This window comes from Polyodon spathula, chromosome 1, assembly GCF_017654505.1.
Source record: "Polyodon spathula isolate WHYD16114869_AA chromosome 1, ASM1765450v1, whole genome shotgun sequence".
Taxonomy (NCBI): Eukaryota; Metazoa; Chordata; class Actinopteri; order Acipenseriformes; family Polyodontidae; genus Polyodon; species Polyodon spathula.
The window spans coordinates 98,204,438-98,441,806 of NC_054534.1; the positions used below are offsets into that span (position 1 = coordinate 98,204,438).

Consider the following 237,369-nt stretch of genomic DNA (forward strand, 5'->3'; position numbering starts at 1 on the left):
CACCATCAGCAATGCAAGGAGTTGGCTTTGACTGGTGCAGTGCATGACTCCAGTACGATGCGCGCATACCTGTCGGACGACAGTATAGCAGCTAATCAGGGTTGTCTCTACCTGTTCAACAGGGATCAAAGATCCCCTTAGTATGGTTCCAAAAACTGTTGGGTCAGATGGCCACAGCCATATCAGCCATGGAGCAGGGTCTGCTATGCATGCGCCCACTCAAAGCGTGGCTCAGTGCGTTCCATTTACACCAGAAGCGTGACAGACACAGTCGTCTGATGGTGTCTCGCATGTGCTCAGCAGCCCTGAGATGGTGGAGGATATCCTCCTACCTCCGCACGAATGGCCCCCTATGCATTCCCACCAATACCGTTGCTCCCGGCCTTCTTGGAGAAGGTCCGGTTAGAGAAAGCGACAGTTCTCCTAGTGGTCCCTCAGTGATGAGGCCAGCCCTAGGAGATCCCGCTTCACCTGGATCTCCTCAGTCAGGCAGGAGGCACTCTCTGGCATCCAGGAACTGCCAGATTCCAGTTATAGGTCTGGCCGCTGAAAGAGACCGCGGGACAGCCCTAGGGCTATCTGACGTGATGGTGGCTACTCTGCTGAGAACTAGGGCAGACTCCACTAGGTCGCTGTATGCATACAAGTGGAAGTATTTACAGATTGGGTGTCTGAATAGAAGTCATGACCCACTTTCTTGCCCCATGCTGGTTATCTTGCAATTTTTGCAGTACTGCTCGATGCTGGAAGATCATCTTCCACATTGAAAGTGTGTTTAGCGGCTATCTGTGCTTGCCATGTCCCCATAGATTCTGTATCTCCGGGTGCACATTTTCTGACGACCCTGTTTCTGAAGGGAGCTCGGAGGTTACGCCCTCCTAGGAGGACTGCCCTCCCCGAGTGGAACCTTGATGTTGTACTGGAGGCACTGACAAAGGCCCTGTATGAGCCTATTCACTCCACAGAGTTGAAACATCTGTCTATGAAGACAGCCTTTCTCTTTGTTGTCACCTTACCTCTGGTATAAATTGCTCAGTAATACCTACCCAATGGGCAGAGATATTCCATAGTCACGTTGGTGGTTGTCTTCTCTTTCAGGGAACCAGGGTTACGGTAGGTAACCTAACATTTTGCTGATGTACTGCTAATTCAGAATACGCTTTTTCTAGTGGCAGGATTTGTTTTTCTCGATATGACATAATGTACAATTACGTGTCATGTTGCAAAAGAATGCTATGCAGCCAAATTATCGGCTGCAAACATCGCTAATTGCCCCTACAAGCTCCCAGGGGATCGACACTCCTACTCAATGGGCCGAGGTGCAGTTTCCAGATATCTTCCTCTACCTCATCGAGACACCAGGGGCCGGATGTTCAAAACTTTGAATCTGGATAACAGCGATCCGGATTGTGTTTTCCAATATTTTGTGCTCTGGATTTCTTTTATCTGGATCGCTTTGACCCGTGTGTTTCAGAAAGTGCCACTACTGGATTACAAACAATTACTATTACAAAATGAGTTTTGTTTTTAAAGTAATCTCGATCACAAAATATAGGATTACAAAATCCGGATCACTTGATCCAGATTAAAAGTTTTGAAAAACCGGCCCCTGTTATGTTAACAGTTTTTATAGTAGATTATATTGCACAATAAACCCTGGAAGTAAGTATCCTTGGATAAAGGTTTCTGCTAAAGAGTAAAGGACCCCCCCCCCCCCCCTCCATATGTATTATTATTATTATTGAAGACATTTGGAAGTAATAGTCAGTCCATCAGTGTATCTCTGCACACGTAAATTATAATGATGATTATTATAAGAAATGTGATCTCAGCAACAGTACAGGTAATAATAATAATAGTTAAGTTACTGCTTGTTTTTGTTTAAATGTGCATCAGATGCATATAAACATGAATGTAAAATGTATGTAAACTTGTGTTGAAAGACTTCTTAATAATATCGAGTCTACTTCATACTAGCAAAAGAACGAGTCATCCTATGTTTCCTAGGTAATAAATTATAGCGATAGTGCCAATAGGTATGTATCCTAGGTCTATATAAATTATTACATTGATAATAAAAATCCTGGATTCTGCAAATGGCTGCCATTTGGACCTGTCTCTCCTGAGCTTCTTTAAGGCATTTATCCACTTTTTCTTTCCAAGTTTGTCCTTTGGAAAACTGTGAAGTGAAGGCTTGTTTCCCTTCATTAAATTGTGGTTAGTACAACCAACTGCTTCACATTGTTTTGGTATTTTATTGCACAAATACGCTGAATACAGCACAGCTTCCCACTGTAAACCTAACAGTAATATGTTGTATTTTCACCCCAGCCTCGGTTTGGAGTGCAAAGTTCCCGGATGTCTGACCATTCCAATACATGGAAGCCACAATTTCGTCTCTGTTCACTGCAGTTTCACTAGAGTGATCGTCAACAGCTCATTTGAAAGATAAGAGCTTGGACTAATTAGCTATCATTTATGTATATATTTAAAATGTTCTGTCCTTTTATTTATTTATTTATTTATTTATAACTATTTTTAAACTGTTTTACAGAACTGCCCCTTTAGTCATAGTCGTGCCCCACACTTTGCGCACCAATGCCAATGTGTGATATTATCCTAATAGATAATGAAGCTGAAAACAATTGCATTCAATTTAGGGATATAATGTTACAATTGCAGGATAAATTCATCCCTAAAATGTGAAAAGTTAAACTTATGAAAAAAGAAACCACGATGGGTAAATCAGTCTATTAAGCTGGGTATTAAAAAATAAAATTATATCTTTCTATTAAGTCAAAGGGAGCAGCCTCACAAATAGAATACAGAGAGTCCTGTAGAGACCTTAAAAAGCAGACTAGGAGAGCGAAAGGGGAATTAGAGAGACAAGCAGTGGCAGAAAGGAAACTTAATCCAAAAGGGTTTTTTCATGTTAACGCTAAAAGGAAACTAAAAGAGGAAGTCAGTGGTTTACGTGACAGCAGTGGTAATTTAGTGAGTAAAGATGACCAAATTGTAGATATACTTCATCAATACTTTGTACAAGTATTTACAAACTGAGGATTTATACAGTATACCAAAGTTAACAGAATGTACACAAACATCATTACCACAGTTTGTTATAAAAGAGAATGAAGTACTAAGGGAGCTAAAAGCACTTATAATAAACAAACCCCCAGGGTCTAGTGGGATCTGTCCAGGAGTACTCAGGGAAACTAGAGAACAGATTTTTAAACCAATATATTCAACAAATCTATAAATAAAGGAGCCATCCCACTGCACTGAAAAATTGGCAATGTTGTACCTATATTTTTTTTAAAATCATTATCATCAATCATGTGTAACATCATAGAAACTATAATAAGGACCAAAATGGAGGAACGTTTATATAGTAACAACATTATTGGAAACAGCCAACATGGCTTTAGGAAGAGGATCTTGTTTAACTAATTTACTAGATATTGTTCAGGAGGTGACTACTAGAGTGGACAAGAATAGTGCATATGACATAATTAGGGCTTCTATTTTTCGTTTTTTATAAATTGTATTTTCTGGTGCCCTTTTTTAGCTATTTTAGAGTTTTATGTAAATCGTTTTTTTTTTTTTTTTTTTTTTCAGGATTTTAATTTTTGAAAATTATTGTTTTTGGTTACTTTCCAAAATGCTTGAGCGGTTTTTTTTCTGTCAAAATATGTATAGTAGTAACTCAACAGTACTTGCACACTTAAGTTGTACCTTCTTTCCTTTCCTGCTTTCACAACGAAATCCCTATGGTCATGGGAACATTCTTCTGGGATTCTTGTGTGTCGGCATTTTTTTACATTTGACCACAATTCTGTTTTAAATCCTCTGTATCTTAACTGTAACACAGCCTTATATCCCGCAAACAAGCCTCCATTCGTGATTGTAATCTTGTTTTAAATCTCGCAAGCAGAGTCTCCAATAGAAATGTAGGAATGTGCTGTCACTCAGTAGTTGCGGCGGTTTGTTTAAAAGTTTTTTTTTATGGGAAAATGTCAATGTGAATTGATTAACAATTTCCACAGTTTTTCCAGTGTTTTCTGGTGTTTATTGGCTATCCACCTTTTTTTTTTTTTCCCCCTATCGGGGGTGTTTTATCGGTTAAAACTGAGTCAGAAGCCCTTGACATAATCTACTTAGATTTTCAAAAAGCATTTGACAAAGTACCACACAAAAGGCTATATCTAAAGATTAAATCAGTAGGAATAAATGGTAAAGTAGAGCATGGATTCAAAAACTGGTTACAAGATAGAAAGCAGAGAGTTATAATTAGAGGCCAGGCATCAAACTGGAGTAACGTAACAAGTGGGGTACCACAGGGATCAGTATTGGGACCATTGCTATTCTTAACCTATATAAATGACTTGGACCAAGACGTAATCAGTAAACTATGCACATTTGCAAACGACACAAAACTGGGAGGGGTAGCCAACTCCCAAACAGCGACGTTAATACCACAAAGAGATTTAGACCAGATTCGAGCTTGGGCTGACACAAGGCAGATGAAATTGAATGTGAATAAATGCAAAGTCTTGCACACAGGACGCAAAAACATTACAGGCAAGTACAGCATGTATAGTAATGAAATAGAGGAAGCTATGTATGAAAAGAATTTGGGGGTAGTAGAGGATGAATCTCTTAAGCCAACTACACAAAGAAGCTATTAAAAAGGCAAATCGAATGTTAGGTTATATAGCCAAGACAGTTGAATTAAAATCTAGAGAAGCTATATTTAAATTATACAATGCATTAGTACGACCACACCTAGAATACTGTGTACAGTTCTGGTCTCCATATCATAAGAAATACATTCAGGCATTGGAGAGAGTATAGAGGAGAGCTGAATCTGTACAGCCTAGAAGGAAGAATGTCAAGGGGTTTAATAAAGTAACTGCTGAGAATTATTTTTCACAAGTCACAGAGAACAGACCCAGGTTCCATGGGTGGAAGCTGAAGAAGGGCATATTCAGAATGGAGGGGAGAAGGAGCAGAAAGGGTGCTGAACCATTGGAGCAGGCTGCTGGACAGAGTTGCTGAAACAGAGACTATCAGATCCTTCAAGAATAGACTGGACGCTGTCATGAACAATACTGTATAACCCTCTCTGTGACCATAATACCTTTAGCTAGCTGCCTGGAGAAAGGACAGTCTTTTTAGCCACGAATTACCAGAGGTTTCATTTCTCCTAATAACCTGGTTAGGGTTTTTTTTTTTTTCCCTCTCTTGAGTGCTAACGGACCAAACTTGCATCAAAGTGAACAAGCATAGGTGGGTTTTTTTACCGTAGAACTGTTGACATTCTATTAGCACTGGTCCTCATGTGCATCAATTAAATATTGGGAAACAACAATTTATATGACACCTAATAGGCTAAAAGTTGTTAGCAAGTTTGCGTCTTAACGTTTTTAATGTTTATCAGTATTACGTATGGTAGGCCACGATTGTTTCACACCTATTTCGAGTTTAATGCGAGGAGTTCCACAAACCTCAGCTCTGATACCACTAGAAGAAACAGAGAAAGTGTTTCTATTACAGCCCTGTACTGTCACACACGCAGTTTAACAATGTCCTTCCTGTTCACTGGACAGCTAGCACCAATGTACTGTTTGCACTAATTGTTTTTCTTCCTAAATGGAATTGAAAAAAATGAAGAAATGTTGTTTTTCTTTGCCTCCTTTGCATTTATGGTAAACTTAAAAAAAAAAAAAAAAAGGATCACCAGGTACTTTAAAAGTGCTACAAAAATTCAATAGACATAAAACAGCAATAAGACTCTGCAATGATATTGCAATACAGTATATTGGGAATAACCAGATAAAAATGTTTTGGTTAAAAGATAATCTTGTAGAGAGATTTCTCCAGCTCCTTTAGTGAAGCCTAATGCAACATTATTATTATTATTATTATTATAATTAGTCATTTAGCAGACACTTCTACCCAAAGCAACTTACAGACACTAGGGGTTAAACTATGCATCAACAACTGCTGCTGCAGAGCCATTTACAATAAGACACCTCATCCAAAACATAGAACACAAGGAGGTTAAATGACTTGCTCAGGGTCACACACACTCAGTGAGTGATCCAGGATTAGAACCGGGGACCTCCTGGTACCAAACCCTTTTCTTTAACCACTGGACCACCAAACCTCTTGTTTTTATCAGTCAAGAATGCCATCAGAATGAACATGAACATTTAAGGCCAAGATGCTTCTGAAAACCTGCATATAATTGATTCATATTTTTTCTTTGAATGTTTTTTTAACTTTCCCCCACACCCCCACCCCCACCCCCACCCCCACCCCAAGCAGCCCTTCCGCAAATTAGCTTTCGAAAAACTACTGGTATTTACAGGCATTGCAAATATTGTAATTAATAATCCTTAATAAAATAGCTAAAGTAAATTAATGTCTTGGCATGATCCCAGTGTTACTGGCAAAATATTCAATAGAAAAAATGTAGGTGTCATTTAAATTTAAACAACCACTCATCTATTTCTATAGTTGCCTATACCGCTCATATCTTTCTATAAGGACTAAATGAAGCTGAGAGCAGATCTAACATGCTCTCTCAGCTTGAAGCCAGTTAATTGCTAATCTATCCTGAAACAGCAATTATTGCTAGTCTGGCAGGCTGATGTTGAGAGCAGTAACAGTTGAGCCAGGCTGCCGGTATGCCACCGTCTACACATGGACTAATGAAGAAAAGCAGGGCAGGACCGGGATTACTGGCATCTGCTTCACAAAGTCGACCATATAATTCACACAGCAAACACACAGATTTCATACATCTTTAGTGCACTGCTATTTTCTTATATAGGTCTCACAGTTTTATAACATGCACAAATAAAATACATAGTGAGAAACAATATATTTGAAAGCATATTGCATTCTTCTGGAAACCCCTAAACAATAAATTCATAAGTTTAACCTGTTGTGCACGTCCACTCATTATGTCCCTCAGAGGCTCAGTTTTGATATTAAACGCGTGTTTTCTCTTTTAAAATCTGGTACTGTACTACAATACATGTATGGAACTCTTGTTTTTCCAGAACTGCATATATGAGACCTACGTAACTAATGGGGGTAAATAGGGTTTGTTGAATGTGTTAGCTACATTAATTTTAATTAAGTAATTGTATATAAGTAAGTCTGTTTCTTCTGGTGCATTTTCAGGTCATGCGGCTGTCAGAAGTTAAAAAAATGACCCCACATTCAGAATCCTTGTCCTCAAAAACATTATAGATATAAAATATATTTAAGTAGACTGCTATTTATTAAAAATATGGTTCCACTGAAAGGTTTTTATGTAGAAAACCAAACCAAATCTTTTTTGTTTTCTTTTGTTTGTTTCTTAACTCATCTAATGGAAGTTTTATACAAAAACTAATCAAAGACAAAACAGTCCTGCATAAATGGGTTAACACAGACTGGGCAAAAATAAATAAATAAGAAACACTCTGAATGATTCCAAAGAACATAAAAATGGGTTATTACAACAACAACAACAACAACAACAACAAACCAAAAAAACTACGAAAATGACATTTGATTAGTTGTTCTATATGACACAGCCTGGGGTTCCGTCCTCAATACCTCTCAACACATTTCTCAACACCTCTATTGGGTTAAGGGACTGGATGAACCTCAGCAGTTCCTTGCCCACTCATTGGGTCAGTTTGGTTTTGTCAAGCAGCAATCAGCCGAGTCCAATCTCAAACAAGACTAATTAGACAGTCACCTCAATTTCAACTTCAGAGGCAGATGGACCAGTATTAATGGAACAGAATAGCGCAGGTGCAGCATGCAAACCTGTTGTACAATAGCCATGCGCAGGGCTGAGCTGGACAGATGCTTGCTTCTGATATGAATGTTCCCCCGATAAACACATGCTTCAGCACCGGCTAGTTGCAGTAGATTAACTACTGTGGAAAAAGCAGCGATTGGATATGGCAGTGCCATTCTGCTACTTTAAAAAACCCAGATGCTACAAACGTGGACTGCAGACTATCGAAACAACAGCCCAAAGCCCTGAAGAAATGAAAAAAAAGGCCATTTGACAGCAGGTATTCAATGACATTTCACTCAGTGCAGACTGATGTTTATGACAAATATATTAGCAGCAATTATTGCCTTTTATGTGTTGTACAATTTACAGAGCTATTTCCATGTCTTTTTTCATGATTTCTTTTACTTACACACAGTATGTTTGAAAAGTTATAGGCTATACTGCAATGGGGGTGGGGGTGGGGTTGTTCTGTATCTGGGCAATGAATCCTGGGTGGTATACTGTAAGCTCCATTTTTAATGGAACCCACAATGTTATTATACAAATAGTATTTTTTTTTTTTTTTTCAAGGTTTGACTTGTTAGAATGTAAACAACTATAAACAGTTTTGTGAATATTAGACTTTATGTTCCAAGTGTTAACACTTCTAGCGTTGAACAACTCTTTTGTATTAAATGCTACAGAGTGATTTTTAAATTTTTTTTAAAATTTTTTTGATATATATATATACTGGCTCTCATTCAAATTTTTTTTTTTTGATCGGGAAAATCTCACTGTTCCATGTTATGCTAATGTAAGATTATTTTTGGTATTGTTTAAGATCAATAAGTATTTCAAAATTAGGTTAACGTTTGTATTTACATAATGAGTAATTAATGTAAAAATAACAACATTAATAAAATATCAGTATTACAATTAATAAAATAATAACAATAAATAATAAAATATTTACTGTTAAAAGGTAAGTAAGCTGGTTAAACTCTCATTGTAGCATTAAGCTTGCTTAGTAGTATTGCTTTAACAGTGTGTCAGATTTTGGTTTCTAATTGTTTGTATGAAGTTGTTTGTATTCGGAAGCTTTATTGACAAACCAGGAAGTGTTGTGTGGAGTAGTTGTTGAAATCGTGTGAGATGTTTTGATTAAAACTGTCAGATTTTTAATCTGTCTGCATCCAACTGAGCTGCTGATATTAGATTTATTTCTTCACCACGTCCGAACCCTATTACTCTAATCAGAAACAACAGTATACAGCACAATGTCAATTTATTATAGCACCTTTCATACAACGTATTTAAAAAAATAAAAAAGTGTCAATAAAGTTTGAAATGAGCTGAATTCTCCGAAATAAGCTGTTTAATTGAAGTTTTATTTAAACATACTGGGTCCTAACAACTTTTATAAAAGTTTCCAAAAGTAAAAGCTTATCCAAGTGTAATTAAACACAGAAAGCATGGAAAAACATACAAGCATTGTAAAGACCAGCGAGGTGTGCTAAAACATATTAATAAACATAGCAAACCAGGGTAAACTATAGTAAATGCATAGTATAACCATGGGAAAAACATGATAATTCTGCAAAAATACAGTGGTTAATTTTAGAAGGGAAACTTTAAAGACTCTTTAACGATGTTTTTGTTGAGGACTGTTTTTTAAAGCAAATGTTGATTAAATCAAGTTTGCAGTTAATTATACCCTTATCAACTGTTTTAGAAAGGCGATTGATCAGTGTAATCTCATTTTTTAACATTACAAGAATGTTTAACAGCAGAGAATGCTTGAAAAGACACTGCATAAAGTACTTGAAAGGCACCTCTTTCTTCTCCATAATGCACTTGTTACGTAAAGTCCTCCATGAACGTCCTGTATATGAAGTGCTTTATTTATTTCAATCATGAAGATAGCCTTAAACAAGTAATTCGCCCCCTTGCTAAAATAACGCATATCTGAAAGCTTTATATGTACCAAACAATTGATATTTTCCCATCATTTTCCATTCCGTTTTCCGTCCATTCCTTAATTTGCAGACAGGGGGAGACAAAGTACATGATTACGTAGTTAGAGTATCTCTAAATGATGTAATTAACGTTTACAAATAGATAGAAATAAAAAGGTTGTAAGCAGACTTTTTATGCTGTCTGTTTTTGGAATTTCTAAAATGTATTTATTTATTAATCGGGTTATTTGTAAGTTAACCAAGGAACCAAGGGTCGCTGTGTTATGTATTAATAGAAAATCTCCCAGAACGACTGATTAGTCTACATCTAGAAAGAAACTGTTATTTTCCAATACAAGTAAGAATGTCTTGCAGGGCTCTAAATTGTTTTCCTAAAGGCCGAAACACCTTTCCTAATAGACATGTATTTTTGCTAAGGTAATTCCAAGACTCACGTAAATTCACTATATGCACACATGCAGAACACAATAATGTCCACAGTGGGTGCTGTTGAGTCCATACCACATAATTACGTGTGGGCCCATTCAAGCCTTAAATTTGCATCAAACAGTGCTGTAAAAATGAAAAAAAAAGCCTTCTAACCCTCTAAAAACAGTTTCATGTTTGCAAACTCAATTTAAAATAATCAAAATAGTTTTTTTTTTTTTTTTTTTTTAAAAAAAGCAGTCCTTAGCAAAACATTCCTTAAAACAGACTTAATCCAGTTGAATAGCATTAGATTTGATCAATTTATAAACCACAACTTGGATTTCTTTTGGAGCATTTTACAGTACCAGGAAACCCATCTAGATTTCAGTAATCATTTATTTTTACAGATAATCATTGGAATGTACGGTAATTGATCAAATTGTAATTAAATTAAACATTCTGAAATGAGATGTCTGATAAATTGCACATTTAAACATCACCTTTTATGTCTTTCATGCGCTTGAATGAATTTAATTCATCATCATCATCATCATCATCATCATCTGCTGCTGCAAAAAAAGAAAAAAAAAAGTTCCTTATCGAATCTTACCTTCCTTAAAGAATGCATCAAACAGTGGATTTAATACGCTGATACTAAAAAACAAGTGGTTTCTGTGACTTCATCAATAGGATTCAGTGTATACACCAAAGCTATTGTACTAAGGTATGGGCTTTATAAAGTAAATGACCTATGAACTACCCTCCTGTTGAATGACTTACCCATCCCATTTTACAGATGGACTTTGACTTGTTGACTGTAACTAGCGGTGGTTATTACCTGTGTCTTCAGCCAAAGAGATGCTAGTAAAAGTGCTGTCTTCCTCCTCCAGGACTCCTTCCATTTTTTATTATTATTATTTTTGTTTTGTTTTTTTCTGTAAATAAATGAAATCCAGTGTTGCTTTGCCATCTACAGAAAATGATGGTCTGGCCTTTCCACTTGTGTTTCAAGTGCAAGTGTCAGGTGACTTGCACTAAATTATACATCCATTTCAAACAGCTACCTACTGATCTGTTGTACCTGGACAGACTAATCTGATCTGGAGCACCTTGACCAGAAAATTGTAAGAATGCTAAGTTTAATGATCCTCCAGTTGAAGTGAATCCTCAAATTGCCATCACAATGAAGTAATGGCTTCAAATGTAATAATCCCCTTACTCTGTTTATGATTATATAGTGTTGGTAAGTATTTGTCCAGGAGTTGCTCCTCAGTTCTAGTCACCTGCCACATTAGATCCTTTTCTTTTTGTGTATGCATCACACGACTATGGACTAGATGCTGCTGCTGCTTACTTATACAACAGCTCTTTAACTGATCTAGCCTACATTACAAATATCCATGGCAGGCAACTAGAACAAAGGAGCTGCTCCTGAACTCAGAGTCAGCACCTTAACACAGACCTCTCAAAAAGCAAAAAACAAGAACACAACATCTGAAGAATTGAAATAAGAATCAATCAGACTGGTTTTGGTAGGGGGAACAGTAGACAACTACATTTAAAGCTGCTTAATCCTAATATTATTTAAAGATACAGGTGGTCTGATGATATATAATATTCGTTATATTTGTTTGATTAATGTCAAACTAGACAGGGCATAGATATGTAGCTAGGAATTGTCTTGTGCTGTATTTTAACCAGAACACCAGAGTGAACACTTCAGTGTTACGATATTGTAGTATCTGTATTTGAAGTAGAGAGGATTCCCTACTGAGTCACTAAAATCCCTCGTTTTTAGCATCGCCTGGTGTGTCTTGGAGGTCCGGTAAGTGGACAGTCTGCCAGTTGAATTCAATCTGGCCTGAAAGGCAATTGCAACATTCCAGTGTTACAGCTGTAATTTGTTCAAACTACTGAGGGGTGATCTTAATTAATTAACTGGAACTTCCATCACTAGGATATTCATACAGTGGAGTCCCAAAACTTACAATATATATAGAGCATGAATAAATAACACTGTGGTAACAATATTTACAAATACATACTTTTTTTCAAGCAGTAGGTAATGAGTTTGAAGGGCACCTTGAAGGAAGTCGAAAAAAGTAGTCAAAATTAAAAATGAATGTGAGCTTTGAATGTACACTGTTAGATGTGTGGCTAAACACAGGTTAAATCAGTAACAGTAAAACATATGTCGTCTTCTTAGATGGAAACAGGACCCTTTTTGGTTTGTGAATTTCACATCAGAAGCAAATGTGTGTGTCTATTTGGAGTACCAGCTGCACTTAGATAGAAAGAATGTTTGAGAGCTCTAGTGAGGTCAAAGAGGTGCTTTAAACTTCAGGGTTATTTTTAAGTCACCAAGCAATGTGATGAAACCGAAAATGGTTTACAAAGTGAATCTAAAAAAAAGAAGAGAAATCATCAGATGCAATACAGTGACTGTGATGTTTCGTACCCCCAAAAATTGCTCTTAAGTACACAACATTTACTAACAGGATACTGCTGTAAACATTAAGAAGAGTAGAAGCATAAGATATCCCCCTGCTATGTTTGCTTAAAAGCCTTCGGCTCTAACATTCTTACAATTGTAGAGGGATGTGAGAGGATTAGCAAGGGTGGTGTTCTGAAGCTGTGTTCTGAATACACTGTTCCACTGGACTGGACCGCTCTTATTTGTCCATATATTTAATTCTTCCTTCTCCTCACAATCACGATGGACCACTTAATTTCTTAACCAGGTATCAAAGAATAAATGTTAATTGCATTCGGGCTATGTTTCAGAAACAGCCTGTGAGAATCTCTCAGTACACAAGAGCCCTCTTTATAGTCTCTATCTGTAACCCACTCAGCGTGTTTTACATGCAAGACACCTGCAAAATTTGTTTTATGACACTACATGCTGAAAATGCAAAAAAACAAAATATATTTTAAATATATAAAAAGCATAAATTAAAGAACACCATGCCTGCATGTTTTTTGTGTTTGTTTTTTTGTTTAAAGTGCCCAGTGAAGATGTTTCTTCAGTACTTCAGTCCCACCCTATAGCTGTTAAGCAGATAGCTCAGAGGAAGGCCAGATGCATATGTAGATCCAGCTAAAGTCCAGGCTGTAAATAATACTAACAATAAAACTGTGTGTTTTAAATACACAAAACAGTACATTTGAAATAATACAGCAAAATAATACATATGAACACAAAACATACTCCGTCACACACAACTTAGGAATCCTTCTAAACTGCATAAAGGTCCTTCAACAAGCTTTCAGATAAATGCACCTAGTCTTCAAAGATTACTCAGGCATTATCTTGGTTGTCTTCATTCTAGAACAAAAGAAACTCCAAGAATATGACATTATATTCCCTACAGTTAACAAATACAAATACCCACAGTTACAAAGTTTCTGCAGTAGCAAAATGACCATAATTAGAGATGAACTGGATGAAAAACAGATGCCCTTTGTGACGTGTTATTTCTTTGTTTTATGGCGATATTCAATCAAACCTCTAAACTGAGGAGTCCTGAACATGCCACTGTTAGCAAAATGGTTGACAGAGTGTTGCAATAGAACAGGAAAATAAAGTAATAATTTGATTTAATTTGACCCATTGTCAGGCAGAGACATTGAAGCTGAAAATAACAGCACTGCAAGGGTTAAAGCTCCATTTCGGACGCAAGAGCCGTCAACGGGCTACCTGTCTGCTCACGAATGCTTCCATGCATTCCACTGTGCCGGCAACCCTTTCACAGCTCAGCTTTCGAGACACACACACTGTTCTTTGCAATGCAATTGTTTTTTAACCTGCTTTGTGCGGCTTCAGGCCTCCTCCATCCACTGGCGCTGTCAGATTGTTAATTTTGATTGCGTAAAAGATGGAGTGAATGGTACATTTTAATTTGGCTAGGTAGATTATTATTATTATTATTATTATTATTATTATTATTATTATTGTTGTTGTGCTAGTGATTGCGTGCCTTGCATAACTTGAATTGGCTGATTAGTTAGTTGTGTTATACATTTATCAATAGCTTGTCTCTCTCTCTCTCTCTCTCACTCTTGTGTCTGCTCCGGCTGTGTATGGCACAAAATCAATCAGCCCTTAACAAATGACTTGATCGAGCTTAATAGGACTTCTTAAGGACGATTGTGAAGAAGTCTATTTGAGACAAGAAGCAAAGCATTGATCACTCACTATGTTTACTCCAGTTCTCTTCATTATAGATTACTGCTGCTGCTTGTGTGTTAACTTAGCGGAGAGTTTTCGTTAGCTGCATTAACACAGTGCTGCTGGAGATCTGTGTCCAATGCAGTTATCGCTTGCAGTGTGCGAGGTCGCTGGTTCACGCCCAGCCTCCATCCTGTTACATCAGGCTTCAGCTCAGGTATCTATGGTGGAAATCTACTGTCTGGAGAGCAACTTGGAATGGGTATAACATTTATCTTAACTCATGCGTTTTCGTTAATGTTAGATTCACCTGTTGACTTCCTAAAAGCTTCAATAAAGCTGTAGCTGTGTGGTGGGGTACATCCCGCCCCTGTGCATATTTTTGTATTTGTGTTGTGTTATTATTATTTTGCACTGTTGTTTTAGGTCGGTAGGGGAGGGTTAATTACCTCCCCTGCCAAATCACTTCAGAATGTGCCTGAGCCCAATTGAATGATTGACAAGCAATCAAGCTCAGTCACAGCTGCATGAAAGAGGCAGGAACCTTGCAGTCCGGGTTAGGTTCTGTTCAGAGGAACGTCAGTGAAAGATATCAGTAACAAAAGCTGCTCGTTCTTTCTATAAACAAGCATGTTACTTGTTTCTGTGTTTATCGCTGTGTTTGTCTATTTGTTTTGGCCATCGTGCCTTTTGTTTTATATCAGTGTTTTGTTTAAAACCATTTATTTTGCAATAAATATGTGCATCTTCCTGGTCTGATGTCCCCACCAAACCATTGTGGTGACAAGCCGGTACACCAGAGTATAATCATTAACCTGCCCAGTCCACTCTTCCTGGAGTGTTGCAAGGGGGTGGTTTATGGGTACATTCTGTTTGAGAGCTTTATTGAGGCCATGAGTGCTTTAAACTTCTGACCTTTGAAAAGTTACCAGGATGCAGTGAATGGAACAGAAAATTATATATGAAATGATTTTAAACAGAAAGAAAAATACATTATTTATGAAAACTGTGATATTTCTTAGCTCTACCAAGTTGCTCTTTAACTTATTCAATTTGTGCAATTTGTTCCATAGAAATTATAATGCTGGCTACCCTGTTGTACAGCAGCTTTATTTAAATAGTGTTTATAAGGCTTGCTACGAGCCGATGAAAATAAGAAAATGTGTGTGTGTGTGTGTGTGTGTGTGTGTGTGTGTGTGTGTGGGCAGGTATTACTATTAATGTGGGGACAAAATCTGAGAAAATGTCCCCACAAAGATAGTAACTCCTGAAAAAACGACGTTTGTGGGACGTCCCCCACTTTGTAAAACACCTTTTTAAGAACTAAATATGCCTTAAAAAAAAAAAACTAAAAGTGCCAAAATATTTAGTTTGTTGTCGACTTTAACCCTGTGTGGAGTTTTGTCTGACTTGAGTTAGAAATAGTAAATAAAAATATAGTTAGAGTCAGTGAGAAGTCTCCACAAGTATAGGAATACAAATGTGTGTGTGTGTGTCTGGATGGGCTCATAATAGTCCAGGCTTAGTCCACAGTACAACACAGATGTCATTGGGTTAGATACCCAAATCTGTTTACCCCAAAACAACATTAGCTCAGTTTTTATGACAGGAAAAAACACAACTGCAATTCTTATACAAATCAGAAAAAATCCTAATGAAACCTAAATGAGAAGTCATAGTTGTTTAGTGTTTTGGTAACTCTATTAGGTGTGTTCATCCATTTCTAAAAATATTGTAACTTTGACAGTAATACAACTGGTCTAGGACCTAGATGACTATAGGGGAAAGGGTTAATGATGAAAAGGGGACAAAAATGAGACAGCTTCTCAGATTTGTCATCTTTGTGGAGGATGAAGAAAAGCTTGTCTACATCCTATATGTTTTTCTGCAATGCCAATCAATTGAACGTGGGTGAAAAAAACATGTTTATTATTTCTATAGCTAAGAGAGATAATACCAGTAATTATACAGAATTGCTGTGGGTTCGTGGGTGATATTGGAAGAAATAGATACTAAATAAACATGCAAAATGTAAAAGCAAAAGCTGTGGTTATACGATATCAATTGACCAGCTAATTTATGAAAACAACAAACACAATAGAATGCAAGCTGTACAATCCACAGGGGTGAGACAGTGCAACACATCTTCAAAGCATTCACTCCAACCTATAATTAGCAGCATGCATTGAAATAGAATAGAACAATCCTCCTTGCTGAATATTGATATTTTTCAGCAAATCATTGTGTTATATTTAGCGCTGGGCTCAACATTATTAGAACTAATAAAAGAAAAGAAAATTAAATTCTAGTCAAAACGTTTGTCATTTAATTTCTTTTGTTTTTTCTTAATTCAGCACTAGCGTTTAATAGTTATGATTTATTAGAAACTTTACTAAACCAATTAGCACTCTCTCAAATTACAAGTTCTTTGACTTGGAATTGTTTCATTTCTTACATATAACAAAAGGTGGTGTATTCCCTTATTACAAAGATTTGCCCTAGCTGAAAATAGTCAGTAGTAATATGACAATCCTTGACCAATAAGAGCATACTAAAAATGACTGATTACATTTTGTCAGGCAGTAGAAGTTGGGTAGGTTTTTAATGCCCATTCATGTGAAATGATATTTAGAAATACTTGTTTGAATGTAAAGTAGACTAACCCAAGACCAACATATTTGTATTTGTATGTCTGAACAGCTCAGATGAAAATGTACAAATGAAATACTGTAGATGAAAGAAAAATGAGGCTCATTGGTGCTGTAAAGAGATAAAACTCCTTGGATGAAAAAAGCAGACAGTGAGGTTCTCTCCATACAATTGTGTGCGAGCGTGAACCTGGTTAACTGTGTGCATGGTCCTCTGTAAGTCTTTAGCCTGAGATAATAATGTATGTGTGTATATCGGACGATTTTAAACTTGGCTGCCAGAAATAAAAGCAACCACTATTTCTGTTCAGTGGTCAGCAAGTCTGCTCAGGTCTGGGATTATTCTTCAAAGACTTTAAAATGGTAATATTATTTAACAAAGTTTATTTTGCATTAATGGGCCCTCACCTCCATCAAAAGGCTATTATCAAACTTTCCCTCTAGCATATCATGTGGTTAATGACATGAAAGAAGGCTTTGAAAGCATGTTTTACTCTCCACTTGCTATGATTATCCCCATCTGGGGATGTCATGGAGGTGGTCCTACAGATGTATGTCACGCTTTAGATTTCCCCCATATATTTGGAGATCCACTTATCCAATTGCAAAAAAAAAAGTGATTGAGAGTATCACATTCTGGGAAAATGGGGCGTCTGTCTGTCCATCCATCTATCTGTATGTCACTCTCCCATTTCTGCCTATATCAGGAGTACAGCTTATCTAATTGTGATACACATTTCATTGCCATTTGATATGCTGTAAATTCTATTGATAAATGTAATGGTCATCAACTTTGTTATCATACTGACATATTTGTCTTAGATAGACCCACATATAATGGAGCAATGTTGTTGCAGGGAAACGGTAAATAAGCAAGGTGTCAGCATTCTGAAGTGTTAGTACATTTGTTGAGACCTCTAACAGACTGGACGATGGGACCTGTCGACCCCAAAAAGGGAGCTGCAGCTGCAAAGGAGACGGAGGAAAGAGACTTCACGACATAAAACAATTGGGGTAAACCAGTGAGGGAAGAAGAGGCCTTTAGTATAACATTACGCAGATGGATTGCTTTGGCTGCAGCTTCACTTGATCCTGTACAGGCTGGTCAATGATACTGAGCTTTATTCACCCAAGCACGTCACAGAGAAACCTGCAGCTTAACCCGACAGCTCACGGCAGCCTTGAGCCTGAAGTGACTCATGATATCAGAGGCTCTTCCGGTTCCCGCCTTTGCCTTTTTTACAAGAAAAAAAAACAGACCAATGCGGCAAGCTTCTTTTTAAATAGCTGCAGAAGGCCTCTTCAGTCTTGTTGCTCCCAGTTGCGGTTGGCCTCCCACTTTCCTGTTGTAAACGTTTGCAGTGTATTAAGCAAAGCAGTAAAAACATTCAAGCACACTCAAACTGGCCATTTACCGCTGCCCTGCCTAGTGAGGTTTGCTCACTGTCTGGAGTAAAGAACTCTGTGTTCCAGCAACAAAACATTATTTTTTATAAATCCTTAAACTCTTCTCAGTCTTCGTGGTTTCCAAGATGCTACATTTTAATATTTTCACACAATGGTTGTACTTACCATCACATCCTTTGTCATGCATATTTAAGGGTGTGTTGTAAGAGGTGATTCTTTAAAGAGATTAAACCAAATTAGGGTATTATATAAAGTGCATCTATGGGGCCTATTTACAAAACGGTTTTAGAGAGGGGTTATTTGTTTTATTCTATTTTTTTAAAGCACTTTTTTTTAAATGAAAAGATTATTTATAAACTCTTCAAAAAACTGTTTATAAAAAAAACATTCCATAAAAAAAAATCCTTAAAGTTTTATGAATAGTTTTGTAATACCAGTTGTTGTGTATTTTGTTTACAGTTAGTTTGAGAATCTGTGGTGGAAGAAATGTTTGTTTTCCAGCACAGGGAGGCATTTGTGCTGTAGTAAAACAGAGTAAACTCTGCCATCAATATTAAGTACATGGAGGCTCCACTTATACAAATAAATACCATGTGACCTGACAGGAGAATCCTAGAATGCTGCATGTTTTTTAAAAGTTGGGCCACTGACTATTAGTGAAATAGGCAGTGCTGTGTGATACAACTGATGCTGTCCCCTGGTGGTGAGATTAGTAGAGATTAAAAACTGTAAAACCACGAAGGCAATCGATTGCGCTGTGGTTTAGACGCTCGCTTGCGGTGTGCTGGGTTGCCGATTCGCACCCAGCCTTCACTCCGTTACATAAGCAACTCAAATCCATGGTCAGTTTCACAAAGCATTCTTCTTGGGTGACTGCAGTGCACGAATTATGGGGCCACCTTGCTTCTTTTCAGGGCTCTGCAATTTTAACCATTTTCATTTTTACAAACTGCAGGCAAAATATAATTGCTTTTTTTCCTGCTATATCAGAACAATGTGTACAGAGTGTGCAGCTCATAAAACCTGGAAATGGCTCAAACTGAGTGTATATTGCTTTTCTCTGTAATTTTACAATGGAGCTCTCATTCTGTTATTTATTGACGGCATTCTATGAAAAAAAACACTAGAGTGTATATTAGATATATATATATATATATATATATATATATATATATATATATATATATATATATACAGTGCCTTGCAAAAGTATTCAGACCCCTGACCAATTATCTCATATTACTGAATTACAAATGGTACATTGAAATTTCGTTCTGTTCAATATTTTATTTTAAAACACTTAAACTCAAAATCAATTATTGTAGACATTGGTTTTATGTTGGGAAATATTTTTAAGAAAAATAAAAAATTGAAATATCTTGCTTGCATAAGTATTCAACCCCTGTGCTGTGGAAGCTCCCAGTTTGCACCAATGAAAGAAATTGCCCTAACGAGGACACAATTACCTTACCATTGGCCTCCACTTGTGAACCATTAAAGTTGCTGTCACATTTTCTGGATAAAAACCTCACTGTTGAAGGATCATTGGTAAGGCTGTGAATCTGAAGGAAAATGAAGACCAAAGAGCATTCTACAGAAGTTAGAGATAAAGTGATACAAATGCATAGATTAGGGAAAGGGTACATAATAATATCCAAGTGTTTGGATATCCCAGTGAGCATAGTTGGATCAATAATCAAGAAGTGGAAGCTGCATCACACCACCCAGGCACTGCCAAGAAAAGGCCGTCCCTCAAAACTCAGCGCTCAGACAAGAAGGAGACTTGTGAGAGAAGCCACAGAGAGGCCAACAATCACTTTGAAGTAGTGTGACGAAGTGCCCGCCCTGTGTATATTATCTGTTATGTGTTGCGTGTGGTGTGTTTAAATGTTGGTGTATAGACATTGGTACACGGGATATAAACGGGTCTGTGTAACACGAGTGTTTAAAATGTATATGTGTATTTAGGCATGAGGATTGCACAGCACTTCACGTGCAAGTAAAATGTAATAATATGTGAGCACGGGGAATGCACTTTATTAATTCACGTGCTGGGATTCAAGTGAATAATTAATTGGTAATTGAATCCCAGCACAACAGTATATATAGATGCACGTTGTCACATATTCGGGGTTGGGTGTTCGGTGAGTGGAGAGCGGGAGAGAGAGGGTAGGAGTTAAATATTTCAATTGCTATTACGTGCTGGTGTGACCAGCACGATACTTGTTTATTTAAAACTCACCTTGTTTGTGTGTCTAGCTGCTCACCGTTTTTTGTTAAGTATTAGTCCGTTTTTGTTTGTCTGTTTTATTTTGGCTACCAGTGCCGTGTCCTGTTTCTGTTTTTGTGTTTAAACGTTTTATTTTGTAATAAACAGGTGCCAGCAGGCATCGTCATCATTTCATTTCATCCTGTCTGTTGTGTATTTCATTCCTCTTCCTGGTTCTGAGGCCGCCCACTTCGGCCGTCTCTGTGACAAGGAGCTACAGAGTTCACTGGCTGGGAGTGGAGTAATGGTGCACCAGTCAACCATATCAAGAGCTCTGCATAACACTGGCCTGTATGGGAGGGTGGCTAGAAAGAAGTCGTTACTCAAAAAGTACCATCTGAAAGCACGTCTGGAGTTTGCCAGAAAGCATGAGAGTGACCCAGCTGTGATGTGGGAAAAGGTTTTGTGGACAGATGAGACCAAGATAGAGCTTTTTGGCCAAAAATCAAGGCGCTATGTGTGGCGCAAACCAAACGCTGCCCATGCCTCAAGACACACCATCCCTACAGTGAAGTGTGGTGGCAGCATCATGCTGTGGGGATGGTTCTCATCAGCAGGGCATCTTGTTACAATTGAAGGAAGAATGGATGGAGCAAAATACAGGAAAATACTGCAAGAGAATCTGCTTCAGTCCGCTAAAAAACTGAAGCTTGGGAAGAAATTCACCTTTCAGCGGGACAATGATTCCCAAGCACAAGGCCAAAGCAACATTGGAGTCGCTCAAGAACAAAAAGGTGAATGTCCTACAGTGGCCCAGTCAAAGTCTTGATCTCAATCCCATTGAGAATCTGTGGCACTATTTGAAAATTGCGGTCCACAAGCGTCGTCCAACCAACCTGAACAACTTGGAGCAAATCCGCCAAGAAGAATGGGCCAAAATCACTCCGACACCGTATGCAAAGCTGGTACATACTTACCCCAAAAGTCTTAAAGCTGTTATTGCAGCGAAAGGTGGCTTTACCAAATATGAATGTGTGGGGGTTGAATACTTATGCAAGCAAGATATTTCAGTTTTTAATTTTTTTTAAAAATATTTCCCAACATAAAACCAATGTCACCTTACAATAATTGATTTTGAAGTGTTTTAGAATAAAATATCGAACAGAACGAAATTTCAATGTACCATTTGTAATTCAGTAATATGAGAGAATTGGTCAGGGGTCTAAATACTTTTGCAAGGCACTGTATATATATATATATATATGGTACATTTTGCTCACTATGTACTGTTGCACAAAATGAAAACGCAGCAGTCTAAATTTTACATCAGTAGTTTATTGGGCACATAAATAATGTTATTTGCATTTGAAATAGTTAGCAGATAGGTTTGTTGATTGTATGAGTAGTATTGTTGCTTGGGATAACAAAATATTGAGCTCAAGTCATGTGATTTCATAAAAACGCCAGGCGCCAAAAATGCTCAGTGTTTCATATTTGAGTTGAGTTAAAACGCCAAAATGAGTTGATTAAGAATCTGTATAAATAGCCATTCTAAAGGACATGATTTTAATTGACGCAAGAACAGCGAAAGATATGACCATGCCCTGCTTGAGTAATGAAGATGGCCTGGCTCCTATCGGCATGATTGAAGGTGGCCTGTCTCTAAGAGAAGTTACACAGAGAATGAAATGTTCTGCTTCAACAATCTGCAAACTAATCCAGAGAAACCAGGAAACCGGCTCTGTCAGGGACAAGCCACGTCCTGGAAGGCAGACAGTCACCACACCGGCCCAGGACCGTCATATCCAACTGATCCATCTGTGTAATCGCTTTCAGACTGCAGTGGCTACAGCACAAGAAATTCTAAGAAGAAATAACCTGTACCAGCAGAATGACTGTAGCTCACTGTCTGCATGAAAATGATTTGCTTATTCAAAGGCCGTTCAGGGCTAACATGTTGACAGCTGAGAGACAAAATCACTGTCTTCTGTGGGCCAGAGAACATCTGAGGTGGTGGCAGAGAGAGTGGTGGAGTGTTTTATTCACAGATGAATACCGTTTTGCTCTTGACAGACCTGAGGGAAGACAACATGTGTGTAGATGTCGTGGTGAGCATTATGCTGACTGTTGTGTTGTTCAAGCCAACCTTTGGTACAGATTGAGGACAACCTTACGCTCAGTAATACATTGACAAAGTCCTTGAGGCAACAGTTTTTACATTCCTGCAAGTCAATCTAGAAGTGTCGATTTTCCAGCAGGACAATGCAAGACCACACAGTGCACAGAAAACAATGTCGAGGTCTTGCTGTGGCCAGCTTTTTCTCATGAGCTGTCCAATAGAACAGGGGTGGGATCAATTGCCAGTACCATCCACAGGAGACAACCTTCGCCAGCTGTTGTGGAACATCCCACAGCAGTCTATCCAGCTCAATTATTCTGGGGGCCTATAAACATGTGGGTTGCAGTGTGTAGGTGTAGGGGTGATGCAGGTGCTCCAGACAATGACAAACACAAAGTTCACAGTTTAAGCAATTCTTTTATTTTCTTTCTTGGTCACCTTGACCGCTGAAATAATAATGCTGGCTCTATCCAACTATGAGTATTGCCAGCATATAAACCAAGGGGTTGCAGTCCCAAAATAATAATACAAAAACACAGACACAACACAGATACAGATACTTCTCTGGACAGTGTGCGCTCTAGGTGCAGGTGTGCTGATTTAACAGCGGTGTTTGTTTGAATACAGGTGCAGTGCAGTCCAGGTTTAGCGCTGGCTTGAAGCGGCAGCTCCCAGATTCATATTAGCCGTCTGGCAAAGACAAATACAGACAGTTGCAAAGCAAACAAAACACTTCACTCATGATTACAAATTGATCGCTTCCTTCCTTGGTCCTAGTGGTAACCACTTCAAAAGGAACAGATTGCTGGGGCCATTTCCCCTAAATACCCTCAGTCACACCCTCTTTTGGTGGCGTGGCCAATCACATCTCCTCCAATCCGTGACTGACACATCGCCTACTGCATTAAGGCAATGATTTCTGGTATCGTGTTCGCGCTCCCTTCCTGGATGGCTGGCTTCCCACTGACCCTGGAATGAATTGCCAAACCATACGGGAGGGAGATTGTTGACTAGGATTAATTCGCTCTCTGTCACAGGGCCTCATTTACAAAATAAATACATCATGCTAAATTAGTTATTATTAAAATTTGTTTGAACATAAAAATCTGGCAGCAAGGGCAATTCAAGTCAAGACTGCTCACTTGGTGGGCCGCACCATATATATATATATATATATATATATATATATATATATATATATATATATATATTATATATATATTTATAGGAGTTAATTAGTTCATTCTTTTCTATTGAATCCCACTGGCATAATCGTGTTCAATCTATTTATCAATTTACGTTATTTTATTCTTCTATATGTTGCACTGTCTAATTGTAGCTGTTCTAATACTACAAAATTTATATTTATGTTGTGTCCTTGACTGGTGAAGTGCTGTACTATTGGTTCACTAATTTTCTTATTTCTAATTAATGAAAGGTGGTGCTGAATTATTTTATTTATTATCAGGACACGATTTAGGGCCCCCCTTCTTTTTGTCCCATAATTCGAGCACTGGGGAACTGACTGTGATGTCTTTTTACCCCATCAGTACCCCAGTTAGACAGCCTGGGTCAATCATTTTTGGTGACTGGCACAGCATGCAAACAATGCCATTAATAAAGCATTGGTGAGCTTTAAAGTCACTGCATTTAATCATTTTGGAGCAACCAGAGAACTGAACGAGCCAGTTTGGAGATTGAGAATAACAGAGTAACAAAAATGTGTTTGAACTTGTGAACAGGTAAAACTATTAGGAAACTACAGTATTGTCAAGTGGACAGGCATTTCAATATGTCATTGTCTATGTGGTTTTCAAGTTATGCATCAATTTGTAAACTGAATTAAAGATTTTTTTTTATTTTGACATGCATTTGGCTAAACAAAGGTTTTACTTTTTATGTATTTTAATTTTTTAATATAGTTTTTTTTATTGTCGTTACATAAACATAATATTGCAATATATGTATTGAAATATTATAAAAATAAAAATATATAAATCTTACCACGTATAAAATTTCCTCAGTACGATGACCTTAAAAAAATACCACTTGTAACCCTAATATCTCTAAATCATTCAAGTTATAAAATTAAGCAAATACAAAACAGCTGCATCAAACATGTATTTTATTCATGGTTTGCAGAGTTTATGTTTGAATTATTATTGTTATTATTATTATTTAGCATAGAAACCTAACTCCAAAACCATATTTATATATAACTTACTTTTGAAATGCCTGCATAAATTGCAGGGTGATGGTCCCTGAGTTGTGTAAAAAGGTTAAATGGGTTTCCATCACAAGTGGAAACTGGTGTTCTGCAATGCCTACAAAATGGCACTCCGTCTTCAAATGGCAATGTGACAGGGTGCAGCCTGTCTTTGTGTGTTTTTGTGGTGTTTAGAATGGATGTGAGTCTGCTGTGTGGATCTCAGTGAATGAGTTTGTGTGAGGAATGTATGAAAGGTGCTGCAGCTGTTAAGGTGTGAATTGCCCTATTAGCTGTAGCACCTGTATAAAAGGGAGTGGTTGTGAGAGTGAGTGGTGTATTGGCGCGCAGTTTGTGTTTAGAATTTGTTGTTAATAGTGTTTTGTGTTTGTTCTTTTTATATGGCCATTGTGCCTTTTGTTTTGTGTATTTTGTTTAAAGTCCTTTATTTTCCCTACACTTCCTGACTCTGAGTCTCCTCACCCTGAGCAGCCTGTCGCAGTTGGTGTTCAGAAGTGGGACAGCGCCTCTGGAGACTCTTTTTATTTTGTTTGTTTAAAAAAAAAATTGAAAATGGAGCTGGCCCAGGAGGACACAGATGACAGCTGGGAGATTTTTTTTAGAGTCTCGCGGCAGAGTTGTGGCCCAGCTGTGGGGCATATGGGCACACGGTGGCCATCTGCCCCATGCAGTACGAGGGGAAGGAGCTGTTGCTGCCGTCCCAAGAGCCAGAAGGGGAGGAGCCGTCGCTGCTGTCCCAAGAGCTGGAAGGAGAGGAGCTGGAGGGGGAGGAGCAGGAGGCCCAACCCCCAGATTTTTTTGGTGGTGGGGCAAGGGCATAAAGCTGATGCTCCACAGCAGCCCCTTTATTTGCTGCTTAAGGGAGCCCCGCGGAGATGCCGACCACCAGACCCAGCCCTGCTGTCGGAGGAGCCAGCATTGCCATCTGTCCTACCCCTGCTGTCGGATGAACCAGCAGCAACCCCAGCCCTGCTGTCAGAGGAACCAACAGCAACCCCACCCCTCCTGTCAGAGGAACCGGCAGCTTAACCAGCCCTAACCCTGCTGTCAGAGGAGCTGGCAGCAACCCCAGCCCTGCTGCTAGAGGGAAACAGGTTTTTATACCCACTTCCACCACCAGAGGAGCTGGAGCTGCCTCCACCAGCCAACAGGGATGCCTGCCGTGCTCCGCCCAAGGATGCCTGCCTTGCTCCGCATCGCCTGGGGCTGCCTGCTGCTCCACATCGCCTGGGGCTGCTGGTGTCTCCTTTTTGTGTCCTAGGGTTGTTGAAGGTCTTGCTTCACCTGGGGTTGCCTGCTGCTCCGCAGCGCCTGGGGAGTCACTGGTTACAGGGTACGAGGGAGAAGTGGAGCTGCCACCTTAATGGCCAGGGGCTCCCCTCCCGAGTTCGCCTCCCGAGGGTCTGCTGCTGCCGTCGCCTCCTGAGGGTCTGCTGCTGCTGTTGCCTGGGGATGCCGCCTGCCTGTTGTCGCCCAAGGATGACACTCCCATGCCATCCGGGGATGCTGCCTGACTGCTGTCGTCCGGGGATGTTGTTGAGTTGGGCCAAGTGAAGCCTCTGTTCTTCTCCCTGGACTTTGATAAGGAACTTTGGGTATTTAGGAGGGAGGTGGCTGTTTAGGCCATGTTCTACTGTGCACATGGGGGAGGTGTGTAACAGGGTGCAGCCTCTTTGTGTTTTTGTGGTGTTTAGAGTGGATGTGAGTCTGCTGTGTGGATCTGAGTTAATGAGTTTGTGTGAAAGGTGCTGCAGCTGATGAGGTGCGAATTGCCCAATTAGCTATAGCACTTGTATAAAAGGGAGAGGTTGGGAGTGTTGGTTGGTGAGTTTGGGAGAGTGAGAAGACCTGTGTGAGAGAGTGGGTGGTTTATTGGTGTGCATTTTGTGTTTAGAATTTGTTAATAGTGTTTTGTGTTTGTTCTTTTTATTTGGCCATCGTGCCTTTTTGTTTTGTGTATTTGTTTAATTAAAAGTCCTTTATTTTCCCTGCACTTCTTGACTCTGAGTCTCATTACCCTGACCAGCCTGTCACAGGCAGTCTGAGATGTTACAGTCAGAGCGAGGACAGGTGGAGTGAGGACTTTTTCCAAACCTCTCCCAATGGCTACTAGAGGCCTCATTCCCACTCTGATGCCTAAAGTCTGGATCCCCTGGACAAAGCATGCTCACTCTTTCTCCCCACCTAGAATGAACACTGGTAAGTACTTCAGATTAAGTTACTAGCTCCCTCTCCCCCTGTACTGCCTGCTGCAAACTGTAAATTCTCTTTTCTCAATTGTCGTTCTCTGACTAACAAATCTCTGCTTTTTAACAAACTTAACTGATGCTAATCTTGACCTTCTCTGTCTAAGCAGAAACCTGGCACTCTGTAAATGATATGTACTCACTACATCTATCCACCCCAAATGGCATCTCGCTATCAAGCTCCCCTCTCCCATGTCCGTCACCCTTGCTCTTATCCATCGTCCACCAAAGAATAATATTGCTGAGTTTGCGGAATTCCTCTCCCTAATCTGCACTTCAACTGACAAAATTCTACTCCTAAGTGATTTCAACATCCATGTCCATTTGTCTTCTTCCCCTCTAGTGACCGACTTTGTCACTCCTGGATTGTCTTGGACTCTTTTAATCTGTCAACGTCCCCACTCACACCCAAGGACACACCCTGGATCTACTCATCACTAGGGGTCATGATATCTCCAATCTCTGTCTCAGATATCTCTCTCTGACCATTTCTTAATCACTGCCAAGATTAATCTTCCCGCAACTACAGATACTGTTATTTCCTTCTGTCCCAAAAATCTGCTAAATCCTACAATAATCTTGGAATGTGTCTCTTCTTCTCCTCTGACTGGTACTCTCCTGTCTTCGGTCAATGATGCGGTGACCCTCTACAACGCCACCCTTACCCATCATTGACACAGTTGCTCTGCTTACAACCAGAACAATGAAGAAACATTGCAACTGTCCATGGTATACTTTCAAACTTCGACTGCCGAAGTCTGCCTTCCACAAGTCTGAGAACAAATGAAGATCATCTGGACTAACTTCACAGAGAGATCTGGACCGATCACTTCAGTAGTTACAGGCGTGTGCACGCTGCTGCCAGGGTGAAGTACTTCTCAGAAATCATATCTATGGAACATGGTAAACCAAATATTCTCCCCAAAACCACTGATCAAATCCTGCATCCAGCCATCGATAAATCCATCTCCCATTCATCCTTCTCTCTTACTGCCATGATTTCTCCTCTTTCTGTTAGAAGAAAATCAACACCATTTATTCTATACTCTCCTGCCACAAACCCAGTACAGTACTCGACCACCTTGACTCCTGTCCGATTGCCCCTCCTGCTCTCTTCCTTCTCTCCTCTTTCCATTATTGATGTCTCCAGCCTATTGTTGAAATCAACTACTGCCATGTGCCCATTGGACCGCAAACCAAAAAGTCTTGTCCGTTTCTGTGCTTCTGACCTTGCTCCTTCCACCTGTCCATGGTTTCAGGTCTGGTTCCTGCTGCCCTCAAGACTGCCCAAGTAACGCCAGTACTCAAAAAAGCCTCCCTTTACCCGGCTGAAAGGACTGTAGCCAGCCAACTGATGAAACATCCCACAGATAATGATCTGCTTGAATTTCTGCAGTCTGGCTTCCGGTCGCATCACAGTTCTGAAACTGCTCTGCTCTGGATTGTAAATGATCTTCTGCTTAATGCTAATGCTGCTGCTCCCTCTGCTCTTGCAAATGACCGAAATGACAGGTTTTACGTCATCAGCAGTTCTGAAAATAGCAGATCCTGAGGAACAAGGCAATCCTTCAGCAAGAAGTGCCAGAGTGAGGCATCCTGTAATAAAAATAAACATTTACTCAAAGCCAGAATGAAAACAATGTGATCAAATGAATAAATATAATTCCAAAATATTGTTATTAATACTACTACTAATAATAATAATAATAATAATTATTATTATAAATATAAATACAATACAATCTAAACACTTTAGCTATTTGCAACAACATTTTTTCAATCATTTCATTAAAATAAAAGTGAATCTGAATATTTCCGATTGATGTGGAATGAATCACTTAAAATAATTAAAATTGGGTAGGCCTATTGTTTATGTTTTGGTAAACCTGCAATAATAATAAATAAATCTCACAGAAATAATGAAGTCAAAAATATTTGACGATGTGGGTAAAATATCACTTTTATTTTAATGTTATTGTTTTCACAATGCTCCCTACCACCAAATTTCTTCGTAGCTGTGCTCAATGCTAGATTTGTTATAGTTCAACTACAAGTAAGCTTGCTTTATGTGACCGTCTACGGCTGAGAATCATTGACATGAAACAGACACATTATGAATGAGAACATAAAAAGCGATACTAATATTAACCATGATAACCCTAGATTGCGACCTTAGGCTGTAGCTAATTAATTAATTAATTAATTAATTAATTGATTTCCTTTGCTCCGTAAGATAAAGGGGTTTTTTTTGTACTAAATGCGCCACTGTACCCGAATATCCTACAATCTAAGTGCGTGCTGTGGATAAACATGACTTATTAATAAATTGAAATACAGTAAGGTATACAATACAATTGCTAATTTTGTTTACGGACTTCAAAATACTCCAGTTGTTTATTCTTTATCATAACAGTGATGTTTAGTTTCTCTCACACGGTAAGATGTACTGTATTATGGCATTCGCAAAACAGCTAATGCATAGCATTCAGACTTCCTGTCACAGAGATGCCTTATAAAATAATGGATAAGCGCATGATACAGCTATGGTTTTTGAAGTTATGGTGTTGTGCTCCGAGAGAAAGACTAAATCATTGGCATCTGCTCTAAAGACATTGGTGTGCTGTTCTTGAACATACAGTAAAGCTACAAGTTTATGTGTTGTCTTTGAGACTCAAGTAAAATTATGCTTGCCATTTTTATATATTTTTTTATGAAATGCTAATTGTTGTCTTCATTCTATGAATATCTATTAGAAAGGCAAAAGGAATTTTGGAGAAACCCATGCGGTATAATGTATTTCTGATACTGCTTCAATTATATAAAAATACTGTAGTTTACTTATCCAGTGAGACTTATCTGTAAATAACAAAGGAAACCTGTTGAAAAAACTGACCAGGACTGACCATTGCTAGTAATTGTTAGAAAATCCAGGAGATAATAATTTCTTTGTACAGAACACAATGTGGGAAGTAAGCTTCTAACCTTTAAGCATTAGTTCCTAACAATTTCAAGATTTTCTTCTTGTATTTGGCGGCAGTCTCCTCACAAAACCTCCAAACTGTGTATTCAGTTGGTAACCTAGCATTGTTGGGCACCTTTGGTTGAATAAGAGACTTGATCAACAGAGCCACCTTATTGATCTGAACCTGCCATTTAGATTTGCTCAGACTTCTGACTCCTATAGCTCTGTTATCGATGCTGCACTGAAAGTAGAGTGACTAAAGGGAATGTGAACCTTGCTTCAGGAGTATTTTTAGACCTTGTGTCCCTGTTGGCCAATGCCATGTATCCGCTTGTGAGGGCTTGTCCAGCTGTCCTGACTGATGAACTAACACCTGCACTGCTACTGGCCGCTCTCCAGCACAAACACTTCGGCAGGGGCCCTGTCCTGGCTGACCCAGAGGCCTGGCCTCCCTCCAGACTGCCGCAGTTAAGGAGGAGAAGATGAATAGATCTCAAAGTCATCTTTAACCCTTAGTGTTCCTCTTATATCCTGCCTGGGATTTAGAACCTTGGCAAGGCTGGTTTTAACTACAGGTATGCTGAGATACTCAAAATCTAATTGCAAGCAGCCTAGCTTCCTTTGTAATTATGGCTACCAACTATACAATGAATAATACTGGGACTTACATTTCTTGTATATGGGTGTGCAAGTTATAGAGATACTATGTTCTGCTTTGCTTAGTTTTGAGTTAGGACAATTTTTTTTTTTGTAAAGTAAAAAAAAAAAAAAAAGCCTCTTACGGGAACTAGATGTTACAGAATATATTTAATTTGCAAATTAATATCTTGTTCCAGGTTAAGATACATACTTAATCTGTTTATATAGAGCCTGTTGTGGTTTAAACATTTTGAATGCTTTGCCGTTGACATTCTCAGTGTGAGATCTACACTCTCAGCGACATTATAAGTTTAGTAGCAGCTAACAGGTTCCTATGGTGATGTGACATATACTAATTATTAATGTAAAACGATATCAAGTGAGCTTCTGGAAATTGCCTGGTATGTTTTTATCCCAATTTATTATTATATGCTGATTAGGGGAATTGTTGTATTTTTTGATAATACTGTGACAGTATTTCCAGGAAAAATAAAAAAGAAGAAAGTGAAGTTGACAGGATGTTTGCCCGAAACGAGCTACCTAGTGTTAGGTGATCTTTGTTAAGAATATTCATAGTCATTATGGAAATGTCTGCCAGGCTGTTTAACAAGTCACAGGGAGTGTGACTGGGACCACCAAGCAAGCAATTAAGAAAAAACATAAAGAAATACTAACCTCTCATGTGAAATTTAGTATTTATTGTTTTGTCTGGTTTTACACTGCTCTTATTTTTTCAATGTATTCCTATCAGCACCTCATTTGCAGCAGTGTTTAGTGGAGCACATGCCCTTGAGTGTGGGTCATTGTTTCAAACCTTTCAAACCTGAGCTCCTATTTGGCAACCATTGGTTAGAACTTTTTAATTGGAGCAAACGAGAGGTCTTTTTAGCAAATTTGCAAACTGTATATATTTAATCAGGATATACAGTGGCTTGCGAAAGTATTGACCCCCCTTGGCATTTTTCCTATTTTGTTGCCTTACAACCTGGAATTAAAATGGATTTTTTGGGGGTTTGTATCATTTGATTTACACAACATGCCTACCACTTTGAAGATACAAAATATTTTTTATTGTGAAACAAACAAGAAATAAGACAAAAAAACAGAAAACTTGAGCGTGCATAAGTATTAACCCCCCCAAAGTCAATACTTTGTAGAGCCACCTTTTGCAGCAATTACAGCTGCAAGTCTCTTGGGGTATGTATCTATAAGCTTGGCACATCTAGCCACTGAGATTTTTACATATTCTTCAAGGCAAAACTGCTCCAGCTCATTCAAGTTGGTGGTGTACGGCAATCTTTAAGTCATACCACATATTCTCAATTGGATTGAGGTCTGGGCTTTGACTAGGCCATTCCAAGACATTTAAATGTTTCCCCTTAAACCACTCGAGTGTTGCTTTAGCAGTATGCTTAGGGTCATTGTCCTGCTGGAAGGTGAACCTCCGTCCCTGTCTCAAATCTCTGGAAGACTGAAACAGGTTTCCCTCAAGAATTTCCCTGTATTTAGCGCCATCCATCATTCCTTCAATTCTGACCAGTTTCCGATGAAAAACATCCTCACAGCATGATGCTGCCACCACCACGCTGGGATGGTGTTCTCAGGGTGATGAGAGGTGTTGGGTTTAGGCCAGACATAGCATTTTCCTTGATGGCCAAAAAGCTCAATTTTAGTCTCATCTGACCAGAGTACCTTCTTCCATATGTTTGGGGAGTCTCCCACATGCCTTTTGGCGAACACCAAATGCGTTTGCTTATTTTTATCTTTAAGCAATGGCTTTTTTCTGGCCACTCTTTCGTAAAGCCCAGCTCTGTGGAGTGTATGGCTTAAAGTGGTCCTATGGACAGATACTCCAATCTCAGCTGTGGAGCTTTGCAGCTCCTTCAGGGTTATCTTTGGTCTCTTTGTTGCCTCTCAGATTAATGCCCTCCTTGCCTGGTCTGTGAGTTTTGGTGAGCGGCCCTCTCTTGCCAGGTTTGTTGTGGTGCCATATTCTTTCCATTTTTTAATAATGGCTTTAATGGTGCTCCGTGGGATGTTCAAAGTTTCAGTGCCTCTTGCTTAGTGGTGTTGCAGACTCTGGGGCCTTTCAGAACAGGTGTATATCATGTGACAGATCATGTGACACTTAGATCGCACACAGGTGGACTTTATTTAACTAATTATGTGACTTCTGAAGGTAATTGGTTGCACCAGATCTTATTTAGAGGCTTAATAGCAAAGGGGGTGAATACATATGCACGCACCACTTTTCCGTTATTTATTTTTTAGAATTTTTCAAAACAAGTTATTTTTTTCATTTCACTTCACCAATTTGGACTATTTTGTGTATGTCCATTACATGAAATCCAAATAAAATTCCATTTTAATTCCAGGTTGTAAGGCAACAAAATAGGAAAAATGCCAAGGGGGGGGGTCAATACTTTCACAAGCCACTGTAACCCTTGAGCTATACATCTCATTCATTTACTACAGTCATTCTTTTTCATAAGAAGTTCACAAATAAAAATAATTTAGTAGTAGCAGTATTTTTCTAGTAGTTTCTTTTGAGATTTACGTTGTTTAGGATGCCTGATGATCTAAAACAGTGCTTCTCAAAGTAGTGGATGGGGCCTTCAAGGGGGGTGCATGGGAAGGTTAAAGTGAAAAATTCAAAAAAAACAACAGTGCACATCTTAGCATATAGATATAAAGCAAATCTTATTGCTAACACCTCCTGGCATGCCAAAGTTTCTAGATGTTGTGGTGCATCTGACTGGTGCCTTTTATTGAAGCTTGCACGTTACTGGATGAAGTCCCTGTACATCTGGTATTGTACATTGTTTATTGGCTTACTATGTGGTCACAATCGGTAAACTATTATTTGCAGTGTTAAGTTTACTCTTAATCAATAAGCTACTAACAACCAAACGAGCAAGATGGGCCGAATGGCCTCCTCTCGTTTGTAAACTTTCTTATGTTCTTATGTTCTTATGATTGTTTCTGGTTCGTGCAAAACAAGAAACACAACATCTGTGACATACAGAGAAGCCAGTTGCATGCTGTTTCCCCTAATCACATGTCCATGTGTGTGGAGCGGGGTGTTTGTCAAGACCTACAGAAAAGAGAAAGAGGGGCGCAGTCCAAAACATTTGAGAACCACTGGTCTAAAGCATTCAGTCATATCAAACTAGTAAAGGGAAGTTAAGGGGAAAAACACTTTGGCATCAATATTTATGATGTTTAACTGCTGGGGTGACAAGCGTATACTCATTACTACACAGAGCAAAAATGGAATGAGGTCTGTAAACAAATTATGTTTATGAAAGTTAGGATGATCCACTGCTGTTCAGATCATGAAAATAGACCCCCTTGACTCAACACCTTCATTAGGTGTGGGTCTGCCTCACATTAAAAACGATCATGCTTTGTGATTACATTTGAGAGAAGGAAGCTTTAAGACCATTTGGACAGTCTTTTCCACCGTGGCTCTCAGACTGTGCAGCAGGCAGATGTCAGAGTTGGCAATCGTGAGCGCGGAGACAGCCACAGAGCAAAGAGAGATTATAAAATGGTGCTGGTCCATCTGTCTCAGAGTTTCCACAAAGTGTGAGCCAGGGGTGCCAGAGTTCTAAAAGTGTGGAGGGAGGTGGTTGGGGGTGTTCAGAAATAAATGAAAATATTATTTTGACAATCGATTTTTATTTCAAACAAACACCTCACAGAGTAAAACTGAAAAACAAACAGATTACAAAATAATCTACAGCATAATATCTCACGTATAATTACTGTAGAAAAATTGGAACTATAGTTCTAAACAAATTTGAGAGGTGGTAAATATTTCCCCACATAATAGCCATCAAACTAAATTACTATTTTTCCCAATGTCTTTATAAGAAAAAACAGCATTGAAATATTTTGAGAAAAACTAAAGAGCTCTTGAAAATGTTCTCTGCTGTTCACACACACAACTGGTTCTCTTCTTCTCTGAGGCTGATGGCAGTAGCCTCTATTAGTCCATTTTAAGTTCGCTGTGCATCCTCAAAGATTGTGTGAAAATCTTCTGAGCCTCTCATTTTTGTCAGATGAGTGAGCAGCATTTCAATAGTAGAATTAACAGTCTCTGACGTGATATCTTTTGACTGCAGCACCCTAGCCCAGCTGGTAAGAAAATCTTCAAAGACACTTTAAGACCAAGAAACAGATCGCAGCGTGTCATCAGAGCTCGAAGTCCAGGTGCTTCACTGCTTCTGTGTTACCCCCCAGCAGCAATTAGTTCCTCTAAAGTGTCATAAATGGCTTTGTAGTTGAACAATAGTGATTCAATTGCCTGACTTCTTGCCATCCAGCGAGTGGGACAGAGAAGCTTCAGCGAATGAAAACCGTCTGACGCTTGAATATTCTCAAAGGGCAAGTCTTTTTGGTGATAAATTAATAATTTCATGAAGATTGTGCAGCAAGCTCAAAGCACTTTGAATTATGGCACACTTGCTACTAGCTTCCTGCAGAATAAGAGTCAAACTGTGGTTCATACAATTAACTGTGTGGCCTGGTGGCTGGGTGTCTATGGTAGTCAGGAGGCAGATAAGGAGACTCAGGACTTAAGAACTGCAGGTTTATTTTATAAATCAAAAAGTAACAACAAAACACAGCTCAACGAGTCAAAATAAAAAGGTTAAACAAAAACAAATCGTGGACAGAAAAATGAAACAGAAAAATCCCTCACCGAAGTCTGGCACTATCACGGTGACGTTTAGATAAAAATACAGGACCCTTTGTTTGTTTGGCTCTCTCTCTCTCTCTCTCTCTCTCTCTCACCAAAACACCACACTTTATTTACAATTGGGGCTCTCGCCCTGCCACAACTGAAACAGCTTTTGGATTAACATCTTTCATCTTTATTAACTTTCTGGGAGAAGTGCAAGGGTTGAAGAGCATAGACAGCAGCGCTTTACTTGGCAAATGTAAACTCTGGTGCTTTCAGTTTGGTCTACTCCAAAGACTTCTGTGGCCACTCACTGTCTGTGAGGTTTCCTTCACAACAGTAAAGAAGCTGGAAGCGTTAATCTGTTCATACGTCAGGAAATGGTTAGATGTTCCCCGGTGCCTCAGCAGAGTGGGACTGAATGGTAAAGAAATACTGCAGCTGCCAGTCTCAGCTCTAACTGAGGAGTTTAAGTGTGCCAAAGTTCAGTTGGAAATGACACTGGTAGAGCCACATGATGAATACATAAGGGAGGAAGCTGTGGAAGATGCAAAGGCTGCCCTTCGTAACAGTGATATCATGGGGAAAGTACAGCATGGAAGAGGAGGCCTTGGTCTTCAGTTCAGAGGAAGAGTTTAGTAGGTGCAAAAGCAGGAAGAGAAGATGAGGTGAGTAAAGACAGTTTCCCAGGCCAAGCAGGGAGAATGTTCGAGACAGGAGACTGTGGAACAACGCAAGATTAGCTAGTGAGATCTATGAACAATGGAACAGAGCAGGATCAGGTCAACATATGATCTCCCATCACCACATATCCTTAATCTACTGTATTGGTAGGAGAGGATCCGTGATGTCCTCTGTGTTCATCGGCAGCTACATTAAGACACATTTTGACAGGAGGTAAGGTTTACTTGGCATCATGACCAGGTGCTGTGATGTCTGGCTTAACATAGGAAGACAAGCGCAGCATGACCAACATGTTGCCACCAATGCTAGCAATATATGTCACACAAAGAACAACATTCCTCCTTCCATGGGAGCAACCTCAAAGAAAAGGTATTAAAACCAAAACTTGTCTAGGACAACTGGAAGCTGCTAGAGACTGGAAAATGCTGGCAGATGTTGGACAGCGGCTTATTTTCCCACCTGAAATTGCCACCATTAACCTTCAACCATATATTGTCTTGTGGTCTGGATCAGCACACCTTGTTTACCTAGTAGAGTTAACATTACCATGGGAGGACGAAACACCAAAGATGGAAGGTGCCCACTTGAAGACCTGAGAGAAGTACCCTACTCAGCTCAGTCCAGACGGTTGTCATGCTGATGCTCTAGGGAGGCCGCACTGTGGTTGATCCCAGTAGCCAGCATTGCAGCCATTGTGTGTGCTGTTGCACCAGGGAGGCAAAATAAGCTGATTCCTGGAACCAGTATTACACTTCAAGCAAAAGGATAGCTACGTCGTCAGGTGTAAGGAAACACAGATGGGGCACATTAGTTTAAATTAAGCTTTGTCTAAGTTGTTGCTTATCTTGACGAGAGCTGAGTCAGATATCAGCATGAATCACAAATCATGTGACACTAGCTGAACTAGCTTTCAGAAGTTACTTTCTTCATCAGTGTGACCTATAACAGTGAGACACTGCCTTACAAAAAATAACAAACACCTCCACACTTTGAAAATGTCACAAGCTATTTTGCTACTGCAAAACAACAAACTGCATAAAAACTCTCATTTGAATTTTACATAGAACAAGCCATTCTCTGTTTTTGTCCCACTCGTAGTTAAAATATCTTTCTTGAGCCTTTTGACCTTTTCTATATACTCTTGCAGTGTCTTTCTTAGGGACTGTGAATTGAATTCACTTGCCTTAGTTGGTGTTAAATCTCTAATTGATGTTGAGAATCTTTAGTTGATGCTGAATCTATAGTTGGTGCTGAATCTGTAGTTGGTGTTTAATCTCTAGTTGATGTTGAGAATCTCTAGTTGATGCTGAATCTCTAGTTTATGCTGAATCTTTAGTTGGTGTTGAGAATCTCTAGTTGGTGTTGAAAATCTCTAGTTGATGCTGAATCTTTAGTTGATGTTGAATCTCTAGTTGATGCTGAATCTAAAGTTGATGTTGAATCTGTATTTGATGTTGAGAATCTATAGTTGATACTGAATCTCCATTGATGTTGAATCTCTATTTGATGTTGAGAATCTCTAGTTGACACCGAATCTCTAGTTGATGCTGAATCTAGTTGGTGTTGAATCTCTGGTTGATGCTGATTATCTAGTTGGTGTTGAATCTCCAGTTGGTGTTCAGTCTCTAGTTGATGCTGAATCTTTAGCTGGTCTTCAATCTCTAGTTGATGTTGAATCTGTAGTTGATGTTCAGTCTCTAGTTGATGCTGAATCTTTAGTTGATGCTGAATCTCTAGTTGGTGTTGAATCTCTAGATGCTGAATCTTTAGTTGATGTTGAGAATCTCTAGTTGATGTTGAGACTCTCTAGTTCTCTACTGTAAGGACAGATTTACTTCTGGGATAAATTCTTCTCGTATCTATTAAAATAAATAAATACTCTCCCACTGTTGAATAGAAAAGGATGTAATCACACAATCTAAAGTTACAAAACAGCTTACAACCCTTAACTGATTAAAAACTTCCAAAAATAACATCCTTTATACATACAAGAAAGTTTTCATCTGTTGTGTTGTCTTTAAGTTATCTGCATATTCCAAATTGTATATCATGCCAACATAATTAAATGGAGACTAATGCTACATACTGCAAAAGGGACTTTTGAAAACTTCTGCAAACTTCTGGCATATACCACCTAGCAAATGCACCATACTTAGACAACCGATCATATGTGAAATGTTAAGTTTATAGGGCTTTTATATTATAGATAAGTGTTTGCATACCAAACAGAATTGAAAATGCATGTTAACAAGCTGTTAATACAATGAGGAAAATCTCTTATGTCCAAATGTCATCAGACTATATCAGAAAAAGTTATGTTATGAATCAAGAGTAAAGGCACAGCAAGAAATATTTACAATCATTCTAACCGGTTCTTATTACTTAAATACTGTGTTGCTTTTTTAACTTTTAAAATGCATGTTAAGGTGCTTTGGACTATGGGTTTATGAGCTGCTCTTCAGTTATCCACAATATGTAATATACACTACATCTGCCATTACAGAGGAAGTAAGAGACACCTAGTGGTCTGCCTCTTTGGATGATGTTTCCATTGTATTGCTGTGCTGGCAAGGCACAGCTAAGCCCTGGACTGTGCTGGCTCTTTGAAAAAGCCACTTTGGCTGATCTAGCCTACATTACAGATGTCTATAGCAGGCAGCTGTAACTGAGGAGCAGCTTCTGAACTCACAGTCAAAGCACCTTAACACAGATTGATAAGTTTCAGTTCGTCTCTATTGGGGAGGTAAACTCGGCATTATCGGAAGTTGTCTGTGGTGTTCCATAGGGCTCCATTCTAGGTCCTTTGATGTTTTTATTATGTATGCTACCATTAGGTGACATTATCCACAGACACAGAGTGAACTTCCATTGTTAGTAGTTACTTGCCTCACAGACATCAAGCATTGAATTCATATAATTTTGTAATGTTGAATTGAGATGAGGTTATGATAGTGGGATCACAGAACCAACTAAAAGGAAATGTGGGATTACATGAGCTCGACCTTTTCAGTCTCTCATCAAAGCTTAAACTAGAAATGAAGAGTTTGGGGGTCATCTTTGATCCAGATCTATCAACTAGGGAACTTACTAAAGTATCTTTTTACCATTTGAAAAATATGTCCAAACTTAGACCAATTATTTCCATATCTGATGCCGAGAGATGAATGCATGCCTTTGCTTCATCTAGAGTTGATTATTGTAATGTCCCAAAACATATGGTATCCCGCTTGCAGCTTGTTCAGGCTAGTGTCGCTAGAATTCTGTCTAAGATCAGGAAAAGTGAACATATTACCTCAGTTTTGGCCTCTTTACACTGGCTCCCCGTGCAGTATAGAATTGATTTTAAGATTTTGCTGTTAACTTACAAAGCCCTGATTGGATTAGCACCTAGTTATTTGCAAGAGTTACTGACCTTGTATCTTCCAAACCGCACTCTGAGGTCACAGGATGCGGGGCTGCTGGTTATTCCTTGGGTCAACAAAAGCAACACTGGAGTTAGGGCTTTTTCTTGCTCCTAAATTATGGAATGCTCTGCATTTGTTTGTTAGGGAAGCTGGGACCATTACAGTTTTCAAGTCACAAATGTATTGTGGTTTGTTCTTTTTTTCTGATGTATTGTGCAGTGCTTTGCGATACTTTTGTATAAAAAGCCCTATATAAATGCAATAAATAAATAAGAAGTCTTATTGGGCCACATTTTCAAAGCCTTAACTCCAGTCTTTAATTAACTTCTACTTTTTGAATACAACCAAACATCTGTTAATTTAACAAAACTAAAACCAAACAATCAAGCTTATATTTCAGGTCACTTAAGCATTCTGTTTATAATAATTATGATGATGCTGTAGCAGTAGAATATGACGAATCTCTGCAAGACTTCCAAGGAATTCCGTTATCTGCAGATTTGGACTGCCTCTAGTTATGTGTATTCATGTGCGTGTGGCTATATGATTGTTTGTATCTCCACTTGACATGGATACAAAATACTGGGGCGGAATCACAATATTATATACTGTATACACATATACTTAATGAATTGCCATCTCAATGATGAACGTCTTACCATTAAACTAAGTAAGCTCTGCCGGTCTCATACTGATGTCAGGATTATTCATTTATCAGCCGCTAGGAGGAGATTCATTACATTGCTAATTATTTGGAACCTACAATAATTAGAAAGCTGTGCTAATGAGAAGATAATCATTTAAGAATTAGCTGATGACTTAGTAATTACTAATATTGATATTAAATTAATTAGATAGCTTTTTTAAAGTGTACATATTTGTGTGTTTATATCTCTATAGCCTCTATTGTAATTTAATTTACAATCTAGCAATATAAGACAAAGAACACTTATTGTATCTGCCAATGTATTGAACACCTTGTCAAGCAGAGTTTCAAAGGAGCTTTTCTTGATTTAAGAAATTCCTTAACCCTACATTTCCACATTATACCACTACACCAAGATAGCATATTCTTTTTTTCCAGCCATTTTATCCAATGAATAAAAATAACACAAACTATCAAGCACACCTTACCATCAGCTCTGAAAAATTCGAAAAAAATACACCCTAGACCAGGTTGTTGAAGCAAAAAAAAAAAAAAAAAAAAAAAAAAAAAAAAAAAAAAAAAAAAAAAGATAGAGAAAAGACTTTTTTCAGAATGTTTGTCTCTTTGAATTAGTTTTAATGAACCTCCAGAGACGCAGGTGGTGAGGTCAGGACTGCCATCCCAGCCAATCAAATTCAACAGCCTGAAAAGTGGGCACACAGACTCTGCTCACTGTTCTGTGGCTTATGGAATAACCTGTACTGCATGTTTTGAAAATGGCACAGTACAAGAAAAGGTGCGCAGGGCTAATTAACCAAACTAAGAAGATAACATATTTTATTGAAACTACATCTTTTTAGTTTGGTTGATTAACATAAAAATGGATATAGAGATTCTGGAACATCAGAATGAGACGCTCAAAATGCCACTCTAACTGAAAGAAAGGTCTTTAATCAGTGTATGCTCCCTAACAATAGGTCTTGTTTCTCAGACTTGGAAACTCACCAAAAAGGTGGAGAAAACATGGCAGAGCTAAAAGAAGTATGGAAAGATGTGTGAGGGGAATAACAAGCAAGATGAGAAACACTGAGCAGTGGGAATGGGAAATGCCAGTCTGGCAGCTGCTGTAGAAAAGGAAAAGAAAGAAGTACATGGAAATCGGGACAGACACCTTGTTTAACAGGTGGAAGAAGCTAGTTAGTATTTGCAGGGACCAAATAATCCATTGAGAAATGGCACCAACTAAGACAAAATACATCAAGTTCAATAAAGAAATGTTACATAAAAAAATATTAATAAGTTCTTTAAAACTGAATATGTACAGAAATATGATACCAAATGTTTATATGCCCATCACATTCAGCAACACAACCTGGCAAAATATTATCTGGGTGACCCTTTCTATATTGAAGTACTGTAAGTAGTTAGTGTTTGAGATACTTCAAGTTATTTTATTCAGAGTTACAGATTTGTAAAACTTCTCGCTTGACATAAGCTGTGTAGGAGGTGTGGTTCAGGCTTTATTTCCTCTTCTTTAATTACACGATAATATTACTGTGTGACAGAGATCAAATTAATCCGAGTCAACAATCTCCCTCTTGACCTGTGAGGGCAAGGTATAAACGGAACAGTGTACCCTGGACTGGATGGTTTGGCAGTTCATTCCAGGGTCAGTTGGAAGTCATCTGTTAATTTAACAAAACTAAAACCAAACAATCAAGCTTACATTTCAGGTCATTTAAGCATTCTGTTGATAATAATTATGATGATGCTGTTGCAGCAGAATATGGTGAATCTTTGCGAATTTCGTGGTTTCCAAGGAATTCCGTTATCTGCAGATTTGGACTGTTATGTGTATTTATGTGCGTGTGGCTATATGAATGTTTGTATCTCCACTTGACATGGATACAAAATACTGGGGTGGAAACACAATATTATATACTGTATACAATTATACTTAAGCCATCCAGAAAGGGGGCGGAGTCACAATACCAGAGGTCATCGCCTTAATGTGGGTAGGCGATGTGTCAGTCATGGATTGAAGGATACGTGATTGCACACGCTTACGAAGGGGGCGTGGCTGAAGGTATATAACTGAGTGAGTTTTGTTTGTTGTTTTTGCCTGTTTATTTAACTGTTATTTGTCATTATAGAAGGCTAAACTCTGGAAACTGTAGCTCAACCACTAGCAAATAAACCCGGACTACACTTCACCACTGTGCATGTATAAACCTGCAAATCACCACTTGCACTAAGAGCACTCACTCTGGACTTGTGACCGTGTTGTGTTTGTGTGTGACTTGTTAGTGTGTTATTATTTCGGGACTAAACCCTGTGGTTTACCTGAGCGATACACATCATTGTGTAGAGCCAGGTATTATTATTTGTCAGCAGATAAAGAACTGCTTTTTTCGCTGTGAACTGTCTTGTGTCTATCATTCCTGAGCACTGCATCATCACTACACCTGTGCACTATAAAACCACTTTGCCACATACTGCTATATATTTTATGAAATAAATACAAAACCATCTAAAAAAACAACAGACCAGACATGCTTCCAAATACATACACATTAACGACCAAAGTAGTTACTGTTGACATGTACAGCAATTATGTGATTGTGACAGTAGAACTCTGTACACTAATAACATGATTTTAACAATTATTTTCTGATCGTATATTTTTTTTGCAAGTACAGTACATGTACTAACTAATGCAATGAAAGTGTAAGTACACCAAACCTTATGCACAAACATAACAAGGCATTTTACAAGACATGGTCCTGAACCTCAATTATGTATATTATGTAGTTTCTACACTCCCACCAATAGTAGCAATGGTAAAGCCAAGCTCTTGAGTCAAATTTTCTGTTAATTAAAGCCCTTGGTTTCAATGTGAATTTAAAACAGGTTTTGTCTGTTGCACCCCCTCAAAAAAAAAGAAGATTTTTAACCGCCTTTTATTCCCTTGCCTCATATCCCTGGACTTTCTGTATATCTAACAAGACTGCTAATCCACATACAGGCAGAGAGCAAGAATCCCGCTCAAGATTGTTATTCTTATACAACATATTCAAAATGAACCGAATAACTCATTGTGGCAGAGCAATGCTCTGCCCTTTTTAAATTGGCAGGGATGGGGTTAATTTCCCCTACCTGCCTGGGTTTATTATGTTCAGGTGGCTGGGGTTGATTAGTTGATTAGGTTAATTAACAATCAATCAGCGCCCAACCACCTGACATAAAAGGAGGCCTCTGCTTCTCATTTGGGGAGGAGGGAGCTGAGGAAGCAGGTTGGTGGGGTTTTTGTGGTTGTATTTTATTAAATCCAGTGAAGGCATTGCCCAGCCTGGAAACCTTATTTTTTTTAGTTTTATTTTGTTATCTTTCTATTTGTGTTTAAATATCTTTATTTTGCCCTTGTGCACTTTATTTTTGTGTTTATTTATAATAAAATTTTTAACTGCAGTCTGTCTCTGGGCCTCTATCCACTCACCAGCCTGCCACACTCATATTCACACAATTCATGCTACAATGAAGGCATTACAGCTGTAATTACTGCCACATAATCATCTCATTAGCACCAGGACATATTTATGAACATATTTAACACTGCTGTTAATTAGCTCTACATAGCAGTAAACTAACGCTGTGTTAGTTGAGAGGGTTTGTGGTCTAAATTAGCACTGGTCTAAAGGCATAAGCCGCATTAAGACTTGATGTCTACAGCACAAAATAACCATTGTTACAAGGAAGTGCCAAAAGTCCTTTTATAAGAAGGGGAATTTTTTGTGATATATTTAGCATCCCTGTTCAGGATGCTGGTGGCAGGATGCAAACAAGTGACCCCGCAAAGCGTAAGGAAGCTTCTTAACCACGATGCAAAACAACCGGGCTCACCTGCATTCATTGTTCTAGAAGTTTTAACATGAACTCATCTCACTGATAGAGGACTGAGTCTGTAACAGCAGTGTGTCACACATTTTACAAATGAAGCCTTGAATTGGGGAAAAAATAGCCAGAAAGCTGACAAATATTTAGAGAGCAGTGGAGTCTGAGTCAGGTTTAACTTTCTGTTTGCATAGCTCAGTTCCTGTGTCTTGATTATTATCAGACAGGATTGTTAAGAACACCAATTGCATCTTGCTCTATTTCCAAGAGTAAAATTGTCAGTGTCCTTGTATGTCAGGGGTACTCAACTCTGGCCCTCAAGATCCATTCCAGTCTTTATTCCAACCAGGTACTAAATTAGTTAATTGCCTCTTAACAGCATCAATTAATTACATTAGAACCTGCTTGGAGTAAAAACCTGGAATGGATTGGATTTTGAGGGCCAGAGTTGAGTACCACTGTTGTACATTATCCCTAATATCTAAGAGGGTGATGACAATAGCATGTTCATAAACTAAACAAACAACCTTCTCTGAAACGTTTGACAGTCTTTTAAAAACGGGCCTAAGCAAAACATTCCATTAAACAGAATTTTATGAATAAACCCCGCCTACTCCATTTCCCACCTACCTCATTCCTATGATGCCACTGCAAAACATAACAGCATTTTTCTTCATGTAAATACAAACACAGGAAAACGAATGAGCCAGCCATCACATCAACAAACTTAAACCCACCGAACGCTCCAGATCTGCCTCTCGCATGTCTCTGTCATTTCTTATTGGTGTGAATGATGAAAGGCTATGACCTGGATGTTTCCAGGATACGGGGGAGCACTGGAGGCTGATCTTCCTGATCAGAGCTGTTACCTCCCTCTGAGATCCAATCTGTCAGTAAACATCATTTCCATGGGTCTGTTATATCATCAAAGCATACTAGCACTAGGTTACATTTATACTGGCAATACACCCAAGCAAATTAGAATAAGCATCATTCTGCAGTTTATGACTACCTTCTTAGGAAATAGAATGTGCTCACCATAAAACAATGATATGCAACCATGTAATCTATTGTTGAGTATATAAGGCCTTGAGTTGTTAGTTTGTTGTTAGTTAAAAGAGGTAAATCAAACATTATTAGGTTTGAAATATAATGATGGTTGTAGCTAACTAAAAAATATAATAAATTTTAGCTGCTGAGCACTGCCATTTGCTACATAGGTCTCAAATATGTAGTTGTTTTTTTTTTGTTGTTTTTTACATGCACACATTTTATAGGGTTGTGTTTCCATGTTAAAGGCTAGGTTCAAGAAAGTTTCAGTTTCTGGGTCTCACTCTCTGTTACTATTTGATCCAAGGTCATTTTACCTCTGCAGTGTCTTCAAGGACAAAACATGCTACTGGCTGCAAAGCATGTCTGTAAATAAGGGGAGCTGCTGAGGAAAGAAAACGTGAAAGAGGTGGAGGCAATTTCACTCATCAACAGCATGGCAATTTCTTTAATCTAGTATAGAACCAGAGATCAGGTTTGAAAATGTTTGCTGTTTTACATATTTGACAGGTAAGATACGTGGAATTATATTGTTAGTTGCTTTAGACCACAGTGTCACTCGTCTTAAAGGAATGGCAAATACCGCAGAAAGAAATTACTGGTCAGTCTAGATGAAACTACTGGTGAGCAATGGAGAAAGACGATGGCTGCAGAACATTGCAACTGTAGAGTGTGTGGCCACTTTTCTTGCTTGTGCGATTCCTCCATAGCAGCAGCCACCCAGGTCACTTAAGGACAAAGCCAATATGGGAATTCTTCTGCACACCCTAACCCTCAATACGCACACTACACTCACTGTTGAGGAAAAAACCCTGCCTCTCATCTGCTGGCATTATCAAACAACCTTTGGTTCATTAGGTTTTATGGTGGCTAACTTGTAAACTTTAGCTTACTTGTGTTATTCAGCTCCAGTTTCCACGACTACATCACTCCTTATACACTCTCTTTTTTAGGTTTTCCTTTCATCCATATCTTCAAAAACAGTCAACCAAAATAGCAGGGAACAGTTATAAGAAAGTCAAGTGGATGCTCGATGAAGGCATCTTGAGAAGGAAGTCATTCAAAGTACTGTGAAATATGAGTTTGAGTTTTCATGGTTTTCTTTTATCAGGTTTGATTTATTATATATTAAATATCTTAAAAAATGTAAAGAATGACTAACAATTGGATTATCAGAATATCCTTATCGATCATGCTTGCAGACATGTAAGCCAGAATCTATAGTGGACTTAAGCAATATACAGAATTTGCAAATGTTTGCATCATTTCAAAACTTTAAAAGTTCAGAAATTTCACTTGCAGATTTTTGATTTTGTCCACCCCCTAACAAATACATATAATTAAAAGAACAGAATTTATAGAGTGTCATTAGTAGGCATAATAAGCATTCACAGAGAGCTAACTGAAAATGCTTAGTGTGGGTGACCAATTAAAATCCTGTGGTGAGTTACTGCCAACCTTCTGTAGATGTGAGGGGCAGTGCGGGGAAACCTGGAGACTGACGAATGCTTCACAGTTCCACAAGCAGTTCTGCCAACAGTATTATCTAAACCAGTATAAACCATTTTAGGCTGCCATCCATGCTGTCATTACATGCACATTTAAGAATGAAGAATGTATATAAGAAGACTCAAAAAAGTTATTTAAATCAAGGAACCCTCTAGGCAATGATGATAAATATCCCTCGGAGCCTAACCTGAAGCAGAAGCAGGAATAAATAACTGCTTAGACTTCTGGAAATATGCAGGCCTGCATCGGGCATGACAAGAAGGGAGGGGAAGGCTAACCACAGCATAAAGAAGCAAATATGCAGATGATTTTATAATATATTACAGTCATAACTCTTATTGACACCACACAGGAATGATGACAGCCAGACCTAAATGCCGTAGAGGATAAGGTCTCAGTCAATAAACTTGTTTTTTGCACAGCAATATACCCAAAGTGATGCTTTTTATTTTAAGGTATAAATCACGCACTTTAGAACATGGCAAAAGACATATGAAGGAGTCACCTTAGTAATAGTTCAAACTTTTGCATGCCTTGGCTGAGTGCCATGCTTATCCACACATCCCTCATACAGCATTATTTTACGCTGGCAAGCTGACCTTATTGCAAAGATTTTTATTTATGTGTCTGAAGATATGTTGATAGGTTAGACCTCATGAAGCTACCTCATTTTAAGAGGGTCCTGAAACAGATCGAGCATGTGTGAATTCAAGTGAATATTCAACTAAATTCACGGCTTGTTTAGATGATCAATTAACAAACCTGCTGTATGCACCTCTGCAGATGAAGATCAGGAAGTCAAAGTTGGTATCTTGAAACAGGACACATGCCCTTGCAGCTGGGAGATTGTGTGTATTTTTTATATGAGTTATAAGAGGCCCTAATTTCAAACTGTTTACTCTGGTCTTTAACTCCTATTTTTTTTTAGAAAGAAGAACATTTGAAAAGTAAGGCAGCAAAATGAGAGAGAAGTAGCCCGTGGTTAGGTAGTTAAGGATGAAGTTGCAGTTGCAGCTATATTACATGAACTGTAGCTGTGGATTACTGCCAGCCTTTAGGCACCTAGCATCAGCAGCTGTATGAGACAACTAAAGGACTTCTCTTCTTCAAGCAAGCTGGAATCACAGGACTCTTTCATACTCTAAGAACAGTAAGGCAAGGTTGCAATAATATTCAGTTAATGCGACTATACTGGACTTAGTTCTCAAAAGACGTTGTTATCTTAACACCCATCTATGATTGTATTATATTGAACATAACTGTGTGACATAAATATCTATGCAAGTTAAATTACTGAATAATACATATATACTAATTACTGCGACTAATTTCTTGAGTCTGTTGATCTTCATTAAATCATTTGATTGAACCTAAGAACTCAATATTGATTTGAGCCAATAACAATCCATATTATTTTGAATGTTTCATAAATTAATGTTTTATTCATAGCAGGCAACCCATTGTTTGGCATACGAGTGGACAATATATGTTTGGTTTAAAGGTTTAAAGTATTTAAAGGTCAAATTGGCACTAAGCCGATCAACAAAATATTTCTGACATCTTGGGGACCTGTCTGGCGTTATAATCCTTCATGAGACCTCACATGTTGGAGGTACATCCTAAAGGTCAATAATAAAAAAGTTCTGACAGTGTTCAGATAACACAACACAGGTTTTTGGATCACTCTAGCAGACAGGTTAGCGTGACAAGGATTGAAAATCACTTTGCATTCCAGTCCCCAATTAGGAAGTTCGGAATCAGCAGAGAGTGTTCACTGTGAAACATCAGTATGTTATGCAGTTTATTTTTTACAGGGAAGCACCTGGCAACTGAGCTTCTATTAGCAGCCCTATTTGTCTGTTCCGCTGTCTTGCCCATTGTGACTGAAACTGATTTGCAGCTGTGAGATGCTGTTCTATTATGTTACAGAATGTCTATTGGGTTCCTAATGCATTACACGTTGATCAGGCTGCAGCTGGAGCAGTACTGTTCCTGGTTACACACTAGCCGTTCTTAGCTCCAGTAAAGGGTTAACAGGTTCTCAGTCCCCAGCTCAAGCACAAAGGCACATTTTCTAATGGTATAAAACTAACAAGAAACAGGTTATAATTGGTTTGAGCAATTCCTTGTTGGTTTTGCACTGTTCAAGTACTTGCTTTTGCCCTTGCACTTGTTACCTTTTGGTTTTTAAAGGGAAAAAGTTAGTGCAATCTACTCAAAACTGGTTGAAATTAAAATTATTTCTCTGAGGCTGTAGGTTTTAAAGATTTTAAAGATTATATAACCTAAAAAAAAAATTAAAAAAAAAAAAAAACATTGAAAGGGACTTTCCTGTCCTCTAATCCTTGATAATGGTTTGCAGGAGTGTTACCAGAGTACACTGTAACTACAAAGAAAAAATGAGAACAGATAAAATGAGGGTATGAAGAAAATAAGATAAGAGTCTCTTGATGCTGTTAAATAACCGTGCTTGTTAAGGAAAGCTGTATGTGTTGTTCCATTGCTTATAATAGTATCTGGAGAATTCTACTCATTTTTTTATTTTTATTTCTATGGACACTTAAACAAAAATAATAATTTCACCATAGGCTGCTGCTGAGGAGTGAATACTTTAAATTGTTAACAAAAATACATTATTTTATTCTTCTCCGGTTAAAGCTTTTGCAAGTGTTCCTTAATATATTTTTGAATGTATGTATTTATAAAATACTGTTTAATATTAAAGTGTCTTGTATTACATTTTATCTACACACACATACACACAAACACGCACACACACACACACACACATTTGTATTCCTATGCTTGTGGGGACTTCTCATTGACTCTCACTATATTTTTATTTACTATTTCTAACTCCAGTCAGACAAAACTCCACACAGGGTGAAAGTAGACAAGAAACTAAATATTTTGGCGCTTTTAGTTTTTTTTAAAGGCATAGTTAGTTCTTTAAAAGGTGTTTTACAAAGTGGGGATGTCCCACAAACGTCATTTTTTCAGGAGTTACTATCTTTGTGGGGACATTTTCTCAAATTGTGTCCCCACATTGATAGTAATACCTGCCCACTGAGACACACACAAAACGACATTAGGATTCCTACAGTATATTCTCATATAGAAGTGTGTACAGTAGTCAATCAATAATTGGAAATTAAATACACACGTTTCCTATGTAATTTTAATCAACTGCAATTCTAAACTGACGACTTTTTGTCTCAAAATTGTGGAACACTTATTCTCTATTTTGTGTCATGCTTTTATTTACTCCCTTAACAGAAACACACCAAAAGCAAATAAAATAAAATGAAACCTTTCCTGAAGTCGAAACAGCCTGTGTTAAGACAGCATATGGATAATGTGTATACTACACCGCATTTCATAAGAAAAGACATGAAGATGTCTCTGTTTTCACTATCACTTTGAAACTTTTGAGTATGAGGTTGTGTATGTGCAAAATGATTCTATATTACATTTATGAACAGCTACCACAACATATATCACATAATTTATACATAAGGAAAATTACCAAACGATCACTTAAAATATCTTGTTTTCCAAAAGCATTGCTGGGATGTGGCCTTGGAGTTAGCGATTTCAAGTAATTGTAGGGTACTGAAGGAAATTAGATATGGGATTGTATGAATAACATCTTTAACACTGATGGGATTGTATGAGTACCATGTTTAAAACTGATGGGATTGTATGAGTACCATGTTTAAAACTGATGGGATTGTATGAGTACCATGTTTAACACTGATGGGATTGTATGAGTACCATGTTTAACACTGATGGGATTGTATGAGTACCATGTTTAACACTGATGGGATTGTATGAGTACCATGTTTAACACTGCATGTCTTCATTACTTCAACTATTTGAAGTCTTGAGACACATAAAACAGTTAATTTTAGGCAGCTTCTTGTTTCTGTTTTTGTAGTGACCCATGATAACCTTTAAAAAGTCGAGTGAAATTATGTAGCATACCTATACTATCTTGCTGAAGTACAATATATGTCATTTTTTGTAGTAATTGTTGCAGGGTTTTTGATTGTTTAGATTACTATAAATAATTTATAGTAAGATTACTTAGAGTAATAGACCCACAGACCCTACACTGCACAGTCCTGTAATAAAATACATTTTTAAAGAAATCTATCCTTTTCTATGTATTTTCATTATATACATTTCCCTCATAATTCGTATTTGTTCACATAAATATGAAGTTTATCCAATGAACTACCCCGTCCACATTATTGTAAGTGAGATTTTATTGTGTGCATGCTTATAACCCGTAACACAATTTCGCTGCTCCTGAAATTAAGTCAGCATGCTACACCAATTGGCAGAATGACGGACAGTTTCAAATTCACAAGTGACTCAGACACATTCCAAAGTACAGTTTATGGTCAGAGCAGACCGCCCACTCTTCTTTCTGTTACCGCTGACGCGCACACGCTCACTCTCATTGGTTTAAACGGGACCAATCCCCACAGAGTTGTAAAGTTGCCAATAAGGATCCTGACACAAGGTTAGCTGCACTCCCAGAGCAGAAGTAGAGTAGTAGACCGTCAATAGAGACACCAGTTCCACAAAATTCCTACTTTCACTGTGGTAGCTACTGGTGTTTTTTGGGTTTTTTTTCTTTGAATTTTCAATTGAATGTAAATAATGTTATCACATGGGGAAAATGATCAGTAGCTCGAACGATAAGCACAAGAAAATGTGTTTTCAGAGCGTGTACTGTACTACATAATGTAGAAGTGTTCTTCATTTTATACCACGGTACCGCTAGTTAGTAGTAAGTTCGCCTCACGTGCTTCTATTGATTACAGTGCGATACAGCTGTGTTAATATAGAAAAAAAATAGAAAATTTAGACCCCCATTTAGACCGTTGTAAATCCCACTTAGAACAAACCATGGTTACTTTTTTTATATACTTATGGGCAAGTTATTTGCTTCTCCGTTTTATATGTTCATTGGTTATTCCTGATTGGACTTTAAATTAATCCTTATCTGTTTTTTTTTTTTTGTGTTTGTTTGTTTGTTTGTTTTCTGTCTACAGTGGTCGATTGGTTCGAATCTCGAGATTTAAGCCAGAAAATAAGAATTATGTTTCAAACAATTCCAGTTCAGGAAAGCCACTCCGTGTTTTAGCGGCGACTCCTTATTGTTTCAATCTTACTTTAAGATCCTTGCTTTATAAATGATATGACAATTTATCCAGAATTCCCAGCGTTTGAGCGGTCAGTTCAAGATTTGCCTCTAGTAGATCAGCTGTTTAAAAGTGTGTGTATGTTTTTCCTCGTATGTAATTAAATAAAATAGGCCGCAGACATAACCTGTTGATTTATAATTAAGATATTTACGATCTGTAACTGTCCGGACGGATACAGACAGACATCCCAAATGTATACAGCTAATATTCTTATTCTAATTTCTATTTTTGTTGTTAAATTATTATTTTTTTTTTTTCGGGGATCTTCCTTACATGGTGTCCAAAGCAATCTACTCTTGACAATTTAAGGGCTAACCCTTTAATAGCCTATACTGCCATTGTTTTAGGTTACCCATTTGAGGAGAGAAGAAACCTGGTATGCTGTGAGACAGAGGTGTCAAACAAAGGACGGTAGTCGAACCCCTCACCCCCGGCAATTTCAGTTGTCGCTCCAAATGCTCTGGCAACAATGTGGTTTAACAGGATTTTAAGTTTTGGGTTTTTTCTTCATTAATGTTGACGGTTGTTTAAATTTTCATTTATTAAAAAAACAAAACAAAACAAAAAAAAAAAACGAATATGTTAATTTATCATGAAAATCTCAAATTATTTTAAACTGTATAGAGAGAAAAGGGACAAGAAAGGTGTAAATAACGTTTTGTGGCCCCTCTTCTTTAACACATAGTAAATTAAAGAACTTCTGATTCCAATCGACGTTTTTTAGATCGAGATAGCAAAACGTTGGCTATATTGCATGTTTTTATGTTATCAACATATTCCTCTAACCACCAGCCAAAAAAAAAAGTAATAGTAAAGACATCATGATCAAATTACAGTATAACCCCTGCTTAAATTCAGTTTGACACCCCACTTAAAGGGGTTGCAGTACTGACAAAATAATCCATGCATCATACCTGCCATTCACTTCAGGTCACAAGATAAAATGTACAGTTTTAAAAGAAACAGGCGTAAAAGCAAGTATGCCTTTTCTTTTTAAAACACAGCAACTGGTACTGCTTCTGGTTAAAGAAGTCTCTGCTGCTGGCCTTGCCTTCAGCTAGTCTTACACTTTCTTAGACTTTTCACAAGTAAAACGGAACTGCTTCGGATCTTACAGGGCCGCCTTCCCTGTAATTAACCAACCAGATGCTTCCACCATTAACTGCTATGCTTTGCTGCCAAATCCATGCTTTGGACCAAAGACACTGCTGAGATCAAATGGTCTAGGAAGTGAACCAGTAGCAGACTTCCTGGAAGGAAAGCAAAAAGAAAACTAATACAGTACCAGACATTATAGTACTGTACTGCATACAGCAGGCCGTATTCTGATTAAATGATTTTTTACTGCAGTGCAGAAGGGAAATTCGTACTGCTTTTGGGTACACCTCTAAATAATGCTGTACAAGCTCTCTATGGCCACCCCAATGCAGCTGTTAATTGAAATGTGAAGGCTTGATTTTAAGCTGTAGAGTCATTAAAATCTGTAATGGCGAAGGGCAGCCAATGCTGATGAAAGACTTAAACACTTCATTAATGAATTCATCTATTTTAGATCTTCTTCAGCAGATGAGGTCGGCTGCATAGTCACATGCCACCTTTACAATTGAACTGCTGCTAGTAGGTAGTTTTATGAGAACATGAAAATAATTGTAATGTTCCCAAGAAGAGTGTGTCCCACCAGCCATAGCAGCAGCAATCTCCAGATAGTCTATATACAGTATTAGCCTCATTGATTCTATTTTAACACAGCTTTAATGCATCTGCAAGCACATGAAACATTTAAACCATGTCTTGCAGAGTACCACAGCAACCTGTTCATGATCCCAGTGATATGTGCATATCAGATTTGGTTCTGTATTGTGTTGCTGACAGTGCACTGGACATTGAATTAGGATTTATATATATATATATATATATAAGCCACTGTTCACTATACTATTATTTATATTTTGTGAGAGATACTACCTTTTTCTAAAAAAAGTACACTAAAACAAAGTATGTTTGTCATCGATTTTTTTCCAATGACATAAAATGCCAGCTATTCTACTGTAATTATACCATTAGATTATTCAGACAACCGCTGCCAAAATGTAGGTATTAATTACATAATTCAAAAGTATTAATAAGTAATTCATTTTTAATGATCATAATCTGTTCTTGTTTAGCAGATTCAGGTATATGAAGATTTAGACAAACGTAATATGATGATGTGAAGATGTTAATAAAAGGATTTGAAGCGTTCCTTATGATACACATATTGTAAAGAAAATACAGCATTAGATTTAGAAATGTTCTTTTTAGATTTAATTTGTTTAAAGCAATCAGTGATTATTATATGGACCTTTTAGAATGCTGTCTTTGTCTCTGTTTTAACTAGGCTTTTCAATCGCGAGAGAGAGAGAGATATATTATATATATATATATATATCTATATAAATATATATCTATATTATATTAGTATATTGCAAAATGTGTGCCTTGCAAAAGTATTCAGACCCCTGACCAATTCTCTCATATTACTGAATAACAAATGGTACATTGAAATTTAATATATATATATATATATATATATATATATATATATATATATATATATATATATATATATATATATATATTGTCTAAATCTTCATATACCTGAATCTGCTAAACAAGAACAGATTATGATCATTAAAAATGAATTACTTATTAATACTTTTGAATTATGTAATTAATACCTACATTTCGGCAGCGGTTGTCTGAATAATCTAATGGTATAATTACAGTAGAATAGCTGGCATTTTACGTCATTGGAAAAAAATCGATGACAAACGTACTTTGTTTTAGTGTACTTTTTTTTAGAAAAAGGTAGTATCTCTCACAAAATATAAATAATAGTATAGTGAACAATGGCTAATCTGACAGGTACAGTATCAAGGGCCAGACATCTCTCCACTAGAGAGAGCCCCTAGGCTTGATGCTGCCACCTAGTGAAAGCCACAGCAAGTAAATTCATTTTACACCAAGCAGCATCAGCTATGTGGTGTGGTAGGGTTAATTAGTGAAAAAGGTAAGTGAAATGTGTTTATCGAAGTGATTATTTCTAGGCCTGCTGCTGAGGCAGTCTGGACTATAGTGGGAGTCCCGCTATGATGTTACATCAAACAACTTTGTCACTCGAGGGAAATAATCAAGGAGATTTTAGCTTCATCATCAGTTTCAGTGCCACAGGAAATACAATTCTATACTCCCTCATGGCGTACTACTTGACAAACAGCAGCATTGTTACAACCAAATTACATGATGAAACGCAAAACTTTTCAGCACAGACGAAAAAATAAAGGCTCCCGAGAGGGTAACAAAAGCTGTTGCTTCTTGTTGCCTATTCGTTTTCAGAAAGAGACAACTAAACTTACAAAACAGGATAGGACTTACCTAACCAGAAAAAAAAAAAAAAAAAAAAACACTTTTTGTTATGTGCCTCTTTTTATTATACACTTCTTAAACTTTTTCGACTGGTTTCCTAGACCAGGATCCTGGCTCATCTTACCTAAGTGAACAATAAGTAACATGAAGATCAGTGTTAATTTGGGCCTTTGGATCCAGCCAATGGAAGGAAGGTTTAAAGTTCAATTCAGATCTTAACCAGGATGAGGTTTGCATCACATTTACAAGAGCGTTCCAGAAGACAGCAGCACATAGTCATACTGAATCAGCAAAAAAAAAAAAACAAACAAAAAAAAGCAATTAAAATTGTTAAAATTACAACAACATAGCACTTTCACAAAATGATATGCTTGAAATCTGACGCACTGGGAAGCACAGTGAAAGTGAAAAGGGTCCTTGTCAAGGGCACTGACAAGGTTAATAATATGAAAAAGGAGTAATATCTATCTTGATTGAACTAACACATCATCCTTTCAATTGACAGCCTTGACAGTTAATCGAATAGAGGTGAAGTGGGATATCATTCACAGGTTCTCCCACCCCACCCCCTTTAGTCTCCTACCTCTGATGCAGATGATATATTTTCTATCAAGTTTTAATCGATCAAACATTAACCACTTAACCACCCAAGCCAGCTGTAATCCATTCAGACTTTTTGTGAAACAATTATCAAGATACATTTTATTTATAATAAAGTTAAAACTAAATACAGAAAAGTCAGCACTTTGAGTGTTAATTGCTGTTTCCCTTACTGTTTGAGGGTGTTTGCGGTCTGGAATGATCCCTTTGGTAATGGGTTTTATTTTGCTGCTCAGAGACAAAGGCTGCAGAGAGCTATGCAGATGGGTCTTCTGTTCAGAGTAAGGGAGAGCTTGTGGTACCATGTACAGCTTTGGCCAAAAGTTTTGCATTACCTACAATTTTAGAATTGAGACATAGTTTTATATATACGGTACAATTAAATACAATGACTTTAGTCCTAGTAAGAGCAAATACAAAACACAGTATGATTTGATATCGGGGCAGTTCAAGAGCAGATAACAGTGTTGATAGTTACATTATTAGGGTTAGATACAAGTGCAGCTAAAATACAAAATACTACAGATTGGATTAAGTGAAGGATTAAATACAGTAAAATAGGGCACAGATAAGTGCAAGTTAAAGTGAATTGAAGGCAGGGTGCTATATTGTCAAGAAGGGATGAGTTGAATGTGGTCTGAAGAGGTCTGTCTTGAGGAGGCGCCGGAAGGTGGTAAGGGATTGAGCAGTCCTGACATCCATAGGAAGGTCGTTCCACCACTGCGGGGCGAGGGTGGAGAAGGAGCAGGCTCTGGAGGCAGGGGAGCGTAGAGAGAGAGAGAACACCAGACTAGCAGCGGGGTTCTGGATGAGCTGGACCGGACGGGTGGCGGAGTCATAGGGGGAGAAGGAGAGGAAGATCTGAGCATCATAAGCATAGAAATTACATTTTGAAATGTCACATTTTTCTATTTTAGTCAGTTTTTTCGTGACGTATATGGAAAACTACAAAGCAGTATGTAGTTCAGTATGTTAAAAACATTATTCAGCAAATTGTGTTAATTCTATAGGGTGACTAATAAAATGCATGGGAAGCATGACGGGCCTCCAGCTCAGGCCCACAGGTTGTGAAATTAAAGTGTGGTTTAGAAATAAGTAGCAGTACTTTAGATGCAAACCTTGCATTGGATTGGATTAGGACAGTTACGCAATCTTTTACCTTTTTCCAGAAAAAAAAAGCTTAAAGAATGTTCCGGTCTGCCACAAAATAGGGTGGGAGTGGGAGGAGGTGCATAGCGGCAGCCTCCTTGACAGAATGGTCAAAAATGCACAATGTTTGGTAGAGAGACAGGAAGAGTAAATCTAAAAGAAAGGAAACAGCAAAGCTCAGTTTTAATAAACGGTGGGATAAGTAGACTGTTTGATGGCTCCTCAGTCACAAACACATTTGTATTGTTCAAGGAAAGCCATATATTGCTTGGGAATATTTTCCAAAGTGTAAATTGTATAATTCTTTATAAATTAACAACATTTGAAATAAACAACTAGGAAATTACTTTTTAGGGTTTACTTCTAACATTACAGGTTTTGTTCACATTAAATTGGTCATTTCTGTTCAGTAAAACACATGGGTAATTATACTTTGAAATAAAAAGGATTTGAAAAGAACTCCTGTGGTGTCCATTATAAAAGTTTACCATGCAGGGCCCTGAATGGCTAAGCTTATAAAGGCACAACAGTTTGGAATCAGTTGATCTTGTCTAATAATATTTAGATGAATTCCTATTGGATTAGCTGTAGAGGTGCTCAGATCCCCAATGTGCACTAGATTGTAGAAAATGTTGCTGCCGAGTTTGAAGATCATGCAGGAGGCACTTTCCTCATGATTTCTAGAGTGTATTCTCTACAAGCTAAAAGAAACTTGAATAGTGTTATTCACTATGCAAGCTTTCAAAGTTTCTTCCATTTTAAATGGCAAAAAATGAAATTTTCCAACATTCTCTGCTTTGTACTGGGCCTTAGCAGCTCAGATCTGTGTGCATTACCAGCCATTCTATTACCAGGGGTACATTTCTCATAGACAGACTGAAACACAGACTTTAAAATAAAGATAACTGGAATAGAGTATTCTGGTGAATTAATAAGAACCAAGTTTGCCTCTAACTTTGTGGGGTTTTTTTATTATTATTTTTTAACTAACTCAGAGCATCAGTTCTGCCCCTATTTTAAGAAAAGACATTTGGGCCGGTTAATGATTTAGTTCAAACACAATCGGAACCACATTTTCTGTAACTGTTGTATAACATACATGTCCAACAAAATTGTATGATTGATAATATCACTTGTTAAATACATGCTGTTAATGTATGAAGTTCCACCCCCACAGTCCCAGAATTTTGTGCTAAGAGCAAGCTGTGAATGGAAGTGAAACTACCTTGTAGTCAATGTACCCTTATTTGAAGTTCCTCCAATTCATCCATATTGGATGGCTGCTTCTACTATTGTGAGAATGTAAAAAACAGAGGCCTAGTATAACATGACGTTGCTGGGGTAATCACTTCTCTTCACAAGCCATCAGATTTAAACTTTAGAGTGGTTTTAAATGCATTTTCCATGTAGATAATATCACCACAGAGGTGTTTGCTGTATTAGCATTCAAGTGTCTCTGCATGTTTCTGTCCCATGTGGTGGAATGAAATAAGACCAGCCATAGTCCTGAAATTGTCAGTATCTGAATTCTGCAGTAAATTAATGACAGTTGTTGCAGAAAATGCCTTCAGGCTAGCTTGTTAAAATATGCTTACATTCAGTTAGATCTAGCATGGTGAGCCGATAGACTTCTCCATTAATTATGAATATGGTAAGGTTAGGGTTAAAGCTGTAGTTGAAGTCAAGGTTTTCAAAACATCACTCTCAAGGTAATAACAAACAACTTCTTTCCCCATGTGATTGTTTGACAATTTGATTGTACACAGTCAAGGGGGAACGAGGGGTGCTGTACATCTATGGGTGCAGTGATAAACCCTGCTAGTTTTGTGAATCTTATGAGCTGTGTGGGCACTGCAACTTTTTACACTGCTTTGGACAATAAATAATAGACCAATCAGCACTGACTGTCACAACAGGGGTGGAATATTTTATAAATCAGACAGGTGCCATCTTATGAGAGTCGGTTAGTAGTTGGAATGCATTAGACGCGAGTGTTCACAGTTGAACGCTTATTGAAAATGTCCCAAAAAAGAATTTCTGATTGTTTCGTTCAACCTGTTTTTAGAAGTAAACTTTTCTAAATTGCAGTACTTCAATGGATCTGAACAGTAAATGTTACTTTTCGATCTGTTTGGTCTAAACGTTTCATTGTAAGCATGCTGTAGACATTCTAGCAAGGAATGTGGTTAAAGGATTTTTCAAACTTCAATAGATAAACAGGTGTTGATGCTGCAACCCTGTGGTTAGCCTCCATCATATACAGAGATTACAGTTTTGCTCAATGGTTTTCAGCACTCCCAGTATAAAAATTGTTCCAGTTTTGATTGGGACCACTTTTTGTATTTAATAAATGACAGCTAATTCAAATTTTCACTAGAATTTTATTTATTTCATGGATTTACTGCGCCTTTGCAGTAACTAAATAGCAGCTTGTCGATATTAGTTGACACCTTTAAAGCAATCCTGTAAATGTTTTTGGCTTTGAAAGGTTCTAAAAAAGCTCAGCTCAATTTCATTCTCTGTACAAATATTGAACATTAAAATATTGTTCTGCAATATTGGATTGTTTTCAGAAGCTGGTCATGCAAATAGGATTGTTTTCAGAAGGTGGTCATGTGGGGTTATCATGTTTTCAAAAGGGTAGATAGGCACCAGCTCTGTGTGTTTATTTACCTTCATACTTTCTTGGAAATCTCTTTAGCTGGCTAAACTTGCAATCAACGCACAAATGACTCTGTATTGTTGTTAATGTTTAACTAGGAAATGGCTGTTTAAGCAGGTCACTTCTAGACAAATCTCATCTATCCATACACACACTCATTCCTGTTGTTTTGAACTGGCCAGTGTATCCCCATCACTTTATTTTCTGCTTCTGGTTTCTGGGGAGAACAACTGCACTCTCGTTACAGCCGTGAAGTCTGTTTAACTGATGCAGTTTTGATTTGAATTAGAACAGTGTAACATATACAGGTATATAGTACTTGTGTCAGACAGACAAGTTACGAAATGAACGAAATGGCTCAAGTTACAAAAATCTTAATAGGACTGAAGCTTTGTTTTTGTAACTTACCCTAGATTTCATTGTTATTATGCCACTGATATCCGTATAGTACTGAATAACAAAAACTATGAGAACTGTTAGCAATGATTTATTTCTAACACGCCAATAATCTGATCAGTTATCTTTTATAACAGCTGTTGTTTGTTTTGCACATTTTAAAAGCTGCTATAAGTTTAGCAACGCTATAGTTACACTAGGGTTAGACACTGATATGGCATCTCCATAATGACTGATCCAGTTATTGTCACTTTGTAGTTTTTGTACTTATCAATCATACCGATATAGTTAGACAATACAGAACTGCAAACGTTCCTTTTGTGCAGTAGTTAAGATCCTCAGTTCAGAATCTGGTCTAAGCTTTCCCCTGTTGCACATCTTTCACAATATTTTAAATGATGTTTTTTTGTTATATTAAAATGTTTTAACGACAGTCTTGACAGGATTCAAACTCTTCGTCAAGATATGTCTGCCTCCTAAAGTTTGTACCAGTACATAATTTGATAAAACAGACCTCACCAGAATTAGCAAGTTATGACGACTATTAATAACAATATAACGATAATCAGAAACAATAAGACAATATAACAAATGTAATGCCACCTTGCAAATATAAACATAAGGCTCCTCAAAAAATAGTCTGCCTACATACACACAAAATCTAATGGGATGCAGAAATGCATGCAACTGATGTAGCGTATTGTTCTATATAACAGGAAGAAAATGCAGGTTCAAATCACTAAACAGTGCTTTCAGAAAGAAAGCAAGCAACCATGGATTGGCCATTGTGTCCAGTTATCTACAAATGTGATGTGGGGGTGGATGTGGAAAGCATTCCTGCCATTCCTTTAGCCCTAAGCCTGCTGGACAGGGCAGCAGCTCCAGTTAGTTTGAGTTCTGCAGTGACTGAGGTAGGCTTAAAAAAGGGGCCTCAATCCAATATCCTGTTTACATTTTCCCAGCAAATGTTGTTATAGAGGTTATATTTTAATATAATATATATCTCTATATTATTATATCTATATTATATATATATATAATATATAGAGTTTCACTTTCCCTGGTAGGGACCATTTTTATAAATTACACATTTAATGTGTAATATCATAGTATCATTTTTTTTTTTTTTTTATGACAGTCGTTTTTATAAATTATCTATTGCCGTTTCAGGTAACATCATTATTTACTTGGATGGAACCACTGAAAAGACTAAAAGCAGAATTATCAAGGTGAGTTAGTAAATGTAAGATCTCTATACAAAATCACTGCTACAGATTGATTATTCAAACCACCTCACCAATTATTTTTTTCTTTTCAGAACAAACCCCATGGTTGAAAAGGAACATTAGTTAGTAAGCCTAGTAAATAATGACATGAACGTAAAATTAAATAGAGAATTACACAAACCACATACAATGGCATACTACTGTTCAAAAATGTGAATTTGCAGGAGTAGGATCCATTTTGCTAAAATGGCATAAGAAGTGAATGCTACTTGCATGAGCAGGCTGTGTTTCTATATAATTATTACCTTGGTACTTTGAAACAAGGAAGGTAATTGTGTTTAACATGTTTACAGACCATAGAAAAGTATTATAAACCTTACATTTTATCAATTTTATTTATAGCTATTTTATTTAAGAACTGATCTACTAGTACCTGTTTTTCTTTAAAAAAAACAAACAGAAACTGGCTTTTGCACTCTATTTTGGAATCTTTCCACGTGTGAAACTGACACCTGTACAGTCACAGGGCCATTTCTCTTAAGGGAGTATGGTAACTCTTAATGATTGAGTCATTGCTGGGGACTTGAACAACGCTTTGTAAGGTGTTAACAAGGACAAAAACAGACGATAAAGAGTTTTTTTTAAAGGTATTCTCCTTTTAACCCTTTTGTTACCAGACTGAGGGGTGTTCTTGCTTCATTCTCAGTTGACTGAGATTAGTAATTAAAGGGGAAGAGTCATGTAGATAATATTTATCTTGGTACATATGTTGGTGGCCCCATGTGTTTTTAGCTGGTGTAAATGTAAATACAGCCACTGGTGAATCAAGGCCTGCTGTAATGAGTTTGACCTGCTGTTTCTACTTCCTCCCAGAATTCTACTGGAAAGTGATGTTGCAGTGTGCCTGAGTGCACAATAAACTCAATCAGTACCCCAAACTGTGACCGACCCCCATTCAAATTCAAGAGAGGGATGTCAAACTGAACTAGAACTCTGTTTCAGGGCCTGTGCATCTGTGGGATGTGAAAATAGAGGCTTGTCCATTTGGGTATAATGGTCCGTGAAAAGCATCGGATGAAAAGCAACAGGCTGATGAAAGATGTTGGTTTGCTCACAGTTCAAGCCTCAACTTATCAGAAAAAAAGATACAACTTTTCTTTGTAGCCTTCCAGGTTTCTACAGCACTGCAATGCCATTTTGAGAGATACATGAATGCTTAAGGGAATATTAAAAATCCCCAATGAGACTTCCCTTTAAAAGACTAAGAGTTTGGATGTCTTCACTTCACTAAAAGATAACTTATTTTACAATGATCTCTCAGATTGTAGTCTTAATACTGAATACAGTGAGTGATGTGGGTAGCCTTAATACTGAAGATTAATTTACACTGTGTCAGTAAACGTAAATTGGGACTAAAATAAAAGGTAGCCCTTTTAATGAGTTGGCCAAAGAGACAGATTTTGTTGTACATTGAGGTGTTGGTTTATAAGTTTAACCTGAGTATAGTGTCTTTTGAAAAGAGACAATTTTGTGTTCTCTTAAAATATACACTATATGATAACACTTAAGGGATCAACCCAGAGGTTTCTGAAACTAGGAAATCAACATGTAGCCTTGGATCCTAACTGGTAATAAATGGAGCTTGATTGCAAAAACCTGTGAGGTTGTTCTTTTTATTGAACCCACTCAACACACCAGCCCTTGAAACACTGGAGAAGTTCTCCACAGCAGGCAACTTATTTGCCACATAGGTACACCATGAATTAAAGCTGCAGTGAAAGTCTTGTCAATTTGTATATCACAGTATAACTAGTTTCTTGAAACCAAGAGCCAAAATAGAGTATTCTTTCAGAAGAGCCCAAGGATTTACAAATATATAGGAGAACAATCTTGTAATTACTTGGCACTGTGACAGGATGGTGTCAAGGCCAAGGCTGTTAGCAGACAGGAGGGGAGACCCAAAGACAAAGAGCTGCACACTTTTATTAACACCAAAACAAGCAACCCAAACAGGAGCAAAACACAGGACTCAAATCCAAATACTTTAACAGACCTTCTCCTTTCCAGCTCAGCCACCACTGAAACACCTCCAAACACCTTCTCCTAAGCAAGGGCTTTTGCTTCCCTTTTATACCATGTGGCTGGGACTTGATTGGTGAGCAATTATTCAATCAAGACCCAGCCTCATTCTACACATGGACTTGGCAGGGATGGGGTCAAAATAATGAATCTTTATTTACAATGTATATACACTGGGCTTCTGCCCTATCACAGACACACTTCTGTTTGATTAAAAAACCTGCAGACATGCGATGTCTTCAGAAATAGCTTGGAGTCTGAAAATAATACTAGAACCTGCTCCTGTAATAGACAACATATAGAGTTTTATAAAAAATCAATTTCTTATTTGCCTCTCTTTTCTCATGCTGAGGGTCTGGTAGCCAGGATAAGTAGCACTATATATGAAAAATCTGCATAACCTGAAAAACAGCAAATACAGAAAATACTGTATTTTTATTTAATATTTTTTATTTTTATATATATATTTTTTTTTAAGTATTAACCATTGTATAAGCAAGCTTTGTTTAAAGTGTAAATTAATGTATTTTATTTGCACCTTTTCCTTAATATTACTGAGTTATGATAAGCAATTGAGTTTTATACACTTTCCCTATAGCTGTCTTCAACTGGCTTTAAAAATTCACTGTAAAAATGTTGTAGTAAAACACTTGATGGTGGAAGCTGTAAGCACGGCAAAGCACAGGCAAGCGCGGTAAATCACATGTAATTTGCATTGTATACGCATGAGAAACTGCAAAATGACCTTGTAAATTTAACGCGTCAAATGTTCACAATGTGTTACCCTGCAGCTGCAGTACAGTGCAGTTAGTCTGCAGTCTACCCACTGCTGTGGTTTACTCTGTCCTTTCCACTGCAGCAAACTGAATCGCTTCACATCCACTGTGTTTCTATTTCAGTTTGGCTTGACAGCAGAGGAACTCATCAGTGTTTTGCAAGATGAATCTCAATGGGCTTATACTTCATTCCGTATGACATCTCAGTCTCCTCCACAGTGTATAATATACTGTATAGGGCTGAGGAGCTTAGTGTGGTGCCCACGGTGATTTACCTACCATATCGACAACCAGACAGCCTCCATCAGTCTTATGAACATGTTATACACCTTTGAATTACAACAGATTCAAAACTCTTCTCCCTGAATTGGTAAATGTACCAATACCCCAGTATTGACTAGTCTTCAGTGGTTCACAGAAGGATTGCTTAACAAATTCTGACTACAGGTAAGATTATTTTTTTTTTCATTTATAAATATTTTTACTGTAATTTGTTTTCAACAGTTACTGATTTCAACACAGCTACACTTCCCCAGAGAAGTCAGAAACCTCTGGGGCATACGAGTAAAAAAAATAAAATAAAAGAATAATGATTACAAACAATATTCCTGTGCCCGTCTGTTTAAAAGGGTGCATTGTCTACTTTTTGTTTGTTTGTTTAATATCAGTTTATGAGGCCTGTTCACAAAGTTTTATTTCTGAATTTAAAATATGAAAGATATTGTGATATTAAACTGTAGTAAATCAAATATGCTGAACATTTACAGTTCATGATGTAGAAGTATGCTTTTATACATCCCAAACCTTTAGCCATTAGGGGTTAAGGCACATTCTCCCGGACAGTATAATCCTTTCTTTCTGTGGCTGTTTCGCGAGGCCACTTGTATTTATCGATTTAAGTTTTATGAGGAGTAGGGGGACTGTTTCATAAAGTGTATTGGTATCCCCTAAACCAGTGGTGCACAGCTCAGGTCATGGAGGGCCAGTGTCCCTCCTGGTTTTTGTTCTAACCATACCCTACATTGGTTAATTGGACCAACTAAGCGTCTAATAAGGTCCAATAAAAATAGTTTAGGGTGCAGTTGGAATAAACACCTGCAGGGACACCGGCCCTCCATGACCTGAGTTGTGCACTTCTGCCCTAAACCTTTCACAAAAAGGAACGGTTCCTTCTGCTATGGGTAGCAGTTACAAAAACTGACCTCATACAAGAATTGAAACCCCATTTGGAGTGTATTAAGACTGTACTGTCACACTCCGGCATGTTCTCCTATTTATCTCCCCATTTCACAGCACCCTTTCAATTTGCTTTCATTAGTGCTTACACTGGTGTTCACTATAGCCACGATATCCAACAGTAAAGTACCGGTATCTAAAACGTACCTAAAGTATACAAAACTACTGTGCTCCTCTACAGGTATTACATTTGGCTCCATCAGATGACCATGACCAAAAAATGCAATTATTGTGTGCTGATCATGGCTATCGTTATGCTGACCTACATGTCAGTCATTGTTACCTGCACTAGACAACTTAACAAGGTGACAATTGCTCATTTCATGACCCAATTGACACCCTAGCAGCATTCATTTAGGTCTGAATATAATACTGTGCATAATAACAAAACTGTACATGCCTTCATTGCATAATGTATTAAGTACATTTGGGTATACTTTATTATTATTATTATTATTATTGAGGATATAATCTATCAGTTATTAGATATAATACAAGCATATAATCCTGCCTTTAAATTTAGTGTGCCTGGAGTATTTGACCTTGTTTTTCTCTCTGGTTATTTTCTCTCATCCCCGCTCAGAAAAGCTGAATGCTGGTGATTCTCCGACCCAGCGTAATTGACTCTTTACATCCAGGAGCTTGACAGTGGATGTCTACAAACTACCAGACCCTGGACTGAAGCGCAAAACTGAGAAACTGTAACACTCACCTTGCACACCACGTGATTGTGATTTTACTAGGTAAGACTCTCAGGGGCCAATGGCCACAGACCACAGAATATGTTTAGGTAGAAAATCTTACAGATTAATTCAAATCACAGTTTCTTGGGTAGTAACAGGGTCCATTTTTCATATTAAAAGGAAAGTAAAGGTGATATGTACCAATAATAATAATTCTTAATAATTCTCACCTACCTTGCCTGAAGGTTATACACAGAGAGATTGTTCCTCAGCCCCTGCAGTGGTGCACAGTCAGCTAATTCTTAAGAGGTGATGGCAGTGCAGCAGCAGTGAGGTAATTTATATTTGCCCTAACGTGGATGGAATTGAAAATTATAAACAAGCAAGGCCACATTATATTGTAATAACAGTTTAAGCAGGAAAAGCTCAGTTGCTTCCGAGTCACAAATCAAGGTTAATAGTGGAAAGAGTTGTCTGGAAATCCATGTGAACTGAGGGGTTGTAAAGTCATACAGCAAACCACGAGCATGCTAGAACTCTTGGAAGAGTGCTAACTAGCAGCATGATTCTTGTTTCTATCCAGTGGGATGGCACAGACAGTAAAAGCCCAAAGCTAAAAGTTATATATTGGCCTCTTAACAGACACACAGCAGACAAGGTTTAATGCAATTACATTGATTTAGGACAACAGAGCAACAAAAGTTTATTTTAAAACTTCATGGTGAAGAGATTTTTAATGGATCTATTTTTAATCAACCTGCACCAAATGTCCTGAACCAGCAAGAAAAACAACAAATCCCCAGTGGTGGTCATTGCTGCATTGGCCATGATTGTGTTCCATTTAAAAACTGGCTTGATTCCTGGGCGATTACCATCTTTACATCTGTGTGTGCTCTACTTCATCCTTAAAAAGATATTGAGTTGTGTGCATTCTGTGAACTACACAGCGCTGCCCCTGTGCTATAACCTGCAATGCTTGTAAATGTAATTTCAAACTTTGTTTGAAAACAAAATGGCATCCGTTTTCCACCAAAATGAATTTTTTATTATAAACCCAAGCCAAAATAGTTCATATTAAGCATTCATTCATTCATTCAAGAATAGTACTTTCACAGCATTATTTTCAAAAGGGGCAAAATAAGAACTAGGTCTCAAAATGATTTTAAAAGCCTGATTAATGCAACCACGTCATTTGATTTATATTCTAAAGCATCAACAAATGAATACATACTAATTTCATTTAAACTCTTTGAAAGTCATATACTTAGTGACCCAAATCAGCTTTTAGAAATCACTTTGCGACATTATTTTGCCCATTTTGAAAATCATGCCGTTAATGTCAAACTCAGCACATTGTTTATCTGTGCTGTATGTTTGTTTTTTTCTGTACTTTTCATAAACTGTCTTCATGACTGTTGCATGGCACCTGAAATTAATTTAAACAAGTATATTGGTGATAAAAAATAATACTTAATCTGGAAGTATGACGTGAAATCAGTAGTCGTTATTTAATGAAGGCATTCTTTGTAACACAAGATGATTTATTAACTCTGGCTTACACTGAATGTGCAAAATGAACATGCTTTTAACTACTTGGAGAATTGACATGAGTCCACTTTGCAATGCTGTTGTGGGGCGAACAGGCAGGCAGGCAAGCAGGCAGGCGGGGGCACAGCAATGAAGCTTGGATCCTAGAAGCACCAAAATAATGGGAAAACAACACCGTGGTCATAGAAAAAGGCCCTACTGACATCTATATATTTTATTGCTTTCGGCGCAATTTTGTCTTGCATTTTAGCCTAGTCACAAAAATCTTGAAAAGTTTCAATTAATCAATGCAAAAAGATAATTTGATACTCTAAAAACAAAAATAAACAAAAAACACAGCTTCATACTCGCGGTAGATGTTTCTAATGAAATACAGCTTGAGGATGTAGGCTACAGTTCGTTCTCCTACCTTTGCTGTAAGTAGCTCATATTTGTGTACGCGAGTAATGTGGTTGGCAAAGGGTAACACAGGAGAAGTCAGGTCACTTCTGTGCAGCATCCTGGGGAGCCGGAAAGGAAACTTGACTCTATAGGAAATTATTTAAATAGTTGGTCCGCTTCCTATACGATGGGGGTGGTGCTTGTTGTGGAAGATATAATCATCGCTTTCTATATGCTGTATACATGCAAACAAATGAATAGAAAATGTAGAATGGTTAATAATAATAATAATAATAATAATAATAATAATAATAATAATAATAATAATAAGCAAATGCCTATTTTATTATCAAAATACGCGTTTGTATGCTTTGATTCATCATCAAAGCAACTAAGTTACCCAATATTTTCGTTTTTAAAAGTAGATTTTGAATGAAATATTAAAACTTTTTTTAAAATTTTTCACTTGAGGTAATCGGGTCGTGACGGTAAAAGTAGTTTTTTTAAGCAAATCCTGATCCCGAAGGATTTTTACTCTGCCCCGAGTTTTCCGTGCTGCTCCAGGGCTGCTCACAGCCTCTAGCTGCTTTTTACTCAGCTCTTGTCCTGATATCACTCCGCTGGCATGGAGGAGGAGAGCACTTGATCATTGTGATGGTGGCAGCAGCTGTAAGAAACCAGCAGCTCGGCGTTTGTAGGACTTCGTTCACTCACTCGGCAAAGGGCAGGATTTTTACAAATCGCGTTATACCTGAGGATTTTACAGAGCAGCTAATGAAATGCAAGTTCGCAAAACTACTCCGGAGTTTGTGCGGTGTAAACAGCAAAACTTTTTCTTAAAGGAAAACACAATAAAGCTTCGGGCTCGCAACATTGGTTGTTGTGTGTGATGATCGCTCGTAACATCCGGATCGTCTATGGAGTTCAAGTAACAACAGTGTACGGGATTTGCGCATGGGACTGACTGCTAAACGCGGTTAAACAGTCGCTGTTGTTATTTGGTCTGTCTGCAGTTCGGGTACAGAATTATGGTTTTAGTGGCATTGCATGATTGAGTTACAGATTTTCCCGAATGTAAGAAGCAGTACCGCTTCTTCTTGTGTTTTGATTCCCCCTTTCTTATATCCCCCCCACCCCACTCCCCTACCCCTTGGAAACATTTCGAACACGAGAAGCAAAAGAAAGTTATTTCAAAACAGTGTGCACAGACTGTAGAATGGGGGATTTTGCAGCCCCCACTGCTGCAAATGGCAGTAGCATTTGCATTAACAACAATACTATAAACAGCGGCATCAACACTAATAACAACAGTAACAATGTGAGCATTCCTAAGCACAGCACAGTGGTGGAGAGGCTGAGACAGCGGATCGAAGGCTGCAGAAGACATCATGTAAACTGCGAAAACAGGTACCAGCAAGCGCAGGTGGAACAGCTGGAGATAGAACGCAGGGAGACGGTCAGCCTTTACCAGAGAAGCTTGGAACAGAGAGCCAAAAAATCTGCAAATAATAAACAACAAAACAAACAACAAGACCCAGAGTCCGCCGCGACAGCAGAACAGAGAAACAACACATTGATAGCGGTAAGAAACTCTAATGCCCGCCATCCCCTTACCCGTGTATGTTTTGATAGGATATTTGTTTGTTTGTTTATTTATTTATTTATTATCCAAATGTGCAAACATAAAACAGTGGTTCAATGTTTAAAATAAACTGGACAATATAGAGTTTACTTATACAAGTTAGAGTTTTATTTTAACACAGCACACGCCAAAGAAAATACATTTGGGTGGTAATAGTCCTTTTGAGGGCAATGTTGCTTTGCTTTTTAAAAGGATGGACGAAATCTTGAAATGTTGAAAAAAAAAGCACTACACGTAGTTTGGAGCTTACCAAATAAAACCAATTACAATATTTGGTCACAAGAAACTAAATTGGGCTAGTGTAAAATAGTTTTTTCTTTTCTTTTTAATAGTTGGAGTTTAATGGGCTCGAAGCAAACATTGAAAAGTCACTTTTTGACAATGTACTGGCGACAAACATTCAAATTGAACTCGCTTTCTTACAGTAGCTGTGTTGATGCTGTCTCTGGTAGAGGGAGTGGGGGGCGGTCGTGTACAGATGTAACCTGATTTTGCAGGATGTATGTCTGGTTTTTAAAAATATAACGTCAGGTACCCTTTTCAATGCAGTTAATGCAACACAACTGGGATTTGCACTTAGTCACAGTAATCACAAGTTAAAGGCATGCTTGCTCAGTGTGATTACATAGTGTACACTCGTACTCGGTATTACTTGAGTGTGCCGTTACTTTCTTAACCTCAAGGACCGGTTTCAGATTTTATATATTCATGTTACATGCCCCTGTTTAGATGCTGACAGCATTTTGTCAACAGAGAAGTGTTAGAAAACAACTATGCCGACTCTCGCCCTCATTAAAATGTGTTGCATTAATCTACCGATTTGCACAAAACAGCTCCCTCTGGTCATATCAGTATACGTTATTTGTTTGTAGTGATATTCCTTGATTTAGGACTGCTTGATTTGTAATGATTTGAAAAAAACGTTGATGTCTTGAAACCAAAAACCCAGAATCGCCACTACATAGCGACACAACGAAGAGAAAAATACTTTTTTGTTTGTTTGTTATCGTACGTGTGACACAGGTTCTTTTGAAAGAGAATCTTTTGTTTCTCCAGTTGTCATTCCCTCCTCATCTTCGACTTTTCATCTGCCGGATACAGCATAGGTTGCCTACCTTCCCAAGCTGAGAGAGAGAGGCTACTGGTTATTGTCTCCGAAGTTTTAAGGGGGAGTATGGCTGGTAAATGATTAACCTTCCGGTTTCAGTGTAACAAAAATAACTATCTAGACGGTGACATTGATTAAATCCATTTGTTTCGCGTTGCTATGTTTTTCGCGTTAATTGCCAAAATATAGAACTCATCACCGTCAGAGTTTGTGTGTGTGTATATATATATAATATAATGTGTGTGTGTGTATACATAAAATATATAAAATATATAAAATTTAAACGTAGTATGAATATTCGTTTTAAAAAACCGCTCAAGGGCTGGACGACGAGACTTGGAGTTTCCATTATGCCAAAGCTGTTTTGTGGCTGTGTGAATCAAGGTGTATCCTAGCCTGTTGAAGACTATTTCAGCCCCTTCCCCTAGATTTGACCCATGCTTGCGAACCGTGGGCGTACCACGAGAGGGTGAAACTATTCGTTTCATGTAATGGACATGTGAATGGTTGATTCTGCCTTTTTGTTTAAAACATTTTACTTAATTCCACATACGAATTAGCCATTCTTCCTGGTTTCATTTGATGAAACCGAGTTGTGTAAACGGTAATTTACTCAATTATGGGGTTGTTGCAGCGCAAAAGATGTCTGTGTGGCCGAATTGACTGTTAGGTTATATGAAAGGGGCTACATGCAGTGTTGCCTGAAGGCCACGAGGAAATAATAATATGGGTGTATTCATTAGCCTAGTGTTATTCATTTTTAGTCTTTTGAAAGGCGATTAAAAAACGGACAGTAATAGTGGGCAGTGTCTCTTTAAGAGCCATTTAAGAGAGACGATGTAGTGATTGTAATAGAAAGATACCCCCGCTCTGTGTTGTGTGGACATAGACTGAACCGCCCACATTAGCTGGTTAGCAACAAACACTTGGATTCAACAGGATTACCACTTAAAGCCATACTGCCCTTTTGCAGAAGAATTACACTACGGATTTCTTATTATAAACCCTATTTATTGATTCAGAACCCAGTTTATTTTAAGCAAAGATAAGCCCATTGGAAGCAGTACAGTTGTAATGTGTATATAAATCAATTATTATTATTTTGGTTAATTCAGCCAATCACCGTTCAAGACGAGGGTAAAGGGGTTACCTTGTGCAACACTAACATAATGAAAATAAAGGATCTGTAATAAATCCCGTGGAAAGCGAATCAATTACTATTGATTTAACCTCGGCTTTTGCATTATTAGATAATGGTTCTCACTAGTGTAGAAACATATGAAACATTTCAGTGTCCTTAAAGAAAATAACATTTAAATGTAACTATATGTAGCCCCCCTATTTCAAAGTTAACATTAATTAATTTAGTTTGTGTTTTATACTTTTAATGAAAAGTAGCAGTGTCTATATTACAATACTGTCTTTATGGCAAGACCCTTTCACAATGGCATGCTCTACCCGGGATGGAACCAGCCTGGGTCGGAACCTACCGGGTAGAGGTACAAGTGTAAAAGGAGCTATAGATACGCACACACATACGGTTCATGCACAAAGGCATTTGAGATTCAAAAGCTATAAGTGGTGCTGTATTCATTGTTCATTTGATATTGTCCTTTTGTGAGACTCCTACAATGAACCATGATAATTGTCTGTTTCAATGTTAACACTTTGTGGTTCTGTACGGATTGGTTTTGCTAACACATCCTCTCAGAACTGACTGAGAATTGGGAGGGAAGAGGCTCATCAACATAATATAGCCTTGTTTCGGTGAATTCATTGTGTCTGTATTCCACATTGTCGTGTGTTTTCCACTGAGTTCTATACACTGAATGGAAACCCCTACAGTATTGCATGTAACACATGCTTCTGTTTAGATGTACATTCCTTGAGTTTCACAAGGGACAGTTTCAGAATTGGAGTAGACTTTGCTGTAAATGTACACCCCTTCAACTTGCCTGAGTGTGGATTAATATACATCCGTCCTCACAGTGGCCCTTCTACAAGCAGACTTCATTCTATTCTGTTAAAATATGTTTTACACCCACAGCAAGCACGAGAGCAGTCTATTACTTTGAGTCATTCTCTTAGCATGGTGTATTGTTATACACTGCTTTTGAGTAAGTGGTGTAAACTACTTACTGTGTGTGAAAGACACTTGAACACAAGACATGATATTACAGAAACTGGCATTGCTAGGACCCAGTACAGTTCAACACAAACACATGTTGCAATATCACATTAAAACCTTGTTCAATACACACTTTTCTATCTGAAATTCTTGATAAACTGAACAAAAGTGTGAGTCAACTGATCAGATGAGTTCTAATAAGCGAGTGTCCACTGTACTATTCTTCATTGAAAGTAGAAATGCCTTCTATGGTTCTTTTTTTTTTAATAAATGTGTATGAATAGTGAAACCATTTAATAAATACAGTAATTGTATGATATTTGAATCTCATCATATTATTGCATAAAAAAATGTATGTTATGTAGGTTTATCTTGATTTGAAAAGTGTTTGTGGCCATATTAAAAAAAAAAATAAAATAAAAATAATACCTTTTGTTTTAATAATAATGAGAATTCTCATCTAACTCATTTTTGGAGCTTCTAGTTTTTACACAACTTATGCTGCTACTGTATGTTGACTTCTGAGGGGTCATGACCAATGAAGCGACAGCAATTTATTAAGCATGTAATGCGCAAAAGAAGAAAGAGGTCTGTCAGTTTTTTCTAGAAAATTGCACTAATTTCATGGGTTGTACATCCTCGCTTGGCATTTCACACTAAACCTTCAACTAAACCGTGCATTTCACCAGGTCTTGTCAGTAATCCTACACAAACTGTAAGAAACGCACAATTGCCACAACAGAAGAGGCTTCTTTTGAAGAAGCTTCCTACAGTAGTTTTTCCAAGTGTTAGAAATGAAGTGTGTTCATGACCGGAGAATGAAAACCCAGCACACGCAGGTTTTATAACTTTGTTTGGCATGAATGCAATGAATCTCGCAGTAGCAGAGCTCTTGGTATCACACTGTTACCGTTGTCTGGGATGAGTGCCCAGTTGCTAAAATTAACTTGCTTACTGGCGTTCACCTGTCGGCCATTGATGTCATGTAAATGGAGAGTGTGGCGTGTATGTGTGCAGCTGTTTTTTTTTTTTTTTTTTTTTTTTTTGTGTGTGTGTGTGTGTGTGTGTGTGTGTTCTGCTGTTGCAGTTTTTCAGGGAGTATCGGCTCTGATTTTCAATATTATTTTGTTCTTGCAAACTTACCTTTTTACTGTTTCCAATTACTTTATCGCCTCTACTGTGCCTTGTTCAAATGGCAGGCATTCTGGTTATATCTTCCTCTATGAATTCCCTGTAACTTTTTTTCTTTGGCACTGGATAGCTCGTAGATAAGTTGACAGACGTATTTATTTATTAATTTATTTTTCTTTATATTTTGGTTCGTTTATTCTCTTTGTGCCCACAGGGCCAGCACAGGTACATGTACATTTCTAATGCAAGTGGTTTGCAGTCAACAAGACCAATAGATAGGGTACAATTTTAGTTACTTAATTAAACTTATGTTCGAAAACCGTTTTTATATATAAAACTTCCATTAGCCTGTCGGTTGGTTTGACTGTACTGTACTTTTTTAAATTATTTTTTTCTTATATATAAACTTTCCACAGGGAGTCGCTGCTTTTTTTGTCTGGCTACCAGAAATATTACTGTGGTTTATCTTGTATGTGAAGAGTTCAATCTAGCATTCTCAGAAAAGGTTGACATTTCAGACCACTTGCATCTGGAATAATTAGTTTTGTCACCTCACCCGAGCGACTGCTGTTGCTGCAAACAGCTTTCTAAGGAGGCGCACGCTACTGTAGAAAAGAAGAAACCAACTAAATCAGTTCAATGGAGGCAGTGTATTGAACTGCAGGAACAGTCCTTTTCTTGTTGGGGTAAAGGCACTTTACGGTAATTGATGTAAAACACGTCTGGAATGGTATGAGACCACTTGACTTTATAATTAAGGGGGGGGGGTTCTTTTTTAATATACAGTTATATTTAAATAGTAATCTAGATGCACAGTTTATACAAGTAAAACAAATGAATAAAAATGGTACTGTCTACAACAACTTGATTTCAACTGGAATTTACAAAGTTTATTACAATTTACTTTTATCTCGCAATGTTGTCTGATTTAAAGTGTCCAGCTTTAACTCTTTAAAGTTGCGTTGTTGCTTTCTGACGGAGAAATACCAAAGTTAAAATATTGACTTAACAATTGGTTGGGATGTTATTTAATTTCACAATAACAGTGTTCAACATCCAAAGCAATTTCTTCTGAAAGTGTTGAATATGCTGTATGCATTAACTTTGGCCGAATAAGCATTTAATTTGAATGACAAAATAGGAACATAAAGTTTAAAAACGAGAGGAGGCCATTCGGCCCATCTTGCTCGTTTTGGTTGTTAGTAGCTTATTGATCCCAGAATCTCACCAGGCAGCTTCTCAAAGGATCCCAGGGTGTCAGCTTCAACAACATTATTGTGGAGTTGGTTCCAGACCCTCACGATTCTGTGAAAAAAAAAGTGCCTCTTATTTTCTGTTATGAATGCCCTTTATCTAATCTCTGTTTGTGACCCCTGGTCCTTGTTTATTTTTTCACACTGAAAAAGTCCCCTGGATAGGCATTGTCAATACCTTTTAGAATTCTGAATGCTTGAATAAGATCACTCCTGCTGTTCTTTGCACTCTTTCTAGAGCAGCAATATCAGTTTTGTAGCGAGGTGACCAGAACTGAACATAGTATTCTAGATGAGGTCTTACTAATGCATTGTACAGTTTTAACATTACTTCCCTAGATTTTAAATTCAACACATTTTCTATATGTCTGAGCATTTTATTGGCCTTTTTTTATAGTTCTCCCACATTTGTCTAGATGAAGACATTTGAGTCAACAAAAACACCTAGATCTTTTTCAAAGATTCCTTCTTCAGTAAGTCTTCCATATTGTGTTTATAATGCACATTTGTATTGCCTACGTGCAGTACCTTACACTTCTCTATTAAATGTCATTTGCCATGTGTCTGCCCAGTTCTGAATACTGTCTAGATCATTTTGAATGACCTTTGCTGCTGCAGCGTTGTATGCCACTCCTCCTATTTTTGTATCTGCTGTAAATTTAACAAGTTTGCTTACTATACCAGAATCTAAATCATTAATGTAGATTAGGAAGAGCAGAGGACCTAACACTGATCCCTGTGGTACTCTACTGGTTACCTTGCTCCATTCTGAGGTTTTTCCTCTAATCAGTACTTAATGTATTCTACATGTTAACCACTCCCTAATCCATGTACATGCATTTCCTTGAATCCCTACTGCGTTCAGTTTGAGAATTATGCAGAGCTTTGTCAGAAGCTTTCTGGAAATCTAAATAAACCATGTCCTGTGCTTTGCAATTATCTATTGTTGATGTTGCATCCTTAAAGTAAGGTTAGTTACACAATTTCCTTTTCTTAAAACCATGCTGACTGTCTCCCAGGTTACCATTTAGGTAATTTCCCATTTTGGATCTTATTATAGTTTCCATGTTTACATATAATACAAGTCAGGTGTATTGGTCAGTAGTTACCTGGTTCAGTTTTGTCTCCCTTTTTGTGGATCGGTATTATGTTTGCAATTCTCCAGTCTGTCGGTACAACCCCTGTGTCAAGAGACTGTTGCATGTTCTTGGTTAGCGGTTTGTAAATTACTTCTTTCATTTCTTTGAGTACTATTGGGAGGATCTCAACCGGCCCAGGGGATTTGTTTATTTTTGGTTTACACTTCTGCCTCTGTTATGCTAAAATTATGTAAAACTGGATAGGAACAGGTTGACATGTGGGACATGTTGTCCACATCGTCCTTTGTAAAAACTTGTAAAAAGTAATTATTTAATATATTTGTTTTTTCTCTTCATCTATGATTTTGGCATTTGTATCTCTCAGACATTTTACTTTCTCCTTGAATGTTCTTTTGTTGTTATAATACTGGAAAAAAACTTTTTGGAATTGGTTTTAGCTCTCTTAGCAATGCTCATTTCTATCTCTCTCTTGGCCTTTTTATAACTTCCTTTTTGACTTGCATTTCAAGTTCCAAGTACTCTTTCTGTGTACTTTGTTCTTGGTCCCTTTTAAACACTGTAGTGTAAAATGTCTTTCTTTGCTTGAATTTTTTTTGATCTATTAACCCATTTTGTTTTAGATTTTTGATTTGTCTACTTTTGGGATGTAGTTGTTTTCCTCCTCCTAGTACTACATTTCTGAAAAATAGCCATCGTTTTTCCATGAATGTTTTCTCTATTTTACTCCAATCTACTTCTGTTGGTCTCTGTTTCATTCCTTCATCGTTTGCCTTTTTAAAATTGTAAACCTTGGCTTTAGTCGTTACTTTTGGGGTTTTAAAAAGCACTTCAAATGAGACCGTGTTGTGATTCTGAGTTTGCCAATGGTTCTCTGATCTGTGTTTTAGTTATTCTGTCTTTGTTATTTGAAAAGACTAAATCAAAATATGCCTCCCCTCTAGTCAGTGAAACTTCTAGCATTTTGATAAGTGCATTTAATGGATAGCTTACCTGAGTTGTTGCCCTTGTTTCGATGTGGTCTTACTTCTTTTTTGTTGATTACTCGCCCCTTCCTTTTTAGTTTTAAATGCTTCTGAACCTCCTTGAGGATTCTTTCTCTGAATAGGTTAGTTCTCTTTTTATTTAAGTACAGTCTGCACCGCCTATATAGATAGTCCTTGTTGTAGAATGTGGTCCAGTGTTCAAGGAAGGTGAAGCCTTCCCATGAGCACCACAAATTCAGCCATGCATTTACATTATTTACAGCTGTCCATATGGTCCTTTGCAATGTACCGGCAGTATCCCAGAAAATACCACAGTTTTGGTCTTGTATTTTAATTTCCTTCCTAGCTCTCTGAATTTGTTTTGCAGGGATTTTGGTCTGTCTCTTCCAATGTTGTTTGTACCGATGTGGACGACTATTGCCGGGTTGTCTCCTGTTCGTTCTATGATCCTTTCCACGTTCTCATTGATGTGTGTGACAAAGGCTCATGAAAGGCAGCACGCTGTAAGGGGGTCCAGACTGAACTTGCTGTGTTTCTCAATATGGAGTCCCAGACAATCATGATCTCCCTTCTTTTTTGTGCTTGGCCAGCAGTGTTTATTGGGCCCTGGATGATGTTTCTTTCGTTCTCTTGATGCTGGTTTTGATCATCTAAATTTTGAAGTGGGTCAAATTTGTTTGTTTTGATTTCTGGTGGTTGTGTTTTTGACTGCTTTTCTTTTTTCCCCTGTCTCTGCATATGCAAACCCAGCTGTTTCGACCCTCTTCCATCTCCCTGGTGGCTTTGTCTTTTAGGGGTGCAAACTTCCAAGAATTTCAGGTGTGCCAGCTCCTCAAACTCCTCTTGTTCTCATTTTGTGCCACGGTGAGGTAAGATCGATCATGTGAAGCAAGTCCTGGATCTTGCAGCACTTTACAATGGTTTATGAACCAAATCGGTTTTCCCAAAAGATTTCCTAAAGGGTTGTAGTAAACTCCACAGATGTCTAACTTCCGAACTTCCGGTGTAATTAAAATTTTTTTTTGTAACATTTAAAAATTTTAAATTTGGTTTCTGCAGCTGTCTAACTGCTTCTAAACTGTTCTGCACTTTTCCACAAAGCACATCTCACATGCAGCAACTCTCCATGCTGTCACTGTTTGAACTGCCTTGCTTTTGTGTGTGTGTGTCTATTTGTGCTTTGTTGTCTCAGAACTGTGCCGGGTTTGAATCAGCTGGTCCGAGTTACAGCTTATCATAAGAAAGAACAAAAGAAAGTTTACAAATGAGGCGGCCGTTCGGCCCATCTTGCTCGTTTGGTCCCAGAATCTCATCAAACAAATTCTTTAAGGATCCCAGTGTGTTACCTGTTAACATTTAAGATGCAGTAATATCCCAATTTACTGTCTTATGCTGTAAATTGCAGCCTAACTCAGTTTTAAAACACAAGATACAGTTTTCTAAAAGGAAGATTCTTCAACAGTGGGGAAGAAGAAGAAGAAGAAGAAGAAGAAGAAGAAGTCGTCTCTGCCCCTAATTTGTGCTCCCATTTGAAGTATTAAGGCATCATACTGAGGAGCAGCAAGCGGCTTTTGTGTTTGTGAATGGCAGTTGTAATCAAAACAAGGAGTGGACAAATTCTAGGCAGTCTAAAGGTGAAACGGATATGTTTCTGTGGTGCTGGAGCATGCTGGAGTTCCTTAGCTAGGTGTCCCTCAACAAAGATTGCTGCTTTTACAGTATGCCTACTGTAAAGAGGCACTTTATTTCTTCATAAACATTTTTTTCTCTGACAGCCAATAGTTTGAGTAGCATTTCTAACTTTGTCAGGAGGGAAGAGGGAGAGACAGCCAGTATACCAAAGTATGCAAACTACACTTTCAACGCAAAGTTAAGAAGGCCTTCTTTTTATTGACTCTTATCGGAAACCAGCATCTGTATATCACTAGGCATTAGGTGAGCTGTGGCTCAGACAGAACAGAACCCATCAACTGAGTTGTCAGCTTCTCTTATTTGGCGATATCCGTCTCAAAGGCTCACTAAGCTCTACTGAGGTGGCTGCAGTCTTCATTAAGAAGGCACTGCCACCCACTTGCATGCTGTACAGACCTAAATTTGCTATCAGCGCTCTGGTTTAGGCTCTTGAAATTCACAAAGATTGTTGGTATTCTGCAGTGTAAATGTATGTTAATATATCTATCGCGTAAATGTAATGACATCCTTTTATTAAGTTTCTGTTTATTGTGAAACATACATGACGCAATGGGTCTTGTATTTAAGTCACTTAAGCAGTATAGTACATGCAGTTATATTATATTCTTCTTTTTTCCTTTGTTCACATAACATTTTAACATCGGGACAGTATAGTGCATCGAATGATAATAGCGGGTCTAATGTTACTTCACCTTCTTAGTCTCTGTTCCCAACGAGGTATCAATGGCAGCCTGTAATTTTGTGTTGGCAGATTACTTATTAGAAATGACAGCCTAATCCACGTTGTTAACTTCTCACTTGAAAAACGGCTTTGTATGAAGAGAAAATGCTAAATCCGATTCCTCACCCTTTTGTGAACGGTAATATAAAGCATTAATTAGCTTCTGTGCTGGAAGTGCAAAGAGGATTCATCAGTATAAAGAGAGGGAGAGAGAGGTGTCCTTTTTTTTTGCTTTTTTTTTTTTTCTACGCCTGGCTTCACAACATGCCTTGCCACTAATTCCTGTTCTTGAATGAGTCTTATGTGCCTCCAAGTGGTCAGTCTAGCCTTAACTTTTGATTCCTCATATTACTGCATAGTTCACACACCCTAGTCTCCAAGTCGCCTTGGATAAAGGCGTCTGCTACAAATAATACTGGACTTTGAATATGGCTATATTACTGCATGTTTATATATAGAAAACGACAACCCAGACGTGCTGACTAGAACTGCATTTAACAAGTTTAAAAGAATGCTCTTTTTAGTTCTTAAACACATGCAGATACCATAGTCCTGATTTAAATCTAAATTTGGACAGCGGTGATACATGTATGCCAACCTCTACAACACCTACTGTTGTTGCTTCTGAAAACAGACCTGTTTTTGTTTCGATTTTGATTAGACTCGTTGGGCACTAGGAACTAGAAAAATAAGTAATACCTGTGCATCTAGGAGGATATGAATTGTAAAAGGGAGAAATGTACTCACTCACTCACTGAAAACCAAATTTGGAATTTGGTCTGGAAGACAAAACTGCACTACTGACAAATGTGGTGTGCATTCTTAACTAAACAAGGACACACGCTGTTCATTCGGCTTGATATTTAATAGAGCATTCTCCACGATTTCTTCATCTGATAGTTTGTCTGTGTCAGTGATCTTTAACTGGCCAAATGCCCAAACGGTCAGCAGCAGGGCCGAAAGATTGGCAGCTTGGACGTTAAGCAGAAAAATAAAGGGCAGGGCATGGAATATAACCTCTGAGGAGTCCATACCCTTACTAACAGTGACATGATGACAGCAGGGCATGTACAATAGTTTCTACGTTCATTAACTCTGAATAGAACATGAACAGATCTGAGGTTAAATGTTCTGACTAATGCCTTCAGCAGCTGGGGATGCTTTATAATGAATTATATGTTTGTCTGAAAGCTGCCATTATCAGTGAAGGCAGGAGCCCAAATGTTTGTCTACTGTAGTTCCTACCCTGCAGTAGAAAAGAAATTCCACCAATTTATATTTGTTCAATAACTCCCCTTGTTTTTTGGTAAGATGTTCCATGTAGGTTGTTTGAAAACAGAAGGCCCGCTGATGGCTTTAATTACAGGTGCTGCTGACCCAATTTGGCCATTGCATGTTGGCTTTTGTATTGCCTGTGCTGTTGAGAGAAATGTGTAGCAGTTGTGCAGTGTTTGTAATGCCTTCTGAAAATCGCAGACATGTTCTTTAAAATTCACGGCAGCGTCACAGGTAAAGTGTTGTATTTCATGGAATGTGCATGGAACTAATTTTATAAATGTTATTTTTTTAAACATCAAATGTAGAGATAAATGCATGGACATCAAAATCAACATCAAAGTTATTGAAGCACTTCGCAATAGCTTGTGAAACCATGTTGTAATTAACGACCTATAGGTAAAGTGTATCTGCAAGGACAGCTTTCAGTTCTGGCGGCATGTCAGATGCATGTTCACCATTTAGGTCTTGCAAAACACACAAATAAAATGTGTGACCTATTCTGCTTCTGGGCATCTGTCGACTCGTCTGAGCACTGACAAGCAACCAGACTGTTTTACCAATTCCATGATCTCCTGCTTGTGATACTCCTGCAACTTTAGGTAAGTGTTCATGTCTCAGCTGGGCTGGTGAAGGAATCACTCCACCAGTTGGAACACTTGGTCTGAAGAATTTACGTAACTTCTGGTTGTCCAGTTTTTTTCAAGAAGGGTATTTGTGTAAACAAACGCCTCAGTCAGGTCAAAATGTAATGTGTTTCAGGCTTCACGGTTTAAAATGGACTTTTGGAACATGGAAGTCGCAGGTTTTTTTTTTTTGTTTGTTTCTTTGCAAGTAAAGCAGCCTCAGTACTGCTCTGGATTTCCGCCTTTCTCTTTCGGTGGATACTTGAATCTAAATGCCTGTCCACAGCCGATGCTCGGTAGTGATCTACAGTAATGCTGCAGGACGTACAGATGAAGAGCTTACCTCTTGCTGGATACTGCTTTACCTGATCTGCTGCAGACACATTTTTAGCCTTTTCAGATACATTGATTTTCTTGTTTACAATGTGTAGTATTTTAATTTCCCGCCTAGATTGCATATAGTCACACGACAATCACTCTACAGCACTGTGCATAGTAAACAGTACACGCAGGCACACAGCAGAGCTGTACAGTTTTGTTAATGTGATTATGTAGTTCTTTTTATTTTTTAAGAATATTGTAAAAATATTGCAATATTGTGCTAATTTCATGATTTCTGTGCAGCCTGTGAAATCGTGATTTACATAGGGCCTTAATTATGTGTGTTCATATACAGTTTAAGCTTGTTCTTGACTTGTAACTTTCAATAAACAATGTTAAACCAGCACCTCAAAATGCCTAGGAGCTTCACAGACATTAGTATTTGGCACAGGGTCACTTGTCTGAGGCAACCACGTGTTATGGAATTCCGATAACATCAGTTACACACGCAGGTCCTGTCTGCCAAAAACCCCAGGGGTGGTATGTTCGGACAATCCTTGGCCACCAGGAAAAACATACCAGTGTGCAATAGGGAATTATTTAATAACCTTGTATTACATTTTCATTGTTATTTATGGAGCTATAAAGAATTTAAATGGTTTTGCCAAGAATTCATGTAAAGTAATTCTGAGTTTTAAAAAATAATGCGTTTTACTGCACAGGTCTTCCTGAAAGGTGCTGGATTGACAGCACTGGTGACTGTAGTCTATTTACCCACAGAGCAGGATTTAAGCAGTACAATGTGACCTTTCTCACAATCCCCTGAGACCAGGCCTCAAGCCTGTCCTGGAGGGATCACACTCTTAGTTGGCAAATGAACAGAAGCAGAACTTATCCTTAGCTTCGAGGTGTTGTAGTGTGGGAAATGTTGTAATGTACATTAAATTGGGCCAAACAATTGTATTCTACCTGTGACTCAAACTCGGGTCTCCTTAACCCACAGGGCCTTTTGACCAGTCTTCATGGATTATTCCTGTCTGTGTGTGGGTGTTCTACTGATGAAACGTCAGACAATTGTTTTTAGAACTGGAGTACTGTATTAGGCAGTCTGACTGTGTTTCTCCTTTAGCTTGTCCATTTTATGTTGGTTTGGTTATTTTAATTGATGGCTGGTTGCCACAGTGAAATCTGAAAGCCGCCAACAAAAAAAGGGAGTGGGTGTACTAATTAAAACCAGTTTTTCTTTTTACAGTATGGATAAAATATTCAGCACTCTGCAATTACAATTTCAATTTCATGTTTGCCAAGAGGTTCAAAGGCCTCCTTAAAATGCCAAGAATGGCATATTTTAAAGTAAATTAGCTTTTCAGACAAAGAGAGATCTCATCACATGTTAAAAACAATAAAAGTAATAGCTGCAGAATGAATCTGCTATGACCAAAAGTGGCACTTCTCTGTAACCTGGAGCAAGGATAGTCACTTGGTTTGGAATAGATATCTTTCCCCAGTTGTATAGGTCATGCTGGAGACCAATGCAGGATGGCTGCAGGTGAAGGTGTTTTGCCAAACCCCTTCATTGTACTGCAGTAGGCTGTCTGGAATCACCAAGGTTAATTTGTCCATACAGTTTAGCTACATTTAAGAGAGAGTCTCGTAATAGGAACTGTTATACTACTCTATGTAACAGCACCACTAAATCGATTTTTTTGTCAGCATATTTCTACAGCTGTCGCAAGCAGTACAACACATTTAGCCATGCGTGCCCATGTTTGTGGTTGATAAATGGAGGCTGCCAGTTTAAACACTTAGTAAGTCAACCTTTTTAAATGTTAATGCCACAGTGGTGGCATCTGTTGTTCCTTGCAGTCTTCTCAATTAAATTAAATGAGAAAATGTTTAAAAATAGATGGACTAGTCATTCCCTCACATGCTCTTTCACCGAAGCACAAACAGAGAACAAGTCTGGAGGGATATTTACTTTGTAGACGGGCAACTTAACAAACCCCCACTTTTTTTAAGCGGTGATGACTCAGTTGCCTTCAAGAGCTGAATGAACACAGCAGTGTTACCACGTAAAGTAGGAACATAAAGTAAGAGATGCTTTTGGAAGCAGATGTGGGTCCCGGTTCTAGTGTGTTATGGTATTGTCAAAATAAATATGATATAACAATTTGAGATGAGTATTTTGTAAAGTTGTTAGTACTGTAGACTGCTGCTGTACCTGGTGCACGCATTTTACATCAGCTGTCCGTCATGGTAGTTAAGAAAAGCTGTGAAAAATCTCAAGTGCACAACCAGAGGTAATTAGCAGAAAATAAATATGTGCATAATCCTAGGAAACCTTCATGTTCAGTTCACTGAATGGAACTAAATATTCTAAATGTCACCTCAACCAACTTAAGCAGTTTAAAGCAGAAGTCTCTCAGGAATGTATCTAGGGTGAAGGAGATGTATGTATGTGCTTGTGTTGGCAGTAGCCAGGGGGTTTCATCTGGATACAGTGTGTTCATGGACTTGATTAACCCCCTCTTCAAAATGTTTACACTTCTACAAAGGCAGGGTGGCATCAAAAGCAATTGATAATTCTAGGTTTTAGTGTGACATCAGTCAAAGTCTGTTTGTGATGAGAATACATAACCAAAAGGTGTGTATTTGTAATCTACTAAATGGTTATAACATTTTATAGGTGGTTTTCAATACCTTTGAACAAAATAGTCAATCATTGAAATAAGATTGCACTGCAGTTGGATCCAGTCCTTGTTTTACTTGAAGTGTGATGACACACCTGAGCTTGTTATCTACAACGTGGCAAATCAAGCTTGTAGTAAAATCTGGAATGGATAAAACTGCTATGCAATAGGTTTCTTATTTCCACCCCTGATTTTTTTATTGTAACAGTCTATTCAGAAGGCATGATGGAGAAGCAGACAGACAATTTATGGGTGAACAACATGACGTTTCAGCTCCAACCAAGTAAATATCTCCAGTAGCCTGGTTTTTCTTCAAGACTTCTCAAGCCTTAGGAAATATCTTTGAAAACCAACGCTATAAACTAAAACCCAGCCAGTGCAATTAATTAGTATGATATTCATTTGTTTTTTCAATTGAACAGGTTTTTTTTTTTTTTAAGCGTATTTAATGTTTCCTAAATCACGAGTCTGGCACCATTAACAGGCACTTGTGGGGAATATAATTTTAACCTCTGAATATATTTAAACACAATGTTTGCTTAGATGTTCCCCCTCATGCTATCATATCATACTACGTGTAATTTTGTAAAAGTAAAAAAAAGCTTACCTTATGTCATGCTTTCCAAGGTATACTGTATTGTGATTGGCTAGGGGAGCCTCAAAATGGGTGGGATTCTGTGTGTATTTCACCTGCAGTCACCCTCTGTCTGTCAAGTTTTAAAGTGTTTGTATTGGCTACATGATGCAAGCTTGTGGGTAGCCTCTACCACTCATAATTAGACTCAATCATGACATGTCTGTTGCCAGGCAGGTTATGGGTCGTGCTTAAGTTTCGATTTACATACAGTACGCTGTAGATTTTTATTTATTTATTTTTTTAATTCATACACCATTTTCCTCGTTTTCAATTTGACGAAACAATAACAATAAAAAATAACAATAAAGGTTGTCCAAAGCCTAAATTCAACCTTCTTCAACAGGGAGGACCAAAAAAAAATTGCTTTTAATTGCTCGTGGCACGAAAAAACGAAGTGGTTGACTGGGAGTGTTTGCAGTTTGGTTTTTCAAACCGGCTCGCCATCTTCCCCATGGATTTCTGTGTGCTACAGTGATTTAAAAAATCTTCCATGGGCTGTAAAAATAATATATATATTTTTTTTCTACAAATGACATCAGTCAAGATTCATCAATCAAGTAATTCCACAACGTTTTTGTTATATTCAGTTGTCTTATTTGCTGCGTATACCAGATTACTGTGTTAAATTTCTATTTAAATGATGAAGTACCTCTTGAAACATGCAATGTTTTATTGCGTATGGTAAATAGTATAATAAAATATATTTGTATTTATTTATTTTACATATATACACACACTGTCTGTGAAAAATGTGATGAAATAAAATATGCTGGAGAGACAACAACTTTATATAAAATAATTCAGAACCACCATCATTAATTAGAAATAAAAAAATGAATGAACCAATAGTACAGCACTTCACCAGTCAAGATGTGACATAAATGATGAAAAGTTTATAGCAGTAGAACAACTAAAATTAGACAATGCGAAAGTAAATGGATAAATAGACTGAACACGATTATGCCAGCGGGACTCAACAGAAAAGAATGAACAAATTAACTCCAATAAATATATAAAAGTTAAAAAATAATTAAGTAAACAAAATTAATTCAAAAGCCGTGCATGCTGATGCGCTGAGGAGACCAAATCAAGGCAGATCCTCAGAGCCAGCATTGCATGCTAATATAAATGTAAGTTTATATAAAATGTTAATTAGAATTAATACAGATTTAAATATATAAGTAAAAATGATCTCACAATATATAGAACACCATTACATCATGTAAGAATAAATCATGGATTTGAATATAAACAGTAACAAGTAGTTGTCATGCCGTCAAACACCTATAAATACCTCCAATGTTTTGATTCAAATAAAGCTCCCTTGAGAAAGATATGTACAACATATCAACGTTGGGCAGCTTGGCTCTTTTTTTATATATCCTCCCCACTTAAGGTCAGGAGCTGCTACTTCGACAGTACAAAGGTCTTGAAATCAGGACTTAAAGGATGTGTTGCAGTAAGGATACCTCTGTTAAGAAAGGAGAACAGGACTAAAAGGCTCAAATATAAACAAGAACACAGAAATTGGACTATGGAACAAGGGTCAAGGTGCTTTAGGACTGTTGATGGATGGACGACAACACCTGTGCCTTCTGCCAGTTCTATTGTCAATCCAATGCTTGTCGTCTTTCTGTTCCTTAAGGATATTATCTTCAAGTATTGCTCATCTTTGTTAGACAGCTTTTTTGGTTCTTCCAGTCCTGGGTTTGTCAATTACAGATGATGTTTCTCTGTACTTGTTGATTATGCTTCGGATACCACACCTTGGAAATCAAGTGATGCAAGCTGTTTCACTCAATGTTTTTCCTTCATTATGCAAGTGTAGCTTATTATAATAGTACAAAAAACAGTAGTGGAGGCTTTGAATAAATTGTTAATGCTCATAATGCATCAAAGGAGAAAAATGCAACATGTTTAAGACTTTTGCACAGGTGTGTATGTGTATGTATGTATATATACACACATACACAGTGGCTTACAAAAGTATTCAGACCCCTGACCTATTCTGTCATATTACCAAATTACAAATGGTACATTCAAATTTTATTTTTAAACACTGAAACTCAGAATCAATTATTGTAAGGTGACATTGGTTTTATGTTGGGAAATGTTTTTAAGAAAAATAAAAAACTTAAATATCTTGCTTGCATAAGTATTCAACCCCTGTGCTGTGGAATGACCTCCAAATATTCTAAAAATGACCTCCAAATATTCTTTAATATTGCACACAATAATAAAATAAATGTGTGTATCTAAATACATTGGAGCACTGTGGAAACCGAAAGTGAGCTCTGTAGCATGTTATCGCTGTCAGGCTGTGGTGGCAGAGGAAGAAAGCCTTGACCTCAGTTGTGTTATCGTTACAGTTGAGATGGATGACACGAGAGGCCATATTACCACACCATTGAGGTCAAGCTTATTGTGGACTCAGTAGTAGCATAAGACTTCCTTTCCAGGATTAATTTTAATTAAGAAACAAATGCTGTGCTGGTGGTCAGTAACTGTAAAAGCGGTCTTCATCTATACAGTATTTAGTGCTTTTTTTATTTTTATTTTGTCAAGTTTTGGAGAAATGGCAAACCTATTGTGTGTTTTATTACTTTGTATACAAAAATTACCTCATTGTATGAATACAAATTTGGATAAATAGTCTTATTTTGTCCCCAGCTGTTCCAGAGACCCTCCAGCAGTATACTTGCTGTGTGTGGATGTTCTGTATGCGTAAGGCAGAATTCTATTACTTGCCACTTTCTTGCTGTTTAGAAACTAAACTGGGCAACATTGAAGACGATAAGAATTTTGACCTGCCATGTTTTTAGAAGGTCTATTTCAACCTGATTAAAGCAAAATGTGACATCTGTTTCAGTTTATCCTTAATGGGAATGCTTTCACTGCTTGTACTTTCTATGGTTTAGTGTATACAGTGGTGTGTTCGGGGTTCAAACAAAACAAACTGGTAGCCAGTGATTGAGGCTGTTTGCCACTGGACCACTACCCAGGTTGAACCTGAATCACAGTTTGTGATATAAATCAAGGATAGAACTCTGCAGGAAAGAACTCAATGGATCACATTTTCTATGCCCCACTGCTTGATAAGTTTAAAATTGCCACTCTTATTTTGCTTTAAATTTTTTTTTAGAAAAACCCTAATTTCTTCCAAACCCTAGAATCTGAGACCTGCATAAGGAATGGCAATTCAGCCTAGAATCTGAACACTTTCTTTTTGTGCTGCTTCCAGCCTGCTGAATTTCTCTGCTGCTGAAATGGCTCGATATGCATGTATTGTGCAAGCTAGATCTCTTCCTCCTGTAATGTGCTGTGCTGGAAAGGCAATTTTTTCCCCAAGGAGCAGTGCAAGCAGGCAGATTGAAAGTGATGGATACCTTTGACATCCTTATGCATGGTGCAAGGAGTCGCAGACTGTAGTGATAATATCTGCCAGGTTTAAGCTGGCTCAAGCGGCTGCCTTTGTGTTTATTGTGGAAATTAAAGATTTGTTTTGAACTCGTGGAAAGAAGTAGGAAAGTGGACTTGTTCCTATAGTTTCTTAAAAAAAAAGTGTCGGATAAAATCTGCCTTTTTTGCACTCTAAGGACACCTTATTGTCTGTGGCATACATTAAAAATAAGTTACTAAATTACTATTAGTAATATCAGCTGCTACCGATACAGATTTAAAATTTGATTAGTAAAAGAAGTAAGCTGCTCAAATTATTGATTCCTTTTTTATGATGTTTATTCTGAGTTCTTATTGCATTTAGTAAAGTAGTATGTTTTTATATATTTTGTGGCAAGTCAGTGTCGGTGCTTTGGCTAGGAGCTTCTACTTGCCTGCTACGGATCAACCAAACTGTATATTAGTAAGCGCCAGCACCATCTAGTGCACAGCAATACAAAGATAAACCTTACGTGTAGAACAACACTTTAATAATTTAGTTACACAGATCTATTGCAGGAACAAAAACTGTAGACCAGCTCCTGAACTTGAGAGAACACGCCTTGACAGAGGCTTAATTCACCAGCGGTTAACCGGGGTTAACTTTCCACGAATGTGCAATAACCTTGAGTCAAGGCAGATGCCTGAGAGACCAGTTGGTGATGGTCAGCGGTAGATTCTTCAGCAAAGATCTAGACAGTCTGCCACTGCCCAATGTGCCTCAAGCAGTGAATACCTTGGCCAGTGGGAAAGACCTTTTAGTGATAAAGCTTGCTTTAACAGAGTGGAAATATCTGTAATTTTTGAAAAAACAAAACAAAAAACGAAAAACACCTGCCACAGTTGAAAATAGTAAGCATCATGTCAGATTGATTTTCCTATTATATGTTGATTTTGAAACTGGGAAATGCAGACCTAAAATCAGGAGTTCATAGACATGTTAAAAATGCCAGACTGTGTAAGAAGCCTGCTGTATACATGAGCTCCAATTGAAGTAAGACTTCACAGTGAAGAGCAAGTGAGAGATTCATTTGCTGCACCACATGAAACATGAACTGTTGGTGTACAGGAGACACTGGGGTGTGTTTTCAATTGTTTAATTGCCTAAACCTTTACTTAATAATAAACAATCCTTTTTACAGATAAATATATTTAAATTGTATTTAGTCAGAATAACCATCATCATCATTAAATCGGAACAGTCCTAAAATAAATTTTATATGTGTAATTAAAAATAATTTTAGTTCGGACTGATTTAATCAACAAGAGTTGATTGCAGATTGTTAGTATTTTCTTTTACAATTGTGCAGAATGTTTTATATATAAAATAAAATCAACCAAAAAACTGCATTTTCTCTGCAGCAGCCCAGTCATAAGTGAACGGAAATGGGACATAAACAGTTGAAGGTAGTGGGTAAGTTTTAACCAATGGTTTTGCAGCTGTCCAATCGTTGGTGAGCAGAGTCGGGACATAAATATGCTGGAGTAAGTGAATAGCTGTATTTCACTTGATATTGCTTATTCTAGAGCATTATTGAGAATTACAGTATATTGAGAATGTCCAAATAATATTTAAAATTACTTTTTACAAATACAGTAATCCGACTTCGATAGGACCACAGGGTGAATGAATCTTGTTAAATGCCATTATGCACAGCTGTAACAAATACTGTATTCACACAATTGTTTTGTGATTCAGCCTTTATTATGGAGCTCCCCTAAATCCCTTCTTTAGAAAGATACAGGGTATTAACCCTTAGCAGTCCATTTATTCAGCTCTTGTCAGGCGCGTCAGGTCCAATTTATTTTCACACCCGCTGTTTTAAATTTATTTTTCAGAGTAAAACAGGTTTAAAAGGCACAGAGTCAAAAAAGGACACTCGGTACTGCCTCTCCAGCCAAGCCCCACCCCTTGTTCGCTGTATTTTTCACATACCTCTTTATAGACATGCATACTGATAAATCCTTTCCTGATCACTCGTTTTATCACCAAACTCCTAATAATGCGATCAAAGTCATTGTTTTATTACTGTAACATCTCAGCTCTGCAAAAGCTCTGTGATATTCTGAGTGCTGGATGTGGGAGCAGTTATGGGGCTATCGGATAGGCCCTTTTTTTCGGCTTAATTCGGCTCCTATTGGTCTCACTCGGCCATTGAAAGGTTTTCTCTGCTTTATCCAGAAAAAAAATGACTGGAGACCTGTGCTTTACGTCTTTTTGATGATGTCGGACAGGGTCCGACATCGGACTGGAAAGGGAAAATTATAGGACTGCAAAGGTTAATGCTTGTGACAGAGTAGCCATGTGGGTGTGTGCATTCGCTGCTGAGTGTCAGGCAGGCGATCGAGGCAGAGGTTGAAGTTGATACGCAGGTGAACAGGATTTATTTACATGTTAAGTCAGCACACTGAACAGCAGGTCACATGACACTACCAGCAATGGTTGCGCACAGATCAAATACAACACAGTGTCCGAAAACTTTGGTAGGATCTGCAATATCTGAATTAATCTTCTGTGTTAAATAATAAACTGACGGTGCTGAAGAGGTTGATCATGGCGGATACATGGCTAGGGCACATGTGACGGGTGGATACGCGATGGATTACTGTAAAAAAAAAAAAAAAAAAAAATAAGTCATCAGACAACATAGGCATTGTAGCTGATTTGGTTACGAATCAATTTTCAAGAAGAACTTTCTGAGAAAAAAACTTGACATTCTTAAAGGGAGGTATACACCACAAATACCCAAACCGACATAAGAAGAGATGGGATTTACTCGCCACGGGTTTTGCAGCTGTCCAATCATTAGTGAGCAGAGGCGGGACATAAATATGCTAGAGTAAGCGAAGAATAGCTGAATTTCACATGATGTTGCTTATTCTAGATTCTTAAATTATTAAAGGTGTCCTTGGCGTACCGGTAGCTGTCGAGTAAAAAAAATAATACTGCTGGAACTGGCTTTTGTTCAGTACAGAAAAGGTGATATGGAACATAAGATGTCTGTCGAAGTCAGCACAAAAACACGAGTGTTCCCAAAGTCACATGCGAGCCACTGTTACACTCAAAACCTTTGGACGAGCCTGAATTTGTTTAAATGGATAAGCAGAACCATGGGGATACAGTACATAACAATGAGCAAGAACTGGCATTCAGAGGCACGATGGAGGCACCAATTCCTCAGAGGTAATCACGTAGAATTACTTTGTACAACAGCAGGTTAAGCAGTGGTGTAGTTATAAATCATAAAGTACCGTCAGGCCAATTAAAATATACATTTTTTGCAAAAAAAAAATTTGGACATTGAACTTAAGGTAATATTTAATAGGTAATGCGTGCCTCTCCACATGTGACTTGTAGACTACTCACTTGATCATTGCTGCCAGATTGGTGGTTTTTCCAGTGAAATGTTGTTTGTTTTGAAAGCATCTAGCGGGTAAATGTCTTTCGTGGTTTGGTTATTTTTTGGCTTTTTATCATGCATGTTTTTTTCTATTTCTTTCGATTTTACAAGGTCGTCACCAGCGCAAAATATATATATACAGTATATCACGCCTCCCCCACACCCCCCCCATCTTTGTCACTGTTATTTCATATTTATCACCAGTTTAAGAACTGTATCAGTACAATTAGAATAATTTTGTTTAATGTATGTTTAAAGACTTGGTCAGGCGCATAAACATTTTCATAACAAATCAGTAAAGATTCTTAAGTTAATTCTTGTCCAGATTGTACCTATAGGAAACAAAAAAGCATTGGAATTGTGTTTCTGTGCTTTCCAGCTCCATTACACCACTGATGTTAAGCAATCACTTGTCAATAGCCACAGTATTCTCGGGCACCTCTAACAAGATTCATAACGACTTGATCTCTTCAGTGTCTCAGGTTTTGCTAGATACAATAAAAGGAGACGTACAGGGAGCCAAGTACGTAGGTATAATTGTAAACGCAGCTCAGCTGTCTTGTGTTTTCAGGTATGTCACTGACAGTGGCCCGAATGAACGGTTGTTCTGTGAACATCTGTTACATTTACTAAAAAAAAATAAAAATAAATGGTTTTAAAAAGACCAAATTCCCGTTGGTTGTTGAATAATGTTTAAACTCTTTGAAATCTAGAGAGTCCCTCGCAGATTCCTTAACACTTCTTATTTTGTGTGTTTAGTGTCTTATTGTGAACGCTAACCTTCTGTACATTTAATTCAATAATAAAGTAAGTAACTTTTGAAAACCTACTGTTCACAAAAACAGCTGAAATTAAACATAGGTGACTTCCATTTTCACAAGCAGGTATGTGTGTGGAATTTAAGTAATGCTATCACTTGTATTCTTCCTTTTTTATTGACACTTATGTACAGCTAACCCTGTCTTTTATGCTATATCGTAGAAGTGGAATAAAGGCTCACTCACAACTACATTTAACTCCCCTTCTTGAAACACTACACAGTGTAATTTCGGTATTCTTCCATCAGGCTGGTTTGGAAGATCTACACATTGTACTCTGTTTGAATGCAATAAATGTCCTTGTTTCTGGTGATCTGTTGCTACAATAGATGTGGGGGAGGGAGGGGTTCTTGTATTTAGACAAAAGACAGCGCATAGTAATGTGATGTCTAGACCACACTATCCCCGTTCACCCAAGCCAGCAGGGACAGTGAAATACAGGAGCCATTCCCAGGTTGATTAATGACCTTGGACATGTGAATAAAAGTATCAAAACAGTCTTTACTGTGTTTTCAAAGAAGCTGAAACAATGCATAGAGCGCAAGATGCCAGAACAATAAGTAATAATAAGCTTGTTGTAAAAATGCCAGTCCTCCTCCTAATGCTTTAATAGCACAGCTGAAGTGCCACGTCTTTCTTGCAGTGGGATCAGGTTTATATATCGCTCTATAGAGCATGAGAGCCACCCAAGCCAGAAATGGCTGGCTTGGCCTCTGGTCTACACAGCAAGCCACTAGCTCAACAGAGACTTCACAATCAGGATCTTGTGGCTCCTCCAGGCTACTTACAGTATAGTATCTGCATTATCTGCTTTAGATGCCAATAATGCATAAATCCCTAATGCTGGTGTTCTGTAAAGCAGCAGGATATGCTCGTGTTAATCTGTGCTTCCAGGGTTTTCATGTACCATGGTCTTCCCCACCCCCCAGCATGCAGAGAACCTTAGTCTATATCGGCTCTCATTTTCATTAAGGAAGAGGTTACACAAAGGTCAGTAAGAAGCTTATGGATGGGTTCATTTTTGCTTCTGTTGTTTAACGGAACACTTCATGCTGGCAAAAAATACTACTGACATTTGTTTGAAAGAAATATATAACTTAAAAGTTGAAGGAATATTATGTTTTTATGTAATATGTTTTGGAGAAGTGCATTTTTATATTTTTTATGAAATTAGGAAAATATATTATGAAATAATATGTAAATGCCCCCTTGTAGTTTTCTGATTGTAGGTTTAGGCAATGTTGATAATAAATTGTACTTGATATTTCCCAATTTTCTGATGTGCAAGTCAGATAACAAAAACCTTGCTTGTCCTGGTTTGTTATGTTGGATGAGTCATCGTATCAGACTGCTGGCCATCTCAAAACTTGCTGATGATCAAAATTTCTTTGTTTTTAAGGATGGACCCATCACCACAATAACAGGCTTCCCATGAGTCTGGTATTGATGACTCCCTGGTTTACTGCTTTTCATGGATTGGTGGTGGGGGGGGGGGGGGTCTCTCAAAACAATCGCGATCACACTGGCATGGTGTTTGTAGATTTAGTAATATCATGAAAATCTGTCTGAGTAAGAACATTTAAAATAAAGATGCTGAACCACCAACCAGATCTGGCTTCATTTGACCTGGAACCAGAAGAGAGTTCAAGTCTGTACTTGGTTGAATTAGTTGTAGTGTACATTCCACTTAGGCTCTGTACTGTGCATTGACAGAATACACTGACAAGGGACACGAGCAAGGAAGTACAATGACCTGATACAGACAGCAGCACCTCGGCCACAGAATAAATCAGATGAGAGTCAAATAACAATAGCATTGTAAATAATAGCTTTTGCAATTGTTGTGAAGGACTGCTGCACTTAACCCTTAACAGTCTAGCTTTTGACATCTTTACCCTTTTTAAAGACCATCTTTTTATATAAGCACTTGTGTAATTTCACGGTTGACTGCTAAAAACAAATCTAAAATGAAACGCCCTTTCCACCACAAGAAGAACCAGAAGGTTAAATTGAAATCTATGCTAAGTTTTGTAGGCTTTGTCGGTCCTTTTAAAAGGGTTCAGTTAAACACAATCAACATTGGTTGCTTAACATGCTTAGGATTTCTGGCTTTTTTTTATTATTATTATTATTTTTTTATCCCTTATCTATCTATCTATCTATCTATCTATCTATCTATCTATCTATCTATCTATATATATAAAAAAGTGATTTAATTAAATGATTTTAATTTCAAAGGGGAAAAAGAAACCTACTGCTAAGACTGCACTTGATAAAAGCGAAAACTGAAACCCGAAACTTCCTATGAATGCCTGCCTGTTGCAGTCATAAATATTTAAATGCCAGCATCTCTCTTGAGGACTGTCACAGTTCAGTTTTGCCACCTTTTTAACCCTTTTCTCTTTGACACCTTCTGATATTACCTGATAGCAACCAGTGAGACAGCTGTACAAGCTCGAAAAAAATACTTCTTGGAAAGTAGCCTAAAAAAAAGAGAAATTTGAATTCTGTGTATGTTGTTTTGGCAATACATCATTATATGGCAAGCACTTTTTCTTTGTGGATTTTTTTTAAGTGTTCAAGTAGACAGCACAACAGGCAGCACTGTTCCTATTGAAATCAGCTGAGAAATCCTGGACAATATGTACTTGATTGCCGATCAATTATTTTTTTTTTTTAAATAAACAGACACAGGAGGTAGAAAACATGCTGTTGCAACACAAACAAATAACTGCATTCCATTTACTGTGCAATGTCCTGTACAATGATAATGGACAACCTTCCAGTGTTCCTGAATGAGGAAACCCGGGCATATGCCTACTGTATGTAAGACTGTGTGTTACTCCTGATGTGGAACAAAAAACACAGACTAGTTGTTTGCTTGAAAATCTGTACCGGTACGTATAAACAGGTTGGAATAGAAAACCTTGTGGAAACAGGAAGGTACATGGTTTGCATAATCATGATGTGTTGCTGCTGTTGATGACAACGATAGGTTTGTGTTCCCTGGTTTGTGCAAACTTGTGTACAATTTGAAGAGTCCTTTTGAATTTCAGAAGCACGTTAAATGCCTTTTATTCCCAAACACATTCTTTTAGTGTTAAAAGTACAAATTAAATTGCATTACTGTATCAATACATTGATTAGGTTGTAAAGCGAGTAACCTATAACCAGTAGGTAAAATAGGATTTATTTGTGTAATCTCTTATTTAGAGGTCAATCTAACAGTGCAGAAACTTGTATCTCTATGAAATGTAGTGAGGTTCAGATTATTTTTCTTTGCTCGGAATACCCTTTTGGAAACAGAAAAGGTTTAATTTTTTTGTCATGTTGTTCAATCTGTTTTAGTCCAAAACATGAAGCAGCCTCTTCTCCTGAATGACATTCATGTACTTGTAGTCCTGTATTACAATTTGGTTTTTGCTAAAGAACCTTAAAGGAGAGTTTTTACAACAAGCTGTAGAATGTAATTGAACTCTTTTCCTTTGGCCTGGTGGTCTTGGACGAATAAGCTGCACTGTAACGTGTGACCAGGACCTGGGATCGTGGATTGTCTTTCACTGTTGTCATGGTGACAGTGATGCAGACAGCCTATAACAGCCTGCCTGTCAGATCCCATACATCAAGCTGATGCTAAGTGAAAAGATTTAAAAGGGACAGTGTGAAAATGGTGGTTTAGTTTAGTTTCTGAGAAGTGATGGGAAAACTGCTTTATTGTTGGGCCTACAAGCTGTGAAAGATCTGTATTTGCAGTGAAGAGCATAACTGATAAAATATATTCTATTTCTGTCTTGTTTTTAATTTGTTTGTGAGAGGTAATAATAGCAAAGTCTGTCTACAGCTGGGTATAACAGAAGTTTAAAATATTTTGTTGAAAAATTGAGAAAATAGTGGCGAACACTTTAAAATGTGTTTCTCTTCACTGTTCTCCAGTCCCTTTGACAGTCAAGCACGGAGAAATAAATATGTATAATCTAAATATTCTGCTGTTGATGGGTGGTGACATTTTTCTTGCAACATTCTCTTGTAAGTAAAGTTTCATCACAGTTTAATCTTTGTGGTTGTGGTATGGAATAAGACAGTTCTGGTCCATACAGGAAATGTGCAAATGTCCTTGACTGACACCAGATAAAAATGTATCTGTTACTTTGTAACAAACATGTTGTAAACAATAATTAGACAGATATATTATCTGTAATAGAGAAATCTGAATAAAAGAAATGGGTCAGTGTCTAAGCTGTAAACAGTTTTGGTTCTTAGAGCATCAAATAGTAATGGCAAAGACTGTCGGCTAATCCCACAGTCAGCAACGTTTTGGTACGTATTATTTGTTTTTTTAGTAATCTAAATGGCACAGTGAAGTGCTGAGGAAGTTATATTCAGAACGATGAGTTGATGATTTCTAACAGGCAGAAATCAAACCCATACTGATGTGATTCGGATTGTAATTGACGCAAGAGGCCTATAGAGTCCATCCTGCAAAGACGCGGTGTCAGACAGTGCTGTGACGCTCTGAAGCTGTATAGAAGTTGATATTTCTGTAGAGAAGGAGGCGGCTCATATAGAGACACAGGGAACTTGACAGGACTAGGAACATTCTGTGCAAGAGGGCAGCAGAGGAAGGAATCGGGGGGAAGAACAGGACGTGGTCTGTTCAAGGCTGTCCCATGACTGTGACAAGGCAGCATCTAAAAATATCCAATGAGTAATAATAGAGAAAAATAGAAAGGGGCTCTAAATAGACAGGCACTTTTGATTCAGAATCTGTCTTTTTTGAGAGGGGGTGGGGGATAGAAATGATGTGAGCAAACATCCCACGAAGACCATTACCAATCTGGGAGAGCAATGGAGCTGCTCTGCTCTTTCAATCTGTTTAGTTCTTGGAAAACCTTAGAAAAGGTCTTTGATAGGCTGAATTCATCAAGTAATTCATCATTGTCTTTTTAGTATATGTTGTTGTTGGTTTTTTTACAAAATATCTGATTGTCAACTGGCAAGATTTGGTATTTATGCCTGCCAACAGCCCCTGTGTGGTCGGGACAGTCCCGATTTCCTAGCAAATGTCCCCTGTCCTGATGCATAGGAAGAAAGTCCTGATATTTACCCATAGAAAAAAAAAAAAAAACATTTATTCTGCACAGTAGAGTTAGTGAAATCCACACGTTGTGCTATTCGTGCAGCTGACACATCTGCTGATCTCTAACTTATGCAAAGGTAAGAATGCTTCATTATGTCTATTTTTACTGTCCTGATCATGGCCGTGTTGTGCTGCTTGGGGGGGATACGTCTATTATATGATAATGAGTGTCCAGCTGAACAGTTTCCAAATGTTGGCAACTATGGTTATGTAAAGATTCGACCTTTTCACAGCTGTGGAGAGATTTACCCAATATACCCTTTAAGTACAAATGTTACTCCAGATTTTTCTGCATAGGTACAACATCTGTACTGAAGGGGCTTTTTCTTTCTTTACTGCAGTCTGCTCCAAATGAAGGCAAACAATTTTTTGGAAGGCATTTCATGGCTGACACCTTTAGAGAGTAAGTAACAGGATTCCAAAAAATATAGCGTACTCCCCACGTGTTTCTACAACTGTTAAAATAACGTACCTGTCATTTATTTTAGTTAACACCCTGACAACTTTTTACACTTATAACTTTAAAGTCTGTTTCACAGCTCTTTTCAGAATGGCTTCTGTAGTGCACAGATAGTATAAGAATTATTCTTCATTGTCAAACAGCACACATTTTATTTATTTATTTTGAAATCGCTCTTTGTGCAGTAATTAAGGCCTTGTCCACACTATGCCTTTAAACAGTATTATTTGCCTTTTAAACCTGCTTAAAAGTGCTAAATACAGTTAGTGTCTATGCAACCCAGCGTTTAATACCAGGCTCGAGAACCAGACTCTGGTTCTAATTAGATCGCATCAGGCAGTGCAGTCTGTCAGAAGTGTGGATACTGTAATACCAAACTACATTTTTTGTCTATCCTCCAATATCCCCAAATGTTTTGGTGTGTGGACATTACGAATACAGTACTCGGAACAGGCGCCTGAAGGATTTGAGAACAGCTATCAGTACTATTGTACTGTATACAATTTGTAAAGCCTGTTGTAAAATGGTGGATCATGGAGCGATGTGATCAGATGCCGAAATCAAGTGACGTTGTAATCTGGAGCGATGAAAATGGTCAAAGACAACTAAAGAGTTCAAAACGAAGCACACAAATTATGATAAAATGTACCTTGTGTTTTTACGAAACACAGCCATAATGTTCATGCGAAGAAACACACACTCCATATTTGCCGGGTTGTAAACATAAAATACAGTGCATGGTGGGATAATGTCATATTAAGTCTCACAATGCATTGCGCTGCTAGGAACTGTAACTATTTTAAGTGTCTGTACATATGTACTTCAGTGTGGACACTTTGAGCTGGGTTAAAGTTTTTGAGTACGGTTCTCGAGATCGGTTATGTATTGTGAACAGGGCCTTCGATGACAGATCTTAAACCCCAGTGAACTTTGAATTAGAAGTGTAAAACGTTGTCAAGATGTTAGCAATGAAAAGAAAAATTACAAGTATGTTACTTTAAACAGTTGTTGCAACATGTGGGCACTTATAACGTTATATTTTTCGTAACCCCGCTACTTACTCTAAGTGATGACATTGTCACCGTGATGCAAATGAAAAGCTATTCAAACTAAACCAACTCGCTGTGTATCTCCTTGAGGTACTGTGCATCTGTTGTATGTTTACAGCCTTGTTTATCTTAATTTCCAAGTACTAATGCATGTCATTTGCTTGGACTCGCAGTAAAGTAGAACTAGTTGCATTACTAGCGTGAGCTCAACTAAATGAGAAAGCAGGCATTTCCTTATTTCTTTTTTAGTTTTTTTTTTATGGTGGTGGTAGGATTTGGGGTTTTGTTAGAGGTGATGGGCTTGCTAAGAAGTGGCATTAACTGTACATTTCCAAATTTGTATAGGGGCAGAGGAAGTTTACTGTACATTGTCATCTGGCATCTTTTAAAGCAAAAAAATCACTGAGTTAGAACAGTATCGTTGCGATCTGGCATAGTGATCACTGGCTTGACCTGCTTGAGGTAAGAGATTGAGGTTTTTCTGGTATAAGCATGCAGGCTAGTGACACTAGGACCCTGTAGTTTTTTTGTGTTTTGCTTGTACTGTAAAGATTGCATCAAAATGCTATTCTGGACACCTCTTCCTGTCCCACTGATGTTTTGTAATGTGTTTTTAGTTGCCTAAACCATAGCTTTATTCCTCTGCACAACAGTCCCATAGGTGTTCATTACTGGAACATTATTTGTGTACACTGATAGCAAAAATGCCTAATTCCTGTTATGCTGTTGCAACCCATTGCAGTGTAAGACTAAAATGGACATCAACCACTGAGTAGGGTCCCTCAGAATTATTATTTTATAATATGCAAAGCATAGGGCCAAGGGCAGAGTAGTGACTTCTGGCTGCTAGACAGCAGTGTTGATTTTATAAAGAATGCAGTTGGTCCCTGGGTAGTGGGATTCAGCATGATCTGTCTCGTGCTACATGATGCATTTGTCCACTTTGTACTTTTATGTTATTATAATATTAATACTGGTTACTATATTTCAAGTGCTAGCAGTAACTTAACGTGGGGAATTTAGGTTTCAGACAGGTGTAAAAATCATGTCTAGTGCTGTCCATATGCTTGGCAGCCAGGAGCTTTATAAACAGAAGTGGTATATTCAGCTGCTCCAGTCTGCACATCTAGAACAGCAGAGTTTATAAGCTGTATCATCTTTAAGTTTTTTCCCCTGTCAGAAGGAGTGACTGGTACATAATTTGCCATGGTAACAGACCTGAACCTTGAAGAGCCAAAAAGAACCTACGAGAAAAGCTGATAAGCCTGATGTTTCATTGCAGCTAGAGGCAGGCAGAGAGTGTGAACAGCAGCAGGTTTAGTAACCATTTCCCCTCTGAACCCATCCAGGTGTCTGCCACTTCAAATGAACAGCTTGTTACAGCTGTATAACGTTTGCGTTTTCATGTCTGGCTGTCCTATGAACAAGCTGCACTGAATTTTTCAAAAGGCACGCTTGCAAGTGGATAAGAAGTTGCTAGTTCGTATATTAACAGTTATGGTTAACATCAGAGACAAAGGGGCGTACCGATTATTGAGCTAAAAGGAATTTGTTTGGGTATCCAGTGACCAGTTAAACTCTGATTTCTCAGAAAAAGGAAATTCGCCCTGGATCGGAATAAATAACCAGTAACCAAGCAGGTCGTGGTGTACGGAAATTTAGAATTTGATTTACCCTGTGTGAGAGTCAAGTTCAGCTTTTAGCAATCAGCTTGAAATCCGAAAGTGTGTGTGCATTTATTTACAGTATTTGCCAGCAGACCAAGCGTGTTTTGGAGACCGGCGTTTAAATTAGATTATTGGTTTCACATGCTTCATGCAATCTTTTTATATGCACTGGTTAACAAGGATACTGTATTCAAAATTTGGAAAATGCACAAGCAGAAGTACGAATTTGTATTTAAAAACTGAATTTGATCTACCAATAATAATAATAATAATAATAATAATAATAATAATAACAACAGTTAAATCCACTAAGACAGCCCTGTAGATATCAGAACACAAGCATGTAGGCTACGCTTACATCATAATAATAATAATAATAATAATAATAATAATAATAATAATAATAAATACAAACTTCTAAAATGTTTTTTTAAAAATGAACAATAAAAGCAATAAGTATCATTATCAAAAATAATGTATTGTTTAATCTCAAACTTAATACAACAAAACACCAAGAGGTTTGTATCTGACTTACTTTCAGCGAGCTTAAAATTATCAAAACTTTTAATAACATAATAACTGCATTAAACAAATGTGCATTGCATGCAGGCTTACCTTAAATTACATTTTCTGTTATTATTATTTTTATTATTATGTATTAATCCTGAGAATCGTTTTCATCGCTGTCGCTTACTAACAGTTCGTTATCCTCAAGCTCCTTCTCATCTTCCTCAGCTTCAATGGCACCGACAGAGACCCGGTGTTTATTTTCAATGTTTGCTAGCAGACGTGGCGCGTATTTGAGACAGGTGATTTATCTGAGTCCTGGCAATTATTAGAAGTGTTACTGTGTGTGTATGTGTATATAATTAATATAATAAAAAATATATATATGTGTGTGTGTGTGTGTGTGTGTGTGTGTGTGCTTAGTATATTGGAATTATTTTCCCATCTGACAACCACTAGGGCACATTTGCTTCCAAATGCTAGTGCTGTATTAAAAGTGTACTATTAAAAGCTTAAGCTGTTATCTTTTTAATGGTGTAAAACTGTTCCCTATTTTGCCTCTGAAGTCACTGAAGTTAAATAAACAAATCAGAAGAAACTGGTCCCCTTTTTTACTTATCTTTGACCCTTTGTAATAAACTCCAGCTACACGTTATTTTCCCCAGTTCTAATTGGATGGTGGTTTAAAGTTAAAGATAAATTATTTTTTTCCAGCAATGACAGAGGTGGTTTTCAAAACACTTTCAGCCCATTGCACGTTAGTCGTCACTTTCAACATGAAAACAGCCAAAGTCCAACGATAAAAGCTCTGGGTATGAATGTTTATGGGTGTAAAAGACAGACACCCAAGGAAACCTGGTGAACATAATGTTGTGTTTTTACTGAGGGGTTTCAGCTTTCCTTCATAAACAGTTGTTCAGATCAGTGTTGCTAGGAGACGGGTGCACCCTTCTCGTCCAAGCATAAGAGGGCGCTGTAGGGAGGGAGATACTTAAACTCTGACTGCCTTTGAAATTGTCTGTAGCTTAGAAGATGGCCACTACCACAGGTTCAGATGATGCCATGTCAGAATATTTTAGATGACTGTTTAAACAAGCATTGTGGTTTTCTTTTTTCACAAGGCAGTTTAATTGCATGTAGGATCAGTTCATTTATTGTTTAGTACTAGTTGTTTGCTACTGTAGTTTTGTACCATTTTTAGAACGTGTTTCTTTCAGAAAAGGTGCCTACTATTGCAATTTCTTCAGAATACAGATTCTGTTTTTTAAATAGCCTTATTTCAAATACTTAAATTATTATAGTCCTGGCCGACTGTTTCCTAAAACAGGAATAATAAAGTTACTATAGGCCATGACAACTGTCAACAGGATGATGGGGTGGGACTTGTGTTTTGTTTTAAGGTTGTGCATCAGGGTGTTATTGTGTTTTTTTTTTTTTTGTATACCCATTAATGTGTTCCATTTTATTTGCACGTCTGTTTCCTGTTTAGCCAGTGGCTCAGCAGGCTGTCATTGGCACACATTCAGATGCAAATGATGGCAGTAATTGGCTGAGCGAGAACGCTTAGTTGTAGAGCATGCGATACACCGGGGAGCTAAAGTGGCTAAGTGACAATTACCATTGCATTGTTCTGTATCAAGAGGAATATCAAGCCTTCCCAGTAGTAAGGAGCCTGTAACGCATTCAGGTTCTTGAGTGCTGTAGTGCTTCAAGCCACAGTGTCACATGAGGCAGGAGACTGAACTGCTTGTGAGAAGAGTGTTTCTGCTCTGTCTGAATTGCAGAATGACAGCTTTGAGCAGACAAGAGTAGTGATTAAAAGATATTGAGATTTTTACATTAAAAAAATAAATAAATAAAAAAATGGCTTCACAACTATTTTTAACTAGCCAACAGGCTGGGAAGTCATACATTTTGACTGCATTTAACAACTTGTCTGTCAACAAGCAATTATTATTTCTAACAGTTTGACAAATGGGGACCCAGCAGAGAGGCCTACTGGTGACTTTTTGCACAACAGCATGTCTGTTTTGATTGCAGCTGTTCCTGTAAAACATAGTAAAATCATTATTTAAAGAACAGTACTCTGGTTATGTGACAATAAGCCCCCTGTCCCAGTCCCAAACACACGTTTGAAGATACTGCAGGTGTTGTCTGACGGTGAATTTTGTTCTCCTACAGGTTCACAAAGCCTGCTTAGTACCAACAGACGTGCTTGAAGTAATCTAACGACACATTTAGCAAGCAAACACAATTTGACGTGGCCTTTGGCTACTGTACTAAGGGTAGAACTCTGTGCATTCTAGGTTAAATCTCCTAATAACTTGTTACTGGCTTTGCTGTACCACAGCTTTTACAGTATTCTTTTATTCTTGGTTTGATTAAACTGTGTGAGGCTTATCCAAGGTGTTCCAGGGCACCAAGAGATTTATAGCTAGTGAGGACTGAGGCACAGTGGGATTGAATGGTAATGGACTAACCCCCCCCACACATGGCAAAGTCTGCACCCTCACTTACTATTGAGCAGATAATGTATGTTTTTGTATTTTAAGGCTGTATTTCATGAGAAGAATCTTCAGTGTCTTGGAGAAGGATAAGGGGGGAGGACTGAGGAGGAGGAGAGTGGGTGTCAGATGGCTCCCAGTGTTTACCAGGGAGCCATCTGACACCCACTCTTTTTGCTCCTTGTGTTTTCTTTGTTTTTTTTTCTTCCTCCCCAATATGTAAGTTTCAAGATCATAATAAGCAGTATTATTATCTGTACTGATACATTACTTAGAGTAACCGTTCCTATATATATATCAATATATATATATATATATATATATATATATATATATTATATATATATAATATATATATATACACACACACACACACTGTATAATTAATTCATTTGTTCCCATTTTGTGTACCTTGATGTCAAACACATGCTCACATAATTAATAAACATCAACAGTGTACATAACCAATGCTACCACAGAATTTTTATGTCATAAAAGTGGCAAACACACAAACAGAGGCAGCAGTGTGTCTTTCCCTTGTATCATCAGTGGTGTCAGTGCTAATTAACCAGCAGATGATATATTCAGAGGGGATTCTTGTAAAAACCAAGCTGTTTTCACTGCTTGCCCTACAAACTACAGAAATACAGGGCTCTACACTGACTGCATTGCCAGCTGGTTATGAAACTGGTGCCTATTCACAAAACATGAACTCACAATTACTTGCAAAAAGGTGTGGTGTTAATAAAATAGTTTCATATTAAACTGTTCTGGACTGGTAAAGAAACCAGGGAGATGCAAGAGATCTTGCTTAATATAATACTGTACATTAAATTCATACTGTCAACTTGGTAGCACTACAAATAATTCAGTATTTGTAAGGTATTGGCTACTTTAACAACAAACTCATTTCAGCAGTAATACAGTTCTAATGGGTGGGGGTCATTCCTCATCTGAGAGGATACTGAAGGTGGGATGATATAGTGTAAGGCAATTGGTTGCAGTGTTTTGCAACTTTCCACCTATTTTGTATTTCATGGTTTAAGAGGAGAATTGGGCTTGGGATTGAACCGGAACATTTTAACTACCCTCTTCTCTCTACTCCACCGTTGTGACAGGACCTCCCATTACATGTCTTGTTTAACATGGTGTTCCTGACAGAACAGGGCCACAGCACAGCCTTTGCTGCAGCTGTTTGATTAGGGACAGCTAATGATTTAGCATAGGGGTATACCAGTAATGCCTATTATTTTAGTGATTTATGATACGTTATTGACAAAGCAGATAAAGGCTTTGAGAGACCTGTTACTAATAGGAAGTTGTTCTCCCAATATCATTTCCAACCTCCTCCTGAACAGTTTTAGCCAAGCAATTAATTTTTTTAGATTCTACAGTATGTATTTAAGACACCCCCCCCCCCCCCCCCCCCCCCCCCCCCCCCCCCCCCCAAAAAAAAATGTCAAATAAAACGGGATTTCCAGAAATAGGAAGAAGTAGATCCCAGCATACTTCAAACACCAGCTGGGTCAGTCTTGCTGTTGGTTCTGCTTTGTGCTTGACAGTCTTGAGCATTGGCTCCAGTTTAGCTGGCTGCCCAGCAGCTGCACATCCTGTTTAACGCTAGCACCTAGTGTTAACAACACACGTTGGGTCTCTGCTCAGCAGCCTTGCATTGCTGGCAAGCGATTCTACACGTCCCTCCCTTTTTCAACAGGTCACACTGTTTTTACAGCACCTGTGAACACATGGCAATAGGTTTAAGTGACGTGCACAAACATTGTAACCCTCATCAACACCTTTTAGATCTTTCCAAACAGCCACCCACTATGACAACTGCTGACGAGTGAGGAAACTTGCAGCTTCTGACTGCTCTTTAGAGTTTCAGGCACAAATGGCTTCAAACAGATTCTAGGGACACTTAATGAGAAGAGGATGTTGTGTCCTATGATGATTTAATTCCCACAAAATGTAAAATGTCATTTGTGCTGGGACTAATAATTAAATGTAGGGGTTTTAATCTCGACATTTTTGGATTGATTGATTAGTTGATTAATCACACCCATTTTGCTATGAAATTGTTTTGAAAGACAATTACAAGTAATATAAATTATTAACATTATGCTATTGTAGCCAGCCAATCAATGAAAGAAAACTTCTCCCAAATATTAGTTTGTGAAACTAATCAAGGTAACGTTTATACTTTTGTCTCCAGGATATACGGTAACTTGGTTATGCCTTTTCTGATTTTACAAGTTTGAAGCTTCCAACGTAGTACAGTGACGGCACGCTTGTACTTCCCCATACCTCCTCCACCGTCCCTGCAAACACTGTCACATGACGTAAGAAAAGGTAGCTCAAAGGTAGTTGGAGAATATTTTAGTGTAAAATATATATATTTATATACTTGCATGATTTACAGTACTTCCCAAGGTTTTTTATTAAGTGTTTCTTTACACCATTTAAATTAATCCAATTAAATAAAGACAAGGATTTTGTCTTGTATTTTGTATGGTATAGGTGGAGTTTTTTTTTTTTTTTTGATATTACTGTATTGCAGTGCTATATTACTGTATACAATTTATCAGCTAAATTAATATTTTAATATGAATCTGAATTGTAGCACTGGGAACAACTAGAAATTAATTATTTACAATACCATTCATTTTCTTTTGCCACTACAAGTCTACACAAACTTTAAGTAAACAGTTTTTTTGATATTTGGAAAGATTTGGAACAGTAGTATATCATACAGGTAGACATGCGGAGAGAATATGATGCCTCTTTGTGGCTTGAAACTTGGTTTCAGGAGACTGGGCTTCAGGTCACCAGGGGTTTGATAGAGCAAAGTTGCTTCAAACTAGGTCTCTCGGAACCAGGTTTCAAGCTACTGTTCCTGAAAATGTGGCTTCCTGGTCTCTCGGCTTAACATTGCATTTTAAAATGGCGCCTCTCTTGCCTGAACAACCATCCCTGCTTTTAGGTCACTTAAACAAATTCATTCCCCACTTCAATTTTTCTTTAGTTTTTAGGGTATTGAAGAGGCCTCCTTCCTTTTTCTTTTTTTCCCTCATTCTTTTTTAAAGCTGATATTTACCTGCCCTTCTCTTGAAATAAAATGCAGTGTGGCAGCTGTTTACTGGATCAACATCCCTGTGAGCCAGAAAGTACTTGCTATTTACAAAGGCCCTAGTTAAACATAGTCATCACATACTGAACCATTGATTTGACAAGGAAACATTTGCATATGAATGCAGCTTACACAGAGCATGGATTCGCAGGCTGCGTGTGTGTGTGTGTGTGTGTGTGTGTGTGTGTGAGTGTGTGTCAGGTGCAGCTAGGTCCTGCCAGGTATTGCTAACTTTAGGTATTGCTAACTAGGCCTTGTGTCAAGGATGGGGCCCTCTTTTGTTTAAATAAATTAGCACTTTAGCATGCATATCTACGTATAATCTCTTTTGCTCGGTGGTATTGTGGCTGTATTTCACGCATGGTCTGTATGGGCTTGCTCAACCAGGGAGCTGTGGGACCAGGAAACCAACTTAGACCTCAGTTGTGATTTAGACAAGTTTTTTTTTTTCTCCTATTTTTACATTCAAGGGTCTACCTGCACTCTTGGCAGGTAGCCAGCTCCTGAGCACCAGTCTCATTTACACCTTAAAAAAAGTAAGTGCTGAACTTACTGAGAATTACATCAGCCTGCAGTATGTTAAATGTACCTTTTATTGTTCAAGCACAGCACACATACAAGTAAACTGTAACAGTACCTTGACTTCAGCATGCAGATAATAGTACCATAATTGGCTGAAACGAGACATACGGTTCATAATGATAAATGCACCAGTATGCATTCTGATCATGTGTAAATACCGTGGGTGTTTAGAGGTACAACACACCCGAGTTAAATGTATATATGGATGGATCTCAAAGTTTTGGAATGTTCTACAGGCCAGACTGAAATACCTCCTGAAGTTAACTGCCCCTCCCTGGTCCAGGACTCTAAAATTTTCTGTTAGTTTCCAGGTCTTTGTGAAGTCGCCATTCAATATACAGTAAACGGGAGCAGGCAGTTGTTTTAAAAGCACTGGAGTGTGTGTATGTGTTTTTCTTTTTTTTTTGTACAGTAGATGACGTTCATTGTTTTACCATGCTGGCATGACAGGGTAGCGGAGTCTAAGCGAAGCTTGTAAAAAATGCACTGGGATCCCTACACTCATTTGCAGTTCCTTGTGGATTTGAAGTGTACCCAGCTGATCGAGGCAGGACCTAAAGGGTATTCCTTGGAGCACAAACCTAAATGTTCAGTTTAACAGCAAGAAGCAAAAACTGGATATTGCATACCAAAAAGAAAAAAATGAATACAACTCCAGGGGTTCATTTAAAATCAAGCCCAGCGGCGTTTCTTTTCTTATCCACGCCCGTTTCTAAGGCCTAAAACCTTATTATTTTTATTTTTTTTCTTTAACTGGACTGGTGTTCCGCTGCTGAAAACCTTCATTGTTTACAAGCATTACCCTTTGTTTAAGCAAAGATTTAAACAGTCCTGCTTGTAGCAATTAAGGCTTTGAGTGAAGCATTGCAATGTCTTTCTTCTTTGATGGACGAAGGTCTTGCCTGCTTTGCTACTTTTCTAATTGGGTTTCCATCGAGAGCAAAACTGATGCACGTGTGTATCGGCCCTTATAACTGTATGTATTTGACATTGTATTTGATTTGCTTTGAATGCATGACTGCATCTAAGTTTGAAATGCGTACTTTTTTCTATTTTTCTAAACCACGTTGTCTAGAAAATGTGGCTCAGGCAATGTGGCCCTATTTTGAAGAATAATCTTCCTTGTTCTTCCCTCTTCATTAAGCAGCAGCTATGACTAACAAGCAAAAGCATCTCTGTTTAATCACCTGAAGGGAAGAAGTACAGTAAGAGGCTGGATTTTATAATCTCATTCCTGGCCTCATAGAAATTATCATTAATAATGATTCCCTCGTCCATAGGCACAGTAAGTGAGTGAAGCAGACAAAGGAGGATTTTCTTTCCTTGTTAATGTCTTCTACTGTAAGCAGAGAAAAGAGGCCACTCTCCTCGACCTGACTCACTTCTCTGCCTGCATCGGGAGGTCACAGGGAGGTTGGCTGGCTGAGGAAATTACTGTGGCTCTTCTCTATTTAACCCTTTAGCTCCCAGACAGCCCTGTATCTCTTTTTTTTTCTTTCTTCTTACAACGGTACGAATAAATAACTGTTTATGGCCTAGGCAGAAGATTAATTGGTTCAGTCAAGCAGTTTTAGAACATGACCAAGGGCAGCATTGCTCACCTGTGTTCTGCAAGATTAGAGTTTACATGAGATCCAAGATTAGGGGTAACAGGAGGAGGGGCATACTTTGTTGCTTCACATGTCTTTGTTGTCTGGAGCTTGCTTGTTGGAGTGTCTAAAGTAAGAGATGGGCAACTCTGGACCTACCATTCCTTTTTAGCCATATTCTGAACTGAGCCAATTAAACCTTTATCCAGCTCCATTATACCTGTTAAACCTGGTGAAGTGTCTTGTACCACCTGTTATTGTTGTACACATTTAATTTATTTTAAAATAGTCCTCAGTAAAAGTAACAGTCGTCTGGATACAGCTTTTATATCTGCTTTAGAGGCCACAGCTGTTAGATGCCTTCATTTTTTCCAGTAGCCTCATAATAGAAATGTGTATGTTCAATGAGGGCTTTGTTAACAGGGTTGAGATGTTTCCGAGTACAGTGAGCGGTCTAAACAAAAGCAGCTTGACCCATCGTGATTTCTGGTGTAGTTCTTGCTATTTCAAGCCATACTCACTCATTGGATTCGTCTGTAAGAAACTGGGTACTTACTTGTGAAGCGTCCCACTTATTGCAGTAAACAGTTATCCAGCTATTATCCAATGGGCCCTTTCTTTTCATTTTCCATTAAACCCTAAGTGCGTTAACCCGTTAAAGCAGGCCTACTGCACAGAGCAGTTATGTGGTGCATGTGTGTAACTGCCAGAGTTGCTTTGGAATGTGTGCCATGTGATAATGACATACTGTTAAATGCCTAAACTCTGTTATCCAGAATCTTTACTATGTGTTATTTTAGACCCTGTGCTGCCTTTTCAATCAACAGTGATTTATTATTATTATTATTATTATTATTATTATTATTATTATATTAATACTGATTTGAAGTCTTCTGACTCCCTCAAAATGAGCTACTGTGTTTTTTTTTTTTTCCCCCAGCGTTTTTAGTCTCTTCCCAAATCGTCAAATGTTTAAGTCTGAGTTGTGCTGGCTGGAACTTGTCCAGCCCTTGGCTGGCCACATTCTAACCTGTAGTAAATCAAATCTGCACATTTGTCACTAATTTATTCAGACTTCAGTGGCTTACGGTTGCCTTAGAACTGCTTTTGGAATCTGCTCACTTGGTTTGTTCATTGTTCCTGATATCTTCCTTCATTAGTGGCCGCGCCTTGAGACCTCTCTTGCTTTTCATGTTCCTGGACGTATTTAAAAGAAAATGTGAATTTTTTTTTTTTTTTTAATAACCTTTGCAAAAATTTCAGATGTGTACATTTGAAGGCTTTGGTTTAATAAGTGCTTGTGCTTGAGTGAAACAACCATGCCGCAGATTTTTTTTTTTTGTTTTGTTTGTTTTTTTTTTTTTTTTTTTTCAGTTGCCAGGCCAGGCATTACTCCTTTGTTTACAGCGATGTGGTTCCCAAGTCAATAGCAGGAACTGTACAGCAACAGCAAATGGGCATGGGAATGCCTGTTGGAATGTCAGCAGGGTTTGGGTGAAACAGAGACGGGTATTAACAGGACATAACAGCAGGGGCCAAAAAAGCTCAGAGGAAAGATTAAGCATTGCCAGGTCTACTAGAGTGAAACCGTGCCACAGTAAAGAGGACTGTCATAACTACAGTTACAAGCAGTTTCAGAAGGGAAGAAAAAAAACAACTAAATATGTAGAATCTTTAAAAAAGTATTACTAGCCTGCTTCAGAACAATAATAGTTGGGTTAGATATGAAATGCTCAACTGGTTAAAATGTTCTGTAGCCCCAAGACTGAGCACTAAGAAAGGCATGCCCATAGCTGACACATCAGAACCATTCAATTACCGTATTCCTTCAAATGTAAGGCACAGCCCAAATTTAACACCCTCAAATTTGAGGAAAAAAATGAAGCCATAAAATAAATATGCATGTAGAGAGGTACAACTTCATTTACGCTGTTGTATTGTACAAAACTGACACGAAACAGTGCTGTTGTAGATTAACCTCTGAGCTTGTTTATTGTGCTGCATACTGTATAATACTTAAGATGGCATCTTTATCGTACACACGCCACTCACTCACTTACGGCATCACACATCCTGGCAACAGCAAGCACAACACAACATCAAACAACATGTAACCCAGCAACCACAACAGCATTGATCGCATTGCAAACACAACAGTCAGAACCTGTTTTTCTCCCAATTTGTCAACTGTGGTAACGCTTGGCATGTCGAAAAATACGGGGGTCTGGTCAGCCTTTCCAATCTGTCCAAGCTGGTACTGTTTGTTAGAAACGTTGAAATTGTGAAAGCTTTGCTTGGTATCCCTCAGGAAGCTAATGACATTTCCTTATAAATGGCTGCCTGTATAACACGGATGATTCGAGATGGGGCAGTGACGTTTTTTTCTCCTCGGCAGTCAGTCACGTTGCTGTTTGTGTACTCTGATAGTCACGTCTTTTGTTGGAAATTTTTAATACACACATTGCTATACTGTAATCAAAATTTTAGATTTAAATGTTAATTTAAATTCAAAGGAATGCAGTTGGAATAAACCTAAGCACAAAAGTGGGAAACCTCTAAATTGTCTAATGCATCTTATGCTTGCCCTGTGGTATCCAGCATTATAGCAGGTGATGGTGTGGTTCAGTTATCTGTTAGATTGTTGATGCAAGTCCTCATTTAGTGCTAGTTAAGTTTTTTTTGAAGTTTGGTACTTTCAACTTTTTTAGGAGTTACAAAAAACTCTCTCTTTTCTTGACAGGTGAATCCCTATGTTTACAAACGCAAACTTGTTTTTCTGTATATTATTTATTTATTGAGTAGAGGTATGTGCTTTCACCTTAAGCAAGCTCATTATAAACCTGCATTTTTGTCTTAAATTTCCTAAAGATTGTGCAACTCTGCCTGCTTTGTTTATTTGTCTTTATTCATTTATACAGAGTGCACAGCACTCAATCGATAGATCTGATGTGCTTTTAAAGGACAGAATTTCCTGTCTATAGGTATATATATATCTTATATATATATATATATAAATATGTGACGATTATCTTGGTATTAAGGGCTTGTTTCAAGTTAGATACACGGTATATATATATTTATGATACCATAATTTTGTAATTAAACAAACCCCTAATGGTTTTTGCCACAGATTTACTGAGCACTACTTGATAACTTCCAAACATTTTCCTATGGTACCTGCATCTTTTTTAACCTTAATTGACAGTGAACCGTGTAATTATGACTCTGTGCACTACACTTTTAAAGCATATTTAATTCTATTTTATTTACCTTAGTGTGACAGCTTTACTGCCATAGACATAGAATAAATGATGCTTGGTTTGTTTTTATAATAAAGATGTGGATCCTTCTCCAAATTCCAAAAGTGCATTTGTTTGTCAAACTATCTTCATGCTACGCAAACTGTCAGTCTAATTACATCTAACCAAATTTTTTGCATGCAGTTGCAAGAGGACTGTGTTCATGGAACAGTTAAATGGCCTTCCTGTTTTTTGTGAACCACTGATACCCCCGTGGTCACAGGGTGCATGCAAGGGATTACTGTATTTACTAATAATGCAAGACATATTGATATAAACTTGGTGTATCTGTGTATTGATAACATTGTGTAAGAAGACCCTGCTTTGAACTGTGTCCTGGGGTTATAGCCCCCAAAATGGATTTTGTCTCGGTGACAAAAGATGTTGAATGTTATCAACTCGTTCATGAGTGTTTACATTCCAAGTAAAGCATTAGACAAAGGAGAAGGGGAATGCTGTCAAAAACAGAATAAAACCTAACGCAACTGCTGCGGTAAAATGCGGAGGCTTTCAGTATGTCTGATGCCAAGATGGATGTTGTGTGAACCCGGGTCCATAATGGCATAAACAAGACAACTTCCTGTTTTTGGCTATCGAGAAAGCCTTTACTGTTTTGAATTACGTCCATTTGTAAGAAATGCAGATCCCTTAGTGCTAGCACACTATCTGCTGCTTTATCTTTTTAGGTTAGCTTTGGCGATTTGCTGTTCAGCCTGAAGTTCTTGCTATAGGTGTGATTTATCTGTATAAAAATAAAAGACAAAAATGGTCAAAGTCCATTTAACAAACAAATCCAAATCAAAACATTACTCAACTAAATCCCTAATGGGTTGAACCCTGCCTCTCTGCTTCTCCTATCAGGCACTGTTTGATTCCTTTGCCCCTCATCAGAGGCTTGTCTCCTGGCAGCAAGTAAAGACTAAGCTGTTTGACAAACTCCAAAACTGTTCCACTGTTTAAGCAGGCTCAAAGAAAAGCTAGTGACAAACACGGGCTGGTAAGCAGCTGCAAATTAGCTCTTGGGTCCGAGGGCAAGGAGTAAAGGGTTAGGAAAGACAACTCTGTGTGTGTCTCTCTCTGTCTGTCTGTCTGTGCGAACGCAATATCAGACGGACAGGCACACGTGCCATTTTACCTCGATGAAATATAGTGAGACCTAGTGGAAATAAACTTTTAAACAGTGACTTTAGTGCAATACTATATTTGAGTTGGCTTTGAACTATTTTGAAGCATTGCTTTTGGCGCTTAGGCAACCCAGAGTCTTCTGTTCATTTTCAGTCCTGTGACTTCTTTTTACTTATTTATTTATTTGTTTATTTAATTTTTTATTCCATATGGCCAAAAAAATCTATTGACATTTGTGTTTGAGTTGGTTTTCACTGTACAACTAGTTAAATAGTCATGTGCTGCGTGCACATTTCATATTCCACTTTACAAAACCTTCCTGCTCAGGTGTGTTTGCTGAGCAGATAGAGAATTAATTAACTGTATCACTTGTATTATTTGATGCAGTGAGTTTTAAACGTTGAGCATGCAGAAGTTGATGGATGACCCTGTCTGGGGATGGCCACATTGGAGGTATTGTTCATGATAGTGAGATCTTCAAAACGCCCAAAGTTGATGAAAGTTTGTGTGAAGGGTTGTAGGTTCATGTAGATCAGGGTAACTGTGATTTTAATTGACTTGGCTATACTGTAAACCAGTTTTGTGACCGTTCCATGGTAAATATATTATTTAATATAGAAGTAGGATGCTTGGTAGCACAGTAGGTGAATGAATTCCATTATGGCACAGTGTTCTTGTGAACAAATGCAGATGTCTAGATAATTGATGGTTAATGCTGTTTCTGTTCAAAAGTGACTGTGTGTGTACAAAAAAACCCAGAAAGACTCTTTGTGCAGTAGCAAAAAACAAAGTCTAAAAACAGTCAAAGTTCAGTCCACAAAGAAGGAATTAACCTGGGTAGTAATTTTATCCACGGGTGTGGCGTTAGGCCCAGATGATCACAATTAAAGCAAATCGCTTATTATCAGTCTCTCCTACAAGTTAATTTGCCTTTCATGAGACTTAAGACTTAAAGTGGTCTTGCACTCACAAGTGTCTGTCTGTGTGTTCTGTAGTTTCATTGAGAGGGTTGTTTTTAGCACAGGGCGGCAGAGAGGCTTTGAGGGATTAGATTTCCTTGTGGGAGGAGGCTGACACAGAGTTCTATGAGATGGTTTAATATTCAGCTGCTTGGGTAAAGCGTGTGGCCAGTATCTTATACACACTGTTGTGGGATTCAAAGGAAGGCCTTACTTTGCTATAAAAGAAAGTCTTGCTTCTCTTTCTTTTTAAACCCATATGTTTTATTTCTCCTCCCAGAGGTTAGCTTTGGTGCTAGCTCGTGTGACCTTTTGTCCAGCAGCTGTAAAGCAAGAAAGGCTAACCGGTTCTCTCTGTCCTCCTCGCAGTGCCTCGTCCAACCACAGGAATGCATCCCCAGGAACGCCTGGCTGAGCAAACTGGATGGAACAAGTTCAGGGCAGTGCTGTGGCTTGCTGTGACGCCGACCATTTGTGTGTTGTTGCTGCTCTGATTCTAGCAACTGCTGTGATCTGTAGAAGCAACAGCAAGAGCATCAGCCACAAGCACTGTCCAGACAAAAGGTTCAAATAAAATGGGTGAAGGAAAGGGAGTAGGGTTTGGCAGCAGGGGGAGCTTACTAACAGGGTTATAAACATCGGGAGAAAAACTGTGTAAAACAGCCCTCTTATGGCAGATAGAGTACATTGGGTGGTGTCATATTGCAAGGTTAAGGTTTCTGCTTGTACTGTGGGATTACAGTGTTATCTTGTTTGTACTTGGTTATCCTCCCAACCCAACCCAATTTTAGCGAGAGGAAGACTGTCAAGATACAATGATCACAAATATAGCGATCATAAGATCATCTGTATCGCAATACACCTGATGGTCCTGATGAGGTAAAATAAAATGCAAAACCTTAAATAGGGGAGAAGTATGTGTTCGTACAAATATTAAATACATGTATTCATCGTGGGCGCTGATCTGTATTGTAAGGTGGGGGGACAAAGCGTGTGGCAATTTAGGAAAGTAAGACGTGCCGTCACAACAAATTCTTCTAAACACAGATGGCGAGTATTGAAATGGTAGCGATAAGAAATGTTCTTAATGTACCTAATGTTAACCCTAGTAAGTTCACCCCTTTCAACACCCCCCCCCCCCCAAACACACACACACACACACACACACACACACACACACTTTTTTGTTGCCTAAACAACAACTTAAACAAAACGATGCTTAAATTTCCTTGCGTTGTCATTACTTGCATCTACAGCAGATTTTTAAGAAGTAGTCGATATAGCCGACCCTGTATTAAAATAAATACTACTAAATCTACTGTCTCTTGATTTACACAGTTCTTTATTAAACAGTTTGTCACCATTATTTATGCTTAGGTTTCATATATGTTGTAGTTAGCTAAATAATACAAGTTGGAAACAAGTTGTGTATCAGGTCGAAATTACACTAGTCTCAGCGATTTACCTTCGCAAAACGATAAGCTACATTTCAGCAAAACATTGTTCTATCTCAATTTTGTTTTCACTGTGTGTTTTTTTTTTTTTTTTTCACCTGTCCCCTTAAACATATTCATATCAAAGCATTTTCAGTAAATAACAGAAGCTGCATTTAAGTTTTCAAAAATGATTTGTGTATAAGGTTAGCCCTAATATTTTATATATATAAAAACAAATCCTACCTCACTAACTTCTGTCAGTTTTTCACTGCTACCATCGAGTTGTTGCACTCTGTGTTATGTTTGTTTGTTTGTTTTGCAGGTAGCCCCCTCAAACAAAACCGAATTGCCATTTCTAAAATCAAAAACATAATTGTATACATCAACCTCATCAATGACACGTGCGCAAGCAGTGAAGCGTGTCGGGTTCACAGGCTCGGACTAGTTCATTGTGTAAAATAAGGAGGGGTGGAGAATCTGGTGCATTACAGTCCCAACAAAAGAAGTTAACAATTCTGAATCATAAAACCGTTTAAAAAATATTGTTAAGGGGTCGTAAAAGTGTGTGTGCATGTGGGGTGGGACAAATTACATGTACTGCCCCCCCCCCACTACAAACAGTGGGTGGGACTTTAGATTTATTCTGCCTCAGTTGGCTCGCAAAGTTTAAACATGCTTAATATTTTGCGATGTGATTCACGCGCTTCGGGTTGTATGTTATACCTACTTGCAAGTCTCAGTCAGCAACCAATAAGTTCACTGCGTTCCGTCATATGACAGGAGACAGACACGCATGTATTATCTCTCTATTAATACACACACACACACACACACACACACACACACACACACACACACACACACACGGTATTCCATTGGTTTGTATATGATCATAACTATTAGACAGAATGTTTACATAATACAGTACTTAAAAACTGTTGCTATAATCATGATTTATTTATTATTAATAGCGTTTCAATTAAATTATACCAAATAACATTTTTATTTACAATGAAGGGAAAACATAATACATAAGCATTTGTTCGACACAGTATGTTCCCTACATTGTAAAAAAAAAAAAAAAAAAAAAAAAAAAGTGATTAGTTCTAATTTAATTAAAACACTATTTAATAGTAAATTAATTGTGGTTGTAGTAGCATTTAAGTATTGTGTAAATATTTCATCTAATAGTTAAAAGGTATAATGCTTATGGGGCCGTCGGCTTGTTTTCAAAAGCTGTCCACACAGACATTATATACAAACCAATGGAATACCTTGTGTGTGTAATAATAGAGCTGTGCATGTCTCTAATCATATGTGGTTTTCACGATCACGCCGCCATCTAACCAAAATTGTATATAGTACTGTCTTAGCCTTAAGTTTATGCCTATTGTCATTGATTTGACCCATTGCCGCTGTACTTTTTGCATCCTGGGCAGGTCAAACATCAGAAAAAAATCACATTGTGTCCTTCCCGCGATTTCATCGGGCAGTGTGTCACGCACGCTCTCCAGAGGTGTTTTTTGTGACGCGACCTCCGCCAGAGAGATGCGACGATCGCTTCGGGTAGTGTGTACCAGGCTTTAGTATCAAAGATCTAGACCGCATGCTTAACTGGTGGTCTGCATAGAATTGCTTTATTCTATTGGCGTCTGCATTGCCTTCAGTTGTAACCGTCTTGAGAAACTTGATCTTAGTAAGTTCTGACTAAAAAGCATAGCAATTCAATAAAAGCACACAATAGTATACTCAAGTAATGTAATCAACTCAGATCTATTTTAGTTAGATATATTATTACATAGTAGGATTTATTATTATACCACACTTAGAGAAAAAAGGCTGTGATTTTGAACTATGATTATATATAACTTAAGCATATAATAACATCACACAAACCAACTGTTATTATTTATTATCTATTACTAACTTTTCAGTTTTCACATGATCGCATTAAAAGTATGGCCTAACTGAAATATCAGAATTGATGTAACTATACATCCCGTTGCGAGGAAACCTGATTTGTCAGGAGCTACATTACAACGATCCTTTGCATAAGGTTTCTATATTTTACCAGCGAGTTGCTGCTGCAATGTTGTTCATTCTTCAGAGTATTGTGTCGCGGTAGTCTCCTAGTCCAGATGGTGTTGTAGGGACAGAGACACAGAACACTGCAAGTTAAATTGCACTAATGCGCTTTTTAATAAACAAATACACAAATAAAACGGCCAAAACAGTAACAAAAACACATGTAACAAAATAAAAGGCACAAGGGCCAAAACAAAAGGTGTTTAAAGTCACCATCATAAACAAACAGCACAGAACACAGACCATCGAACACATCCATCCAACTCTAACCCTTTCTAATTACCACTTGTGATCACCTATTTTATACACCTGTGGCTGGAGCCTAATTTAATCATTTATTCGCTTGTCGGCTTCAGCCACATTCCTACGTGTAAGACAGGGAATACAAGTTAAATGTAAACTTACTTCTGACAGATATTTTACGAAAAGCAAAATCACTGCTTCTCCGTTGCTATGTCTGTGTGTTTGTCTAAAATCAAAGTATGGAACGTCGACTCTCGCAAAGCAGTCACAATTTGTGATTCAGCTGTTTCATTCAGCGCATACAGAAACTGCCAGACATTGTTTTTTCTTATGTGATCTGCACCCACTGATACCTCATGCCTTTCTATCAGCCTCATAGAAAAAGGCAGGTACAGTTTTCACACGACGAACAAGTGTAATTAATGTTACTGTTGTAAAATAAACACATTCCTATATGTGCAGACGTGTGGCTGTATTTGTTATTTTGTTAGCCAGAATGCAGTTATGAGGTCTGTAACTGTGGCGCTGCTGTCATTTCCCAGAACGACTGCTCTTTGGACTTTTGCGACATGACGGGTCATCCCCTGCCTGAATATGCTCCTTTGTAGAAAGGTGCTGAAGCAAATATTCTTTTTTCCACCCACCTTCTGGAGCGATATTTCCAAGTGTCCATTCATTGGAAAAGCCGTTTACTAACACAGGCTCAAATACAATAGAAAAAAATACCTCATTAAAATGTGAACAACATTTAAAATAATAATAATGTAGAGAAGGCAATTATTGCTGACCAGAAGCATTTGTTTTGTTTGTTGTGTGCTTTAGGTTGTTTACCTTTTTAACTCTGTAGAGGGACCTATATTTGTGGAAGGAGGGTTGTCATGTTTTTTCAGCACTTTTTTCAGCAGGTGCAGCATCGTTAATATTTTCACTAGAATCCTGCAATGAAGTTGCATGTGCTAATACTATGCTCATGAGTGCTACAAATAGTACTACTACTACTACTACTAATAATAATAATAATAATAATAATAATAATAATAATAATAGCAGCCACCGTTCAGGCTTACAAGAATAGAAATATGCAATCGAACGTTGTGCCATTGCAACAGGTGGAACTAAAAGCTACGAGTCTGTACGTGCCCAGCAAATTCTTGCAATTGATGCTTGCTCTTCAGGTTACGTTTGTGTGGGCTTAGAGCATCTAGGCTGATCTATGTGGTTTGTAGATTTGCTGCCGCCTGAGTGAGCTCGGCACGAACATGACATGCATTTTTACAAAAGAAAATTGGAGAATCAGTGGCAAGACAGACGCAAATATGCTTAAGTTAACGCTTTGCAAGAATGCTCTCAAAATGGCATGTTTACCTCTATTTTGGAGTCTCAATTCATGGTAATAACTTACGAAGGTTAGTAAACTGAGTGCCAAGACTGTTGCCGGTTAGTGGGAGGGAATACTGTTCGGCAGATTCATAATGTCTTTTGCCATACATTTTGACAAATACATTTGGTATTTCAATGTATCTCAATATTTAGCCTTCACAATTAATCCTGGAGTGCGTGTTTAAGGCCGGGTTAGGAAAATGTACGCTGTTACTTTAACAGGTCCTGCTTCTGGGTCAAGATTCTTCAGTGACCGTGCTACTGCTGCTTCACATTGGCTGAAGCGCCTAGATGCTGCACACTCAAACTGGGTTTTTGACAGGCTGGTTGTGATGAGTGAGATCCGATCTGCTGAGTGGTTGGACAGGCTGATTGCCTCGCTGTATCTTAATCCAGGGCACCAGCACAACCCTTGTGTCGTGACTCTGATTCTTGCAGCCCCTTGGAGAATGTGCAGTGCTGTTTTATGTATTATGCATTAGAATTGTGTTTTAACTGTGTTTATAATTACAATCCTCGGTTTAGTTGCGACTGCCTCCGCTGACAGGGTGAGATGGTACATCTCAGTGGGCTGGATCAGCATGCATATTTAGTTTTGGATTTTAGTAAAGATGGACAATTTAAGGCTGTTTGTTATGTGGTTGTAGTACATGTCAGACTTAAACTGTGAATGATATCCTGTGACATTTTTTATATGGTGTGGGTGGGTGGGTGCGGGGGTACAACTTGTAAATGAAATCCAGGCAGTGGAATGCAGTGTTTTTAGCATTCATGTATAGAAAACACCTTCAGGCTGGGTGCCTGTGTCTGACAGCACTATTATTAAGTTTACAGCACGGGGGGGGGGTGGGTTACAGTTTCATAATGGCAAAAACTTTCAAAACATTGTCCCACAGCCAGAAAAGACTTTTCGTTGCGTTTATTTCTGGAGTAAATGGATGTAGTGAGTAGTCATACACATGTTTCTCCTCCCAGATGAAGAAGCCGCTGGTTCCATTTTGTGAAACTTGTAGCCTGAGGGGAGGAACAGTGCTGGTGCTTCCACCACCACTGAGGCGCCGGCAGTGTCGTATTACTAAGATAATGTGGACAGGCTCCTTCAGGGCCACTCTCTTTGTTGCCAAAGCCTTTTAAGGAAGCAGATATTAAAAGCAGCGTTGACATCGAGTTCACTTAGCACTGGCAGTTAAAGATACAGCATCACTCTGCTTATAATCACTTTTCAAAGCATGTACCTCAGAATCTCTGTCTGTAAGATGTATTCAAATATATGAGCAGTAATCTAGTTTGTTCGTTCTTTCTTCCTTCCTTTCCCTCTAATTTCATTTTTGCAAATACCCCCCACCCCAACTAAAACCTATACTGCCAGTACATAGAGCTTTAAAACAACATCATGAACAGAATCATGATCCTTGTGTAGTGATCTTGGCTGTGTCACTTGTTATCTACAGTAAAGAATGTAATCTATGCTCTTGCTCCTGTGTGCTTTACCCAATACACAGCCTAACATTTTAAAGGTATGAATTGCAGCTCTGAGTCATGCAAGGTTTCCACTTCACTCAAATTGGTGAGAAAAGTGACATTGGCTTAGTTTTACTATGTGTTTACTGTTACTCAAGACATTTCTGTCTCGTGGAATAAACAAGGACTTGGTACCTTTTTGCGTTTCCTGGGAACGCCAACTTCACCCCCCAACGTTATGCAAATGAATGGGGGGATATTTAAATTAGCCATGTGTAAGACCCAGTTAAATTTTCCTGCAGTTTAGAAGGAAATTCCCCAAAATATTGTTTCCATGTGTAGAGAAGGTTACATGAGAGACTCTCCAGAGGAAATCCATGGGATTTAATAAAGCTCCGATTTGCTGATGGATCCTGCTTTTTTAATCCTTTTTGTTTTAGTCGCCAACACAGCTTTTTACACATCATCTTTGGGGGTGTTATCTATTAATTAAATGCCTATTTAATTAAAACTGGAAACTGGAGGAGAATTTGAGCGATCTGTGCTAGATACCTTCTTGGATTGCACCCAAGGCTGGATCCTGTGCTGTCAGGAATTGCATAACGATGATATGAAAAGTTCTGCTATTAGATGCACTGTTAACTTTATTCTTGTAACCTGACGGTGTACTTTTATTTTGTATCACAGTTTTGTTTCATTAGCTTATTTTGTATCTCATTCTACCAAATATAACATCCTCATGTTTGCTGTACTTGTAGGACTGCTTCTGCAAAATAAAGTATTGGAATATTGAGTAGAAATAAGTTGCGAAAATTCCACACTACATTTTATTTGGAGAGTAGGTTAAAACATTTTTTTTTTTATGTTGTGCATTGTATAGTTTAGCTATCTTACTTTATGGTTAAAAACATACTCATGTAAAACAGTAGTTGGAAAGAAAATACATAATTTAGAAAACTATCATAGTAAAGTATATACATTTATTTATTTTAAATTTAAGAGACACAAGGTCTTTCTCCCCTGTTGCGAATGCATCGAAAGGCGACAGGACCACTGAATGACGTTAGATCATCCCTTGCCAGAAGAGAAAATGGGTCCATGCCAACGTCAACCATAAGCGTGGCTGGTCTCGAAGTCTCGGCAATGCTCTGTAGAAACTCCGAGAACATGGCCATCATTTGCTGGTGTTGCTGCCTCAGCCACCTAGCCCAGTCGTGTTGATGAAGATCTGCTTGTTGAACCAACAGCTATTGTATGGCAGCGGTGGCCTGCATCTGGTGCCTCAACAGTCTTGTTTCTACGAGCCTGGATTGCCTGTACTCTGCCACTGAAGGGTATTGTTGACATCATAGTGGTGATTTAAAAAGAAATATATATGCAACAGACATTGAACCAGTTATCAATGGATAAAGAACAACTGATCAATACATGCACACTTTAATACGTGCAGCTCGTTTTAAAATAAAACTTTCACAGTTATATGAAAATTGACAGGACTCGCGTCATAGGTCAGCTGCTACACCAGATTGTGTGTGCAGAGGACATGCAATCACATCCACCGAGCTTCCTGTCTCTATTTCCTCCTCTTGCAGCTCCACAGAAGAGCATCTGTATTACAAAGCTTCTCCTCCCATTCAGCATGCTGTGCGACAGACTGTGACGATGCTCTGTCTGCTGACTGGAGGGGTCTGGAAGAGAGGTGCTAGTGCTGAAGCCTTTGTGAAAATTGAAAGTAAAACATGCATAAGAAAAAAAAAGTTTTAAATCAGCCCAAGATCACTTGCAGGTTTAAGGTGACTGTTTTTATAAATTTGAATGGGCTAGTTAATACATATAATTTACAAGTTCACAAAATCTGCAGGAAACCCCAGTACTAGGGTGTGTAATGGCAAGCAAGAAATTGTGTTCCCTCAGTTACCTTGATTAGGAGAGCTGCATGACGCTGCCGATTTTTGAGGGCTGGGAGGTGTCAAATTAGACAGCATTCAGAATTGGGCAGACACATGGCAAATTATATTTAATATAGAAAAGTGTAAGGTACTGCACACATGCAATAAAAATGTCCATTATAAATACCATATGGGAGATACTGAAATTGAAGAAAGAATCTGTGAAAAAGATCTAGTTTATGTTGACTCAGAAATGTCTTCATCTTGACAATGTGGGGAAGCTATAAAAAAAAGCCAACAAAATCTTCCGATAGATAGTGAAAAGTGTTGAATTTAATTTGAGGAAAGTAATGTTAAACCTTTACAATGCATTACTAAGACCTCATCTAGAATATTGTGTTTAGTTCTGGTCATCTCGCTACAAAATGGACAAATCTTCTCTAGAAAGAGTGCAAAGAATTTTTCCTGGATTAAAAGGCATGTCATATGCAGACAGGCTAAAAGAATTGAACCTATTCAGTCTTGTACAAAGAAGACTACACGGCGATCTGATTTCAAGGATTCCCAAAATTCTAAAAGGTACTGACAATGTCGACCCAAGGGACTTTTTCGACCTGAAAAAAGAAACAGGGACCAGGGGTCTCAAATGGGGATTAGATAAAGGGGCATTCAGAACAGAAAATAGTGGGAGTCTGAAATGAAGCTGACACCCTGGGATCCTTCAAGAAGCTGCTTGATGAGATTCTGGGATCAATAAGCTACTAACAACCAAACGAGCAAGATGAGCCTAATGTTCTAATTGAGCGTACAGCTGCAAATGCACTGGCTGCTGCCTCAACAAACAGTCCGTTTCTTCCCAGAATCGAAACTGGGACTGTCCTTCTATGTTCCTGCAGGTAGGACTGCTTCAGTTTTTTGAATTTGTCCCTCATTTTGAGGAATTGTGCGTTCAGTCCCTGGGCTAGAAGAGCATCATCTACTTTTTGGAGGACAAAACTGTTCTGTTGCTTTGGGTGGTCAAGCTGCCTTATCAGATTGCACAAGTTTTTCTTCCCAACATGTACGCGCATGGCCACTTCACGTGACAGAAAACAGACGTGTAAACTGGCCCATTATAGTCTGGAGAATGTTTGTTACGGGTTAAAGTGGAGTGAACCAGAGTCATCTTGAATAACCAGCTACTAATTTGTGAGTGTGTTAAACAAGCTGTTGCAAATCAGGGTAATTTCTAGAACCCATAGTGAGCACATTATAGATCTCTTTTCTTTCTTTTTTTTTAATCCGTTATATTTTACCTGCATTAGGATTTTTAGGTTTTTTGTATAATGAAGCAAAACATGTTTTTCATGTGTGAAGGAAAAATGAGGCAGACAGATGGATATTGTGTTTTCAGTTCATTCAGTTTTTTTGCACTGTGGAGTGTTGACCACAAATGATAGCAAACTAATAAAAATAGTGCTCAATTTCAAACAGTGGAGTCACAGTGATTGGGACAAAAAAATATTGTCATTCTTACTTTACCAAACAGAAGATCAGGCTGTGTTTTTCATAAGGAAATCATCGGTAGCTTCTAACACTGAGGTAATTCTGAGGTGTAACTATAATTAAAAAGCACCACTGTTATGCCTTAATCTCCTTGGCTGCTGTTTTTTATGTTAGAAAATAGAGTGCAAGCAGGTGCAAACATGACAAAAAAAAAAAAAAAAAAAAAAAAACCCACATGAACACAAACATTGTTACAGCCGTGGCATTCTGGGACACCACAAGACATTTGTGAGTCACGGTACACCTGTTTGTGAAACCCATTCTTCTTCAGCTTGAGTGATATCATGCTCCTACTCTCCCAAGTCATTCTACCACTACACACACATTCCTAAAAGGTAGTAATTTAAGTACAAGTGGCCATCGTAAACTCAGCCCCCTTCCCCCACCCCCCTCCAAGGTGGGTGTTATTTCTGAGACCAAGCAGCCTTGCTTACTGTGGTTAGCAGATGCTTAATTGCCTACACATTCGTGTTGACTTTTTTTTTTTTTTTTTTTTTTTTTTTTTTTTTGGGTAGAATCATTTTTGTGAAACACTGCCTCAGCCACCCCGTGTTATGTCAGAGAATGTTTCCAGCACATTGTCTAAGGATCCCTGCATAGTGGAGCGCACACTTGTTACAAGCTAATTGCAGGCAAATGGCCTTATCACATTGCATTTTAGGAAAAAGCTTACTAGCTTCAGATACAAAACAGTAAACAAGCCTTGTCAATTAAAACAGTGATAACTATGATTTATCTAGATTGCAGAGCAATCTTCCTGAAGTATTACTCCTTCATTCATAGGAGTGATGGATCAATACTGCCACATTTGGGTAATTACAGTGTACATGCAGGTGCTGTATACTGTTCTAATTCCTCATTGATCTGTTTCCTTGCCTAACGGTTGGCCAAAGGTCTGTATACTGCATGTACCTAGTCTGAAATGTTTGAATGTTAGCAATGCGTTATTGATGCTGATGCTGTGTTGCATCATGTGTGTTGCAGCTGTTGCTTGTAGCCTTTTGGAAAGCCATACTGTGTCCTTGTCCTGACCCTTTCACCGGTCACTAGGATGGTTGAACTCCAGTGGTTGGTGGTACAGACGTCATCTAAAATACAGGGAAAACCCTACTTCCTGAGGAACTTGTTTGCCCAATGCTATAAAATCAGTTTCCATAGCACTTCTTACAGTAGTTTGACCTGTAGTTCTTTTAAAAAAAAAAAAAAAACTCCTGCATCCTGGTATCTTTGCTGTAGGTTACCATACACAATTAATGAATATACATTGAGCACTGTAATAAAACCAAAACTATATAATAATATATTTAATTAGTTGCTGTCAACTGTTCAGTGCAGTAGACATTCTCTCTGTTTTTATTTAAACAAAAGGTTTGTATTTGGAGGTGCCTTTTGTCAGGCACAAAATGTGATCCTAAATTCAAGTGGTCCTTTTATTTCCAACCTTGCTTGCTGTGGGAGTGAAGTGCAATCTTGTTAGTTCCTTTCTCTTTTTATTTAAAAGAAAAGTAGTGGCTGTCCGTAACTTTTGCTTAGCTTGAAGTTGCAAAAGCTGATGTGTCACTGATCTCTCGTTAATGCTTAACCTTGAACAAACAGCAATGCAGTTTGTGACAGGGCCTATAGCTTGTCCTGGCTGGATTACAGTAAAAGGTATTGTAGCTTTGAAAGGTTAGGCTGCAAAGCTGTTTCCACAGAGATGATGTCCTGAGCTTGAGAAGTTAACCAACTGGGCTGCATTTTTTCTTTTCTCCTATAATCATGACTTTCCTGTGCAAATGTAGAGTGACTGCTGTAATAAAGTTGATTTTCAGTGAATTTTGTTATTTTATGCAGCTCCAGAATGATTGGAGTGGGGCAGCCTTACAGCAAACCATAAAGTGGAATAAAAACACATGGCAATTGTGGTGCACGTACTGTATAGGACATTGCTGAATGGTTGGTTGATTTTTCACATCAAATAAGAAGCGGTGTTGTGTGCATTTGAGGTTAATAAACGCAGGGACCACAGGTCTTGATGGATTAGCCTCTGGATACAAAACCTTTGAATGGTGGCACAGTGGCTAATATCTGTTTCAGTCCTGTGGATAATCAGGCAGACACTCCCTGTAAAATGCATCCTGGTGGCGGTCTCAGCCTTTGGGCATGTATATTCACAACGCAAAACAGAAAGATAAAGGAATTTAAGAAATGGGCCACTTCTTGTAGTATGACTTATTTAATAGACTTGTATTTTTCCTGACCTTTTTTGTAAAGCTGGGATATCCTTGCTGTCCGTTGCAGCAAGATGTAACCTGCCATATTCCCAAGAGATTCAATACAATCGCAGCCTTTTTATTTCAGGACTTCAAAGCAAAAGGTTTCCAGCCTATTTCTGCACTGATCGACCAGTGCAAGTCACAGTACATTATGTCTGTGTCATGGTGTAACAGGGCAGCGGCTGGGTGTAAACCTGCGCACCACAAGCAAGTGTCTTAACCACAATGTAAAATATCCTGTCTTATTTGCATTTGTGGTTATAGAGCTTTTTACCTCCTCATCTCATCTCATCTCATCTCATCTCCCCAACAGGGGACAGAATCATTAATGCAACTGTCCCGTCCCGTCCCGTCCCCCTCCCCTTGCTGGCAATCCTGAGATTTGATTCACTGCACCAACATAACAAGGAGGATGCTGGGAGTGACCTAACTCTGCACACCATAAACAAGTGTCTTTACCACAGTGCAAAAGAGCTGGGCTCATCTGCATTTGTGGTTGTAGAGCTTTTAACCTCATCTCAACAACATGGGACAGAATCCGTAACAGCTGTGTGTCACACTGCCCATTACATAAGCCCTATTGATACAACATATTATGGACTTGTTAGTACCTGAACTGGTAATTGAATCCTTAGGGTTTGCCAGAGCATTGCAGGCAGTGGCATAGCACGTGCCCACCCAAATATGCGCCTATGTGAATGCCAAGTTTAAGTACATTTTTAAAAAAAGTAAACGTTAACTGTGTGACCCGAAGGCGGTGTTTATGTTTAGGTCAAAAAGGCGATTTTTTAAAATGACGCAGGCTTTAACCAATCAAAGAAAAAGTCATTGTGATGCAATGTTTAGGTGGAATCTTCCCCTCATGCAACAAATCATGGGCAAGCCACGTTTGATTGACAGCTTGCGATAGTTAGCGTAGATCTGTTAAGTCCCATATGTTTATTTTAATGTGCATTTTGAAAATAAGTTGTTAGTAGTGAGACAGTCAACATGGCAAAACAAATCTGCACACACTTTTAAGAGTTTAGTTTAGTAGAATGACTGGAGTGAACATGATTAGACAGCTGGCAGAATGCTGACAAATAGCTTAAAATTGCTTTCAGCTTCTTTCAATTTACCGTGAAAAAATAGGCTTTATTTTTAACATTGTGAATTTATACTTTCCTCAGCACCATACATTTGGTTACTATGGCATCGGGGTCAAACAAATACTGACTTCATGATTGGTGTTCGAGTCATACTACAATGACCTAGCGAATCAGTTTTATTTGATGTTACAACTTAATAATTTGAAGGTATCTGTGGTTTTAAATCTGCATAATTATTTCTGTGCAGTATTAGAAATGTAAAGAAAACTTTACTTTTATCATTTAAGGTTTGCTGTTCACTTTTCTCCCATGTATAAGATTTATTTTAAAGACGGCAAAATATGGAAATTGCCCATTCCTTTTCATTAGCATGTCAACATACTTTTAAAAGGTTTACAGAAATTGAAATTGTTGCTGAATTTGTCACTCAAGGTTGTTTTAAAAAAAATCTGTTTTTGTCTGCTTGTTACGTTTTCTGCAGCAAACGCAATATCTTTGTTTAGTTGTACCTGAGAAAATGCAGCAATGATTTGCTGCATTTGGAAACGAAAGCAGCAATGTTTACCTGGAAATGAGGTATTCTCAGCACAGCTAAGATTTTAGTTTTGGATTGAAGGCAGCAGGGGTTTAGCCTGATTTTAAGCTTTTGCTTGACAGACGCTCTTATGCAGGGCGAGTTACAGAGTTGACAATTTATTACAATATAGCTAAGAGAATACAATACAGCTTAAAAAAAGCAATACAGCTTTTTTTTTAAATAATTTTTGTTTATGTAGTTTCTGTTAGCACTTTTTTGTCGAATGAAATGGTTTTTGCAGTTATTGTGCACAGTGTGTTTGTTTCGGTAGGTTGTATGCGTATGTGCTTTGTATTTGTAGTGTATACGTGCAACTACTGTATAAGCTGCAAAAAATGTTAGCCTTGCTTCACTCTGTACCATACATTTTCAGTCTTGGCTACTTTGCTCTGCTCAAACCCCGAGGAGATATTTGATGTATTCAGACTTTTAATTGTGTTAAATCATGTTTGTAATGTAAACTATTTCCTGTGACGTCAGACCTTTTGGTACTTGTCCATCCACCCGAAGTCGTGGCCCGTCCAAATTTCCATTCCTAGCTACGCCTCTGGTTACAGGCACTACAATCTATAAAGCAGTAATTGCCTTTACTTTTTTTATTATTATTATTATATATAACTTTGAACTGAACAAAACGTTTAGTTTGAGAGAATTTTCTCAGACTAATTTCTAAATCTCTTGCCAGTATAGTATTTAGCAGTTTTTCTGTTTATTATTTGGTCTAGTGAAATTTGAAAATTAACAGTTTACATATTTAGTTGCCGTGCTATTACTTATAGTAATCCATGCTTGGCATGTCTTCTATTTGACGTTACTCTTTACTGTGTACTCATGTTTCTTTGTAATTGCTCTTATTTGAAATCATTCTCATCCGTTCATTTTACTTGCTATGTGCTCTTACTGGACTCATATAAGCAAACAGTTGTATTAAAAGTTACCTGCTCTTAGTCAAACTTGCTCTTAAATGTAGTTATTTATACTGTATTTTCTTTTTTGCTCTTATTTGATTTTGATCTTTTGCAACTAATGTGATATTCTGTGATATTTTGTACTGTGATTTTGTAACAGTTGTAGGTCGTCTTGGATAAGGGTGTCTGCCAAGAAATAAATAATACTAACGCTCTCCAATAAGTGCTGAAGCAGGTTTGTTGCAGTTTGAAACGCCTGTAATTTAAAGCACTAGGCCCTAATGATTTTATTTTAAAATACAGTACGCTGTTTCCTGCAACTGTACCTACCTTTAGATAGATGTAGAATGCAATTAAGGGAATTGTTTTGGGAATGTCATATTTTGGGTTTTAAAAAAAAATGCTGCTTCAATTAATTGGTATTTACCTAAATATTTATCTCAAAGGCAATTTAGAATGACACAACCAAATTGAAAAAGTGTGTGTGTGGGGGTGGGGGGGGTAGGGGGACCAGAAACCACAGGGGAGTGCGAATGGGTGGGTACAGTTCGTTGAGGACCCCCAGTGTGAAGCTTGATGACAACAATCAAGTTTCCCCCCCCCCCCCCCCCCCCCCACCCCCCACAGGGAGACCAATTCATAAGTTCTTAAGGATGATATTTTCTTCCTGAACACAGTGGTAGTAGTAAAAAAAAATAAGAATATTAAACAATTGCCAGATTCGATTCAGGTATTCTACACTACTTGTTTAATAAATGAATCAGTAGTGCAAAGGTGGGATGATTCCATGTGACCCCACAGAAAGATGGACAGGCTTAGCTCTATAAAACAGGTACTATAAACAAAGGCAGGTATGGGAGAGTAAAGGACTTCCTTTTATGCAGCTCATGCTGCTGTGCAGTGCTCCTTTCCCAGACAGCACTCGCTTCTTAGCCCTGCTGCAGCTCTGTCAAACAGAACATCGAGCACTAAGGCACTGCTCCAGATTTAAGGAGGAAGAGAATCTAAAAAACAAACACCCCTGTGGCAGCCGAGACGCCCACCTGGTTGAGAGCCAGCAGCAGGCCGACTCTGGCCTCCTGAAGAGGAGACACAGGAGCCGTCCCCATCCACTTTACTTTGAGAAAAAAAAAAAAAAAAAATCCCAATTAAGTAAGTCGTGAGCAGCAAGTGCCTGTGACCTGGATAAATCTACTGCAGAGGGAGTTCTTATTTGAGGTAGAGCTTGTGTTGTGCGCCATATAGTGTGTGTGTGTGTGTGTGTGTGTGTGTCATATATATATATATATATATATATATATATATATGAGAGGTGAGCACTATGTAGTTATTTTAAACAGGTGATTTTAAAGCTGAATAACCAGATGAAGAAACCTGCTTATTTGTCACCGCCTTTGTCGAACAGGATTCCAGCCAGTGTTCCTTCATCGTTTTTGGGATAAACTAGTTGGACTAAGGGCCATTTCTATATAGATAGACACCTAGGATTATTTTAACACTGAATTTAATTGAGGGACACTGCAACTTTAACGGCGGTTGCTGTAATCCCATGAAGCAGGTAGTTTCCTGGATCTAAACAAGTGCACTGAAGCCTTTGCTAATTAAAGGCATTTGTTTTGTTAAACCGGTCAGTAGTCGTTACCTCCTCCGCTTGAAGAGGTCAAGGGGTAAACCTCTCTCCAGAAGAGGCAGGTGAAAGGCCTGTTTGAAACTGTAAACCTCACAGAGAGAAAATAACTTGAACTTGCATCTGCACAGCAGTGTTTCATTTAGCTTGTTCCTGAGTAACGTCTTGCTTGCTTTCTTCTCTCTGCCCCCAACCCCCTTTTAAATAAAGTAGGACAGTCAAACCTCCCAGTGTTCTTGTCATGCAAATACAGAGACCTATAAGGTTCAATTAGATCTGGTTAGTAAATCTGCTTAATAGATTCCTATTCGGGGAACAATCAACATTTCTGTGAGTTTCGTTGAGTTCGGTTTAATCCAGTGGCCACTGAAAAGACAGGATTCTGTGTCCTGATAAAAGAGAAATGTAAGGGCATAGTTTCAAGCAAGGCTATTTAACCTTCAAATATCAGTGAAGATTAGTGTATGCCCTCAACCTTTTGATGTCCAGTGTTTCCCTCAGTCAGGGTGTGGCAGCAGTGTTTGGTAGGGGGAGACCTGAGCAGCATTGTCCTCCTCAAGGCGGCAAATCATGAGTCAGTGAGCTGCACAGCCAGCTATTTCCTCAGCCCATTCAGCCCGCTATCACTCGCTAGTGAGAAGTCACAAAGGCCTGTCGTTACTGGAATCAATCAGCAAGGGCCCCACAGAGCTGCACTGCAGCCTCTCATTTACTCAACCAAAGAGTTCAGGACAGCTGGCTGTGGCTGACTCAGCTCTTACCTCTGGCTCTGGAGCAGCAGAGCCAGGCGCATGCTCACAGACACACTTGCACAGAATCTTGCTCTCTTGTATTTGAAGTACTAACCCCCCACAGTCGAGGCTAGCACACACGATGAGTTGTACAAGGGTTTATTTTTCAGAAATAAACTGCAAGAAATCGATTTAATGGTATTATTTGTCTAGCCCTTTTTTGTTTTAAACCCTGTATTGTGGTTGTAAACAGTGAAAACTGTAGGTGTGTAAATACAATAATGTAATATGTAAAGACATTGATAGATTAAGCAAGGGTTCATATCACCTGTTTTAAAATAATGCACTATTTTGAAGGCATTTAAGTAGTGTGACCTTTTGAGTTCTGATTGAGTGTTCAGTTGATGTCTCGTTTCTGCTGTATGGGGAGAAAGAAAAGAACAACTATAGGGAATATTTCAGAAGCATGTTGCATAGTACTTTATGAACAGAGCACAAGAAAAGGTTGTGTGTAAAAAAAAAAAAAAAAAAAAAAAAAAGTTAACCATAGAGGCTTACAGTAGTTCATGAAGACTTATGTATAAATGTACACACGAATTGTAAATTCCCTTTTGTAATCGTGTGCTTGTTAGTTTTGTGTTTGGTTGACTGTATTTTAAGGCTTTACCTCGACCTCCAACCAACTACATTTACAACTATGCTATAAAAAAAGTGTGCACCATTCCTTGCCTGTGCTTAAGACTCCATATCAGGCTGGCTGTGCACATAGCCTTTGCACCTCCAAGCATCCAGAGATGTTAACCTTCAACCCTTTAAATATATACATGGGATTCCAGAAGTAAATCTGCGACAGGGTAACAATTTATTTTGGAATACTTTGGGAGCTGCTTCGCTAAATTGCAGACCAAAAGACATTTTCACAGAGTAAATCACTGTCTCGCCATCCGAAATGCATCTGCCTCACTCCTGCTACGTGGGTCTGCTGAACAGGACATGCATGTGAGGCGGCCTCCAGATATAGAGCCACGTGTGTCTTCATTTATAAAATGATTCCTTTACAAGGAAGATCATCTCCCAGACATTGCTTGAAGTGTTTTATTGTTTCTTGCTGTCGCTTGCACTGAAGGGTTTGGTTTCCTACTGAAAAGTGCAATGCTCTGGAAAATTGAACATTGAGCAATGTATGTTGTAATTCAACTGGTGTGAGCAGGGAGAGGGTTAATATCCTTCCTGCCTAAAAAAAAAAAAAAAAGCATGTTTTAATTGTTTAGTTATTATTTTATGGGTAATTGTCACCTGCATCTGCTTCATATTATAAATTAGTCAGGTGCAGGGTTTAAAAGAGAAGCAACCAGGATGGCTGAGTAGAAGGAAGCAGGGAATGTAACTTGCTGCAGAGTCATCTCTGAAAAGTACTGTGTTGACCATGCAAAATTGCATTAAACTATGTATTTTGTTTTATAACTGGTAAACAGCCTAGCTGTCCTATGTATTAGATAGGTTCCCGACACGTGTATAGTCAGTGCTCCGAAGGAGCTTAGTGTTTAATTTGTTTGTTTGTATTTGTTTATTAAAAAAAGAGCGCGTTGGCGCATAAAAACTAAATTTTTTGTGTGCTGGGTCATTTTTAAAGGGGCAACGAACGACCGTGAGTGACAGCCGGGTTACACCAGATAGATTTATTTTACAAGGGAGTCCTGGTTAGATAGTATCCCACCAGATTCATAACCTGCCGTGCTGGCAGTCCTGCACATTGTTGTATAACACAATCTCTACTAAATACAGTATAATCGTAAATCTCGAAAAACTACTCGCTTCTAAATCTTTTGTAGTCATCTTTGTATTACTTTAGTATAAATACATGTTAATTTGGATTCATATGTTGTTTTTTTCTGACTTTATGTGAACGAAAAGATACACATTTGCCCGTTTTCCCATTGGAAATAGTGACATTTTGAAATATCACTGTCCTGGTCACAAAAACAAAGTTTGTGGGGAATAATAGCCATTTTCTATACTTGTGAGGCATAAGCAATTAGGAAATAACACTTACTACCCATGAACAAAAATTGTGTTACATATTGTAATACCCTTCTATTTTAAAATAAGGTATTCCAGACCTGAGCCGTTATCAACTGTAAATATAATACTGTGTTGTCCCACATTATTTGGCCAATTTAGTTAGCATGCGTTTGCCAAAACTTGACCTGTTCAATATACAAAGTCAAATGGATGCCCTACAGCTGTAGCAACAGTAGACCATGGAGAAGAGAAAAATCTGCTTCTGAACCATAAATACTGCAACATCCTGGCTATTTACTTTTTACTGGCTTGATATCCCATTTATACCCAAGAGCGAATAGTGAAATTAAATAAGTTAAAACTATTAACTACTGTTAAAAGGTGCGTAAACAATTTAGACCATGGTTGGTCAAAGATCTGGACTAGAAGGACAAACTTTGCCCAAGTGGAATCCAATGTATGTTTTTAAAAAGGTGAATAATTTGTGGGTACCCAAGTAGTTACAAAAGGCAAGTTAAATTCAACTTGTACAGCACTTGGGAATGGATGATGCTGACACAAATTAGAAGTACTTGTTTCTATTTATGTTAAACAATTATAAACGCAGACTTGTTTTATTTATTTAATTCCCAGATTTATTGAATTAAATCTGCTGATTTGGCTCCATTGTACACAACCCTTAACCTTACCTTTGATCGTTTTTATATTGCCTTACTAATCTGTATTTATAAACTGTTAATTACCTTGGGACTGATTTAGAAAGCATTCAGGGCAATTGAAATGCTAGAGGTTTTCCTTCCAGTGACTTAAAAGTGAATTGGGACCTGGTGATACAATGGAACCATCGATACAACAAGGGCTACTAATTTCTCTTTTCCTGGTATGACACACACACACAACTTAAGAGGTGTAATTAATTGTTCTGTTTGGAACGCATCAATCACAGTTCCTGTGTAAGGGCGCTATGTTTTAAAACTAGACCTCTTGCAGGGCCCTAAGCACCAGTTATTCGAACACAATTCATCGAATCGTTTGTTTGATATTGAAGTCACCGCTGTGAGTGTCAACGCAATTAAATTGGTTTCCCTTGGAAATTAGGCTTATTAATCATAACCCACTGTTCATGATATAATTCTGTGAATAACAAGCTTGTTCCAAATTTAGGCTTTTAATTATTTAAGGTCAAAACTGATTTTAACTAATACAATTTAGTGGGGGCAAAGTGAATGTGTGTGTATTTTTCCCCCTGTTCTGTTTAAGAATTAATAATGCTTTATACACTGGGAATTAGCAGAGATTAACATGGTGGTGTGGTGTGATACTGCTTCACAAGCCTGGTTTTATTTCTGGCGCGCAACATTCTCCTGCTTGCTGGCCTTGCTTCCTGGGTTTCCGTGACACCATTGATTTAACGTTTCCTTGTCGATGCAGAAGTGAAACTGTGCTGCTGCTGTGGTCTCTCTCTTTGTGCAGAGCTGCAGTATCATCACACATTCTAGCATGCAAATACATCAATAAGGACTTGTATTCTAAATTTGTCAATTTTTATTTTTTAGTAACACACACATATACAATACGGATACATACATACACATATATGTGCATACATGTATACAGAATTACTGCAATAGAGCTGACTTGACTAGTTATTCCTAGGGATCCATGCAAAATAGTACTTATTTTCTCAAGTCAACTGTCCAGAAGCAGTTTGGAGGAAATTGCCATAGTTTATGACTGCACTTCTGATAACCTGGCTTAGAGCATTGGAAAGGAATAATATTGAAATCACTTTCTGTTTTCTGTGGAAACACAACTGGAATCTGCATAGTTCTGCAGTAGGCAGACTGTGTGGAGGTGATTTGATGTTAGTCTGGTTTTTTGCATCTTTTTCGATCCCTTTAATTACATTTAGAACAAAATGCAAAGCTTCGATTTTTCCTTAGCCAGGGCTACAAATCCCACAACCTCCTGTTCCAGAACCGTGGTGTACCCGTTTCCTGTGTCAAGTACAGTAAGGGCTGAAATGTAATGTTATAAACATGTGTTCATTAGACTTTCTGTACGTGGAAGTACGTTACTGATTATATAAATACATACATTTTCAAGAACACAGCAATCCTAGATTAGAGTTATGTTATTACCAATTAATTAAAATCAGAATATCTGCCTGTTATTATAGGTAATTGGAATCAGCAAAACATCACAAATGGTTTATCCCTTCTTGGTATAACTGTATGTCAGACAAGCATATAAATCATTCAGTGTCTCCTGTTCTGTGCTGTTATTCTGGCAGCCTAACAGTTAAAGACATGGAAGCAGCCCTGAGATCCCTGTAGCTGATATTTCTGTGGTGTGATAAATTGCATATTAAGAATAAGAAATCTGTTCATTGTTTTTCTTCTTAACTGTGCAACACTATGAGATTCTCTCAATATAGCCCCCCACCCACTAAAAACAAAACAAACAAAAAAAACATAAAAAATGGGAAAAACAGATTCTGCCTCTAATGTTTCCTCGTTAGCGAATACTTAAGCAGTCAATAATATTCAAATGATCTATAGCCCAAGGGGTTGTGTTGAGACCAATTAGCATTGCTGTTTGGCTTTCTCGCATTAGTTTAATTACATTTACTGCTTACTGGGAGAGTGAGCAGAGAGCATGGGGAGCGCAGTGTCTTATCTAGCACTAGCCCATTGGAAGAAAAACAGCAAATGAAGGTCTTTAATGTAATGGTAGACGGATCAGGCTGTTTTCAAGCAAAGGACAGAGCGACAAGGTTGAGAGTAGGGGCCTGCATGACGACACTGAGTGAGGACTTGAATGTGCTCTTGTGTGGTTGGCTATTGATCGGTGCTGCTGAGGACAGCTATAGTGCAGGATAATACCGGCACTGTCAGAGGCGCTTGTTTTTGAGGTCTTCATACACAAGTGTCTGATAATGGCCAGTGAGGCTTGCTGGTTGACTTGCTGGAATGACACCAGCTGCTCATTTGCAGTGGGTGAGCTGTAGGAGGGTGTTAGGTGTTACTGAGTGCCCCTGTCCACTGAACTATGCCCAAGCACTGAGAAATTGACCTCTTGCCAGGACTGCTTACCCCCTACCCACTGTTTGGGGGAAGAGGGGGTTATATAAAAGTAAAACCTTATTGAGATTTGGCACAAAAATGGTAGTCAGCAATATGAGCAACGTGAATTTTGAAAGGGGTAAGTGGTTGCTTGAGTTTCGCTCAGTGTACTAAAAACCTACATCAGGCAATCAAAAATAATAAACAAACGGGCATGGGTTCCCAATTTTGTCCCGTCTTGATTTAGAACTCTCCAGTAGAGGGAAGTAGTTAATGGAACACTCTCTATATAAAGTTGAAGCACAAGCCAGTGGGATATGGCTAATACCAGAGCACTCTCAGGTACCATTAGCATGTTCAAGTTGAGAATATGTCCGGTTGCCATGGCAGCCTGCTTTCTACTCATAAAACAAAACAAAATGAAAAAAAAAAAAATCTTGTCAGTTACAGTATGTTGCTCAGTGTCACAGAAGCAGTGCTGGGTTTGTGTCTCTGAGGTGCTGTTGTTGGCTCTGCCTGCAGATCTCAGTCTGCCTCGTAGCACACTTCATTTGCTCGGCCGAGCTCTGCAGCAGCTGCCATATCTGCCTCCTATTGAGCAGGGTTAGATGGCAGACTGTCATCACAGTTGCATTGAACCTCACAATAAAGATTTTTTTTTTGTGTTTGTTTTAACATTTTCAACAGCTCAGCCTGTAATGGTACAATGTTACAAATGGGATTGTTTTAGTTTTCCTTTGTATAACCATATCATTTGGTGTTTTATTTATTTAGGGTTAAGCTGCCCTTAAATAACTAGCTTTATTAAAATGATTACTGCCCCCCCCCCCCCTTTTATTGGACTGAGAAACCAGAATCGGGTACTGTAATTCAAGATATGTGAAATATTTCCAGTACAACCCTGTGTAGGTAAAAGTGCTGATTCCTGGTATATTTTATTAAGATCACTTGGTGTTCTTGCATCTAGACCAATGAAGTGACGTTCACTACAACATATTAGTTACCGGGAAGCAGCGGCAACTTTATCTATTGTTTTTAATTGGAAATATCTGCATACTCCAAATTTAGGTATAAAGATAAAGCAAAGAAAGGTATTCGACAGAAACAAGGTAGTCTAGTGATCAATCTTGGCAAAACACTTTAGGGATATTCATAGTTTAGAGTTTTTTAAATGTTATCTGAAATACCCATGTTAAATAAAGATATTGGCCTTGGTTTTATTTAATTTTCAGTTTTAAATAGGTAAACTCGCTACATTAATCTTTCATTATTACAACAACAACAAAACGGTTGAAGATCGTTGCAATAAAATTATTTTTTTCCGGGTAAATATCGGGGTTTATTTTGGTGAACAGGAGGACAAAAAAAAAGCTGATGCTTTGACAAACGGAAACTTATGTGGTTTGCTAGAACGGAAAAACAACTCAAAACACTTTATGCCACCTCTGAGTTTAAGAAAAACAATATATCTCTAATCCCCCAATAAACACTTTTTACATTTTAGACACATTCACCTGCCAGGCGCTTCATTTTGCCAGGGCTGTAGTAAGATTTCCAGAACTTTTGCATAGTGTCAGCTCGCAGCAGTTTTTTCCAAGTGTCTTTTCCAATGCTCGTTCTCCTGCAGTCTTGGATGTAGCCAAATTTAAAAAATACTCTCTCCACATCAGCTGAGCCAGGTGGAACACTGAGGATGCAAGAAGCAGCATGGCTCAAAGTTGCATACTCTATATATTTATGAGTTGAGGCCACGCTTTTGTGATGAGGGTCAAACAGCACAATTACTTTCCAGAATGATGACTAGTTGTGAAAAGCTTCAGGGGACATACTACAAGTGACCAGTATCTTCCCACTTCTTTGACAGCTCTTCGTGAAACTTTGGAAAGCATTTGCGAGTATGTCCTGCTCACTGACTGGCAACATGGATATGAAAATATTGTTTGTTTTCTGGAATCTCCCCAGATGTACTTTTGCAAGAAAGTTCTGCAGAGATATTGTTAACCAGAATGCCATGCACCTCCGTATTAGAGAATGTTGCATCTCTTTAAGAACAGGGTTCCAATTTCTTCTGTGCTTCGTGCAATAGCTGAAGTGTTTCAATCAGGAATTTGAGGTTTGTATGAAGGCTTTGCCTAGTTTCTTGCGTAGCTGCTTGAGTTTTGTGCTTTTCCACTGTTGAACTCTTTATCTAAAAGACACATTAAACCCCCCATGCCTTCTGAACACTCTGTGCAGCCAAATACAGACTAAATCATCTAGTCGGTACAACGGCAATTGGAAGGCTGCACTTAAGCGCAATCTCTTTGCAGATATCGTAGAAGAGATTTAACTTCTTTAAACCAGCCATTTTTGGAACACCTGTTGAATGAGAGACAGCAACGTGCAGTAGGTGAGCTGTGCAAGACAAACAAATCAATTCAGATTTTTCATTGAGCTTTACATCCTGTGTGAATTTTGCGCAGTAAGCAGCAGAGTCGAAATTCACTGATGCCACTTCCTTCCAGGTAAGTGAATGTGCATTTAAATTCTTACTGACACACGCTGAAACCGTTTTACTATTTGCTGATGCTCTCTGCAAACTCTGAATCGACCATAATGAGCGTAGGCTTCTCCACGACAAAATCAAAAAAAGCAAACAAAATCAGTAGGGTAGGGCAGTCGAGAATATCTTGCGATTCAAAGTTCTAAAATCAAAGAACTAACCACATTTCCAGTCAAGCTCTCTTTAATTTTGTTGGTAAGAGCAACTTCATTCTCCTTCAAATATTTCTTGGTCAGGTTGATTGAATTAGTCGTAAGTATCACTTGCTCTCCAAATGTTCTTTAATCTGGTCTACACGAGTGTCAATTTCGATGACACCATTTGCAAGGCAAACACTCAACTTCACCCTGTCCTGTTCTTTTTTTCTATAACTATCTCTCTGCCTCGCACTCTGATAGTTTTTTCTTTTAAGTTCGGTTTTATTTTAAAACCGTTAACTGCTACTCCTGGTATGATGGATTTAATTGAGTACGTGGTGGGTGTGAGATTCGTCAGTATGTACAGATGCGCACACACCTCCTGCGCGTGCTTGCGTGTGTTGTGTGTACATCTTCATCTGCATTGTCTTACTTCAACAAGCAGCTGTGCATATATATGTGTAGATTCATTTTATTCTTAACATAACACATGTTATGCAGTGTATTGTATTTATATTTTTATGTACTTGAGTGATACAAAATTTGGGTGAAATTCCAAATCATCATAGTTTTTGTAAAACCTGGGAATTTTTCGGTAAAAATCGGAGTAAACCAAAAACGAAGGTGCTTGTATATGTCATTTCTTTTAAGCAGGCAACCTTTTTTGTTTGTGTTGGTTGTTTTGCTGCAGTTCGTTCCTTGAGCAATGGTTAATTCCCTGCAGATGCTGCAGGTACATTCTACAGCAGCCGAACTTCGTTATGTGACTGAGGCTTAAAAACTTGTCAGACAACAGCTTAACCCATTTAGCCATTCAGTGACTTCTGCACTTGCAGTCTTTCCATCAGTATAATAATAAATTACTTTAAGCTCAATGTTCGCACACCCAGGGAGTCTTATTGAGCACCACAGTACTGGGCTGACTAAGGAAAGTTAACCACCTACACTCATGAATTTATTCTGCTGTGATTTTTAAGCTGTTCCTGCAAAACATTGAAATATTTTGACACATAGCTGTGCATGCAATGAATATTCGAGTTGAAGTAAGCGAACAGTACACACAGTCACTTATTGAAACACAGGCAAAATGTACTATATGGTAACGTTTATCTTGTGACGTGTGTGTGTTACGCTGGCTCTAATCTTTTGTTTTTGAAGCTTTGTTTAAGTTGCAGGGGTTCTGTATTGGAGGGTATGTACAATGTGTACTATTTGTGCAGTATGAATGCATTGTGTATGTTCTGCTACTGTATGTGACAAAACACCTCAAGTATTTCCCAATAAATAAGATTCTGTGAGTATTTGTCACACTATGCTGCAGTGGGAAAGAAACGTGGAGGCACTAAACAAGGGACAGTAGTACTGCATCAGCTGCTCCCAATTGTCACAGTTCATCTTGAGAAGTGGGATTGTGTCCTCTTGACCCAGGGTGGTAGCAAAACTGGGGGAACAAAAAGTTTTACTGCCTCATAAACTAATAATTGAAGATAAGAATTAAAAACATTTGAGAAATAAAATTAATATTAAAAAATAACAAACATTTCCAACACAGTTTTTACCTCCTTCTCCACTGACACTTGTGCAGACCAGTGTAATGCTGGTCAGGGACTCAAAGAGAAAGAATTGTTGCTCTGAAGGAGTGTCTCCTCCTATTTTACTGCTATTGACTGCTGGGAAGGGGGAGTGGGGGGGTGAGGGGTAGATGAAGTGAGGAGTTGATTTACAAAAGGCAGTATTGCACAACCTCTGCAGTGTCTCTCTCTCTCTCTCTCTCTCTCTCTCTCTCTCTCTCTCTCTCTCTCTCTCTCTCTCTCTCTCTCTCTCTCTCTCCCCCCCCCCCCCCCTCTCTGCACTACATAAAAAATGTAAAAAAAAAACATTGCACGCTTTCTAAACAAATGTTCCGCACAGATTACACTACAGCAGTATGCCACTGATTTGGTTTTATGAATCATTACTGTGTTTGGAAGTTCTGTTAAGAATGAGAATATGGCCCAGTATGTTTTCTTAAGTGCTGAGGAGATTTGACAAATTCAAAGGGGCCTGGGGAATCTCCACAGCGATGCCCCTGGAGTCTTCTTGACTGCAAGGCTGATGGAAGCCCCTGCTGATCTAGAAGCTAATCTGGGATTGGAGACCGCACACCTCTTGTTCTCTTTCTGTGTAAAGGTCCCTGCTGGCTTTAAACCCTTCCACTGCAGTGTCTAGATTTCCTCTCTCTTGTTTGTACTTGGAGAGCCACTCCAGTCTCTTTTTCACTCTGTCAGCAGCTCTGAAATTGCTGATGGTAAACATAGAGCGCACACACAAGTATGAAAGCCAACCGCAAAGTAAAAGGGAGCTGGAACTGAGTAAATAAGAGAGGGCTGACACGCACTGGAACTTGTTTGTGACACCCAACCAGCTCTATGGTGGGGAGGCAGTGTGACGTGTCTCATTCTCTCTGGAACTCCTGGTCGAGGCACCATTTGAATCTTTTGGCGTCTACTGTATAGCAGGTAATCCTGTAACACTTACCAACCCTTTACTGCCCAGGATATCTTCCCATGCCTATTTTCTCAATGTCAAATATATTGGACACTGGGCAACCAAGGGTTAGACTGGCAGGAATTGCATTTCATTTCACTTGCTGGAGGCATTGAGTAAAATGAATTGCCTTAACTAATTGTTTTAAATTGATTTATTTTTATTAGTTTATTATTTACAGTTTTATTCTCTCTCTCTCTCTCTCTCTCTCTCTCTCTCTCTCTCTCTCTCTCTCTCTCTCTCTCTCTCATATATATATATATATATATATATATATATATATATATATATATATATATAAAATCTATTCGTTTTCCTGTTCAGATACAGTGTATTCTGTCTAGTGTCGTTCTGAGAGCTGTTTCTCCAATATTGAGAGTATTTATAATGTCCTGTGTCACGGAGGGGGGGGCAAGGGTCTAATCACACAAATACAAATTGCCAAACCATTTAATTATTTGACAAGAAATAGTATGCCAAAGACCCCCTTGTTGTCATGGCCTGTGACGCTCAGATTAATCTTACAGGGTGTCAACGGTCGAAATTCAGCCTGACTCCAAGGAATTGCCTCCTTCACATTAGTCAAGAAAACTATTTATTTTTTAAAATGGAAATCCTATGTTGGGAATATATTAATAGCAAGCTGGTGGCAGATATGTCTTTTTAATAGAGATAATAAGTGACAGACAAAATAAAAAGATGGTTTTCATGTTTAAAATGAGCAGTTTAAGAGGCTATCTCTGGTATAGGCCTGTGCCTGCAGACCCTTGACGAATCTGCTTTGGGTATAACTTTCACACATTTTAATAGACGTGTCAGTTAGTATAAGCTGTCTGTTCAGCAGCGATGTTTGCACTTTGTAATTACATCTCTCCTGTGTAGTTTGTTTGTTTGTTCCACTCTCATTGGGTTATTTATTATTCATGCCATTTGTTAATCAAATTACTGCACATATGCAGAGGCTCAGTGGCTTATTTGGTAGAAATGAGGGCTAAATTCCATCCAAGATGCTGTTAAGAACATAAGGAATATGAAGAACAGGAAATGGCCATTTGGCGTGACAAGCTTGTCTTTTTGTTTTGATCTCCTCTGCACTTTCCTGCCCCCTCGCCACATTGCTCAATTCTAGAGAGTTCTCTCTTGAAACCTCTTAAAAGCATTTACTTCAGTGGCATTCAGTGGCAGATGTATACAGTGAGGGTCCTAAGCAAGACAACACTTGATTAACCAGGAGTGTGCAATTCATATTGCCTGACGCTATGTGTTAGAGACAACAAGTTTTGCAGTTATACTTTGCCCAACGGACAAGTAGTTTATTTATTTTTCCGTTCTGTTGCTAGAAAGACATTCCGGGTATATTCCTAGAGAGCCACGCAAGATTCTGAAAATTGAATTGCGGAAGTCGCCTACACACACACATTTTTAAATGTGTTTACGTCCCACCCCGTACCTAACTATTGGCATGAGGTACAGACCGCGTAGCTCCCAAATCACACTGTTAGATCACAGGAAGCGGGGCTGCTTGTTGTTCCCAGGGTCAATAAAATCAATACGGGAGGGAGGGCTTTTTCTTTTAGAGCCCCTAACGTATGGAATGCATTACCTCCATGTGTTAGGGAAGCTGGGTCTGCGGGGTTTTTTAAGTCTAAACAAAACACATTTTTATAAATGGAATTTTTATTTTAGTGGTTTTATTGCAACATAATTGCTAGGTTTTTAATGATTCTTTATTATTTGTATTTTATTGTGTTTTTATGTATTTATGTACAGTGCCTGGATGAAAGGCCTAAATAAATAAATAAAAATTGCACACCCCTATAAATTTTGACCATGCGATTTATCTACCCTGCATCAATTTACAGTTCACCAGTGTTGTGTGCTTTCGAAGAAGCAGGACTGCATGTTTAGCTGTGCAGCGGCTTCTCATTTTGGCTTGCCTGTTAGTATATTAAGCAAGCAGATTTGTGGTGTTACAGCAGTCTGTTTGATAAGGATTACCTCAGGGCCTTAAGTGCAAGTGAGGAGAGAGTCCTTACGTCTCGTCCAATCAAGTTTAATAGGATAGAGGTACCTCTCTGACAAAGTGGTATGAAATTAGCATCATGGAATCGGTGCCAGGCAGGCCGGCTTTCATTGTTTACTCATCGCAAGGGTTCCTACGCTGCTATGTATACTGACTGACTGACTTGATCCCTGCAAGGAGGAGGGCTTTGAAGTCATGCTGGCCCTAGCTGGAATGGCAGGAACACTGTCGACTAGACAACTCTGGCTTTAAAGCAACAACTGTTTTATTATAAACAGACCGTTCCAAATTGATCTTCATATTTTGTCTTTTGTCATTGACTTTTGGCATTGACAAAAGGTTTCTCATAACAGACACTTAGTAACGAGGGTTCAAACACGTTTGGGAGAAATATTTTTTGCCTATCAACCGAAGATCTGTATCCTTTTCCATCGTAGTATGAAGATGTAGTTTGATCCAATTTCTTTGGTTTTAAAGATCGTATTTGGAAATTGCTTGGAACTTCCTGCTTCTCCTTCAGTCCACATCAGTATATGTCTCTATTATCTTCTCTGATTTCTGTGTAATTAAGTTTGAAGCACACATTTTTAAAATTTTGTTTGTACTCTGCAATTTTGCTTTTATTGTTTTTCCATGATCCCCTTGTAAATGAGGCTTCATTCTCCATGGGTAAATCTCCTGGTTAAATAAATAAAGTAATTCAATAAATATAGGTTTAACAAGTACAATACCTTTTGAACCATTATGCAGTGATGGATAGTTCATGTGTTTAATCCATAGAGTAAGATCAAAACCAGTTTCCTCTTAATGTTATTTGTGAAACCAAGACAGACAAAAGAAGAAAAAAAAACGATACCATGGGAACTTGGTATGGTTAATTAAACAGTGTTCTTAAAGTCTATAAGATACACTTTAAATCTGGAATATCCAGTTTATATTTTCACATTTTCAGCATAGTTTTGAAGGAGACTCAATAACTACTGTCTGCTCATTATTGTAGGCCTGTCTGGACTTTTCTTCTAATGCTGTCCTGATTAGCCTAATTACTACACCCATGTTAAAGCCTGGAATTGACCAAACTGCTGCAGAGCCTAGTTTCCACCTCTTGCTTTTTACCAGGTCAGGGATGGGAAAGCCAACTCCCACTAAGTATGCCAAACTTTCTGTGGCATTTCATGGTAAAACCTGGAATAACAAACTGTCGTGTGAGGACTGTTTTGCAAAGACATTTTATATAACAAACATACAACATCCTTTGGCCAGTTAAGTTCAAAACCAAAATACTTTGACCTACAAGGAACCCCCTCCAGTAGGTTTTTTTTTTTGTTTGGTTTCTTTTGGCTTTGGCTTGTGTGTGCGCATGCCTTTTGGCCCCACCCACCCCCTCGCAGCACAGCTGCTTTATCCAGCACATGTGGTCAGGAGTGTGCGAGACCAGCATTTCTCATATCCGTCAAATGTAGGGTGTGAGGATCAGATTACTGAAGTTGCATTGCTGTGTCGTCTGCAGGAATGCCCAAGAAGTCTGCACCCTAATACAGCGATCTAGCCCTCACTCGAAGAACCATAGCTTTCTGCTTGTAAGTGTGATGACAGTGTGGCCTAGTGGTAAGGGCAGAGAGAGACTGATGCAGCATCCAGGATTCTAACTTTTAATTGATTTTGTAATTCCCAAGCTGAAAGCCTATGCACTGTATACGAAAGACAAACTGGTAGAGTTCAGTTTATAAAACATTTTAGCAAGACAGTTTGGATGAGTAGTGGTTTGACAGTGCAATGGGATATTAAAGGAGAGCTAACCAGTGACGTTTAAATACATTTACTACCATACTTTTTTTTTTTTTTTTTTTACTGATACCTCTAATATTATGCAGAGAATCATTTTGGTTCTGTGCTTGTGTACATTCAGGATATGGGAATATTTCAAATAGGCGACTGGATGGTCCATTCCCATTATTTGTGTTCCAGTTTGGAGCACACCTTCCTGCATTGTAATGAAAACTTGGTGTTACACATTAAATTTTATATAGCCAACTGATTCTTAGAGGAACATTTTCTAGATTTTATAATGTAAAAACTCATAGGGAGTCCTGAATATTGGTACTTGCCTGTTATGTAGGCCACGTGGTTTGCTTGCAGCTAGACTATTGGTGTGCTTGAACTACAAGTAGTGCAGGATCAGGAAACAACTTTTCAGCTGTAGTGTTCCATTTGAAATATATTCAAATATGTTCAAAAAAACAAGGACCACAACATCTTAGTTTGTTCCAGATGGTGAGTCATGTTAATTGTGTAGCTTTTGGAAAGGAGGGAACCCTAGTCTGATGAATACAGGATGTAGTCTCTCAGAAAGGGCAATTCAATAAGGACCTTCCAACCCCATGGAGGAAGGTCCATCCAGGCCAGGGCTTAGCTCACACTACTATATAGTAATCTCTCTGTAGATAGACTCTATACCACTGTGGTTTGCAGCTGTTTCTAAAGGGAATTTGTCTTATTGCTTGTGCTGTGGGGCTGTAATCCAATAACTCTGATGTTCAGTGTGGTTTCCTTTCTGCACTGTCACAACGCAGGAGTTTAAACCAGCGCTGAGACAGGGACGTGAGTAGGTCCAGCGGAGAGGCCAGTGGCTGCTCTCTGGGTAATGGGGAAGGAGCAAAATACCATTTGTTTTGCAATACATCCAGCTGGTAGCTGACCAGGAGCAGCAGTAGTCAAGGGGAAGACCACAGATTCTCCAGAGACTTCAATTGGGAGCATCGTGGAGCAGACAGAGAGAAAAACAGAGCCTCTAATTTTTTAGTTTTTCAATACATATGTACCTACCATACAATACTTATAGTATTAAAGAAAACTAAAGGAAAAACTGAAAATAATTCAAACAGAATACGCAATGTGTTCCTTTGACTAAATCATCATGAGATACATTTTAAACAATTAAAATTCTGATGGCACTCAAATACCAATACCACTCGGATTATGAGGTGACCTTTGACCTTGGCCAAAATTAAATTTTAATTGTGTGTTCTTATCACTAGGGTTGGGGTCATTTCCTGATTTTCAATTCCAATTCTTATTTAAAATCAATTCCAATTCCTTCAAAAGAAATTGGAATTTATATTTGAGACATTAATAATAGTTGTGATTTGTTCAGCTGCTTTTATTTGAGGCCTATTTAATTGACTAACAGGGACTTCAATTTAAGTAATTTACTGCCATTGTGAGAAGCTCATTTTAACAGAATGCAGTGAATCGCAATTTTGATCAATGGTGTGTGGGAATTGAATAAAGGGTAATAGGAATTGATTTTAAAAAGGAATTGGGGAAATAGAATTTGAATTGAAAAACAGGACTTGACCCCAACCCTGCTTATCACTCAGGAAGGTGCTCATTTTTTATCCAGAACTTTACAATATCTATTAGTTTAACCAGTCATGGTGTCATTAAGCTCATAGCTTCTCGCAAGGTGCTTGCATTAAAGCTTGTTTACACATAAAGGTGACAGACGATTTGTGCACAATAATTTTCTTGTGCACGCAACAGAATAAACAGATCTCATTGGCTTCCCAGTTTGTTTAACCGGATTGTTTTTGCTACTGCCTGCTGCTCCAGTTAAAAGTTAACTTCATCAAAAATATACTCTAAAGTGGTGTTTTCAAGGCTAATACAGTAGGTGAACAGCCTTGTTAAATTTGAAAAAATAAAGTACTTAAAACCGGCTGGGATACTACACCTTTTTAACTAAAATTGAAATGAAATGAACACGTCTTTGTTTTGGTTGCACAGCGCTCTGGAGTCTGCAGTAAGGGTTATTTGTGTTGTAAATAAGAGGTGTGGTGCTGCGGTGTGAACAAGAAAAACAGTGGTAGCAAGGAAGGACCCTGCCCCAGCGTTAGAGTGCGCTCAAACACAATTCGTGTTAGAAATTAAAGGAAAAGATACTGCACAGCTTGATGTGGTTAAGAAACAAATCCTGATGTGTCTTTGTCATTTCTTTTATCCCCTCATCACCAATACCCAGAAAACCTGTGGTATGTATTGAAAAACAATTTACAGACTCTTTCAATGGCAGCCTTCGTAATGGTTTAATCTTAATTATGTTTGTTTGTTTTTTCAGCCCTAGGCCTCTTCAGGGCAGTCCCAGTCAGTGTTATCTTGGTTCTCAGTTGAGGCGAGCACATTTATTTCACCGTGCCACCTATCTTCCACTGTTTGTTTGCTTTCATCTTCAAAGGTTCTATGTAGTTTCAACTGTTTTGTTTGGTCAGATGGTCAACCCTTCAGATGGCATTTTTTAAAATGTTTTCAGTAAAACTCTTTTTTCTTTGTAATCTGTGTCGTAATTGCATAGGTATAAAAATGAAACCAAAGGCTTAGACATGGTGGTAGATACTAACATTAATATGACGTGGTTGGGCTTTATGCTTTTGTGAGTCCAGGTTAAGAGTAGACGGGTCTTTTGTGGGTTTTTGTGTGTGGTGTTTTTTTTTTTTTTTTTTTACAGCTAGGAAGATTAGACCGCAATATTTAGCTTGGAGAAGCCATATAGGATTGAATTGTATTCCAGGCTTTGCTATAGTCAGGGTATGAATTCAAAATCCAGTGGACTGTCCTCTTGTAAAGCAGCTGTGATCTGAATAAACTTGTCACACCATGGTCTTCCCACACACTCCCCCAAAACACAAAGCAGATCGATTCTGGCCTGCCCACGGCAAGCCAGGCTGCAGTTAAGCCTTGTGGCTTCCACGTGAGCCTGAGCCAAATCAGATTTTCCCTTTAGTCTTTCAATCAGACTTTTTTCTTTTTTCTTTTTCTTTTTTTCAAGGGCTTAGGCGGTACACATGGGACTGTGTAGTAATTGCTTTCCCGCTCTGAACTGCTGATACCTTTATTGGATTGGCATAGGGTTTCAGGGACTGTGTTTAACATGCAGTCACCCACTGCAATGCAAACAGAGCTTGTGTTTAAACATCCGCCCATTAAGGCAGGAGCCAGGGAGCGCCGGGGCACTTGGACAAGAAGAGGGGGTGGGGGGTGGGGGGGTTGTTTAAGCAGCGTTTAGCAGCAGCTTCCTCAGTGTCAGCAATTGCTTTCCCTCTTCCCACCCCTCCGCTTTAGCAGCAGGGGAATAGGGAGGGCTGACTGGCAGTGCTGTGGAGCCTAGACACGTGCAGAGCTCATTAATATCTCATTACATTAGTATTACAAGTGGTCTTGCTAATACTGCAGGCGTGTATTCCCAGCAGACTGACATTAACACTTCCTGTGCTTTAACACATGGCGGAGAATTTGTTGAAAGGTTGAGTTGTGTTTTATTTTTATTCGGGGGGGGGGCAGGCGGCTTAGCGGGCAGCCTGGCAGAACTGTGCTGAGTAACTGCCTGCCGCAGTGCCAGGGTTAGTGGTTTGAGCGATTTGTGTACTGAGCTGTGAAATACAGGGGGACTAAACTGGGGTGCTGCATTAGCTCAACTCAGTCAACAGAGCATCTGGATTGAAATTGGGAAGTCAGAATTATTAAATATTTCCAAGTGTTCCCTGGATGTGTGTAGTTTCTCTCTCTCTCTCTCTCTCTCTCTCTCTCTCTCTCTCTCTCTCTATATATATATATATATATATATATATATATATATATATATATATATATATATATATAGACACACACACACATACACTGTAGTGTGTACATATTATGTATTCTGTATATTTTTAATTTTTATATTTTTTTAGTCAATGTGTACAAATACAAATGAATACAGACAACTAATTACTGAATACCAAATCCACATTGGGACAATCGCTCACTTAATATTGTAAACCACCTTCCAGTCAGGAGCATAAGCAACTGAGGGGAGCAAAAGTTTGAGGGGAATACAATAAGAATTGAACTCTTTCATTTGAGTCTGCACACTAGTATTACATCTTCTTGGCGCGTAATCTAGTGCTAGTAGCTGAGGCCCGTCCACCATGTGTTTGGAAGCAGACGGCGGGGACATTGAAGATCAGCCCCAGTAGACCACAGGATGGCATGGGGTGTTGACTGATAGTAGTTCCTGTTGATAATCAAGGCACAAGGACCATTTGCAGCTTTGTCTGTGAAAAGCAGAATTTTCTAACGCTCACTTAATGTAGCTCGGCTTGATACTCTACAGGCCAGCTGAATCTAGTTTTGAAGCAAATAGAAAGACAAGAAGGGCAGTGAATTGTACGATCTAGTGTGCATTTTGTTCTTGAGAGAGTGCCAACTTGTGACATTCTCAGAAATCCACACCGGATCCCTGTTTACCCTGGATAGCCCAGTGTCTGGTGCATTCTTTGTCCGTTCTGTTTACACAGCAACAAAAGCAAGCGCTGTTTTCGCAAGCACACAGGAGTTGCATTTAATTTGGACTGTCCACTGACACATGCTTTAGCACACATAAATGCGTGCGAGAAAGAGAGAGAAGAGCCATAGAGATAGAGGGGGAAGGGACGTGCCTGTTATCTTAAGCTTCGGTCTGTAGTCTTGTGTGTGTAAAATACATGACCTTCTCTTTCCTTATCCTGCTTTCACTAAGCTGAGTTTACAGCAGTACGGTATTGCATAGAAAAGAGTGTGACTGTTTTGGCAGAACTGTAAACACCAAATCTAGTCTGATGCAGGAAAGGTTAAAGGGCACACATTCTGTGTCTGGGGGAGACTGGCAGTATCACCCCTGTCTTGCCCTTTTTTTCACACAGAACTCAGAAGCTCGGAGATTAGTACACTACTCTATGGCTGTAAGGGCTAAAACGTAGACTGCTGTTAACACGCTGGGGTTTGGGGGGACTGCAGCAATGGAAGGAATTGAGCAACCCCTTTTGTTTTTGGCTCAATCAATTGTTTTTCGGTTTCAGTTATACTAATGTTATTATTTGTCTATTTCAACCCCCACATTAGGTCATCAAATATAATCAAAATGGGCATGTATTTAAGTATAAGATACATTCTCACCATGTGAGTTACACAGCTATTTTTTTGCTCTTAATCTGGAGTACTTTTCTCCTCCTCAGAATGTGATCCACTTGTGCTGAAATTACCATATTGGGCCCAAAATATAAAGGGGGCTGGAAAGTTACTTGCCCACTTTGCATTGTTGCTGCTGCTTTTTAAAAAAAAAAAAAAAAAAAAAAGGCAAAATGAAGGACACCATCATCAAGGTGCTGGGTGCCCCTGTGGAAGTGCTGTCGTCTTTAATATTCATATTAAGATAGGTGGAGACCATATTGTTTCTTAAGCAGTAAAGCATATTTGCCATGACCTATATAGTGACTTCTATGTAATCCTAGAAGTTTGTTTTGCCATTTTCTGGTGCCTCACCCTGGTACTGTTTGTTTTCTCATCTTGCCTAAAAAAATTTAGATGGGGCTGAGCAGGACACTTGTACAACACAGTTTAGTTTCTGTTGGGCAACATAGCGGTTTTGAGTCCATGGAGATTAAAACCAAATTGGGCTTCTCACACACATCTTTATTAAAATGTAGTTGTAGTATACAAGAGTACAAGAGTGGAGGTGAACAAACGTGCAATAGTCTAACCCTAACCCTATGGCTTTACAGATATCTAGAGAACCATTCATCCAGTTTTGATGAAACTTGCTTAATGCATTCTTTAGAACACTATATAGTATATCAAAATCTGGGGGTATGGAAGTTATCTGTTTCTTAGCTACACAAGTTATTGAGATTTGTCATCTGAGGCATCTTTTTGTCAACATGCAATCACTTTATTGACACTATTCAAGTGTTTATTCTACTCTTTTTTTCACACCAAAATAACCATCTTTTTAAACACTGCTTTTCAACGAAGTCTGTTCCTCTGTGTTTTATGTTTTTGGTTACATCTTGAACTACTCTTGTAAATGTGAGGAATCTTGCATTGGACATCTATAGCACAAGTATTTGACGGTTTCATAATCTGCTATTGAAAGCTATAACTAGGGAACCACTGGCACTTAATAATTCCACAGTTGTCATGATGACCAACTGTCACAATTCTGACATGATAGGCTATAGAAGGCTCACGTGATTCTATTCCACATGTCTATGGTGATGAAAAAAGATGACAGATGCGTGAAACTAAAGAAACATTTTTTACACCAGTGCATTACATGATTTTTATTTTAAAGAGAAGTGACAGGTGTCCAGATCTGAATTTTTTCAGATGTAGTTTATTGTAGCACTGATTCAACACTTTTTTAATTGTTTCCCTTAAAACCTTTTGCCTTAAAGCAAAATTTATTCAAAAAGGGGTCTCTTTTACAAACCACAAATGTATTTTAATGTAGTGAATTTTTTAGTTTTTTACATTAGTTTTTATTATTTACAGTAGTCGTTTCAGTTAAATTGTAGAATCAGCTATATATATATAAAATAGTAAACACCAGTGGAAAAAATTATTTTCTGTGAGAAATCCAGGAAGAAAGCACGCCTTGTACTTGAACCAATCCCTGTCCAGTAAAAAAAATAAAAAATAATCTGAAAATATTCATGCAGACATTGTAATCAGTTGGTTACATGGTAGTATCGGACCAAATAATCAGGTTTGGGTTTTAAAGTATTCAGAGTGAAAAAACTGACATGTAATTGCTTTAGTGCTATCGGTCATTTCCTGTGCATTACTGGCATAGCTGTCCACTGAAATGGGGGGGAAGGGCCATGCGCAACAATAGATCAGGAGGTTGCTATAACAACGGAACCTTAGTGGTCCTCTTCTCCCTGACAAATGAATTGCTGCTGTTGGTGGGATATGGAGCAAAGACAGATTAAACATATGAAAGCTACTCTGACAATCTGAAGGGCTCTGCAGCAGATTAGATACTGTGCCTGTTTGTCTGTGCTACACCAAGTCAGAAACCTGTGAGATTTAATTAATATTTATATATATATATATTTATATATATATATTTATTATATCATATCTAATATATATATTTATAATATAATAAATAAAAATAGAAAAATTTTTCTGCGAGGACCCCATTGTGGTTGTGGGCCTTTCTTTAAAATAATGTCTAGTTTCTACAGTTTCATTTAAATTTATACCTTGAATATCTATAGTATTACTGTATAGAAAAACTGAAAATTCTATTAATGAAAAAAATCTATCTTAATGCCACCTCTTAATACAAACATTTGAGGGATTACCTTATTTTCTGTTGATTTTAAAGATGAGTGACAAATAAATGTGAATTTTTGTGGAAAGGAAACACCAACGGCATTACTGTGCCTCATACTGTGTGAAGATAACAAACGTACTGTGCTCTGCATAGGAAATACTATTGCATGCTTGAATCGATCTGTTTCCAACATGGATAGACCACTTTATACACAGAAAACAATTAAAAGTGAAGCGCATCTATTTATCTTGGAATTAATTATTATTTATTTTTAAATTTTTTGTTTCGTTGTTTTTTTTTTTTTTTTTTTTTTTTTGGAAAGGAGCCATAAATTGAAAGTAACACCCGTCTTTTAATGTTGAAGTCTGGAGTGTAATTAACAAAGGGCAATACAGAGATCTGTAGTTAATGAAGCTGCCCCGTTAGTATTCAAGCAATGTCAGTTGGTACTAACTACTGGATGTAGGGAGATTCTGGTCAGTAGTTTTTCTCCAACAGTGTGTGCTTTTTATATTAAATTACTGTCTAACTATAAGTATAGGTTACGATGTGGGCGATGTTAAAACTATTGTTGAATGCTCAAGTTTTGCTGTATTTCAGGTATACAGTCTTTCTTTACAATGCAGTGTAAGCTTTAGGACAGGTTCTGCACAAGCTAATATCTCCTATGTCAGCCTCGTCTCTTCAGCTTCTACCAGAGGTGTCAATTCAGAGTTGCACATCTGCTGTTAAAACTAACCTTGGATGCAAAATGATAATGTCATAGTCCATGTGGGCTTTTCAAACTGAATTCTTAATGTAGTTGGTTGCTTTGAGAACAATAGCTGGTTCGTTTGATTGCCTTGCAAAGGTTTTAGATTGGTCATTCACACTTCAGTGTGGATACATAGCAAACTGTGTTTAATTATTAAAATAAATTACAAAAGAGGTTCTAATGTAATAAATGCTTGTTGATGTGGAGAGAATGAAAATCTATGAAGATTCCTGCACTGCTTCTAAAGTAACATGGTAATGCTGGTAATGGAAAATAATCAGCTGTAAGGATTGTGGGTAAAACATAAATACTATACAAAAATGTGATGGAAGGTTGCCATATCATGAGCCACACTGCCAAGCTTGTACTTGAAAATAACTGCAAAACACCTTTTTATTACTGTAAAAAAAAAAAAAAAAGAGATGGTATAAATAAATAGAATGTCTGTGTTGGGCTTCATATCTGTAGGCCCCCACCCAGGTGACAATGTATAATGTATGAATGAAAAAGTGACTTCTAATTCCCATCTGTTGTCTTTTCTTTCAGCTACAAGAAACTGTGAAAAGAAAACTGGATAGTGCACGGTCACCTCTGAACGGAGAGCAGAACGGCATTTGCGATGGGAATTTTTCACCAAATACCAAGAGGCTACGGAAGGAAGGGCCTGGCAGTGGGATGGACTCGTTGGCTGGTTTACCTAACAGCTTGCCACCAGTGCCCTCTGTCTCGCCTCTCCATCAAATGGATATCAAACCCACGCTGCCCATACAGAACAGTGGCGGCGGCAATAACCACGTTCCCGGCCGGCCGGATGACCTGGGCAAAAACGGTGGGTTGACGGACATAAAGCTGCAGGTCAATGGCACCTTGGACTTGGATGATGGCTTCAATCTCCTGCAGAGCAAGGACATGAAGCAGGAGCCCCTGGATGATACGACAGGGATCGAGTCTTCAGATACTTCGCTCTCAAACCACAACAAGCTCTTCTCGGACATCAATCTCAATGACCAGGAGTGGCAGGAGCTCATTGATGAGCTGGCCAACACAGTGCCGGAGGATGACATGCATGACTTGTTCAACGAGGACTTTGAGGAGAAGAAGGAGGCAGAGTTTACCAGGCCGGCCGCCCAAACCCCTCTCCCCCAGGAACCTCCTCCTCCTATCCCTCCCCCACCTCCCCAGAACATTAAGAATGACCCCGCTCGCTCACCCTTCAGCATGCCTATTGGTTCCCCACAGGTGAGGCCTTCCTCTTCAGGTCCCCAGTTCACCACGGCTTCCAACAGTACCCCCCCACATCAGCAGCCCCCCCCTGCATCGATGGCAGTAGGTTCACCAGCCAACTGTGTGGCCCGGTCTCCACAGACTCCCAACCAAGCAACCAGGCCTGGAAATGGCTTTCTGATGAACCAAGGGCCTGGTGTGGTGACGGGTCCTAGTTCCAGTGCGGTGGCGGCAGCAGCATCTGGCCAGGGGGGTGGTCCAGTTCCATCCACTCCAGACTTGTCTCCCGCTGAACAGTTGAAACAAATGGCGGCCCAGCAGCAGCAAAGGGCGAAACTAATCCAGCAGAAACAACACCAACAGCAGCAGCAGCAGCAGCAGCAGACTCCAGCACCTAACTGGTCGCCCGTCGGCCCTCCAACCAGTCCGTACGGGGGGGCGTTCAACCCTGACAAACCAAATAGCCCAATGATGTACCCGCAAGCCTTTAACAACCAAAACCCTATGGTGCCTCCCATGGTGAGCAACCCTCAGAAGGCCACTATGAATAACTACCTCCCTCAGAGCCACATGAACATGATCAACCAGCAGCCAAACAGCATGGGCCAAAACACTATGAGCAAACAGCAAGCCGCCATGCTGTCATACAGCAACACTAAACCCCTAACCCATTTCAGTGCTGTGGACCACATGGGCCAAAGGATGACGCCTCCCATGGCCAACCCTAATAAAAATCCCATGATGCCATACATGCAGCAGCAACAGGCAGTCCAGCAGCAGCAGCAGCAGCAGCAGCAACAGGTCCCCCCTCAAGCCCAAATACAAATGTCAACTCCAGCTTCCCACTTGAGCGAAGAGCAGAAGCGCATCCTTCTCTTGAAACATAAAGGACTACTGAATCAGAGCATGTCTTACAGTGCAATGCAGCCTCACAATCAGGTAAGTGCAGATGTTGTACTTCTGTGGGTTTGACTCCCCCCTCTCTCTCTGTGGTTTTCAAAGAAAACAAATTGAAATGTGTAATGCACTGGGCTGTATTACATATAAGTGGTATTGGTGTGGGTTAAAGGGCATGGTTTGAACTTTAGTCTGAAATATATTGCATTGATTTATTTCATTCAAAGTACTGTGGCTCAGAAATATGGACACACACAAGTTATTCTGGATTTGTTCTCTTACGTAGTTTAAGTTCTAGATTATTGTCAGCAGTCCATGTACAAAAGACTGTGAATTGTATCTAATGAGTGGTATCATTCTGCCGCATGCATCTTTATATAGAAAATTGGCATGAAAATGCAGAGCTAGGGTTGGTTGTTGCATTAACAGCAAGGAAAGGTTATAAATTATGTACGACCTAACTTCTTAATGGGTTGTCCTTACATGATTATCATTTTACGGGCTCATAACAGATCCTCGGTTAACCACAGATCTCTTATCTGAATTTGGGTATATTGGGTAAAAGGCACACAGTATATTTTGAAGGGATCCCATTTTCTGTGTCATCTCATGTACAGTGTACCGGATTTGCCGTTTCACAAGGTGCTCTTCACCTGGGTTAATGAATATCCATGCTTGCATGCTGGTGTAGGGCATGCACCACATACAATAGGGCTCTGCCACTATTAAACCAGTTCATTCTGGGGACCCTGAAGGGCCCATATGGCTCATCCGGATAGAAGTGTTCTGGCACTTGCTGCAGTAGGTCATTTCACCTGCATAGTGAAACCTTGATGAAATGAATCTTATTCAGTGATTCCCTGCAGTCCAGCTATGATTCAATACATATGCAGTTCAGCTGGTTGATTCACGCTGATATCTGTAACCACAACACATTATTTGTTAGTCAGCCATGATTTTATTTAGTTTCTTTTGAAGGATGGTCCTGATGCTGGCCTTGATCCACGCCTCAGTTTTAAACACACATCAGTCATTCACACCTTTTAATAAATGGGTGCATTTGTGATTCGGCTTGAGCAGTGTCTGGTCTTTCTGTCTCTCCACCTGGGGCACGATTTCAAAAACATGCCCGTCAAGCCCTTCTCTCCTAAACAGATTAAAATAACAGAAGAAATATATGCACAAATCCCCCAGAATAAAAGTATAAATCTATATTTCTGTCTTTGCTTAAGCAAGCTGAGCCTGTACCTGTCTGCACGTGTCAAGTCTTGCGGCAGTAATTTGACGGCACGCTTTTAAAATCTGCCTGGGCTTCTCCAGGGGAGGTGGAGGGGGGTGTTAGGCTAAGGAGCCAACACTGTGTTTCTGCTATGAAGACAGACATGATCCTACAGCAGCAGTACGTAGCAGTGCTGCTGCTCAGACTCCTCCCAGCCCATCATCGTGACAAGTAAACAAAGGAGGTGAGACTGCTCTTGTTTTGCGGGGGGCTGAAGGCTCCTAAGTGAGTGATCATGATTTAGAGCAGGGGGCGGCTGCTCAGTGTGCTGATTAGGATGTCGGGTTGCAGGGAGGCTGAGGGTCTGTGGGTGTGCCAGTGACTAAACCATGGTCCTTTTATCTCCTGAGCACTGACAGAGATGAGCAGCTTATAACCTAAGGTCCAAGCTTGTAGTCCAGCTAATTCAGTACAATTAGGTAAAGAAATGTAGCAGCCATTTTCAACATAAGGTAACCAACACCGGAAGTATCTTTGAATCCATCAGGGGTTCTTCACCTTAAACTGTACATATTATAAGGTTTTTGAACTACGAATGGAACTGAAAATGTAGTTACATATTTGTCTGTGGAATAAAAATCAGCATGAATCATGAAAAAAGGGGATCAAATAATACAGGGCCCCACAGTGTGTCTTGTAATGATATCCTGTATCTGTGTCTTTGCTAACACTATATCAAGCAGCCTGACGGTGGTACGAATACCAAGTGTACTCCCTGTGTTGGGAATCATAAGTAAAGCTTCTACAGTGGGTTTTTTTGTGGCTAAACCTGTGCAACATGGTCTGTTTAGTATGCAGTGATCCTCCAGAATGGTTGCACAACAGAATAAGAATGATTAGTCCCGCATTCAGTTGGTGCTCTGGCACACATACCTCACGCTATCAAAACTTTGGCCGTCTCAGCTGCTCACAGTTACCATGGATACAGTGGCCCACGGTACCTTGCTGCCTGAATTGATGACAGCTCCGGGGGTGGGGTGGAGAGACTCTGGAAGATGTCTAGAGTGTACTGCAGTTTCATGTTGGCTAAAAGAGAATTCAAAGAGGCTTTCGCTACCAGAATAGTTCCAGACAGTGTTAAAATACTTCATTTCTTGTTTGTTACCAAAAATAAATGTGTCTGTTGGCCTCCATTTTTTTCAGTTTTCATTTGTCAACAGTAAATGTAAATATTGAATATTTGGCTGTGGGGTGGGGGGATAACATTTGTTGCTGTTACGCATATAGCCTATTGTGGCATTTCTTAAATTTGCATCAGAATGAACTGATCTCAAAAAAAGATCTGTTGAGCCACAAACTAAGCATGTCTGTCATCTCTGCATTTGATTGTACACTTGAAATCAAATTATTAACAGTTCTTTACAGTAATGCTTCTCAATATAGTTTTATTTTGGGTGTTGGAAAAATAAAGCTTTAAACACGTGTACTCTAACCAATACACGCTCTGTTTAAATGAGAACAGGGTTTTTCTAAACACCTACAGCATTTATAAAAAGATCTGCAGCCTTGCTTCTTGGCTGTTTCTTTTCTATTTGTGCTATGTTTGTACAGTCCAGTGGTTCTTTTCACTTCAAGTATATTAATCTGAGGCCAACCTGAGGTTATCACTGCTGCCAAAATAAAAAGGGAACGTCTTTCATTCTTTCCCTCTGTACCCTGCAGTGTAACACTCATAGGGTGAAGTTAAAATCGGATTAAAAGAGACCAGTGTGCAAAATTGGAAAACAGACCATTCATAGAACATGCACTGACAACATTGTTTAGGTTGTGGATTCTGGGGTCCCTCTAAAATACAGAGTTCAATTTTGGCACATGACGGTTTCTATGCAAGGGACTGTTTGCTAGATTAGCATAGAAATGTGCTGTACAGACCCAGATTGTTCTTAATCAGTAGTGTATCAGTTTGTTTAAATTGTGTAGCATAATCACAGCATAAGCAAATGAGTCGAGCAGCGTGGTTTGCTGGAGTGTGGGAATAAAATGGAATACGTGGGAAATCCAGTGTGTATAGAATAGAGTCGAGGCCTTGCATCTCTGCCCTGATTACAGCAGTGGATCATAGTGTAATGTTGACTGAACAGGTCATTTCTCCATATGTGATGGTGTTAGATTTTCATAAAATGCACACTGCTTTATGTAAATGAAGCTAATTTCATTAAGGAACATTTTGTTGAAGTGCATGGAACTTTGACTTACTGATCACACAAATCTCAAGCTTGCCGTTGGTATTATAGACATAACAGACGTACCATTATCTAGGAACGCCCCTACTGTACAAGATCTTCTCACCTGCCATGACCTCTGCCACAGGGAAAACACATTATAATACAAACAGAATTCCCATGAATCTGGCCTAAGGAGCATTTTAGTCCAGGGAACATCAGAGCGAAGAAACTAAGGATTACATACGGAAATGATCTTATTGTACCACTGAAGAAGCTCCAACTTACTTAGGGAATGTTTATTTCCTGGTTTTAAATGTCTGATAATGGTAAAAGGAGTTGAAAATTGCATTTCTTACTGTATCATTAGCGTGGCCAATGAAATACTGAAGAAAAAATATGTGTTTGTTTTTTTGGCTTTGTTAGTTATTATTATGATGTATTTCCTAGCAGACGCTCTTACCCAGGGCGACTTAGTTGTTTATAAAAAATTACAGTACAGGGGGTGTTAAAGAGTTGACACGTGTTTGAGATTTTAGAGAAGAGAGAGCTGTCACGTGTCAGAGGGGATAGAGGAGGGGGGAGGTTAGGGTTAGAGAGAGATTGAAGGAGAGGAAGGAATCTGGCAGACTGGGTGGGGTTGGAGAGATGGATATTGAAATCACCCAACAGGACAGTTGGGGTAGACAGGGCGGAGAGGAGATAGTCGAGTTCATCGAGACATGAGTGAGAGGTCCAGGGGGACGGTACAGTACAATTTATCCGGAGTTGACAGGGAGAGGTTAGTTGGGCAGCGTGAAATTCAAAGGCGTTAACAGAGCGAGGAGAGGTCAGAGGTGACAGAAAAGAGTAAGGAGAGAGAGAGAGACCAGACCAGTCCCACCTCCCTGTCTAGTGAGATGTGGAGTATGGGACAGGAGGTAGAGAGAGGACAGGGAAGCAGGAGTTACAGTTTTATCAGGAGAGAGCCAGGTTTCAGTGAGGTGGGAAGCAAAGGCAGAGATGAAATCAGCTTTGTTAGCAGAAGAGTGACAGTTCCAGAGGGCACCAGAGAGAGTGGGGGATGGGGGGGGAGAGACAGAGGGATTAAGGTCAAAAGGGTTATGGGAGTAGCGGTGGAGAGATTACCAAGGAGGGGAATGAGAGGACAGAATAACAGGAATGTGAGAGACAGTCGAGCAGGACAGGTGCGATGGATAGGTACAGTAGTAATGGGAGCAGGAGTGGTGGGGGGAGGGTACAGACCTGTCTAGTAGTTGGAGTCTTCGAGAGAGCTGCTAGGTTAGAATTATCTCCTCGCTGAACTCCCACAGCTAGTCTCCTGGCTCTTTTGGTAGAGAGGCTGTTCAGTTGTCTGGCGCTTCATGCTGGCACACAAATAGGCTAGCAGTCTATTATACTAACTAGAAATGGATAAAAGCTGTATGTAAGCCAATCAAATTGCAAATCAATCTCTCTTCAATTTCACCACACTCACCTGGTACTAATCACAAAGAGTAGATCACCTAATTAAAACAACATCACCTTTTTTAAAATGTTAGTTAAATACAGCTAATGTTAATTACTTGAAACGGGATCACTTACCCATCTGCCTCTGGTTACCTGTAGACTTGCCACTATATTACAGTGCCTCTCAAAAGTATTCACCCCCTTGGATTTTTCCACATTTTATTGTGTTACAACATGGAATCAAAATTAATTAGGATTTAATTAGGAATTTTTGCCACTGATCAACACAAAAATCTACAAATTGTTCTAAGTTTATTACAAATATAAAACATAAAACAATTGATTGCATAAGTATTTACCCCCTTTGCTGTGACACACCTAAATAAGCTCATAATACAGTTGAATGGCCTTTTGTGAGAGAGTGGCACAAAAAAAGCCATTGTTGAAAAAAACTCACATCAAATCTTGGCTAGAGCTTGCCAGAAGGCATGTGGGAGACTGTGACCAAGTGGAAGAAGATTCTATGGTCTGATGAGACCAAAATAGAGCCTTTTGGCCTCAACGTTAATCGCTATGTTTGGCGCAAGCCTAACACCGCACATCATCCTGAGAACACCATCCCTACCGTGAAGCATGGTGGTGGCAGCATCATGCTATGGGGATGATTCTCTGCGTCAGGGCCTGGAAAGCTTGTGAAGATAGAGGGCAAAATGGATGCAGCAAAGTACAGAGAAATCCTGGAGGAAAACCTGCTGAAGTCTGCAAGAGACCTGGGACTTGGGAGAAGATTCATCTTCCAGCAGGATAATGACCACAAAACATACAGCCAAAGCCACACTGGAGTGGTTTATAAACAAAGGTCAATGTCCTGGAGTGGCCCAGTCAAAGCCCGGACCTCAATCCAATTGAGAATATGTGAAAAGAGTTGAAAATTGCTATTCACCAAAGGTCCCCATCCAACTTGACGGAGCTTGAGCAATTTTGCAAAATAAAATGGGCAAAAATTGCAATGTCCAGATGTGCAAAGCTGGTAGAGACTTATCCAAATAGACTCATGGCTGTAATTGCTGCCAAAGGTGCCTCTACCAAATATTGACTCAAGGGGGTGAATACTTATGCAAGAAATTATTTTCTGTTTTGTATTTGTAGAACAGTTAGAACAATTTTGATTTTATTTTTCACTTTGACATTATGGACTTTGTGTTGATCAGTGGCAAAAACTCCTAATTAAATCAATTTTGATTCCATGTTATAACACAATAAAATGTGGAAAAGTCCAAGGGGGGGGGGTGAATACTTTTGAGAGCCACTATGTGTCAATTTGATATAATGTAGTTCTCCTATATGGATTTGTTTTTGTTGTGTTTCTTTTTCATGTACGTGTGTATATACTGTATGCTTTTTACTGATAAAGTGAACATCACACTGTAGCTTATGCTGTTTGCCCACTTTTGAGATTTGATGGTGGTGAGACGGCTAGTTATTTGACAGCTAGTTATTTTTCATGTAGATCTTTCTGAATAGCACTGCATTTGTTCTGTCAAAACCTTCCCAATCTCTTATAGGTTACAACAGAGTGCACATCCTATGAATTTGCAGAAATGCCTTTTTAGGAAAAGCGTAGTATAGTTTTAGTGGAAAGATTATCGTTCTTTGTTCTGGCACATAAGAAACAAATAGATTTTTCTGAAAGATGTTCATATTGTGTGTTGCTTGTGTTACATCAAAGATCAAAGTAAGATTTTTGTCCGCACCGATTCAAGACCAAATTCAAAATGACTTATTGAGTACGGCCAGAGTACTGCATTTAAGATGGTAACAATCGTGGTCCCACAAATGGTAAATGATTGGCTGAAAGTAAGGTCCAAACCGAACATGCTCAGAGGAATTTTAAAAGGTACGTTCTGAGTTTCGATGTCTGGTTAAAACTAAAAGGAATATAAAGCAACCAAAGAACCATTACTCTGTGAAGCAAAGACATGCAGGAAAGGTAACCGAACACTACCGCTCAAGGGCATTCATCAAGTAGGCCTGGATTCACACATTCATTAATACTTCCAGACAAATCAATACTTCCCTAACCTTTCCCAATAATCTGCACAGCCTGTATCTGCCACCCAAAGCCTGAGCAGAGACAACAGTGTCTGAGGACATGCAGCTCCTCAAAGTTCAAAGAATTAACCAAATCCCTAGGTAAATGCATTGAAATAACAGTGGAATTGCTGGCTAGAGAGGAGAGAGCAGGTAGAAGGAAAGCCGATAGTGTCAGCTGCTCGATTTGGAGGGCGGGAACTTTAGAGTTCTTCACTTAACTGACTAGTTATGCAAGAGCTGTGATCTACTAATGAGAAATATAGCACAGAATTTTAGGCAACAAGAGATTAACACTTCACATTCCAGTCAGTTTTATTGTAGTTGCTGTTCCAGGACCATGCAAAAACATTATTTTTGTGCAGGTTAACGATTAGGTACATTTGTTACTTTTGTTTAAAAGGGACCAGTTTGCATTATTTCAAGCAGACGGGGAGGCACACTGGAGGCAAATGAAACCAGCGATTCCAGCGCAGGGGTAGTCAAGGAGTGCTAAACAACTGAGATGTTTAACAGAGTCTTATTTTGGTAGATATTTTGAAAAACAGCAGTGTTGTTTTTGGCTATATTAAATGTACCACATGCCCTAGTTTATTTCAGGTATGAGTTCTCATTTAAGAACATAATGTAGCACCCAAGAGGGGCCCTTGTTTTTTTCCATCGGGGTCGGATCAGTCAGGCAGAATACCAGAAGGAAATTAACTAACACCACAACGATATGCAGGGCAATGAACATCATCTTATTAAATACAGGTGGTTAACTATATTTAACAAATAGGACAAGTCTAGAATACACTGTCACGGCATGGGGTTTGCACTATTCAATAAAAAGAATAAATAGTTAATTATAATTAAAGAACAAAGTGCAGTGCTGCTCAGTACGATCGCGGAGACTGGGCTTACTAAAAACAACAATAAAACCAATACTTTAAAAACTCCCCATCTCCAGCACTCCTTCAAAATCCCCAATGCCTTTTAAAAAATACTAAATCTAAAACAGTTAAAAACACACACACACACACACACGGAGGGAGACAGGAAGCACAGCAGGAGCCTCGCTGTAAATGTCAGCGGCTGTTTTCTTTTTTCTCCCCAACCCACCGCCGAACACAAACAAGTCCAATTCCTTCTCTGCTCCTTCTGACTGTGCGTCCAACCCCCACTCCAGAAAAACCTGGGTTCACGTCACACTGGACCAAAAACAATCTCTCGAATGGATGAAATCAGGAACTTTTATACCAGGTGCTCAGCTTCAAATTATTCAATTAATACCCATGGGGGCTGAGAACAGGAGAGCATCAACGTGCCAGTGAGATCTGTGCAAATCTACGACAAAATAAATGTGCTTTATAATCGTGTTAAAAGAAAGCAAACTAATTAACATTAAATCAAATGTGGCAAATCAAAACATGAATATACTACAATGACAAAATCAAACGTGCCTAAATAAAGTGACGTTGGTCACCCCGTTACAATAAGAACATAAGAACGGTTACAAACAAGAGGAGGCCATTCGGCCCATCTTGCTCGTTTTGGTTGTTAGTAGCTTATTGATCTCAGAATCTCATCAAACAGCTTCTTGAAGGATCCCAGGGTGTCATCTTCAACAACATTACATGGGAGTTGATTCCAGACCCTCACAATTCTCTGTGTAAAAAGGTGTCTCCTATTTTCTGTTCTGAATGCCCTTTTTTATCTAATCTCCATTTGTGACCCCTGGTCCTTGTTTCTTTTTTCAGGTTGAAAAAGTCCCCTGGGTCAACACTGTCAATACCTTGTAGAATTTTGAATGCTTGAATCAGTTTGCCGCTTAGTCTTCTTTGTTCAAGACTGAATACATTTTTTTAATTTATTTTTTTAGTCTGTCTGCATATGACATGCCTTTTAAACCCGGGATAATTCTGGTTGCTGTTCTTTGCACTCTTTCTAGAGCAGCAATATCCTTTTTGTAGCGAGGTGACCAGAACTGAACACAGTATTCTAGATGAGGTCTTACTAATGCATTGTACAGTTTTAACATTACTTCCCCAGATTTAAATTCAACACTTTTCACTATATATCTGAAGATTTTGTTGGCTTTTTTTTTTTTATAGCTTCCCTACATTGTCTAGATGAAGACATTTCTATCAACATAAACTAGATCATTTTCATAGATTCTTTCTTCAATTTCAGTATCTCCCATATGGTATTTATAATGGACATTTTTATTGCATGTGTGCAGTACCTTACACTTTTCTATATTAAATATAATTTACCATGCATTTGCCCAGTTCTGAATGCTGTCTAGATCATTTTGAATGACGTTTGTTACAGCAACAGTGTTTGCCACTCCTCCTATTTGTGTGTCATCTGCAAATTTAACAAGTTTGCTTACTGTATTAATGTAGATTGGGTAGAGCAGAGTGCCTAATGCTGAACCCTGTGGTACTCCACTGGATACCTCACTCCATTTTGAGGCTTCTCTACTCAGTACGGTTTGAGAATTAATCTTTTATGCGGGACTTTGTCAAAAGCTTTCTGGAAATCTAAATAAACCATGTCTTGCAGTTATCCATTGTCGATGCTGCATATTAAAAAAAAAATCAAGCAAGTTAGTTAGACACAAAATCTCCCTTTCCTAAAACCACTGTCTCCCAGGATACCATATAAGTAGTTTTCCGTTTTGGTTCTTATTATAGTTTCCAGAAGTTTGCATATAGAAGTAACTGACATAGAAGTCAGGCTTATTGGTCTGTAGTTACCTGGTTCAGTTTTGTCTCCCTTTTTGTGGATTGGTATTACGTTTGCAATTTTCCAGTCTGTTGGTACAACCCCTGTGTCAAGAGACTGTTGCATGATCTTGGTTAGTGGTTTGTAAAGAACTTCTTTCATTTTTTTGAGTACTATTGGGAAGGTCTCATCTGGCCCAGGGGATTTGTTTATTTTAAGATCTCCTAGTCCCTTTAACACTTCTGCCTCTGTTATGATAGTTATTTAAAAGTGGATAGGAACAGGTTGACATGTGGGGCATGTTGTCTGTGTCCTCCTTTGTAAAAACTTGTGAAAACTAATCATTTAATATTAGTTATTTTCTTCTCCATCTATGATTTTGGCATTTGTATCTCTTAGACATTTTACTTCTTGAATGTTCTTTTGCTGTTATAATATTGGAAAAACATTTTGGAATTGGTTTTAGCTCCCTTAGCAATGTTCATTTCGATTTCTGTCGTCTAACTTCCTTTTTGACTTGCATTTGCAGTTGCTTGTACTCTTTCTGTGTACTTTGTTCTTGGTCCCTTTTTAAATGCTCTGTAAAGTGCCTTTTTTCTCCTGAATTAATTTTTTTTATTGATCTATTAAACCATTTTGGCCATTTTGTTTTAGATTTTGATTTGTCTACTTTTGGGATGAAATTGTTTTGCGCCTCTAGCGCTACATTTTTTAAAAATAGCCATCCTTCTTCAGTGGATGTTTCTTCAATCTACTTCTGTTAGTCTCTGTTTCATTCCTTCATAGTTTGCCTTTTTAAAATTGTAAACCTTAGCTTTAGTTGTTACTGTTGGGGTTTTAACTGGCACTTCAAATGAGACCATGTTTTGATCAGAGTTTGCAAATTGTTCTCTAACCTTTTTATTTTCTTAAATTTAGTAGTCGGAAATTATATTATTATTATTTTCTCCCAATTTGGCATATCCAGTTATTTTAGGCTCTGATCACCGCTACCATCCCCACACTGACTCGGGAGCGGTGAAGACGAATGCTGTCCTCCGAAGCACGCACCATCGGCCGACTGCAGACTCACAGTGTAGCCACCTTAGAGCTAAAGCATTAGAGAACAACACAGCTCTGGGCAGCTTACAGGCAAGCCCACAGGCGCCTGGCCAGACTACAGGGGGCGCTGGTGCGTGGTGAGCTGAGGACACCCTGGCCAACCTAACCCTAATCATTTTGCATTTCTACCATTTAAATTTAGTCTCTGGCATCCACACGCAAGGAAGTCAAATACACGGAAATAGCGGAGACCCTGAAACATGTCCGTTTTTGTAAAAATCTTCAAATATGTAAATAAATAAAGGAAGATGGGTAGTGAGACATGATTACGACCTGGTACCTCGTGCCTACTGTTTAAGTCTGCTGCTATAAACTCAGATCAGTGTTTGCATACTGAGACATCACACCTGAGTACACTGAACCTCCCCTCAGGCTTTCAGGGGTTTCCTTTGTAGATAAAATAAAAACTTAAAACAATTGAAGGTAAGGGAATTTAAACATGAGCTGGAAGCAGTAATCCCTATTTCCATTTCTACAGGATTGCAGAATAGACATCCGACAGAGTGATGAACACACTTGGTGCAGTTGGTTAAAATTGTTGAAGTTGAACCTGGATCATTCCCATTAGAACTTCCTTCACCTAACCATTAGGTTAGATTTTAGAGCACTCGCAGAGTTTGCTGTCCAGAATCTAGTATCGATTGGACTTGATTTGAACAAAGCACTTTTTATTTTGAGCCTCTCAGTCACTGTTCATGATTTGATTCACCCATTCTTATAACCTGCAAGAGCTTAGTAATAGTCGGATTACATTTATTTATTAAGTAACACATTAAATGAAGTAATTTTGCTTCAAATTACCTTTTGTAGATATTTTGCACTAATGTCTTTTTGGAGTTTACTGTAATTGGTGATTCAGCCATTTTATGTTGTCAGATGCATTTGTTTTTATTTGATATGTTCTGGGTTTGTGGCGTAGTTTTCTGCATACACACTTATCTAGCTGTGCCTTCTGACAAAGAAGTGTGTTAGTTTGAAATGGCATTAAAAAGGACATTAGGGGACATTAATGATAAAATACATGCTGCTATTATTAGAGTATCTATCACAGTAATGGACAGCTTGTTTGGAACCCAGCTTCCTATCACTGGCAACAGGCAGCAGCTATCAGGGAGCCCATTGTTTTAGTGTGCACTTGATAAGAGGAGCTTGTACAACAAAATGGGTGCTCATTTTTATCTGCGGAGCGCACTGTGTTTGTGTAAACCATGGCAACATTGTTGTGCATTGATGTCCGTCCATAAAATGGTGGAACCCACCGTTGCCAGTCATGAAAGATTTTTACTTTTCAGAGAGGCAAACAAGTTTGGGAACTTTCAATGTTTGATGACATACAGTGGTAACCTGTTGCTTTGTGCTGCTGTGCCAATTGTCTAGGATAGCCACACCAATATTGTGTAATATAAACTTTGGTGATTTTGCAAAGCAACAAAGTCGACCTTGACTTCAGTTTAATATCCCGAAGGTGTTCTGCCTTCCTCCACAGTTTACATTTGCGAAAGACAATTTGTACTTGGCTTGTGTACTTTTTAAACAGACTGTGTTGATAAGGTAAGCAACAAGTGATGAGTCTGGCAGTGATGGGCTTGATGAAATCCTCTGTGCAGGATGCTCTGGCTTTTGCCTACAAATGGTGACATCCTTTAAACTGAATGTACCAGGGTTGGGGGGGTCGGTTCCTGCTTTTAAATTTCAATTCCTTTTTAAATTCAATTCCCAATAACAGTTGGAATTCATATTAGAGACAATATCCTTGTTGTGATTGTTGAACTGCTTTCATGTTGAAGTTAATTTGAGGAAAAATAGGAATTGGAAATTGATTTTAAAATGGAATTTGAATTGAAAAACTGTAATTGACCCCAACCCTGGCACATTATCGAGTATGAAGAGAGCTCTAACTTTACCTAGAAGAAACCCATGCTTTTGGAGAAGGGTGTGTTAGGTAAACCTCTCGTCGTCTTAATTTGAATGTGAAGGGGTCGGTTTCTTCTAAGCAAAACAGGAGGTTTGACGACTGCGTTCTGTAAAATACACACATTACAATTGTAATAATGCATCCAGATTGCTGAGACAGGATGATAGTATAAAGTAGTCTGCTAATAGAAATACTTTTAACAGGTAAATTAGCTTTGTTTACATAACTGAAGACTTGTATACAGATCTAGGAAAGATAACCACTCAAAACTCCAGACTGAACTACAGTACATGTGGTACTGTAGGAGAGATCAGAACAGTAGGCATGTGAACTAAAAAGAATGTTTGTTTAACGCACTGAAACTACATTTTGAACAGTTAAAACTCAAACGTGATGTGCATTTCACCTTCCTTAAAACTGCTGGACAGGAGAATGAGGATGCTACCTAGCACAGAACACTTTGGGGGACTACCTCCAGACTGAATAGAGAGTGCAGCTCCATAGTGGTGTACCTTCAATGAGATTAAGCATAATGTACTATACATGAGAGTAAAGGTATACAGTGATGGATGGGATTTGGGGGGGGGGGGGGGGGGGGGGGGGGGGGGGGGGGTCAAATTCCGGAAAGGGATTTGAAAACCTTTGTTGCTTCATCTTTTAATGAGAGGGTTGTTTACCAGCAGCTGAGCGGCGGGCAATCAGCTCGCCAGTAAAGCAGGCTGGGTCTGCCAGGCTCTTTGCCTTAATCCTTTCCAATAATAGCCAGCGACGGGGCTGCCTGAGGAGTGTGCTCCTGCGTCACGCCGAGGCTTTCTTGGGTTCAATCCCACGGAGGCAGGAGCTGAGGCCCAAGTGGCTTTTCATCTTTTGCTCATCCGGTGTTTGATCGTCGTCACCCTGCCTGGGTAGTGCACAGCTGGAGGTGTGAGAGAGAGCCCTGGGATCAATGATCTGAGCTCTGCCTCCTTTTTTATACTCCAGAGTAGTACAACTGCATTTCCCTTGAATTGCCTTCAATTTTGAAATTATGAAGGACACCCAAGGTAGTCCATGACTTGTGCTATGCAGGGTCTGTGAAACCAGCCCTTTGTCTAGTTTTCTTGCCTGTTGAATTTTTTATTTTTTTCCCCTCATAACTAACCTTTTCTTGTAACGTTATAATTTAAATTTTCTGCAACTCTTCCTCTTGACTGGTAGTTTGAGACTGTTAGACAGGAGACTATGTGGGTCTTAAGCAATTCCCGGTTCTACCAGGAACATCCCTGCTCTCATTTCTTTCCACAAGGCTACGCTGTCTCAAGACGCTTGACAACCTTTAGAGATCATCTCTTGCGCATTGTACTGTACAAGGAGATTGCACTTCAAATGAAAAGCTGGAACTGCCTGATAAGCTGCTTGAGGGATCACTCCAAGGCTGGAGATTGCAGAGTTAAAGAATGGAAAACAAGTGTCTCTGGGCTGGGGTCTACGAGTACAGGACAAAGGTTCCCTAGAAAATAATAGGTCAGCTATACTTCCTTGTCAGCCAGGAGTCTTTGAGGTTTCATATGCCACTGGCAGTCTTTGGGTGACAGGAACCTGTTTTTAAGAATTATAATTGTTACTGTGGTACAAAACTGTGTGACATCACTGCTAGTGCTCCTTTATTTTGTGTGGGTGTGGGTGTGGGTGTGTGTGTGTGTGTGGGGGGGGGGGGGGTTATATTGGGCTGCAGGGGTTCCAAGGCAAAGTTTCACATGCCATTAGTCAATCCTAACAGCAGGAATTGTTTTGTAAATCCTAGATACTGTAGTTCAGACAACTTTCTCAGAAGGTTTTATTTCCATACATTAATTGCCGAATGAATAACTTTTGAACCAGTGTCCCAGAAATAATGGTCTGCTTCTGACATTTGTGACATTAAACTGGAATCAGTCCTATTGGATTGGAGGGTTACACTTGCTTTTTTAGATAGTTTTAGGATTAGATTGATACAGTACAACATTCTGAATTGAGTGTCTACAGCTTTGTGATAATTTTAAATCGGCTTAACAATTGTCACATTGCCCGCTCATTGGTTAACACTCCTTTGACTGAGGCTCATCTGCTGTAGTACATGTTCTGTGATTGTATGTTAACAAGGCACTGCTTCATATGCAATGCAGAGAAATAGAAGCTACTGGATATTACTCTGAGGACATCAGCAGCTCTGCACAAGTGTCTGATGATTAGGTCTAATGAATTCCCTTCCCCCTTCCTTTAAGAGATCATTTACTTATGCAAATTGAAGTGCATTTTAAAAGGGCAGTTAGAAAAAAAAAAAAAGATGGCTAACCATGCATCTCCTTCCTTTCAGATAGCAGAGGAAAGTGTTTTAATAAATGGAGCCCAGAGCAAAAGACGACTTTGAAGTCGGCAGGAGGTTTATGTAGGATAAGGGAGTGTTGTCATGCGAGGTGTTTTAATACTGTGTGGCGAGTCTTTAGTTTAGGATGGGCTTGGAATAGAATAGTTGTGAGGGGTGGGTTACCTATACCCAATCAAGCACCCTTTGTCAGTTTGCTGGGTTACACACATTCTTTTATGAGCTCTGTGAATATTGGCGTCCTGTATTTTAGAAGAGAGTTAACATTTTGTGCTTTAATTAACGAGCAGACTTGTAGCTTCAAAGATGATGTTTGTAGGTCAGGGGTGAGAGTCTGTGGCAGTATTGTACACAATGGATTTTAATTATAGGCCCTAGTAGATTCCTGGTAATTGCTTAGCCTGTTGGTCAAAATGCAGTTATCAGATGTAGATATGTGTTCGCAGTTCAGATGCACAATTTAATGCAGTTTAAAATACATGTCATCAGGTATGACTTGAGCCAACTTGCTCCTGATTTGGTTCATTCTCCATCAGTTTTCACACCAGATAGTTTTATGAACAGGTTTCATTGACCTTGTTAACTTTTTTTGGTCATCATGATGATAGTTTGATGCTAAAGTGTTGAAAAAGCTGGGTCTGTGAATTTTTTTTTTTTTTTTTTAAAAAAACAACCATATTTCGAATGAAGGATGGATATGTGAGAGCTAGGAAAAAAGAAAAAGCATGATTGATGCGGATGTCTATACCCACTTTCTCTAAGGTTGTTTTTGAAAACTCTGCTTATTAAAATTCATTAAGATAATTTTGGATTTATGAACAAAGGCCACTTTCCCATTGATTACTACCTGCTAGTAACTATTAAATATGTGTGTTGTTGGAATGTAAATGCTTACATACAGAACCTTATACTGCATTTATTGAATCTGCTTTTCTGCTATTGATCTTTAAATTGAGCAGTCTGCAATGTTTGCGATACGAAACGATTTTTTTCTTTTCCAGTTCAAATAATTTGGTAGTCAGGAGTACACATGTTGTAAAAATGTATCAGTAGAGTTACGTTTTCCAGGTGTAGTTTTATTGTCAGTAGCATCATTCAGTTGAACAGTACCGGCTTTGCGTGAATCGGACTGCTGAGGTGAGGTTGCTGCATACTGAACATTATAAAGTATTTTATCCGTACTACAGTACATTTACACTGTACATGTATTAGTCTTTCTTACAGAAGGAAAGACTCCTCACTATCTAAAAAACTTTAATGTGTGGGCGTAAATCAGAGCGAGAGACCTCTGCTCCATGGGCCAGGTTTATGAAGTTTTTTTTTTTTTTTTTTACCATTGCTTGTAATGTATCAAAGCAGATTCCGCTGTCCGGATTGAAGCCGTAAACAGAATTGCTGACCCTCCCTTCACCTTACCCTCTTCACTCTGATTCCCTTTGTGCTCCAGAGCTGTGCTGCCATTCTACTAGTAAAATCATGACACTGTAGGCCTTTTTAACCCAAAAAGAAAAGGTTCAGCTCTTAATTGTTAATTTTAAAAGGCAAAAGTTAACATAATTTGTTCTTTTATCAGGGACATTTAAAAATATTCAAGAAAACCAGGAAAGATCATTTGGCCTGTGCAGTTCTGATATTGTAGGCTTGTCTGGAACTACTTCCTGGAAACTCAACCCTACCCTCACTGGACCCTCTTTTTGTAATTGTTTGTATTGGCTTTTTTAGGTCAAATACAATATCCCAGGGTAACATGACTTTAAAGCCAACAGTTCTTGTAAAAAATAAATATATAAATACATTAGTTTAACAGTTTATATCTACTGTAAAAAATTAAAATGTTCTAGACAGATAGTCATCTTAAGGGCTGTGAGAATATTTAGTCCTTTATGTGCATTCAGTCCCGAGCGTCTCTGAAAGATTATCTGTGAAGGTGATACCAGCACTAGCTGTGAAGGAGTTTTTTTTTTTGGGGTGCCGGCGGGGGGGGGGGGGGGGGGTTCAACCCCAAAATTTAGGCTGAAACCCTATCACAGGACCGTGAGCTGTTAGTTCTATATCCAACATTGACTTTATTTTTCATGACACTGTAATGGGTTATTCTTATTCCTAGTCATATGATATTTTTTGCTTACATGACTTCTTGGGATAGATTAAAACACACATGCACACACACTAGTATACAGTAGTCTCCGGCTAAGAGCACACCTCTTGGGAAGCAAGCGAAGTGTTCTCTTAGGCGACGTGTTCTCTAAGATGGAGTTGACCTCCAGAAACCAATATGAATCAGTAAATAAATACATATTTCCATCAACATATGAAATGAACAGAATAATTAAGAGAAAAGTAACAGGCAAATGTATGTTAATAAACTAAAATCAAAGTGATGAAGTGCGCTCGTGGAAATCAGAATACAAAACGAGTCAATGATAGGACAGCAATTCTTGAAAGATCTGAATAAACCAAGCAGTGTGCCGCAAGACAATCTAGCTGAATAAACCATTTTAATTTAAACTTGATGATGATTTAGCTATCAGGTTACAAAACAGTACTGTACCCACTGTGAACGAATTGCTAGCGGTGCCAAGGTGTTCTTTTACACGAAGTTCCTGTTCTTTTAGCCGGTTAATTTACAATGGGAAAAATCAGTTTCGCCCCAAGGGTGTTCTCTTTGGAGGTGTTCCTGTACGCGTAGACTACTTTACAATCGTGCTTAAGAACAAAGCAGTTTCGAACCTACCGGTGTTTTTAGCCTGTACGCGTGTGAAAATTTTACATTTTAAAACTGCGATACAATCAGTTACACACCACTCTGTGTGTGTGTGTGTGTGTGTATGTATATATATATAGATATATATATATATATATATATATATATATATATATATATATATATATATGTTGTCTGTCTGGTCTGTCGTCTGTCTGTCTGATGTATTGTCTATCATATATCATATTATATATGTCTACATCCCCTTTCAAAATTTTCACCTTTTGTTGCCTTATAGACTGGAATTAAAATGCATTAAAAATGTTTTTTGTTTTTTTTTTGGGGGGGGGGGGGCATTTATCTACACATCCTACACCATAACTTTCAACTGAAAAAAATATTCTAGAAATTTGTAGAAAATTAATTAAAAATTAAAAACTGAAATAGCTTGGTTGGATAAGTGTCCACCACCCTTGTAATAGCAATCCTAAATTAACTCAGGTGTAACCAATCACCTTCAAAATCACACACCAAGAGGCCTCCACCTGTGTTCAATTGTAGTGAGTCACATAATTTCAGGATAAATTCAGCAGTTCCTGTAGGTTCCCTCTGCTGGGCAGTTCATTTCAAAGCAAAGACTCAACCATGACATCCAGGCGCTTTCAAAAGAACTACGGAACAAAGTTGTTGAAAGGCACAGATAAGGGGATGGGTATAAAAAAATCTAAGTCCTTGAATATCCCTTGGAGCACAGTCAAGACGATTATTAAGAAGTGGAAGCTGTATGGCACCACCAAGACTCTGCCTACATCAGGCCCTGCCTCCAAACTGGGTGACTGAGCAAGAAGGAGACTGATCAGAGAGGCTACCAAGCGGTCAATGGCAACTTTAAGAGCTACAGGCTTTTATGGCTAAGACTGGTCGAAGTGTGCATGTGACAACAATATCCCAAGCACTCCACAAATCTGGCCTGTATGGTAGGGTGGCAAGAAGAAAGCCATTACTCAAGAAAGCCCACCTTGAATCCCATTTGAAGTATGCAAAAAACAAATTGGACCTAAATCTAATCGAAAATTTGTGGCATGACTTGAAGATTGCTGTCCATCCATGCTCCCCAAGGAACTTGACAGAGCTTGAACAGTTTTGTAAAGAAGAATGGTCAAATATTGCTAAATCTAGGTGTGCAAAGTTGGTAGAGACAGCTGTAATTGCTGCCAAAGGTGCTTCCACCAAGTATTAACTCAGGGAGGTGGAGACTTATCCAATTATGATATTTCAGTTTTGTATTTTTAATACAATTTTTTCCTCAATAAAAACAATTTTCCCTTTAACAGTGTGGAGTATGGTGTGTAGATAAGTCGGAAAAAAAAATTCTCATTTAAATGCATGGAACTCTGAGGCACTGACACAACAAAATGTGAAAAAAATGTTCAAGGGGGTGTAGACTTCCTGAAGGCACCGTAACTGTAAACTCGAAACTGGCTGGGTAAAGTCTGAAATGAATCATAAAGATCTTTCATTCCGGGCAGATATAGGCGTGTCCAACAATGCCTGGTCAAAGTCTGAAATGAATCTCAAAGATCTTTCATTTTCTGTTTTCATGGGACAGAGCTATGATTAAAGAGCTTGTTCAACCCACCTACCTGAGTAGCATCATTCACTCGATCACTCACTCATCTCATTCATAAAAACTACACAGGAAGTCTGGTTTCAGAAAATAGGCATATGTTTATAAATGTAAATAAAAATTCATTTTTATTGATGACACGACTAAATTAAATATTTAATGACATCTATAAGACTAATTTATTTTAAACAAATGATTAAAATCTAGATATGTATGGCGTACTTAACTTTCACTCTGTCACTCCTCTGAGTATGCTTTCCAACTGTTTAGATCACGTCATAAACACTGTCCAACGTGAATCAGCTAATCATTCGTGTTCCACCCAGTAACTGCATCCGTTATTAACAATGCTGTCCTTTTTATACGCAAGTGTCAATGGGGTTTCGCATGTTGATTCCTTGTTCCAAAGGTCTGCCTGTCACTCAACAGGAATGAAAGACCAGAGGGAGTGATTCAGACTCTGCCCATGAAGCAGTGGGCATACCGCGGTTTGCTCGATCAAAGCCTTAAATAAGTTATTTTATGTGGGCAATTCAGGCTTTGCCCGTAACACATACGTACACACACTCCAGTATAGATATGTACACACACACACACACACAAAGTTATTTGTTGATCAACTGTTTGTTACATTTTTGACAGTAAATGCTATCTTGAGAAAAATAATAAGTTGTGTTCCGTAACAAGTCTACCTGATTTATTGTCAATTATGGTTGTTATGGTGACAAGGTTTGGTGGTAAAAGTGTGTAAATACTACAGTGCCTGTACAAGAATACTTTTCCTGCTCTTTTGTATACCTGTGTTGTTTATTCAGGTATGCAGCCACTCTGGTCTTTAGACTTTTTGAAATGTACAGTAATGTCCTTTTGGGAGAAGCGTAATGTTCTACTGTGGCCTGCCACTACTTCCTTGAGCCCTGGCCTCTCCGGTCGAGATCATGGCAAATTACCTGATGTTTATCATCGTCTGCCTCCTAACACTGCCGTGGTGGAAACGCTAATTGTCACATGGGCTTCTCTCTGCCTTTTCATTGAACATGTTAGGATTTCATGGTTCAGTGGAGAATAAATGGTTGTCATTTCACAGACGGGCCAGGATGTAATTAGCTACAATGCATTGAAGTAATGGAACAGATGTCTCTTTGTAAACTGAGTTTGCCACTGCACACACTGTGTGACCTGCTGACTGCTCCAGGCTACTTGCTGCTTTCTCTGCGTTTCTCTCCCTCTGCCTCTCTCTTTTTTTTTTTGTTTCTCTGCTGAAGGATTGCCTAATTTGGTTCAGGCAGCTCCACCCCCCACCCCCTCCCTTTCTAGCCTCCTCTTTGCAAACCCATCCGGTATCAATAGGGTGATAATGCTACGTCAGGCTGTGATAATCTGTCAGGAAGGACTGCAGTGGCCACTGAGTAATGTTTCATGCTCATATTCCCTTCTTTTAACCTCGTAAATTATAATTGCCTGAAGGCTCAGAACAAGCTAACTTGCTCTGATTGGAGGCTAAAGGAGGGGGAGGGTATATACCAAATGCATGTATTTCATTCTCTCTCTCTCTCTCTCTCTCTGGCTCTTTGAGCAAAAACATATAAATAATGAAGCTTACCATTTTATTGCCGCTGATATAGAGACGCCTTATATAGAAGGCATATTATGCACAGTATTTGAAGCTGTCCTGGTTTCCCTACAATATGTCTCGGACCTAATGAGTATAGGAGCACCACTTGAAATCTGCATATTAAATTATAGAGGCACTGATGCAGTTCAGCTGGTTGTGACTTGGTGCAAGTATGGAAAGACGTTTTTAAACCAGCCCAGTGTTGTTGGGGAGATATCTTCCCTGGTGGGTGTGCATTAGGTCCACTTCTTGGATTGTGCGTCATGGCATCACAAGATGTGAATCCAATGCCCTGGTTAATGAATCAGCTTTCAGTGATTTTTATTTAGCAGCAAGAAAAGAATAGTTTTCCCTAGGAACTGTGCTGTAACTCTAAATACAGAAACTTCTGAAATAAAATATATATTATATATATTATAATATATATATCTATATATATTCTATATATATATATATATATATATATATATATATAATTTTTTTTATTTTTTAATGAGACAAAAATAACTTCAGATGCACCTGTGAATTAAGGATCAAACATGGCAATTGGTGCAGGATACAAACACTAATCTTAGAATCTATCCTTTTCAAAATAATCGTTTTAAATTTATTTAATAGAGATCTGGAAATTTATGACGTCCATAACCTCCTGCTGCTGAAAGTACCTCAGAATCAAAATGAGTATCTGTTAAGTTCTTGGAGTGGCAGAGGGCACCACTACATAGCTGTACTCACTATTCTTTGGTATCTGCTTTTTGTTTGTCAGGCAGCAGTGGGTACAGTAAAGTAGTAGCTGAGATATTTGAAACAGTGTACAGTAGAGGTTATTCCACTTCCTTCTCAGAACCCTGTGCAGTAGTCTGTTTGATGAGGAAATTGTTCTGTTACTTGCAGTGTCAGTTGTGGATTTCTGTATTTGCTGAATTGCTGCTAACCAGGGGTATTCACTTCCTGTTGTCGTTGCCAAGCCTTTCACCTCAGGGAATCTACACAGGCCTGATTTGCAACTCTACTAATTTTATACTTTGACAAAAGTATTTGGGCAGTCAACATATTTCGTATGAAACCCATTTGTTGCTAATTATTGACAATCGTCATGATTGAAAACCACCATCTGATGATGATAATTATAGAATAAGTAAATACAACATAATCATCAAGTGCTGAAAAATAAATTAGAAATGTGTGATTCAAAAAAGCAACAAAAATGGTTAAAACTAGAGAATAGCAACAATCTTAGAATTACATTAATACAACTAAAAGGAAAAGGAGAAACTACCAGAAAAATAGCAGAAAGACTTGATTTACCAAAAAGCACTGTCTGGGCTATTATTGACAAACACAGGAACTACTGCAACTAGCTCCAGGTATGGGCTTGTTTTTCTTCCTCAGACACTGTTGACCTTTGTATTAAAGGATCAACAAATGCTGCAGAATATCAAGACATTTTGCACTCTCATTTGTTACCCAGTGCTAGAATGCTTGTTGGACAGAAGTTTTTACTCCAGGAGGATAATGACCCTGCATTCTGCAAAGTCTGCAAATGAATTTCTGAAAAAAAGGAAGATTACAGTTATGGATTGGCCATCTCAGTCCCCAGACTTGAGTCCCATTGAGATGTTGTGGATTGACCTTAAGGCTGCTGGTGCAAAAATGAAACCAAAGTCGATTGCAGAACTCAAAGCTGTATGTGTTGAAGAATGGGCAAAAATATCTCTGGAAAGATGTCAGGAACTAGTTTCAAAATACAAGAACAGACTGCAAGCTGTATTCCAGGGAAATGGTGGAAGTAGGCCATCTAGAAAGGTGGCAGAGCCACAGTACACCAAATCATCGTCCCAGATGGGAGGCGATGTGGCAATCGTGGATTGGAGGAAAAGCCAACCAAGGGGGCGTGGTTGAGGATACAAAAGGGGATGGGGCCAAAAAACTTCTCCTTTTGTTATGGTTGCGAGAGAAGGACTGTAAAAGATACTGTCAGTGTTTCTTTGCTTTTGTCGTGCTAATTGTAAATGTTTTGTTCTTGTTAGATGGCTAACACGTACTGTGAGCTGTTGCTAAAGGCCAGCGCCAACCCAGACAGCACTGCACTACTGTTCACTAGTAAATTGAATTTCACCACTCGCATGTTAGCACTCACTCTGGACTTGTGATCTGTGTGCGTTTAACTGTGTTTATTATTTTGGAACTGAACCCCGTGGTTTCACTGTGCAGTACACATTGCTGTGTAGTGACAGGGATTATTATTTACGATCGCAACGACCTGGATTATAAAACAAATAAAGGATTGTGTGGACTGTGAACTTTGTTGTCTGCCGTCTGTTTAAGCATTGCATCACATCTACACCAGCGCACTGAAACCACTTTGCCACACCGCCTAAATACTTTTTGTCTGCGACTGTGTGCCTGTATACTATCTGTCCATCTGTGCATCTGTCCATCTATATCTCTGTCAGGGTGACTTAGAAAGTACGTTTACCACATGAGATATGATGCGTTGATGCTTATTTTCTAATCACCCTGTATGGAAGGTATGGAAGGATATGTATATATATATATATATATATATATCGGATCATATATATATATATATATATATATATATATATATATATATATATATATATATATTATAGTAATCGCTCGAACCGATTTCCTTGGCTAAAGCCAGCTTTTCTCTGCTGAAATCACCTGGTATGGAATGGGTTAAGCCAGATATGATGACCATTATCTCATAAATATGCTTTCAGCTAGGTGGTCTCATCTGTTGCGATGAGATTTCATTTAAATTTGTGCCACCGCCGCCAGTGCAGCATAAGCATCATATCAGGAGAGATGACAATTATTACAGGCTTGAGCTAGACATTTTCTATTTTGTATTACCGTTTTTTGTATTATAGGTTTTCAGTATTTAGCTGAATGATTACTGAAATGAAGAAGGATAAGACCAGAAATGGTACAAGATGCTACACATAAATAATGTGAGTGATGCGTTTATCCCCCCAATGATGGTTCTTGGTTTTACCGATACAGCGCTGGTGTGTCTCCCTTTTAAGGTTTCTAATTCTGCACACTGGTCCTTTCAAAAGCACTGTAAATTATGCATAGGCCTTAATCTGTGCACAACTTGGTGCAGTACAGTTAGTGCAAGAGATTGTACAGTAAGAGACCACTGTAAAATTTAGTTGAGAGGTGTTAAGGGGCACACTTCAAATGGTGACCCCTGCTGGGGAGTTGGTACTGCAGCAACAGATAGTTCAGTCATACTGTAGCTCTGACTGTTGCAAGCATCTGAGTCACCTATATTCATTCAACATTTCTGCTAGGTGATTGACGTGATATGTATTTAGAATAACATCCGGTGTGTGTGTGTGTGTGTGTGTGTGTGTGTGTATATATATATACACACACACACACAACCATATTGAAATGTGAACATATGTCATGCAGATGATGCATGTTATATAATAATCTAGCATTTAAATGTGACAGTTCTGTGTATCCACACTTCTAGATGTGCGGAATTGCATATATTTCAGTATTTTCAAAGTCCAGGCATATTGAACAGGGATGATCCGTCTGGATTAAGGTTTTTTTTTTTTTTTTTTTTTTTTAAGCAAACAGATGGATCATTTAAGTGCAAGCTAATCCATCTGGATCCCTGCCTGAAACCATTTTATTTCCCTACCAAACAGAAGTCATGATACTGTCAAAAATGTTTTGAAAGAAGTTAATGCCTTTTTTTCAAATTCCCAATCTATGAAGCATTTAAACATTTCTTCTTTAACCCCTCTCCTAATGGCAAAGTTATGTTCTTACGAAGGAACCCTGTGTTTTCCCAGGTATCGTGAAAAATTAAACTGGCAAAGTTATGGAAACTCCTAACTTGTCAGCTTATTTGATGTAATAGATTTAAAGTTAAAACTACTTCAGTTTTAACATATGCTACTATAAAGAAAAAAATAAAATCCAAACTTGGGTGTACTACAGTTCTTTTACCACAAGGTTCTGGCAGGGAAAAGCCAGCTAACCACATACTGTGGAATATGTCCCTTGGCTCTGCTTGAAATAGAGGACTTAAAACCCCTTAAAATTACAGTAGCAAATGCAATCAGTAAATGTGTAGCCCTTATCCTTTGGAGGTGGGGTAGTGCACTGCACTCTTCATGTTTGCCAGAAGTAGCAAATATCCATGTTTGCTAAAATTGTTCATTTATCCCACAAGAAACCAAAATCCATAAAATAATACCTAAGAACTTGAACGTTTTGCTAGTTCCGAATTCATTGAAATTTGAAAGAATATTCAAACATGAAAAACCCATATTTGCCCCGGCACCGTTAGCGTACGAAATAAAAAGGCGTGAGACTGACATGTCTTCATATCCGGGAAGATTACCAGCAGACATGAGCATTCACAGGGTAAACCCAGCCAAGCAGACCCTTCTTAATTGCAGGACCAAACTCAGTGCTTTGGAGCAGTGATACGGCAGTCCTGGAACTATCATTACCATTCCAAGACATTTCCTCTTGCCTTGTATGTCTTGACAACAGTCACAAAAGAAGCCTGTGGTCATTCAAGCCGTGTTTAGAGCTGTAAATAATTGTGCTAATAAGTGATTGTGCAGGGTGACCGATACAGATTAAGCCTCTGGGTTGCCTGTTAAATTCCATGCCAGATTGGTCAGTGATTAGTTTTTAGTTTTTTACAGTAGACAAAGTCCTTTGTGATATTTACAGCAGTATCAGTTTCACACATGGTGCATTCAGCTAGCACCAATATAATGTGTGTGTAATCAATACACAGCATGAGTATGGATTATTAGGGAATTTGTCAGTACATGAAACAGGACTGTCAATTTTTACTTACAGTATAAGGGAAAGGGCTGACATGTATATCGCTGTTTCTTGAAACGTTTATACTGCAGATATATTAGGCAAATAACCATTTGTTGTAAATCAGGCAATAAAGAGTGTAGCGTAGTGCAGTGTGTTTAGGTGGTTGAAATGACATTGTTTCAGTATTAACAATGGCAATTACAGTCAAACATTTTTAATATCACTTCAGAAACTGAACAAAAATGGTGTGGAAAAGCAAACTTGACTTGAAGGAGGTCATCAGTGGCATGGCAGTATAAGACTGCTTTGTCTGGAATTATGGTGCTAGGTATTGCATTGAATACACATGTTCTTTATTTTCAGTATTCTGTACACAAGTACAGCACATCGTAATAATAAGAAAGCTGTTAACATTCTGTAGGCAGTTCTGAAGGCTGAATTGTGACATCATACTTTCAGTACTGTACAGCAAATTGCTTACATGAAATCTTCTAATCTTATGCCCTAGCCCCCAACCCCCCCCCCCCCCCAAAAAAAATGACATTAAGTGGAAATCAGTGGTATGACAGGATGAGACTGGATGTCTATAACCAAAGTGATCTCATTTGGAGCTGTCCTTATTCAATCCCATTACAATCTGTCTAAGTGTGGTGATAATATACAGTACAAGGGGAAAAATCATTCACTCATGCGGAATATGTCTTTATTCCATCTGTTCTCCATAACAAACTTCTCAGTTTGCCACATATTACTCCACCCAACTGCTGTTCAGTGCTGGGATGACCAGCCTGTCACATTAGTATTAAAATGCGCACTGCAACAGCCATGTTTAAACAAATTCACAAAACCTTATGAGTAGTATACTATAGGTCTTGTTTATAGCAAGGGTTAGACGAAAGCAGGAGTGGAGACTCATATTTGACATATAATACAAATAATGTACATACCAAGACTGCTAGTAGTACATACTGTAGTATTGTGTGTGCATCTTAAATACACTTATAAACATCCCATTATTCAAGTTCACTTTATTGTGTATTTCTACTTGTTTGTGCAAACTCTAGCTGTAAGTATTTATTGTACCTATAATGCTACAGATACATCGAGCCAGAGAAGACGGTGGATATTCATCACTTTACCAGGCAGGTTCAGTTCTTTTAATTAACAGAGCAGTTTATGCCGTGGTCTCTCCCGGGCATGTGATAAATTTTGTTGCAGAAATGGTTCATTAACGCAACCCCAAAGTGCCCTGATGAGCTCTGACTAAAGTGAACTGTATGTTCACCTTAACTGTTTAAACATTTAAATCCAGGAGATGTTTAAGAGACTTAACCGGTCTCTCTAGTTTTCTCTTTCCTGCAGTAACTGGGATCTTCTGTTTTATGGGTCTTTTTTTTTCCTGAACCATGTTTAAGGTTTTTCTCATTTTTCTGCAGCACAGCAAATGGGGTAGGAGCCAGCAGCTTTAGGACTGACTTAATATTCCTGTTTTTGGGGTCACTGGTGGTTCAGAACCCTGACCTTTCATGTAATACACACACAAATTCCATAACTTGATAAGCAGTGGGGATATTGAAACGTCAGTATCATCTACAGCTTATCTGTTCATCGACTTTCATGAATCCTGTGGAACACTGAATTTCTAATCCTGCCACTTCACCAGAATATTTTATACTTCAGATCAGATTACCGTAGTCCAGGGATAACATGAGTAAATGGTCAATCCCAGGTCAGCTTCCAAGAAAATTGGTATCCAGTAAATTTAATGCTGTTAACAACAAAAAAACATACAGCTTAAAGCCACCAAGACCTGGAGTTGAGAACCCAGACCTTGTTTTTTGTTTCTTTCACTAAATGAGCATTTTGAAAATTAAATCAATTTTGTAAATTGTGATTTATTAAAAAAAAAAAAAAAAAAGAAAATTCTAATGTTTCTTAACTTTTTGTGCACTAAGTTCCAAGTACACTAGTATCCTGTGCTGAAAAAAGAAACAGAAATGACCATAAGTATACAAACTATGTTTTAGATTAGTCTGCTGTTTCTAGTGGACGTATCTTTCCTAGGCTTGTATGCTGCCTTCTTTAGAGAGTTATAGAAACTGCTTTGACTTGCAATTTAACCTTGTTTTATTGAGGGTCTCGCTGCAAAACATTTTTACAGAATTTTGCCACCTTTGTTTTAGAGGCCTTCAACATAGTTTTAGTTAAAGCCTGAACTAAAAACACACTGGGTGCTTAAGCTAGCAGGCTGAATACTATGTAGACACATACCTTGATAAAATATACCCTTTTGGCACGGCAACAACAACACAGCATATCACTGGTATACACCCTCCAAACTGCTTTACAATCCAAGTGTAGTTAACACGTTTGTAAAAAACATTTTGGTTTACTATTATATTGAACAGACTCGGTTACGAAAGTATTGGTCATTCTAGGTAAAATCCCTTTCTCCATTTTGTTGGCATCCAGCAAGGAGAAGGTCCCAGGGACATTTTAAAGGTGAAGTTGGACTAGAGTTGTAGCCTCCCCTTCACTACTGTCTGCCAGTACTTACTTTGGAGCTTACATTAGATACAGAGGGTCAAACAAGCACTCTGTTCATTGTTGGAATAATACACTGTGTTTCTTGTCAGTTTGGGGCATTAGTGAGGCAAAACTGTTGGTCATGGGATCAATGGTTTTGCTTACTGTTTTGTTTCAGCTTCAGTGTTAATTTCTAAGCAGCTGGCAATATTCAATGACAGATACCATGCTTTGTCACACATGCATTTTATTTAACAGACATCCATACATGTGGATTCAGAAGCTTTTAGTGTGTGTATATAAAAACTAATTCACCAGCGCTGGCAAGCCTAGAAATGTTTACAAATGTAAAATAACTACCGGTACTCGGAATAACTGAAGACGCCTGTATTATTTGATAAAGCATGGTACTCTGAGGCTAGCTGGGGTTGTGTTTAATCTTGAGCCGGCTGATAAAAGTTTAGATGAGAAAGAATAAGGTCCCTGTAAATTCCGTATTGACTGGCCACATAAATCAAGAGTAATAATCGCTTTGAGAAAAAGTGCCTCTTAGCTGTGGAAAATGGCCCAGGTGGAACACATGCATACACACACACCACCACCCGGGGTTGCCCAGATGGTGGCAGGTCATTAGCTGTCTCTCCCCGGAGACACCTTGCAGGGCACAACGGTTTGAACCAAACAATAATAAAAAGAGCAGCTACAGAGTATAAGTAATGGGTTATATTGTCATCCTCCTGTGTTTGTCCTAATCCAATTCCCCTTGGGGAACGGCAAGGCAGGGAATGACTGTGCAGACAGTTTAGTGGGCAGCAACACTGTTCCAATTAGCCGTACTCACCCCTTTATTACTCTGTGATAACGTTCATCTTCCTCCACATGCCACAGTTTTTATATATATATATATTATATATATATATATATATATAATATATATATATATATATATATAATATTGAAGCCACCACTGCAGTTTAGGTTAACCCCTTGTTCTCAGGTTTCTTAATTGATAAGATTTCAATAAAGGCCAAGTGACTCACCAGTGGTCCTACAAAAAATAAAGTTATTGACTTCAAGCTCATTGCAAACAATTATTTGGCTCTGCTCTAACCAGTGGGCTGAACTCCCTTTTTGTGTTGCCTAAAACAATTAACATAATGGTTCAGTAGTTAGCACAGGGGCTTTTGTTTTGGGATGCTGTAGTTTTGAGCCCTTCCCATGTTCAACCATGACTGCACTTTGACAGGTGTGTGCTCTCACTTGAGGGGAAATAAACAATGATCAGCTGGAAATGCCACAGTTGTCTTGTAAATGAGAATCTGCAGCTCGGCTCCTTCTCTCTTGATCTGTCAGGTCTAACGTCAGTTTTGGCTCATAGAAATTCAGCATGTAGCACTCAAGTGTCCCAGGGCTACATTCTTTCCGGTAAATTGAATGCTAGGGAGTTGGGTGGCACAGTTAAAACACTGGGCTTTTACCTCAGGAGGCCTGGTCCTGAATCTGGCCTAAACCAAGCGTACTTGGTGTACAAAGCCACCACACAGTCTGTTGGGACATATTAAATATTACAGCAGACTGAATAAAACAACATTTTCCCTCCTGAGTTGCTAGATTGTCCACGTGTGAAATAAATGAAACCCATTTTACTTCTGTAGCACCACTTTTAGCTGGTGTTTTTCTACTGGTTGAGGGAAATTGGAAGCCTGTAAAAGTTTGCTTACGGTCCAGTAACATCAAACACAAACATGGAGTCAAGCTCCATTTTTCTTTCTGCAATACAGAGTTATCGTCTGTGGGCAGCCAGCTGGTAAATCTGTGTTGTTAACGGTCACAGAGAGTAATCCGTATTGAACTGTAATTGGAAAAACATTTTTACATAGAATTTGCTGGGGCTGCGTTCATTTTCTGAGCAGCAATTAAGCCAAACAACAAATATTCTTGCATGTGAATGTTTGTCAAGTCCCCAGAATTCTGTAAATTCCAGTAGACTGCTAGTATTATAACTGTTATAGGTTACACAAGGACTCCATTGTGACATACCAGTGAAAGCTTGTTCATCTTGTGACTTTTCAGGACTGTGTGGAATGCAGCTTTTGAGTGCCGATTTGGAAACAGGAAATTGTTTATGTGTTGCACAGAGTTATCACCAATTTACCTTTTAATCTGTTTCTCTTCCACCATCACACAGTAGGTGTATCTGCTTATTTGTTCCAGTGTATTCATACTCTGGGGTCAAGAAAGGGTTGAGCCATTTTATATCCCCACAGACACATTGCTTTCTTTACCATAAACCAAAATGGCAAGAACCACAATCCCCTTTATTTTTTGTAGATCTTCAGCTGTCTCTTCTTCAGCAGTTGATAGATCTCAAACTGATTGGTACAAGTTTTTAGGGTTATGGATCTGTGATCTAATGTGGCGGCCATGTTGTGACTTCAAAGGCCGTTTTGAGAAATTGTCTTCATGTCTGGTACATCATTGCATTCTACAATAATCTTGGTCCGTTCATATTTGCTGGGTTATATAATCGGTACACAACATGTCAAATGTCATTGATCTTCTGCTGGATAGGCAAAGACCACTTTGAGAGACTGTCTTCAGATTTGGTACATAATATTATGGTCAAAAGTTTACATACCCCAGTGGAAAATGTATAAGCTCTAGAAATTTCTCAAAAGCAAAGACTTTTAGGGAAACACTTTTGTAGCCAAAGTTTTTGTGGATGATGAAAAAAAGTAGATGTCTACCATTATTATAATTATCATTATCATGTGAAACCCTCCTCTACAAAACTTGGTTTAAAGCACAACTGGACGTTCCAACAAAACAATGATCCAAAGCACACATCAAAATCTACTTCAGAATGGTTAAAGAAGGATAAAATCAAGGTTCTGGAATGGCCTAGTCAAAGTCCCGATCTAAATCAGTTTGAGGATCTTTGGTATGAGCTGAAGAATTTGAATGAACTGGAACAATTCTGTGTTGAAGAATGGTCAAAAATCACTAACGAGTCATGCCAAAAGCTCATTGACAAATATATTAATTGTTTAAAAGAGGTTATTATTGCTGAAGGTGCCTCAACTACCTGTTAATTTTATTTTTCTTGTCGGGGTATGAATACTTTTGAATTAGCATTTTTGGAGTTTTGCGAAAAAATTGGTGAAATGAAATAAATATATATTTTTTAGACATCTATTTCTTGTAACTTTTTTTCTCTTATCCACAAAAGCAAAACTTTTGCTACAAAAGATTTTTCCTATAATTCTTTGTTTTTGAGAAATTTCTAGAAATTTCATAAACTTCCATTTGGGGTATGTAAACTTTTGACTACAGCTGTAGCTGTATTGAATTATTTTCTTTTATCAGACATTTATATAAAAAAATATAATATAATTTCAAGGTAACGACCACTTCTAGTCAGGACCAGGTTGGCTGAGACCCTTGAGGTTTATAATTGCTGTCATGTGATTTTTTTTTATAATTGTTGTAATGTGATTTTTTACTATTTCCAGGTGGTACATTTTGATGTATTGCTCTAAAATTCAGTTCACAGCTGCACTGTATGATTCTCTTGGTCAAGGTTGATTATGGGAATCTACACTTTATTATAAGGTATCTGTGTACCCGAAACTTCACACTAAAAACAAAAAAAAAAAAGCATTGGATATGGGCATTACACTTCCGCAGTTCATTACCCGCACTGATCTGTCTGCGCCATTACTGAGCCCTTTCTTGTGTTTGCTAATTGAGATGTACAAAGAGGTATGTGCAGATGCAGTTTCTCTTCAGCACTGTGTGCAGGCCAGTGAGTGCTGCCTCTCCTTCATTCTAATAGCCATGTAATAGAATGATGAGCCTGCTGAATTATTAAAAACATGTCCAAGCTGAAGATAAGCAACTCTTTATCTGGAGGGCTTTTTAATTCACTGTCTTTTAGTGAGAGTGAGAGAGAGCACAGACACATCTCCTGTGAAAGAAAGGAGTCTGTTTGACTGCACTGCCACAAAATGTCAGATGTCAGTTGTTTTTTATTGCTTTGTTATTTTTTCAGATCAAGTAATGTTGTGTTGCCTGCTGTGTTCATGAACTGGCATACAGTATACCAGAAAGTACTGTTCATATTTTAACTAAAATACTAAGTGTACTGTATTTGAGATGCATGTCAACTCACAGCAATTATTGGAGCATATTATTATGACAATAGCCTTTTTTTTTTTTTTTTTTTTTTTGGCAGTTATATTTAACTAATGAAACTGTGTATTCATTCATGTAATTCATACTGTTCTTTATTTGGTGAAAAGTGAAGGGCAATGACATTAAATTCAATCAGGCACAGTTTGTTTTGTTCCCAAATGCCAAGTTGCCTCATCTGGGATCCTAGGAATCTGTTTGCTGCGGAAAAACACAGATATTCTATGTTGTCGGAGAATCTTTAGTTTTACACTTGAGGCTTTTTTGTTTGTTTGTTTGTTTGATAACCAAAGCCATACGCTTATCATATACAATCATCAACACAGGCAGTTCCGCTTTGAATTGTAAAATGTAAAACTGCTTCTGGTGTACAGAGGTGACGGTTGAACGAGGCGCTGCGCTGTCACATTCGTGATGAAACGTAGCTGCAGTTAACTTCAGTAGCCAGCGAGATGTTGCTATGAACAAACTGTTTAAAGATGCCTAAAGATTGGGTTAATGAGTTTGGCAATAGCTATTCAGATGACAAAGACTCGGAGATAAACTAATATGAATACTATTTTTTATTATTACTACACAGAAGTATTTGTAGTGGTAAGTTTGTTTATATTCTTGATTGATGGCACACTGGCGAGCGTGTAACTTCCTTAGAATTTTAAAAGTATACCAATAAATACTTCCTGTGTTAACTGTTATTCAATAATACTGTTTGCATACCTTATAATGTGGGGAGGAGACGACAACTCAATTTTAGCATTTTATTTTAATTGCGGAATAACAGATTTATATTTATATATACAGTACCAGTCAATAGTTTGAGTACATCTGCCTGAAACCAGGTTTTTCATGATTATCTATGCTTTTAACTGTATAAACTTGTCTATAAACACTTAATATTACATTATATGATAAGTGTACTTATATAAGCTGATAATCATAAGTGAATTGCATTCAAAAATGGAATTTTTAAATTTAATGTAAATCTTGCCAATTTCAATGAAATAATCCCGCAAGGGGATTTCAGTCTGAAGCCCAAGTCAGTTAAGTCTGAAATGTGTATAACACGGTGTTAGAACACTGGCCTAAGTATAAGTGTCTTTGTTAGATGTTCTCCGAGTTAACTAGCATGTTACCTAATTAAGCTTTTGTCACCAATTATTGTTAACAGGTGAGGGTCCATGATTACTATAAACATAGGTAGCGTAGGCAGAAGTTTGTCATTGCTGAATGTAAGGGAGCAGAAAATGGCAAAATACGCTCAGGTAAGCAAAGAAAAAAGACAGTCTGTAACTACTTTAAGAAATGAAGGTCAATCTTTAAGACAAATCGCAAGAACTTTGCAAATGTCTGTAAGTGCTGTGGCCAAGACCGTCAAACGATTTGAAGAAACTGGCACTCATGAGGACCGAACAAGGTCAGGCAGGTCAAGGTTGACCTCAGAATCAGAGAACAAGTTCATTTGAGTCACAAGTCTGTGAAACAGGCGAGTAACTGCCCCTGAAATACAAGCTCAGCTAAATGCTACTAGAAGTACAGATGTTTCAACATCAACTGTTCAGAGGAGATTGCATGAGACTGGCCTAACAAAGAATTGCTGCAAAGAACCCATTGTTAAGAGTGCAGAATAATAGGAAGAGACTTGCCCTGGCCAAAAAACACAGAAACTGGACGTTTGAGGAGTGGAAGTCAGTTTTATGGACCGATGAGTCAAAACTTGAAATATCTGGGTCCAACCGCTGAGTATTTGTAAGACGCAGAGAGGGTGAGCGCATGAGTTCTGCATGTGTGGTTCCCACTGTCAAGCATGGAGGAGGCAGTGTCATAGTCTGAGGTTGCTTTGCTGGTGACAGAGTTGGTGATCTTTACCAAGTCCATGGCAAGCTCAACCAGCATGGCTATCATAGCATACTTCAGAGGCATGCCATTCCATCAGGATTACGGCAGTCCTTCATTCTTCAGCAAGATAATGACCCGAAACACATCTCAAAACTGTGCAAGAACTATCTGGTGAAGAAGGAAAGTGAAGGACAACTCAATCTAATGACCTATCCTGCCCAGTCTCCAGACCTCAGTCCCATAGAACTTGTATGGGATGAACTGGACAGAAGAGGGTAGCTTTTCTAAACAAAGCTACCCATAAGTGCCTTACATCTCTGGGAATTGCTGCAGAAGAGATGGGATGACATGTCTGGTGATTTCCTGCTGAAACTTGTTAACAGAATGCCTTGTGTTTCTTAGGCTATTATAAAGGCAAAGGGTGGCTATTTTGAGGAATCCAAGATTTGGAGACAATTTTCAATTTTCTTGAACAATGCTTTGATACTCCTCCTGTTTTGTTTTGTATATTGTAACATGTGTTTTCATTTTCAAGTATTTACAGAAACGTATATGACGTGAAACATTGTCAGTTATGAAAAAAAAAAAAACTAGTTTCCAGCAAGTGTACTCAAACTTTTGACTGGTACTGTGTGTGTGTGTGTGTCTATATATATATATATATATATATATATATATATATATATATATATATATATATATATATATATATATATATATATATATATAAAATCTGGGGAATTTTGTTGTTTTTTATTGCAGAACACTAGGATCCATGCTCATCAGGCACACTATTGAAATGGCTGGTATGTGATTATCAGTACTTGTAACCACGTACGGTCTGACAACTGGATTCTAAATGGTCTGTGATCACTGAGCTGTGTTTGGTTCTTTTCATGACCTGCAGTCAGCTTCTAGGTGTCTCAGGGGGCCAGCGACCACCATAAAATCTAAATATATATAAATTCCTGTGTGCTCTGCAGCCTCAATTCTGGATGTAAAAGAATGTGTTGGTCACAGTGCGCTTGTACAGTGTAAACCCTGAACAAGGTCGAATGGCACTCGGCGAGGAACTGGACTTTTTAAGGTATGAATAGTACATGTCAAGGTGATTTTGCTTCCTTTTTCATACAATTTAAAATAGATATTTGAGAAAAAAAAAAAACTAAAAAAGAAACTTAAAGAGCTCTTGATGTGAGCTTATGTCCCCTTCTTTTATCAGAATATAAAATATCAGCGCCTCTCTGCAACCTGTTTTGAGTTGTGCGCACACAGTGCAAATAAAACTTGATTTGTCATGCAGCAGATTAATGCTATAATTAATGAGTGATTTCAGAGAAGGGATTCAACAGTTGACTCAAGGAACTGTGAGATCAAGATGGTTTGGAGTGAGCTGGGTGAAAGGTTTAATCAACTGAGAGCAGGGGCTGTTTCGTAATTGAATTGCAAAGGAGAGGCTGCAGTGACATTGTAATTGTGTAACACATTGGAATGCCATCATTAGCATCAAAGTTTTAAAAAACACTTCCTGTGTGATGTTCTCTATAAGCCAGTCTGTACTTGGCTTAATATAAAAATAGCATATAGGGCAGACTGTTACATAAATATCTTATGTGCAGCAAGCTCCCGATTCAAACAAGTTCTTCCAGGGTGAATTTATTTTTTTCATTATTCTCTCGCTGTATTTTTCTTTTCTCTTGCAGTCATTTCACAGGTACAAATGAGACAACCAATGTGTAAAATGCAAGACAACTTACTTTTTGAGAACTGAACAAGTATTTCAGTGAGTGAGGTTAAGAAAAAAATAAGATCGGCCATGCAGTATTATCGCCCAATTTTATTTACTTTATACTTTATTTCTCATGATTTTTCACATGGTTTTATATATATATATATATATATATTCACATTTTGTTGTCAGTGCCTCAGTTTTCATGCATTTAAATGAGAATTTTTTTCCACTTATCTACACACCATACTCCACACTGTTAAGGGGAAAAAAGTTTTTATTGAGAAAAAAATTATACATTAAAAATACAAAACTGACACATCATAATTCGATAAGTCTCTAAGTCCCCCCCCCCCCCCCCCCCCCCCCCCTTGAGTTAATATTTGATGTACCAACTTTGCACACCTAGATTTGGCAATATTTGACCATTCTTTACAAAACTGTTCAAGCTATGTCAAGTTCCTAGGAGAGCGTTGATGGACAGCAGTCTTCAAATCATGCCACAAAATTTCAATTGGATTTAGGTTAGGGCTCTGACTGGGCTTGTTCCTTAGCCACTCCAGTGTAGGTTTGGCTGTGTGCTTTGGGTCATTGTCATGCTGAAAGGTGAGCTTCCGTCCCAGTTCTAGCTTTCTTGCAGAGGGCAGCAGGTTTTCCTCAAGGACTTCTCTGTACTTTGCTCCATTCATTTTCCCTTCTTTCTTGACAAGTGCCCCAGTCCCTGCCAATGAGAAACATCCCTATAACATGATGCTACCACCACCATGCTTCACAGTAGGGATGGTGTTCTTTGGGTGATCAGCTGTGTTGGGTTTGCGCCAAACATAACGCTTTGCATTTAGGCCAATTAGTTCCATTTTAGTTTCGTCAGACCACAAAACTTTTTGCCACATGGCTACATAATCTCCTGAGTGTTTTTTTTGCATACTTCAAACGGGATTCAAGGTGGGCTTTCTTGGGTAATGGCTTTCTTCTTGCTACCCTACCACACAGGCCAGATTTGTAGAATGCTTGGGATATTTCTGTCACCTGCACTCTTTGACCTGTCTTGGCCATAAAAGCCTATAGTTCTTGCAAAGTTGCCATTGGCCTCTCTGATCAGTTTGGAGGGACGGCCTGATTTAGGCAGGTTCTTGGTGCCATACACCTTCCACTTCTTAATAACCATCTTGACCGTGCTCCAAGGGAAATTCAAGGACTTTGACATTTTTTATACCCTTCCGCTTATCTGTGTCTTTCAACAACTTTGTCCTGGAGTTCTTTTGAAAGCGCTTTGGTGCTCTTGGTTGACTCTGTTTTGAAATATACTACCCAGCAGAGGGAACCTACAGGAACTGCTGAATTTATCCTGAAATCATGTGAATCATTACAGTGTGTGATTTTGAAGGCGATTGGTTACACCTGAGCTAATTTAGGATTTTTATTACAAGAGGGGTGGACACTTATCCAACCAAGCTATTCCAGTTGTAATTTTTAATTAATTTTCTACATATTTCTAGACACATATGTTATAGTGTTTGCGGCAGGCACACCGATTTCAGGGAATTGCAGCAGTAGAAGAGCTCCTCATTATTATAACTATCCTGCAATCTGTTCCCGTTGCTTCTCTGCAGTACTGCTTTATTGCATGCTATAAATTTCTCCCCCTGCCTTGTCTTGTGTGCAATACCTTCCTTGCACTGCGGGGTCAGGTGAGCAAATAAAACAACCTTTCAAAAAAGAGACAAAACAGTAGTTTCTGTGTAACTGCAGGAATGGAAATAAGACTCCTATTGCATAGTGGTTTCACCAGCAGTTTGTCCTATGAGCTTGTTTAGCCAAAGTGTATAGCAGACAAGCTGAGGTGTGTCTTATTAAACTCTTAGTAAAACCAGGAATGGATCAAAGTGCTGTGCAGTCGTATTTGCATCCCTGCACTGTATCTGAAGCACTGGTTTTCGTGGTACTTGAGACAAAACTGCTGCTGATTTTTGATACGTGGTTTGATGTACTGAACAGTAGAACAGGGGATAGGTATCATATTTCAAGTAAACCGCCAGTAAAACGAAGTGCAGCACAATAGCTCTTGACAGGGCATGTCCAAATACTCTTGACGTTTGATCAGGCGTTACTGTAAAACAGAGTTATAAGATATGTGCTGTAGCAATACTAAAAGTAACTACATGTTTTTGTTTATTCTGACGTTTGCTTTCTTGATTTTTACACAAGTGTATACTGCCCTTGCAGGTTCATATTCTAATGCACTATTTAAGAGAATTCCTGAAAAATAAGCTGTCCTGCAGGCACTGTATTATGATGATGAAGAATGCATGCAGTACTGTTTGTATTTTACAGTTAAGTCTCACTATTAGCAAGAAAGCATTTAGTTTCGTGCTGCAGCAGCTTTTGTTTTGCTATTTTTTTTAGAATTTGTTTGTGAAATTTGGGTGTAAAATTGTTTATTTATTTATATACATTATATATATAATGCTATATATATATATATAAAGAATAGATATCATATAATATATATATATATTTTTCTTTCTTGTATCATTCACCTTGGGGCTTCTGTCTAGCCTTATCCGAGCAGGGTGTGATGTGAAATAAGTGCTGGTGGTCTCAAGCATGTTTCTTGTGTGACACAAACACTAGAATTGCTGCTCTCTGTTACACATACAGACACTTCAAATTTGTTTCAAACGTTATCATTTGTACTTTGGTGCTCACTGCTGCAGTGGAATGCTAATTATGTTGGCTTTGTCTTTCATGTTCTCCCTGTTGAAAGGTCACAGCCTTGCACGGCTTTGTGGGAAAGAGGAAATCCTAGACTGTGGGCAATACTCGGAAACAACACTTTAGTGTTTCTGCTCATTTAAGTGTGCATTCCTTCACATCAGTGCTTGTAGTAGACACAGCTGTAGTGAAAATGAATTGAGTTAAACACGGTAAAGAGGTAGGGAAGGTACTGGAAGAAATTGTGTTTTAAAGCTATTTGCGCTTTCAAAGTGTATGTGTTAAACTCGGCTGCATTCTTCAGTCGAGAATAAAAAAAAAAAAGAGACCAATCATATGGTGGCTAGATGAGCATGGGGAGGAGTAGTGTAGTAGAATCTGTTTTCTCAAGACAGTGTAATGAAGTCCATGGCAACCGGGGGCCCTCTGAGAGGGAGGGAGGGAAAGAGATTTGTAACCCATCCCCTAGTTTAGGAGACTGAACAGACTGCAGAAGCAATCCAGATTCTGGAGCTGCCTGGCAGTAGGGTCAGCCATTTCTTTGTACAGTAATATCTGGAACCTGAAAACAGTATTTATCTTTCACCTCTATTTAATTGTGGTTGATTATGAATAAACAATAAGTTTACACCAACAGAATTTGTTTGAGAACTACCTTGCTGTAATTCTTGAAATGGAAAGATATTCTTGCAGTATAGTCGTATTTTGCTTTGAAAGATACTGAAGGCAGATACACAATTCCTTTTGACTGAGGTCGGCGGACAGACAAGGAGGCGGGTAGACAGGCTTTGTGTTGAAGTAATGCTCTTAGATTGTCTGAAGAAAGAATGTATTATTTGTGTGTGCACATAGGTGATTATACCACTTAAAATCAAGGTTTTATTGTGCTAAACTGTAATCAAATTCACTGACTGTACAGTGTAAAATCAAGTGTTTTATTGTTTAAAATTGTCAATTTCAAATCAGCATCCACGTATTTAATGGTGGTTTTTACTTGAGGTTATACCTGCAGAAAAGAAACACCAATGTTGTTTTGTATTATTTTAAGGGAACAACATAAACAAAATGTTTCTAGTTGTTGCAACCCATCGTGCCTCCATTTGTCTCTCTGGGTAATCGTGACAACATGAAGAGTCAGATTGCTGCACAAGAGGGTAAAATTTATAGGGAATCTAATGAAAAAAATATGGGAAAAATGATAACAGTAAACTGCAATAAATGGAACAAGTGAATAATGTAAGACTCTGCACCTCTGCTTTATAACATGTACCGTGCTTTCAAACTCAGATCTGTACTATATTCGTATGTGATACATTGTGATGCAGTATGTATATACTTTAATTTCCACTGATATTTCATTTTATCCTTTACAATGTATGGCTAAATGCGCATTATTTGCGAGCTACATATTATGTAAGTGGTGCTTGGTGCCAGTAAGGTGTTTTTTTTAAGCAAAGTACCTGTTCCTTTAAGCGGAGCGTTTCTGATGGAGAAATTTCTGTTTCACCACAAGGGTGTTCCCTTAGGCGAAGTGTTCTCTTAGGAGGTTTTCCTATACGTGGATGACTACTTGATATACTTGACCCATACATTGTTTGAAATGATTGTTTACTTGACTTATATTTTTATAAACCATTATTAATACAAATACTAAACACATAAGCTTCACAGAACACACAGATATCTATTTCAAATTTCTGCAGTATTTCTGCACATTTTCCCACAAATTTGGACTGCTGATGGGTTATGCAACGCCTAATAGAGTCAATGAGGCAGTCTCTTTATTTATGTCTCAATACTTTCCTTAGGGTTCTAAAACAGTACCCTGTCATGAAATTGCATGTTACAATCATTGACATTTTTTTTATTGTTCTAATTATTTTTTTATGGTGTCGCATTATGCAAGTCTAATTTTAACATTCCTTCTGGCAACCTAGTATGTGAAAAAGATTACATATGGTACAAACTTGTTGGAGAGTCAACTTGGGTAAATATTTGCTTCTAGGCTATCAACGTCCAGTTTCCTGCTGACTGGAAACACATTAGAAATTAAAGTATTGGAGGAAATATTAATTATTATTGTGCTAAAAAAAAGGTAGATTGAGATACATTGAAGCTGATAATGTCTGTCAGTGCCCCTGTTTACATGGCAGCAGGTAGTGCCCACAATATTTTATAAACAGATCAAAAAAGGTGAGCGGTAGGTGGAGTGAGTCTCCGTTCTAAACAGTGGCTGTTGTCTGCGTTAGGTATTGTGTTATGTATAATGCAAAACTTGGTGTTTGGTTAAACATCCATTTAGGAGACTCATTTATGCAAGTTGTCGTGATTTCTCTGAAGCCGGTTGGGAGAAGGACAGGAGTTTGAGGGGGGACAATGATCCATAAGCGGAAGATGTATGGCAGCCGCAAGATCTCATTTTGAGTAAAGTGGGCCTCCTGTCCCCTGGGAGTTTTTCGGTTGTCTCAGGCTGCAGTGTGTGATGTCCATCATGCTGTATGAGCACCATCTGTTCAGTATTACGCTCTCAGTTGCCAGGCTACCTGCTCTACGCTGTCACACTTCACTGACGAGGCGCAGCCTTAGACACATTATCCAGGAGGAAGAGAGGGGGAAAAATTATAACATTGATCATGATTAAGCCATCTGCTGGGAAAAGGCCAGGAATAGGGGCGGCACAGAACGATGTTGCCACCTTCTGGCAGAAAGGCGTTCTTACATCCTTGTTGAGGAAGACGGCAGATGTTTCAACTTGTTACAAGAGAGGTTCTCTTAGCGTTCATCAAAGAAGTTGGCAATTCACAGATTGATCGTGTACTTTTCAGGCACTTTCTTTTACTATGACTTCAATGCATATATTTGGAATGGGAAAATGTGCAAAAACCCACCCACAGTCATGTATGTACTCCTGGGTCCCACTAAGTGTCTGGAATCTCTAAACTACAGTGGCTGGCTACTGTTAATATCCCTGAAAACCAACATGATTTGGTCAGCCATACATGGGAGCGGTAGTGGTGTTGTGTACAGTACCAGTCAAAAGTTTGAGTACACTTGCTGGAAACTAGGCTTTTTGTCATATTTGACAATGTTTTACGCTGTAAATACTTGAAAATGAAAACATATGTTACAATATACAAAACAAAACAAAAGAGGAGTATTAAAGCAATGGTCAAGAAAATTTAAAATTGTCTCTAAATCTTGGATTCCTCAAAATAGCCACCCTTTGCCTTAATAACAGCCTCACAAACACGAGGCATTCGGTTAACAAGTTTCAGCAGGAAACCCGACATGTCTTCCCAGCTCTTCTAGAGCAATTCCCAGAGATGCAGGGCACTTGTGGGTAGCTTTGCTTTAACTCTTCTGTCTTGTTCGTCCCATACGAGTTTTATGGGATTGAGGTCATTAGATTAAGTTGTCCTTCACTTTCCTTCTTTGCCAGATAGTTCTTGCACAACGTTGAGGTGTGTTTCGGGTCTTTATCTTACTGAAAAATGAAGGACTGCCCAACTAGCCGTAATCCTGATGGAATGGCATGCCTCTGAACTATGCTATGATAGCCATGCTGGTTGAGCTTGCCATGGACTTGGTAAAGATCACCAACTCTGTCACCAGCAAAGCAACCCCAGACCATGACACTGCCTCCTTCATGACAGTGGGAATCACACATGCAGAACTCATGCGCTCACCCTCTCTGCGTCTTACAAATACTCGCCGGTTGGACCCAGATATTTCAAGTTTTGACTCATCGGTCCATAAAACCGACTTGCACACCTCAAACGTCCAGTTTCTGTGTTTTTTGGCCCAGGCAAGTCTCTTCCTCTTATTCTGCACTCTTAACAATAGTTTCTTTGCAGCAATTGTACCCCTGGGGCCAGGCCACAACACATGAAACCCCGTCCTCACCACAACACATTTGTGTTTTTCCCCGTCCTCACCATAGACAATGTACTGTACCTCACATGGCAGTTCATGCCCCTCACCAAAAGTGGTTGTGTACCACGGGGCAGCACAAACCACATTGCACGCCCCCCACCTGGGGGCAGGGAGTGGTGTGTGTACATGTGGGGCAGGAGTTCACCCTTGTTGTGTACATGGGGGCAGGAGTGGTGTTGTGTACATGGGGGCGGGGAGTGGTGTTGTGTAGTGGTGTTGTGGGTACGAGAGTAGGTACATGGGGGCAGGAGTGGTACATGTTGTGTACATGGGGGCAGGGAGTGGTGTTGTGTACATGGGGGCAGGAGTGGTATTGTGTACATGGGGGCGGGGAGTGGTGTTGTGTACGGGAGTAGGGGGGGGGTGGAGAGTGGTGTTGTGTACATGGGGGCAGGGAGTGGTGTTGTGTACATGGGGGCAGGGAGTGGTGTTGTGTACATGGGGGCAGGAGTGGTATTGTGTACATGGGGGCGGGGAGTGGTGTTGTGTACGGGAGTAGCGTGTTCACGTGGGGGTGGAGAGTGGTGTTGTGTACATGGGGGCGGGAGTGGTGTTGTTTACATGGGGGCAGGGAGTGGTGTTGTGTACATGGGGGCAGGGAGTGGTGTTGTGTACATGGGGGCAGGAGTGGTGTTGTGTACATGGGGGCGGGAGTGGTGTTGTATATTTGCTTCCGAAATGATCGCCAGTACATTTATTCTTATGCTCAGTCTTTTTCAAATTATTTGACTTTTGTATTTAGAGGCATAAGTAAATAAAGGTATTTTATTACTTATCATTATCATTTCCTTAAGTCTGTATACATTATACTAACTTGGTACTAAACAAAATAAAAAACAGACCACCCAGAAGGAAGCATGTACAGAATAGAATACAGAGCAGCAGGTTGTTGATGCTGACCTGCAAGTACAGATGGTTAATGAATGGTATTAACAGTCTGTTAAGGCTGTACCTATTTGTGCTACGTACAATAAGACTGTCCAGAAACGTGTTTTGCAACAATTCTGAGTGAAGCCATTTAAGGGCAAAATAGAGTAGAGTTGCTATAAATGAAATACATCACAGAGAGGTAAAAAAAAAAAAAAAAAAAAAAAGTTTAGCTTCTCGATCTGTCTGCTCTCAAATCTCACATTCTAGTAGCTATGTTGAATGTTTGTTTCCATAGCGACAATTCTACACCTCTCAGAGCAGGCCCTAAATTACAGGGATCTGCTTTTAAAAGAATAAGATAAATCAACTCCTCTTCTTTTCTTCTTATTTTGTTTGTGTGGGAAAAACATTGCTTGACTTGATTACTAAAGGGGAGTTTCCATGTGTGGTTATTTACACGTGAAGTGGCGATGCGTGTGCGCGTTTGGGAGAACAGCTCATCAGAATCAGAAAATAACGGCCACAGAGAGGGATAGGGTAAATTTTTATTTACCTGTGAGCATATCATAACACCCATTTTCACACGATGACCTGCATTTCACGTGAAGTATACTGCAGTATACTTTGGGGTTGTGGGACTTATTGAGTTATTATCCAATTGTGTTAATTTTAAAAAATCAACATGCAAATAAATTTAAATTAGGCTGTGTTAAAGGTAATTAAGTATAGATGACCATGGACCCAATTTATTAAACTTAGACAAAGACTACATCCTTGAGAGGAATGGCATTGAATATTGGAAGACCTGAGAACAAGGTTTCAAATCCCCTTGTTGTGTGCTTTTCTGAGCTTTCTATCCAAACCTGTTGTTAACCTGGGAGTAACAATGTTTACATCCCAGGTAAAAAAAAAAAATAAAAAAAAAAAAAATACACAACTGGACCACAGCTAATCATTTGTTGATTTTTTTCATAATGCGTTCATAATCTTCCTGCTTGGTGACGGAACCTCTTGTAAGCAAGTTTTAACAAAAGAAACGTGGTCTCTAAAATATAATAACTTATGTACAGAAGGTTAATGTTTCAGCCTGGTTTTGTTTTGCCTCAGCTAAACGATTTGAAGTTAATATATCTTAGTCACATTCGCTCTTTCTCTCTTGTAGGAACAGAATGTAGTTGGCATCTCGCGGCAGGCTGGTTGCGTGCAGCCTAGTCTACCAGGCCCTGGGAGTGTGGCCCCAGTGCCGAGTACCAACCCTGGGGCACCTGGTTACCTAGGCAACCAGCAGCAGGCAGCCATGATGAAGCAGATGATAATGGAGCAGGAGAAGCAGAGAGTCCAGTTACACTTGATGGAACAGCAAAAGCAGCAGCAGCAGCAGCAGCTTCTTAGGGAACAAAGGCAACAGCAGCAACATCAGATGCTAGCGGAACAGGTACAGTGCATTTCTCAGTGAGAGGATGGGAAACCGCAAAAATGAAAGCTGTTGTGTAGTTCTATTTACTATACGGTATATGTGTCAAATGTGCAGTTTTGAAAGAAACACATGTTCTAAGAAATACCGTCATTTTAAAAATATGATATCTGTTGCTGCACTAATGAAATCACCATTTGAAAGCCTTGCTTTAAGGTGATCTCACACTTCCTTAATCATTTCATCTTCGTTCCTGTCATTATCCACCCAGCTGCTTCACCTATTGATTGACGTGCTCTGCAGCCAGTAAAATGCTTTGACCCCCAAGACACTGAGGTGAAATGACCCAGGAAGTGAAACAGTAACTTCATAAAAATAAGGATAGCAAACAGAGCTTTCTTTCACCTAGTGCAGTAACACATCATGTTTGAAAATGAAGGTAAAGTTTGCTGCCTCATGCACATTTAATGCCAATATTGCAACTTTAAGTGTTCAACAGAGAAGAGATACAGAATAAATTGAACCACTTTTAAATGGAACAGCCACCAAAATCGAGACAAACTTCTGTTATTGTGTTATTTTGTAAGTTTTGCTTTTCCTCTGTGTACAGCTGCTAACCTAAGCAAAACAGATTTAGATTAGCAAAGGATTAATTAAAGATTACTTTCCTGTCAGTGTATGCCAAGAGGCTTTTCACGTTTAAAATAAACTCCAAGGAACCAAACAAAACAAAAAAAAATTCACCGAAATGTATTTATTACGCAGTGTTCTATTACTGTAACTTACCTTTACTGGGAATAAATAAATAAAAAATTTGAACATATAAAGGGGAATATTGATATAGCTGGACATAATGCAAAAAACATATTGGGTTGTTTATCAAACCACAGGCATTGTCTCAATATCCAACTGCTGAGCATCAAACACGATATAAAGCCCCCAACGAACAACACATCACTAACTAAATAAATCTATTCAGAGACCCCAGTTGCATGCATGTCCAGCTGGTGGAGTTGCAGTTGATAGAATTATGGGGGTCATTCACTAAGGTAGTTGGATGCCCAGTCAATTTTTTGTTTCATTTTATTTTTTTTCCCAGCAGTTACAACAGCAACATTTACCAAGACAGCTTCCCCAGCAGCAGAGAAACCCCTATCCCGTCCAGCAGGTTAATCAGTTCCAAGGTAAGACCTGAATTGAATTGTAATTAATACAGATCCCCAGAGGTGTTCTAGAGTCTGTTAGGAAGCACAGTGGCTATAGCAGCGCTCTAATGTATGCCTGACTGGTATGTAAATGAGAGCATTTAGGATCAAGACTAATATATATATACAAAACTATAAAGCTGTATATAATTCTATGTGTTTACATAACATTATTCTGAAGGTTTCATTCAACTTTTTGAACAAAATTAGTTAATTCTATAGGGTGATGCTAAACTTTTGCCCTAGCTATATATTTTTTCATTGAATCCAGTTATAAGTTGCATCACCTGCTAGCATGTTTTATGTTGGAGTAGGAGTAGGAAGTGAGGTAAAACAAACTCAAGTTCACTCTAGATTAAGAATAGTGAAAGACTAATACGTTATTCCTGGTAACAAATTCCCTTCCCTCAACTGAGTGCCATTTAAACTAGTAGCTGTATGAGCAACACCCCCTCACATCTCACCTCCTTGCAAATCATTGTAAGTTTGACTGTCCAGGCTGTAAGGAATTCAACCTGGGGACCTGCCAATATGTATTCGTACCATGATGCTTCATGTATAGATTTTCTTGTCAGGTTCCCATGGAAACCAGTTTAGTTAACCCTTAGAGAATTGCCATTCTTATATCAGTGCTGCTGTTATGGGTTTTGTAATTGTTAATTTATAACAGTCAATAGCATTTCTATAGTTCTTTTAGGAATTGATTGAACTATCTGAAGTCTCTTACTTTTATACTCTGCCTGTTTCCATGGAAACCTTTCCCCAGCCACAAATTTCAGATGTCTTGATTTAAGTGGCTTCAGATTCATGAAAGAGATAGGCAGAGCCAGTTAATGCCAATGCTCATCACACAGCTGTTTCATTTTTTAGTTTTATTTATTTAAATGAAGAGGAGAAATTTGAAGTGTCAATATATTTAGTTCTGTATAGTTTATAAAGTCTCAATATATTTAGTTCTGGATAGTTTATCACATCCTTAAATCATAGGTTGTTTTTGCGAGAGATGGAAGACACATGAATTACTGTGTTAATAACTCCATTACGTTGTATTCCTTAAGACATGCTGAAGCACAATGACGTGCATCTGTATATCAACACCATTCATTTGTGTGGTACCCCTGCAATCTCAAGAGCAACATCATTTGTTTTACAATTCATGAGCTGTCAAATGTTTCTGTTTTCCAGGCACACCACAGGAAATTGCAAGGAACCAGGTTCTGCAGAATATTCGGACCGCCCGGATGCTTCAGCAGCAGCAGCAGCAGCAGCAGCAGAGCCAGGGCATGCTCCAGATGGCCTCAGTCCACAACTCTGGAACGATGTCGACTGTCGCTGGACAGGCAGAGATGAGCATGGCATACAGCAACGCACCGAGTGGACAACAGGGCATGTACGGCATCAACCCTGCAATGAACCAAATGTTGCAGCACCCAAACCAAAGCAGCATGAACATGGCCCACAACCCTTCCCAGGGCCAGAGACAACCCAGTGCAGGACAAGGGGTTGGGATGGTTGGGGGATACGGGCAAGGCATGTTGATAAACTCTGCCATGTCCCAACAACAGCAGCAGCAGCAGCAGCAGCAAATGAAGGGACCACCGGTCGGCCAAGCCATCCCAAAGGTCCAAGCTCAAAGACTTCAAATGATGGGAGGTGCTGTCCAGGGGGCACAGGGCTGGCAGCAGCAGGGTATGCCAGGGCGGACTAGTGGGGAAATGGTGACCTTCAACAACAGCTCAGCGTATGCCATGCAGTCTAGCCAGCCCCGCGTGACCAAGCAACACTTTCCTCAAGGAATGAGCCAGTCTGTTGTGGACCCTACGGGAAACATTAGAACCATGAACCCTGCTATGGGGGGGCAGATGATGCCGCACATGTCTGGACAACCAAGGACCAACCAGCCAAGGCCAATGGTCATGGCTGGAATGAGCCAGGGGGTTCCGAACATGAATGTTTTCAGTCAAGGCCCCGGCCAGCAAATGGGTGGCGGTTCTTACTTACAAAGCGGTCAGCCTCAAGGCTACCAGCGGACAGTGAGTCAGGACTTGTCTTTCAGTTACGGGCAGTCAGCAGGCGGGGGTTCGTTCTCCAGCTTAGCAGATGGGGCAGACCTGGTGGACTCGTTAATGAAAGGAGGCTCGACGGACGAGTGGATAGATGAAATTTTGGGAAACCAATAGTGAAAGGAGAGAATTAGAAGTTTACATGGACTATAAGTGAACATAAACTGTACAAAAAAGGATACATTTTTTGAGAACATTGATGAGCTGAAAAAAAAAAAAAACCCCACACACAGACACCTGTGTGTGCTGTCCAGAAAATGTCACCTCTGTGCAAGTTGGTTCAGAGATGTAGTAAAGCTGAAACTGTGCAGTTCTGTAGGAGTGCGTGATTTCATTTAATTTTTTTTAGCAACCCATAGCTCAGAGTAGTACTGAAAGAAGTAGAAAGATTATTTTATTTTCTCTCCCCCAACTGTGATTTTTCTCAATGTTCAATTGGGATTGGCGGGAATTCCATTTTAGGGCCGAGTTCCAAGGTAAAAGGGGGGATGGGGGGATTGGCAAGCAATAGGCCAGAAAACTGAGAACATGAAAAGTGTTTTAACTTTGTTTTTAAAGTTTATGCAGTCTGTTTCTTTGCATTGTATATGCTGTTTTAGACATTTCATCCAGTGTTTTTTGGGGTAGTACCAAAATGTTACAAATATCCATTATTTAATGAGCTGATTTGACTCCTTTTATTTCTGTTTTGTTTTTGTTTTTCTGAAGTGAAAAGTTTGGTTTGAATGGCTTGCATTTCTCTGCAGTTTCTGAAAGTTGAAAACTTCTGCACTGTGAAAAAAAAAGAGAAACAATCGTATCTCTTTGTGTAACAACTAGGCCGATGCAGTAGGCGTGGCTTGTTGCAAGGGAAACATTGAGCGAGGAAACTACTGGGTCAAGTCGCTGCTTTATACTGTGAGCAAACTGGCAGCTTCCCACAGATCTGAATGGCTGTTTGGGCATTATCCCATTCTAACAGTATTGTAAGTTGTATGCCATAATGTTGTATGACTTCAGCAAATACGTTCAATTATATTTCTATTACAATTTACACAAAATATTTGACAATAGAAATATTGATGTACATTTCCATAAAGCTTCCGGTGTTCAATGTACCAGAAAGCAATTCTTCTCAACTCTATTGGATTTCATTTTTTTTTTTTTGTAGCAGTAGCGCATTTTTTTGTATGGGGAGTTGGGTGAAGTGAGTCAAGAGTTGAGAAGCAGTCCTTGGTGCCTGTGTTACAACAGTGTGATCATTATAGCGAGAGTCCACTGCAACAGTCTTGTACCAAATGAAAGCATCTGATGTCCACCCACATTCAGTGAAAGTAAAATATATTGTATAGGATCATTGCTGTGCAATATTAATTAAAAAGTCATGTGTAATTATTGTGAAAGAGCGCGGCTGTGATTAATTTTAAAAACCGCACATGGTATACATTTGTGTCTTCAGATATATATGTGAAACAATAAGGTAGCAAAAAACAACTACCAAATATATATAAACCTACAATTATAGTCTCTCAGTTGTCAGGCTTGACACATTACTGACACTTATAAGATTATGGACAAGTGTCAAACCGGTCCGAATTTAATTTAAGGAAAGTAGGGTTTCTTCTGAAGTCATGAATTTAACAAGGTTTTGGTTTCATGAACACTATCATGACTGTTTTTTAAATATATCAGGTTTTTTTTAAATAGCGAACTTTCTTTTAAAATAGAGATATTCGTGAGATATTTAAAGACTTGGGAGATATTTAAAGATTTAGTTTGTCTATGTGGATGGATTAAATACAGATTGATACAGACTGTGCAGTAGTCTTAACCAGTTTTGTGAGTATTTTATCTGTCAAAATAAACTTTTTGTTCTTGTCAGGTATTTACTGGTAAAAAAAAAAAAGTTTAATCTCAAGTGACTTTCCGATAAAATAAAGGTAAAATAATAAAGAAATAACTTGGGAAAAGGCCCCAACACTACTTCCACATTTGGCTTTTTTTTTTTTCTTTTTTATGTAAAGGGAGCCTAGGGGGTAAATTAGGCATCACAACTCGCTTACAGTAGTACCTTGGTTTTACATCTCATCCAAAGGAAGCATGTATCCCTGTAACTACAGAAATATCAGAAATCTGATTTGATGTTTTTTTTTTTTTTTTTGGCGTGCTCTTGTTTTATAAAAGGGTAATATCTACACCCGGTCTGCTTCCAGTGTGGATGGCAGCCAGCCAGCCAGTTCCAGTTGTCAGACGATGCTTATTTATTACTTGTCTGGGGAGGCTTCTGTTCCGTTCCTGTGTTGTTTGGGTGGGTGGAGGCAGGATCTGTGCGTTTTTAAAACTGCAGACAAAATGCAAGCCTGTCAAGAATGAGGAGATCTGATGGTGTGGCAGGCAATTCAGCTCAGCCTAATGTAAAGTTGTGTTGTCCTTCAAAGCTTCCTCCAAATACAGTGTGTTCGGGACCAAGTAATGTAGAACTTCTTTGTTTTTTCCCACATAGGGTTATTTTATCCAAAAAAAAGGTTTTCTTTTGTACTTTTTGGTGCTGAAATACATGTTCTGTTTAAAAAAAATAATAAATAAAAAATAAAAAAAAAAAAAAAAAAAAATCATAAAAAAAATTCTAATGGTTATTTGTAAATCTGTTTTTACAGGTTGAAATACATCATATAATACTGGCTCTACTATGTGTAAAGAAATTGCTGTTTAAAATAGAGAAGTGTTTTTATTTCATTTTCCACTTTTAAACTCATCAGAGCAATACCATTGCACTTCAGACTACTAATTTGTACTGTAACCCTATTTTTATTTTGGAGTTGTTTTTTCTAGTTTGAGATTTTACTCTGTACCTTAAGCAGCTGCTTATTTCTTTTTATCTTGTACAGAATTCTGAAATGTTAATGCAGGGGGATTACATCAAACACATTTTTTTCAAAAAATAAACGAGAGAATGTTCTCGATCATAAGATTAAAAGAACTCGAACTCAGATTTTCTTTTCAATGTATTTTGTTTTTGAGTGTTTCCTTTTTAATTGTGTTGTCTGCTCATGTATGTTATAAAATCTCCATTACTCTACTTTGTTCATCCATAATTTCTAAAGCACATGCATACAGCACAGGAATGGGATGCAGGAACAACTCTCATATATAGCACACACACACAATGTTTAAATATTTACGAGACTTCAGCAGAGAAAATACAGTATTGTTTTGTGACGTGATCTTGCACAACTTTCTACCAAATGGCCATACCAAGTAATTCTGCTGAAAGTAGCCCTAGCGAATGTCGTCGACCAAATACAAAAAATAAGCATACAAGGGATTTGGAGATCTCTTCATTCAGTGTGTGTGCAGTTTTATTTTATCTTATTTTTTTGTGAATGTGACTCCATTTATTCAACCTTTTATATTTATATTTCCTACATACAAGGTATACAAAATAAACTTATTGCAATGTACAAATAAAACGCAGCCCTTTGCAAAGCATAGAAAGATATTGTAGATCCTTTACATTGCAGGCTACCGACCTCAACACCAGGCTAGAGCGACAGTGTGTAGAATTCAAATCTCTTAAACCTAAGTCATAGGACAGGATTTGTTTCAATCGAAAACATAAAATAGGTAAGGGACCTGCTTGTTCCACTAATTTCTTCAAAAGAGACAAATACAGGGCTTTATCAGTTTGCTGCAAGATTTACAGAATTAATTTCTAGAAAGTAAAAAATAATAATGCCCATGGTGGATTAAGCATCTACTAAGGAATGTGTTCAACTCGTACAGTATAATACAGGCTACCACTTGTATACTGGATATACCAACATTCCACTGCACTCCTTGCACTGGCCCTGTGGAACTTGTTCTTCTTTCTTGGAAATGTGGGCGAGTAGGGCAGCCTCTTGTGGATTTACTACCAGTATTTTCAAAATGTACTTCACTGAACATTTTCAATGGATAGCTAAAGTGCTAGATTTTAGTTCCGTTCCTAGACCATCATAAGGTTCTGAATTTTGGAAGCTACACTTCTGTTGGGAACAGTGTTATAGATGTATAATTATATGTATATAAAAACATATGCAGTCAAGGAATGTTTAGAAAATGGATGTGTTCACATATTGAATGCTGGTGTAGCCCATATTTTAATATGAATTGGGTTATTTGAATTGTGAAGGGGAATTTCTCCCCCTGAAAGAAAACTACATGTAAACCCAAATTGCTGAAAATGGATACCAAAATAGCAAAGCTGAAAGGTGAGATTTATTTACATTTTTTAATAAAAAAACAAGCACTTATTTCTTATCTGTACACAGGAAGTACATTTACGGTGTTGTGATAGGATAATAAGTGGGATTCTTCCCAGCTGATGTGCTTTATGATATACTGCTCTAGCTGGTGATAATGGCTGGCATAAAACTGGCTGTCACAATTTCCATTCCACCACCAATATCAGGATGTGGGATACAACGAAAAGGGGGTGATGATGTATGCAAATGCAAAATGACTGCAGCATCTTGATCCAAGGTTGGCTTGGCTTGCACTTTACTGTAGCTTGTCAGTGTTTGTGAAGCACTTTCTGACCCGGTGTGGATGAAAGGTGCTTTATGAAAGCTTGAGTCATTGCATTGCACCCCACAAACACTAATAGGAAGAGCAAGCTTGTGCTGCAGCACCTTCCACTCCTCTTTTAAAACAAAGGTTAGCAGCATCGTCCTTGTATTTGAAATGCAATCCATTTTTTTGTGAATTTTAAACACTTTTGATTTTAAAATGTTAACGAACAAACATTACAGAAAAAGTATTTTGCTCCCTCCTACATACTGTAACTGGACCAAACATGTAATTTGACACCATCCCATTTGTCTTTTTCTGGTTTTTGTGCCCTAAATTAACTTTCACTAACACTATAACGGGGGGGGGGGGGGGGGGGGTTGTAATTTTGTCTTTTTCACACCAAAAACAAAAAAGACAATCAGGCACCACAAAAACAAGGTAAATTTGAGTTATATTTTATCATGCTCCTAACAAGACAACATCAGAAGCTTTGTAGTTATTTTTATATAACACTTTGTAACACAATTTTGGTTCCTGGGTAGTAAGTGTTATTTCCTAATTGCTTGCTTGCTTATGCCTCAAAAGTATAGAAAATGGCTATTATTCCCCACAAACTACAAATACAGTATAATCGTAAATCTCGAAAAACTACTCACTTCTAAATCTTTTGTAGTCATTTTTGTATTACATTAGTATAAATACATGTTAATTTGGATTCATATGTTGTTTTTTCCTGACTTTATGTGAACGGAAAGACACACGTTTGCCCGTGTTCCCATTGGAAATAGTGATATTTTGAAATATCACTGTCCTGGTCACAAAAGCAAAGTTTGTGGGGAATAATAGCCATTTTCTATACTTTTGAGGCATAAGCAATTAGGAAATAACACTTACTACCCAGGAACCAAAAAAATATAATAATTGTTACACGGTGTAATCTAAGCTGCACAGGAGAAATTCCAAGTGCAACGCCACTACCATCCGATGATCTTTTTTGGCAAGTCGATGTCAAAATATTCATCGAGGATTCCGTTCAGAATTCCCACTGCACCCAATCCTGCCAGAGTGAGTAAGAGGACTAGACATAGGTAAAACCCTGGGAGCCTAGAAGAGAGAATGGGAAGCACAGAAAAGGTCTTTACATTCTTTTTTTTCTTGATGACCTTTTATGAAGAACTGAATTTTGACCATTCTTTTGCAGTATGGTCTCCTAGGACGTTTTGATTGCACAGTTGGTAGGGTCAAATTCAGCATCCAGAGCTCTAAGGTTTTTTTGTAAGGTAAAGTATTTACATGATCCTTTTGGTGTTTTTGATTGATTAATTATATGGATATTCTCCAGTTATGATCAGTTTTTGGGGTTGTGGAAGCATTGGTCACACACGTGCTCCTAAAACAAAATTCATGGTTGCACACAAATTGGGTGCACCATAGAGTCCTGCCTGATGAGAAGATCCAATAAACGCATATGATAATTAACTGTATGAAAGTAATTGGACAACTAAAACATGTTCACACAGCGATAATGTGACTAAAGTTTGCAAAAACAAAAGAACCCACAGGCAGGAGATGGCAATTTGAATGGGGCGTGGATTGGAGATGAAAACTGTGGGGGTACATACGTCACACAAGGGTAAAAATGAATTGTTTAAATGTAATTTGAACTTATTTACTCTTTAAGGAAGAAAAACAGGTCAGGGTGTTGTCTAACCTTTCTTTTGTTGCTCTTTGATAGCCAAAAAAATACATGTGTCGACCAAAGAGGTATGCAAGACCAAAAACCACAGCAATCGCTAAAAAAACAAAAAAACAAACAAAAAAAAGACATCCAATTAGTATTGTATACCATTTGAGAAATATACAGGTATATTATCCATTACTTCAACACACTCAATCAGAATTCATGGTAAAACATTTTGGCTTTTGTCATCTTCAGGTATGCGGATATCAGCTGAAGATAGATAGATAGAGAGAGAGATAGATAGATAGGAGGACTCCACGTCACCGCACACAGTTTGAAATGTGTAACATAGAAAGCAATTGTCTCAAGAAAGATTTTACTACCTGTATGATTGAATGGGTAGAGGAAACGAAGTACAGTATTTACATAAAATGTAAAGTGTAGCTGGGTCAATATAAAAAAAAAAGAACAGTGACTATAGCGCATTTCCTTACCTTCATTGAAGAATATTCCAGCTGTCCATAACACAACCTGGAAAATGGGATAACTCTCCAGGCAGTTCTGACTGAAGGATAAAAAAATAAATTATTCGTAAAAGGACAGATACATTATACAGTTCATAAGAAAAGTTTATGTTAATATTCCGCTTTCTGATCGATCTCAACAGTTTTGTTTTGTGTTTTTGACAGGACACGCGCGACTGGGTAGCCCAGGGTCGACGTCTCCAAACCAGAAAGCTGATAGAGGAACACACGACTGGTACTACGGGTGAAATTTTTATTAAACAAAAACAAAATAAATGTTTCAACAAAAAAACAACGCTCACAGAGCAAAATAAAAGTTTTAAACAAAAACATCTCAAACCTGACACCAACTAAACGGGTATCGTGCTGGTGCTTCCAGCGCGCGTAGCAATTGTTATCTGTTTACTTTCGGTTCCGTTTTCTGTTAGGAATTAACACTAAATTAATAAAATTTCAGAGATGGTCACACTCTACACCGGGTTTTAGTTTGCCTGGCCGACAATCAATAACACTATGTTTTGTTCCTGGGTAGTATGTATACTGTGTATAATCGTAAATCTCGAAAAACTACTCACTTCTAAATCTTTTGTAGTCATTTTTGTATTACTTAAGTATAAATGTATGTTAATTTGGAGTCATATGTTGTTTTTTTCTGACTTTATGTGAACAAAAAGACACACATTTGCCCGTTTTCCCATTGGAAATAGTGATATTTTGAAATATCACTGTCCTGGTCACAAAAGCAAAGTTTGTGGGGAATAATAGCCATTTTCTATACTTGTGAGGCATAAGCAATTAGGAAATAACACTTACTACCCAGGAACAAAAAAAAAATTTGTTACACGGTGTAATCACTGACTGCCGAGCATGCATTCACACAAGCTGTCTGGCAGAGACTAGCTGCTAATCCCGCCTCTGCCAGACCACATTCAAACCAATAACCATAACAAAAGACCCCGTTTTAAATCAAAACACAAAAATACATTTATATCATTACAAAACAACACACAAAGCATTATTTTAAATCCACACAAAACAATACATTTTATTTACATGCAGGACTTTGTCCACCCCCTCTAAATTACGTGCTGGGTTCTCTCCTGCCCTGCAACAGTGTAATTGATGGTTGTAGGCATTCTTGTATGGCTGTTTCTAATGCTTCAGCATTCCCTCACAGCAGTGTTAATTCGCCTCACTTGTGGACGGCATTCAGTTACACGCTATCAAGAGACATTGCTGTCGTTACTAGCATGGAACAGAATGCCAGTATTTCTGACCTACTGTAGTATTGAAAATGACTAAATACTGTGCATTACCAGACAGATATGCAAGATCTTGTTATGCTTTGGAAACCATGACTACCATGTCACACTAGTTTTTACAGTGTATGTGGTAAATCATTAGCAAGTTAAATTTTTCAATAAATTCTTGTTAACATTTAATGTCTGAGCAAAGTCTGTTTTTCACAATAACCTATAGAAGTGACATTTGTTTTACATCAGTAATATCATTGTGTGACTGAAACTGACAAGTAAAAAGAAGATACAAATGTAATATATTATGGAACACATGTCAGCAATATCATTCACATAACAAATGAATGATTCAAATTTATCGTCTTGCTGTATACAAGATTGAGCCACAGCTGATCCTGCCCTGTTTGATGCCAAATGAGAAGAGAGCTATCGATCGAGGTGACATATTAGAGAGAAGACCAGCAGTCTAACCAGGCACAACCATCTTGAATGTGCATATTATATCTGTATGAGTAGAGGGTACATATAAACTGCTGTGTATCTCTATAAGTAGAGGCTGTCTGGACCTGGAGCACTGATACACTGTGTACTTTAAAATATTATGTGTTGGTTCAATTCCTGTATAAAATTAATTAAATCTCAATTCATTCCTACATTACCACCATACACAACCATGGCTTTGCTTTTGACTAAGATAGATGAAAAGGAATAATGTGACAATGTACAGCAATTATTCATGCATATGGTCAATATATATTGTGTGTATATTTGAAGAATGAAGCGTTTTGCCGTAACCGCATGGAAGGGGTTTTCATAGCGTCTCTGTATCCCGAGGGAGAAACCCTATCATCGCACAAGGTCTTTTCTGGTTAAATAGTGTTTAATATATGATTCTTAATCAACACGTTTGGATGCTAACAAAGCCAGCCTGTAGATTGTTAGTTATCGTTTCCACGTTTTAATCAGTGTAATAAATTATCTGTCACCTGCATATCCAGTTGATGTGCCTGCTGGTTGCTCTCTATTCCTGGCCCCCCTCGTCTGGGCTCTATTGCCCTGTATCTCCTGATTTGTTGTGCTACCCTCTCCCTCTGTTCTCTGCTCTTGTCTTATTATGCAGATGAGCTGCTAATCCTCAGGTGGATAGCACTTTATTGGGGCCACTTGGGGTTAATGGTTTCGTTTTGTTTCTATTTTCAGTTTTGTGTTTATTCTCCGCAGCAATATTTGATCTCAGTCTGCTAAAAAAATGTTTTTGCATTTCATTGTTTCTCATATTTATTAGGTGCTGTATTGGTTTATATTTTAAATAAATAAATAAATAAATAAATATGCACAATGAACAGGTTTTGTTTTTGTTCAGAGCCTTTTTTGATTATGCACCGTGATATTAAAATATTGCATAAAATACACACAGGCAATAATTTGGAAGAATATATGTGACACCTTAAATATGCGCTTCTTTTTTTAAGATTTCAAACGTGCTATTAAAACTGGACTTAAATGCAACTTACTATAAATGAACAAAAATACCTTCAAAATGCAGTTGAAAGTTTCAAACTGAGGCAAAGCTACAACAAACTATAAGGCAAAACACCTGTCTATCTGACTTACAGTTAAACCTTAAAATATGAATAAATTAAGTCACAATGGAGAACACAAGCCAACATTCAAAGGATATCCACGACTGGGTTTTTTATGGCGCACTTTTATGTTTTAGATTGTCACAGGTGGTTCTGGCACATCACTTTTGTGCTAAGTCATTAGATCCTTTTGCATGGAAGGCCTTGGTTGCAAGGGTGTGTGGTTCTTTGATGGACTCAGATTCAGTTACAATGTTTTTGCCCACTGAGGATGGTAATGAGAATGTAGAGATGGGAGCCCAGCTAACAAGATTTGTTTTTGGAGGTATCAGGCTTTTAAAGACTGTCACACACACCTGTGAGCAGAAACTGACCCAAGACTGTCACAGCTACGCGAAGCAGGCTGATCTTTGGGAAAGAAATTGAACATTTGTGAAACTGCAACAAATATTGTAATGACTGTAATGTGTTTTAAAGAATATACAACCAGTAGAAAATATTATTAGATCTGTGTAAGGTCTGTGAGAGGGAGCTCATTGCACTGAAGGTCAGACTGGCCTGCTGGAAGTTCCAAACCTTCCTTATCAGGCAAAAGCATCTTTTTTAATTAGACTCACAGCCTCAAAACATTCTGATCCAGCAAGAGCAGAATGGCAGAATCTATGGAGCACAGTTAATATGCCAGAAGCAATCGAACTAGGTTTGATTACACCATGTAACTTTTTTTTTTTTTTTTTTCCTGGGTAGTAAGTGTTATTTCCTAATTGCTTATGCCTCAAAAGTATAGAAAATGGCTATTATTCCCCACAAACTTTGCTTTTGTGACCAGGACAGTGATATTTCAAAATATCACTATTTCCAATGGGAAAACGGGCAAATGTGTGTCTTTTCATAAGCAATTAGGAAATAACACTTACTACCCAGGAACAAAAATTGTGTTACATCGTGTTATAGTAAGAAAAAACAAAAGTAATTAAATAAATAAGAAACCTAATATAATAACATTAAGTAAATGTACAAGCAGTCCTAAGTTTAAATATTCAATTAATATTAATAATTAAAAAATAGCCTCTTGCCTTCTGTGTATATCAGTGAAGTAAAATAGAATTGCAGTTTATAAGAGATTGCTATATTGACATATCTAAATCAGAACTACATGTTATAAAATCATTTAAAGTATAAACTGTTACTCTAACAGTAAACTTACTAAAGGAATACAACTAATGTTGTAACCTCGTTCTCATTTGCTTATAGTACAGGCACTGTTGAAAATGACTCATTGGTTTTGGCCGATGAAGCGGGGATTTTTGATGGTCAGTGATTTAAAAGCCAAGATCCTCTCTATAATGAGCAATCTTGTTACTATTAACGAATGGAAAAACTTTTCGGATAACAGAAGATAGGAGTTTATCTTACAATAATCATTTCCTATATATATAACAGAAATGAATTAGAACCTGGCAGGAAGAGATGGGAATGGAAAGCGTAGGACGTGTTAATACGTTAAATTAGATATCGGTTTGAAATAATGAGTATTGAAAAATGCTTATGATTTCCATTACACGAAAGTAGATGTTAAAACTTCATGCTGATCTGAACTCGGCTCTCGCCAAGATAAGCACCAACTAAGACGTAGCTTTACAGTAAACTAATGTGATCCATCTGCATCTCCATTCATTTGCGTTTCTTTGCATCTGTTGATGTAGATATCCTTCTGCCTGGTGTTGATGGCTGAAGTGTAATGCTTACAGTAGTGTTTCATATTAATCAATTCTAAAATTGGCAAAAAGCAAAGGTTGTCTTAAAACCTGCTTTGACTGTATTTTGTATGAACAGTGAAGAAGGTCAGACTTAGTTCAGTCACTGTAGCACTATGGAATTCTGGTGTATTAATGCTAGCCTGTATTTAGATTAGAATTAACTGGACCTATTCAAAACTTAAAAGATTTATCAGTGGAGTAAAATAATATTACAATTTCTAGGATACTGAAGTAACTTAATTAGAATACATCTTATAATGCCATTTAAAGTTAAACTGTTGAAAGAACATAGTAAAAGTTTATTATAACAGAAGCATGGCATTGACAATATTGCAAATATATTGTTAAGACACATTTGGAATAATGTTCACTTAATTAAATCAATTTAAAAATTAGTTCAATTTCTCCAACTAAACAAAAAGTGTATTTTATAGACACAAAAAGTGTCTATATATATTGAATGTTCTAGAATTTAGCGGTGGGCATTTTTAGCTTTTTGCATTTTATAGCCTAAAACCTAAATATATGATAACCATATTTGTATTACTGTACTGAAGGACTAATGCTGTTAAACTTGTAAAGGCACTGGAAACGCCCAGGCTGCCTATTAGCAGGGATCCAAAGTAGCTGGTAACTACTCGATCCATTTAAAACATTTAATAAACCAAAAAGAGCACTTGTACTGCTCTGATTCATTAAAACTTCAAATTAAATGAGTAAGTGTATTTTTCTTGTTTATTAAAAAGTAATCTATATATATATATATATATTTTTAGTTTTGTTTTTAATTGACTTTGGTTTATCGAAAAGGACTTTGTGGGCTATTATTGACAAGCACAGGAGAACAGGAACTACTGCAACTAGCTCCAGGTGTGCACGACCAAGAAAAATTTATGCAAAATGTGGAAGAAGAACTGTTTGAGCAGCCCGGCAAAATGCTTGGATTACTGCAAAAGATTTGACACAAGAACAGAGAAGACGGTCAAGGAATTCACAAACAAACAATTCAACGATACTTAACAAAATGAACATCCATGGGCGAAAACCAAGATGCAAACCTTTGTTAAAAACAATACGCAAAAGAAAGCGATTGGAGTTTTCCATCTAATACTTGAAGTAGCCTGATGATTTCTTCACCCAAATTTTAGGGTCAGACGAATCCAAAATATAACTTTTTTTTTACCACGAAAGCAACAATATGTTTGGAGGAACAGAGGAGAAGAATTTAAAGAAAAGTTCATCATGCCCAGTGTTAAACAGGGTGGAGGTTGTGTGATGGGATGGGCTTGTTTTTCTTCTTCAGGCACTGGCGACCTTTGTGTTATTTTTTACCCAGTGCTAGAAGGCTTATTGGATGGAAGTTTGTATTCCAGAAGGGTAATAACCCTAAGCATTCTGTGAAGTCTACAAAAGGATTTCGGAAAAAAAGAAAGATTACAGTTATGGATTGGTGTTCTAAATCCCCAGACTAGAATCCCATCAAGGTGTTATGGATTGACTTGAAGGCTGCTGTTGCAAAAAGGAAACCAAAGTCGGTTGCAGAACTCAAAGCTGTATGTGTTGAAGAACGAGCAAAAATATCTCCAGAAAGATTTTAGGAACTGGTTTCAAAATATAAAAAAGACTAGCTGTAAAGGAAGCAAAGGGTGGGCACATGTCGTTCTAATCCCATGTTCAATTCCTTCTGTGTTTCGCTAACATATTTAGCATTGCAATAGTTGCAACAATTTGCATACGATATGAGAAATGTGGAGCCAGAAACTGCATGTGGAAATATAAATGTCTATAAACAGTTTAAAGTGGTTACAGCTAATGAATAATATATAATCTTACCTGTAGTGCTCCATTATACTTGCACTTCCACCCTTTCGACGCCTTGTTTCCTGTCATAAACCAACCAGCTGCTTTTCTCTAATGACGTCATGCTTTGCAGCCAGTGACACTACTGGTGAAATGACCAAGGAAGTACAAACTTAACAGACTACCTAAACGGCTTGTAAAAAAAACAAGGCTTGTAAACTGAGGTAAACCAAGTGTGGTACAAGAACAAGATGTCATTTGTTTTTTGTTTTTTAATAACAATACATGTTTGCTATATCGCGTTTTTTTTTTTTTTTAAATAAAAAAACAGCACATAAGAGAGTACAGTAAATGGCAGTGCACAAATGATTAAATTAGCTATGGAGCTCTTTAAACACTGAACACTTCTTAGGTTGGGGGACCTCTAATAAGTAATGTTGAAAAACACACACACTCAAGCTTGAACCTTCAAAAAAAAAGAGCTTACTGTGCTCGAAAGGTTCTTTCAAACTCTGGGGGCCCATTGGCTGCTGGGGGCATGACACTGTGCTTCATCCTAGATAAGCCAACCCTTCTGGCAAAGAAACCTGCAATAGAAACAAAAAAAAAAGCATTTACACACCGAAGCTACTTTGAAGTGTTTAGGCTCATGTGGGCCAACTTAAGAAATGGTCCTGGGCCCGAAAATGTATGTGGGCAGCACTGGCATTGACAAGCGATGGACGACATTGTGTTGTGGGCATTTCCAATAGCTTAAATAATAGGCCACTGTAATACTAAATTTTTTTTTTTTTACCTTAAATCTTCATTTTTAACTATATAGCTCAGTTCAAATCATTGGCCCAGTTCTGGTTACCCACATTGGCACAGTACTGCCACTGGCTGCTAACAGTGTGCCAACGTAGATTTGTCGGGGCCAGCAGCCAGCAACGTGCCAACGACTCGGGCCACAATGGCCCAGATATGCAAATTCGTACCCCAATGCATAGAACATGTATAGAAAATTCCATACATCGGGGTATGCAAACTTTTTGACAACAAAAAAAATAATTTAAAAAACAAATACATAAATACACAAGCAAATAAATAAATCACAGGAGTTTTATTAACTTCTTTTCCACATCAGTGATGACCTGGGGGCCAGTAACTGCATACACATAAATATTTCACAACATACACTAATCATTTGAACTTAATTAAACCTAATTTTTAGTGTTTCTTACCTGAAATAGTATTGCAATTTGCTAAGCATTTTGAAGTAAATAAATAAATAAATAAATAATAAAACTAACTATGAATTTATCAAGACCCACAAAAAAAAAAAAAAAATAAATCATCATCTTGTAAACTGGCACACCCGTGTTAGGGCAGTTCGGGTCTTACACGGGCTGCCAATGCCGATGGTGCTCGCTCTATGTCAGGGTGGGCCCAATGAGTACATTTTTCCTGCGACGTATTCGATTTTTTTAATAGCCTGACATAATACTGCAAGATTTAATATCTACGCGATAAAAGACTACATTCAGAGGCTGTGTAGAACGGATAACTTTTTGTCATCAAGCAGCAATGGGTAAACTTAAAATAATAATAAAATACTTAGTTAAGATACCAATCAGGTTAAAGGAAATCTCTGATACATTTTCTAATACAGCTTTAAACCGTCTCTCACTGCGCGTTGTACTGTTCTATGCGTTGTTCATGTCCTGCGTTTTCATTCTGTCATTTCTTACCAAGTTGGAGGGCAGAGAGAAGTGAAGCGGCAGCAAGCAGGACAGGTTGCGCGGCCATGGCTCCTGTGTACGCGATATTCGGTTCAGCACTCTGCTGTGCTGCTGCTAGTGTAGTTTCTAAAACTTAAGGGTACAAAATTTTCCAGAAGACACACCTTTGTTTAACAGGTTCAGCCACATTTATCAAAATTGCACACAGTGACTCAGGTAAGTATTGGTAAATGTATAAAGTGGAAGGGGTAGAAAAAAAAAACATCCGAAATGTTGGGAAATTAGTTCTTTTTTTTTTTTTTTTTTTTTTTAAGAAAAATCCCAATAACTTGAAAAACACATTATGTTATAAAACTGTCAGCAGGACCACCATAGACTTAAGAGTCAAAACGAGGCTTTATTTATTTATTTATTTTTTATTGCTATAACAAAACAGACAAAAAACAATACAGTATAACATATACAAACTAGAGGATAGTGAGTACAGTTACATTCACATTATTATTATTATTATTATTATTATTTATTATTATTATTATTATTATTATCTAAAATAAAACAAAAACAGATCCAAGGGGAAATGACAGTAATACGTACGGTAGAGCATAATTCTTATTCATTATACAGAAATACCCTTTATAATAATAATAATAATGCAGAGAGATATTTTTGAAAAATTATTTTTGTCCTAGCTCCTTATCATAGTATCTCCTTTAAAATCTAGATAAAAACAATAGTATCTTTTAAATATGCCGATTTTAGGTGTAGTTTTTGAAAATCTGCATTTATGTATATGATACTTTCCGGATAATATAAACTAAATACAATTAACCTCATTGTTCAATGATTTACTAAAGCATCCAATTATATCCTTTAACTCAAATATAAGCCTCTTTCTTACATTACTATACAGAAATATTAAAACATCTATCCAAAATACTTTAACCACGTCACAGTAAAAAAAATAAATGTTCGGTTGGTTTTGTATGCCTCTTACAAAAGCAACATAATACATCTATATATCTCATATACCAATGCACTGAGAAGGATAATTCAAAACGAGGCTTGCTGTGCAGCTGTCAGCTTCCGAGCGGAGTCAAACTGCAATGGAGTTGCAGTCAGAGAAATATGGCGTTGCATTGTTGTTTCCGGTTCTCGATGTGATCCGGGCGGCAGGCGGGAGAGGGGGAAGAGGGGAATTAATCGCTTCCCCAAAGAAGCAAAGATGAGAAAAGAGTGGGTGCAGAAAATAAAAGACATGGGTCCTAATTTTCAGTTAAATAACAAATCATCCAGTTTAGCGATGCACCTTCACATAACGAGAAACTTAACCTTGTTCTTGTTCCAGGACGCTGTCTAGTTTAACAAAGTGGAGTATTTATAAATGGGGGATGTTTTATAAATAAATCCAAATGTATAATGTATATACAGTAAATTATACTTTGTAAATTATATAGTGTGTGTAACGTAATAAGCTCACGTCATTTCCGGAATACTCATAATCAGAATACTGCAGATTTTATTACAGATGTGCTGTTCTTATTAGTACTTACTTGGAATACTGAGTATTCTGAATCATAATATATTAGCCTGTACGTAAACATACTGTTTGTAGTATACGTTGGTTATATAGGGGATCCTATGAATCATGAACACATTTAATATGAATTTAGCACAACTGCACAAAGTTCAAAGCACAGAGGTAACGATATACATAATAGTCAAATATTACATTGAACAAATTGTAAAGCGCTGATTAACATGGGTTGTAAAATGTTTTATTACACATGTTAAAGTAATACAAAACGTGTTTGAATAAGTAAAGACAGTTTGTCACACAATGCATGACAGAAAGGGCATCCTTACATTCTCCTGCCACTTAACTGTATTTAGAAATAATGTACAAACACATGATTAATACCAATACAGGTAGAAACAATACACAAACAGGTACTTAATGGCAACACTGTACAAAATAGTTAAATTAGACATTCTCAAACTAAAACTGACAAACACGTTAGCCCAGCACAGTACAGTATTCCCTTTCTGATCAACAGATAAGACGCTTGCTAATAATTCACCTTCAATTTCATGAATGCAACCTTCAGTCCAGTTGCTGTACTGTTTCTGTTGTGTGCTTTTAGGAATTCACCCATCATTATCCACCCAGTTCTCTATTTCCTCCTGCTTTATTGGAGGTACACAAATCAGCGATTTACTCTGCGTATCAGTGGCTGTGGCGGCAATGACAGTAGCTAGCACACCAAGCCTCATTTACGTATCCAACATGGCAACTGCATGAATAAAGTCCATAGGCATCCACAGTGTAAAATTGTTCTCCAGGGCTATCTGCCATGCTTTCTTAAAATGGTTACTGCTGCTAATTCCGTTTAGGGAAATTGTAGATGGAAATCTTTGCTTTGTATTGAGCTCATAGTGTAAAGGCTGAAAGCCAAAGATCTTCACAAAAGCAGTGTAAGACAGCTGACATGAACAGGGCCAAAAGTCGTTGAAAGTTGTGACCAGTGGCCCCCCCCCCCAGATTTCTGCCAGCCAGTGTCTTAGCCACTGCATTACAGGGGGAAAAAAAGTGCCGAAAAGATTTTTTTTTTTTTTTTTTGGTGGCCTTAATACGCTTCAATCAGTACTGCTTTCAGTTAGTATACACATGAACCACCACTCACACAACCAATGACATGCTTGCTGTCTGCCAAAGCGCATGTTTCAAATTTCTGTTTGTGATTAGGCTATTCGTGAGAGGTTCAACCTTGAACTCTTCTGATTGGACAGCGGTAGGGGAAAGGAAAAAATAATTTAAAAAATTGTTATTTGTTTTGGTCTAAACGGCAGAAAACTGTTGATGAACTGGCTGAAGACAACAAGCTAGCAGCTACCACCGGCAGTCCTGTGCCATTCAAACGGTAATTAAATTAGTCCGGATTTGTGAAATTAAATAAAATGGTTTGCTTTGCTTTGAACACAAAATGTTAGTTAACAAAAATGAACAAACATAAGTACGAATTAAATGATATATTGTTATTTTTATTTATTATCATAATGTGAAATTGAAATCTGATGCACATGTTAAAAGTTCAAGTCATTTGCTTTGTATTTCCTTTTTTGTTTTTAATCAGAAGTGTTCTAAACTGATTTTTTTTTTTTTTTAACTATTTTGCACAAACGGTGTATTTGGTAATTGGATCTAATGTTAAAAAAAGATTGTTCTTTATTTGTGGAAAAATAAAACGTCAATGCATGAATAAGAAATCAGGTTGCCAATTGCACCACTGTGAGTACTCACCTTAAAGTTACCATTTTCATCCCCTCCCAAAATAAAATCCTGGCTACACCACTGCTGCCAGGGTTTATTATTTAAAAATAAAAATATGTATTTTTATGCTTTTCGTAAGTGGGTAGAGAACATGTACAGTGCCTATAGAAAGTCTACACTCCCTTTGAACTTTTTTTACATTATACTCCATACTACCATACTTCACACCGTTAAGGGGAAAAAAGTTTTTATTGAGGAAAAAATTATATATTAAAAATACAAAACTGAAATATCATAATTAGATAAGTCTCCAACCTCCTGAGTTAATACTTGGTGGAAGCACCTTTGGTAGCAATTACAGCTGTGAGTCTGCTGGGATAGTTCTCTACCAACTTTACACACCTGGATTTGGCAATATTTGACTGTTCTTCTTTACAAAACTGTTCAAGCTCTGTCAAGTTCCTTGAGGAGCATTGATGGACAGCAGTCTTCAAATCATGCCACAAATTTTTGATTGGATTTAGGTTTGGGCTCTGACTGGGCCACTCAAGGACATTTACCTTTTTGTTCCTTAGCCACTCCAGTGTAGCTTTGGCTATGTGCTTTGGGTCATCGTCATGCTGAAAGGTGAACTTCCGTCCCAGTTTCAGATTTCTTGCAGAGGGCAGCAGGTTTTCCTCAAAGACATCTCTGTAATTTGCTCCATTCATTTTACTTCTATCCTGACAAGTGCCCCAGTCCCTGCTAATGAGAAACAGCCCTATAACATGATGCTGCCAACACCATGCTTCACAGTAGGGATGGTGTTCTTTGGGTGATGGACTATGTTGGGTTTGCGCCAAGCATTTGCATTTAGGCCAAAAAGTTCCATTTTATTTTCTTCAGATGCCAAAACATTTTGCCACATGGCTACAGAATCGCCTGAGTGTTTTTTTGCATAGTTCAAATGGAATTCAAGGTGGGCTTCCTTCTTGCCACCCTACCATGCAGGCAAGATTTGTGGAGTGCTTGGGATATTGTTGTCACATGCACAGTTTGACCAGCCTTGGCCATAAAAGTATGTAGCTCTTGCAAAGTTGCCATTGGCCTCTTGGTAGACTCTCTGATCAGTCTCCTTCTTGCTCGGTCGTCCAGTTTGGAGGGACGGCCTGATCTAGGCAGGGCTGGTGGTGCCATACACCTTCCACTTCTTAATAATCGTCTTGACCGTGCTCCAAGGGATAGTCAAGGTGTTTGATATTTTTTTATACTAATCCCCTGATCTGTGCCTTTCAATAACTTTGTCCCGGAGTTCGTTTGAAAGCGCCTTGGTGGTCATGGTTGAGTCTTAACTTTGAAATGTACTACCCAGCAGAGGGAACCTACAGGAACTACTGAATTTTTAAATGCATGAAACTCTGAAGCACTGACACAACAAAATGTGAAAAAAGTTCAAGGGGGTGTAGACTTTCTATAGGCACTCTCTCTCTCTCTCTCTCTCTCTCTCTCTCTCTCTCTCTCTCTCTCTCTCTCTCTCTCTATATATATATATATATATAGATGGGCTTAAACCGATTGCATCCGTAAACCAGCTGCAGCTGGTTCAAGAGGAGGCTGTGTGGTCCAGTGGTTAAAGAAACAGGTTTATAACCAGAAGATCCCTGGTTCAAATCCCAGCTCACCCACTGACTCACTGTGTGGCCTGAGCAAGTCACTTAATCTTGTTGTGCTTTGTCTTTCAGATGAGACTTTGTTGTAAGTGATTCTGCAGCAGATACATAGTTCACACATCCTAGTCTTGTATCTTGTGCTAAATAAAAATTATATATATATTATTAATTCAATATTATTATCCTTACCACATGAAAAAGTATGATCACATTACCCCCTGTCTTGCCCAGCTGCACTGGCTACCTGTAAAGTTCAGGATTACTTTCAAAATTATCCTGCTTGTCTACAATGCCCTTCATCACACAGGTCCAGAGTATCCCTCCAACCTGCTGACCCACTATGTCCCTGCCTGCAGGCTGAGGTCCTCTGACTCTGGCTTGCTTGTTATACTCAAGCAAAAGTGCACCACACTCGGAGAGCGCTGTTTTAGCTTCATGGCCTCAACTCTGGAACTCTCTCCCAGCTTTAGTCGTTCTCTTCAAATCAACTCTCAAGACCCACTTGTTCTCTCTTGCTTTCAATGCTCTTTAGCCTGATATCTGCTATTAGCTGCTGTCTAAATTGCTATTTCAGGTTTTTCACTCCATCTTATTCCTATGATTCTGTATGACACACGCATCCACAATGTTTAGAATTCACAGCCTAGCCCTGTATTTAATGTAATATGACTGTATTTAATGTATTTGCATTGTTTTTTACTGTTTGTATTTAATGTGCCCTGTATTTCACTGTATGTAATGTATAATGTTTCTCACTATCTTGTAAAGCACTTTGTGATGGAGGTCCACTGTGAAAGGTGCTATATAAAATAAATATTGATTGATTGATTGATTGATCTAGATTTCTGTGATGTCATAAATTACGAGAACGAAGGTTAAGTAATTTATAAACTGTCACAGAAACCCAAGATGGTGTTGTTTTCCTGTAAGTCACTGAAGAGGCCCAACTATTATTTTTTATAAAACATGGATACCCATGTGATGCTAACATTAAAGAAGACGAGATTCAGCAGTACAGTTGGGTTTTTTTAAACCGTGTTTCAGTACTGTACAGACATTCTGTTTTTTCCATTTTCTCTGAATTATGAAGTATACATAAAAGCTTCCAAACTATTTTGAAATGTTGGGTAATAATTTAGAATATGTATTAATGGTACTTCTTTAACCTTATTTTTCCTTTTATTATATTCAAGTAGTTAATTTCTGTTGTGTTTGTCAACTTTTCTCAATTCTTTCTCAATAATCTGTTCTTTATATCCTCTTTTTTTAAGATTTCTTTTTAATTCCGGTCTTTGTTTTTTGTAGTCATTTTCATCAGAACAGATTATATTTATCCTTATACCCAGTCCTTTAGGAATGGCTCTTTTAGTTTAGATAGGATGTGCAGATGACATATGTAGGTGCTGGTGCTTATCAGTAGGTTTTGCAGTAAAGATCTGTTTTAATAGATCCTTGATCAAGTTTAACCAAGGTATCTATACTTTACCCAACAACATATCCTGTTAAAACAATATTGAGATGTCCTTATCTAGCCCATGTTTTCGTTGCTGAAGAGAGGGACCCTTTCCAGTTGTGACTTATGTAAATAATGGAGGGACCAATATTCAAGTATAGTCTGTAGTGCTGAAAATGAAAAGCTGAACTAAACAAAATATTGAATTTGGAATTTCTGTGTTTCAGAAAAATACATTTCTTTTAACAAGAGCCAAGAACCATTTTATGAATAGCAACCTTTATTTTATTCAGCAATACAGATCTTCACCTCCAGGTTTGTTCACCCCTGCTTTGGGTCTATTCAGGGGTGTCATTTGCTATCAGTGCTGATTTTTAGCTATTTGCGGGTTTTATGTAAAGTGTTTTTTTCGGGTGTTTCGCTTTTTATGCTTTTCCATGTCTGGTGACCGACAAATAAATCAATCCCCAGCAATACACAATGATGTGTAAAGCTCGAGGATAACAGAAACAGGGCACAGTCCCGAACAAAGACAAACAGACGGTCACCAGTCCTGGGTGAGTGCAGTCGTGAGGGTGCGTGGTGAAAACACGGATACGGTGGTGTGCAGGGGTGCCCCTGACAGTGCTGACCCTCTGCGACAGCTCGGGAGTAGTGCTTTAACTGTCTACAGTGAAACAAACACAGACAGTTAATAAACAAACACAACACATATATCACAAAACACTGCGAGTTCCTCTCTCGCTCCTTCTCTCTCCAAACGTTTTACCCAAACGAAGGAAAAGATCAGCATTACCCTGGCCCCTATACAGTGGCTTGCGAAAGTATTGACCCCCCCCTTGGCATTTTTCCTATTTTGTTCCCTTACAACCTGGAATTAAAATTGATTTTTATTTGGATTTCATGTAATGGACATAAACAAAATAGTCCAAATTGGTGAAGTGAAATGAAAAAAATAACTTGTTTAAAAAAATTCTAAAAAATAAATAACGGAAAAGTGGTGTGTGCATATGTATTCACCCCCTTTGCTATTAAGCCTCTAAATAAGATCTGGTGCAACCAATTACCTTCAGCAGTCACATAATTAGTTAAATAAAGTCCACCTGTGTGCAATCTTATTGTCACATGATCTGTCACATGATCTCAGTATATATACACCTGTTCTGAAAGGCCCCAGAGTCTTCAACACCACTAAGCAAGAGGCACCACCAGGCAAGAGGCACCATGAAGATCAAAGAGCTCTCCAAACAGGTCAGGGACAAAGTTGTGGAGAAGTACAGATCAGGGTTGGGTTATAAAATAATATCCGAAACTTTGAACATCCCACGGAGCACCATTAAAGCCAAAAAATGGAAAGAATATGGCACCACAACAAACCCGGCAAGAAAGGGCTGTCCACCAAAACTCACGGACCAGGAAAGGAGGGCATTAATCTGAGAGGCAACAAAGAGACCAAAGATAACCCTGAAGGAGCTGCAAAGCTCCACAGTGGAGACTGGAGTATCTGTCCATAGGACCACTTTAAGCCGTACACTCCACAGAGCTGGGCTTTACGGAAGAGTGGCCAGAAAAAAGCCATTGCTTAAAGAAAAAAATAAGCAAACACGTTTGGTGTTCGCCAAAAGGCATGTGGGAGACTCCCCAAACATACAGAAGAAGGTACTCTGGTCAGATGAGACTAAAATTGAGCTTTTTGGCCATCAAGGAAAATGCTATGTCTGGCCCAAACCCAACACCTCTCATCACCCCGAGAACACCATCCCCACAGTGAAGCATGGTGGTGGCAGCATCATGCTGTGGGGATGTTTTTCATCGGCAGGGACTGGGAAACTGGTCAGAATTGAAGGAATGGTGGATGGCGCTAAATACAGGGAAATTCTTGAGGGGAACCTGTTTCAGTCTTCCAGAGATTTGAGACTGGGACGGAGGTTCACCTTCCAGCAGGACAATGACCCTAAGCATACTTCTAAAGCAACACTTGAGTGGTTTAAGGGGAAACATTTAAATGTCTTGGAATGGCCTAGTCAAAGCCCAGACCTCAATCCAATTGAGAATCTGTGGTATGACTTAAAGATTGCTGTACACCAGCAGAACCCATCCAACTTGAAGGAGCTGGAGCAGTTTTGCCTTGAAGAATGGGCAAAAATCCCAGTGGCTAGATGTGCCAAGCTTATAGATACATACTCCAAGAGACTTGCAGCTGTAATTGCTGCAAAAGGTGGCTCTACAAAGTATTGACTTTGGGGGGGGTGAATACTTATGCACGCTCAAGTTTTCTGTTTTTTTGTCTTATTTCTTGTTTGTTTCACAATAAAAATTATTTTGCATCTTCAAAGTGGTAGGCATGTTGTGTAAATCAAATGATACAAACCCCCCAAAAATCCATTTTAATTCCAGGTTGTAAGGCAACAAAATAGGAAAAATGCCAAGGGGGGGTCAATACTTTCGCAAGCCACTGTATGTACTCCCGCATGATATCTAGGTAAACGGTTGCAGCTGCCTTATTACTTGCAGCTGCCCCTTGTTTACCAATATTTTCTATTACAACATAAATGACTTTTTTTTTTATATTTTAATCAGTACAAGAATTCAATTGCAGAAAATAACCACAAACTTATTCCAACTAAATATTTTTGTTATAATTCAAGTAATTTTAATTTAATTTTGTTTTAATTTGCAAGTATCATTTTAGAAGCCAAACTTTCACAGTCGGAAATAAACATAGGCAAATCATGAGTGCTTTTCTTGTCTCGAATACGTTTACACATCTACATTTTCAGTGCAATTTAAAGGCCTGTAAAATTCATGGTAGGCTGATGGTTCACTTCTCGATGAGCAATGTGTAACCAAGTCCTTTTTCTTGAGTTGGGAAATTCCAGGAGAATTCTGGTACAGTTTAACAATGGAACTAGTGTCTGTGGAAAGACGTCGCCTGGTTTGCTTTGCAATTTTCAATTTGTGAAAGGCAGGGTCATCTAAAGTGTACTTGAAAAGAATTGTGTCTGGTTATTTCTCATAACAAAGCCATTTCATTTTCTACCATCTGACTGCACATCTTCATCCTTGTTTCTGTTTTTTATCTTGCTGTTTGCTGAAGATGTAAAGTCTAAAAAACCTGTGTGATCAAGCTCATATACATGGTATGGATTATGTCTTCTAGCCACTCACAAGAGTATAGTATCTATCAGGAGAGTAAATGGGAACTTTCTTCCTGGCTGTCTCCACAGCTGCATGGACACTATCACATTCCATCTGACTATGACCAGATTCCATAAACCTATGGTCAAGTACAGAAAGTTACAGTTGCTGTGTTGCATGTAAAAGCAACATTCCTGTTTTGGCCACCACACGTGTCAGAATAAAGAATAACATGCTTTAAGTATGAATTTAATGCAGACAGGTAACTGAAAATGCATGTGCTAATTTCAAAAGATCCATGGCCACCTTCTGCTTTATGCCACATGAAACAATGAGCCTCTTTATTTGCTACTTCATAAACTGTTAGGCTGTGCTGAGCTTGCGAGAATAATACAAACTGCTGACATTGCTCCAGGGTCTGGTCAAAACCTGCTCCAGATCAAAAGTGACAGCCTTTACTGATGAAGTTTCTTGTGCTTTTGCTTTATCTATTTCATTATGTTCTCTTGCTTGAGATTTTCTAATCTGATGGGCATCAAATTCATCTTTGTCTCTTGTTTTTTCATTGTCTGTGAGGTTTTCATACCACTCACAAAATTTGCAAGCATCATTTTTTGCCATATTAAATGCCAGATTGAACTCTGTGTTAAACACTTCTCTGTATAGATGCTCCTTTCTGGTGTGATCTTCCATTCCATTCACATTTTTCATTGTAAAGCTCATACATTCTTTTAACATTTAAAGTTGTTTCAAGGTACTGCCTGCTAGTATCTTTTCTACCGTAGTGTGATTCCATTTTGGGAAATTAATTGATGTGTTCTCGTATTTTGTCCTTGTCTTCTGAAGTTTTGTTCCATGGAGAATGTTTACCTTGTGCATTGTGATTACTAATTCCTGTACCACTTATACTGGTAAAAGCACACCACGTAAACCTTTCAGAGATCCAAGGGCCTTCTTACCCTGCAGAGTGAGACAGTACTCTAGGTGTTTTGCCTTTTGGAGTTTGATTTTGCTGTACACTGTTTGTTTGTTTTTTCACTTTTGAAGATGTGGTTAAGCATGAAATGTTTTTGCCTACTTTTGTCAGCCATACCCCAAAAACATTTTTTTTTTTTAATTGTGCCTGTCTGCCTACTGAAAATGTAAATTGCATTTATATCTGCAGGTTGCACAGTCTTTTTTTTTTACTTTTCTGGCCGGTACCCTGATATCCCTAGTATTTACATAGCTCTGGCTTACACTTAGTAACTTTTTGCGCCAATTCTTTTTCCAGTTTTCTGGGTTTCTCCATCTCTTTCTTCCTCTAAGCTGATCTAATGGAATGGTACCATTTCTGTGTGAGATTATCCATACTACTTGCATGTGCCTCCTCCAAGGGATCCTGGTCTAAATGTTCTTGCAAAGCAATCAACTCACAACTGCCTAATTGCTCATTTTCAGCTTCTTGGAGTCACGGTACTATTGGCTAATCTTTTCCTGTTGTAGACTGGCCTGCTTGATTTGATACGTTTGGTGAATCTGTCTCAGCTGATGTGTACTCTGCTCCTGACCTCTCTTCATATAAAGACTGTTCCATTCCTAAATAATGAAAAACTGAACTGTCACTTATTATGCTGTAAAATGTATAAATCTGTATCAGAACACTTACATTTGTAGTTTAAAGCATTCACACCCTTTATTTGAAACAATGTGATTTGGCGATCCATTTAGTTTAATAAATACTGTTAATTAATCTCTTCATAACTTTTCAGAGTTTGTTGAACACTTATTCAGTCTAGAAAAAACTGTAAAGATTCCAGTTGTTTGAACTCAGTTAAGACAGGTTGTGTGTAAACTTTTGGCTACCACTCCATACAAATAATTTTCTCTAGGCTGTGTTCAACAAACTCTGAAAAGACATCATTGATAAATAAGTGTAGCGTAAAAAAATTCATTTATGTGAATTCTTTCGATTACAACTGTATCACAGTAACCTATTGTGACAGAGATCGAATGATTCTTGGTGTTAGATCTCCTTCCTGACCTGTGAAGGCACTGTGTAAAGGAACAGAGTACCCTGGACTGGATGGCATGACAGTTCATTCCCAGGGTTAGGCGGAACTCAGCCATCTAGAAAGGGGGTGGAGCTACGGTACACAAAACCAATGACTCGAACGGGAAATGGTATGGCATCCATGGATTGGAGGAGAGGATGTGCTCGTTGACCAAGGGGTCATGGGCGACGATATAAAAGGAGACGTAATGATGTGATCTGTTCCTTTGTGAATGGTAAAAAACATGGTAACTAAAAGGAGAAGTGTGCTGTGATAATCGTGAGTGTTTGTGTTGTTTTGTCATTATTAAATACTATTTGTTATTTAGACGGATGACACATTCCAGAGCTGTCGCCAAAGGCCAGCACTAAACCCGGATCAACATCACGGCACTTTGTTTCAACAAGAACTGTATATTCACAACGAGCACTAGAGCATACATTGTCGACTAGTGTTTGTGTTTCTGTCTGTGTTACGTGTGGGTGAATAAGAACGGGACTTTTTTTATTTGGGAACCAACTGTGGATTTAAATAGAACAATACACAACGCTTTATTGCCTGTTAACATTGTTTATTATTTACTGCTGTTATGCCATCAGGCAATTGGATTACAAACAATTAAACACCATTGCATCTGGATTGTCGTTGTCTGTCTGATTATTTATCACCTGCACCTGCACACTGTTAACCACTTTACCACACCTATACATTATAAAAAATGGCTTACTTTAGCAAATCAATTTCTTATACATAAATAACGTAATCTTAATTTCTATTCAGAATCAAATATATTAATACTACATGTAATTAATCTTTTATATTATTATTTTATGACACAACTTTAAACTCATCATTAAAGTGCACAGGAAGATAGCTCCCAGTGGGAAAACAGGCCACATGCAGCAATATGGTAATGAATTATACTTAGCATAATACTATGAAAAATACTAATGCATTACCTTTTCCTTAATTTACAATGCCTTGTAAATAAGTAAGATATCCTCTGCTGTTGCATATTTTTTTGTACAGTGCATTTTCTTGTTTATCTTTTCAGCCATGTTGTCTTATATGCTGTCAGGTGACTTAACCCACAATGCAGTGCTCTGTGCCAATAGGGTGTACGTGCACTTAGGTCTTCCTGGCACTAAATTTAATAAATTTCTGCAGTTGTGTCTTTATAGTTTTTACACTTTATTCAATGTAGTTTGTGATTTCAGTTAGGTAATTTTGGCAGGTAATAAATCTCATCAAGAGCTTTCAAATGATATATGACAAAAATGTTACTTATGTCCCTCTGGTTCTGAGCCCCCCAAGACTCGGGATCTGATATATATATATATATATATATATATATATATATATATATATATATATATATATATATATATATATATATTTAAAAAAACGAATAATTATAACAATACTTTTATTGTTCTTTTGTAACTATAAAGTGCCTTGAATTAATTGGGAGTACACATTAAAAAAAATGTAATACAGAATGCAGTCTCAGTTTATACCACAGCTGGATAGGGCTGCTCAGATGGCTGGTGTCAAGGGGAGTCCAACAAGTACATAGGCAAGAGAGCAGCCAGCACAGTGTGGAGGAGCAGAAGTCCCAGGCCTGTCAAAGGCAGAATTGAAGAGCTATCAAGAGAAGGATAACACAGTCTCCAAAGTGCGGTAGTACTTAGCCCAGCCAGGTGCACCCAGAGCTAGATGGACACGTTAGGATTCTCCCCAGGTGTCAGTGTTGTTCAAACAGCGGAACTGACTGATAGTAAAAGATGGAGTACTCTACAGGAAGATATGCACTACAGGAAATGGGCCAATAAAACAGGTGGTTCTACCTTACTGTTTCCAAAGGGCGGTTTTTGACAGCCTGCATACTGATATGAGACACCTTGGTATCCCACAAGGGATCAGCGGGCATCTATCATTGCCAAGATAATATGGAAAAAATGTATCTGCCACTATGGAATTCCAGAGCATATTCACACCAACCAGGGAAAGAATTTTGAAAGCAACCTATTGAAACAACTATTCAATATGCTGGGAATCTCCAAGAGTAGAACAACTCCCTACACCCCCATGGGAATGGGACCACAGAGCGTTTTAACAAAACACTGATAAATATACTGGGTATCCTCTATCCAGAGAAAAAGAAAGACTGGAAGGAGTATGTGGCGTCTATGACTCACGCCTATAACAGTACCGGTCATGACTCCACAGGATTTTCACTATTCTTTTTGATGTTTGGTAGACTTCTCAGGCTGAAGATTGATCTGGCTCTTAGTACTCCAGTGCTCGAGGAAAAAGACAGCTTATGAGTATGTGGTCAACCTTTGTGAATGCCTTGTGCAGTCATACAACCAAGCACTAGAAGTGTCCCACCAGGTAAAGTGGCAGCAGAAACAGAACTATGATTGAAAGGCCAGTGGGGTTTCTCTATGCCCCGGGGACATGGTGCTGGTAGCAAACAAGAGCCAGAGAGGAAAACAGAAACTTGGAGACAGATTGGAGAAAACACCCCACATAGTTGTTAGGAAACAATCTGACCTCCAAGTGAATGTGGTGCATTCAGAAGCAGGGGAGGGGAAACGGGTTGTCCATAGAAACATGCTCACCCATGTATGTTTCTCCCTATTGGAGACCCTGGTCAGTCATCCGGCAGTAACCTTCAGGCTCAGAGAGAAGACATTACAGGGGACTTTACTTCAGATGATGAGGAGCAAGAGGAAACCGAATCTGAAGCAGAGATTCAGGCGGCAGGTTGGGGACAAAGTTTTATGCCCTCAGTGGTGAGGTCCAGTGGCAATAGAGAGGCTATGAATAGGCAGTCAGGGCAGGGGCAGAGGTTATATGTGGATATTGGGGTGGAACACAAAGGAGGCCATAGTTGAGGTGGGTCAGACCTACACTGGGCTAACACACATCCCAATGCACCACAAGTTGACTCACACTACAGTGACACAGACACGAATCACTCAGACCAGTATATCTCAAGCCCAGCAGACCAGCCAGGAGGGAGCCCAGCAGAACAGCCCAGAAGAAGCCCAGCAGCCCATGACCAGCCCAAAGTGAGCCCAGCAGCTCACGACCAGCCCAGGAAGAGCCCAGCAGCCAGAGCACTAAAGTTGTGACAATAGAGGGCACAGTGAGTCCGCCCATTGTTAAAAAGCACTGGTTATATACATATATTTTTTTTTACTGTAGCCCTGAGAAACGGTAAGCTTTCAGGTTGTGAGGAAGGATCGCTGATTTTCGGTGGTCTCCAGCATGTGAGTTTACAGTCACTTTAATTCCAAGAGCAGAGAAGGGGGTTACAAATACATGTCGACGCATTAACATTACTCATTATAGTTAAATGACTCGAACGCTGTACTTTTTTTCCCACGAGCTAAGCTGCCTGCCACTGGTTAGTGAATACAACAGTTGTACAAAGAAAGCAGTAAAGGGGCTTACTGAGTGCAAAACACGTTAACACTGTTTAATGAATGAGGCCTTAAGTTGTTAAATTTCCACTAAATGAATATAAGCAAAAACTCACACATAAAACCATAAAAGGGGAATTATTGAAACACAGTGGTTCTTTAAAAAAAAAAAAAGTGCACCGGAACTTTATTCCTGCACTTGCACTTTGATCTCTCTTAGTTATCTTTTAGCAAAGCCGGGTTTTAATGTTAAACCTGCAAGTCTGCATGCATCGTTTTTACGTATTGGAAATCATTATAGGATACAAGGAAGTGATTTTCAGCTAGCTTATCCCTTATAAAAATTTACCACAATTTTATTTGTGAACACAGTCAATAAAACACATTTTATAAGTCAGTTAGGATTTATAGTGTAGACATGTTTCTAGTATTATTTAAATTAATATAACACTTATTTAAATTCAGTATTTATTTTTATTTGTTTTACGAATTTCACTCCTGCATTAGGTTTTGTTTGAAGGAAACATGTTTACTATGACAGGATTTTGCAGTGGTGTTTTAGCCTTGTTTTAGCCTATTAAAATCTGTAATTAAATTAAAGTTGCATATTGCTATATGCAGACATTGCAGTAATAGGATGGCTTCTTCAATTAGAATGACATACCAAGCACAATATTCAATTGAAGAATGTAACATTAGATAAATGTGACAGGTTTGAAAAGCTGGTACAATTAGAACACCATATGCTGTGCACACTGTATGTGTGTGCTTTAGAAACCTGCTTGGATCTTTGAAAGAATAGCAAATCATTTAGAGCCTGTAGCTTACAGTCTTTACCCTTAGCTTGTGATGGTGTTGCACTTTTAATACCTGTAATTTAACGTAACACATTTGTACAGTATGTAAGACACACAGGCTGTAAAATACTCAAAATGATCACATTATCTATCAAGTAACAGTAGCTAGAAGGGTGCCATAATACAGATGCCATTATTCTACAGACCTGTGGTTTATTACCAGTCATACATTTTGTAGCCTTGGAGTAGTAGTTGTATTTCTATTTTTAAGAAGGCAAGCTAATATTACTCACTTTTTAAAAAAGATTTAGTATATGTACAGAACTGAGCTTTGAAATTCAAAGCAGTTTATTGTATGGGTCTTTACTATTACCCAGTACTGAAAGCTGATTATTGTGTGTGTGATAGTGAAGATGCATTGTGTGCATTTAAACCATAGCAGTAATGTGGATCATAAACCTAATTTAAGCTACTTTAGAGATATGCTAAGGCTACTTGGAGCAAGAGTCTTGTGTCTCGAGTAATATAGTAATGGATACAACTTCAATGCAAAAGTGTGATATCAGCGACAGTGAGAAATCAGTTGATGAATGCCTTTCATCATAGTAGCCGTATTTATCAGAAAACATATTCAAAGTTGATTACAGCCATTGTTTTAGGTACTAAAGTGCCCTAAAATGGTTGGTCACTTTCAGTAGTCTTACAGTATGTGATAAAATGTTGGCATCAGCTGAGTAAGTGAGCCCCTTTGGAGAATGTTTACAAAAAGCTGTTGCAGGGTATGTTGCTTATAGCAGGGGAAGACAACCCCAGAACTGGTGGGTCACAACAGTCCTTAGTTTGTTAGATATAATACAATTACTATGTACCATTCTTTAGGATCAGAAGGGTTTGTTACAGGATTGAAGCAAAGTTGAAGTAAAAACATGCACTGGAGGGGCTGGTTGCCTGCGGATGTGTTTCTTTTCTTTTTTTTCTTTGTGTGAGTGCTGGTGTGCATCTGACACAATTGTTGAAAATATGAAAATGTCAATGGCAAGCCTTTAAAAATCAATGAATAACAAGAGGCTTCTCTTGTACTGAACACTGACTAATAATGAACTTGGACATACCGTTGTTGTTTTCTGTGTGCAAAAACAAACGGAAATCTGATTAAATTCGCAAAACACACAAGTAAACAAGTGCTAAATATGTGTAACATTTTGCAGTCTGATGAATTATTAATACTTCCCTCTTTTTTTTTTTTTTTTTTTTTTTTTTTTTATAAAAAAAGGTATTTTGCAAGGTCCTAAATCTGGACCTCATCTTCAAATGACAAATTGAAAAATTGAATGCAATACCATTATGTTTACCTGGTCAAAAGACTGGCCCAAACCTGTAAAGATTTAAAAAATAAAATCATAAAATAAAAATAACACCCTAATTAAGGGTTACTGCTGTTTCCTGGTACCCAATCACTTCCCGTACTGTTCATTCAGTATCTCATTTTAATGTGATAACATTCATTAAACATATTTCTTTATTCACTGGTAGTTACAAAAATGTTTAAAGTCAAATAAACAGGAAAATACCGTTACTTAATACTAATGTTACTAATATGTTGTTGCTTAATAAGTTAATAAGATGGAGTGCAGTCACTAGCAAATCTTAAGGAGGCAGTGTGATCGTACCTCTACCACTGTGTGACCCTGAGCAAGTCACTTAACCTCCTTGTGCTCCATCCTGCGGATGAGATACTAAATCAATTTACTACTTTCTTTGATTCTTCATATAATGTACAGTTCACAGCCTATCTCTGTAAAGCGCTTTGTGATGATGGTCCACTATAAAAGGTGTATATAAAAATAAATATAATAATACATACGTCTTTTTAGCGTACAGGTGCACA

The 237,369-nt window shown here is 38.4% G+C and overlaps 2 protein-coding genes and 1 long non-coding RNA gene across 4 annotated transcripts; 1 reads left to right on the forward strand and 2 right to left on the reverse strand.

Annotated features, from left to right (window-relative positions):
• Positions 1–56,657: 56,657 nt before the first annotated feature.
• Positions 56,658–68,137, reverse strand: LOC121301988. The gene is made up of 4 exons (XR_005947672.1): positions 68,049–68,137; positions 66,326–66,441; positions 57,044–57,186; positions 56,658–56,697 (listed from the first exon to the last, which is right to left on the reverse strand). It is a non-coding gene; the product is annotated as an uncharacterized LOC121301988 (long non-coding RNA).
• Positions 68,138–68,641: 504 nt separating this feature from the next.
• LOC121325155 (mastermind-like protein 3) lies at positions 68,642–207,825 on the forward strand. Of its 2 annotated transcripts, none has more exons than XM_041267475.1 (5): positions 68,642–69,602; positions 154,966–156,582; positions 201,335–201,607; positions 202,686–202,770; positions 203,977–207,825. In XM_041267475.1, the coding sequence occupies exons 1-5, from the start codon at positions 69,237–69,239 to the stop codon at positions 204,969–204,971; spliced, it is 3,336 nt and encodes a 1,111-aa protein (XP_041123409.1). In that variant the 5' UTR covers positions 68,642–69,236; the 3' UTR covers positions 204,972–207,825. The 2 variants fall into 2 exon arrangements, with proteins under 2 accessions (XP_041123409.1, XP_041123416.1); XM_041267482.1 differs by having other exon boundaries at positions 202,689–202,770.
• Positions 207,826–210,251: 2,426 nt separating this feature from the next.
• On the reverse strand, positions 210,252–219,913 carry mgst2 (microsomal glutathione S-transferase 2). Its single transcript, XM_041267493.1, has 5 exons — positions 219,719–219,913; positions 218,476–218,575; positions 211,560–211,630; positions 211,096–211,177; positions 210,252–210,488 (listed from the first exon to the last, which is right to left on the reverse strand). Exons 1-5 carry the CDS (start codon positions 219,774–219,776, stop codon positions 210,359–210,361), a joined length of 441 nt encoding a protein of 146 aa, XP_041123427.1. The 5' UTR covers positions 219,777–219,913; the 3' UTR covers positions 210,252–210,358.
• Positions 219,914–237,369: the final 17,456 nt, after the last annotated feature.

Bases quoted from the DNA above. Each gene is read 5' to 3' on its own strand.
- LOC121325155 (XM_041267475.1), top strand. From the start codon at position 69,237: ATGGGGGATTTTGCAGCCCCCACTGCTGCAAATGGCAGTAGCATTTGC. The intron at 69,603-154,965 runs GTAAGAAACTCT...CTTTTCTTTCAG, and splicing joins GAAACAACACATTGATAGCG to CTACAAGAAACTGTGAAAAG. The intron at 156,583-201,334 runs GTAAGTGCAGAT...TCTCTCTTGTAG, and splicing joins CAATGCAGCCTCACAATCAG to GAACAGAATGTAGTTGGCAT.
- mgst2 (XM_041267493.1), bottom strand. From the start codon at position 219,776: ATGGCCGCGCAACCTGTCCTGCTTGCTGCCGCTTCACTTCTCTCTGCC. The intron at 218,576-219,718 runs GTAAGAAATGAC...TTTCTATTGCAG, and splicing joins TCTCTCTGCCCTCCAACTTG to GTTTCTTTGCCAGAAGGGTT. The intron at 211,631-218,475 runs GTAAGCTCTTTT...TTTATCCTTCAG, and splicing joins GAAAGAACCTTTCGAGCACA to TCAGAACTGCCTGGAGAGTT.